Raw genomic sequence first — 247199 nt, forward strand, 5'->3', positions numbered from 1 at the left:
CGCGCTGCAGCTTGGTAGTATTGCGACTCCCGAAACTCCCAGGAAGTCTTCTCAAGCGTTGAATAAACTTTGTCTGAGCCCTGAGGTGGAAGTTTGGGATTTGTTGCATTTATTCGAAGAGTTCGGGAACAGACTAAAAAAAAAAAAAAAAAACTACCTTTAGTGCACTAAAGGTAGTTTTTTTTTTATAGTTCTTGACTTACTGAGCTGAAGAGGAAAAAAAATGGTGTGGAAAGTAGCAGTTCAGCCTGTATTTGGAGTTTAATATAAATGTCATAAGTTGAAAGCCAAACTTAAAGTGTATTTTTAACTTTGGAAGAAATGACTTTTAATTCAAGGTCAATAGTCTTTTTTTTTTTTTTTTTTTACAGGGCTTTCAACCACATCTGAAAGTCTGAAAGTGACCTTCAAACAAAACAAGGACCAACGGTCAAGTTTTCAGTCGACGTGTCTGCACAGACTCGTCGCGGAGGCCGATATGCGCGGTGACAACACGTCCACGCGTTTGGCCGATAAAGCGGATTCTGACAGAACTTAAAAGTCGCAGCGGTGACGGCGGACGACGCTTCGACTATAGATGGAGCTTTAAAGAGGTTATTGATGGAAAGATTCTTTGATTTTTTTTTCCTTTTTATGTTCATGTTAAGTTATACTTTGTATAAACAGGAGGGATATGATGGAAAGAAAAGATTTGTCTCTTCCTCTTGTTTGCGTTGTGGCTCCGGAAAGTCTCTTTGGGTTTATCTCTCCATTTGTTGCAAGCGATTCCTTTTCGTTTTTACTTTCCGCATCTAATTGACGACTCCCTTTATCTTGTGACCTACAATCAACTCAGTACTACCATACGAAAGCAGATACAAAGGGAACGGGTAATAATAATTTGTCGCCCCTCGGAGTTCACCTTACGGCCAGATGAGAAGATATTGCCTCGAAGGTATCCCGTGAGAGACCGCCAACAGGTAGGTTCGCAGCGACCTTGACCTTTGACCTCCACAAATCTGATCAGCCCGTCCTCGAGTCTCTGCGGCCGCCGAGGGGCCGCAGGTGCGTTTTTATACCCGTACGGGTAGAAACGTGCAAATCACAAAGGAGATTATATCTATTCATCCATCGCTCTCCCTCTCCATCTATCCCACCGATTCCTTTGTTTTCATTACGTAATAAAACACCGTCGTGTCAGGAACAGTCTGCGCGCATCGCCAGCGATTTTTCCAAAACATTTTCAGTGTCGTGTAAAAAGTGTTCGATGGGGTACGACCGCTCGGGCGATGCCGTCCCGTCTCTTCCCCAACACGTCCCACGGTCTTCACGGAGAAGAAGCTTCACGTCGAGACGCACGGGTCTCGGCGAACGGGCGGTCGAACGTGAGGAAAAGGGCCGTAACGTCGGGAGCTGTGCGACCGCCGAGAACACTCCCATCTGCCGAGGAACACCGCAAGCATGCGGTGGAAAGCGGCGTGGGACCTGAACGACCCTTCAGTCGTACGCTTTCCCAGAAATCCGTATCGGGTCGCACGTTGACAACTGAACTATTTATAATGACAGCAGAGACCAAATTGATTTCACTGATGAAGATAAGTTAAGAGCTCCACAAAAAAAAAAAAAAGGCTCCAACTAACCAAAATAAGTGTTTAATTTTGATACTATTGATTTGTTATGGTTAAAATCATTTAAATCGTTATTGTGGATAGTTTTTTTTTATTGCTCCAATTCTGCGGTTCGTCTCGTCGCTTTGCTCTCTTTAGAAACGGCAACAAAAAAAAAAAAAAAAAACCTCGCTTCAACAGCGGCCGAGCAAAATCCCGCTGTCGATGTCAGCAGCGGAAGAAAGCAAGCAGTTCCCACACGGCCGGACACAAAACATTTAAATCACATGTCGCCCTGGGAGTTCGCGAGGCGGCGGACGCTCCCGGATCGCGTTACGTAACGTCTGAACGAAGCCCCGGCCGGAGGGGTAAAACTTGGCGAGCTCTCTTGACGCAAAAGGTCCAACGTCGGCGAAAGAAGGAAAAAAAACCCAGAGTGCACTCGATGACAAAAAGGTGAAATGGATCAGTTTAATACTAAACCAAGCAAAAGATTTCAACAGCTATTCATTTCAGGCTAGCGCCATAACACAGACTGACTCCAGAAAAAAAAAAAAAAAAAAAAAAAAAAAAGAAAACTACCATTTTTCTTTTAGCGAGTTGAGGGACTGAACTGATATTTTTGCCCTTCGCGAAAGCAACACAAACACTGCACACAGCGTCTTATCGGAGCAGAGATTTCGAAAACGAGGATATCGTCAGCAGTCGAGTAGTGCAGGCGGGTCAGAAGCTAACGGGTCGCGGCGCCGACTCTCCTCGTCCGACTTGCGGTCGGAACGGAGACGCGGGCCGGAAACGACAGAAAACAAATTTGTGGGGGAGGAAAAAAAATAATATATATATCAGACAATAACTACAGAGGTTTTACAGAACTCAGATACACTTCACATCTTGTTATTACAAAAATATTCATCTCATCCAACTGAAAGCAAAGACGGGGAACGGACAGAAGTAGAAATTTGAGGTGTTTTAAAATGGATCATGCGAGTCGGGCTTCAATATATAAAATCCAATCGGGTGTTGCGGTTTGAATGGTGAGCACAAATTAAAAGTTCGGCCGGGCTTTAATGTGACTTGATCGTAGCGCTGCTCAACACGTGACCGAGAGCAACAGAGTTCGTGTCCACGAACTTTAAAAACAGGAAGAAGAACTAATTAAGTTACGCAACGTTACAAATACAAACGTTACACGGCCTTTTCACTGTTTCAGATGTTTTCACAATATCAAGGATCAATAAAAAATAAAGCACTGGTTACATCTGTTATCTGTGAACACACCGATGCTCTTTATGATCACATCAGTCTTATCGGGTCTCTGGTGTACAATGTGCTGCGGGGGTGGAAACGTGTGTGTGTGTGTGTGTGTGTGTGTGTGTGTGGACGATTCTTCCGTGGCGGGGTTAATTCTGGGGCGGCGGTGGAGGGGGGGCAGGAGGCATGCCGAAGGGGGGCATGCCTGGAACCCCCATCCCCATCATGGTGACAAAGTTAGAAGGGTCCATGGGCGGCGGGGGCGGCGGGGGGGCATACATCATGCCAGTAGAGCCCGGGGGCGGCGGAGGGGGAGGAGGCGGCGCGCCCGGCGGCAACGGGGGCTGCACGCCGGGGGGAGGGGGAACCATTGACGGGGTGCCCATGGGCGGCGGGGGCTGGGCTCCGGAGGCCGCGGCCTGCTGGGGCTGCTGCCACGGAGGCAGGGTGGCGGTGCCGGGGCTGGACGTGGTGGTGGTATCTGCAGAGGCGGGGGGAGGGGGGAACAGTTGGGAGATTTAACTGTTTGCGGTCACCAAAAAGTTCAGAGAGCGCCACTTCAAGGTACAAAAAAAAAAGGGGAGGAAACAAGATCTGAATGATTATTCTCACCGAGTTCATGCAATAACGGTTAGCCTGGAAAGCAGAGAAACCAGTCACAGAAACGTGTGAAAATCAGGAGCCGATCATGATTATAAACTTCGTATACTCCCTCAGGAACTTGTTTTCTTGCCCGTCGGCATGTAGTCTTCAGATTTGTATGACTGATGTTTTTTTTTTTTTATACCAGGTCTGGAGTGCGATAAATCCTCATCGAATCACAATACGTACAAAATTGCCAATTAGATTTTTTTTTTTTTTTTAAATGCAATAAATATTGAATTGACACCCGGAGATAAGAATATAATCCAGGTCCTCCAGTACAACTGTTAACATGGCAGGGCAAAGCGTCTTTCCTTAATTTCACTTCTTTAACTCTTTGGTTGTTCCGTTACCGTCTCCGTTTTTCCTAATGTTCGCCAAAGGGGACGTAACAACGCGATTACACTGTTGCCCAGCTACCTACGTACACGTTCATTTCTGACGACAACGGCACAATCCAGTGATTATGACTGTGTATCGATGTGGTCGATAGACAGGCACGATGACTGGTCACAATAAAGGTCTGAGGATCCTTCAATTCAGCTCGTGAAAAATGGAAGCAAAACTAAAAGCGGTGTCGTTTTGTAGATTTGTTATTATATTTAGAGAATAGTTTTATACCCGATGGAAGTGGTCAAGGTATCCCACAATGCAACATAAAAAGTAAGAAGTGTCCGAGATGGATCTTTCCCGTAGACATGCCGTGATTCCCACAGAGCTGTGTGTGTTGGTAGTGAATGGCTGAATGGTTTTTGGATAAAGCTTTAGCGGGTCTTACTCTGTTGCCACGGCAGCGGTGTGCTCGTTGCCATGCTGCTGGTTGGAGGGGGAGGTGGAGCCTGTTGTTGCCATGGCGGCAGGGGAGCAGAGGGGGGGGGAGGCGGCTGGCTGCTGGGGGGAGGAGGGGGAGGCGGCATCATGCTCATTGGAGGAGGCAGCAGACCTAATAAAACAACAAACAACAACAACAAAAAAACATGTTTTGTTTTCTCCATTCCTTTTCTTTCACAGTTAAGTTATTGCGCCACAGTTTGTTCTTCTCTGATTACATTTCATAACACCACAAATAAAGAAATAAAGAAAGTACATTTACATGCTGCTCTTCTCTGACAAACTTTTTCCAGGAATGGTAATGTCTCAGTAACACAACTTCCTCAAGTAAAACCTACAACCTTGTATCTGTCTCCAGGATCCGTCAGCTCTCTGATGATGCGTTCAGACTACAGGATATTTCGGTCTAAAAAGGAATATCGCAATGCGATTTGTGGATTTTTATGTGATGTGTGTAAGTTGCAGGATTGGAAAAAAAATTTGCAAGTCGAGGGAAAACAAATGATTAAATGATTAATTAAACTACTAACAAATAAAGAGTTAAATGTCATCATTACTTAAAGAATCATAGGCTCAAAGTAAAAAAATTAAATAAATCACGAATCATCAAAAATGATGGGAGCTTTACAAAACAGCCTGCGACTGCAATATCTACCTCCTGAACCCTGTTCCTGTCAGCTCTTACCCATCGGGTGTCCGTGAGGTCCAGGTCCCTGGCTCATGGGGGGGGGAGGGGGCTGCATCCAGGGGGGAGGCAGGCCATTGGGGTTGGGGGGCATAGGTGGTCCTCCCATGCTGGGCATGGGGGGAGGGTAGCTGTGGTGTCCTCCGTGTCCTCCGTGTCCTCCGTGGCCGCCAGGCCCTCCATGCATGTTGTGGAAGTTCCTGGTCTCAGACGGGCTAGCGGTCATCCAGGGGGGCCGATTCTGCTCAAGACAAACCGTCATCATCATCATCATCATTCATTCATTCAGTCATTCAGACACTTCTCTACACCAGCAGGATTGTGGAGTCACGCGTGTCCCCAACTAACCATCTGTTGCTGGTTACTGTTGGGGCCAGAGGACCGAGGCCCTCCTCCTTGAGAACTGGAGTGTCCTCCGCCAGATGTGGCAACCGGGGCCTCCCCCAGCTCGGCCATGAGGGACAGATACTCCTTGTCCATACGGGCCTTGTCCTGGGCCGACTGAGGGGGCTCGCCACCCGTCGCTCTGTGGGCAGCAAATGTGCTACGAACACAAAACGGCAAACATTGTTACAAGATTTAAAACAAGCGACATCACATTATATTTTTCGTTTGAATTTTGTCAGCTGATCGTCACCTGGTGTATTTGCAGTCAGAGGAGATGTGGCCAGCTCCACCACACTTGGTACAGAGGGTTGTGTTGGTGATGCTGCGCGGCTCCGAGTTCTGCCAAGGACGAAGAATCCTACAAGACAGAAGAGGCACCTTTCCTTTAAAATCGGCCGTCTCTGATGTCATTTAGGAAACACGATAAAGAACAGCTGCACATGTGCGAGCGGGAAAGGCTCCAATAAACTGCGACAATAGTTCTGAATGACATCCCAACATTTTAAGTGTCCAGAAAGCTGCGGCACTGAGACCCACCTGTTGTCGTCTTCTCTTAGCGTGCCATTGAGTCTAGCGAGCTCTCTCAGCTGCATCTTTCGTAGGTCGTTCTGATCTTCGGGTGTCTCGATGCCTTGTTTGAGGATGTTGCGAATCTGTGGACACACATTTCATCCAACTGATGAACCGTATACATTCCCAAAAGTACACTAGATACATTCAGCAATAAGCGGATCTCGCAAGTCTCCAAATCAGGTGCCAGCTAAGAAAAGACGGGAGCATCCAATAGGAGCGCGATGAGGAGAACAGCCGACCTGCTCCACAGCTTTCTTGACGTTCTCCATCGTGTTGGCAGTGACCAGGGCGTGCAGAGGCTCGTCCTCCCCCGGCAGCATCTGGCCATCTTTCCGGCCAACCTTCCCCTCCTTCACAGAACCTTTCCCCCGGATCATGATCTTGGCACAGCACTCCTTCTCAATGTTCTTCAGTGTGTTACCGCTAAACAAGAAAGGAAAACACGAGAACCAAAACTCACTTCCAACTGTATTGGCTGTTAATTCAATTCAATTGATGAGGATGTCTGGTCACTGCCGAGGACTCCTCTTAAACCAAATCATCCCTTTTGGTGATAATAAAGAAATGCTTTAGAAAAGCGTGTAAAACAAACATTGTGATAATAAAACGGTGTCTCACTTACCGAGGCCCGATGAGCAGACCGACAAAGTTGATTTCAGGATATTCGTCCTGCGGAATCATAACTTTGTCGTTGACTCTGGTGGCTGGAGGCCTTTAGGAAACGGATACAAGAGAAGCATTTGTTAGGAGAAACCGGCAGCAGATTTCTGACTACACCATTTATCTCAACAGTCATTAGACCTTTTCCACTGGTGTAATTTCATCAAAAACTTGAATTTTTCAAACTGGGCGGTTTCTCGTGCGCGTTATCAGAAAACTACTGCAGGGCAAGACTGTCATTTTGGTTTTTTTTATAAGAGGGAAACCATGCAGATTTTGTTATTCATTTCCTTCTTGTTTCGCTGAAGGGTTATATTTAACCAACTTGCAGGATATGGACATTGACGATTGATCGTCAGTATTCTACAACTTCCGTGGACACACTGGGTGCTCACATAGTACAACCTCCATCCACATAAAACACAAACAAGCTGCCTTTTATTTTGTTAAAACGAACACAGACTGTTTGTCGCAAGCAAAAAAAAAGAAAAGAAGGAAAAACCTACTTATAGTCTGCAGGGGGCTTGAATTCGGGGTTGAGTCCAACCATCTCGGTGATTAGAGAGTGACGCTCCTCCTCGATCTTCTTTCGCGTGCGATATTCCCGGGTGTTCAACCTCTTGCCCTCGCTGTTGTAGATGGGCTCTGGAGAGGGAGACCTGAGAGCGGGAGACAAAAGACAAGAAACACATCATCAGCACCTTTGTAGAAGTGGAGCCCTGACATAATCATCACACAGGCTCCCTACGGCTGACTACGACTTTTAAAAATTCAAGTCATCAGCGGGAAATTTTGAATCAATGGGTACTGACATGTCTCAGCAACAACGTTAAACTCTCTGAAATGTTTTGGAATTTGGATCAACTGAAAAGTCTCATATGCTGACTCTGTTACTCGTGGCCAGTGCAGGAGCTAACTCAAACACAAAAGAAAGTTATGTAGAACTCTGCACTGACATTTCAAAGGCTAAAGTCCATTCTTTCATACAATTTGGGGTAAAAAGGGGGGGCAACCAAAGTGTTTAGTGGTAATTAACCCAATACACTGGCAGGGCATCAACCACAAAGGAAAAAAAAAAAAACAATTAAAAAAAAAAAAGCAAATACAGGGCCATAACTAAACCTGCATACAGGAGTGTTGGCCTACAAGAAAGGAAAGTTGGAGGTAAGAAAAGAACCCAAAGCAAAATTCGCAATCCTAAGCAGAAACGCTGGCTTTGAGAGTTGCTTGGCGCTCACGTGGCGGAAGAGGTCCGTACCTCCCCTTGGATGCTGAAAACCTGTGTTGCTGCGTTAAGGAGGCTCTGTGTTTGAAAAAGGGTTAGGTTGACGTGGGGTAATTTGGGTTAGAGAAAAGGAATTAAGATTAGATATCCACCTTTTCCTACGCTCTCCCATCAGAGAGCCACATTTGTGTCCATGTGATGTGAGGAGTGAGAAAAAAAATAATGTTTTCCTTTTATGCTTCAAACTTCCAACGGTGACAACCTGAAACATCCCCCAAGTTGGTTCTTGTCACATTTGATTGGGGAGTGATTTATAAGAATGCTGCAGCTCTGCAATCAACTTTCTTTTTTATTTTGGTTGCTGTGGAGACGTCTGATTATGATGACAAAACTCTATAACAGTGTGCAGGCGACAGGGCCTTTAGCTAGCAGAAGTCAACTTCACACACTCTTCAGAGCAAGCCACTTCCTGCAGGAACAGATCCTTAAGGAAACTATGTTATAAGCTGGCCATTGCTTCTCCAGAACACGTAAAATTCTGGCAGTTTTCTTCGGGACCTCAAAGAGTCCAGAGGGAAAACTGGAACACTCCCCCCTTCTCCCTGGGTGGAAATGTTTCAAGCAATATTACGGCAAAAAAAAACAAACAAGAGATGACCAGCGACAAATCATTTGTTAGTCTAAGATAAAAAGCCTATTCATCACTGGTATGTTATGAAGTCGGCTACACGCCATGAGAGCTCAATCAATGAAAAAAAGAATAGCTATGTAATAATCAGTAAAAAAAAAAAAAAAGAAAAAAAAAAAGGTCAGGCGAGGCAGTATCAATTGATGGGTGTGAATCCTTATCCAGCGATCTTTCCCAGAAGAGCCAATTCAACTCCACTATTTTAAACTTCAAAGCTAACATTATGTTAATCAGTGTCAAAGACCATTTATACAGATTGTGGTATATTGACCCAAACCTGTTTCAGAGGAAAATCTTACATATACGTTATGTATCATACTGTATATGTAGTCATATAGTCACACAGCACTCTACATCAGACACAGAACAAGCAGTGGGTGAAACCATGATGCATGAATACTAGAAGGCTAAATCTGAAGCAATGACTCCACTGTCAAGTCAAATATCAAATAAAACAGTGAGAATACTCAAGGCGGTTGTCTTAGCTGTGGTAGCACCTTGCTAAATTATCATTGCTGCAATGCATCTGAACTAAACTCACACTGACCCCCTGCTAACTAGCACTTTACAAACCTGCTTTAGATGAAGCGAAATGATTTTTACCCGAGATTGAAACGTCACAACCAGAGACTCATGTCACGTAAACATTTGTTTGACGAATAAATATAAAAAAAAGCAAAACACAAACTCAACTCAAGGTCCACTAGGTAGCTTTTTTTTTTTTTTTTTTTAAATACTTTCAACGGCTTCTCACAATCTTCCTCTGCAGATGGTTGTTCTTAAGCCCTGCGCAAACTCCGTCCTACTCTGAAGAAGACCATGATGTTCCTACTGAAAGCTCAGCAAAAAAGCCAGAAAGTGGACCTTGAGTTAATGTGTCGAGAAAGAAGTCTCATATTTATCCGTTTACATTTCTTTTTACCAACACATCTTTTTTATTTATTTTTTTTATTTCTGCTCATGCACGTTTTCACTGAAGCTTTTTGCAAACGGTTTCAATTAATTTCCTGTTAAATCACAATTGTTTCAGTTTCATAAATTGATAAGCAAAGGGTTAAAGAATCTGTTTTATTTCAATGTGATAAAAAAAAACAAAAAAAAAAACGTCTCATTGTCTCGGGTAAAAATATTTACTTGTACTGCAATTCTTTAAGAAAGCTGCTGTACTAGAGATTGTAAAAATGGCATTAAAATAAAAACAATGGGGTGAACATTTTTGCACTCCACTGCAGTTTAGAATTAATGTCCTCTTTTACAAATTTTAAGTCGATAGAAAAACCTACCTTAGTTATTGAATATGGACCTACCACCTGCTCAAGCTGTCTGCACTAGAAACGGTGCAACCCTGGACGCTTAGTTAGGGCTGGGTATCGTTTAATTTTTTTTTTTTTCCATACTGGCACCAATACCTTGACTGGTCAATGATACTTGTTCACATTCAGCTTCAAATCGTAAGAGTTCATGCAGTTTAGAGGGGGAGAGTGTGACCCAGAATGTTTTCTGTCGCTACAATTTACAGATGTTCCCCGAACACCTCACGTGCAAGCTGCCGCAAGACTCGGGTCTTCTGCGTGGAACGTATGTTCAATGCTGCTGCTCTCTGATGCTGATGAGATTTCATTGTGTGTAAATGGAGCAAAGGTTATGCGTTTTAAAACTAAACTGTATTAGATTGGATCTATCATGGGGTTTACAAAAATTTGGTACCAAATGACAAGGCAGTTTCGACACGAGAGAGTACCGAAGCAATTCGGTCCGTGCCGAAGTATGGAGGTTCGGTACCCAGCCCTAAACGTAGATCGTTTCTTCTCTAGCGCTAAGCTTTGGCATTGTGAAAAGATTCTAAGACACGCTGTGCTTCACTTAGGGGGTAGCTAACTAGACTCTGCATTCCCACCTAATACTACCGTGTTATCTGAGCCTGATGCTAATAACCACACATATACTGAAAATCAACATTTGTCTTCCAAAAAAGTCAAGAAGGTAGAGAAAGTGTTACTGTTCGTGGGTTTAATCTTTTTCCGACCTGTCCTCAGGGTTAACAGGGATTCCCAGGTCTCCTGTACGCAGTTTACGAGTCAGGTCTTCAATCTGCAGTTGGACTGGAAGAATTCAGGTTAGGAAAGAAAAACAAGGATGGAGAGAAATGTGGTTACCACAACAACATCAGAGAGACAACGCTCTGCACATTAGAGCACTGTCTCATTCATTACTGAGGCAAAGACAAAATGGTGAGTCTGTTAAATAAAAAAAAAAGGAGTTCATATAAACATCTGGTAAGTTTCTAAAGCAAAAAAACACTTACTCATTTTTTTAAGACATCAGAGGCACACATTACCCATTATGAATATATCTTCTAGAGGTCATTTACATTAGCATAAACAAGACTAACCTTGGTTCAGACAATGATTACAAATGGCAACATGTCAGTTAATGATGAGACCATGATTCCTAAAAATGCCTGCCACACCGTTAAAATCAATAAAATACTTCAAACCTGTGCTGAGGTTTTCTTCAGTGAAGACATGGCTTCACTTACGACAGCGCACTGTGTTTAAGGGCGTTGGCATTTTAAGGATACATCGGGCCTAGAAATCACTGATTGGTCTATTTCGTTTCAATAAGAAAAACAGGTGATCACGGTCACTTTTGGCACGCCACAGATCTAACACTGACGGCCTGCAGTGACAGAAACGATTCTTAACATTTAGAAGGCGGTGAAAAAAATAAATCAATCAGTCATCCCATGCACATTATGGAAGTTGCAATGAAATACCCCCCCCCCCCCTCCACCCCCGAACACAGAGATTCACTGGTCACTGAAACAATTACTCTGGGTTATAGAGATGAATACAGGGCCTGTGACTGGTGGTTCACAGCAATTTCATCTTAAAACTCTTCCCATGTATGTTTTTAGGGGATCTACTGGATGGGCAAAGGAAAACGATACGCGTGACAACGGAGGGTGGGCACAAGTGAATGTTTACATACCAAAGAAGAACAACCATTACCAATGAGGGGACAACATCGATAATGATGTTAGTTATAGACGAAGGGACTCATCTGCTTCAGAACACCCGCTGAGGGCCTGTGAAGGCAGCGTGTTTGTGCTACACTGCTGCTGGAAGGCATTTGTGGTTAAAGTGTCTTGTTTTGTATGATTGTTCTTTTATTGAAAGGCCAAACTCGGGGCGCACACAAAAAAAAAAAGTGTTTTCCCATTTTGCCATGCCCATTAAACCAACTAATCGTGTTAATAATGTTGGATTGGTCGCCGTTGAAGCAGCATTGCTCACACTTAATATAAACAGAGCACACTTTAGCAATATTAGGACATTATGAGTAACTCCACCATGCACAGAACATTATTGATGATGTGTAGGGGATCAGGCAAGACGGTGAGCAGTGATCTGCGGCTCAGGACAGCAAGCAGTGGTGCGTAATCATTTATCTCAAACTCTTCTTGCTAATGGGTGCCCGATGGTATGCAAACCGTAAGACTACAGAACACAGCAGAACCACTTAACCCTCCATTACAGAAAAAAAAAAATCAACTCAATTAACACTTTATATCAAGTTATGATCATCGCTCATCAGAAGTTATTGCTTTGTCTCAACAGTTGGGGCAATATTAGACAATTCCCACTTCGTTGAAAGACAGCGGTTGTATCGTAAATACAAAGGAAACGTGATTCCCTTTTTAGGTAGTAGTGCATCTCGTGGGTGTCTTTAGAAAGCTCTAACTGTTGGGAATTCAGCAAACAGGAAATAACATTAAAACGGGTGTGCACCATGTAAGAAAACTAGAACCTCAAACATATGTAATTGTCGAGACATTATGAAGGAAACTACATTTTAAACTGTTCATAGCAGCCTGTATTCACAAAAGATGATTATTAAACATTTACCTATGTATGCTCTTTCTTGGTCTCGGGTCAGTCCGGGGGGAATGACAGTGGGCATGCCCGGTATGACTGTCTTCTGATCGGGCGTCTCGCTGCTCCAACGACTCTTCTTCCTTGACTTCTTCTGGCCGAAATCTACCGAGAGAAACAGGGATGTACTACGTGTGCAGCTTCGGTGTTTTCCGTTACAGGATGAACGTCAAAAGAGCATAACCTTGCTGGACCCATCGATAACCACAAGAAGCTGAATTACAGAAAGGACTCGGGGGGGGAATTTGTGTGTTTTTTTTAAGGGTATGCCATCAAATTACGCCCCTAAAATGGGTTAACTTAACGATTCAGAGAAGACTCACAACTATGTTCCTCGTTGTGGTTTTCCATATTAAAAAAAAATAAAAATAATAATAATAATGGGAGTTTGGCTTTTTTCATTGTCAAAAATAAAACAAAACACGACGCAACGTTAATTTCGCTTTTGACCCCCAGAATTCCGACTTTCACTTCAATGCAAATTTTGCTGCCGGAGGAAGGACAACCCAAACGGACACATCTCAACAACCTCCGGCCAACTGCCCTAATGGAGTCTCCGCACCGGTCTCCATTACGCGCAAAGGCAGGAGCGGCGTAGGCCCGAAGCCTGTGCTAGTTAGCGACATTAGCGGTAGCGAGCTATTTGGGACGTCGTGTCCAAATGCTCCGACCGTTACCGGACGCTCAAGTTAACTTACCGGGTTTGGCCAGTCCGGCCCCCGCAACCGGCGGTTGTGGAGCCGGGGTCGAAAAAGTCGTCGCTGGATTAAACTGAGGAAAAGATGCGTTTGGAATCGGAGGTTGAAAACCTTGCAGGGAGGGAAAGGACCCGGGCGGCCCTGGTGTCGGCATCAATCCGTTCCCCCCACCGGGCCCGGCGTCAAATCCTCGTTTCGCGCCGATACTTGGATGCAACTTCCCTAAAGGAGTTGCATTTGCTCCCGTAGCCATTTTTTTTTTTTATTATTATTTTTTTTTTTAGTTTACTCAAATGGCTCAAAGTCTCTGTCGAACGACAATTAAATGTTGAAAACAATATCTGCTAAATACGAGCCGCAGCGCCTCTCTCACAATATCGCAATCAAAATGGCGCCCAGCAGAAAATCACAAAGGTTGATCTGAGAACGTGGGACGAACTGCCGCAGTATGAAGCGTTGCTATTGGTCAATCCAAACCCCTCCTATTATGCTCATTCTGAACGTGCGTATAATACTTTTTTTTTTTTTTGTCATAAAAATAAACACATTCAACTGAGGTACTTCATATGTTATTATAAATGCAATTTATTATTATTTTTTTTTTTTATCTCTTCTTTTTCTTGACAGTTGCAGTGATTTTCCAAATGGCGTCCTCAATCTCAATGTTTTACTGACTCGTGCACTGTGCTGTAAAATTCCGATTTCATGTAGGCTATACCAGGAGGCTTTTCTGGCAAAACCTGGGTCAGGGATTAAGGGTTTACCAGTTATTCTGGTTGATTTAAGCCTTGATTTGGTTTCATGAAGGCACCAGGCCAGCAGCCAGGTCACTTTGATCAAAAATCCATTTCTTACAGTTATTGTGTTCTGATGTAGATTGGCCATTTTTGCTTTATCACAGTGGAAGAACCGCCTCCACTTTACTTCCAAACAAGTAGGTCATCTTGTTAATAACGCTGTTGCTGCTCTGCTTACACCATTCAAAAATGTCGCCCCTCTGAAAAAGAGAGTAATGAACCAGAGGCCATCCCTTTGGTACAATTTGCAAAAAAAGGCTTTTAAAGGCAGACGTCACAAAAGGCTGGAAAGGAAGGAAAGTGCTCCACTAATTTAGAATTATTTGACTTGGCCTGGAAGGATGGTCTGAAAAGATATTTAAAAAAAAAAAGCCTTCCATAGTGCCAGAATTGCACATTATTCATCATAAATAGAGGAAAACAAGAACAACCCAAGGTTTTCTTTTCCAAACTGTAGCCAGGCTTACAAATAGTCACAGGTCTGTTGAGCCTTCTGTTCCTTTAGCTCTCTCTTCTTCCTGAACTTTACAGTTTGAATACTTCCAGTCAGGGTTTGTCAGGATTGCATCATAGCACAGAAACAGGGTTGGTGAGAGTTATAAACGATATTTTATTTGCTTCAGACGATGGGACTCATTTCTATACTTGTACCGCTGGACTTCAGTGCTGCTTTGGATCACAAGATTTTATGACAGGGACTGGAACAATAGGATCAAAGAATTTCACAAGGCTGTTACAAATCATATCGATCAGATAGATCTCAATTAGTATTGTGAATCAATTGGTATAAGCCTGCATTAAAATACGTTTATGAAGACTGCCGCTTTATTATTGTTGTGGCTCGTCCTCAGAAGAGCTTTGGCTTTTTACCTGCATGAACGTCACCCAGAGTCAGCGCTGCACAACATAGAGCCGTGCCCCGACATCCCGAGGACATTGGGCTATTCTTTTTCGTAAATTCGATGTTCTTGTACGCAGTAGGAAATGCTGAAAATCGGAGTTTGAGAAAATAACAATTATGAGTTTCGGTTAAGTTCAAAGGTCAGCAGATGTTAGTTTTTTTTCCTACTCCTCCTTTTCACACTCTTTAATTACAGCCACGGCGTTCCTTTTTTGCTCGCTGGGTGTAAAGTATGCCGCACACCTCTTCTTCATCTTCCCAATAGTAAATCTGTGTCTTTTGAAGACGGACGCGAAAGCGCATTTATCCACATTAATTACTCCTGGTTTGACCAAGCCGCACCTTCTCAGCCAGGCTCAGCCAATCGTGAAGAAGATTAAGCCGGGATTCACCGACTAGACGAGGTCAAGCCTCGCTTTAGGTCTTGTTATCCTGGATTTCCTCATTTTGCTTTTATGAAACAGCCTCCAGAAGACGAAACACAAAACCTCAGATCACAATATTTAAACTTTACACAAGACTTTATTTTTAACCTAATAAATGCGAAATCAAGACAGAATAGGCGTTTGAGGTCTTTTCATTATGACATTACATGTTGAAGATGTGAAGTCTTTTTAACACAGCAATGGAAATTAATGTAATTAAATGTGCCTACTCATGACAATAACAAAAGGAAGTTAAAAGAAAGCATGATCACAATGCAGCTTCATAAAAATAAAAGTTCCACCTTAATTTCACAAATGGTTTGATATAACCCAAATACAAAAGTGTAATGTTTAATTCTGAGCAGCTCCATATTTGCGCAAGTAGGTGAAGAAGCGTACAGCCTTCACATTTGTTTTGCCGCTGCCTCACAAATGCAGTAACGATGTGACTGCCACAAAACACAAATACACTAAAATGCACAGTTACACATAAAATGCTGCTAAATAGAATTTTAAGTTTAATCAACGTAACCCTAAGACTCCCCTTGAAACATGCACCATGCACTAATTTTATCTTTTAAATTGTATGTATGATGAATGGCACCAGGCTGTAGATTAACCCGGCACCTGCACTTAAACACTGGCTAAAGTCATCTCAGAACTGCACCAATACCACAACATGTAAATAGGACAATGAAAGGTGGTTAACTGAGCAATTAGTTTGTACTGCATTGTGAAGTACAACCTACAATTGACATCGTGCTCATTTGCCATTATAAATGGGCAAGATTTACTGTAACCTTCCTCTTAATACCTACCTACCAGCCTCATACACACAAGAGGGCTGACTTTAGCCTCAGAACAACAATGAGATACACTGTTAAATGGGTAAATTTCAGTGATTCAAATGGCATTTGGAGCTATCCTACCACCTAAATGGGAATCAGCTCTCACGTGGCTGCATGGGGAAAAGGATTAGTATGTATATCGTGCCCGCTCCGCGCCGGGATCCCGCGGATGCTCGAAGGTGGAACTTCTTTGGGGGGCGGTCGCCGGGGAAAGGCGCGAACGCTCATATGTGTATCCATCCGCCTCGCCGGTGACTCTCCGAATCGGACTCCGGTCACGTGCGTAGTATGAGGAGACCGGGGCTGGTGGAGGAGGGAGGGGCGGGCACTCGTATGCGTCGAGGCTAGAGGGGGGCGCCCGATCCCTCATTATAGCTGTGGCGGAAGGTGTTGATGGAGCAGGCAAGGGGACACCGCGGCGCTCCTCGAAATAACTGCCTCCGTAAGAATTGGCCCTGTACTTCTCGTAGTAGTCCACGACCCCGTACGGATCCCTTTCGTCATACGGTGACCGTCGCATCGGGTAGGCTGGTACCGCGCCATAGAGTGACCCGTTGCTCCTGTATGCCGCCTCGCTGCCATACATCCGAGCCATGCTAGGTTCGGCAATAGCACTTATGCCATAACCTGGGTGTGGCCCGTATCTCATTGCGCCCTCATAGCCCGCACCTCTTCTGAAACCCGCCATGCTGTTGCTGTGACCGGAACCCCGGGAAAAACCGTGAACAGGAGCGTAACCGCCGCCGAAATCTGGATCGCCGCTGAAGTCCGGATGATAACCCCCGCTGCGACCACGCCCGCCAAATCTCGAGGCATCGAATCCATCAGACTTTGGCTCTGAGCCGTTTCTATGGAAGCCATTTTGGTCTAGAGGGCATTCTTTGGACCAGTGGCCTTCCTGCCCGCAACGATAACAACCTGATCTGTCTCCCATTCCCGGCGCAGTACGCAGTCGGCTAGTCGAAAGCTTCACGCTCATCAGCTTGCCTTAAAAAGAAAAGACTCAATAAGGACTTGTGCTTGCATTGGTTCTAAATAATAGAATATTTGACATTTCCTTGCGAGTCAAGTCTCCAAACCATCAATCTTTCCAAAAAAAAGCTGCATAACACCCCCAAAATAGCAGTAAAACATTGCCTATAAATTGAGCATTCAAAAATCTGGTTATTAAAGCTGAAATCCGTAACTTTCCACACATCTTTACCTGCTGCGGGTGGGGGGGGGGGGGGGGCGCGACTAAAATGATGTCCCGATAAAATTTTGTTAAGCGCTCGTGTTTCTGAGGGTTTTCGTGGACTTCGCTCATGCAGCTCTCAATTTGGGATCACGCGGACAAACGCATGTCAGCATCGATGCGCGCAGGAACCGAATGAATTATAACCAGATCCAGATACTAATTTGAAACAAAATGATAGAGAAGTGGTTATTACTTCCTCCCAATGCTAAATTAGCTGTACTTCGAATAACAACCGGTGTGACGTGTCAGTCAGAACTTCTAGTCGGTGCCTGTTTGTGTCCACCATACCAATGGATCTTATCAATGACATTACGGATACCAGCTTTAAAATTGCGCCGTCTGTTTTTCTCCTCAGCTTACCGTTTTCCATTCTTCTTTCTTTTTTTTTTTACTCACCTGTTTTCCATCCGTAAACTTACCCGTGGATTCACACGAACAGCATTAAATATTCTACATACTTTCAAGTTAAACGTAAATTAAAACTCCCCATCAAGCCCGGCCCAAGAGTTCACCTTTAAAAGCAGTGTTGTCTAACTGATTAATGACCTCCATGGCATCCTCCATTCGATCCATGTGCACAAAAGCATAGTTCTTTACTATGTCACACTCCAACACTGCACCAAACTCTTCGAACTTGGCCCTGAGCTCCTGGTTGGTGCAGGCAATGTTGCCAACGTGCAGTTTGGTGGATCCTCTCGACTTGCCGCGGCTCAACTCTACATTCATGGGCTGGCCGTTGAGCTCGTAATGGTGAAGGTTGCGGATCGCTTCCTCTGCCTCCGCTTTGTCATCCATGTGCACGAAGCCAAAGTTCTTGACAATAGAGCATTCTGCAATCTTGCCATACTGGGAGAAGAGAGACCGAAGTTCGTCTGATGTAGTGTCTGGTGACAAGTTCCCGATGAATATTTTCACCATTGTGGAGCTTCCACGTCACTAAAAGAGAAGAAATTTAAAAAAAAAGAAAAGAAAAAAAAGATGATTATTATCGTCACAATTCTAGTGAATCAATTTAAACCACGGCCAGCTGATCGAACCTAAATCCAAACTAGCGTTACTGTTATTTTGATAGTTAAGCCTTGATTTGCATTCAGATGATCAAACCAGAATGCGCCTGCTAATAATGAATGATCCAATAGATAATATGAACATAAAGTGGAACATAAGGAATATTTACACATGCCAGAAAATAAATGATGTGGCACCATTAGGAAAAGAGCTAAATGATTCCTACATTTATAAATGATTGTTAGCGCTGGTTGCAGCCACGCCACGATGCAACCTCGTACACGTCTCTAAAATTCAAGAGCAAAAGCGGAAGAAAAAGTTGTCTTACTATACTTCCCGAGCATTAGATTTATCACAACAATTACAGTTTCATCGTGAAATTCGCCAAAAGCAGGCGGAAGTAGTGTCGCGGTGGGCCGGTGGCGTCGATTCAACGGGGGGGGATGAGAGAACCTTCATCTTCGTGCGAAAACACCGCACAAATGATTTGTTTACATGCAGCTGGTGTCGCGTGAAAAAAAACAGCGGAATGAAGACGATAAGCGGCGTTTAGCGGAAAAAAAAAACCAACAAGCCGATCTCGAATAACAAATGATTTAAGTTACTTTGCAAACAAACCAAAAAAAAGACACAAAAGGTCGCACGTCGATCGCGCAGCGCTTCGTAGCTCGGCGGCTAATCACTTTTGTTAGCTGCGGAGCTAACGAAAGCTTGCGTGACCACAAATAGCTGGTTTTAGCACAATTTGTGGCACACGAACCGACGAGTACGTGGTCACTATACTGGTTTTTTTTTTTTTTTTAGTAGGTACCGACATATTACGGAACACGCTTCTCGACGCTTTCGGGCTCTGGCCTTTACCGCACAAGTCGCACGCAGATAGCTTAGAAGTTAGCTTAGCTAATCCGTACGTTTTTACAGCAACCGTGTTTTAGTTTCAGGCCGCAATAGGAACTACGGTGCACGTACAATTTAAAAAAATAAAAATAAATAAAATTTTTATAACGAAGATGCCTTCACTTTCTGCTAAATTTTTGAAGTGCCTGTATTCGTACCTCTTATTGTTGTCGTCTTCGTGTTTCGACCCTCGAAGAGTGAAATGGCGTCTGGCGCGCTGCACCGACGGACGTGAGGTTCTACCAACGGCTCCGCTGCGCTTTGTGGGCGGCGCCAGCAACCCGATGGTTCCGCCTTCACGTTGGTTCCGCCTTCACGTTGGTTCCGACCATCGGACCGGACACAAAACAATGGACGTAACCTCTGTGACGTCAAAGGCTCAAGACGCTAACAGAATAAATGATGCGCGCTGAATTTGAAAGAATGTATTTTTTTTTCTTTTTTTTTTCTGAATGAACGCAAAAACATATCCGTAATAATAATAATAATAATAATAATAATCCAGAATTCAAACAATACATTTTGGTCAAGTCAAATTTCACCCCCTACAAGATATTGTTTGGTTATTATTCTGTTCTTTTGCTGTATGTTGCTCTGTTTGTATTTGTACTGGCTCGTATGCTTTAGTAAAAAAAAACAAAAAAACATGAAAAAGTCACAACAGAATAAACTAAATCAATGAAGGAATATAAGCAAATCTGAATAACTTAGAAAAATCCATTTTCGAAGATATTTCTGACGGCCATAATGAATGCAATCAGGTCTAGAAAAATGCGACTGGTATTAAACAAAGATCATGTAACGCTCTTTCGTTTCAGGTTGGAGTTTGGAGAATGAGACAACTTAAATGTTAAATGTAGTATTATATTTCAGGGGACTTATCCAGCGGCTCCCAAACATTCTTGCTCGTGATTCCTCATCACACGTTAAGACGTCCGTTTCTCATTTAATTTAAAGCCCTCAAATTACAAATTTCTAAAAAAATCTAGTCCTAATGTTAAAAACTAAATATATAAAAAAAACACTTCCATTGTAGTCACCAAAATAAGTTTTGGTTTTTATTAAAAATCATATTTATTTCAGATTTTTAATGTATGCTGGTATTTTACAGCTAGTATGAAAAATACAAACTTCAGAACCACCTGTATGCAGAACAAAAGGCACCTTCAACAAAAACACAACTGCCTCATGAACTTGGCAGCCCAAAGCGCCTCGTCACATTTCTGCATCTTCTGAATTATATGGATACAATAAGACATGATGTGTTGTTGTTTTTTTTTGTTCCTGTTGTCAGTTACACACAAATGCAGCAACATTTGTCAGTGGGAAGAAAACAATCTTACTAAAAAGCACATTTTACATCAGCGATAATTCTTGTTTTGCTGTCCCTAACTCTTGTATTTGAAGAATATACACCTCAACTGTTGTGAAATGTACCAATTTTATATCCTGTGGATACATTCAAAATCAGAAGATAATTCGAAGCTGGAATGTTTGAGATTTGTCTTATCTTAGATTCAAACTCCAAATGTGTTTCTACATCCTATCTGACCTGCATGAGTATAGATTCAGTCTTTTAAAATGAGCTACAGAGGGAAGACTCGGCAGGTTTGCATTCCCGCCAAACAGCTTACGGGTGGTTCATGCTTTTGTGCACAAAAGAAGTCCACTTCTGGATTGAGTTGAGCTGAAATGAAATAAAACACACGTGGAGTCATGGACCCCGCTACGTGCCAATGATCATCAACTTTCCACAAAAACGTTTAAGTCAAACACTGATGGAGTGAGATAAGATCCTTCTCTGCTGCTCTTAATCCACGTCCCGTTCCCGAAAAATAAGGTAAATGTTCATATACGGATGAAACAAGAACACTTCTAAATTACATAAACAGAAGTAAAACAATTAACATGCAGATTTAAACCATCTGTTTTGTGTGATGAAAAAAAAAAAAGAGGCAAGAAAAAAAAGAAAGAAAAGAAAACACATACTGAGCTGAAAACCTGCAAAGTGAGAAAATTACTGTTTTATACATCATGAATGTCAAACAGTGGCATTTCATAAACCCTCCTCTCAGAAAACAAGCTCATTTGAACACGACCGAAAGGTTGATTCATCTGCCGGCAATCACGGGTGGATGGAAAATGCCGACCCAATTTCCAAACTGAATTTCCTGCTTCTCGTATTCTTTGCCGCACGAGACCGATGGAATCACGCGGCTCGAAGAAATAGCGGCAAATGAAAAGTCCTGCGGTTCGCAAACAGACCTAGAAAGAGAGCAAAGCATTCCCTTTTCAGAAACGGGGTTTAACGCCCCATCACCCGCAGTGCAAGCTTTAGAGGAAACATTACTTTATATAAAAAAATAAAAAATAAAAAAAATCCAAGTTAAAGCAGATTTCGAGTTTTACAGTAAAATATCCCAATAAACCGCCATATTTTGCTACTGTGTTGCTCACCTTGGCACCACGGCTCTAGTAAGGCGCATATCGCGGCACATTGTGATCCTTGGGACGCGAGGCAGCGTAGGCATTCCTGGAGGCGGACACCGGCGACAGACGTGTTCGCTCGTAGGCGTAGCCGGCCGAGGAGACCGGCACTCGTCTGAGCACCGAGCTGCGCTCCGGTGCGTAGTAGGCGGCAGCTGAAGAAGCTAATGTGGGCGGCGGTAACGGCTGCCGGTCGTATGGATCCACACTGGTTGGGAACTTTGGGAAGGAGGAAGGATGAGGGGGGGGAGGAGGAGGAGGAGGAGGGAGGGGAGGAGGGACATAGGACATGCGACGATCCTCGAAGTAGCTGGAGCCGTAAGGGTTAGCTCTGTACTTCTCGTAATAGTCGACGCTGCTGTAGAGGCGGTCGTGAGCCGGGGGCCTGTCGGGGTACGAGCCTGCTGCCCTGCCGGCATATCGATCCCCCAGCTCAGAGCCGTAGCCGCTGAGCCTGCGAGGGGGAGGCGGCATCCCACCGACGTGACCGCCCCGACTGTACGCAGAACCCCCTACGTAATCACCTGGTGGAGGCGAGGCCATCCCGTAGCCGCCGCCGCCGTAACCCGGGGGACCGAGCGGTGGGGCTCGGTCGCCGCAACCTCTCGCGTCGTCGCCGTAGCTACCGTTCCGACTGACCGGGCAGTCTTTCGACCAGTGGCCGTGCTTCCCGCAGACAAAGCAGCCGGTATGATCTCCCATTCCCGGGGCAGTGCGCAGCCGACTGGTGGACAGCTGTACGTTCATCAGCTTGCCTTGTGAGGAGAGAGAAGACACGCATGAGACCGTTGGGTTCGGACACGAAAAGTCTCCTACCGACTTTAAAAACACGCTACAAAGTCGCCCGACCAACAATGACCGAGCGAAGCGAAAGAATCTGCAGCGCAGCGTGCAGGTGATTCTACGCTGGCGCAGAGTCGATTCACCAGTCACGCGGCCACTTCTCGTAAAACAACATACAAACGCCACATCTGCTAAGAGGTTACTTTCAGTCCACCTGATCACTTAAAGGAAAAGGTGACCCCGCTCTCTTTATGAGAAAATAAACCAGCTAGAGGATTTTACTCATCATGAAAGCTGTGCGGCGACAGAACAGAATCCAAATTGGTATTTACAGACAGCAAAGATACGCTCTGCCCTGCCCGGGAGTTCACCTTTGAAGGCCGTGTTGTCCAGCTTACTGATGGCATCCATGGCATCGTCCATTCTCTCCATGTGAACAAAGGCGTAGTCCTTCACTATGTCGCACTCCACCACTGGGCCAAACTCTCCAAACTTGGCCCGCAGCACGTCGACGGTGACCCCCTCCCCGAGGTTGCTCACATGCAGTTTGGTGGTGGACTTGGGCCTCCCTTTGCTCATCTCCACGTTCATGCGCCAGCCATTCAGCTGATGCTGGTGGAGGTTTTGAATGGCCTCCTCCGCCTCGGTCGTGTTGCTCATGTGCACAAAACCGTAGTTTTTGACAACGTCGCACTCGGTGACTTTGCCATACTTCTCGAAGAGTTCTCGGAGCTCATCTGCGGTGGTGTTGCAGGCGAGGTTGCCGATAAAGATTTTCACCATGATGAAGTTCTGTGTGTCCTGGGAGATTTAGAAGAAGAAGAAGAAGAAGAAAAAAAAAAAAAAAAAAAAGTCAATTAACATTGTGGAGCAATTAAATACACTCAGTGATCACTTTATTTAGGAGCGGCGAGTCCTGCGATAAATAATTATTCACGAGGTAATAATTTGCTGAAATGGTTTACATAGATATGCTGATACGGTCTGCTGTCAGCCTACCGGGAGAGAAGAGAAAGTCGCGGATTACGTTTTGTTTTGACGAATGGAATAAAAACAGGATGGCTGAAAGTCTTCCTAAAACAGAAGACTTAAGTAAACAGCTGTTAATGCAAACAGCGGCTTATAAAGGCAGCCAACCGTGTCACATCAGGGACGTACTGGCTGTGAGGAATACCGGGACAAACCCTTAGGTGGGATGACAAAAAAAAAAAGGTTTTACCAACACTGTCGGTCTCTTTCCTGATCCTTTACGCGTGCACGGTAGCGCGCTGCAGCTATAACATCAATATGTTTGAGTTAGCTGCTTGTCGATGTGCATTTGAGACCAGCTGTCGACCAGCTGTCGACCAAACCGACACGATTTTACGTTGTAAACAAGACCAGGTGTACCGACCTCGTTTGTCCATACGGATAAGAAGCGGAGCTAAAGACAACGTAAACAGCTGCTTACAAGCATTTCAAAATGCTGCGATTGATTTCTTGCCGTTATCGCCCCGCAGCTATAAAAGGAGCTATAACATAAACTATCGGATCACATCACGATATTCGGAGACCCGCCCTGATATATTTTTTTTTGACTCGCACAATCGGGACGATCGCAGATTTCAACGATCAACCAGCGACGCGCACGGGTGAGTGTTACAAAGAGGACACAAATATGTGTTACGAGTTGCGCCTTTTTACAAACAAACGGAACAAGAGTAAAAGAACCAAACCGGTGGTGAAGTCTGCACACCTGCAGTCTACATACGGGTCACACCTGCAGTCTACATACGGGTCACACCTGCGGTGACAAGAGATGGCGGCTCTCGGCCCCATCTGTTGGCTGGCTCGGTCAAACCACGCCGTTCATCTAACGCGCCTTCCTCATGGATGTTGGGTCCGTTTCGAAACCTCACATCAACCACTTCGCGATGTTTGTGTAAACAAAAAGGCCAACTTGGGTAAACAACAAGGACGACTTCCAAGTAAAGCGACGGTATTTGTTATATAAGTGCGTTATATTACTCTCGCGATAAGAAGCCCCGACGCCGCAGTTTAAACATCTCGGCTCGCTGATTATAAACTTCAACAACACTAACTAGTTCTTCATAACTGCTCCGCCACGTTTGGAAACGCGTTATAATGTTTGGCTGGCGAAAGCGGAGGAGTTCAGGGAGCTAACAGGTTAGCTGGCTGCCGCTTCAGTCGTCCGCCCCGTCATTTCCAACGTCCTTTTAAACATCTGTATCGGTGCTACGGTCAAAGTTCCGCGTCACCACTTTCTTAAAATATGTATTCACCTCACGTATTGAACGTAATCTCTCCAACTCACCTTCGAAAGCGACGTAGGCCTCGCTACTGAATGAAAAGTGAAATGGCGCTGCTGCACCCGTGACGCTGCTACTTCCTCCGCCCGACGCACTACCGCCACCACGTGTGTGGAGGTCGGTGCTGCACTGCCTTCGTAAAAGCGGATCCTACTTTTCGTTCATCTTTTAAAAAAATATATATATATATAAATTGTGTTATTACATTGAATTTGAACTCGAAATGTTTAAACAAAAATTATATTTATTGCGCTCACAGATTAGGATGTAGCTGCAATCCAGCTATATGGCCAATAGTGGCTCCAGAAAAAAAAAAAAATCAATCAAATGCATCAGCAAATAATTTTTTGATACAACAAAAACATATGACTTTTAGACCACAAGTAAACATTTACTGTGCAGCTGTATGTCTTAGATTGAACAAAACCAAATAACTTGATAAGATCATTACCATTGGGCTTTTTTTTGTGTGTTTTAATAGTTTTTTGAACAACAGAAACACAAATATATATATATATATATTTTTTAACTATTGCTTCATAACATTATGGAAAAATCTATCCACAGATCCAATAACATAACTTAATCAAATTCAGCTTCAAAGGATATTAAAACATTTATTTTACATATTACAATCTCTCCTACTGTAAGAGCATACTGTATTGTTATATACATCAACTTTGCACACAATAACAGACATCTTAAAAAACAAATATCCATATGCATATTCTGTCTTTCAAGTATCTCTCAGTGAGAGGTGTTACATCCACTCCACTTTCCATAAATACATAAATATCATTACACACTAAAACTCAAATGTAGTGGAATTTACATTTTAGTCAAACAAGAAATTTAATTGCATTGAGTTTCTATGGCACCTCACTTAATCAAATGTTCACCGAGCCTATGTGAATTGAATAATTATTCTTGATGGAAGAGGGAACAGTCACAGGTTAAAGGGATGTTTGACACTAATGGGGCTCTCTTACTGTAAATCCTACCGACCTAGAATATTAACGACCTCCAAAATATTGTTTTCTGAATGACATAGTCTGGGATAAAAAAAAATGTCTTATATAATAATTGACACTAAAATGCTGTAAGCAGTTGGATTTGGGGTCGTACTTTGGTTTTGGTTTCAAGATTTCATTTCATTATTTCTCCAAATCTTTTTTTTACAGATGTTGATGTTATGCTAATAGCTAACAGCTAGACTATTGTCTGTGAGTATACGGCTGTTTATTTTGACGTTAAAGTACATCACATGCTCCATCTCCTCCCTGGATTTGTTCATTCATAAAGGTTTCATTCCTGACCCGGTCAATGAATGTCTTTCCCCACTTTTCTTTTTTTTTTTTATAGTGTAGTGACTATGTCATGCAAGGTTTTGTCATGGCTCGTTTTTAATTTTCATCGAACCGAATTCCTGAAGCCCAAGAAAATTGTGAAAATGGACCGTTTGAGGATGAGTGAGAACCCTTTTGGTAAAAAATCACTCACTGCTCCTTTGGTTACATATGAAGCATTCAGGCTACTCATATGGGGTAATGAGATGGGAACAATTTCTATGTTTGGGTTGGCATATCAGTGTAGAATTGTCTGGTCAAAATTATGATTCCGATGTTGACGTGAACAGTTTTTATTAACTACGACTCAGATGCTGATGTGCTTAGTATTTATGAGTAATTACAGTAATTCAAACCACATCACCGTGCGGGAGGAAATACGCCCAATAACGGGTTATCACTGTGGCTGACTGGTAGAGCCCAAAGCCCAAAGATTTAAGCTGCAGTATCACAACTTGTCACTAGTTGCTGGACTCCACAGAAACCGCTGGAGAAAGTCCTACAGTCGATCACTTCTCCGGGCGTGTGTCTTATTTGTGTAAATATCTGGGAGTTTCAGCCCGTCCCGCTCATCACTGACCAAACGTTGTGGTTCTGGTAACCTTGTGTGTAATATCACAGATGTTATGACCATGTTTTCCTACAGTCTATGGTACTGACACACTGGCAGCTCTCTATTAACAGGAAGAGGAACGTCTTTCTCCCGCTGCCGTGCTGTCCTTCAGGCTGAAACGATAAAAAGCTACAGGGAAATCGTGTTTGTTTTTTTTGCAGCTTGAACGGGCACAGCCGAGCGTCAGACAACTCAGCCTCTCCTGCACATGACTTCCCCAACAAAACACAGGCTGAGTCCGGATGCCGTTTGTCGTTCCCAGCAGGGCAGCGGTGGGGGGGTCAGTTGGTGCTGGTGTCTGCTACAGCTTCAGTGAAACAGGGCTTCCTTTTCCATCACAGGGTCATACTTTCACACTGCATCTTTTTTCAGCGTCGTTCTCGATGAAGTCGACCCACTCTCTCTCTCTCTCTCAGTAGCTGCTCTCATGTCCAGTCAGGATGTACAGGTTGCTCAGTGCTGAGGGGTCAGCGGTTGGTGTGCTCTGAAGGATGATGTCTCTGTTCAAAGACAGGAAATGAAAGGGGGCGGAAATCTCACAGCTCGCCCGAGATCAGCGGGACCGGGTGCCCCACCTTATGTGGGGCTGCATTTTTATGCCTCGTCGTGATTTTAAATTGGCTCTAGTTTCTGATGAAACTGATGGATTATCTTTTATACATCATGTAGCTGAAAGCGCACACACCCTAACACCAGCACTGCTGCCAGTACTATTAGCACTGCTCCCGCCTCTAGTACCACCAATAAAAATGCTCGTAACCTTATTAATGCCATTACTTTTTCTACTTTTTTACTACTCATTCCAGTACTGCTACTACTGCTATTAATACTCATAATATGATGTATTCTGCTACGACTGCCTCTACAAATCACTCCACGACTAACCATACTACTGATTCCTGTCACTCGTACACCTTGATTACTACTGAACCACCAGCAGCTCTACTTCAACTACAAGTACTTCTACTACGGTGAATGGTTCATATTTGTCAGATTAGTGTTAACGTACCTGTTTGTTCCCAAAACTCTGAACACTCGACTCTCGTCTGTAATTTCTTGCGTTACCTGCACAGAAAGAGAAATATTCGTCTTCGTATCGGCGTCGAACTAATATAAATGTGACCGAGCTATATGAGCTCAGGCCCCTAGGCGGACATAAAGCGTGTGGATGATCACCTCGTCTGAATGGAAACTCCTCCCTTTGAGGCCATGCTTCCAGAACGCCAGCACACTGTCCTGCAGGCAGACTGTTAAGGACATGTCGGGTCACTCTGCTGTCAGAACGAACATCAAAGTGTCGGTCATTGTGTTTGTCACATCAGAGTGTCTACCTAGTGTTTCAATGGGGAAGTTGAAGACCATCTCAGCAGCCAGCTCTTTGGATGGAAGCCCTCGCAGGTTCACGATGTTCACAGTTTCTGAGATCGAGAGACAGTTTACAACCAATCAGCATTAAAGAAGGATTCACACATGTGTCCGTTGAGGTGGAAGTGTCTTACTTTCCACCGCGATGAGAACGGTGTCTCGGTCCATTTGGGTGACCTGCACGGCTCCGAGCGCGCCGCTATCTGCAGACGTACAAAGGACGCAGAGGAGTTCGGATTAAATCCAGCTGAGCTTCATAAACTCAGAGGAGAAAGTAAAGCAGTCCATCCTACCTGGTACGGAAATAGGTGTGCCGTTCAGTTCTATGATGTCGAACATGAGCTGCTGACTGGTCGGCGGTTTCCCGTTACCACAGTCTCTCACCCCGACACACAGCTGCGGAAACTCGTCCGTCACCAGCACCAGCAGCTCAAATATTGGCAGAGCGTCGGGCAGTTTGATTGGTATTTGCTGCAAGGGAAACAGATAGCAACAAAAAAAGGACAGTCAGGTTCGAAAAATATGATTAATATTTGGTATTTAAGGTAGATTCTAGTCTCCTTATAAGGATTCTTGTGGTGGCATTCCATCTAATTAATCAAAAACAAGCCGTGAATGAGCTGCAGGCACGGTAACTTCAGTCTGACGTGAATGACAGGAGATGAAATCCATTTTTAAAGAAAAAAACGTTTACTGAAAAAAGTTAAATTTACACACTGTCACATGGTAGAAAAACTATGTGCAGCTCTGTCTGACACTTCTGCTGCTGCTGTGACATCATTAAATCACAATAATAAAGGGAGAGTCAAGAGCTTCTCTTTCAACACATTTTGTAATCAACTATGTTCTGTACAATCAATATAAATCATAAATTATTAATATTCATGTTATTCAAATCAACCTATAGTCAACAACTGCGGCTCAATTAGGACAGGTGTTCAATGATCAAACTGTTTGGCGAGTTGAAGTCTGTTGACTCTGGAGAATATGACAGTATGACTGAGGTCTAGTGAGTCATATAGGACTCTTTTCAAGAACTACAAGTACCAGGATGATGCACTCAAAACGGTCCAAAAATGGAAGTCTGAAGTGTTGGACAATTGCCACCCTAAACGGTCACCATCTTAGCTCCGTAGAGGAAGGGGCGGGGCCACCGACGTAAAGACAATGAAGACGTCTGAGGAAGCTGCAGCTGTTCTTGAACACCACAAAAAGTGTTTCTTTTTCACTACTGCACAAAGGGCACAAAAACACGTTGATTTTCTGGGTAAAATAAGTAAAGCTGCAGATACTTTGACTACTCTGTCAACATTCCTGCACACACAAGAGTCCGAACATGTAAGAGCACAATTTGTTAGTGTACTAAGGGAAGTATGTCGCTCGGAACACAGCACAGGACACTGGTCCAACCCACATAAGACTCGGTTCTGCACACATCACTGCGCAGCGAGACGTGACAACTGTAAAGTGGACATTGCTTGCAGAGCAGTTATGCTTGTCGTAAATTAAGACACCTCACTTGGCCGTTTCAAGTGGATCTGCACAAACCTTTAGATGCATGAACTTCTGGAGAGGCTCATACCACAGCAGCAGAACCAGGCCCGATGGAACCGCCCCACACAGAAAGGTGCTGTCCGTGTATGGGTTTCTCGCTGAGAGGTAAGAGAGAGGTGGAGAGTCTGTTGTTAACGCTGAGAAAAACACACAAGAGAACTTAAGAGAGAAAGTTCTGCGTCACTTACCGACGCTGCATCTCCTACAACCTTTGGTGTCGGGGATCTTCACAGATGTGGCAAACTTTCTGCGAACCAAGAGAGACACCGAGCTCAGCGACAACACAAAGACAGCAGCTGATGGCCACTGTGTGTAAGTTAAAAAAAAAACTAAAACGTCTTACTTTGTTGCCATCCAGTGGAAGTATGAAGAATGAAACTGTTATCGCTACTGTACCTGCAGCGCTGCTACCACTCCTACTTTTTCAGTAATCATGTGACGGTGCGTCGTACCTGGGGCCGATCCTCTCCGTGAAGCGGTTGGTGCTGAGGGACAGGCTGCTGTGCTTCTTTTGTAAATGTCCTCTCTGTTCAAACAGAGCTGTCAGACTGTGGGAGTACAGCTGGGACGATTTCCCTGCAGGACGGACAGTTTCTTAGAGCAGCAGGTAAAATACAAGATAGCACAGGACTCCGCGTCCTCCGACAAAACCGTGATTTTAAAGAGATGTGTTACCTGATACAGACATCAGCACGTTGTTCATAACGTACAGCCACGTGCATCTCTGAGGCACCAGCTGTGGGAAGAGAGAACAGATGAACAGGACAGCTCAGGACAGACCGACCGAGGCCTCTGAAGGTGCCCTGTGATATCTGGCATTTAAGTCCTGGTAGTTGAATTTGGAGCTGCTGCAGATCAGACTTGTACCAGCGCATACTTCAAGCAACTGACTGGGAGCAGCCCACGAGCTTTGTCTCTCAGACAGGCTCCGAAATAGTTCCCCTAACCACAGTGATTTGGCGTTTGTCAAAATGACTCAGCTCTTTTTCCCAAATCCAGCACACTGACAACGTGAACCGTCTAACCATCTACTTTACGTCAGACCTGCTATCACGAGATAATCAACATTATTCAATGTAGTTGTGAGAGGTCTGAATGTTTTTTCCAAATCAGATTTTCCACAGACAAGCAGATAGCAGTGATCCCTAAGCACTCATAGGACAGGTGTCATATGGACGGAGGTTCCACCCGGTTAGAATTACCTGGGCTACATCAGGGAATCAGAGACTTGAACCACCTAAACTGGCTCTCCCGGCTGACACGGAACATTTGATCATCTCCAAACTCCTTGTGGAGGAACCGTTGATCTTCTTTGATCTTCTTCCGGACCTTTAGGCTACTCGGCCGGTCTCGAAGGATGAGTGCTGAGTTTCCCTGCTTAGGAAACTTATTTCTGGCACTTGTATCTGTGATCACATTCAAATCAAGAACTTCACGTTCAGATCACATTTGATCTAACAATCAATCTCACCCTCACTCGTGTATAAAAACCCTCAAACTATCGACCTCCTTCACGAGGGCAAGCAGCTTTCTCCAAACCAGCAGAGAGAGCTCCATCACTTTCCAGCAAAATACCACTGCCCCATGCAAAACGTTCCCATACCTATATTAATACCCCATGTACTTTTCACGCTATGCACAGCAGACAGTAGCAGTAGGAAATGATCAAAACAGAACCAGCATTTTGCAATTCAATAAATGAACACATGAATTCACGAGTCCTGATCTCACTTTCTCCAATGTATCTTCATGGAGTTCGTTCAGGTTCAGCGAGTAGATTCCCTCCTCTGCCCCGAGAATAAGATACTGATCTGAGGAGGAAAAAAATGTTTGTTAAAGGCAGAATATGAGAACTTGTGTTATAAGTACAAGTTTACATAACTGTTACTAAAGGGAACTGTTAACTATGAGATATCTAGCAGAGCTCAGTTTCAGGACATTGAGGGACATTAAGATCGTCTTACCTCTTGTTTTGGGTAAAATCCAGGTGACAGCACAGTGGATTTTAAGTGGACAACCGTTAAAGACTTTGGAAAAGCAAGCGCCCATCTGCAGAACCAGCAGAGCAGTGAATCACTGACGGTCTAGAATTTACTGACTCTTAACTTCTAGAATGATCTCCAATAAAATCATAACTGTTACAATAAGGACTTTCTGCTTTGCATTCAAGGTCGCATGATGCTATTTTGCACATCGGTGAATGCAAATGCTTGCCAGCAGGAAGTGGCTGCTTAAGTCTGCAAGTGTACCAAACGCGTGAGGCTGGAGAGTCTGATGTAATCTGAAGGAGCGGTGCAGACATTAAAAAACATCAGCAAGGAACCGGACAAAAGAAAAGCTGCTGCGTCACGCCATGCGATGAAGCGTGTTAGTCATGAGATAATTATCGTTGGTCAGTTTTTATCGTAGGTCACATGCTGTTAGGTTTCACACTTACATGGACTTGAGGGGTTGGAGGAAGTCCATGACAATCAGCCCTCTAGAAATACCAAAGGTTACACATAACAAAACAAAAGGGGAGTGATAAAAACTGTACATCAGAGGCATTGCAGAACAACATCTCGTTTGGTTGCAGAATCTTACAGACAGACTTTTAAAAGGGTCCAAACTGAATCAGTGGGAAGTTATTAGGTTAGAAAAATCACACAAGCTGGCTGCTGATATGAAGAGAAGGAAGTTTGTCTTGAACTCACAGAGTCCTCCGTGTTTTTCCTCAGCGTGCTCCACTCAGGTGACAGAGGGGTCTCTCTCTTCGGAGAGCAAACAGGAGCAACCTTCCTCTTCTCCGGCGATACAGCGTCCCCCGCAGGCAGACACGGATCACTGCAGCGCTGTCTGATGTCCTGCGTGGCCGAGCAGCGGGCCAACACTGAGGGGATACAAAAATAAAGATTTGTGCTGGGACTCATTCTGGGACTTTGTCGGCTTAAGTTAAAGCCAAACAGATCTGAGGTGTGATGAAACGGTCGTTGTGGCGTACCTGTGGTGGAGGGGGAGTCGGGCGTGACGGCGGCGTCGGGGCCCAGCGTGCAGCTCGGTCTCAGCGTCAGATTTTTGTCCCCTGTGTTGGAAGTTAAAGAGCTAAAGGCTGGCAGGGACGCTGTAGACGGGCCAAACAAACCGCTCTTCCTACCTCCCTGAAAAACACCGGCGAACACGTTACTCACTCTGGATGGAGTTAGATTTAACGTGTGATTTCAACCTGCATCCCAGTTACAGAGTTCATAGCGTGTTAAGTAAAGTTAGGGACTGGGAAATGCAGGTAAAACTGGGTGGAAAGCTTTTGATTTCACAAGAAATAAATTGAACCAGCCACAGGTCAGATATTGTATCGTGGTCAGGTAGCCAGCGAATAGTTTATGTCACTGAGCTGAGAGTGACGAGAGAAGATAACATTGATGAGGTGTATGAGAGGAAAAGACAAAGATACTGTGAACTAGCGCTAATGTAGAGGAGCAGGGTGAAGTGTGGGTGAAGGATGGGTGGATGGATGGATGGATGGGTGAGTGGGTGGATAGGTGGATGGGTGGGTGGATGGATGGATGGATGGAAATTGTTGTCTGGACTTGTTTAGCGCATTTCACAGTCTCAAAGGGCTTTACAATGTTTCCCATTCACAGACACACACACACACCAATGATTACAAAGCTGCTATGGAAGGTGGACGCCTGCCACTGGAATCACTGAAGGGTCCAGCGTCTTTCCCAAGGACACTTCAGCATGCGGACATTGCTGCGTCACAGTAGACGAGTCAGCAGGTCAAAATGTTCACTTCTAATCATTAAATGAGGCCTTCATCCGATTACAATTAGCCTCAGAGCGTTTGGAGGAGAGAGGAATGTTTTTAAAGCTAAAAAAAAACATATTGTTGGTGACATCACAAGCTGATGGAAAGGCCATAAACACAGTCCACTTTTAGAGTATTTAGTTACAACTTAACAAATTTTGTCTCATTTTTAGCTGTATACACATAAAACTTTATAAAATAACAAGACATCGTTCAGTACACGTTCTGGAGATTGAGTTTATGATAGTGTGGTTCTCACTCACATCAGCAGATGGCGCCCTCTTAATGGTTAAACTCCTGAAGGACAAAGGAACAACAAGGCTTTAAAAATCAAAGAATCAAGTCATGTGGTGAGATTTAAATCACGACGACGAGCTGGACAACAAAGACGGTTGCTGACGATGCCGAGGGGAGGGTAACAGCAGTGCATAAACAAAACACACAATAAACACACAATCAAAAGCACACAAAAAGGAGCCAAACAAGCTGAGAACCAGTGGGTTTGTGCTGGATCACATCTGCATCCGGTTCATGGGGTTTTGGGGATGATATTAACGGAGAGAGAACACAAACCCACTGATTGTGTCAAAGCTGACATTCATAATTCGCAGCACCGTCGCAGGTTTGTTTCATGTGGGATGGGGGACACACTGCTGTTAGGGGGCTGGGTTCGATGGACGAGGCCTACCTCAGCTGCAGAGCTTGCTCCACACATTCCAACAGGCTCCTGCAACAGGAACACCTGCTGTTTATCTGACTACGGGGCTGAATTTGACACCTTTACTATTCACCTGTCAATCATTCCACCGCACAGTGCACACATATTCATCTTGATGCAGCTCAGAGGGGAGAGTGTTACCCAGGTTATACCGGTAGACGCTGCAATTTACAGATGTACACTGAACATCTCACACGCGCATCCTAGAACCAAGAAAGTTTCCCCACCTTTAATTGAATGGCCCACAACAACGGGAGGGAAGGAACTACACGTCTACTTTTACCAGTTTCTGAAGCACCTCAATGATACAGATGTAAACTGATGCTTAGATATTTGTGTGATATTTAAAGAATATCTATAAGCAATTAAAACACTGTCCTCACGTTAATTGCTAAGAAGGGCTGGAGCAGTCCTACATGGAAAAAAAAATTAAGAGCGCTTGAAGTTCTACCGATGTGATTATTAGACATTTCATTAATAGAGTTATATTTTCATCTAAATGTATGACACACTTTTAAATTGTATTTTATTACAAAAATACAGCACCCCTGACTTTTTCCCTTCAACCAGAACCAAACAAACACACGGTTACAATCCATATTATTTTTATTCCATAATATTATTAGCTATCTGATCGTGGCCACACTCAGAATAACGAGTCATGTGATCCCAACTGGAGGAAAAGATTTTACACAGTCCTTACACAGTAATTAAGAAGGCAGCAACATATTGAATACAGATAATAATAATAATTTTAGACAATAAGTAATTTTAGAATCTGATAAAGAAAAAAACCCTTGAAGAGATTTTTCCCGATAAAATTAACTTTCTCCACATATGCAGATTAATAAACACTATCCGGTTTGATTCCAGGTTTTCATTTAAAAATCACCATGTGTCACGAGCAGGGAGGAGCTGTTTGGATTCGGACACTATCGAAAGTCATTATTTCCAAGAGAGGCGTTGTGTTCAGCTGTGACATCCCAACATAAAAAAAACAAAACCGTCATATTTCAAGACAGAATGAAGATAAGAAGAAAACAGAACAAAGTCTTACGGTGAGTTGTCTTCATCTCCAGAGATACTCCAGTCATCGTCATAGGAGCCCTGCTGAAAGGAGAATACAAACACAGCTCTGGGTCATATTCATGTAATTTCATGTTTGTGATCAGTTTACAGTGCCATCAATCAAACAACTAAGAAAGTGCTTTACCAAATCAGGATAAGGCTCGGTGACCTTCCTCAGTGGAGGCCCAAACTTCACCTGGTCAACTGCAGAGAGAGGAGGACAGTGGAGTCAGATCAGATGATGAAGAGGGGAGCAGCGGAGTCAGATCAGATGATGAAGAGGAGAGAGTGGAGTGAGTCAGATGATGAAGAGCAGATCAGTGGAGTCAGATCAGATGATGAAGAGGAGAGAGTTGAGTCAGATCAGATGATGAAGAGCAGAGCCGTGTGCTCCACACAACCCTTTTCACGTTCACAGTATTGATGAGTCTCTCTCTGGATCGATCGGCCTCAGTCGGAGGCAGACAGGAAGCACTCTGCACATCAATGAGGAACTAACACGATGACAGACTCATTTTTATAGCAGTGAAACCGCACAGCAGCTCAGCGCAGACAACACACTATAAATATGTTACGTAACAGTTTAGCTTGTTGGTATTAATGCATGATAATGGCGATGAAAATAAACAGTTCACAGACTCTTCTCTCTTGGTGCTGCTGTCCTTTCATTATCACTTCTGGCCACCGTTCATAGTCATAGCTGGCTGCAGTAAAATCCAGACATTTCTACTCTATCTTTATTTCAAGGCTTTGGAGATTTTAGTTCAATTAACAGGACAAAAATCTAACAAAAGGGGAGTCAAATTTTTTTTAATGAAAAGTCCTGCTTGCAGCTTGGTGAGGCCTCGCGTAGGCAGAGGGAGAATCTTAGCTAAATGCTGATGTCAGCATGCCAACATGATCCCATTGATAATATGCTGATGTTAAGCAGGTACAATATTTCCCACGTTCACCATCCAAGTTCAGGGCGATGTTTGGTTTGCAGGTATAAGTAATGGGGTGAAGACTTCCTGCACTGCCTTCTTTTATCAATAGGTCAAAAGATGTTTAATTATGCGGTAAGCAGACTGCCATAAACTTAAAAAAACACACAACATTAGGCACAAAATTAATTTTTTTGGTCAAAATTTGAGTCCCATTTTTGTACGATTTTGTATAGAAACTAGAGATTTAGTTGTGACTTGCTGTCAGTTAATCTCAACACTTTCCGGATGTTTGTGGTTGAAAAAGAATCCCTTTGAATCACTAACTAAAACGACGTTTTTGAAAAAACAAATGTATTAAATACATATACAGTACATGTACAGACTGTATATATATATTATATCAATTACAGGTTACTTAAAACGAGGGCACTTCCATTTCTAATTAAATTCTGCTGATTAGTTTTGCAGGTGTCTTGACTTTGATTTGTTTGATGACTCAACTGAGACATGATTGAAAGGAGGAAACTGTCTGTCATGTGACTACAGAGAACCACAGCTATGTGACTTTGAAACAGTGGGGGAAACCATTGAATCGGAAAGTGGAAGCTGCTGTCTCTTCTCAGCTCAGTTGGCCTGCAAATATATTTCCCATGAAAATGCCACCATTAATGAATTATTTTTGAATGACAGGTGCATCTTCAGTTATGTTGTAGTTTGGAATTATTGAGAAGCATCAGCATCACAGGAAGTTCAGCAAATATAACCTTTAAAAGTCAACATATCTGGTCATGAGTTTATTTTGAAAAAAATATGTTTCATCAGAACAAGTTGGTTTTATAAGATCCGTAACTAGTCTATTTTAAATTGTTGGCAAGTTTCCTGAAAAGTTTTTTGGGGGAAATTATCTTTACTTCGATTATGATAAGTCCACAGCTTATAGGACAAGTGTCTGAGCCTCATTCATATTTATTCTCCAATCAATATAATGCATAATCTACAATTATACAATTTAAATATGTGATTTAAAGACAATTTAACCACTCTCCTAATCTGAGTCCTAAGTCTGATGCCGACTTTCTGTCACTTACAGTTTTCTCATAAAGACATATTTGATCGGTCCACTCAGCCCAGTCTCGTATGAACACACATCAGTCTGCAGCACTGCTTTAACAGCAGCAGCTTCAAAGCCCGTACTGGCCAAACCGAGGTGAAAGGTGTCTGCGGCTTGCGTGTCTCGGCGCATGTGAGGTAAGCTGAGGTCAGCAGCGGTAGTCTTATGTGACGTGCCAAGCGGAGTGCGAAGCCACTCTATCGCACCAGAAAACGCTCGGGCTGCAAGAAGCCCGCTTGCAGCTCGGGCAGCATGAGCGCATAGAAGTACCTCTTGTGTGTCCCACAGCAACACAGCAGGCATGTCCTCAGTGCCATCCTCTGACGCAGCCTCCGTCCCACATGTAATACACGGGCTGCAGGACGAGGGGCAGCCGGTCCGCAGGCTGACTGAGGGCCTTTTGTCCTCATTCATAATATGGAGATTACGGCACTGAATACTGGAGGGGTCGAGGTGCACAATGAAGCCACTCTTCAGCGAGTACAAGCAACATACAGTACACACGTGTCTGTAGAGTCACACGCACGGACAGACGAGTGCACTGCACACACAGGAGACACGAGGGAATACTTCATATGAAGTAGCATATAGAGGATCTGAAGAGAGGTAAAGAATAGAAATATTTACATTTACTGTCTTTTAGACACTGAGGTAATCACATGGTTATCAACCTCATGTCTGTGTGTTCACATGTTCCAGCGCTGGAATCAGGACATGGCTACGTTAGCATAGCATAATGGCTGATGGAGACAGATGGCCTGGCGTACTTCAAGATCAACAAGAGTAAAAGGCCTTATTCTCATGGCGGTGCCAGAAGAGCGCCAACATTTTCCTGAACTTGAAATTCACTTTTTGCACGTTAGTGGTATTTTGGCTGAGTCGACAGATGGGAGGAGAGATTCATTCTGATGAGGCGGCGCAAAACAAGTCGTGTCTCAGACTGTTCCACGTCTGGCACGATGTCAATCTGCTGCCACTTTGGGGATTTTAGAAACCAGAGGAAACACACAGCAGCGATAGGGAAACACTGAAATGTAAATACACCGTTTATGTCTGATAATTTGATAGTGGCAGTGGGGAGACAGACGAAGACATGTGGTGAAGAGAGTGTGGGAATGACATGCAGTGAAGGTCTGGCTGACCGGGAACTGAATCAGGAACTCACTATACTCAGGGCATTTGTACCCAAAGTCATATCTGCTCTAACCAGTCAGCTGTTAGTCGCCCCTTTTATATTACATTTAAATCAGACTGGTCTGTTTTGAATCTGGAGTCTGTCTTCATGACTTCAAGTTGAATAAAAACTCACACCATCTGCCTCCGGCTGCATGAATGAAGTGAGGTGTGTTCAGGTCGTACACCATCCATCAATAACATAATTTCCTGAACACCGTCTTCCCATCTGTTGAGCTGTCCTCATCATACATCACCGTGACGGGCTCCGCTGTTTCACAACTATGCAAGCGGTGATGTGATTGCCTGTGAGTGAATTGATTAATCACCACTCTCCCTGATTCATATTCCCCCTTTAGAAAGCCCCTTTGCACTTTGTGCACCTGCATGAACCAGAATATTATAATAATTTCATGTATGTACAAAAAAAAAAAAAAAAATAATCCATCAACTGTTGTTTGATATAGTTCACTCTGAATTGTAAACATCAACCTCATCATGACTCCGCACAAAAAAGCCAGTCAATCAACAAAGTCAGAAGAATATCGGCACAACATTTCACAGTTTCACCGAAGTTGTGAACCAACTGATCGACCAAAAGACCAACATCCATCATATCGGTTTCAACGGTGAACAGAGACCGACACGAACACTTCCGAGCAGCGTCTGCAGACATTGAGAGACCGCCAGATACAAACAGTGAGCACAGGTTTTTTTTTTTTTTTCCGTCTCATGTACAGGCACGATGCTACCAAACCTGGCAACCTCACTGTGATGACAAGACTTCAGCAATCCCCTCTTGTTGTTTGGAGGGAAACAGCTGCAGCAACAAACCCTACATGTTAGTCTGTGTATAGAAAAAAGAAAAAAAAGAAGCATATTTCCAAAAATGCTGAACTACTCCTTTATAGAAACAACATTTTGGGTTTCATACTTGTTTACTAACTCACAGCCTCTCAATGTCAGTTTCAACAGATGGAGGTCCAGGACGTGTTCAGCCTGACACGTCGGACTCTCAACAACTCTACAACGCATCATGTGGAATTTCCCCCAATAGTCAGACTTCTTTTGATTTGTCAGTGTGTGTGTGTGTGTGTGTGTGTGTGTGTGTGTGTGTGTGTGTGTGTGTGTGTGTGTGTGTGTGTGTGTGTGTGTGTGTGTGTGTGTATGTGTGTGTGTGTGTGTGTGTGTGTGTGTGGGGCTGTGGGGGATGTGGGTGTGTCCTCACATTGTTCTTCAGACAGGGTCCTCTCTACAGGCAGGTGTTTCCCTGCTGATTGGATCTTGTCAGGAGTCACTTCCTCACCCTGTTAACACAACACGAACATCACACCCAACACACGTCACTGAAACGTGACTCCATCGGCCGGCAGAGAAGTCATTGCACTGGTTAAGCTAATTACAAGTCTGGCTAGTTAATAGAATATTGTAAATGAAAAACAAAATGCGAGTGTCGTCTGTCGACCAGTCTCAAGTCGGTGAAGCACTGACCTCCAGCTCGTAGTCGTCTATGCTGTGTGAGTGGGAGGTGTGGAGCTCAGGGTTGTTCGCCATGTCCAACAGCTCGATGACCAGGTTACGGGTCAGCAGCTGAGTCACAAAAGGATGCTGGAAGAACAAGTTAAATATCATGACATTGACCATCTACGGGAAACTACATGGATCTCAGCAAATCATGCAAAATGGCCTCAAAATGTGTAAAATGGATGAAAGTGGGAAAAAAAGCAAAAAGAGGGAACACAAACAGTTAAAAAAAAAAAAATAACGTCTGTTATTTGATATCTTCATATGAAAGGTTTGGTTATTGTACTGAATAGTAAAACTAATGAAAACAATTCTACTCTGCGGTAAAAGCTGATCTTAGCTGAGCTTCCCTTTAAATGCGAAGTTTAAAAATAGAACAAAAAAATGCACTTATGAATATTGCATATACAATATAGTACTTCTATGAAACAAGATGGGCAGCTCATTTCCGTTTATTAATGACGAGCTAACCTGCAGCAGTGTCTCAGCGGAAGGTCTTTTACGAGGGCTTTTAATGAGAGACATCTTCACAAAGCTTTGGAAACCCGCAGACCTGCAGAGAGAGACGAAGACAAAGAGAGACACAGTGTGAGCGCATCTGAAATCAGGATAACGTCGATCATTAAAAGGAGAAAAACTAAGTTAAACTCACCACTTGGTTTTATCTTTTAGTCTCGGAGGCTGGAAGCTACTCTTGGACATCAACATCAGTGCTCTGAAACAATTTCAATTACATTTAATTCAGTTCTCAACCCCCGTTTCCAAAAAAAGTTGAGACGCTGTGTAAAATGTAAATAAAGACAGAATGCAATGATCAGCAAATCTCATGAACATTTTCATAAATCTCATAAAAATAAATTTTACACAGCGTATTTCAGAAACGGGTTTGTACTTAAAAGGCACCAAATCACAACGTAAGTCATCTCAGGAAGAGAAGTCACAACAGCACAGAAACACAACAATACAGCAAATTCCAGCGAAAGTATGTGTTTGACGACGGCGAGGAAGAACTCGCTTGTAACAGGAAGAAAGCTCCAACAGAACCGGATTCAGGGTGAAGGGAGAGCGGAGAGGGAAAAACAAGAGCATAGAAACACAACACACAATAAACACTGGAAAAGCTGATGGGGCCAAACAACCGCGGATCAGAAAAATGCAGTTACAGAGTCCAAGATATTTGTAGAAAAGTACAGAGAGGAAAACGCACAAACTACACGAGAGAGAAGACAAAGTTAAAAGTCATGCAGTAGTGACATACAAAATTACAGATCATCCAGGCCTTTATGTCTTTAAGACATTCTTGAAGTTTGATCAACAGTCCGGCTTCACAAATACTTTAAATATAGCTGTATAGAATTGGAAATCTATCCAGGTTTTCTCATAATATCACATGTTTAAGTTGAAAAAGTATGTGCCAACACAAAACCCTGTGGAACTGTAGGACTAACTTTAGTGTGCGTGAAAGAATTAGGGCTGACGCGAACAAATTTAAATCGATCTGAAAAACATCAACCAGCCCAGCGCGGTTCCTTTTATTCCAAATATAAATGTGAACTATGCAACCACAATATTTCCTTTAAACAGTCTCTATTGTTTGTCTCTCCACTCTGACATTGTGCAGAGTCCTTTAGCTTTCTGTTTCCAGCTCTCTGGGCTGACGTCCCGGTCTGTGCTGACTAACCTCATTGGGTGGAGGTCAAACATGGGCGGCTGGAGCTCCGCCAACTCGATGGCAGTGATGCCGACGGCCCAGATATCACATAGGTGGTTGTAGCCGCCCTTCTTTTCAACTGCAGCCACCTCCGGAGCCATCCTGAACATGAACCAGAAGGAAGATACCAAAGCTGAAGACAACTTCATATATAACATTCCTGAAAAGGGAATGTACACGGTCTGTCCACACATGGCCTTTTTAGGGGTGCTTTAGTATCAGTTAGTCATTGTGCTACTTCTAATATTGTGTACCTCTAAAAAAGACATCAAATTTGTATTTCAAAATCAGATCTCTACTTTGTCAACAAGCATTTTATAAACAGAAGAAAACAGTTAATTTCTTGTGGATTGTAGTCAGCTTTTTTTTTTTTTTTAAAGACTTCTTAAGACCTATTTAAGACTAAACAAAATAAAATTGAATACCATACCTTTTAAAAACCTTAAAAGGTCTTTCCTTAAAGAAACTAGAATCAGTATTTATTTATTCACTTATGTTTTTAAGACCTGCAGATAGATAAGAGTCACGACTTGGAACTAATTAAAGTTTATGAAAAGCACCAGCGCTGTGTCTGAAAAAGAAAACAAAAAAAACTTGAATTGTGGGTAGTGCAACACTTAGGATTCCTAAAGCGCGGACCCCTCTGTCAACAGCTATTCCTTCATTTGTGTTTGAAGGGAGGTTGGGTGAGAATCCTTCTCACCAGTAGGGAGTTCCGATAAAAGACTTCCTTTTGGCAACCGAGGCGCTGATCTCTGCCGCCACTCCAAAATCAGCTGCACGGGGAAGAGACACACAGGGTCACGCTGGCAGCAGTAATCCAATATAGATGGCCTATTTAAGCCTACTTAACGAGTGTGACTTGTTAAACAGGCATTGCAGATGTGTCCCGTGTCTGTCTGTCTGTGTGTGTGTGTCCAATGCAGATCTCCACTGACCCAGCTTCACATCTCCTCGCTCTGTCAGAAGAATGTTGGCTCCCTGCAGAGAGGACGCACAGACACACACGGAAGCTTGAGTTTACAGGATGAGCCACAGTGTAATCAGGTATTACTATTAAGCTTTAACAATAGCTGTACCTTGATGTCTCTGTGCATTTTGCCAGTTTCATGCAAGTGATACAAACCCTGGGGGAAAAAAAAGAACAATACAGGATGTAAATCAGCTTTGCGCAGGTTATTTTGAGTATATAAATATTATAGGCATTTCATGGTTTTCAAACATTAAACAGATAAAAAAAAAGAGGGGAAAGAAATACACGGTTGGGATTCTACAAACTCCCTTAAACTCCTGATACCCAGAAACTAATTGCTGCTGCTGTGCTGGAATAATCCTTGGCCACAATTGTTTTGTGTGACAGTTTTTTTTTTTTAAATTTTTGATTAAATATATCTTTAAGCACATGGACAATGAGCGCACCAAAATTCCAAATAAAAGGATGTATAACCCGTTGACACGCAGTGAACTAATAGAGCCACTGGGTCAAGACAAAAGGTGATGGTGGTGATCCAGCACAGGCAGTCCTCCTGGGGCTAGCATAAAATACAATATAAATTCAATTCAAAAGATACACACTATAATAAAAATAAATATCTGTTTTAGTACTGTATTAACTACAGTACAAGTAGTGGTATTGTAATGTGTAGTAGTTCTGAGGTACTTATTAAAATAATTAATCTGCAGGTTACCTTGTTTCAATTTCAGATACAAAACACAGGATTCTCTTTCAGTAGATGAGGCAGTTACAGATTTAACAGCTTCCATCTTTATACATTATGAGTAATATACTTATATTCCTTTAAGTTTAGAAATACTTCTGTACTTTGAATGCATGACTTCGAGTAGAGTAGAGTAGAGTAGAGTAGATTGGAATAGTATAGTACATTATACTATAGCATAGTATAGTATAGTATAGTATGGTACACTACAGTATAGTAGTAGTATGACTTTGAGGAGAGGAGAGGAGTGTAGTATAATATTGTACATTAAAGTATAGTATACTATAGTATAGTACGTCATTGCATAGAAGAGCATAGCACATTATAGCATAGCATAGCATATTACAGGAGAGTAGAGGATAGTGTAGTGTAGTATAGTACATTATAGTGTAGTATAGAACATTATAGTACGGTATAGTATATTATAGTACATTTTAGTGAAGTATAGAATAGTAGAGAATAGTATAGTTTGTACTTGTTCTCTGTGTCCTCTTTTGTTTGTTGTTGCTGTGTAAGCATTGTGCTGTTTGTGGGAATTTGCTGCATTATGAATGTAACTTCACTTTGTGATTACATATCTGTGAAAGGTGTGATACAAATAAACTTTACTTAACTTTTGGTATCAGTTGTTCTCTGGGATTATTTATGTTTTTTGTTATTGTTGTCTACAAAGCTGATTTCCCAGTAAAAGCTTGCGGTGAGCAGAAGGCCACTCAGTAACAAAACAGTCTGGCATGTTGTACTGCGGGCTATCATTCTGCAGCTGCATTTACCTCTACAGTATACTTAAGACTCTGGCCAGATTAAATACTATTTGCAGCGGGGGAAAAACACATGACTCATTCTGTGAGCAGTGTGTCTTTAAATATGTGCAACACCAACAAGCTGAGTTTCACCCAGAGTGCCTTACCTGGAGGGTTTCCCTGCACACGAAGGCTATCTGCTTCTCCTTTAATGGGCCTGTCACTGAGAAGAACGGTTTGATTAACAGCTCGTACACTCAGCAGGAAGGTGAAAAAGAAAGACATTTCTAAAAATAGAGTAGAACTGGCTTTTTTAGAGTTCCTTGTGCCGATGTCATCTGTTTTACTGTAACTATACAAATGAGTTGATCACAGCTGGCAGACATTTGGGGAAATATGTGGGGTGTCTTGCCCGGGAACCAGATGAGAAGGGCGGTTTCATCCATGAGCAAATGTAGAAATAGGTCTTAGCTTTTAGCTTTTACATGATATATATTGTTCATTTAGAAGACAAACAAACAGACATGATGATAAATAAGACATCTCCACAGTGTTTGGAAGAAGTTCTTTTAGCCTTTAACTAAACTAGACCGGATGTTTTCCCGCTGCTTCCTGTCTTTGTACTCAACTGACATACCCATGAATAGCACAGCATGGAACAACAAAGCAGCCGTGGAGGACAAACCATTAATGTCAGCTCGGTGGTTGTAACTCCAGGATGTTCTAAAAGTTATGATGTTTACCACTTGGTGAAAAGAACCAGAGACAAAATGTCTGCAAAAGCTTTTTTTTTTTTTATCACTGAGAGTTGCCTCCAAATAAAAATCACACAGTTAACATGAATTCAATCAATTCCGATAATTAACATAACTGTTAATACAAAATAAAAAGAAGCTATTTTAAGGTTTACAGGCAATTTCTTTTTCTGTATGTGACTAAAACAACTGGCAACTAGCTGTGTTGAATGTGGACGGAGGTGGATCTGTGACCTCAGTCAAATAATAAACTCTCCCCTGGTTTTAACTCATCAGAGTGAAATGTCTGAAATTTATGACAAGTCTTTCACAGAAAAGCAGTCAAAATCTTCCAATTACTTTTGTTTCGCCTCTTTCAAAATACACAAACAGAGAGACGGGAAGAGAGAGAGGAAGAGCACACCGGGAGAATACTGCTTTGTTAAATTATTGACACAACATAATTAGAGCCCTTCATTGGGTTTCTGCTGTGATTATATAGTACACATGTGATTACAGATCTTTTTCTTTTCTATTTTTACTGTGAAAAATAGGCAAGTGGGATGGCAGGCACGTCTCACGCGGGCTGTGCGGCGGTTCTGACCCGCTGCCGTCGCATCCTAAACATTAAACCGAGACGTGCCGCGACTGCGGTGCACACGTCGTGGAGGCCGCGTGTCCCGACGGTGTCAGGAAAACGTCTGAGAGAGACCAGAGTGTGAAAAGCACCCAAGTTGGACTAAAAAGAGGTGTAAATGAAACGTTGGTCCACCTCAGTGCGGTGCAGTGCTAGCAGGGCTAAACTGCTGCACGGCGCTATCGCAGCAATGCCCAAGCTGTTACTGATGTGCTAAGTCGTCTTCATGCAGACAGTGTTCAAATACAAACTAATAGCTTTTGGTGTTATGAAGACTTTTTTGGTTTTAAGCAGTTCTGCCCTTCTCTCCTATGTTCAGTGCTCAGGCAGGCCAAACTCAGTCTGGGCTGTGTTCAAGTCACGCTGGCAGAAGTTAAAGGAAAATCTCACATTTCAATTTAAGAGTTCACCAGTTATTCTAAGAGAGTTACATAAATGGCCTCAACTGTGTTTTTTATTGTGGTTCAGATCATTGCTCAACTTTCTTTTATTTACGCTCTAATTTGGTTTTTTTTTAATTACTTTATTGACATTTCTGTGGTTCAGTTTGACAAGTGAACAATATCAAGGGTGTCAATTCAGCCGAATAAAAAAAGGCTGACTGTTTTTGGTTGATTTGTTTCAGCTTTTACTTGTTAAAACACGACAAATGTGTCAGATGAAAATAGTTCATTGTATCTGAATGGCACATTAACACACAGATGAAACTGTTCAGTGTCTGTTACCTTCATCTGGGAAATAATTTCCACACTTTTTAGAAGGTAATATTATTTGTGTTTGTACCATGGTAGATATCCTGAAGTGACCCTCCACCGCAGTACTCCATGCAGATCCACAGCTTGGTGTTCCTGAAGAGAGACACAGCCTTTTTTCTTCTCTGGAAGAAACAGCTTCGAAGGCGTCGTGATACACATTATCAGGACAAAATACTTGTGCTGCATTCCAGATGTTGTACTTGTGCACTAACGCTCACTATTTTGAATGCATTCACACTGTCAAGTACAGAAACATGCAGTGCGCTAGAAGTACCAGGATGATGCACTCAAAACGCCCCCCCCCCCCCTAAAAAAGAAATGTGAAACGCCGGAACACTTTTTCACCCTAAACGGTCGCCATCTTGGAGGAAGGTGGTGTGAAGCATTTTCAAATTCCTGTTCCTGTTTTTTTTTTCTTCACTACTGCTGCTGAACAGAAGAATCCGTGTGTTTATTGAGTGTGTTAAACAGGCGACACAGGTGTTCACACGCTGAGGTAATTTCCAGTCAGTGCAGAATGGCATGCGGGCAATTTGAAACAGCATCACCCCGTCAACATTCCTGCTCTACACAAGCAAGAGTCCTAACATGGAAGAGCACTATTTGTTAGTGTACTGAGGGAAGTATGTCATCTGGAACACAGCACTGGAAAAAGACACTTGATGCATTCATACACACAAAGACATACAGTGTGAACATGAGAACAGAGAACTGGAAATAGTGGGAGAGGAATCCGGCATGAGCGCAGGGAAAAATAAAAGTCAAACTTAGCATATTTCAGGCGACCGACAATTCGAGGAATTTGAGCCATCTGAAAACACACGGCACCTGTGGTAGCTGCCGAAGTAGGCCACGATGTTTTTATGCTTGCACTCCTTCATCATGGTGATCTCCTGCTGGATGGACGTGATGTCGTCACCTGTGCAGACAGAGTTTATTTACAGAGGAACCGAGTACATACAGATGGAAGAAAGAAATGACAGAGCAGAGAAGCATACAGGCTTCAAGCAGTCGGAGCTCATTCAAAAGGTGTAGGACGCACAGCAGAGGTGGGCCATGGTTATTTATGGAAAATTCTGCGGCAACTTGCAATTTATGTGAATCAGTAAATGCTAGAAAAGTACTGTAACCGCTATGAACCAGGAGGGCTCCATATTTTGAAGTGTGAAATTACAAAAGTAAATGCATTGCTTCCAAACAATGTTTGTCCCGCTACTCAAATGGATGTAATAATTATGTATTAAAAAATAGGTTCACGTTTTTGTTATGTCTTAAAACAGTACTCTGCTCTGTGCAGTGATCCATTCCTAATGTTGCTCCTTTCCGTTTCTATCCCACCACTGCTTCCTCAGCGACGAAGTGCAGCATGAAAGCAAAGAGGCCATTCGGTCGGTAAGTTTGTTTTGATTCCCTGCTTCATTTCACTCACCGAAACCCTCAATAAACAACTGAATGTATTTTTGCACAGAAACCCAATTACAGATTTTTCTCCCCGTCGCTTACATTTGAATCACTTTTGGAAAGGATCTCAGATCTCAGCAGAAACAACAACAGAAGCAAATTACTCTTTTAAAAGGGAAACTTTTGGCCTTTTTCTCCCTGGACCCAAAATATCCATAATTTTGGGTCTAAGTGACTAATGGGCACAACAATATTTGAATATTTGAGATCAATTCAGCTGAGAGCCTAAAAAAAAAAGGCTGCAATGTAATACTTTGGGGCAACTGTGCCCCGTCAGTGTACGTCCACTAAAAGTGCTCATTTTCACCACTGACATGCTCAGACTCTTATTATAACTGTTTGACAGCATTACGGAAAGGAAACAGAAGTCTCACGCTGATATCTCATAAAGTCTCAGAAGACGTGAGCTGGTGCAGGAAGTCAACGATGGAAACATGAGTGACATTTGTAGAAAAGCACTGTTGTGGTGGAGGTGAGAACAGTTCAGTGTTATCTAAAAGATTTATAAAAAAAACAAAAAAAAACAAAGATTGGAGTTTTCACACTTCCAAATTGTGCCAACAAAATGTCGTCGAACACCTTGCGCATCTTTCATTGACTATCTGTGCTTGATATGGACACACGGAAGTTATGGATACAAACACTCCTGTCCGTCCTCTGTGAAAGTGAAAGGCACATGTAGTTTTAAAAGAAAACAATGGTAAGTTAGTTTTAGTGTCAAAAGAGTCATAAGTCTGTAAAATCTGAACCAACAGATATAAAACAAAAAGTTGTAATTTCAGTTTGACATAAAGTTTCTAAAAAAATAAAATCAACCTGTAGCAAATTATAGTAGTTGTGTCACATTTGGACTGAACATACCAGGATCGAGCTTGACAATCTTGATAGCTGCCAATTCAGAAGTCTTGATGTTACGAGCCTGGAAGAGAAAAGAAATAGTCTCTGTAAAATATACTTATAATCATAGAAATAATAACCTGATTGCTAATAATTTCTTGTGTGATGTAAACTACATCTAAAAGGTCTGTACTGTCTTACAAAGCCAAAATAGAAACTTTACCAAAATAATCAAATACACTTGTCCTTCTTGAAGCTAACTAGTCAAAGACTAACTAGGCTAGTTTAGCTTAGTGATTTCATGTGAAATTAACTTTAAATCACATATTTGAATGCATATAATTTATGATTTACTTATCAAACAAAAGAGCAATGAAGAACACATGTTTATGTTAAATACATTGTTTTTCTCTTTCGATGGTGCAAAAATTCTTGAAGCTGACTGTAAGTATTTTATAGATTTTCGGTAAGGTCAGCGATAAATGTCAATAATCAGAAAAAAAGAGCTTAAAGAATTATCATGCTTCAGATTACTCTGGGCTGTTCTCATGGAAATCTGCAACTTGTTAAGAGTCAGCAGAGCAGCAGACAAGACACAAGAACAAGATACACGGAGAAACAGCAGTTCACCCACAGCTCCACTTAATCCTCACAGACTTTACCAGAGTAACACTCAGGTGCGCCTTTTACACTTTGCATTAACATCTGATCTAAATTTAAAAAAGGAAAAACACATGTTAATGGTCGGTGCACACAGAACACACTGTTGATCGGATCTGTCCTGATGAAAACCAGGTACGAATGCAAAGCTACAGATGACATGTTTAATAACTGTTTTAAATAGGAACCGATTCTACTGCTGAGCTGCAACGTCATACACAAAAGAGATCAAAACAAACACACTGTCGAACAAGTTTTCCAGACTCGTTCAACTTCTTCAATCACTCAGTATCACTTCATGATGTCAGATTCCAGCTGCAGCATAGTAGACGAGTCTTCTGTGCAGAAAAAGACAATGTCTAGTAAAGTGCTGATGCAGAGCTAATTACTAAAATGGCACTTTGGTGCCATTGTTAGCCCGTGTATAATTCCTCGTCATTGATGTGAGATGTTCTCAGGTCAGCCAAGGTCACGCTCCATCTCGTGGGCTCATGACCCGTCCAGTCGGCCCACAGAGGAAACAGGGATGCTTGTGTAACATGCGTCATCCCGCCGCTGTGGTTTTACAGACCTGGGCGACGCGCCGTCTCACAGCAGACGAGCCAGATTTTCTTTTGCACAACAAACACAAATAGAATTTAACACAACAGCAGCGGGCGACCTGCTTTACGACGCCGTACAATGACCAAACTATCAAAATGTGGAAATGAGAGTAACCGTGCAGTGACATTTACTGAGTATTTAATAAGTGTATTTGGGGTTTTTTTGGACGCTGAGAGCGAACCTAAAACCAAAGTCAAATTCCTTGTATGTGTCAACATACGGCCAATAAAGCGATTCTGATTCTGAATGATGAAGTTCAACATGTTTTTTTTACATGCTGGTTGCCAAACAGTCTCGACATTATTCTTAAAGGGGGACAATATTCTGCCGACAATGGTGATTATTCTCCTGATGGTTCAGAGCTGCTTCAGAGTCTCCAAAAGGATTTCAAGATCCGTGTTAATGGGCTGCTCCTCCTTCTTCTTCATAGATGCTTTTTTTTTTTTTTTTTTTTATCATAAATGGTATGGAACACAGTAGGGGAGGGAATCTGTGGTATTGTCACACTGTAATTCTACTCTCGCCACAATTCGATTCAGAATTTATTCTCCATTCAAAACAATACCTGACTGAAGAAAAAGAAAGAGTCAAACTGTATTTTGGCTCTTGTTCTAATTCACGTTGTGCCAAACCACTGACTCCCGATTTATTGAGCGAACTGCTCCTGATAAAGATCAACGTCAGAACACGAAAACAGCAGCTCGTATGTCTCCAGCAGCGGAGAACAGACTTTTGAAACAAAACAGACCATACAGACCTGTTCTTCTGTTTCTTCACTCGACCACAGTTGGTTGATTTTTTTGTAAAGAGCTAGTGTGTATTAGTTAGCTGGTTATCATTTCTGGAGTACGATGCTTCAGTTACATCAGTGATGGAGTACCTCTTGTCTGGCAAAGCTAATGCACTTGAATGCCTTTTTTTTTTTTTTTTTTTAAGATAAAGTACACGATAACTCAAGCGTGTTCACTCTGCACACCATCCAGGTGCGCTCTGCAGTCAACATAACGTTATACACCGGAGTTATCACATCATTTTGACATTAGTGAAACAACTGAGAATTGAAGAATCATTATACAGAAACAAACCTACGAAACAAAATACTCCAAAACACTTACAATTACAAATGAATATTGCCAAACATTCACAAACATGATTCATATGCACACACTATCAAAAACTTTCAAACTGATGAATACACACTCATAAACAATCACTCACTTACATCATAGTAGCTTTAATTAACGCAAAACAACAAAGCAATCTATCTGTAAAGAGAGATGGCAAATCATGTGAAAAATGTGTAATACCAAAACTCAAAATGCTGAGTAAGAGTGAGTCATTATGAATGCACACATATTTTTTGCATTCTCAAACGCAGTCTGAATACATGAAGTCCCGACAGGAGCTCTGACACCTCCCTGCTAACATTATATAAAATCTGAACAAACAGCTCAATAGGCCATCCCAAAGATGAAACGCTTCTAATTAGTTTAGTCTGCTGGCTCACTTTGGCTTTAACCTTCTATTGATTCCACAGCGTGAGCCAACATTATTGGTGCAGAGCTCTTTCCTCCTGGCAGTCTGAGATTAGGTGAGTCACAGAATTCTACTTTGGCTAAAATATAATCTTATTTAAAAGGGTGAAATGTTCAGGGATTCATCAAATACAGGAAACGCCTATTCAGCCCTCTGTTGTGACATACAGCTCAAATCCAAGTGTTAAAATGGAAAGTCCAACAGACAGACTTATCATAAGATACCACCGCTTATGTAAACCAGAATTACTGTCTCTCGCTTGTGTGCAGAGTAGCAGTCGAGTAGCAGTCAACATTCACATCTGAGTGTTCACTTGAACCCGGTGTGTGTTGGCATGTGTTGGCCATTAAAACCGATTGACAGTACACAATACTTCAAACAAAGAGGCTGCTGCAAAGAAGCTACACATTCTTCACACATCTTCAATCCGACAGCACAGAAGATCTAAAACAATCAGCACGGTTTCAAGGAGGACACCTGAGAACACATTCCAACCAGTTCTAAAAAATGGTCACAATTCTTTTCCTGAGTTATAGGGATCTATTTTTGGCCGTCTTGGCACACAGCTACACAGGTCTAAGTTACGAGCGCTGGGAGCGTAAATTATTAAAGGTAACTCAGATTATAAATAACTCTTCCACGGGTATTGTGAGAACCGCTGCACAGTGCAGGAGGCGGTTCAATCGTATAAGACGAGGGGGCCGAACAAAAACTTGCATCTGATAGACGCCAAACACCGGCAACCATCAAAGTAAACGCTCGTCCAACATACCGGAACCGGAACAATGTTGAGAGCGAGCAGGAGTAAATTACGCAAACATCCCGATGCAATTCATTTATTAACAACGCCGACGAAGAGCAATGTGCTCCAAACGGGAATAAATAAACTGCATTGGGAGGGTGGAGTGTAAATAATTTACTTTCCAATCAATAATTAAATGGCCAAAGTGAATTGCCCTAACCTTGCGTGTCACACTCCGTGGCTTTGCAACATCTAATCCCTAAATACTTGTGTCCAAGTAAATTCTTGTGCCAAAATTGAAGAAATTCCCTTAAAGCCACAGTAACTTTGAACTTTGACCCCCAAAATCTAAATCAGTTCATCAATAGGGCCAGAGAAAAGTCTGTGCCAAGTCTGAAGATAAACCCCCAAAAGCTTGAAAGATAGTGCTCACTAGAATGGGATGGACAACCTGAAAAGAGAGATCGTATCTCCCAGATGACCTGAGCCCAGTGCAACACCGTGGCTCCCGTTTCAGCAGCTCAAAGACATAAATGTAGTTTATTAAGATCTATCAGGCTTTGAGACGCCCTTCAGCTGATCTACAGAAAGAATCAACACTGTGGCAGTTGCGCCTTCTTTCAAACGAGGCTCTTCAAAAGCCCGAAATGTTGAACTTTCATGCGACTTTAAATTAATCTTTTGAAATCCTGGTTGGGCTTTTAGGCCTTTAATCTCAGCGTTTCTGGGCTGGATCCAATAAGAGGCTCTGTTGTCAGCCAGTGTTTCTCTCCATCTATCCATCCATCCATCCATCCATCCATCCATCCATCCACCCTTCATTGTGTTGACATCTAGTTCTGCAGATAATTATTATTCTTATTATCAATTATTCTGCAAACTTATTTTAAGATTACCTGACTAATCATTGACATAATAAGACATCAGAAGATGGTGAAAAGAACACCACAACAACCTCCTGGAGTCCAAGTTGATGTCCCCAAAAGTCTCATTTTGTCCAACCAACAGTTCAAAACACCAAAATTTTACATTTACAGTAAAGTACGACCAAGAAAAGCAACAAGTTCTCACATTGTAAGCAGTGAGGCAGGAAATCTTTTGCTTCTTTTCTACGTTATTTCCGGTCTGTAAATGAATCCATTATCAACCAACAGTTGCAGTGTTTAAGCACCGCTTTAAGTTTTTCTTTTATCAAAAATACACATCTATGGCCTCAAAGTGGGAAAGCGATTTACAAATGCAGCGTCCAAAGCAACGCTTGGGGAAAGTCTGCAAAATGACCAGATCTGGAAGTTTTTAATACCAAGGTCAAAAACATGGTTGAAAGTAAATCCAGTTCAGTTGCAGAAACAAACTGCAACTTAAAAAACACACACACACGAGGACAAAACACAAGCAAATAAAAAATAAATACTTGATCTTGAGCAATTTGAAAAAGGCACACGTGACCCAAGTTTTATGGAAAATAAAAAAAGCACGAAGAGCGTGAATATCAAAACGTAGACTGACAGCTCCCAGCAGATGTATTTAACAGAGCAGCGTTTCGGTCTATAATCAAATAAACACAGTATATCGACATAAACACATTCACCACTCGGGATTGTGATCTGAATGATTCCATTTAATATGGTCTTTTATGGTTTTTCTATGTCTATTTTTGAATATTCCATAGAAGCATGTCAGGTGATGTCGTCCAGCTCTGCTCTAATTGGTCCAGACCGGGAGGAGATCAACTCTCACTCTCCCCTCGCGATGAATGTGTCTGTATGTTGCATGTTTTCTGCCTTGTGATGTGTAGTTGCTGAAGATCTTCATGAGTGACAATTGTTGCTGCGAATTATCAGCCCCATCTTTGACTTTCACCACAGTTCAGTTCGTAACCTGTGGACGTCGTCTCAATGTTTTCGACTTCCTCGATTCTTCCTGAAAAACATCAGCCATCCCGGCTCTGACTGCGCTGACGTCAGGGGGAATGATTCTCACTGTGGGCATCCACAACAAACCAGGCGGCGGCCAACGGGATAAGCAAGGTGGCCTCGACGCAACCTGTGGCTCGGTTGTGACTTCCTGTTTTCTTTCCTGTTGCAGCACAGGGCTTCCTGTGACTGCGGCAATAGTAACGTCCCCAATGAGGTTTTCTCGGGCAAGAAATAACAGCCAGTCAGAGTCATGTACAATCTGGGTGGGGGTGGGGTGGGAGGGCTAAGCGAAAGCTTAGCTGCACTTTGATCAGGCATCTAAACGGTCCTCCGAGCCACAAATGATACGACGGCCTCGGTCCAAACTGTACATTCTTCACAATGAGACACCTCGGGTCTTTTTGAATGCAGATGTAAAACTATAGTGCATGAATGAAACGATCATGATGTTTGACAGAACAAAGAAAGTGGAAAGTGGAAACTGGTGATCGAATCGAGATAACAGGTGAAATATGGTTTCAGTAAGAACATGTGACATTTGGGATCATATTCAATAACATTACGATAGGAATTTAAAGGGTTAAAAGTTTAAACTACAATCAGCATATTAATAACAAACTCATGTAGAATACTGCCCATTACTGATCTCTGAGAAACCTTATCGCGCATTAACGCTAACATATGTATTCTGGTTTAAAGCTGCCATTTAAAATATAAACTATACCCGCTGTAAAGGACGTATTTTACACTGTATAATGATTCATTCCGTTACTCACTTCAGCACCAGAGCTTCCTTATAAGGAAAGTTCACTTCCTCCACAGCGGCCCTGCGCTGCGCTACATGTTGATCATCTCTCAGCAGAAGTCTGGATACACAGTTTACAAACCAGGGAGGCTCTTCCGACCACACCGGATAATCCGGGTTAAGTAAATCAGCGTGCAGCCTCCACGTCAACATCCATCACTGCTAAAACTAAAAAAAAAAATCTGAAGAGGAACCAGTTAAAGGGTCAACAGAGCAGCACGTGTGCCTGGGTGAAAGCCGCAGTCTATCCTCCAGTCTTCTTTTCAATAAATCATAATTTAAAAAAAAAAGTGTCACTGTCGCTTCGTCGCAATCGCAGAACAAAGGTTTCTTTAACGAAAACTCAAGATTCCTGCCCAACAATCAACAGCTACAGAGGAAGAGATGAATCACGGAGGCGACGGAGACGCTTGCTTTTCGCCCCGGGGCCTAACATGAGCGCCGGCTCTGATCTCGCCCTCTGCGGTTCCAGAGAAAGTCATGGCTGAATGCACCGAGTTCATGTCTGTCCAGGGACGAATGCAGGGGAACGCAGAGCCTGTATTTCCCGCACGTTCTCACAAAATCTTTGCTGGGTTTCTCTTTCTAATAGCGTCAGGTCCACTGCCACAGCCGTCCCTTGTCACCAACGATTCAGGGACAAGGTGAGCACGATCCATAGAGCTGCAAAAGCCACATTATAGAATAAATTACGGTAAGAAACTTCATTTATTTGGCACTTTTCTGAAAAAAGTTGCAAAGGGCTTAACACAAGGGGGGGGGGGGAAGCAATAAATAACGAAAGAAAAACAAAGAGAGGAGAATACGAAAACTCGCGGAAGAAATATAAACTGAAACATTTCAAACATTCATAAAAGCTCTCCAATAAAAGAAAAGTTTAACGATTTGATCTGATCTGGATTTCTGGGTCAAAAGCCACGGGACGACGTGGATCGGGATCACACACGAGCCGAGCTTCCTCTGAATAACCTTAGTGTGACGAGAGCCCACGCGGTCACATGTTTGGGAGGTTTCACCCTTGACTCCACCACACCCGCCTGCAGCACGAGTGGGAGGCGATAATGTGGTATTGTCCGTTATGTCCAAAGTTTACAGGGAACGCGGAGATCGGAGCAGAACGTCGAGTCGGCTGAATATCACTCACGTCGGTATGCAGGAGCAGGATTTTGGTTTAGAGTTTCTCTCCTTGCATCGATCAAACCCTAAAAACTCCCCAAAACCATCAACAAAAAGACATCTGTTAAAGCCTTGACGTGACGTAGATGCAACTTTACACCTTTGCCTTTATTAAGTAGGCGTATAGATCTATAAATATACAATAAGTCCCCGCCTCAATCTCTGCCTGAATGTGTGGTTTTGAGACTGTCAGACTATCACTGCAGCTCCAAAGTGGAAATGCTCAGCCGTGGTGGTAACTGCATACATGTTTTTCTAGCATAGAAAAAAAAACACCACATGGAGCGGTAACAAAGTTACAAACTTGATTTTCACTGAAGTTTTTCAACTTGAATCTGCAGCTTGTCGTCATCATCATCATCATCATCGGAGGTGCTTACGATCAGCTGACACTAACCATGTTTAAATGTGTGTGTGTGGATAAATCTGTGTGTGTGTGTGTGTGTGTGTGTGTATACGTCTGTGTGTGCAAGAATAAGTGTGTGGTTTAGCCTCTGAACACACATGGATGATTGGTATTGATGGTGACTCTGTCCTGCGGACTCTCTCTCTCACCCACCTATCGCAACAGCAACAACTTAACGAAAACAAGCACATGCATTACAGGCATGCCCACAACAAGGGCTCTGATTGGCTGATTCTTTCAGTCCGTACAATGACTAGTAAAGTCCTTCAATCCAAACAACGTTGGTGCTGCCGTGGATCTTTTCCATGATAAAAGTTCCACCAGTCAATACGCTCAACTGACCAATGAGTGATATGATCTGCGATGCTTACGACTTACAGAACCAGTAAGTAAAAACCAGTGCACACAAAACAGCGAGCAGGCACAAATCTTCCCCCGAGTTTGTGCTTATTTTCCTCTCTGCAGGTACCTCTGGTTCTGGAGCTGCGTGGTTCTGATCCGCGGGTTACCGGCCCCACCAGCCTGCTCAGTGTTCCATTGTTCGACCGGCTCTCAATGCTAATCTTTTCTCTCTCCGCTCTCTCCCTGCACGCCAAAACGAGGCAGAAGGCCGTCCACTTCTACGTCTGGTTGTTAAAAAAAAAAAAAAAAGGGTGAAATGGGTGGCTTACTCCGTAGAATATTGGAAGCTCCATTGAGCAGGGTTGTCCGCTATTTCACAGACAGGATTTCAAGGAATGACCAGAACTGCCTTTCTGTTCCCTGCAGACGATGTGGTTCTGCCAGCTCCGTCGGGGCCGTGATCTACCGTCCACACTGGAGCACTCGCGGCTTAAGTGTGAAGCAGCTGGGGTGAGAATCAGCACCTCCAAGTCTGAGTCTTGTTCTCTGCCAGAAAATGGTGGATGACTATCACTGACTCAACACAAAGAAGCCTCTTTTTATTGCAATGAATGCAACGCTAAACAGGAATACGGTAAAAAAAAAAAAAATTTGGTTGAAAAGAGCTAAATAAGGCATTTTGAGGTATGATTCAAGTTGCAAAAGTCAAAAATAACTTTTTTTTTTATCATCGTGGGCAGGATAAAGGTGCATAGAGGTAGTTTCAGCATTCGATAAGAATATCTCCTGGGTGCCCTTCGTCGGAGGTTTGCACAGCAGGTCCGACAACACGTAGAACGGGCGAGAAACCCCGGCGTGGACCCAGAACTCGCAGTTTCCATTTTGTTTTACTGATTTTAGCAAAAGATTTCGTAAAAAACATTTTGGAAAAATTTGAATGGAAACCAAGCTAAAGTTAATATCTCGCTGCCACCAACTGATTTAAAAAAAAAAAAAAAAAAAAAAAAAAATACAACACTGATTAAGCACGACACCACGGCTTTATTGAATGGGACCGTTTTTGAAAAAAAAAAAATAAAAAAAAAAGAGATATTGTCTTTTCTATTCTTAACATGCTTCTTCCTTGTCAAAACTTCCCACCTTCATTACCATCGATGCAGTTCCATCAAAGACAGGTTGGTATGAGATTCACATGTGTAACAGTGGTAGTAGCTAATGTAAGCATGAAGCTTTTAGACTTGTAGGCCTGTATGACTTGTCCTCCTCATCCTTAGCCAATGCTGACTCAGTGACCTCAGTGGAAGGCATTTATCAGCTCCATCTGGAGACACTAAAGGATTCATCAAACTGTTTTTGTTTTTTTTCACAAACCAGCGGTATTTCATAACAGCTAGAAACACACATTTTGGAATCAGTGAAGTTCTCCATTAATCCCACCGTAAGAATCTTTTTTCTAATTGAAATAAAATTTAAAAAAAAGTCTGAGCTACAAGCAGTTGAAGTTTTAACTAAAGAGCTCAAAGGTCAAAAGGACTATTTTCTCTGTCTGTGCTACCGCTGAGACAAAAATATGATCTGCGGTTTAGATTAGTTAACAACTGAAGACAAGGTTTGAAAAGTGAAACTTAACACCAGACCACAGCTCATAAAACGTGCAATTTGTAACAAATTAAATCCCATCTCCTAAAACCAGTTTGTACATCGGGGGGGGGGGGGGGGGGGGGGGGGGGGGGGGGGGGGGGGGGGAAGATAGTGAGTCGCTGTGGCACCCAGGCGGTCCGCCATCCGTTCGGTGTTCCACTAAAACCTGTGATCCAGCAGGTTCTGGGAGCCGCAGCCTTAGTTAGGTCGGTTAAGGTTCAGACACGACGAAGGAAGTTGAGATTATTAAAGTCGTAGAATCTGATGGGTCGCAGATTTCAGCGAGCTCAGCTCACCCGGTTTGTTTGCTGCACGGATTTGCTTCAGTTTGGTTGACAGCTAGATGACGAGCTAACTGGGCTGGTCACGTGCAGCTATTCTAACTGGTCTGAAATACACAACAACAAGCAGCTGACTTAACATATTAAATCCATCCGTAATGGTATATATGGAGGCGTGCTAGGGAATAAATTCAGCCCTGAACTTACCAGCTGCAGCGCACTGTCCAATGCACCCTGAAGGACAGGCACACAGAGAGGACCGGGGGGGGGGGGGGGGGGGTGAGGGACAGACAGCGTTGTTAATAACAATATAAGTATGCCTGACTGCCAGTAAATCCTTCACATGATAAAAAAAAAAAAAAAATTAGCTGCCACTATTAAGCATTACCAGCTGTTTACTTACAGTGTAGAAGAAAAATGCGAGTTTAGCTTCATACTTAACACATTTTCTTTGCCGAGAACGGTCTCCAGCTGCGGTGAAAGTAAACACTAATGTCAAATCTCCTTTTGCCAAGAGCTTCAGCTGTTGTTGTGTAACAAGAAGTTAGAATACACTTCTTCTTCTTCCTCTGATGTTGGACCGAGGAGCGGACTGGACGCTAACAGCGACTCGCTATCACCTCTTGTGGCACGAAGCGGTGTTGCGGGATGGAACGGGACCAGCTGGCTGGCAAGCAGATGTCTCTGTCACGCAAATAAATAGACGTCAACGCTGTCGTTCACATGGATTTAACTTCTTCCATATCGCCTCGGTAAAAACAACAGAACAGGGATTTTCTCTCCCAGCGGGTTCAACTGCTGACAGACGGGCAACAAACAGAGGACAAAGGGAAAAAAAACTGCCATTTCAGGAGCGCCGTTGCACGGATTGAACGTTTTATTCCAGAACATGAAGTGCTCCTATTGTGACATGCCTTTCACGAACAAACCCCCTGGAAATAAAACTGACAACACGTCACTTCATTTTCCACGTGTTTCTCGTGGGGAATTTTTTTTTTTTTTTTTTTTGCATTAATCTGCCACTGAGGATAACAAATGCTGTTTTCTCCTGTTTGAATATTAAAAACAACGACGAGCAGCTGTTTTTGGGAGATTACTGAGATTTTATTGCGTAAATTGTATAACTGTGAGCCATTATTAAAGAACAAAAAGACAACAGCTGTCCTGACATCAATTTTACGATAACGGCAACTCGTTAATGGCTCTCAACGAGGCTTTTTTTTTTTAATTTATTTTTATTTTTTTTTATAGATTTTCCTATAAAACTGTGAAACATGTGTCTGGAGTTTACAATCCACACAGAATAAACAAGTATACACTGCAGCATTTGCTAATAGCTTTTGAATAATTCCTGATTTTAATATATTAAACAACAATAGTCTGCTAGCATTCGAACTATTGCTGATGCATCAAGTTTTACCAGCTCACTGGTGCTAATACTGGAACTGTATATTTCTCTCTTATTAATGAAAATCACTGACACTCTCTTCTAATGTTTTATTTCCGATTTATTAAGCGGTAAATTCTGACTGTCTAAAAACACCACAGTGTCCTGCTACTGTTATGTTCTAGACTCACAGCGGAGACTCAGTTCTTCTATTTCTCGGCTGCCTTTCACTTGCAAAGGCCCCGGGTTTGTGTGAAAGGTTGTTCATTTAGGATCACAATAATATAAACAACAAAAAAAGTTTTTTTTCTCCTATAAAAACGAGGGTTCCTTTTTTTCTTTTTTTTTTAACTGGGAGTTTGAACACTTTTTTGTATCAGAGAGTAAAAATACCCATCTGCATAGTTACTTCTGTTGGAGGAATTTTGTTGAGACAAGTGAAATTAACTTCATGGCGCACTGTTGAAAATGAAAGGTTATTTTTCAGTGCATTTTCAGTCATTTGTATGATTACAAATGTGAATGTGACACTAAAAGAGTTTTTTTTTTTTTTTTTACTTCTGGAAGAGAACTCGGAAGTTATTGCTTCTATTTCTGTGCAGGATTAGTGCACAGAGGCAACAGAGAAGGAAGATGAATCAGAAAGTATTAAGAGAGATTATCTCTTTATGGGATTTTACAGAATATCACCAGAATCAAGCTCGACATATTTTACTAAATTCACCGTGGGTGCATTTTCCAAAACACATTTGTTTTAGTTGTTTACATTAAGACGATATGGTGCAAGGTGCGCAGAGAGATGTTGTTGGTGGAGATCAGGTTTTTTTTTTTTTTTTTTTGCCCCAGAAGGTCCTGACATTCTGTCGGCGGTGTTAAAAAAAGAAAATAAAAAAATACAAATTCTTGCACTGCCTCTGCAGGATGCACAAGGCACCGGGGCGGGTGAGAAGCACAGGATGTTTGCATCCTGACGCCAATGCGATACTTACCCACCGAATATGTAGGTTAGATCACGTGATTTGATTTGAAATGTGTCAACTTTGTCATATATGTAGATGTATTGTGATATATTTTAACACTTTAACATGAACAAACTTGATCTGTCAGGGGTTTAACTCTGAAATTGAGCCAAAAGCAAACATTCACGTCCGCTTATTTGATGGCTGATTTTAAAGAACACGTTATGATAAACTGTACATTTTTAATACAATATAATAGTACAAAAAGACCATGTAATTGGAGATTTTATCCACCCATTATTATAAAAGCAAGCATGAACCTGTGGCACCACTAATGCAACAGGCTGGATCAAGACCCCCCCCCCCCTGGTTTAACGGTATGTAATGGGTTAAATGGATTTATTGTAAGGTCATAATGGCAAACACACACACACACACACACACACACACACACAGATCTCTCTCCTTCTTCACATGACAGTTTCACCTTGACGTGAGGAAGTGAAATGGCTCGTTACTGTCGGCGCGGAGAGAAACGAGCCACCAAAGTCCGGATGCCGCCGCGCTTCCAAAACATTGCTCTCACTCACCTTGAACACATCTCCGTAGGTGCCGCACCCGACTCGGTGAATCAGCTCGTAGTCGTCCAGAGGGTCCAGGAACGACACCCCTATCCTGTCCATGTTTGGAGACACCTCAGGGTGCTGCGGGTCGAGCCTGGCGGGCTTCCTACTCACACATCCCCGGCGGCTGTCGTCGGGGAGGAAAAGGAAAAAAAAAATAAAAATAAATCAGCAGCAGCAGCAGCAGATGACCCACCTCTCTCCGCGTGTGCGACTGACTGACCCGGTTAATCGGAACTAATCGGAGCTGATTAATTGCTGGCGTATCGATCAGGACGCGCACGACTCGGCGCTCACCGACACGCTGAACGCCAGTGTGCGAAGAGTCCTGCGAGAAGGCGCTGCAGTCGGAGCACGCATGAGCAGAGGCAGCTCACACTGTAAAAAAAAAAAATATGACACAAGTTTTACCTCTGCGTCGCCATCCTGTGCCAAGATTTAGTTCATACTCACGTTTTCTGCCACAAAATGATAAAGAAATCAGATTCTGACTTAAAGTTTTAACAAGAGTTTATGATGATTAATTGTTATATATTTAAGATCTACTTCCCCTTTGTGTTTTGTCTGGCATACACAAAGTCCCAAATGTCAAGAATATGGCAAATTATTTTTTTTTTATCATTTCGACTTCCTCCAATTGTTTTGACTTTAAAAAGTCCCACTTCACTTCACTTATTTGACGTCATTATTTTTGACTTTAAATCACCAGCTCGGTCAAAAAAACAAACAGTAGCCTAGTTATTGACCTTGCATTTTGTAACTTTAAATTCTCCGGTCAAATGTTGGACTTGTTAATTCGGAATATAAGATAAACATCTCGTGATTTTTACTGGAGTTAATGAAAACATCTTCAGTGAATTGTAATTACTGAATTTATATATATATATATATATATTTTTTTTTTTATTTCTAACATCCTTTTTCTTCTCTTCTGAATATATGGGAGCAGAAAAATAATTATTTAATATTAATAATGTTTATAAGGACATCTTGTGTCACTTTTGGGTCACAACAATGGGTTTCCATATTAATTGTGTTGATTTATTTCCTGTCGCCCGTAGCAACAAGTCCATCCCGTAACAGCGAAGTGTCGCGTACTGTTTGACATCTACAAACTGTGTTCTTCACGTCGCAGCCGCGTGGAGTTTGAACACCCGTCCCTTTCCGGCTGATTCCCGGCTTACCCGTAAACTTTACAAATCTTCTACGCGGCCATCACGTTCGGTTTTCATCGTATCTTTATTATTTGCGGATACAAAAACAAGAACAATAACCACAAGTCATCAAGCAAATCGGGATGTCGCGGGGCCGCCTAACGTGGCCCCGTCTCAACAGTGCATGGTCTTCCTGGTCTTCTCTAATTGTTAGAAATAGGCCTCACTCAGCTACTCTCAAAACTAAAGGCCACCTACTTTAGAAAAGAACGAAGGCAAAGTAAGGCAACGTAGAGCGAGCAAGAAAGAAGCTGTCCGTAGAGCAAAGTGGACAATGTTACACAGTAACTATCCTAACTTAATCACTTCCAAAGCTTCAGTCGAGAACACGTTTCCTATCGGTACACGTCGATATTTACACAAATCCGTCGGTTGTATTCGGGTCCTCCTCATCACTTTGGCTTCAACCATCCACATCTAAGTCAATGAGAAGTTAATAGTCAGTGTGCAATTGGCTGCCAATTAAAACACAAACTAATTGAGAGCGAATGATCGAACCGCGTAGGTCTCGGAGATCCTTTTAAATAAAAAAAAAAAAAAAACAATAAAAAAAAAAAAAACAGAATGAAATGTTCACTCCTTCGGTTCAAACCTGATATGTGGCGCTTAACTCGAGACCATCTGTGCAAGTCAGACATATTGCTGAGAAAACGACGAGGAGGCGGACTGAGAGGGCCCTCTGGATAAAAACACTGGTAGAAAGGTTCACAGACAGAAGCAAGGGGTTACCACGGCTGTCGCTGATAATTCACAGTATGACCTACAGGCTCCGCCCACGGGAATCAAGCGCGCCTACAGGGACTTTCGCTGGCGCTTCATGAAGGACATGGAGTAATCCCCGGCCGGCGTGCTCTTCTGCCTCTTCATCTGGACCTGGGACTGGGCGGTGAGCTGCAGCTTGATGGCACTGGAGTTCACCTTGGCTGCGCACAGGAGCTCCTTCATGCCCTTCATCTTCTCGCTCTGGAAGACGACCACGGGGCCGGCGGAGGAGGGCGACGCCTGCTGCTGAGACGACGGCGAGCCCGCGCCGTCCGTGCTGGGGGACTTGGGCTTTCCTTCGATGTCTCCCGCTCGCAAGCCCTGGGACAGGCGCCGGCGGACCCCTCCTTCTCCCAGCTTCTTGGGCTGAGCCGTGGCGGCTGCCAGGGAGGACGGGGAGATGGGAGCGGCGAGAGGAGGAGAGCTCTGCTCCTCCAGCTTGGACTCCCTCCTGGGGCCCCGCCGGCGGCCCTCCCGGAGGTCCTCACTCGACTGGTCGTCGTCGTCCTGGGACTCCGGCTCTTTGGTGATGATTGACACCTTTTGACGCACCTTTGGAATCAAACCACAAATTTATTTTTAGCTACAAAGCACCAACGTCTGTCTCTGTGTGTGTGTGTGTGTGTGTGTGTGTGTGTGTGTGCGTGTGTGTGTGCGTGCGCGAGAGCCACATCAGGCCTCCCCTCCTGCGGACACTTTGAACTCTACAGTGGGTCCCTCACCTGAGCATCAAAGCGGCTCAGGGACTGGACCAGGTACGTGGCCCAGCCCACGTGAAGGACCGGGGTGGGACTTCCCTCCTCCCACTTGCAGATGCCGTCATAAAACTGCAGCAGGTGGGCAAAGCATTCTGGGTCCTGGAGCGCCGAGAAGACCGCGGCCTGCTTTGGCTGCTCCTGAGAGAGCACAGAAGCAGTCAAAGGGAGGAAAAGAACGTTTAAAACGAGATTCGGTACATTCGTACGAATCTCAGTTCAAGCCGATTGTTGCTTTTCGATCAAGAAACCATAAATACTCCTCCGAATGCGTCGGCTGATTAATATCTGAACACTTCGACAGAAAAGCTCATGTTAATGCGGGTGTATTTTAGCGATCGTAATAAATACAGGATGAAAAAAAAACAAAAAAAACAGCCTTCATAGAGACCAGCATCACATTAAGGAGCTGCTCTTTACGCTGCTTTCATTTCGTCCCGCTGACGCACCCGTTAAGTCGAGTTTAAATGTTGGAATCAGAATATTTCCAATAGATTTGTCACAATTTTTTTGTTTTTTTTTGCTCATCCTCACTTTTGAGATAAAAGCTGAATCTCCCACCGAGCTGTTGAAATGCAGGAGGAGCAGGGAGGATCTATGACGTGATTTAAATCACGGAGGGAGCAGCCAGAAAAACAGGAGGTCATTTCGGGTGGAGTTATTACTGAGGAGGTGAAGAAAGACCCCCCCCCCAAAAAAAAGAAATAAACCCCAACCTTAAGTTAACGTGAATTATAATGACGTTTGAACTTCAGAGCAGCTGCAGGTGAAAACATCCCCGACACACGTCACCTGGTGTCTGGGAGTGCTCACCTTCTCAGCTCCTTCTCCCCCCTCGCCCCCCTCCCCGGGACCCTCGGCAGCAGAGGTGGTCTCCTTTAGCAAAGTGGGGATGACGTCGTTGGCGATGTCGAAGAACTCCTTGTAGATCTCCTCATCCTCTCGGAAATAGTTATACCTGCGAGAAGGCAGAAGGCGAGAGGGCGGGGGAGTCAGATCGCAGCCTGCGTGATGAGACTGAAACGCGCCATTTCTTTTCATCTACTTCAGAGTAGAAGGTTCAGATGTAAAAAAAAAAAAAAAAAAAAAAAAAGGGAGGCCTTCTGTAAATGTGGGTCTGCAACATGCCGAGTTGGAAGGCAAACAGGTGAACTCTGCTGCACCGGGAGTGAACTGCTGTGAACGCAGGCGGACATTCCCCCCCCCGTGACGGTGCACGGAGGGCGAGAGCTGAAACTCAGGAACAATGGTGGAGCAGGAAGAGGAAGCTTGACGGGCGGAGAGCGGAGAGGGAATGTGTGGCGGGTCAGCGCTGGTATTTATAACCGCAGCTCGTGAACGGCATGTTCAGAGGGGAGGAGAGAGTGGAGATGAAGAGCTGGACACTTCCTGGATGGAGCACGGTGCTTCTCTCTCTCTCTCTCTGTGTGTGTGGGGTGGGGGTGGGGTGGGGGGCTGAAGAAACTCACCGCAACTGGAGCCCGAGCTCAGCCGCTTCATCGCTTTCGTTTAATACACACCTTTTTATTTCTGTTTTCTTAACGTGGTTACAACTCCAGTAAGAAGAGCTGCTCGTGCCGTTACTGCCCCCTAGTGTTCATCTGCTGGAATAGCAACCGAAACTGTTTCAGGATGACCTTATTCCTTATTTATGTGTTGCAGTCTGACCTCATCGGTGAAACCTTTGTCACATAAAAGACCAGATCACATTTAGGAAAACAAGTCCAGAAGAATCCTAAAATCAGGACTTACTGCTGTTATTGTTATACGAGTATATAAAACAAGGGGATATAAAGTGTAATCCACTAAATCAGGTCTAATATATATAATGTCATCAATACATACACACAAAGATGATGCGGAAACCTGATGTCCTGGAGGGACCGGTAAGCGGCCCACTAACCGCGCTTTGATCACTTTAAATCTAAAACTTGTCCACAACCTCTTTGAAAACCAAGTTGCGTTTACATCTTCCCGTTTTGAAAATGTGACCTCGGTAGCCCCGTTTGTGTCCCAGCAATATTTCCACTGTCTATACGTAATAACGGCAGACATGAACTCACTCCTGCATGACCTGCGCGGCCTCGGCCCAGGCCCTCAGAGCCTCCTGCACGTCCCTGTGTCGGTAGTGGAAACCTCCCAGGTACATGTAGGGGTAGATGTGCTCGTTGTTGTAGTGTTTCTGAGCAGAATTCACAGCCTGTCGGGGGCGGGAGAGGGAGAGGGAGAGGGAGAGGGGAGGGGGAGGGTAGAGGGAGTGAGATCTGTGAAGATGTTTGATGGAACCAGAACAATAAAGATAAACAGAAATCAGTACCAGCCTTAATGACGTCAAATAAGTTGGGATGCCATGACGACCAACCTGATCCCTACTTGTATTTCTATGGTTGTGAGAGTCCCGCCGTGGATACCGTAGGAACTAGGTTCATTTTTCATTTTCCGATTTTTTTGATAATTAAATGATAACAAAAAAAATATTAAACAAAAACAGTCACTGTCATCCTGTCTTCGAAAATATATTTTCCCATTATTGTTCAGGAACTGGAACACCTCACCTTGTTCAGGCGAACTCGGCGATAGCACACAGCAAGAGATGGCCGGCGTAGTAAATGCGAGTTTCTCAAATTATAAGAAGGCATTTTGAAAGACATTCGACTTACCTTGAGGTGGATTTTCAAGGGGTTCTCCTTTCCTGGGATTGGATCCTGGTCCTCGAGGTCTGCCAGGGTGCCCATGGCCATCGGATATCTGGAGCACAGTACACAACAGAGGACCTTCGATAAAAGGAAACTAGAGAATTCCCTGCAGCGGACAGACTGGAAGATTTGCTCTTGCCGACTTGACCAAGTCAAACTCTCACCTGTCCAGGTCGCCTCGGTCATACAGTAGCCAGAGCAGTTTCTGTTCATGCAGGGAGAAGAGACAGACGAAGAAATGTCATGTGGGACACTTAATTACAGACACGGTGAGTTTTTCTTTGGTATTCTGTAAAACACAAATATTCCAGTCCACTGCTACACGTTTCTGTCCAGCCTTTCTCTCCAGCCTTTCTCTCTATGCGCTTCACACCTGACATTAGTGCTCACTCGAGGGTAGACTCCCTCTAGTGGCATAAACAGGCGACAACTCCTCTGTCTTCATATGTACCAATGCACAGACTGGATATAACAAGTGGATGCAGCTTCTCTGGGCTCTGGGAGGATGCTGTGTGACGCGAGAGCCCCAAGTATGAAAGCTGAGGTTCGCCCAGGTGAGGTTGGCTGCACAGGCGTTTGTAGGCAAATCGGTTACCAGGCTGCTTCAAGGACATGCGACTCTGAGGGTAGACTCAACATCGGGCCATCAGAGCCCTCTGAGGAGCTGCTGGAAGAGCAATACGGCGGCACCAAGACCAGGTGGTGTCGATGGTAGAAGAGGTCCAGATCCTGTCATCGAAACACCGGTGAAGAGACTGGGCCCGCCTCATGACCCCAATTTAAGCTTTTAAAGCAGTGCGTTAGAATAATACTTGAATAAAGAGACGCGGAACAGCGGAGTGGGATGACTCTTGCATCCACGCAACTGAGGTGTTAGGTTATTCTCTCTGTCAGACTTTTCAGTCATTCTTCACTTTGTTTTTAAGTGCTTTTTGTTTGGTAGAAGCACTATGTAATTTAATACCACGCTCCTTACAGTCAATCTCAGTTAAAAGTAGAAAAAAAAAAAAGAAAAAAGAGCTAAACTTCCTTCAGGGTGGTGTCACCTGATAAACTCACTACTCCCCACCAGGTCTTGGTTCTTGTTTTACTGTATGAAAAACACAACTAAGATTGTGTCAAAAATGTGAACGATTGTGAGGAGAAATTGTACGAATCATTCAAGCAAAAATGTTCCAGTTCGTTGCCACGACGCAGGTGGCGGCGCTCACCTGTTGTAGCTGCAGCAGCTCGGAGCTGTCGGTGTGCAGGTCCAGCGACGGGTTGATGGCGCACACCATGAAGGCCACCTCCATGTTCCTGTCACACTTCATGTAGGAGCCCTTCAGATATAGCCAGCTCTACCGGACGGACACACGGACACACGGACACACACACACACACACACACACACACACACACAAAGACAGGATTACAGCTGTGTGAATATCAAAAACAAGCAGGTCGATGACACTGTAGCACAAAAATGTCCAACTACGTCCAGACATCAGTTTCAAATCACGAGGAAAAACAATGGATTTAATATGAAAATTCTATCTCCAGGCAGTATTTGTCCCCCCCCCCCCATTGTGATTATATTTTTAGTCTATAAAGCACGGGATACTTTCGGACATCAACGACGAGTCTCTCCTCATCGTTGCACACTTTCAGGCTGTCTAGCGAAAAAAATGTCCCCTCGGGGATTAATAAAGTAACTACCTAACCTAACCTACTGCTTATGCTGACTAAACAAATTTGACACCCAGCAAGAAGAAGCATCAACGCGTCTCCTTCACAGTCATAAATGTTAAACAGGCTATTTTTTTAAATTATTTTTTTTTACTGCAAACAGGACAAAGTCTGAACATCAGCCACCAAATATTTTTGCTTAAAGATTACAGGGAAGCGCGGCAGTCACAGCTTGTGTGAGTTTAGATGACGGAGGCGCACACAGACCTCTGCAGCTTTCATGTATGTTGAGTTTTGCTCTTTTACGCTACAATATCACATCGAACGGAAGTTTCCATAAAACCGCGGCGAAGAGTCTGTAAGATCTGGATATTGGGCTTACAACGGCCATGACCTCTGACCCTGTGGATTCCACCAGGCAGATATGGACCCCGGCATGAATAATCGTATTAAATACGCGATGTTCATTCATACCCCCTAAGCGACGCCATGATATCATTGGGTCGCATTTTATTCGGGACATCAGCTGCATCCAAACAAACACTCGCGCTTTCCTCGCCGGGAGGAAATGATGACGCAAGCGTGGTGCAGAGCAGAGATTGTTTTTGTGCAGTATCGAGATCTGATGAAGTTAAATGCGTTTCCACCAGAAAACAAGCGTTTCCTTTGTGTGCCGCTCCTGCGTCGGGCGCCGTGATCGTTTTGCTGTATTTCCTTCTGCGTCCGGTTAATGAGTGCAACAAACATTTACATTGGGAACAAAAAAAAAACATTGTGAGACAGATTCGTGACCACAAAAAAAACCTCATTGTATCCAGGACCTTACAGCCCTCGTGTACAACAATGTTTGTTTTTTTCCCTCATAGCCTGGCAGGAGCATTTTGTCTGTCAGGTGTTGTTAATGTCCTGATTTTGGTCATTTTTTTCTCTTGACTTTTTGTAGGTATGCCGCAATGTTAAACGGTTTCCGTTTGGTTTCAATTGGGTTTTTTTTTTGGTCGTTATGTCCTACTTCGCTGTGCTAGAGTTGACAGGAAAAGTTTAATACATCCCCTCTGAGCACACTTCACACTGTGGTGCTCTGCTCTGGATTTAACCCTTCATTACCTTCATGTCCACCGAGTTCTCAGCACTCAGGTGCCTGACAAAGACTTGCACCGATTGTTTCAGCCATGCAAAGGTATTGTTGTGTTTGAAAATCTTTATGTTAAAATGTGATATTAATACCGGGTGAACCACTATATCACTGCTGATGATTCACATTGTGTGATGGTCACATGAAGATAAATAACAAAAGAGCAGGTATGTAGGGTAAATGACACATGAAAATGCCAGAAGATGCACCACTGACGGGAAAGATCACTTGTTCTGAAACCAAAGAAAAACCCTGGTGTCCAAACAGGCCAGAGAGTTTCTCTCTCTGTGGTGCCGAGAAACTTAAAAACCTGCTTCAGTGTAATCTCAGTTCAGAGGAAGCTCGGTCACCGTTTGCGATGCTGAAATAAAGTCACAGTTTCCAGTGACTCATTCGCTTCCTTTACCTTTCTTAAGCCTGCAGAGACTGTTGCATGACGATAAGAAATGGATGACGATAAGAAATGGAGCAACTCGTTAAGATCACTTTAGTTGTGTGTACTAACGGAAGAGCACGAATTGAGCCCCAGCTCTCTCCTCATTTGGGAACAGAGAAGCTGCGTAGATAAATAATATCACGATAAATAAGAAATGTATTTTCTTAAAACTCTCCAGTGCTGAGAGCAGTTCCAGGAACATCCAAACTCACAGCACTGTGCTCTTCAATAATTTAGCACCAGGGCCCGTTAAATAGGCCCACCGGGTGTCAGAACACCCCCCCCCCCCCCCTCCGTCCCCGCGGGAGTGATTTCAGATGGACTTGTGAACTCTGAAGGTTTGTGCTGTTTCTCTGCAGTCAAATAATGCTGCGTTTTAGTCAAGGTCAGAAAATATGACACGCGCAGAGCTCTGGGAACGAGCTGCAATCTATTCCAAGCAGCAGTAAAGGGAGATAGTGAAGCCGTACACTGTTTAAAACTTCAATCATTTACATAATGTGTTAAGAAATATGACTTAAAATGTGAACACACACCCTCACCTTCTCATTGACTCCTGCCGTGACCGTTTGTCCTCTCCTGTCCTCGTTGCCCTTCCCGTGCCAGGTGACCTCGGCCGTCTCCTCACCATTTTTGCTGAATATGACCCAGGCGTGGTCCTCGGACAGAGCCAGGTGAACGTCCTTCAGGCCTAAAACCTGACAGGCCGCCACCACCGCAAAGGCCACCCCTGAGCTGTCCAGTTTAGTGCCTGGTTCAAATTGAATGAAACAACAAACGCTTACTGCAGTTCCGATTATTTCTGTCTCACCTGACAAACGTCTACGTAAAAAAAAAAAAACTATTTTCGTGTTGTACCTGTGATGAGGCTAAAGAGGGACTGGATGTGGGCACGGTCCTTGAAGTAAGAGCGACTGAGGCTGTTCCAGATCACATCCGACACTTTCTTCACCAGCTCTCTGCTGGAGCCCGCCGCCGTCCGCCGATACTGAGACAGGTCCACCGCCCCCCGGATCTGGGCTGTGAAGCGCTCGTACAGTGCAGAAATCATGCCCAGCTCCACCGTCGGGAAGCAGGAGGCGGGACACTCTGGCTCCAGTGGCTCAAAGCGGACCCCAGGAACATTGATGGGGATGACCCGGTTCACAGCCAGGAAGTGTTCAACAAAACCCAGGACCAGCGAGAGAAGAGCCAAGTCTGGCTCGGGCTTCCGCAGCTCGGCATCAAACAGCTGGACCACGCCGTCGATCCCCCGCAGGGGAAAGTGCTTCTTCTGGGCTGAGTGCAAACCCATGATGTCTGCTGGCAGTCGCAACTCGGATGTGTGGGCGGCTTCTCACCTGCTGTGCTGAAGATTACAGAGCAATCAGTTTATTTTTCTTTTCTTTACACACTGATGCTGCAGAAAGAAGGCAAAGCAAAAGACAGCTCCGAAAACTCCCAATGCCACATTTTCTGTTGCATCAGGCTCTCATCTCAAAGAAAATGAAACCTTAAAACACAGCTCATAACTGAAAGGTTTCGGTTTTAAATAAGGCTCACTGATTTCCAAAGAGAGCTGCTCACTGGAATTTTTAAACAAACATTACTTCAATTAAATGGGCTTTTGCTGGGTACGACTTTCAGCAGCAAATAAACCTATATTTGTTACTCTAGAGAGCCCTGTGGTCAGCTGGATGCTCTATGGAGAATACAAAAAGAACACTGAGTATTGACTACAATGATGGAGCATCAAATTCAATGTTTAAATGATGTTTTTTTTGGCCAACAATGAAACTCTGCAGCAGTGAGGAAAAGGATCCATTAAGCTTTGACACAATTAAAAGGACATATGTATTGTTGGTTTTGGTGTTTTCATTCTATTTGATGGCCATTAAATATTAGAGCTCCAATAAGTAATTGATGAATTAATTAGTTAATCAACAGAAAGTGAATTTTGATACTCGATTAATCATTTTGAGTTATTATTATTATTTTTTTTTTAAAAGCTTAAATTATTTGATTCCAGCATCTAAACTCTGAACATGTTTGTTCCCATTTAAACTGAATATCTGTTGGTTGAGACCAAAACAAGATGTTTTGAACTGCACTTTGGGAAAGACTGGCTCCATTTTTCTCCAATTAACAAACTTAATTGATTAATTGAGAAATCAACAGATCAGTCGGTAAAGAAAATAAGGTTATCCGCTTCTTTAATGAATAAATATAGAATATTTACCAGTTTCATTAGATTTTACACATACCAAGGTTTTGTTTTTTTTAAATGTTTTGTTTCTTTATGTTCACAGCGATATATATATATATATATATATATATATATATATATATATAACCAGATGTAATAAAAGAGCTTCAAAATACTGCTAACGTCATTTTAATAAAGGTTGTTGTGTCTCGATAAGCGAAGCGTGGTCATTTTCTGAGCCTGGGTGTTCTCGTCCTCGTACGGAGACCGCGATAATAAACACATGTTGAATAATAATTTATTGTTTACAATAACCGAGCGAGCTCGACTCGTTGCGCAACGTCGGGTCCCATCGACGCCGCTCAAAGAGGGCTGTGTGGCGCTCCGGTGGGCGGGGCACTCCCACCGCTGCATCCAACGTGAAGCTGCAAAATAGGCGCTTTTTTGAAGGCTCCCGGCACCGATTTCAAAGCGCCGGGACGTCTCCGGGAGATCCCGGGTGCTCTCGAGCCTTTTCGGGACAAACCGAAGTCGTGCGAAGAGACGAATACATCGGCGACACCGGTTTGTTGACGTAGGCTAACTAGCTAACTTTATTCAATTGAATTAGCAGGTTTTTTTTTTTTTTTTCTAGCGGTGTTCTTTTGCTGAATTGGAAAAAAAAAACGTGTTATTGTTTGAAATAAGCGAGACACGCACAAGAAACATATATATAACGCCGAACCGGCCCCGCACCGCGCGAACAAACAGCTTTTCGGGAATAGCGAGCTGGCTTGACTGATGTCGGCGGAGCCGGCTAACAAGCTAACACGCTGCTAGTTAGCTGAACTCACCGCTTTTGAAATAACCCGCTTTTACCGCCAAACGCTCTTGAAGATTACACCGCCCGCAAAACACGCCGCGGCGTCGACTCAAGCCCTCCCGTTCTTTACGGACTCGCAATTAGAGATAACGTACCCGTTCGCTCAAAGCCTCAGCCACATGTTTTTTTGTTTTGTGTCCTCCTTCTTTTGCCGCGCAGTTCAGTCTGCCCGAAAGTGACATGGGAGCGTCGTTACCAGCCCGCGGAGCAGCGCAGATCTCACAACAGCACGCAGCGTCGCCGTCAGACGCGAAATGCGCGTCGACGGGTCCATCCCCATTAGTTGTAGATCTTCACCGCGGCGCGAACGGGTCCCGCCAGGTGCATGCTGGGAAACGCAGTTCATATTATATCATTCGAAAGCGCCTCCGGCAGAGGGCAGCACTGATGCAGCTATGTGAATACCTGCTCACAAAATGGGGCGAAAGTAAACATTACATAATGGCAAAACGAGTTACAGTAGAAAACATTTAATTAAAAAAACTTAAAAGCCACCTGCGTCTTCGTCATTATTCAAAACCAAGCAAATCAATGCATTGGTACAAACAGCAAAAAAAAACCACATCAGTTTATACATTCAACCCGTACTGATAATTTTATTTGATCAACCGTCATATAATGCATTCTCCCATTGGTATATCTGCGAATGGCCGACATTTAAAATCCCACTTCTGCCCACAGCAGGTACAGTATAACATGGTGTCTGCGTTCAGGAATATTCTTTTTGCTGCCTTCCATTGGTGTCGGATATTTCTAAAGCGCTTACTGAACTTTACGGCAAAGCAGCAAAAGTCCCGGTCGCAATGTGGGATTCTACCAATAAAGGAATTGCTGAAATAACATTTCAAAAGGCGATGAGTGTATTAAAAACAAACCAAAAAGTGAATTAAATCGGGATAATTAGGTGATTTTTTTTTAATATATATATAGTTGCGCTTGAGAACGGAGATACGTCGTATTTGTCAGTTTTGAAGTTCAGAAGTAGGAGCTTCAGCGGAGATCTTGAACGCACCACACCGCGACATGTTTTTTTTTGTTTTTTTGGTGACCCCTCCTCCACAGTCTGCCTCGCTTCCCTCCATCTCCGCTTGTCTCGCACTACTCGGACGTTTGGTTGAGGTGCGGAGCTCCAACCCGCTCTTGGGGGGGAAAATCAGAGGAAAGTCAGACGACATAAACACCTCGAAAGGACGATTCAAGACGATTTCAGTCGAGACAACAGACATTTCGCCGCCTTTGTGCAAAGTTGTTTTGAAACTACAGTAAAAAAAAAAAAAAAAAAAAAATGGATCCAATGACTCAGTCCGCCCAGATATCATCGTCGCAAGGGTTTGCCGATGGACAAAATTCTGCTGCCAAAGAATCAAAGATGTCTGGTAAGAAAATAGTCACAGGTTAAGTTAGCTTTCTATATTTAAATTATAGTGTAATATTTTGCGTTTTAACTTTTCTTCACGCGTTTTTTTTTTTAATTTTTTTTTTAAATTTTGCAGGCATGTTTAAACGATGTAGCAGGTCAACGCAGTTAATTGAACGTAACGCTTGAACTACAGCCATCGTAATGCAGAAATCCTCCTTTAATTTTTTTTGTCTCTCGTTGCCTTTGAGTGGTTGTTTTTAAGATGGTTTTTCAGCTCCAATGGAAAACACCTGTGGTAGCGATATTATCCGGACACACGATTTACCAGTCATGCCGTACGTAACTGTGGCCTGCCTGGGCCCCCCCCCCCCGCCGCGTACGCGACAACGCCGTTGTCTCGTGTTGGGATGTCAAAACACGACGCGATATGTCATTATACGGTCTACTTGTCCGTTTCGTGTCGCCTCGCTTAACGAGCGAGAGGCTCGGTAAGTGGCCGGTGCGGGTGAGACGTGAGGTCAGACATTTAACTGATCGGTCTCGCCGAGCGGCGCAAGAGTCGTGGGTTGTCAAACGCTCGTTACCAAGCGACGTCATCGTGTCGAAAGGAGTCGTGTTTGAGACAAAAAGGAGACGTTTTGCTCAGAAAGACGTGGCGCTTGGTGCATTTGATTTAAGCCGAATTGAAACGTGTATCCTAATGCCTGTAAATGCGGTCTGAGCGTCGTTATCTACGCGGCGGGTGCGATGGCTGATTAGGAAAACTGTGTAACGAGGCAGTTTTTTAAATGAACGCTCGCGGTGACAAAGCGTTGTCTTGTGCTAACGTGTTGCGATGCTCTGCACTGCAGATGTATTGTTACTGGGTAGCTGCCAATGATGGGAGGACCTCTTAAAGGCGCATTGCCCCCTTTTTTTTTTTTTTTTTGTGTCGACGTCTTGATAATAGGGACCCAGAACAAAACATCATGCCCGCAGAGCTTCACCACAATCATTTATTTATTAATTGACATTGTCACGTCCAGGTTTGGACGTCGTTTTAGTTCGTCCAGGTTGCACATATAGATGAGACTAAAGAAAACAAAGAAACCTTGTTCTCTCTCTCTCTCTCTCCCTCTCCCAGGGGCCTTATTGACAGCTTATTGTGCACAGGGAGTGGCAGCCTTTCCATCACTGCCTGTGTGTATGTCGGGGAGTTAAGCTGATCTGATTGCTCTCCGCAGCTCAACAACATGCACGCCTTTTGAAAATCCTATGCGTTGTTGATCAAAAGGATTGTAGGGTTTAAGAGTTGTAACATATGGGTTAAGGGCATCAACTGGACGTGGCAGGGTGTGGCACAGGATGCCCCAGTGAGCGGATATCCATAAACCGAGTCGGAAGCAAGAAGGGGTAGAAATCTGCTGGGACGTAAAAAGTAACGCACGGATTCGTATCAGAAATGATGTCGCGCCGCCATTCTTCACAATGCCTCCACGTGATGCCTCATTTGATTAAAGAAAGTAATGACAACAGTTAACAAATTATAATCTGTTTTATTTGTTGTCAACAATTATGGATGTCTTCAGAAAATTAGAATCCATCAGCAAGTTTTGATATCTTTGTGTTTAATAACGTCGGATGTAGAGGGATATTGTATATCGTGTTGTCGTTTGAGTCCCTGCAGCAAAGTTCACAGGTGTTTTCTTTCTGTAAGAGCTGCTTTTCGTTTTTCACAACTATCATTTTACTATCTAGTGAACATGGCTGTAAATGGTTTTCCAGCAGCCTTAACCAAACACTGAATTAACACAGTTTTTACAACATTCCTCAACAGATAACAGTTATTATCCTCCACAAACCAGAAACACTACAGCATTGCTGGACTTTTAATCATTTGGTAAAAATCAGCAAAATAAATATATGTATATATATTTTTTTTCTTCCTATGAATGGGTCCACAGTTAACACAATTGGTTAGTTATTATTGTCTAGATTTTTTTTGACTGTCTTTAAGCTGTCACAGTAACTATTTTTATGGTCTAATTGTATTTGTAATAAGCCTCCCCGTTAAAGAACAAAACTCAGTATTCAGTATGATGCACATATATGCACAGTAGCCTTCTAACCCAGTCAATACAACAGAAAAACTTGTTTTTCCTTTAGCTTTTTTTCCCCGTCAGGTACTCGTAAAACTCAGCACTTCTTGGCTTAAACTGCATCCTTCTCTTTCTTAGTTTGTTTATTATTTCCAACATTCCAGCAAGTGTTGATTTGTATTTGTGATAATTTCAACATTGCTTCCTCCCACAGTCCAACGACATGCACGTTAGGGTTAATTGGTGATTTCCAGGATGTGTGAATCAGAGCGTGAGTCGTAGTTTGTCATTTTGATGACTGGCGGCCTCGCCTTGGACCCTGCCTTTACCCAAAGTCCGCTGGGATGGACCCAATGGATGGATGGGTGGGTGGGTGGATGGATGGATGGATGGATGGCTTATAATTGATCAAACCAACAGCAAAGCCAAAAGAATTGGTGATAAGTGAAAACAAATATTCCTCATTAAAAGAGGAAGTGTCAGCAGCAGAGCGGTGAGTGTGACATGACTTTGTTGGGAATCGGTTGTGAGGTTACGTATATTAAATAGACACATATCCTGTGAGTCATTACAGTCCAGTAAGTGGCCTTTAATCATATATGCTGGTCATAACGCTGTAATATTAAACCCTGGATTACCAGTATGCTGCTGTTCTGTCCAGGACATGGTTGCTTTTGTCGGAGGTTATTATCGTTATTACTTATCGTTCGTGCTATTTTTCACATTAACCCCCACAAGCTAGATCTTTTGAGTGTGCGTGAACATCACAGCTACCAGTTGGCCTGACCCTCTCTAGCCTTTTTCCAGCTTCTCTCTGTAGCTGAGCCCATTTCACTCGATCGGCACACTGATGAGCGACGCTGGTCACAAAGGAAGTGGCACACTTCGAAGCGAGGACCTCATTTTCTCAAACGACATTGCATCATATTTTCAGGGGGAGGTGGGTCCCTGGAATCCATCGGCGTATCGCTGCACCGCACGCAGGCCGTTAGAAATGGTTTCAAATATTATTATAAGAAGTAACGTCCACTTTAATAAAAGATCACTGAATTCGGACACTCAGCAGCGATGCTCCGTTCGGGCATGTTCGAACGTGAGCAGACTAATGTTGTACAATTAAAAAAAAAAAAAAAGAAGCAATTTTTTAATGCATATGATCTGAATATTTGAAACGGTTTCAATGTTGATCTGCTGCAGGATTGATCCATCGATACCAGCTGCACCCCCACCCTCCCACCCCCCACCACCACCACCACCACAAGCCCCCATCTCCCGTCAAACAGTGAATCGACGCACCGCTCCAACATGGCCACGCCTCTTCTCGCTTTCGTTGTCACGCTGTTAGCTTGTTCGAGATGGCCCGTGCCGAAAACAGCCCGATTGCTCCGTGGAAATGCTTCACATTGGAGACAGATGAGCAGGTTAAAAACAGGATCGCAGCCAAAGTCCATATGCAAGCGATGCGAGAGGCAGTGCTGACAAAAGATGCTGACGGAACAAATTTAGCAAAGCGCCTGAAAACAATGGACACGCCGACCGCTGAAGTCCCATCTTAAAATGAGATTGCACAGTGAACTTGTGGGTGGCTGAACATCCATTTTTAATTCTCAGAGCTCAAGTAATCCTTCACAGTTATACATTTTTCCCCTGCGGTATCAAAAGCGGTATCGAATATGGATATTTTGCTGTCATTACAGACGACAGCATCGTCCATTGCAGATGTCTGATGTCGTGATTCCGGTTTGCTACATTACCACTGTCCATAACCTACGATCAAATGTTGTGACCCTGCCACGGCCGTAATGGAACCACATTTTGTTTTATTGATCGAGAAGGTGCTGGCTCGCTGGAGTCGACCGATACATACGAGGCTTTTTATAGTAGTGTCTGTAGACGACATGGATACGGGATACTGATGAATTACATGTGAGGCGTTCAGGAGATAATAATCTGTTACACTCTCCTCTTCTAAACCGCATGAAAACGATATATATTTTTTTTAACTTTAATGTAAAGTTTTCTCGAGTGAACTGGTAATCAAAGTCAAGGTTACCGGTACGAGAAACGTTGTGGAAAATCTTTGAGTGATACCGAGCCCCGAAACATGCAGAGCTTAAAGGAACATGGAGTTCTTTCTGCACCACCCCCCCCCCCCCCCCCCGTCCCCCCGTCCCCCTCCACACACACACACACACACACACACACACACACACACACACACACACACACAGGCTTTTGTCGCTAAGCTGACCCTCCTCTCTGCTCTCCCTGCTTGTATCATTGAGGTCACAGAGGAAATCAGATAGTCCTGGGGGGTGGACAGCGCAGGGTAGTCGTAGCACCAGGGCAGGAAAATGCCGACACAGCAGCGGACCCACCCTGCACCATCACTTTCACTAAGACAAGAAGCCCGAGGCAACACTCGTATAGCTCGCTTCTTACTCGCGTGTCCCAGAGACACACTATTCCAGAGATGATCATTTCCCACAATCGGACATCAGTTTAAAGCCGAAGCGACGAATATTTGCTACATTGAAATGGATCAAATACGTGGAGGGAGTGACTTGTGGTGATGGACCCACGAGAGAATTTGAAGATGTTTTTTTTTTTTTTTTTTTAGCTTAATGTCTCTTTACGCTTCGACTCCAAATAGCGTAACTGTTGAGGGAGGAACACTGAGCAGTAAAAATCAGTGTTTAAACAAAGTGAATATTATACTGTGGCTACAAACATATGATTGGATCGCTAATGCTGTAAATAGGGAAGTATTTGTTAACATATTCATAATATGAGATCTTCCGCTTATGGCACCCACTCAACCCCTCCACCCCCTCGACCTCCACTCTGACCCATCAACAAATCAAAACTATTTATTTTACGATAAAAACAAGTGCTTCATGATGCTGATATAATGTTTCTCCTCTGCTCTGAATCCATACTTATACATAGATACCAATATCTCATCTGTTCAATTCAATTCTAATTGATACGTTGAGCTTTTTTTTCTTTTGTCACGTTCAAGACATTGTCTCATGTTACCAGGTCACGTGCATCCTCTTTAGACGTGTATGACGGTGTGTGTTTTTTAAATTGCGACAGAACAGTGCATTTAACAATAAATACCCACAATCATAATTAGCACTTGCGTACATTATATTATGATTGTTGTGACCTAACTCGACATGCTATGCGCCGGTGTGTTGCGGTGTGAATCGTGTCATTCTATTTCATATTTACGGTTATTTGCGTCTCTGACAAAACGTCGACACACAGGTGTGATCGTGAGCATACCATTGTGGTTTGAAAGTGAAGGTGTGGCGTGCTGGGTGGATACCAGCAGTATGAATCTGACAGCAGGAATGTTGCACCGCCAGGGCACACCAACCCCAACCTACCCAGCCTGTACGAGCCGAACCGAAGAGGGGAAACACCACACCTCATCTTCAGTCCTTTCCCATGACTTGGCATATTTGTCTCCTGGCATCCTTAAACCCATCTGATGACAAAGGAGAATGAGGACAGAGCTCATAATTGCCTCCTCCTCGCCCTGACGCAGGCTGTATTAAAAAGTGGAAGAGATAATGTCCCCGAAACCTCGACAGGGCGTCCAGACCAGGTTGCAACCGTCAGCCGAGAGCAAGCGGAACCCGAACATTCTTCACGCCTCATGATTTTTTTTTTAGATAGATTGTGAAACCTGGTTGTTGGGATTTACACCTATTCAGATGAGAGATCATTAGTGTCGGTCTAGCTCAGTCTGCGAGACCATTTCCCCTGAAGGTTTTTGGGTGGTGTTTGCAGTCAGGGCTCTGCCCAGGCCAGTCAGCTTCTCACACACCAAATCATCATTATTATTATTAATAAACTATTTCCTTATGGAGCTGCTTCGGGCTTTTGGGCATTGTCATGTTGAAACAGGACAGGTTACCACATAAAGCAACACCAAATTGGAAGTAAACATATAATTAGGTTTTGATCTAATCCAGAAAATAGGCAGAGGAAAATTTTCAGAGGAAAATGAATGAATTGACTTCAAGAGCTTTTGGTGCTTTTCTTCAAAGCAGAAAAAATAGGCCGATACAAATTTGACAAACTGCCTCAGAATATAATTTGGCTTCATTGAACAATTAGTCTACAACCCACAAAGTAATGAATCATCCTTTGTGTATATATATATCAAAACCTCGTAAACCAAACCTCAGACCTCAAAATGTAAAAGGTTCACAGGTGGCACAGACAACAGGATTTGTAGAATTTTTTTTTTTAGGCCTTTTCTAATTAATGACGGGATTATTTTCAGATCGACTGCTAGAAAACTAATAAGAAGGAGTGACTTCAGCTACCGACATCTTAATAATTCGTGGAAATAATTGAAGTTGAATGGTAGTCTACGGAGGGCTTTTTGGAGACGACCTCTAGTTGCACTCGATGGTATTGCACTTTACGACAATTCCGCATTGGCCTAATTTTTTTTAAGACCCAGAATCTATGTCTACTTTTATATGCAGTCTGCGGTTCCTCCACTTTGTTTTTGACAGCATTGAGGCTCGTACTGTATCTTCAGTATTTGTTCAGACCTTGGTAGCATGACATGACACTAACGGACAACTGCTCTGTTTGCTTCCTGTATTAGGTTTAGGAAGGTTACAGTCTCCTCATCACCCCCAGGCCCATCCCATGTGTTTGTCCACCACTACATTTCAGTGGAAGCTCCATTGACAAATGGCTCACATGCTTTTTATGTATATTATGATTTATTTTTTTGCTTCCGTTGGACTGTGATGTTCTTTTTCAATATTTCACATTTTCTTTAGGATTTCCAGCCATTTCCTTTTCGTCCATTCGCTTCTTGTTTTTGTGTTTGTTTTTTATTTTTTATTTTTTTATGGAATTGAAAAGTCACATAAAAGCAGGTAGCTGGAAAATGCTCTTATTTTCTGCTTTAGCGTTATGATTTCCTTCTACTGGAACTTTACCCAAACCAGAAGTATGTGGATGAGGGTATTAGACTGGGCTGTCTGGTACCCTTGGTACTTTTGGCGATAGTGATTGGGAGCGTACATAAAATATTTGTTTTCCTGCTGATTTCTACATAAACCTGCAGTACTGGTTGGAGTACTGAAGGAGAAATCACGGTCTTTGAGTTGTGGTAAATGTTGTGGGGGGCACTTCTGTCGGTTCAGAACTGCAACTAAGGCGAGGTGACAAGTGCTCATTTGCTTCTTAAGTAAACTGTCTCGGTTTTTGCCTGCGTAGGAAATATAAGTGCATGCATTAAAGTTATTGTAGGTTTACGGAAGTAAATAACGAGAGCGTATGCATGGGGGGCGTCTTTGTTCACATTAGAGTTCTCTGGTCTTTATTTGAAGTAGTTCTTGTATAGCATGTAGAGTTGTTAAGGCTGGGTAAGTTAACTCCTGTTTTCTCTTGATTTGAAATGCCTTTATGTGACCGGGTGCAGTGGATAGGAGTCTTTTTTTTTTTTTCTTTCTTTTTTTTTCTTTCTTTTTTTTTTTCTTCTTCTAGGATGATCATTCTTCTGTCCTCTTTATTTTTTCAGATTCCTTTCTTTCCTCTTCGCCTGTATCTCTCATTCAGTCTCCTCAAGGCAAGTGTATGGTTCTCTTACGCTGCTCGCCTGCTCTCTCCCTTCTGTCCTCTACTCTCTCGCTGGCCTGCTGCTGTTATTGCTCTACTTCATCCCTCTTTCTGGTGCCCCTCTCCTGCTCGTGAGAGTCCAATAACAAATAATAATACAACGAGCCTGCAGAGAAACAAGAACGTAATGAACTCCAGTCCCTAACCCCGGCTCCCTTTCTACCTCCACCCGGTTTTTTACCTGCGTCTCCTTCTACAAACCTCATTATGCTGTCCCATCTGTGTCCGACACCGCTGACCCTCAGTTGCTGCACTAATTGTTAAAGTTAGCCGGACAAGCAGAGCTCCTCCTGTTTTCAGTGACATATGGCAGAGGTAATTTGAGCCCACGCCCCCCCCTCCCCCCCACCAACCTCTGCTGCAGCTTCAGATAAAACCTTTTCTTGCTCGTGCCCTAAATAGCCTTCTTGACCCATTGACAGGTTTTGTTGTTAGTTTATTGTTAGAACCGGCAGGGAGCGTGCGGCGCGTGTATAGCTGTAGTCCGTGCAGCAGAAGCTCTTCAAACAAGAGCTGATATAGACGTTTCTTCACGTTTGTACAATTTGAAAAACACGCCCCAGTATGCAGGGAGGCGAGTAACCGAATTAGCACGAATTGCCAGCGGTCGACTCGAATCGGAACAACCGCTGCTGCCAGTACTCTTCTAACTCTTACAATCTGGTAGACGCGAAAAACATTACCACTATAACCCCCCCCCCCCCCCCCCCTCCTTCACAGCTGCTATAGCAATCGGACCATTTCGGTCTTTACCGCCTGCTAGCGAGCATTATTTAGGTCAGCATCACTCACTGTAGGTTCAAGATAATCCCAAGATTGCCACCTTATTTTAAGAAAGCGGAGAAGTTCAAGTTCACATTGTGCGCAAGAAGAGCAGAAACCTAAAAATGGAGCCGGTTGGTGTCCCGAGGGGATGATCCTACCTTCCCGCTGCCCTAGTACACCTCCCCTCCCCATCCCACCCTTCCCCTCTCCTCCCCAGCCCGAGTAGCAACTGAGTCCTGGAGGACGAGTGGCACTGGAGATATCATCCGCCGCCTGGGCCTGCCATTGCCTGTTATCTGCTCACTCACCCTCCACCCAAACTATCTGCTTCTGGCTTTCGTAGGCTTTGTGCATGTATCACGTCATTGCTTAAGCATTAAAAGTAGGTTTTCTTTTGAGCAGTTTTTGCTTCTTTTCAGATTCTTTTTGAGCTGTGGTTTTGCAGCAACATTTACAGTTGGCGCTTGGATGAAGAATGCGAAAGTAGCGTTCGTTAAATAGCTGTAAGGCAGCGGAGAAGATAACATGAGCCGCAAAAGGCCAAGGCCACACGTTACCATCACACACTTCAACACGCAACCAACCCTGCTGTAGTCTAAGCAGAACCCGACAAATATGTATGTAGTGGACTCGGGATATTTTTATAGTCTTATTGTCCAAAATGACATCAGTGCACTGAAACCGTAAACTCCACTAGGACATATACACCGATATCAATCTATCTGAACAGCCAAAATCAGTAGATCAAATCGTCCAGCTGACGTATCAGGACATAACTGCAGCCTGTGGAATATAAACTTACCGAGTCATCTGCTGACTCTCAGCAAAGATATTTGATCTGGCTTATGTGTCGCAATGTTTTATCAATACATCAGTGTCTGAGATTTAAATGTAAAATGCTGAGCTTAAGTTTATTTGGCATAATATGATTCACTTTAATAAAGAAGACATTAGGAACAAACTAAACTAGTTCCATGGTGAGGAGGTGCAGTTGACACACTCTAGATGTTTAGTTTGGACTCCATAAATATTCAAGGAAGATTGTAATTACTGGGTTTTTCACAGCGATGGTCATCATTGCTTGGCCGAAGGGCGGACTGTCACATCTGACGTGCGAGCCGAAGCCAATCAACGACCTGAGAAAGGAGTTGATATCGCTGCCATTTGTCGATAAAAGACCGCAAGATACTTTGAAAGCTCAGAAAAGAGTTGGGGAACACATGTGGACCCCCAGAGGTCGAGATGAAACTCCTGTGCTCATTGTGGAAGAGCTTTCTTTGAGTTGTAGTTGTTTTGATTTTCCAGAAACTTCCCATTTGGTTAGACAGCAGATCCCATAGATGAAACATGGACGTCCAGTCACGCCTAACTTGGCAGTTGGTACACGACCAGTGGCTCGCTTAAAGTCCTCAGTTGCTGGCAGCTTTATCTGCAGCCTCGTCATAAAGCCACATATGAATACTTGCCCTAATGGGAGTAGAGTATGTTTGAACAAAGTAAGATCCAGCACCAGCTGATATCCGTGGATGGTTTTTCTCACAGCACTAGCTGGTTTGGCATTTGTTTACAATACAGAGCTGCAGGACTACAATGCTGTTGGCCAGATGGAAAGTTCATTCATGTGGCCTAGTTTGAACAAGGAGTTGTATTGTGGTGGTCGTCCTATCCGAGACAAAGTGGACCAGTCAGCTGGACACAAGTGGGGAAAGTGTGTGTCAACACAGTGGCAAGGAAGGTGCGGAGTTATTGAATCGTGTTGACAGCGCAGTTATCAACGCAAGGTTCTTGATGTAGGAGAAATTGCATTAACCAGACAAAATTTATCATTTTGTAGAAGTGCATGCTGGGTAAAAGCTGTCGTGTCATTATCAGTACATGGAGGTTGGCGTGCGCTGGATAAACTGAGCAGCTGATGTTTGGGAGTTGAAGGTGATTTAGGATTGGCCGATTGGTGAAGGGAATCATGTGATTTCTAAAGGATCGTTGGAAGTCAGGTGGTACATTGTCTCTGTTGGATGGGGGAGGGGGAGCCTTCCATCACAGTGACTGTAAAAGCCTCCTCAGCTGTTTGGCTGAGGAAATGGTGACGTTTGAATGACCTGATTAACTACACAAAGCCAGCAGTATTATGTAACGCTTGGCATATTTGTCATAATTTTATGGATCAGAACTTTACATGATTGCGATGAATAGCCAGTTATCGAACACAAATTATGTACCAAGTTACTTTCCGCAACAAAGAACTCTTACTCTTGAACGTTCAGAGATTGCCGCTTCCACTCTATCCATTGGACATTGCTTAAATATTTGAAACATGAGAACCGGGTTACAGTGAGAAATATATTGTTGCGCGTGAATGATGTACAACGCTGTGATGTACATGGAGCACAGAGAAGAACTCCCCAAGTTTCGTCTCTTGATAAGAAAAATCAGCGCCCGAGTTACACGTACTTTTGTGAGCAGTGGTCCGAACGCACATCAAAGTTTATGACAAAATTATTGGGGAACAGAAAAGAAGCAGCAGGGAGCTAAATCCAATCCAATGGTGCGATCTTATACAACTGGAAGGGTTTGTAAACTCATGTAATTTAACACATACTTGCACAGGGAAGCCTAATTCTCATGCGAAGACCACATTTCCCATAAACCCTGTTACTTCACTTTTTCAGTTTTTACTGGTCTTCTTTTGGAATTGGTGAATCTGCATTAATTATTACAATCGTATGATTGTTATTGGCTGGAGGGACTGGATTCTGCATCATCATCATCACTGAACACATTTTTTTTGTCTTAATGTATTAAAATATAATTCTGCTACAATACAAAAGACAGCCTTGAGTAAGCACAGGAAGTTGTTTTATCTTCACAACCTTTTGATAGTTTTCGTCTCATCTCTTTATTTCAGCTCTCTATCGTTTTGTGGGGTTCTATATCGTAGGTTTCTTTAGTTGCCATCTGCAGATCTTACGAAGTAGCTGTTATGATTACTTGTGTGTGAGCAGCAGTTATTCATTAGTGTTCAATGTAGTGTATTTTTTTAAGAAGTTGATTTAGGATTTCACTTTTAAAGTATTCGATGCCAAACCAAAAGCTCTGGGAAAATAACTCCTGCAGAAACAAGAAAACACGATAAAAAATAAACTGTGTTCAAGCCTATAAGTGTATAACAGCTCATATACACTAAATATACAAATGCATGATCACCAGCCACACATGGTGATTTACAGGAATTGTCGGTGAGATTTTTATTTCTTCTGCTGCTTCATTTGATCATTCAGATAAGTTAAGTTGCCATAGTGATTGATGCTTGATGGCAACTCTGTGAAGTAGTTAAGAGCAGCATGCTAAAATTGAAGATGCCATCCATTATACGAGTCTGCCTCACATTTACATGATGCAATGCATGAGTGCTTGGGCTGCTATATTAAGGCCTCGCTGAATGATGTTAGAAGTGCATGGGAGTTTAGTGTGTGTAATTTTTATTTTATTTTTTTATACCTCCTTGTCCCTCTTCATCTTGGTTCTTCGTGCATGGCGATGTAGACAAAAGAGTGATCCGAGGCTCCGACAAGCCCTGTGAAGGTGTCGCGACATCCCTTCGCTTTCCTTCTCAACCCGGTTCATTCTCCTCTGGTAATTACGGCAGTGATGCGGGACCGCCGGACGAACAACCGGACTCACCGATAAAGACGTCTCCTGTCTCAGAGCGAATAAAAGCACTGGAAGCTCTTGCGGCCAAAAAGAAGGAACCAGATTTTAGAAGCGATGGCGGTTTCTCTCACTTCAGGGATCGCCATCACGAGAAAACTTCTCCTGAGATCCCAAAGTATATCGGGGAGACACCAATATCTCCCACGGAGTCCCAGAAGTCTCCCACTGAGACCCAGACCCAGAAATCTCCCACAGAGTCCCAAAAATCTCCCACAGAGACCCAGAAATCTCCCACGGAGACCCAGACCCAGAAATCTCCCACGGAGTCCCAGACCCAGAAATCTCCCACGGAGTCCCAGACCCAGAAATCTCCCACGGAGTCCCAGAAATCTCCCACGGAGTCCCAGACCCAGAAATCTCCCACGGTGTCCCAGAAATCTCCCACGGAGACCCAGAAATCTCCAAATGAGAAAATTGCACCAACTGTCCAGAAGAAGGGAGGTTCTGCTGATCAGTCTCCAGAATCCCCCTTCGAAGTCCTTGAAGATTTAAGACACGTAAATGAGTTTGAAGAAACAGAAGAGTGGATGAAGGCTCATTTACCTCCTGTGCTGGAGTTTGATGCCTTAATCAAAGGCGCCGGCAATGTTGCATCAAAGGGGAAGGAGACGGACACGGTTATACCCGACGCCCCCGCTGCCTTCGCTGGTGTCCCTGACGCTTTCATGGATTCTCCCGTCGAACCTCCAAAACAGAAAGACGAGTTCAGCGACGCACAGAAACAGCCGAGCGTTGAAGAGGAGTTCGACCTCAGCTTTTTGCCAACAGCCTACATGTGGGATCAGCAGGAAAAGTCAGGCGTCCAGGCGTCATCGAATATCGATTCTGTGCTTCCATCCTCACCCGCGCCTCCTGCAGGCTTCGACTCCCCATCTCCTCCTTTCTCCCCTCCGGCGGGGACTAATGCCAAACCGAACGTTTCAGGTGAGAAGGACGCCGCTTGGACCGGAGACCTGGAGCCCCGAGAGGCGAGTGAAGCGGATAGCTCGGGCGAGTCGGACGATACCGTCATCGAGGACGGCGTTTGTGCCCCTTCGTCAGTTTTTGATCTTCCGGTTTTGAGTGATCCGGCAGCCGCCCCTTCCTCCGCAGCTCCCGATCCCGACGAGAAGGTGACCCCTCCGCCGAAGTCTGAGAGGAAGCTGATGCAGGTTCCAACAATCAATGTTATTGAGACCGACGAGCCAAACTACAGTGAAGAAGAGATGGAGATGGAGATGGAAATGGAGCCGGATGAGGATTATGAAGTTGTTAAAGATCCAGCCCGTGAGGCTCCAAAAACCTCAGAACCGGAAGACATTAAAACCGAACCACCCAAAACGCGACCCATAGAAACCGAGTTCATGGAAGGCTACTCTCCTCCGTCCTCGCCCGTGGACTCTGACGGCGAATACTCTCCCAAACACAAGACCTTCAAGTCTGGTCCAGAAGCATGCCATCAGGAATCCACATCAAAATCGGTTTCAAACGACTCTGCACAATCTGACAAATCACAGGCCGCTTCGAATACAGTTCACGAGAAACCCTCCACTTTTGTAGTCACAAGCGAAGATGTGGACTTCCCGGACAATAACGACGAGTGGTCAGATGAAGCGCTGGATATCCTGGTCAAACCCTGCAAGACCGAGCTGCCATCAAGGGAAGCAGCTCCTCACAGCGAGTCCAAAGTGGACGACAAGAGCGATACCGTCGCAAAACAAGCCTACATGGAGACAGTGCCTCTTTCTAAAACCAGCTTTATGCAGGACGATATATACGACAGACAATCGTTTGATTACGAGTTCGACACATCCTCTCCTTTAGATGACATCGATGATAAAGAGCTACACAATGCCAAGGAGCGGTTTCTTGCTGATCCTTCTCAAATCCTCATCGAAAAATTGAATGCGAGCTCTGCACCAAACGACGTTCCGGAAGACAGTCGAAGTTCGGACGGGATCACTTCCCCGAACGATAGCGAAGCCTTCACGAAGCCGTCTCCAAGAGAATACCCCCAAGACCCATATTCCTGCTTCAGCGAGCAAGAGTTCAATAAGAAAAAGACCTTCGCGGATGACGCGGAACACGACAACTCGCTACCATCGCAGAAGCCCGGCTCAAACGTCCAGGAGGACACGAAAGCAGCTCACTGCGCGCCGGAAACGAACAGCAGCCTGGACAGCTCGGCTTCCGAACCAACGGATAGTTTCGTGGAGTTCATGCGAGAGTGCCTGAAATCCCGGGAAGACGAGGAACCCGAAAACCCCTACCAAGGCGTTCCCTCAAAGGACGAGCTCCGCAAAACCAGCTTGCCTCATTCCCAATCCCCTCCGACTGCGGTGATGGATCTGGAACAAGAGAAACTGACGATCAGCGCTCTCAAAGAGCTGGGCAGCAGTCAGGAGGCGGAGGACCTCCGGTCGGCGGTTTCGGACCGGGGCCAGGTTCAGGCCAACGCCTCATCTACGCAGCAGTCTTCCTTTACCTCGGGTCCATACACCCCATGTCCCGAAAGCCACCGTGTGGTCGACAGTACCTATTCCAAAGAGGTAGAAGCCATCGACGAATGGGTGGCTGAAGCCTATCACCTTGCTGAGCATGTCTTGACAGCAATACTAACCCACTTATCAGGTAACACCACCTCCCTCTGGGCAGTAGGCCTGCTAACCTCACGCAATTCCCTCAGCAGGGACCCCTTTTTCTTACTTGCACCTCAGTAACTGCCTGATCCTTTTCAAAAAAAAGTTTTTTTTTCAGTTAACCATTTTACCATTTGGGTCCTCTTTTAGCCAATTTACTTTCGGTCTGTGGCATGTAGTCTTTCAACAGTCACCAACTTGTTGTCACCTGGCAGCAAAGAGTTAAACTATCATTTGGATGATTTTGTTGTCTTTATGTGATGAATTGTACAAAAGGGGAATTAAACACATTTTAAAGAAGTAAGGAACATTGTGGTATTCCACATGAACCGTGAAGAAAGCGACGGGTTGGCTTTCCTTGCCAATTACAATACAACAAAGTTGTGTATTTTTTGTATACATTTTTTTGAAAAATACACAAAGTAAATGGTGAATTTTACGGTGGATATTCTTCAAAAACTTTCCATACCAATATACCTGAATGACATTTTTTTGATGCCCACTTTTTGAAATCAGTTTTAACAAAAAGAAATGTATCTTTTTGATTAGGATAAAATCTTTAGATTTTTTTTTTCTCTTTTTTTTCTGCAGTTCAGAGGAGCAGACTAACACAGTTTACTTTCTGGAGCTATTTTACAGACAGCTGATACAACAAATTAGCTGGCTCTGTTAGATATCAATATTTTTTCATATCATGATGAGACTAGGTATTGTCTTATAGTGTGTGTGTGTGTGTGTGTGTGTTTGTGTTAGACAGACTTTTTTTCTATTACTTCAAAGTAGTACATGCTACTTTTTTTTTTTTTTTTTTTTTTTTTTTTTTGAATCCAAGCCAAGTACCAAGTTAATTTTAGAATTAAGTTCTTATGCAGTTGTGATAGTGAACGCATTTCATCATCTGGCGCGCACTAAACACACAATAGTGTTTGGTGCAAATTGCTACAGCATGATCGCACATGTGCGGCTACAAATGCCAGAAAAAACAGTTTGGTATTCGGAGCAGGTGTTTTCGTGTCTGAAAGTCTTAAAGCCCTCCTGCACGAAAGAACACCAGAGACGTCTCGCTGGAAGAGGCACACAAGGGGAAAGGCGCCTTCAGGCTTGCTTTTATTGCCAACTGGCATTTCAAAGCTACTGTAATGATATTACGGGGTATGACATTGCCTGCCCCTAGTGGCATCTTTTGAGACGATTGTATCAAGTCGGTATTTACATATTTCTGTTGAGAACTGCAACACAAGCCATTTTTTTTCAGCCGCTTGTTAAAGCTGTAAGAGTCGCAGCTGTCACGGATAGAGCAGCCACACCAGGGGAGGTGCAGCGGGTATGCTACATGGACATTAAAGGCTACATTTGGTCTGGCGAGCTGATGACCCTCTCCTGCCCTCTGTCCTTTTGCAGCTTGGCAGTGGTCCTCCTGACAGAGGTGTTTGAACATGGCGGCCGCGTGTTGGCTTTCAGGAAACCTTGGTAGTCACGCGGTCGAGTCGATCCCCGGCGTTGGGTTTCCGCCTCGATGTTCCTTTTCTTTCCGCGGCATGCTCGCTAAAACACGCACGGCACGGGTCGAAAGAAAGAAAGAAAAAAAAAAATCGAAGCGACCCAAAGTTAACTGCATATCTGGAGGCCACTTAGGTGCAAATATTTTTGCCATGATGATTCGTACTCGAGTTTCAGCGAGATGCCAGGAGGGTGAGGGGGGGGGGGGGGGGGGGGGGGGGGGGGATTAGTTTGCCGTCAGGTCTTCCGCTCCTCACTCGTCCGGTCCGGCTGCCTTTTCATCCGGGCCCGACCTTCCTCTAAAAAACACTTATCGGTGTGACAGCGGGCTTTTAAACCGGCCTGCTTCCCTGATTATTTAGAAAATTGTTGCGTTATACTCGTCATTAAAAGTTCACCAGAGCGAGGGGCAAAAGTGCCGGAGTGTATTATACGTTACAGGTCTGCAGTCGCCCCCCCCCTTTTTTTTTTTTTCTTTTCTACAGACATGATCTCCATCTCCACACACATACACAGAGGCCGGTATGCAGACGGTAATCCTAACACATTCTCTCTTACACCTACATGTGTTGCACACTCTGTAGCTCGACCTGCCACAGAACCGTCTGCCGCAAACGGAAACCAACGGAGAAAACGTGCGCAACAGGAAAATAAAAGAAACGTCGGCTTCAGTTTTTTCCTAGTGTATTTATTACACTCAGACTTTGTTCTCATTGCTTTTTATGTTTAAGGCGCTGTAGTAGAGATGACATACCAGTAAGAGTATTGCAGTTTTTATTCGCGATAACGATAGGATTGTCAGCGGTATTCGTGCCGACTATCAAATTGTTGGTACTTTTGTTGACCTCCCTAGTGCAGATAATTGTGATGTAGCACTCAGGATGAGCTTCAATGTCGTTATATGAAACTTGAAACCAGGTCTGAATCTGCTGATTGAATCTGAATCATCTAAATCCTTTATTGAATCTTTTTTAAGTATTTTTTTTTTTTTTTTTTTTGGTGGGCAAGAAGACACGTGACTGGTCGTAGAGTACCGCGTTAACACTGGAGGCTGGACAGGAGATAAACGTATAAACCAGAACTGTTCGGGGCAGCGGCACATCGAAGGTCAAACCAGGACATCAAGGCACACCCGTTTTAAAACTGGTTCACGACATACATCACGATAGGCAGGTATCTCATTAGATTTGACTCGTATTGCATCAATCTGTTGGCCGTCGTATAATAAAGTCATGAAAAATTGCATTATAGTGCATTCATTTACAGATTGAGGTAGCTGTAAAAGAAATCTCTCCATGATCTAATGGGAGTCAGCGCCTTGTCCAGGTGATACAATAACAACCCTCTCTGGACAGGATGTTAGTTTTAAAATCACACTGAGAATGAGAGTAAACTATATTTAGATAAAAAGATCAGTGTTGTAAATACAGGAAATTACTACCTATAAACATTTTTGATTAAAAAAAAAAAGAAAAAAAAAAGAAGTGACATTTGTATAATAAAAATACAATTTCAAGATCCTGTATGACATAATTGCTATAACATAAGCAGCTGTCAGGATGTGAACATTGTGGCAACATTCATGTTAATATAAAGTTAACAATTTTCAACTTCAATGCTGCGTATAAATCGTATAAAATAAATTTGAGCTGCTCGAAATATGTTTGGAGCGTTTCGTCCATTTTGCGCTGCGGCTTTTGGTCGTCTGGAACTTTGTGCCTCGTCACCCGACTCAAACGCAAAATATCGCCATGTTTTTTTTTATTTATTTAAAAGTTACCGCAGACCTGCAGACGGAAAGGTAGTCGACGAGTACCGTTGCGTTTTCAGATTCTCTGTAACGACACATTAACATCCTGACTGTCACCTAGGAGAAACAATAACCTTTGTCAGGATTTATAATGGGGTCACATTAATAAAGAAAAGTAGAGCGAGGTTTTGAAACAGACATATACTGGGTTGTTACTTAAAATATTGTCTTATTGCTAATTACTCCTCCGGAGCAGTTCGTAGTCACACTGTTCATTACGCTGCTTTAAACGTGGTGGTAGGTGGCGTTCAGTGACTCGACTTGGTGCTGCAGGTTCAGCGGATGTTTGTTACACCCGATCATCACCGGTTGTTCCATTGTGAGATTTGTGTGTGTGTGTGTGTGTGTGTGTGTGTGTGTGTGTGTGTACACGCGCGTGTGCGCTGTAGATCAGTTACCAGTTCAGAATGGATTAGGTCTTGGTTCGACTGTGACTAGCCTGCAGTCGCACAGATTAACATTTTCAGTTCATCTTGTGGATTTACTTCCTGGCAGGAGACCGTAAACGTCACAAACTATATATAATATGTATGTATAATAGTATATGTAATTTTATGTTAAAAGCAGTGCTTTAAAATAATACCTTGCAGGCTACCGCTCACCAAGAGCAGAAATCACATCAGCCCAGTCCTCAGTAGCTTCCTGTCTGTCACTTGTCATTGTAGGGAAATCACATGCGTACTAATGATGGCTCGGTCCTATTAAGTGTCCCAGTTTTTAAATTGACCAGATTTGCTGCATGAATAAATGGGTCAGGCCCGAGGCTGGGCGAATTTATTGATATTTTCATCTTATTGTGACGTGAGGCTACTTTTTGTCTCAGATTTTAAATTGATTCTGTCAAATATATTTCGTCAAAAAATGTAATGATTGTATTTTTTTGTCCATAATCCTCATGTAGCCTGGCCTCGCCCTGCAGGGAACCGTTGCGTCCTGATTGGCGTAGACCTCGGCTTCATTTTACTGGAGTTAACCAAATCAGCAACGACCACTTTTTGTGCCAAAACTCTACCCCTGCAACTACAGTCACCGCACTTAACCACCAACGCTGGCCTCTGATTGGTCGGCCCTTCAGCACAGTACGGGGTTTCAGACTATAATGAGAGCGAGGAAAACTGAAACTGCGGGCGATTAGTGTGTCGGAGTCTCTGAAAGGTGCTGCGCACATAACCTGTCTGCTTTGTTTGGACTTGTTGTTATTTACCTGAAAAATAAGTCTCGCAATTGGTGTGTGTGTGTGTGTGTGTGTGTGTGTGTGTGTGTGTGTGTGTGTGTGTGTGTGTGTGTTGCTTTAAGAGCAGTTCAGTGAAAGCAGGCCACTGCGCCTCAGCAGAGTAGAGCGAGGGTGAGAGACACAGAGACAGGCAGGAAGAGAGAGAGAGAGACAGAGAGATAATGAACAAGGGCCTTCAAGCTTCGGCTGCCTCCCCGTGGGTACGGACAGCAAAGCATGCTGGGAGGACACCACACCCCTGCAGTGCAGGGTGAGGAAACCCCGCTCATTGTTGCTGTGGGATGAAAATGTCACGTTTCTCAGAACAACTGTGACCATTAAAATCTCATAAATGGGTTTTTGAAAAAAAGGGATCCGTGAATTCCCTTTGTCCTTGAATGTCGTTAATCACCTCAGTTGATGCATGGAAACTCTATTGTTCCGGAGGTTAGGAGGTTTTCACACAGTCTCATTCTGAGTCAACAGACGGGAACAAAAGAGCTCTGTGTGTGTGTGTGTGTGTGTGTGTGTGTGTGTGTGTGTGTGTGTGTGTGTGTGTGTGTGTGCGCGCGCGCGCGCGTGCCTGCGCGGAGACCTGCTGCTGCTTTTCTTGTAAACAGTTCAGACCAGCGTCTGAACTGTTTATGAGGTTTTCAGGTATGACATGTTGTATGAGTGTTATTTCTCATTGATAAACAGTGACAACTAAAATGGACATATAGCACATTGTTATGGAAACAGACCGGCCATGTAGTGGCAGTCCATATATCGCTAAATAATGGTAACGCTGACCGGAGAGAAATTTTACATCATTTCCGTTTCCGTGTGTTAACCAGGGATTAATCTCTGATCGGCTTGATTGTCTCCCCCTTGTTCTCATTAACAGAAAGAGAATCTGATAAATCTGTTCATCCTCATCAAATTTCATTCCTGAGAGCTATTCCACTGAAATGAAGTCACTTCACCGTTGTGTAACTGAGCCACAAAATCTGGCAGCAGAACTGTACACAAATACTTGCTGAGAGGGTTTAACCGCTGCTGAGTGACTGAAAATAGATTAACCTGCCAAGTTTTTAAATTGAAATTTAACTTTCTTAATCAGTTACAGTCAGCATTTCAAGCAGCCAACAATGTCAAACTTTAGTTTGGTAATCCTTTATCGGGATTGTTGCTAATTTAGCAGAATGTCACTCAGTTTGGACTGAGAAAGTAAAGCCAGGAAAATATTTCCGCAACAAGGAATGTGTGTGTGTGTGTGTGTGTGTGTGTGTGTGTGTGTGTGTGTGTGTGTGAGTGATGGGTGTGTCTGTTTCGGAAGCACCTAGTGTTTGAGCGTCGTCTACCTAGTTTTCATTATCAAAACATGTGCTTACGGTACTGTTGTCACGGTTACTACATTGCATGAAATAAATACAATCACGACATCCCACTTAGCCACCTTAGTGATGTTTCTGTAAACAGTATAGTGTCTTACTGGACTGAATGCACTGAAATACAAAGGCCCTACAACAGTTTCCACGCACACACGCACACGCGCACACACACACACACACACACACACACCTACTCATGCAACAAATGCCATGAAATTTTGAAAACTATATATACTAGCGTTTTGTCAGCTGTAGTCATCTTTTGCATGTTTCTCCTGTTACTGTTTTTTTTTTTTTGGGGGGGGGGGGGCGAGTTGTCAGATAGCAAACAGCTTTCAGGTGCATTACTGCCACCTTCTGGCAGGAGTAACTTGTCACCACAAGGTGCCTGTAAAAACAAGGAGAAATATATGTCTTTAAGACAAGATAATTGGCACAGAAACTATCCGATTTTAAAAGTTGAAAATCATGAAACATCCCTGGTTCTCGCCGCTTGAAACGCCAGCTCACAGCCAGGAACACCGACACAACAAAAGGAATTAAAATTCCCTTTACTTTCCCTTTGCCCAGAGTTAAAGTCAAAGGTTTGCAAAACACTGAGGAATCATATTTTTTTCACAAGAAATGCACACTAAGTACTACGTTGTAGTTGCTTTTATTTTTCTATGACGTGCGCGAGAAGGTCCTACTGTATATAACATGTGTTCCCATTAGTTGCAGGAGCGCTGAAGCCTGCTCCATCACCGAGGCTTCAGCCCTCGTGCTCTTTCCACCACCACTTACACAAGGCTTTTTTTTTTTTAAATACCCCTTTTTTTTCTTCTTTTTTTTTTTACCCCTCAAAGAGGGGAAGGAGTGGCAGAAAGAGCAGCAACCCATTCCAGCGTTACGTAACTTGCCTTGTATAGAGGCTACCGTTCTGCATGCAGGACTTCTCGCAGGGCTTGCATACAGACATGAAACGGGCATCCGCAGCAGTGTTCCTCCCTCAGTTATTCTGGGCTGCAGATGCCAGAAGAGATTTATGGCGCGTATTCATGTTTTATTGGGCCAGAGTTGAAGAGGAGGATTTTTTTTGTTTTTTTCTCCCTCAAGACATTTTTTCAACTTTTGAAGGCCGCTTGAAAATTTTTCTCTTAAATAGTCAGAGCATGAAAATGACTCTAAACCTTAACCAGGATTTTGGGTTTGGAACAGATTTGTAATATTTAACTGCCAATTATTTTTTAACGTCCCTGTTTAGACAGTTTATTTTATTTTCATAAGAACCCTTCTGTTGTTCCTGTTTTGAAAGTCTTCCTGTCTCATCTATCCACATTTAGATTTGCTGTCAACGTAGATTCTAAACTTGATCTATGTTTACTGGTTTTCCTCTGTAATCATAACGTCATATATTTTATTATGTCTTGACGTGCCATACTTTTCCCCCACCACCATCCTCACCTTCCTGCTGCTTAGAAATGCCATTTTCACCCAACAGTTCTTTCTACGTGTTCAGTTTTACTGACGGCAACTTCCAATTACAAAGTAGAAGCAACTGGTGTTTAGTGAATTCAAACTGCAGTTGTGAGAAGCAGCTAGTGGTGAGTGTGACATGAGACTTACATCATGCTTTCATTGACATCCCACCTTCTGCGCACTATCACAGTATTAGTTGTCTCTGGCTTTAATGACACTTTTATAGAATTTAACATAATCAGCTCCTTTCAAATTTGACTGGATAAAAAGCTGAAATCGGTTCCTCCATCAAACCTGCATCATTTCAGAGAAAATACTCTCCGTGTTCCACCTGACAACAGGTTTTTCAAACCGTTTATGTTTTACTTGAGGTTCGGAACAAGTCATCGTGTTACAATTTAGCGTCATGATATTTAACTGGAGGTCAGTGCGACCGGTCCAACGTCAGTCTAACGTCTCCCTCCACCTGTGTGCAGTGAAGGATCTGATCCACTGGCGAGACCCCAAGAAGTCGGGCGTGGTGTTCGGGCTGTCCATGCTGCTGCTGCTGTCGCTGGCGGCCTTCAGCGTCATCAGCGTGGCCTCCTACCTGCTGCTGGCTCTGCTCTGCGTCACCATCACCTTCCGCATCTACAAGTCCGTCGTCCAGGCGGTGCAGAAGTCCAACGACGGACACCCCTTCAAGTAAGACCGTGTCCCGCGGAGAGAGTCGGCTCTACGTGACTTTGACCTTTTCTTATGTTCGGGCAGGTCGGATTGATCAGGGTCTGTTAAGGGCGATGAAAATGTTTTTAGTAGATTATGTGTTTCAGAATTTGTATTGTGCCGGTGACACAAATGAATCCAACTACTTCAAGCAGAAAAGATTTTCAGTTATTAGATTACAATTTTTTGAGGCCTCAGAAAATAACTAATCACTGTTGTGCTTCTTTTTTCTTTCTTTTTTTTTGCGCCAGTAAAGACAGACTTGTGTTGTTGCTATGGCAACACCAAAAATGTGGAGAATTGTGAGATTTAAACACAATATTACAAGGTAACGGTGATTACTTGGGCTGCAGGATGCACTTTTAGACTATTTTCACGTGCAACTAGGCCGATTCACAAAAAGATTTAGTCTTGTAGCTTCCCAAACAGGCAGCTACACGAGTACCAACGATGTGAAAGTGATAAAACTCTCATTTCGTTGCACTGAGCCATGCTGCTGCACTGCCACATGTTTTAAAGCAGGGCCTCATATAATACATTTGAACCACGCTCCTTCTAAAGACCTCTACGTTTTCAGAGTGTTGGAGGTCAGGCTTTTGTATCACCTCACGTAACCTCTGCCTCGTCTGCATTTATTCATAGAACAACTTGGTGGAGCCCGAGCCTGAGGGAAGGCTTCACAGAGTTCAGAGTACAGCTCCTCTCCACGGCCGCAACATTGAATTCTCGTCACGGCTCATTTTAACCTTGAAACCAAAGAGGGGGGAAAAAAAAAATCAAGATTTAATGTCGCAGCGACAAAATAGCAGAAATCTGCAGCAGTGCAGCTGGAATGAAACTCCTGACTGACGTCTGTGCGCACCAAGCAGATAACACTGCTTCTTTATCTGGATTCACTCACTGCTCATTAATGCCTCCGATTATCGTGTCAATATTATTTTCACTGTTAACACAGGCGATGTCCTGGTTCTGCACAACGCGAGGACAACTAATGTTTTATTAAATATAACAAAAATGAATAAATCCTCAAATATAAGATGAATCAAGCAAATCTAGATATGTTTTTTTTTTTATTTGATTTTATTTTGATTTTATACACTTTATTAATCCCCGAGGGGAAATTTCTTCTTTTCCTTGATTTAAATGAATATTAGTTTATTAAATCAAATATTTTTGCTAATTCTTTCTGAACCATCATGTGTTGTAAAATTGTTTATATTTACTAATTATTTCCAGTCACTTTGACTTTTTTCGTTGTATAAATTTCAGTTGAATTACAATCAGTGAAATGTCAACATTTCCTGAATCCATTTCAAGTTAAAAGGGGAATTTTTACCCTTTGAGCTGCTGAAAGGCTTTTATTTTGAAATATCTGCTCAGGAAGTGATCGGTTTTACCATCAAACAACATAGAAGTGACAGAGAATAATTAGTGAATGAGAACTGTGTTTGTGTGACAACGCTGTTGTACTGATGGAATTAGAAATGTATTTTGAACTTGAAACATACAGAACATCAAAATAGATTTATCAAGACAAGAATCTGTACCGTAGGTTTATTCTCAATGGGAGAGGTTTGAAATCTTTTATTTTGAAACAACTTCAGTTTCTAAACAATGTAACTGACTTCCTATGAAAGTATCTGCTGGATAGTGAGATTTGGGGGTAAAACAATCTTTAGACTTCTATCAAAAACCCTCCTTCAGATTATTTTAGCACAAATGGATGTTGTTGTTTTTTTTTAGTCCTTTCCACCACGGCCGCTTCACGTATTGTTTTCCTGCAGCATTTCTGCCCGACCACTTAGCCTCATTTTGTTCTCTCCGCAGAGCGCTGATAGATAAGGATGTCAGCATCGCTCCAGAGACTTTCCGCAAGCACGTGGACGCCAGTCTGACCTACATCAACCGAGCCCTGAAGCAGATGAGCCGCCTCTTCCTGGTCGAGGACCTCGTGGACTCCCTAAAGGTGAGCAGCTCCAGCCTCGGTCACCGCTCGCTGTCATCCCGAAATTTTCCACCGTTTACTCCGCTTAGCCCGGAAAAACTGGTCCCACCCAGAGAGTAAATCGACACGCGATCACGTCATAGTCAGAAAATCAAACGATGGGCCTTTGACCACCAAAATCGAATCGGGACTTCAGTAGTGAGTATTGAAGAAAATTATTTGTGTATTTGAGGTATTACGCCGACAGACGACCTGAGAACGTAATACGAAATAAAACCAAATAAACCAAAACAAGTGCAAATAAGGATGGAAAAAAACGATCTCGCATCGCAACTATATATTCCTTTTAATTAGGTTGATGCTCGTCAAGTTCGGTTGACGTCACTGCTGATGGGCTGTAGCTCATTTTAGACATTACTGTCATGACAACCGCGGGCAGCAAACAGCTTGGCTGGCACGCATACACTGTGTCACGGGGGAACTGTAGGTTCTTCAAAATAAAAGCGCTGCATCATAAATTCTGTGGGCTTCAAAATAACAAGCTTTACAGTTTCGTTTCTAATCAATCAAGACGATCATCCCACCATCTCTTTGTCTCATTTGGTTCAGTATCTCCGCTCCTGTTTGAAGAACCAGTCCTGCTTCTTTGTGACAAAAATTTAAAATATTTTCTACATGGTGCCGGCCTCTGGTATGCAACTGGGCCTTATCAACCTTATACATTGAGTTTATGAAGAGTGAACCACATGACTGTAACGTGAAGGAAGCTGAAGACGTTGGGACTGTTTGGTCGGATTTTAAATGACTTGAAGACAGTTCAAGACTGAGACGACAGAAAAGAAGAGTTAATGATTCAGTGAGAGTGAGAGGAGGTAGCTCATTGGACACATTTCTACTCCGCTGGTGTATGTAGTTTAAAATGTGAAGAATATCAACCTGCTCGTGCAGTATTGTAGGAACTTACTCTGGAATTTATCATTTAAACACCCCAAAAGATTGAAATCCAGCTCCAGCAAAGTTGGGAGGCGATACAAGAAGCAAAGCTCGTGCTGCTGATTAAGATAACCAGCAACAATATCAGAGCCGGCTCCTTTGTTGTTGTTGTTGTTGTCTCTCCCACAACTGTTTTAATCGATTCAACTGCTAATCAACTTTTTTTTAAAACGGGAGGTCACGAGTTCATTTCCGGGGGTCGCCAGACGGTTGGGAGAAAACTAGGTCAAATCCTCGTTGGAGGCCGGAGTTTGTATGAAACGCTCGAAGGCTTTTAATATGACACCGTGTGCGTGCATTTGTTGTGCCGCTGTATTATCGTTAACCAAGTAGCTGTGGCCAGTTTTTCCAGCTACGACTGCAGTGGAGCGATGGCACAAAAAAAAAAAAAAAGGATTTCTGCTGTGGCTGACAGGAGGGTCGGGGTGAACCGCTTTTAAAGTCTGACAGCAGCACCATAAACTGAGAAACTTCAGGCACATGAAGGTCCAACACGCCTCTGAAATGCCACGCTGATTTTTCTGAAATATGGATGGCCGTGCAGAGCAAAAAGCAGCTAAACAAACCGGATTGTTCTGCGACATGTTGTGAACCGCTGTCCTGAAGAACGAGGACGGTCCCACTGTGGCCTTTTTTTAATGACATATAAATGTCCTAGTTTGTGAAACGCACCGAAAACACAAAGAAGAAGCTTCGCGACGTGTTTCGGAGGTTCAAGTTTACAGATGAGGTCGACCCGTCCTTTAAAGCTTCCTTCCAGCCAATCAAATGTCACCACGCAGTCTACTGCTAGATATTAATATCATTAAAACCCTAATTGATGACTTGTATGTACGCAGAAGGCTTTGGGATCCGGATCTTATCGGATCAGCTCGACCTCATTCGTCTTTCATTTCATTGTAATCGAATCTCAGGTTGGTAATACAGTTTATAAAGCAGCCACATTCAGAGGGAAAGCGAAAAGGTAACCATGGTAACGTTAGCTCGACAGTGGAAAACCACATTTGCATATCGAGATGGTGAAATTTAAAGGTATGAGAGAATAACTGAGAATCCATTTTTTATACCAGGTGTAAATTTAAACTGATATCATTATCCAGGTAACATATTCACATACAGAACACATACCAGGTGAAAATGGCGCCCGTGTCCAACAGTGCTGGAATGTAACTAAGTACATTTACTCAAGTACACATTCGAGGCAGTTGTACTTTTTCCATTTAATGCACATTTATACTTTTACCCCACAGAATATGATTCTCCACACCCTTCCTGTTCAGTTAAAACCATCTATCTCCAACTTTGGAAATTGTGAATTAGAATTTTTACTGCTGAACTGAAGGATTAAGCGTTTCTTTATGGGTTGAGAAAATTCTCAGACTTTTTAAGTTTAAATAAACTATTTTTAAAACCCATTTGGATACGCTGGAAAATGCCTCATTTTTCTGAGCTGGTTGACGTTTTAGAGATTCATGGATCTTACAGAACAGAAACAATACAAACATACGATGATTTTATAGAACAAGATGCGTTACAGTAGATTCAATTTACCAATAATATTTAAAGTAGTTTCAATCAGCACAATCTCAAATAACTACAGCAGTGAAATGCTCAGTAATTCAAATCCAAAAACATCATGTATAACAGTAAAACAATGATAAGGAGCCTCTTCTGCACTGCGTGTACTTTTAGTTTTGATACTTAAAGTAAATTTTGCTGATAATACTTACATACTTAGTTAAAGGAGTATTTTCACAGGGTGGTATAAGTACTTCTTTTAAGTAAAGGACCTGAATACTTCCTCCACCGGTGGTGTCCCAACCACGGATGGATGTGTCAGCTGTTTCCTCCCTAACAGGTGCAGCAGCACTAACAGGAGAGACGGGGAGCTCAGTCCGTCCACACCTTCTGATCAGGTTACGTTGGTACAGAGCTGCTTTTGTTTCACTAATATAAACTGTTGCCGTTGTGTAAAGGTGTGGCAGGTAACATTAATCATTAAACAGGACTGAATTCCATAATACAACATGATTGTGGGCGAAAAATCACTTCTCTACTTGTTTTCTACTTGAGCAGCTTTGAATCAACACGACAGGCAGATTTCTGGCTCCAAAAAAAAAAAAAAAAAAAAAAAAAGCCAGTGAAGGATGTCACGGTTGGTTGTGATGTGTCACATCAGAGGATGTAAACAGTGAGTAGCTGCAATCAGAATTTTTAATAAGCCGTAAATTCTCTGATCAATCAAAAGTAAAAGGCTAGAGGTATATTTCAACACATTATCACATTGTTTGTACCGGAAGCTCTTTCTACAAAAACTATAGATGTTTTTTTTTACTTCCACTGCAGAAAGAACCAGACTTTTACCCAAAACAGGCTAAAAAACCCAAAAAAACAGACCTTTTATTTTCTCTTTTTATTTGGTACCACTTCCACAGGAGGAAGTTCAGTTCATTCAAAACTACCCAATGAAACTCAATACTTCCTGCACAAAAGTTTCACTTCAAAAGCCTCTTCTGGCTCATTTTAAGCCAAACCAGAAGTTCAGTTGACTGTGAACCATTACTGTTAAGCTTGGGTTCTTTGTGAGAGCTCCTATTTTTTTTTTCATGCTGCTCTTAATGAACTGTTAAAGAAGTCGGCTTTGGAGTCTGTGTTGGCTCCGATGAAATGTGAAATGCTTCGTCTTCTCTGACTCGCCCGGCTTCTCTTCTTTGTTTCCCCTCCCAGCTGGCTGTGGTCATGTGGCTGTTGACCTACGTGGGAGCCGTCTTCAACGGGATCACCATTCTTATCCTGGGTAAGCAACCACGGCAACCGGGAAGACACGTAACACCCGTGAGGGTTCGGAGAAAGTCCACGTTCCTCACTGACACTGAAAATCACTGATTATTCTATATTTTAACTCGAATAGAAATGAATGAACGCTCAGCAGGATGTTTCTAAACATTCTTACGGCTCTCCGTAACCTCTGCTGATCTTTACTGTGTATAAATACAACACTCATATTGTCGAATCATTTCTAATGGACTGAGACCAGTTTAGATTAATAGCAGCTGGACAGGTGGAGGTGTTTAAATTCCAGTTTTCACTTTAACATTTCCACGTGATGTTTTGAATATGACAGTAAACTTATCATGAGCAAAGTAAGTCTTTAATACCAGGGCTGAGTATTTCCACATTAGAACAGCAACAAACTGTCTGAGTATCTCAAAATACACCGATTCAGACAGCCAGGATTTCATGTCACATGCCCGAGGAACCAATCCCATCAACCTGCAGGAGGGGTGGGAAGGGGGGGCCTCCAGCTGCAGGTGATTGGTGGAGGGGTGGGTGGAGACGGTTTGCTTATGAACTGAATTAAGGCAAAGGTGTAGAGTTGCATTTAAGCCACTTTTAGGGTATTTTATTCTTGAAAGAAAAACTAAAACTAACGACATGCAGTTGTACATGAGACGATTGCTTTTAATTTCATCACTTTTCAGGTAGAATGGACTATTTTTTTTTTTTAAATCGGCTGTTAGACCACAGATATACTTGCTGTTGAACCACGCATTCGCGTTGACAACTTTTTGCATCGGGAACGTATTTGTTCATATACTTGACTACGCACTCCAGCGTGTTACTGAAGGACTCCACCAGAGGGCGCACCAGTGAATCAATCATATCATTGTTGTAAACCATTAAACATGGCGGGGGGGGGGGGGGGGACCAATCACGTCGTCGGCTCCGTCCCCACTCAGTTTTTTTTCCAGCATTTTCCGCCGTGCGTGGACGTAACAGTCTCGGACTTGTTTCCACTTAGTTTTTTTTTTCTTTTTCTCGAGTCCCTGACCCCGTCAGGTCTTCATACATTCGTATGTTGCATTAATTTCTGAGGATGAGCACAACCGACGCGGCGTTTAAAGCCGGTGCATCTCCGGCCTTAAGGGCACCGACAAATTCATCCACGACTGCAGCGCGTCACACAGACGAGCGGACCATCCAATCAGAGCCTTTGCTCACAGTCTGCGGTTTGGATCGACCGTCGAGCGATGTCGCACAGCGCTCGGGGAGAACTTGCTGCCGTTCTTTACCTTCAACATCACTGATTGGCCCTTTTTAAAGCCCGCGACGCTGTCCCTGTACACAACTACAGTCTGCATAGTGACAGTAAACAAGACGTAGAAGACACTGTGACCGGGTTGATTTAGCCGGTCAGATCAAATGTGAAGCAGCGTCCTGTTGTTGTTTTAACCAACATCCTCGTCTCTCTCCGTGTTCTCCAGCCAACATCCTGCTCTTCGCCGTGCCTCCCGTCTACGAGAAGAACAAGGTGAGCGTGACCCCTCTGCCACGTGTCGGGTCCAAAGCATCAGATAACAAACGAGACACTCGGACTCTGTCTGACAAGCGATGATGTCATCGGTTCGCAAACACGCGCATCAAAGAGTGATCTCATTGGATGACTCCCGTCTTTATCAGACACTGGAGGCTTTCTGCGGCCTTCGCGTCCCTGAGCGAAGTCCAGTTTGCTGAGAACATGAAGGCGCTCTGGTCTGTCGGGATCACAACGAGGCACTTTTATGCAGTTTTACTCGTCGACTGTTGAAACACAGCAGGAGCAGTGAGCCGAAGTTTAATTTGTATATTTCTAAAATGCCCTCAGCTGGCTGTTTGCACTCAGTCTGGTCGGTATTTGGACCAGCGTACTCATGCTGATGGTTTTTAAGGTTTTAATACTCGCCGTGATCCATGCCGAGTTTCACATTTCAGGGTTTTTACAGTTTCGATCGTTCAACCTCCTTCACCTGCAAAAACATTCTGGTGGCTTTGAAAACTGTTCCAAGAATGCTTAATGACGCATACTTGAGTGTTTTTTGAGAACACAATGTGTAGCTTACTAATAATATGAAAGGTGTTTTCTACAAAAGGGTCCGCAAGCAAAATGATTCACCCCCCCCCCCCCCCCTCCCCTAACATGAATATTTGGTTAGGCGTCCTTCGAGCTTTTATGACCTCCGGGAAGCGTTTCAAACCTCGCTCTGGCCCGGAGACGAGAACAAACAAGAGGTCGTTCAGTTGTTTTTCAGGCGGACCTTCCACAGGTAGTCTGGGATTTCAGGGATTTAGGAGGTTTTCGAGGCTGAACTGTTTATGCCCGTCCTGAAAGGCCTCACAGCTCGACCTCTCGGACACCCCAGTCTCATTCCGTGAGTCACTTACCACAGTGGAGGTTGAACTCTGGTCATTACCTGCAATAATGGGCTACTGCAGATAGACCGCTGCTTTAAACTGCGCTGCAAAATCCACCTCGGACTGTACGGGTTGGCAACAACGGGCAAAATCAGATCACCACGCTCTGGTTTCCTTAAACGTGTTCGACGCGAACAGGATCGGACTCGGAGGAGCAGCTCTCAGCTTTCACTGGTTCTGAAAGGAAGAGCAAGAAGATCCGTTTTTCTAAACTCTCTTCTTCTTCCCGCAGACTCAGATTGATCAGTACATCGACCTGGTGCGTACTCAAGTGAACACCACAATGGCCAAGTAAGTGCTTCCGCTCGCCAGTGAGGAATTGCTCCAGCAAAACTTCTGACAGCCGATCATTTCACATATCCGTCAACTCGTATTTCACACCTGTTGTGCTCTTCTTCTTTTTTTTTTTTTTTTTTTTCTCGCAGGTTGCAAGAGAAACTTCCGGGAGCCGTGAAGCGCAGCAAAACTGAATGATCAACACCCCTCCCGTTAGAAAAATTTAAAAAAAAAAAAACCTCCACGTCACCACCATCATCATCATCATCATCATCATCTCCATCACCATCTTAAAGCCCCTTCTCCTCCCCAACCCTCCAGTTAATCCCCCACCCACCCCACCCCCAGTCTAACTCCTCCTCCCCCACTCCGCCAACCATCACCACCCTACTACACCCAAGCCTTGCTAGGTAGAAAAAAAAAATCTCTGAGCTACTCGATATTCAATGTAAAACTACCGCACAGCTTAACTCGCAAAAAGCATTAGAGGAAAAAAAAAAAAAAAAAAAAAGAACCGAGCCAGTGCAGACGGGAAAAGCGCGTCACTAGCGAGGAAGCGATGTGTCAGCGGCGCGCGGGCCGACTCCGCCGGTCGGCGGGCGCGCCGCGAACGGGAAGCGGAGGCAGGGCGGAGTGAACTAGACTGAATCTATGGCCTGGTTTCGTCGTGTACAGCCAGGAGGGGGGCTGGATGATGGCTGATGACGTCACAAAAAAAAAAAACCAACAACAACAACAAAAAAAAGAGCAAATGTCTGTACTTTAAAAAAAAAACACACATTTCCCCTGAAGGTAGACAGCTCATCTAAGCTGGAAAAGTTACCCAGAGTAAAAAAAAAACAAAAAAAACAATGCCCCCCCGCCCCCACACACACACACACACACCTCCTCCACTCCCCCCTTCCCCCACCCAAAAAAAAAAAAGGAATAAAAAGCAAACTTTTGGGTGGTTTTTTTGTTTTTGTTTTTTGTGTCTCGTCTCATCCTGCTCTCGCTCTGCAGCTGTTGTTCGGGGATACGAGTGGATTTTGAAAAAGCAAGGTACCGGGTTCGCTGTTACCGATTTGGCTTTGATGTCGAGTTTCTTTCCATTTTCCTTCCAGGCAATTTCTGTATGTTTGAGTTTCTGCATTGCACTGAACTTTTTTGTCTTGAACCCCACGAGCAGGCTGAAATAAAGGAAAAAAAAAAAAAGAATAAAAAAAAAAAAAAAAAAAAAAAAAAAGGATTGGAACACTGAGCCAGCTGTGATAATTTGGTCTAGTTCACCCTCTTTTGATCAGATTGCTTTTCTTTTGTACGCGTGTTCACCTCAAGACGGCCGCAGGCTCTCCTCTGCTGTACGGAACATGTTAGCCTCGCTTTTTATATCAAAAGGAAACGTTCCCTCACTCTGACAGCAGTCCCCCCCCCCCCCCCCCCTCTAACTCCCTTTGTCTGTTTAAGGCCACAGAGCGTCGAGGTCTCACGTTCACTTGTACATTTTTGGATTCTTCTTATCACTACTTATTACTGTTATTGATATTAATTATAGGACGGCTGCTTTCGACTCCCTACTACCTTGACAACAGCATTGTAAGATTTCCGTTAAGTGTTATCGAGCTTCATTCATTTTTAAAGCGGAGGCCTTTTTCAGAGGGACCTCCCGTCAGATAAATTTCCTGATCGTTTGATAAGTTAAGCGAACACTCTCTGATGTTTTTGCCACAACCTTTTAAAATCTTCAATCTCAGAATGGATTACCAAATTTCTGCTGTTGGGTTGAGTCAGAAAAGTATTGAAGACATTTTCCAGTGTTTGGTTAATGATTTAACAAAAAAAACTAATAATAAATCATACGATTTTTCAAATGTTTGGACATTTGGAAAATATCTAGGAAGGTGACTGTTTAAAGCTTTTTTTTTTTACTTTTAGTAAAACTTGAAGATTTAACTTTCACAGCCAGTTAAATCAGATCTGTTGATACAATAAATATCGATAAATTCATCTAAGATTAGCAATATAATTTTATAATGGAATCGCAAACTCGCTGTCATATTTACCGGAGCCTCGTGTTGCTTTTCTTTACGTTGGTCTAAGGAAACTTTTCAGTCAAACACTGCTTACATCTCTTACAGCTGAAGAAAGAAGATGTAAGGTAATAATTTTGATTTAGGATATGACAGGCAAACATCAGTGAAAGAGTCCAATTTAAATGTGTCCTTGAAATAAAAAAAAAAAGTTTGCAATTTCATTTCATAAAACTTGAAATTGAAAATTAAAGACTAAATTAGCAACTATATTTTCAAAGTGTTGAAGTCCCGACTATTTTTTTGGCCCATTTTGGACTCCGTACCCAACGTCAGCAGTGAAAATGAAAGTTTGGGGAGGGTTGGTGTAAATAAATCAGGGAGTGTAATTTTGAGTAAAGTTGTAGGTGAAGAAGATGGAATGAGTTGTTTTTTCTTTGTTGTTTTTTTTTTTGGAGTGGTTCTTACTGGGCTCTGGTTTGTCACTTTTTTTTTTTTCTTCTTTCTTTGACTGCCACGAAGCGCATGTCGTAGTGTAAGCTGGAAACAGATTCTCACCGTTTATATAGGCTGTATCATATTCTTGACCCTGACTTTTGTTTAATATGATTATTACTTGTGATCGTTTCGGTGGTGTTTTTTTGAACTCGGTATTAAAAAAAAAAAAAAAAAAAAAAAAAAATCAAAAAAACATAAATCACATGTCAGCAGTACAGCTGCGTCTCCATGTTGTTTTTAAGGGACGAATATATGGATGGAAAGGAAACGGACGCGTTGGTGGTGTTTTCTGTCCATGTCGTGATGAGTCTGCGCACGTCCCCCCTGAATACTGAATGCCCAGCGGTGGAAGATCGTCCTTTTCACTGCCTCTCGATGCAGTAGTTCCTCAGACATCTGCCCCCCCTCCCCCCTTGCATGAGCCCCCCCCCCCTCCACTGTGTGTCTCGGTTGACTCCTCGCACATGCGTGGTGTCTCCTTCAGATTCTGAGCGGTAAAGCCTCAAATATGCAACCTTTCTGCAAGCGGTGCGTGACGGATATTCAGGCCCGAATACCGTAGACCGATGGCGTTATGCATCCCGTTTTATCCACTTAAATGTGAAGAAGTTGCACATCGTAGCTTTAAAAGGCTCGTGTTGACACTTTCGTGCGACGCTCACCGGAACACACTCGTGTTGACGACGGGTTTGCCATAAATTCAGTTTATTCCCGGCGAGTCGGTTCAACCAAAATCGCAAAATAACGGGCGAAAAGAAAAATTCACTCGTTTCCCTCTCGCCACGCAGTCGATTTGCTTCTCTTTAATTCCCCCTTTGCGGCGAACCGATTAGAATTAGAACCACGGTTGCGTTAGTAACTCCCGTTTTGTCGGTGCCTTTTCCTTTCAAGTTCCTTTCAAGCGGACGAAAACAGTTCCCAGAAACGCGGCCGGCTGTTCTGCGGTTCAAATACAGAACTCTAAATATCAGCCGCGTCATCGCCCGCCATAAAGTGCGTCCCAGTGACGCTCGAGAAACCACCGAGCGCACCGTCGGCAGTGTTTCTCATTACTAATCCCTCTGTAAAAAAAAAAAAAAGTAGTTCCAATTAAAAGCGTTCACAGAACTAAACACCATTGACTTCCTGTGTGTTTTGGAGGAGGCGGAAGGCGCCGAACCGAATGTGAAGGTTACAAACGTTAACCGTAGTTCTCTGATTTCTTTTCTGGAAGACGTGAATGGAGTCCAATCTTATCTGCATGTTATCTTACCACTGGAGGAGGGAGCTGACCCTTTAATATTTATTGAGCTACCTTCAGTCCGTCAGTCTGACCTCAACCACACGTGTTGTGCTATCGAAGCCAATTATCTTTTCAGACGCATCTTTCGGTTCAGGCGACGTTTCCTGTGTTAGCGTGCCAGTAAGGCCTCATAGAGCACTAAGTTGGCTTCTTTCTTTAGAGCGTAATATATAATATGAATAAAACTCCACAGATTTTCCTCCTTCTCTCTCCCAGCATGTTGTTGTTGTTGTTTTTTCCCCCCCCCCTCCTCTTCCTGTTAGTCTGTGTTTTCATCAGGTATGGAAATGTGTGGCAGGAGTGTGTTTGACTTTCTTTTTTTTTTTTTTTATCTCTCGTTTTTGCTTTGGACTCTTTATGGTATATAGGCGTTCGCTAACATCAGCTGTTTTTTTTTTTTTATTAGCTATGACTTTGGTTTCCAATTTTTAAGGCTTTGGGAAAGACGTTGAAAATTGAGAAAACAAACAAAAAAAAAACATACGTGGTCTCTGTACTGATGTCAAAGTGAAATTAATAAAAACACCTCAAAGGGTCACGGCTGTTGGTGAATCTGTTCATTTAGATGTAAACCGCAAATATGTTTTCACCAGTGTGTGTGTGTGTAGGGGAGGGAGGGGGGAGGGAGGGGGGGGGGGAGTTAACAATGCATCCAGATGACATATCTAAAATAAAAAAGATTTGACTTGAGAGGCAGCTGTCTGTGTGTCGGTGTTTGGGGGCGGAGAGGGAGGATTACGGTTTCTAATTTTAGATTGGGCCAACGTACCAAAACCATGAAGAGTAAAATGGTCACGTGCACGCTGGACGTCCCGCTTCAAGCCCTACATGGTGTGTGGTGTTACGTAACGCAGCGAAAGCCACATCGCTGTGAATCTTTAATGGGACGTTATAAAATTAGCCGCCGTGTTACAGATTAAGAGTCTTTTGAGTCTTTTGAGTTACAAGTTATACTCCTTTTATAAACGGTAACTTACCAGAAAGTGAAAACCAAATGAACACGCGACGCAAAATGTTTCGGCGATAGATCGGACCCTTTGTGCTTCCGCTGTGGAGGCATCGTGTTTCAATCCCGTTCTTGTAAATGTGATTTCTGGGTTAACCAATGCTCGCTCAAGAGTCAAGAACGAGCTGGTTAAGACTCCAGAGGTCACGGCGACCTCCTAAAACTCAATAACGGGATAAAACGACGGGACGTGATGACGTTTTAGTATCCAGGAGGTCAAAGGTCAACGTGTAGACATTGTACGAAAGTCGACAACGACGCGCGCCCTCCCGTGTGCGATGTTTCGTCGGCGGCCGCGTATTCAAGCGCGAGCCGCGACGCGGGCGAACGCGCGCGCGCTCTCGTCCGCTGAAGACGGACGGCAGCCTCGGTGGTGTTGAGTATTTTTATTCAAAGCCCGCTGAGGAGAGAAATGCATATGTCACATGTCGGCCATGTACAGATGAGAGGTGAGGAGACGTCAAGAAAAAAAAAACAACACAAAAACAAGGAGCCGAGTCATCAGTTCCCAGAGGAGCTCTCTTTCCCCCCCCACATCAACAGTATAAACACACACACACACACGCACACACACACACATCATATCATTCACTGTAACTCGATTCATTTTTAAATAATTAAGTGCTCTGTCAGGACTCTTGGAGCGACGTGGACCTATTCTAATAGGAAATCACAAGAGAGCGGTTCTGCTGTCCGAGCGCTCTGCAGACTTTTCTTTTGCGCGCTGTGTCCAAGTCAGATTTGATTCTTCAGAAATTTGTGACGATTTCAACATGAATATGTGTAAACAGGGCGAAAGAGCCACTGACGGGACAGAACCAACGTACCCAGAGGAAACGTAAAGCGCGTCAGAACAAAGCCATAATTGTAAAAATAGAGGTTCAAGAGGAAATATTTCACAGTACTTCTGCATGTCGTCATAATTTTACAAGAAAAAAAACAACAAATGTTTCCAGAATGAAGTCATCCTTTATACGTCAAAAAAATATAAATACAAAAATAATAAAATGTTGTGAAAAAGACTGAACAGAAGAAATAACATGTAGATGTCCTGACAGCCAAATAAATATTTTGTAAATTCACAACTTTCTATCATATTGTATAAAATATAGCTTCATTCTTCAGACATCTTTTGCGAAATACATTTTCATTGCAGTAAATAATATTTGATACTATTTCTTGTAAAATCATGACTTCTCAAAATACTGCAAATTGTTTCCCGTATTTTTTTGTTTTATGAAAAATGTTCTTTAACATAACTTTTTCTCCCAATATGACTTGCCCGGTCATTTTTTTTTATTATATTATGACTTTTTTTTTTTTTAAGACTCTCATACTCAAGTGTTAATATAGTGCCTTTTTCAAAAAAATTACACTTTTATTTTAACATTGACTTTTTTTCTTTAATTTAAATTAAAATTGTGATATTCTGAAAAGATTTGTTTTGTTTCTTTTGTTTTTTTTTTTACAGTGGCCCTAACACTCAGTCACATTTTCAGAGCCACCTTACACAACCAAAGACGATCAAATCCACGGTCTTCAAAACATCGACGGTCGACGTGAAAAGGTTCGTTGATGAAATGGTCGTTGATGAAAACTGAATCCCTGAGTTGCATTTTCCGGGCGAAGAACTGACATTTCATGGCAAACTTTGTTTTTCTTCCTCAGTTCATCTTCAACTTCTTCCGTTGCATAAACTTTGTACAGTGAATGAAACGATGAAAGCGAATCTGGAGCCAAACTAGTCGAAGCTTGTTAAAAGAGCGACGTCACGGTGGAATAAAGTAGAAAAAAAAAACTGGACATAATTACAAAGATGTTTTGTAGAAACCAGGGTGCATAAAAGTGCTCGTATAAAGGAAAACAAAATATTTTTTTTCTGATTTTCATACATTTACATATCGTTTGTGCAGCTTTGAGCTAAGATGAGTGGTGGCGAGTGGGGAAAAAAGGGTGCGGGGCCGGGTTGCGTAGACGCGGACTCGTCGGAGGTAACATACCTCATAATGGATGAGCGGGAGGACGGTGTCCCCGTCTCCTCCCGCTGTAAACAACACGTCGAGATCTGAACTCGCCGACTTTGCATGCTGCCGTTCATTGTCTTCAGCAATCGCATCAAAACACGGTCTCATTCAAATCGGCTGTACCCAGGGAACGTCGGGATTCGGTTTCGGGTATTTTTTTGTGGGGGTTGGGGGGTGGGGGCGGCGTGGGTCAGGGGTGAGGGGGGGGGGGGGGCAAAGTGCGGTCTTGTCTTCGGACGCATTTTTTTTTTTTTCTTCCCGACTAACTCGCCGAAGACGTTTTTTTGTTTTTTTTTCTAACTTCCTGAGAGACGACGTTCACGCCCTGACCAGAAACGAGCCCGCCGAACGGACACGCGGGGAGGGGGGGGGGGGGGAGACGGCGGAGCGCTCTCGAAAGAAGCGACGGGCGCGACGCAGCCGATGTCGCACCTCTCCCGACGCGGCGGGCTCTAAACCCCGCGGCCGCCGGCTGCGCGTCGAGTGTGGATTTTGTTATTGCTCTCGTAAAGTGAGCTCGCCGAGCCGGTTCGGCGGAGCCCGGCTCGCGCGAATGAACGTCGCGGTGAAAACGCACCGTTTCGTCCGAGTGGCTCGAACGCGTCTCGCGACCGTCGGGTCGGTGGAGCAACGCGCTCGCGTGTCAAGTGGAACCCGGCGGACGTCGTACTTCTTCCGTTGAAGAAGACAAACCGATTCCGCGCTTTGAATTCTCTCGTGAAGTGTCCCGGTCGTGGACACGGGTCCGACCGCGGGGCCTGTACCGAAGAACCTCACATGATTTAAAATGTAAAGATGATCTGTGTTCTCCATCGGATATCATTCCGATAAGTGTGTAGTCTGCAGAGGAAAACAAATTTCACCGAACAAATTTTTTTGCAAAAAACAAGACGCCGTGTGATGAAATCGGCGCTTCGTCGGGACTAAATATCACTTTTTAAAAACTTCTCCGTGGCATCTTTTACACTGTTTTTGGCACAGATTTATGGGCTTATTTAACTTTTCAGGAGGAACATCCAGCCGGCTCAGTGACTGTCCGTGTTTGTTCTAGATTGTTGTTGTTGTTGTTGTTGTTGTAACCACGGATTTTGTGCGACCATAAAATCTCATGAGGTCCTCGGGTGATACAGGTGATGTGCAAATAAAGCTTTAGTTTGAAATGAATCCTGGACTTTCACCTTTTTAGGCCCGTGACATTTGGAGGTCGTGTCATTTCCTGTGTGGCAGCTGCTTGAGACGCAGATTAAAAGGGGAAATTCGGTATTTGTGGAAGTGGGTCTTATTCTTATAATTTTTGTCCAATCCTGATCGATGTTCATTTTATTCTGGAAAGATTTGGGGACCAAACTTTGATACTTTTATGGTGCGACCAAATTGCTTTGATAAAATGAAGTATCAAAATATGTCTTTTCATTCGGCACCAAATTCCCATAAATGCTCTGGTTGTGCTGTTGGCCTTCCCAAATACAATCATGTGGTTTTAACTTCAACATAAATGTTCATTTTAACATTACAACAACCTGTTTCACTCTTTTCAAACTCGTTTTCCATGTCTTGTCTTGTATGTGAGGTGTTCAGGGTACAGCTGTAAATCGTAGTGTCTACTAACAACCTGTATCTGTAGTTTGCAGCCTCTCCCTGCATTACGAGGTGTTCAGGGTGACGTCTGTGAAGTACCTGAAATATAACTTGGGTCACGCCGTCCTCCTCTAAACTGGAGGGAAACTAAAGATCTGGAACATGATGTTGTAATGTAATTTTCTTTTTGTTAAAATGAATCTCATGATACTGTAAAAAAAAAAAAAGTGGCGTTCAGGAACAGATAACGAAGTCAAAGTGATCGCTATCTGTATCCGACATTTTTTTTTCAAATAACAACCCAGCCCCGACAAATACCTGAATTCAGCTTTTAGCGATAAGAACGAGGGGCCGTTTCTGAGCGGGGGGGAGGAGGGGGAGGGTTCGTGCGAGGAGCGACAGACGGAAGCCCTTTTTTTTTTTTTTTCTTTCTTTCTAAGTGCTCAAGTGTGCTGAACCGGACCCGGGGTCCGGCTCGGGGTGTCCGTGGTCCTGGGAGGAGGAGGAGCAGCAGTCGTCGGAGTGGACGAAGGGCACGCTGGTCTGGCTGTAGCTCAGCAGGGCCTGCTGCTTCTCCTCCGGGCTGGAGAACAGGGAGTGCGGGTGGACCTGCTGGATGTGTCTCTTGATGGTGCTGACCTTCAGCGTGGCCAGCGTGGCTCCGCACACCATGCAGATGAGTCCGTGTCTCCTGCAGTCGTAATCCATCAGGTACTCCATCCTCCAGCGCGCCTGATAGTTCCTCCTCTGGTCCTTGCCGGGGTAATGGCCCTGACGGGTCGGCGTGGCGGCGGCGGCGGCGGCGGCCGCGGGGGGGCCCCCGTCCCTCGCTTTGGCCTTCGCTCCGCTCGCTCCCTCCTCTCTTTTCACCGTCTTGTTGGACGTCTGGACGTCGAGGGAGGCGTCGTCGTCCATCTCGCCGCTGGTGTCGAGGACGTCGGCTTCGACCGGGTGGATTTCTGCCGGGACAGTGACTGAGTGAGAAGTGGAACCAATTCAAAATCAACCTACCGCTACACTCTTTCTCTATTTCCTCTGAATCTTTTATTGTTGTACATTATGTCAAAATTTGCAGTAAAAACATCGTTGTTTTTTTTTTATCAGACGAGGAACAACAACCTTTTCACTGCAATTTAAAATGACACGTCTCAAGTACCAGCCGGGCCCAATAACAAACGGGAAAAAAAAATACGTGTCTGCACTACATAAATACTGTTGTCGCTCAATAAATAATTCAGCCACTTCTATCGACCTCTTCTTTTGATTGCTGTTAAAAGTTACGGTCAATGTAACTCAGTATTTCACGTTAAAACCCCCGCGGGGACGGATGAGCCCTGCGTTCAAACATCCACACAGCCAGACTGTTTAGTACACCAGAAAAAGATTCAGTACGTCCCAATGCTTCGTATGTTTGACGTGGGATGCCAAAAAGTTACCAGGATGTCCGACCACATCAGGTGTCTTTTTTTTGCAGTTTGGAGGCCGGCGTGCCGCCCGTGGTGTTTTGACCCACAATCCTTTGCACGGCGGGAAGATACGTCGCAATGACTGAGCCGCCAAGACAGTTTGGTGTCCCGCCCACAAAAAAGAAGAAGAAGAAGAAACTCTCATCCTTTTTCTTTTTACTTCTAAAGTAAGCGCTACGGATCACCACGGATACGACCAAGAGGGTCAAAGTTCAAGTCGCTTTTTTTTTATTTTTTATGACGAAGTAGTATTGTGTACATACTACACGCAACACTGTAACACAAATAGTGTGAGATTGGGAACGCAGGGGGAGACCCATGCTGTTACAAACAACATACTTCCCCCCCTCAGTACACTCAGATATAGTCCTCCGTATCTGCACCTTTCCTTATTCTACATCAAAATGAACTTGTTTTCCAGCCTTCCGTTTAACGCGCCCAGTAAGCACAGAAACACTTTTATGCCGTGTTCCTCAAATGCTGCAGCTTCCTCAGCCTTTCTTAGAAAACCCCCCAAAAAAGACACAACCTTACTCACAGAGGAACATCGCAGTGTGACTGCGCATGTATTTCTTTTCAGTCGGTCGTGGCTTCTAGTTTTTTATCCCTGTTGAGTCAATATGCACTTCATTTGAGGGTAAACAGAAAATGCCTGCCGTGTAATTTAGTAGTGAAAGCAAGTTAAAAAGCTTTTAATGTGAAACATCAGTGAAAGGAAGTGATGACTTTCAGTGGGAGCATGACATCACCGTCGCTATGGAGATGTACATTAGTCTGGATTTAAGACAAGTCCAGGGTTAAACTGTGTTAAATGCAGATCAGAAGATCTGACACAACACAAAATACACAACAACTGAATGATGTTTCTAAGAACCAGCTGAAGCATACATATATATATATATATATATATATATATATATATATACAGCAGTATGTATCAGTGACTAAAAGCCTCTCACCGTCTTGGACTTGAGTGCCTTCACTAGAGTAGTCTTTGGTCCACGCTGCTGCCATGGCTTCCCGATCCTGCCGGCTCAGGCTCGTGGTCTCGGGGTGACATTCCTGGATGTGGCGGCGGAAGCTGCTGACCTTGGTTTCGTGCAGGACCTGAGAACACACCATGCAGAAGGTGCCCTGGCCCCGGGGCCCGTAGGCCACCAGGTAGTCCAGGCGGAGCCGCCACGGGTCGCCCCCCGCGCAGCCGCCTCTTCTTGGGCTGGCGGGGCAGCTGGGGTCCCTGCTGCAGGGCTCCGACGCCGCCGTCCTCGCCGATGAGACAAGTGTCCTGAGTTAAAGTGCCGTCGCCCTCCGGGTACAAGTCGGCGCTGACCTGGATGGTCTCCACGTCGGCGGCGAACAGCTTCGCCCCGCTTTCTTTGGTGTCGGGCTCCGATATTACTGTGTTGTCTGACTCTTCTGATACCGGACAGAGACAGAGACAGACAGACACACACACACACACACACACACACACACACACACACACACACACACACACAGAGAGAGACACTTAGAACATTACAAAGATTTTGTCTTCGGTATTTGACGGTTCCTATAACTGTATCGGGTCGGTACTGTGTCGCAGATGAATGGGAGCTGCTGATTATTGGTGACATTATTGGAACGCGAGTCCGACACTCAGCGGGCAGAGCTGGAAGATTTAAGGAGAGAAGACGGGATATCCGGGGCCGCTGGGTTCGCCCTGTTGCCGTGGCAACCCGCCATCCAAATCGGCAGTGATTAAAAAAAAAAAGGATGCCCGGCGGATGGTGGGTTGTGACGTCAGTGCGCTTCGAAAAGGTCAGGCGGACGAGTGACTTATGATGAGATGAATTCATCAACCCCCCCCCCCCCCCCCCCCCCCCCCCCCCCCCCCCCCCCCCCGCATTACATAATTCTCTACATCTACCAACACGCACTGAGGGCTGTTTTTGTTTGTTTATTTTATGTGTGTCTTCAGGATTAAATGTCGTATTTATCCGAATACCACCAGGACATTTCATTTGTGTTGTGCACTGAGTGTTGTGCCTTTGGGTTCCCACCGTGAGTCTGAGCCCAGGCCTGCAGGATGCAGTGCTTCTCCTCCGAGCTGTACACCAGCGAGTTGGGGTGGGTGTCCAGCACGTGGCTCTTGATGTGGTCCAGGTGCAGCGAGGGCAGTTCTGCTCCGCACACCATGCACAGCAGCCGCCCGGCCTCCGCCTCGTACTCCATCAAGAACTCCTGGCGGAACCAGGCGTGCAGCGAGTCATTCAGGTAGCGCTCCAGGGTCTGGGCCGACGGGCCGGGAAGGTTCTGCTCGTCCTCTTGCGGCGGGGGGGGCGTCGTCCTCCACGGAGCGCGGAGACAGACTGAGGGGTTGTTGGGGCTGCTCCTGAGGCGTCACCCGGGTCCGGAGGTTCTGCTCACAGGGGACATATACACACACATCATTTAGACTGGACTACACTGGGTATGATATGAGAGTTGGATGCAGTGCTGCCACTCAACCGTGCTGCCAATCTGTCCCCGTAGCAACGAAACAATCCCCTGTGACCAGAAACACATTTTCTCCAGAGACCCTCCAACATAAAAGAGACATCTGTAAAATGAACAGGATGCGACGGGACATGGACATGGACATGGACATGGACATGGACGGGGAAATGAACAGGGACGTGGACAACATGGTGCAGCAGCTGTTTCTTTCCGACAGTTCGTAAATGAATAAATATTCGGTGCTCTGCTGATGCTACGTTCTCATGCGAGTTCTTTGTTTAACGAATTCTTTTGATTTGGAAACAGTAACATCATATTGAGCAAATAAATTAAATATACGGTCTCTGATGTGTTGAAGAAAACTATCGGGACGCACAACTAGCTTTGTGAATGTCGTGAGGAAAGAGGGAACTGAAGAGTTACTCAATCGCTGCACAGAACCTGAGGCCGAACGTAGGATCCCTGTCTGAATCTTCTCTGCATGGACGTGGTAGGCAAACTCATCTAACTCATGATTCTCAGGTGCAGCTCTGTGAACACGGTCACTACCGGTTGTCACGTTGCTGATGTCTTTTCCTGTCCCTGTCTTGCAGTCGGTGGTCTATGTGAGACTGCGTGAGCACTAAACAGATGGACCGTTCCAACATCAGATGAGCTCCAACCAGCAGGTTGACTTTCTCCTCACACAGTCCTGGTGGCCTCGCTCCATCTGGCCATCACTAGCTTGGCCAGATCGTACATCCAAGCCTGCCTGCAGTCCATAGTAGTCACACTGTCCTCAGACTGTCCACTGGTCCACTGCAGAGTGTTCTACAAAGTGAACAAAATCCACTCAGACTGCCCACTTTTTCACTGTGTGGTGTGCTATATTTATTTTCGCTCATGGTTGCTACCTTTCAGTTTTCTTCTTTTCTGTCTGGACACGCAGGTTTAAACATTTATCTTGACCGTTTTCTGCCACCTACTGTCCACCATTGGAACAGCATGAAACCACAACACTTTCTGAAGGGGAGTTTCTGGCATAACTTCAACTACTGCAGAGGTGCATAAAGAAGGAAAGAGAAAATGTCCACTCCAGCAGGGGACGGGTTGATGTTCGGACTCCAGTTCTGCTTCACAACATGCACACAGAGGTTTTTTTTCATTTTGGGTCGAACTATACTTTGGATTCGGGTCACACGGTCCGGTCGAACCCTGCCTCCATGATTATGGGTTTGCATTAAGTCTCCTATCAAGCCGGTGTTGTTTACCAGTCAGGAAGCAGAGTGGGTTGTACCAAAAGGTCGCTGGTCCGATTCCCGCTCCTCCTGACCAAATGTCAGATTGTTATGCGTGTGTAAACTGTAAAGTACTGCTATATAAGTGCAGAGCATTAAATATCTCAGGTGTCTCCAAAACTGTATGAACGCAGTACAATAACAACTTATTTTTGTCTATTTAATGTTTTGTAATGTGAAAAGTCAGTGTTTGCTTCATGTGCCCCAAATATATGAAAAAAAGTCAATTTAAAATTGAAAAGGTGCTCAGAAGTAATGATTAATCTGCAATATTATACTCACAATTTTCAGTATAATTCTTTTTTTTTTTGTGTGCTTGTCATCCTAAATAAACAACACAGACCACCGTCGAACAGTCATGCCCCCGATCCGTACGATATCATCACTGAATCATTACATCATCCTCTCCTCCTCACACACCAACACACAAACACACACACACTGCCACCAAGCGTGAGCTTCGGAAAACTCCATGGCCGAGCAGTCTGAGAGGAGTCCTGCCCACCTGCAGCGTGTTGGCCTGAGTGCAGCACGTCCTCTTCTTCCTGAGGTGAAGGACCGGCAGCCGAGCCGTATGACCTCTGACCTCCCCCCAGGCTCAGGTGGCTCTCCCACCCCGAGCGGATCACCTCCTTGTCGGCGGCGCTCCACAGCAGGGAGTCCGGGTGCTTCTGTCTGATGTGCCTCTTGATGGTGCTGAGCTTCAGGGTGGCCAGCGAGCTGCCGCACACCATGCAGATCATGCCGTGCCTCTGGGGGTCGAAGTCCATCAGGTACTCGCTGCGCCAGTACTCGTGGTAGTAGCGCCGGTGGTCGCGGCCTGGAATCCGGCTCAGGCCCGGACGCGAAGCCCTCTGGATCCGGGGCTTGCGTCCGGAGGGCCCCGGGGCCGGGGAGAGGAGCAGCGGGTGGTCGGGGCCCTCTGTGATGCTCCAGTAGGTGGTGCCCGGTGATCGGACAGGAGTGACCATGCCGGTCTGGGATTCCTCGTCACCATGGCCGTTGGCAAGACCGTCCTCTTCTGACAGGAGCACGACAAAACACAGATCAGTGGCATGTTGTTCTTGTTCCACACATCTTACAGACATGTGTACATAGCTCACTAGCAGGGACAACTAATCCTACTTTTTCTCTTCTGACACCAACTTTGATAAATTATATCAGTGCTACATAGCACCACTGTGATATCAGGGCTATAGTTTTTTGGTTGTTTTGATAATCCTATCGCCTGTGTCCCAACGTCTCAGTGAAGGGCTGGATACAGACCATAATCCTATGTGGGAGGTAACATGAGGCCAGAAGTACAAATCACTACTCGGTCATGTGTAGGAGGTTCATATCATCTCTGTGGAATTTTGTAATGACAGCAACTAAGAAACTGTATCTGTCAAACGCCCCATCTACTTAATGACAGAGCGAATGCATCAGTACTGAGGCTGAAAGCATGCGGAGGAAATGGAAATGGATGTGGGTGCACTACGCTGCTAATATATTGGTAGGAATTGGAAAACATTCGCATATCCCAGATATGTCAGCTGTTGAGCAAAAGATATGTTTTTTTTTTTGTCACTGTTTGTTTACCAGTAATGTTAATTGTTATTGTCAGTGCATATATTCTTCAGAAATTCCTCAAAACAACAAATTTGAGACAGGCTTGTCGTTATTATCTATTTATGTGCTTATTATAAAATATACTGTCCATCTCATTACTGCATTGGGCAACATAGATACTCAAATAATAACTTTTGGTATCGGCCTCAAAAAAAAAATCAAGCATCAATCAAACTATATGTATATAGTGTGCAATTTCCCTCAATATGGAACTATCACTGGACTTGAGTAAAGTTTAAAAGGCTCTCATAATACGGAGATACATCGGTAATAGAGATCCTAATCTCTGAATTTGTCAAATTTAAGCAGCCTGTTTAAATAAAGGTTTACATGATTTCCCTGTTAAATTCTTACCACTGTCACTCTGTATCAAACAGTTTCTTAGAGCTTTTACAGGTAATATCTTTAATTAAAGGGATTTTCATGATCTGTATTATATATAATATTATATATATATATATATATATATATATATATATAATATGGGTTATTTATTCCTTATTGTTTAGTGATTGGTATGGAGCGGCAGTACCGCTGCTGTCCGCTAGGTGTCAGCTGTGTACCTGCTCCGGCTGCCTGCGTGCTGTTGAGCCTTTGTTTATAGGAGCCACAGAGACGGAGGGGCCATGCTGCTCCATGGCTTTGTCCCTGACACGGATTAACTGGCTGCCTGACAATGGCCGTTTCTCTGACAGCCACGCAGACCCACTTAGCTTTGGGGGAAAAAAAAAAAAAAAAAACCAAGAATAACACTAGTTTTTTTTCTTCCCCCCCCCCAATACCTCCCAAGTCGCTCTCCTCTTGCGTCGCTTCCTCCTCGCCGCTTATTATTAATGAGAGCAGCTCAGGCTGCTCGGCACACCGGAGGTCCACAGGCTCGCTCCCTCCCGGTTCTTTCTCTTCCATCACTGGCCTGGCTTTTGCTTGCTCTCGTCGCGGCTGCTGTTCCTTCCTTCCTTCACTGGATCGCAGCGCCGCAGCGGGACATGCCACACTCACAACGGCATGTTACAGCGGCAACATGTTCACGCCGCTCGGCACCGCTCCGACACGCATCTGGGCAAGGCGCTCTATAACGAGCCCATCGCCGAGGAGCCCCGCGCTCCTCTCCGCTCCGTCTGGCTCTCTCTTCCCCCCCCCCCCAACGCGCCCCGCACCGGGAGCCAAGTTAACTTTTCATAGAATCACACAATCATGTATTCCGCCGGCGAAACGAGCCCGCTGGTCCGGTGGAAGCGCCTCGGCGCGGGCCTTCCAGTAATGTATTTTAAGGCTCTTGCTTGTCTTCAGGGGTGGGGAGCCGGACTAGGGGCCCCTGGGGCTCCTTAAGGGGCTCCTGGGTAAATTTAAAGAGACAGTAGCAGCGTCGACGACGCACACCCACCACCACCACCACCACCACCACCCCCCCCGGGGTGGGGGGAGGAGGGAGGGGAGGTAAAGGGGGGGTGGGTTTGGAGGGCGCTAATACTGATAAACTGCTAATACCGCCGCTGGTTGTTGTCTCGGAGTCACCCGGTGACAGGAGGCGCCCCGCTGCACCGCACAGCGCCGGTTAAACACGCGGCGGCTCCGCGGCAAATCAGGGCCCCGCGAGCCGCGGCGAGCCGCGCTTTTGTGCCCAGGTGCCATTTTCCGAGGGCACTGTGCCTGTTTACATCTCGCTGAGTACGGTGTGGCTTTATGCCTGATTATAACCTGGTTTATTACAAGCTGCCGCTAAGGCTCTATTGATCGTTGATTTTTTTATTTATTTATTTTTATTAATACATTTATTTGTGGAAATATTAAAATTCTAAAAATCCACTGAGTACACCATCACTGTGGATGGCACTTTTTTTTTTTTCTTAAAAATAAATGACTAACTGGTAAATCAGCTAAGCCTCTTCTTATTTAGTGTTAGGCCCACGTGTTTTATTTATTTTTTTTTAAATTGAAAACATTCAGTTATTTTGGTGGATGTTGCCCCTTTACTCTTCAAATTCTCCAAAATAAAAAATAAAATAAAGCTCGACAAAGATGCCTTTTATAAAAAAAAAAAAAATTAAAAAAAAAACGTGTGTAGTCTGTGCTTGTGTTGATCAACTTGATCCGCTGTTTCCGCTCTAACAAAAAACATCCTGATGTTAGAAAATGAGAGCGGGCATATTATTTAAATCCGACACTGAACTGCAGCTCTGCGCCTGAAACTTCTGCACAAAACTGCACATCTATCGAGGTCATCTGCAAAAACAGCCAATAAATCAATGGACCTTTGTTCACATGTTCCAACTTGGAAAAAAAAAAAAAAAAAAAAAAACACGTTATTGTGAACTTTCTGTGCCTTTTCACTGAATTGTTTTTTTTTTTTTTAATCCGTTATTTAAATGATCTCCTATCCCATTTTTTTTTTGTCTAAACAGTGAAACGACTCAAAGATCAAAATGAAAAGCAAATCAGTCAGACGGTAACTCGATTCATTTGTTTACAATTATGTGAAATCATTTATTTTTTTTTTAATAATAATCCTGAATGAATGGGGTTACGGCTTGAAACGGAAAAAAAAAAAAGGGTGGTGGTGGTGGTGGTGGTGGTGGAGGAGGAGGGGGGGTGGGGGTGCGTCGTACTATACTATTTCAGTGTCAACGCGACACGCGCACACTCACAACGCGCGCGCACGACAAAGCATCCAGGGTCCTACATCCTGGTACTTTACAGCGTTGTCAAGGCAGCCTCGGAGAGCACGGCCGGCTGGCGGAAAGTAGCTGCAGTGTCCTGGCAAAAAAAAAAAAATATCTGTCCAAAAAACGTCCCCCAAAAAAACTGTCCCGGAAAAGTTAGGTATAACTAAAAGGTAACGGACGTGCATGTTTTTTTTTTTTTCTTCCTCGCGTTTTCCAGACGTGCTTGCTTTTTTTTATGAGCGTTAAACGTGCGGCTTTTTTCCACGGGTCTTTTAGTCAGGCAAGCCAGACTCCAGACAGGCGGCAGTCCGCGAGGACAAGAGGAGGAAGAGCTTGTCCATTACGCCGCTGAGAGAGACAGAAATTCAGGCACGGTTTACGCGCCGATGCGCTTCATTTCTGGCCGGGGGGGTTCCGGTTGTCGGTTTGGTAAACTGCGCTTCAAGCTAAACCGCCCCGGCCGTGTTTCTGGTCAAATACTCAGAGAATAAAGAATAAAAAAAAAAAAATGGCTCTCGACAGATATAATTTGTGATAGAGAGGGACAGGTTTAAAGGGACAGTGACACTCCGCGTCCTTCCTGGTTTTACGTTGCTGACAAACGTTTGTTGTACCACACACTACGAGGTTATTTTAGTAAAAAAAAAAAAAAACCTTACCGGAAATATGTCAGCTTTGTCTTTCGTAAATAACTTTAGATTGACTCTTGTCTTACGCGGGACTCGTGGTTAGTAAATAATGCCCGGAGATCAGCAGGATGGGCGTCATTAGCATTGTCTTTTTTTTTTAATTTGCATTGAATCCTGCTTGTGATGAGTTCAAATATATTTTTTTTAAGTATAGCTGCAGAAGAAAAAAAGTTACCAAAAAAAAGCGCCTGATGTTCGTGTTCACATACGGGTACGTAAAGCTGCGTGTTAAATAACATGTACTATAGGACATTAGCTGCAGCGTTAGCATGTGAACTGCAGTTTCAATAGGACATAATTGACATGCTTTGAAACCAGCACTCACAATTCTGCTGAAACGTGAACTCATCACAATCCCATCTGCGATTATCAGGTGACGTCAAATTTCATGTGATGTTTTATACAATATCCAGCGTTTGTGAATGTCGCTCCTTCACGTGTTATAGACCACATAAAATAGCTTATTATCCTATTCCTGCGTTATATTTGATGTTCTTGAATAACATTTTACATTTGTATTGGTTGAAAAATCGCTGTGACCTAAAGTGTGATTTTTTTTTTGTATGGGGTGGGGGAAAAAAGGTTAATAAATCGATTTGAAATACTTCGTTATCAGTAGATAATGTAGACTAGTAATGCTCGCTGCTTTAATTTGTCATGGAGTCAAACTGGATTAATAACATCTGTAATCCAGTTCAGTACAACTGCTCTGCTGCATTTTCTACATTTGCAAACCATTCAGTTTCTGACGGGCATAAATTCAGTGTAGTGTACTATATTCTGCAGAAGGATGGAGTTTACGGCTGACCTGTGTTTTAATTGAACTGATTAGACTATACAGGTGTTCCTGATGAAGTGTGGAATATCTTCAGTACGCACTTATTGCTCCTCTTTAACCTTGCATTTGTTTTTTTTATTATCAGAAGACACGGCTCTTCTAATGAAAGATGTGTTATATATGAAATTAGTTTGCATCGAATTATGTTGAACTTTTTTTGATAAACTGTTGCCTCATATCACTTATATAGCAATTCTTGATATCAGTTTTATTACAAAGATGAAACTTAAGACTTGTTTTCTGTTCCTCAGGACGCCTGGACACCAACGTGATGTCTTGGACGTTTGGCAGCGCCACAGAAGAGGACGCCATGAAGAATTCTGGTCTGAGGGGCTGAACTGAATCAGCGTGGTGAACAAAAAAAAACTACAAACCTAACAATTACCGTTGGATGAGAAGTAATGGGCTGTCCGAGCTGGCGATAGCATGCCAACTCCAAAAGGGAAAGGTGGTTCAATGTCCCACCGCTACCGGCCCGCCTCAGAGTACGATGACGCCACGCTCGTCCAAAAGAGAGAGTACTGGAGAAACAAGAAGCGGGAGCAGAGGGCCCGGCTGTCTGGGGGCAGAGGGAAGTCGGCACGGGACGGCAGAGGGGAAAACATCCCACTTCTAAATGCACCAGCGGGGGCTCCTTCCTCTTCCTTGTCGAGTAACGACGAGTCGCACAACTCTGCGTCACGGACTGGACGCGCAGTTAAAGACGGTTTACTGGGAGCCGCTGGAGTCCAAAAGGACAAGTGGCTCCAGTCAGTGAGACTCAACAAGGTGGTGATACCGGAGTGGCCCGTATCATGTTCCGTGTCGGCCAAAGCTGCTGGGGGCGACGCGACCCCGGTGAAATACCCGGCAGTGAGGATTGCCGTGCGCAGAGCTGTTACCTCATCCACGTCCAGTGGAACCCACCTGAACACCAGTTCCTCAGTGCCTCCTGTCAGACTGACAAGAATTACCAATGGCAGCTCCCCTCAAACCGCACCTCAGCCAAGTGTGTCTATGCAGGGCGCGTCGGTCCCAGTAACCCAATATAAGGCACTAGTTGCGCCGCCCGTTCGGGCTAAGCTCCCACCCGCCAATGCGACCGCGGGTAGGATGCTCGCGTCCTCACCCGGCGGCTCTGTTCTGATCAAGACGGAGGGCGAAACCACGAACGCGACGCCTCCGAGTGGAACAGCGAGTGCCTTCGTCGCCGCGCCGAGGGCGAAAGGCGTCGGCAACGCGCGGCCCTCCCCGGCGTCCGAGGAGGACAAGGCGGCCCGGCGCAGGGAGCACTGGCGGATTAAAAAGCGGGAGCAGAGAGCGAAGCTGGCCGCTCGGACGGTGGAAGTCAGGGAGGGGACGAGGGGAGCGGAGACGACGTGCCCGAGGGTGACCGCGCGAAACCCGGGACCGGCGGGCGGCCCGGTTCTTCTCCCGGCTCAGACGTCGTTGAGAGGGGCGGGACAGAAGCGGCGTCCCCCTCCGGTCAACATGTCTTTCGCATCTGCCGAAAGGGAAAACGATGGCGCTCTAGCCAGCCTGCAAACGGATCAGATGAAAGCGCACGCCGCACATGGGAATAAGTTCACGCAGGCAGCCAACACGTCCGGCGGGATGTATGTGAGAAAAACCGCCGACTCGTATCGAAAACTTCCGAGCTACGTCCATCTCTCTCACGTTGCGCGCGGGATCTCCCGATGTAAAACGCCCCGACAAAGGTTCATCGAAGCACAGAAGAATTTCATGATTCACCGGAGGTGTAAATCCCCGCTGATGATGTTCGGGGCCAGGAGCATGCCCAAAATCGACCCCAACGACACCCCCGAGCAGATAATAGCCAAACGCAGAGAGTACTGGCGGATTAAAAAGCGCGAGCAGCGAGCCAAGATGTCGATGGAGGTGAAGGCTCGCCTGAAGGAGAAAGACTCTCTGATGCGGAGGGTGAAACGCTACCAGAAAATCCTCGAGGACATGAGGAAGGCCAGAGCGCTGGCGCACTCGTCGGGCAGCCTCGTCCACGCCTCGGACGCCATCGGAGGGTTCATCAAGGAGGACGGCACTCTGACCAACAACATGCCCCAGATCCCGCCGGATTACGGGACAGAGGAGGACAAAAGGGACGACGAGCTCCGCGGAGCTCGTAAGAATGCCCCCATCGCACAGCGGCAGCGCCCGCCCGACGCCAAACGGGGAGCTTTTACTCCCGTCAGGATACAACCGCCTCCTCCTCCGCTTCGTCCGGCGCACGTGAAAGTCTCTTTCCCTCTCGCCGGACAGGCGGTCGACAAACCTCCGAGACCGCCGCCAATCAGACCGCAGCGGGCTCAGCTGGAAAGCACAGCTGCTCCCGATTCGCAACCCCCGGCTGCCCACGCCGTCGGCCAGCTCACGCTCACTCGCCCCCAGAGCCCCCGGAGCGCAGCTTCCGGCGGACCGACGCCGGGGCCCGACCGAGGCGGCTGCGTCATGAAGATGTCCGTCTCGAGCAGCGCGCCGTCGCTCCTGGCCCTGTCTCTGGACCCGGGGCTGACGGAGGAGGAGAGGATGGCGAAGAAGAGGGAGTACTGGAGGATAAAGAAGCGCGAGCAGCGGGCAGCTCGGGCCGTTCGACTGAAGCACGGCCTCTTGCAGGCGAGGGCCAACGCGGCGCTGCAGCGGAGGAAGGCTCACAAGCAAATGGCCGCAAGCCCCGCGCCGCCGAGCAGAAGCCCGACCGCTCGCGCGGGGCGCGATCGGCCTTTCCCCCGCAGCAACACGCCCGTCGCATCAAACGTAAACGTGATCAAACAGGAGAGCGACACGGTGGCAGCGGCTGACCTAAATTTCCCGCCAGAACAGGCCACCTGTCCCGATATCAAACCCCCGGCCCCCCCGCCTCCGCCTCCGCCTCCTCCGCCGCCTCAGCCCGAGTCGGACCCGGCTCTGAGCGCAGACAGCCAGGCCACCACTCTGCTGGCTGTGGCCTCCATGAAGAAACTCCTGGAGGAATCCCTCAGCACCGTGACGGACAGCAAGAGCGTGCAGACGGACGTGAAGACGGAGACGGCGGAGGAGGACGAAGAGCCGGACACGAAGCCGAATTTACCCCAGCTCTTCTTCGAAAAGGACGACATCGCTCCGATCGCCGCCGACCTCACGCTGCAGATACAAAGCTGGCAGCCAAACAGCGACGCGGCGCAGGGAGACCCGCCGAGCCCTCAGTTCAAGATCCCGTCGCCGATCGGCGAGGCGCTCCCGCCTCTCCCCGCCTCCGGCGATGTCCAGCGCCCCGCCCCTCCCGACCTCACGGAAGCGCGCGACGGCCCGCCTTCGCCCCGCGGGACCCGCAGCGCCAAAGCCGCCGGCCACCGGAACCGCCGCTCCCCGGAGCCGGCAGACCCGCATCCCGTCGCGCCCCGCGTCGCCGCAGGAGCGACGCCGCGAACAGCAGGCGCGGGAGCGAGGCCGCAGCGACGTCTCGCCGTCGGCGCAGAGCGGCCTGACCAGCCTGCAGAGGAAGAGGGAGTACTGGAAGCTGATGAAGAGGCAGCAGAGGGCCCGGGTGAAGGCCCGGCAGAGAGACCGGCAGGGCGGCGACGGCGGCGGCGGCGGCGGCAGCCGGCTGTCTCCGAGGAGCATCCAGGTGAAATGACACACGGGAATCATGTTTGTTCTCCACCATCTGTTAACTTTGTGCGATCGCGTCGCGGCGGAGCCGATATTATTGAAAATGCCTGACACAGTTCCGCATTGCAACGATCGAATTGGATGTTCGAAGAACATGCGGAGCGGAAGCTCCGTCCGTTACTCCAGCATCTGTTTCATCGATATTTCTAAAACGTTTCAATGCCGTAGTGATGTCATCAACCTAGTTATTACGAGCCTCAGCGTCCGTTCGAAACCACCACCGTGCAGCATTCACGACTTCGTCACGACACGAGCGCGACACCCAAACTAACACAAATAATCATTGTTTATTTGAAAGGAAACGGCGTCGTGCTTTTTCCCCCTTCAGGTACTAGGCAGCAGTGCTCTCAACCCTTAAACCACATTAACATCGAGAATATTGTGCGCTTGCTTCCCCCTCGTGAGTTCCATTAGACGACAACGAAGATGTCGAACGCCCGCTCTGATTCTCGATTTTTTTTTTTTTTTTTTGTGTGTGTTTTCTAACCGGTTCAGCTTCAGTTCCCCGTTTTAGTTCCGATTGTCCCCGAGCGCACGTCTAGTTTTCAGAGAGGCGAAAGAAACTAGTTGAATTTCAGAAGCTTCCGAGCCACAAAAGGAACATAAATATACACATCAGAAATTTGGAAAAAAAAAAAAAAAAAAAAAGAAAGCTGTTCACGAGGTTCTGTATATAGAAGTAATTGGTTTCTGGTTCTGACTCGGTCCCGGCCTTGCGGGCACGGCCGGCGTTCGCTCGAGCTCGAACCTGACTCACTCGCAGCGAAACCCCTCTCTGGCATTTAACGCTCGAACGGCAGAAATAAGACGGTGGAGTGACCGAGAGGACCCCGCTTAAAACCGAGGGTTAAGACATTGCAGCGTGTGCTCGTTTCTGAAATATTACTGCCTGACTTCTGCATAGACTTCTCTGAGACGAGAAGAAAAAAATTCACCTGTTGCGTTGTCGTCCGTCAGGGTCCGGGCTCGGGTGCGATCGACGCCGCTCGGGACGCGAGCCCTCCCGCGGCCCTCCGCCCCAAACCGTCGGCGACCTCTCTGTCTCCGGTGAGCAGCATCCCTCCGGTGCTGCTCGTGAGCCAAACAACGAGCGATGCCGAACAGTCGCCCGACGCGCTCCAGGTCCAGCCGCCCGTCACCGGCGGAGAGCAGAGCGTCGCCACCACGGGGCCCTCCGCGGGCATGTCCGACAGCTCGGGAGCCCCCGAATCGCCGCAGCTTTCCCCCGAGTGGATGTCTCAAAGCACGGACGAAGACTCGGCCCCCTCCCTCCCGACTCTGAAGCCCCCGGAGAACCCGCTGTCCAGCATCAACCTGCAGCCCATCGAACCGCCCGGCCACAGTCCCCGTTCAGTCCTGAGTCCCATCAAAATCCCCTGCGCTCAGTCTCAGAGCGCCACGCTGATGATACCATCCCCCACCAAGCTGGCTCCCGTGAGCACCATGGTTCCTCCGAAGCCCATCCCGGGGGAGCCTGAGGAGGACTTCCTGAGGAGGAAGAGGGAGTACTGGAGGATAAAGAAGAAGGAGCAGAGAGCCAGGAAGGCCATTCGGGACAAGGGAGGGACCCCGAAGAAAACCGCCGACGCCTGGAGGCCCGTCCCGCCTGTCCAGGACATCCAGACACCGGTGAAAGCTGCACATGTGTATATATATATAAAAAAAAAAAAATGTGTTTGATGGCTTCTAGGCTCTGACTAATTATAATGTTCATCTTAAATGATGTTGACACACGATAACTCATAATTAAACACCTCTGAGGTTCATACTGAAAGCTGAAGATGTGATACAGGCTGTTTGCTGGTAGGAAGCTGAGAATGTGACAGAAAGAGACAAAGAGCGCATATAAAATTAAAAAAAAATTTAAAAAAAAAACAGAAACATTCATAACATAATGATAATTCTGAATTTTTCTGCTAAATTGAAGGTTTAAATGTTTCTTTAAGGTTTGAGAAAAATCTCCATTTTAAAATCCCATTTGGATACGCTGGAAAATGCCTCGTTTTTCTTAACTGGTTGATTTTTTTTTTTTTTTTTTTTTTTGGGGGGGGGGTTCGTGGATCTTACAGGACAGAAACAATACGGACATACAATGACTTCATAGAACAAAGTAGATTAAATTTACCAGAAATATTCAAAAGTAGTTTCAATTAGCACAACCTCAAATAACTACAGCAGTGAAATGCTCAGTAACTCAACAGTAATATTAATCCAAAAACATCACACATAACAGTAAAACACTGATTTCGACACCGCGTGCACTTTTAATACTTTTAAGCACATTTTTCGGACAATACTTGCGTACTTTTACTTCAATAAGGGACTCTGAATTGGAACGTTTTTCTCAAGTGAAGGACCTGAATACCTCTTACCCCTGCTCATAGGTGTACCGTGTATGAGAGTCAAGTGAAAGCATACAGTTAGTTTAAACACACTTAGTCGATTTTTAAAAAAAAAAAAAAGCACCCGTTTGTTTTATGTCATTCGCTCGATGACTAAAAAGAAATATTAGAACTTGGTCCTTTTTTTGGTTTGGTTTCTGTAATACAACCTTTTTCTCTCTCTCTCTCTCTTTGTCTGTAGGATTCTGATCAGTGGATGAACTCCTCCGAGGAGTCGGAACATCTCATCAGGTGGGACATTTGTTTTTGCCTCCGTGCGGCAATCGTTGCCGTCGGATTCATTCTGGGTAATAATGAGATCTGTCTTTCCCAGCGGTCCGGTGGACCCCGTGCCGGAGTCCTTTCCGTACATAAGCTACGCGGTGCACGCGGAAGGTGAAACGTCCACTTCGGCCCTTTCGACCGCAGAACAATTCCCGGCGAAGTGACGGCCGCGGTGAACGACTCTTGTTCTTTTTGACTTGTCTCCCCAGATGAGTCGCAGCTTCTTTTCGACGACTACGAGAGTAACGCCGGCGAGGAGGGCCCCGTGTCGGACGCCGTGTGGAGGAACCGGTACCTCATGGACTACGACCCGCTCAACCAGCTGCTGGTGTGCATGGTGTGCGGAGACCTGCAGTACTCCCACGTCCTGGAGGGGGTGAGGGCCCACATCGAGGAGGCCCACCCGCACACCCTGACCCTGGAGCCGGAGGAGAAACAGCGAATACTGGTGGCCTGGGACGAGCAGGTGTCCCAGCGGGAACGCTTCTTTACCAGCCAGCTGCAGCAGCACAGCGGGGCTCTGACAGGTACCGTACCGCTTCGGACCGAGGACGCGTAGAGAGGACAGATCGGTTGTTTCTCGATATGGCTGCTCAGGCAGCGAGACGCAATATGAAACATGAATATTTAAATACCTCAACAGGGTTTTCTGTGCTGCGTGGCATCAACTCAGCAGGAAATGCTCCAGCAACTACTGGCTGCGACGACCCTGCCATTTGTTTGGATTTTAAAGTGCAAGTAACTTAGGATAGAAGAAATAACACACTTTACTATTAAAAAATGAAATTCTGGACTACTTTGTTACAGTTAATAGTCCGGGATGACCATTTGGTAACGGCTGCAAATGGGCTGGCTAATACTAGCAAATTCTAGTATTGGATGTTGTCGCGTATCCTGCATTGATTCATGTCTTTGGCCGTATGAAGGCGGTGCAAACTTATTCATGTTAAAACGGAGACGTTTTATTGTTTTATGAAAAAATATAGGCTCATTTTGAATTTGATGCCAGAAACTGTTTTAGAAATGTTGGGACAGGGGCAATAAAAGACTGGAAAAGTTGCGTAATGCAAAAAAAAACAAAAAACAAAGAGTGAAACAACAACTAATTAGTTTAACTGGCAACAGATCAGTAACATTGTTGGGTATAAAAAAAAAAAAGAAGAGCATCGCAGAGAGAGGAAGAGTTTCTCAACAGTGAAAACGGGGAAGGGGGTCCACCAAGCTGTGAAAGACTGCGTGGGCACGTAGTGCAACTAATTACAAATAATGTTTTGTCAATGTAAAATTGCATCGAATTTGCATCATCCGCGGTTCATAAAATCATTAAAAGATTCTGAGAATCTGGAGAAATCTCAGTACGCAAGGGTCAAGGTCGAAAACCAACATTGGACGTTTGTGATCTCCGGCCCCTCGGGCGACGCCGCAATAAAAACGGACTCGAATCTGAAGTGGAAATCACTGCATGGGCTCAGAAACACTTCCGAGCGGCATCCACTAAATGCTCCACCCTGCAGAAAAAGAAACCGTATATAAACATGATCCAAAAAAAAGTGTAAAACTGTCCTGAATTTTTTTTTTTTTTTTATTGGAAATCATTTTTTTTATCTTCAGTTGACAACCGTGTCTAATTTGATTTGCAGAGGCTCAAAGGAACTAAACAGCACAGGAGACAACTGCATGAGTCGACCGAAGACCGCGGACCAGGAGAGAAACCAACACTACATCAGTCTTATTTATTTAATGAATTTTTAAAAAAAAAAAAAAAAGTTTTTTTTTTTTTTTTTTTTATCTTCACAGAAAAACACATTGAAAGAGAATGCTGAATGATAGGCATGACATTTTTTTCTATACTGTTGCTGCCTCGACTGAGATTTTTTTGAGACAATTTTGAAAACATCTGAAGAAGCCCAACATGGTGGGCAAACACAGTCTTTGTGCTCGGCTAGGCTCAGTGCATCGCGGACCTATCTCTGTAACGGACATATATAAAACCTATATCCATTAAAAATGTGTTCATATGCCTGATTCAGTTCTTTAAATTTGGCCATTTCGAGACAAGATAGAAAACTGAACGCCGTTGTGCAAAAACACCCCTTTAACACACTTTAGTAACCCCTGCAGAACAGCTGTGGCCACTAATTTGCGTTGAAAAAAGCAATTCTCTTTCATTTTTCTACGTTTTTCTCACGTCGGTTGCTTTAAGTTGCGAGTCGAATAGAACTGCAAAGGAAGGTCCAGGTCGGGGTGACTTCTCCCTTTGCTTTGGCGATAAAAAAAAATCATTGAAATATTTATTTATGACCTGCGTGTGTCAGACAGCGATGTGGTCTCAAGAGTTCCCTCTGTAAAACCTGGCAGAAGGTATTTCTTTTTTGTTGAGATCCCACAAGATTTGTACACTACAGAACCCCTCGAGGTGCGACAAGGGAAATATTTATGTGGGAAATACAGTCAGGTTTATTGATTATCGATCTGTTTTCTGTTGCGATTTTTCACAAAGATCTTTTCTTCTACCACACGAGCCCCGGGGGCTTCCATACTGCTATCTTACCTGTAGTTTTTTGTTTTTTTTTTGTTTGAAACTGGAGCACATTTAACCAAGTTCAACAAACCGTGCCGCTCCGTTCAGCGCCTCTCCTCCTATCTTAGGCTGGATGATGTAATGATCAGCGCAGAGGAGAAATATTTGTTTTTGAACGTTGTTTCCATCCAGGACAAACATTCGATCATTCTAGGAAGACTGGACGTCTGTGAGATTATATAAAAAAAAAAAAAAAAACACCTGAAAATATAGCCCCAGTTTGTGCCTCGTGTGTGTGTCCTTACATCCGATTCTCTTAAAGATTAAAACCAGGCGACTTTGTAAAAAAAAAAAAAAGTAAATCTGATTCTGATGGGATTTCAAAAATTCTCAAATAAAAGACAGATGCTCCATAAAAAAAAAAAAAAACAACGATATTTCATATATTTCTCAGGTAGTAAAACTGTCGTTCGCTCATTGACACGACACAAAAATGGAGCGGTATGAATTCCACTGTTTTCATAGTAGGAATAATTTAATATGTGTGTTTCTGGTATCTTTTTTGAAGGTTAAAAAAAAAAATTAATAATAATACTGTAAAGAATAAGTCGGTGGGAAAAAAAACCCAAATGGAATTCATAGTCCACCGCTGGCAGTGACGAGAGCACCGATTGGGACCGAGGCGAGTGAGGCTGCAGCGGCAAAAACAGCCGAGTGGACTGAACCGAGCAGGATTGTTTTGGAATTGGAATTTTTTGTATTAGTGAGAGGGAGGACCGGGCTGTTTTTTTTCTTCTTTCTCACGTCACACGTCTTACTTCAAAGCCAGACCAACAAAAAGCCGTCGGCAGGTTTTTGTTCACTGATGATCAGCCTGCGAGATGAGGGGGTTCTATTTGATGTGGAGGACGGACGCAGGCCGACACGAACCACTTGCTGGAATTAAAATGAAATTAAATTGACCCCCCTCCCCGACCCCGCCGCCACCGAGCAGCCAGCTGTAGGACAAACACGCGCATTTTTACGGCACAAGGATGAACCGGTTTCCGTTATTCGAGCTGATGTTATCTCTGTTTTTTTTTTTTTTTTTGCTGCCCCCACCCGCAGGCGTGCGTTCGAGTCAGGGCCGGTTCTCGACCTTGGGTTTCTCACCGGCTTGTTTGCATGGGCGTCCGGTAACCGTTTCACGGGGTTGTTGTTGGTTTTTTTTTTTTTTTTTTTTTTTTGTACGAGCTGCCGCACCGCGCTGTTCTTCGAACCCTGAACCTTACATTCGTTACGCTCCTCTTTTGACAACTTTTTTGTACGGAGATGACTTTTTTTACAGTAACTTTCTCACCTCTGTAAAAAAAACAAAAACAACAAAAAAAAAAACACTTTTGCAGTTCATATCAGCTTCGCCATGCGATGCGAAATCCTCTGCTATGTAAATACACCCGAGGCGGTTATGAGATGCCAAATTTTACTGTTACTGTGCTGTTTGACAGGTTTTTTTTTTTTTTTTTTTTTTTTTTTTTTTGGAGCAACTTAATTTATTATTTATTGAATCTCTTCTTGTATAACTGATTATTGATGATGCATTATTCATATTTGTAGTTCCAATGTTAGACGAGTATCTCATTTGTGAGTATTGAGGAATCCAAAGGCTTTTCTGCATGAGTAGTAAATGGATGAACAGTTGAATTATGAACTAAGCTCTGGAATGCATTCCCACGTTTTTAGTCTGATTTTCACAAAGAGGAAAATGATGAAATAATCTTGTGTTCGAGCACAAAGCTCGTGGGTTGAAACCTGCCTGCAGCCGCTGCGTACTGTAAAGACCTGGGAGTGACCAAGCTGATTCACCTTTTGAGAATGTAACTGACTTGATGACTTGTTTACCAGTTTGAAGGGAATGTGTAATGGCCTTTTCAGTAATAAACCTTTTCTACCGTTCACTGAAATCTTTTTTTTTTTTTAACACATTATCACATTAGAGATCATCTTGGATCAAATTCAAATCAAATCATTTATGCGTTCTGTTTTGTTAAGTACAATTTCCTTTAGAAATACATTTTATATAAATACAGTCGGGTCCAAATTATGGGCAGGACTCAATAAGACGTGATATCGTTGTTGTTTTTTACGTCCGTGTATGTTTCACGATTACAAAATGTGAAACTGTCACGTCTAGAGAGGTCAAAATGTGGCTATCTCACGTTTTGCTGTAGTAGATTTCAATATCACGCTATGACATGATACTGAGTTGGGGGTTTTTTTCAGTATACATTAAGCAACAGATATGATATTTACAGGTTACCCTCCACTATACATGACCTGCGTAGACACGTATAGTTGGGCTACACTGTAAAAAATAAGGATTCATGAATGGATATAAAACTAACGCAACTTGGACTGAATATTAAAACAATTTTTTGACTAACGCCACAGTCCAAATGTAAATGGAGAAGCAACCCCCCCCACAACAAATCAAACTCACTCACTTCATAAAAGTTCCCTTTGTCTCAACCAGCGTTGTCCCAGACTGCCTGGTTTTGTTCTGCTAATGGCCTTATGTAGACACTAATCTGATTGTAGACAGTTTACCAGTGAAAACCATAGACCGGGTGTTCATAAATCTTCTAAGTACAAAAAGACATGCTTCCTAGAATCGTGATTTTTTTTTTTTTTGTCAAAGAAATTCCTCTTAAGTTACTCGCAAAGCATCCCGGCCCCTTCGAGCTCCTGAGTCGAACCACTGTCGGGAGCAGGGAGGAGAGGCTGGAAAATTTCTTAAGCAGAAAAAAAAAAAAAAAATCAAAAATGGTGTAAAGACTTAAGAGTTGGAGAAATATTCTTCTGGCGAGTTCATGAAAGGCTACAGAGGATATCGTGCGGGGATGTTTGTGGTTCCTTTCATTGGAGACGCACTCTCGCTTAACACAATGGAACCAGAAATGAAACTGATTACAGCACAAAGATAATTTAGCAACTTGCAAAAATGCAACAGTGCAGCGGTGATGACTCAAGACTGGACAGTTACAGACCTCCCACTGCCTCTTACTGGGACACTGGACTGTTTGTTCTGTGCCAAAAAAAAAGAATCATTTTTTTTAATCAACTAATCACATCTTTTAAAAGACTGCATCATACCGATCAACAGGGTCTTCATCACTTAGATTGAAAGTTTTTGTCCCTTCTTTTCTGCTCTGAAAATCTCTCGGCAAGAAATTTTTTATTGTAAGTTAGGAGCTCTTATTCTCAAGACAGTTTGTGAATCCGGCCCCCATTTTTAGCTACACAGTTTTATTCTACTGATAAAGGTTTGGCTGTTTCCAAACGGTTCAGTTGGTTCACGGTTTGAAAATCTCCAAGGTCTCTGAACAAAGACCATTTTGTGGTAAACAGCAGTTCAAACAAGTTGAGCGGACTGGTGGCGTCAGAGGTTGCCGATGTGAGGAAACAGGAACTAAATCAAGTTCTGCTGAGAAGCTTCCTTTAAGATGGTTCCTGCTCGGGGGAGCATTACTTTTTGTTTTGGGGGTAGTTCACTTGCATTTTCCACATATATCGTTTTTTGTTTTTTATTTATCGTTTTTTGTTTTTTTAACCAGCAAATGCAAAGATATTGTTAAACGTTTGTATATTTTACAGTGTTTTGGGATTTCAATGCATCTTTTTGTAAATTAACATTTCAGCAGCATCACACATTAGCCTGGAAGTCTTAATGAATAAATACTACTCTGCCGGTTGTGACCAATTAAATTAGTTTTCCTCTGCTTTGTTGAAATCATTTTTTGAGGCCTGACAAGTTTGAATTATAAATAAAACAAAAATCACAAAAACAGAAGCAAAGAATCGAGGCTAGTATGGAAAACTCAAAATGAATTTTGTGTGGCTGAATATGTTTGAGACACTAAAACAGGGAAGCGGAGAATTTTTCTTCAGATTTAATTTATTGGATCACTTAAACTTACCACCTCCTCGGTTCTGCTGTCTTTGCTGCCGAGTCAGTGTCTCCTACTTTTTAAATCAGCCATTCACAGTATGTCCTGATTCTCTACTGACGGGAGTCTTAACCGCACAGTCTGGCTGCTGTTCACTGCTTCATCCGCTGACTTCTCCGGGGCTCCTCTTCCTCTGTAGCCTCAGCTTCCTCTCCGGGCTGCTGCTCTTCACTCTGGCTCTCCGGATCGGGCCGGTGGCCCGACCCGGCGTCGGCCGCCCCCTGCAGCTCCCGGGGTCCGGCGTCCAGGCGGAACAGCGTGGGGACCTGACCCAGGATGGGGTTGTTCTCTTGTAGACCGGAGATCCACTGGTTGAGGGTGGCCTGGTCTCCCTGACCGCTCATACAAATGGCGAAGACCGGACCCTCGTCCACTGGAAGACGTACAAATATCTGCGTCAAGGTTCTGTTATAAAGGAGCGTTACAAAAAAAAAAAAAAAAAAAAAAAAAGGCTGCAGATATCTTACCATCTTCCACATCGAAGTTCTCCTCGTCCCCGAAGTCCCGGTCCAAATCCAGGTCCAGCTGCAGAGGATAGTCCAAACACCTCTCAGGGTCGTAGGGCTCGTCTGACTGTAGGGACACACACACACACACACACTTAAACATCTGTTGTTGGTGGAGGGGGGTGGGGGGGGCAGCTCTTCCACAGTTGTGGGTCTGATGTTTGAGTGACAGAAATGACAGACGAGGGGGGGGGGGGGTGATTTTCAAATATTTGAATAGTCATTATAGTGTAATATATCCAAGACTGTGACAACACTGACTCTTTTTGAGGTTTTATCTTGGGACAATACAACCACAGATTTTAGTTTCTTAGTAACTGAGAGTATTCAGCTCCAGCAGTCGTTTTTTTTGGTTGTTGTTTAAGGTTTATGAATTATTGCCCCTTAACTCTGTGCTCTCTAATGTTTCTTGGTCCCACTTTTATAGAGTCACATCTTTTGAATTTTGACCAGATTATGCATTTTGTGTGATTAAAACAGAACTTTAATGCTTCAATGTATGAGCTTGACGGGACTTTCCTTCCTCCACACAGTAGGTCACTTGAGTTCAGACAGAAGCGGTTTGTTATTTTTTTTTTTTTTTTTTTTTGTCCCCACAAAGTGAAAACGAACCAGTTTCACACTTATTTCCCGCAACGAGACCAAGAAGCAGTAATATTTAATAACCGCTGTTAATAATGATAAGAGCTGAGCGATGTCCCACCTTCTCTTCGGGCGGCGTGGGCTCCGCCCTGAGGACGTAGTAGTACACGCATGTCTTCCTCAGCCACAGAGGGAAGGGGCCCTCGACAAACACCGGCCTGCTGGGGTTGTGATTGGCCAGCAGCTCCACCTGGCTGGGGCTCTGGATACCTGGCGTCGACGCGAGGAGGAAACAAAGGGCGGTGAGCGAAAGTCTTGAGCGTACATAGAAACAATAACACCGCTGTACAACATCTGTTAAAGACAGGGAGAACACGGCGACCTTTTCAGTCAGGCTTCAAAACATCATCTCACTTAGACGTTATCGCGCGTCAAAGAAGCTCCTGTAAACCTCCAGCGACGGCAGTTCGCTCGCTGTCGTTACACCTCCAAACTGAACACCTGCAAACGTCTGTAACACGGTAAACACACCAAAAGCTTCCATACCTACGATGTGAGGAAGAGCGACCTCCGCTCCGCTCTCCGTGACGTCTGCGCGGGGCAGCTGGCGGGAAGGGCAAATAAACAGATGAAAACGCACGTTTCTTAATTTGATGAAAATAACGTCAAATAAAATAAATAACTATAAAGAAGCTGAGGTCAAATTAGACCTTCTGGGATTTATTCCGCAGGTACGAACACCTGAATAAGGAAGACATTTAAAGACAATCTGCGCGGGATTGTTGCTCATTAACGTTCATTCTCAGCCTTGGAGGTTTAAATCGGGGAAAAAAGAAAAAAAAAAATCCCACATATCTTATGGTTCCTCCGTGTACTCTTGAGGGGATCTTGAATCGAGCTCGTGGTAAAAAAAAAAAAAGCTCCAGAAAAAAAACAAGTGAATATGTGGCGCACTCAAAAATGTACGGCCACATTTTCTTTTGTTTAAGTATGAATTTGTCTGTATAACTTTTAAAATGAACTGATTAAGAGCAGTGATCTCATGAGCTTACTTCGAATTCCTGTAATGTTAAGAGGGTGGTTTTCTGGCTCCTGTACATTTGTATTGTTTTATCATAAAGAAATCACCTCAATATGTTCAAAGGACTCATTTCATGTTCAGTCAGTTTGGTTTATGTTCAGAAAAATATGAGTTACGTGTTCTTTAGCTTATGCTAGCCCTTTCAGCTAAAGTAAACACCGTTTGCCATTTTGTGTAATTTGCCGCCAAATGTATTTGTCATTCTCAGTAGATTTTGCAAGTATGTAAACTGCTAGTAGGAGTTAAATACCAATTTATCACATCAAATAGGGTGATTTTAAGTTCATTATTACAACGTATAGGAGTGAATGAAATAGGGTAATGTGAAGTTATAGTTTTATTTTGGTAAGTTTTGATTAAATTTAGACATTTAACCACATTATATGTTCGATACAAGTATTTTTGTTGTGATGGATTTTTTACTATCGTGAGTACTTTGAATGTCTTGACATGTAAACTGTAAACACGGTGAACACAGTACACTAGATTCATGATTTTGCACTTTATAATTGTTATCGTTTACATTTTAAATTTGTTGAATGAATATACAGCTCGAGAGGATGTCTGCCCGTCTCGTCATTTTCCCTGTTTTCTCAGCACAAATCTGTTCACAGCTTCTCCCGGACGGAGACCTGTTACAAATACAATGTGAGCTCGGATTATGACTGACAGCTCTGGCCGAAAGCGAGGAAGTGGACCTCGAGTTAAGACTGTGATTGACAGCTCTGAACTTAATGAGCACCATTTCCACACAAGGCACCAACACCATCGGGGTTTAAACTTCAAATTCTCTATTTATTCCCTATTTAATAAAGGAGAAGGTGACACGCGTGAATCAAAGAGCTTTAAAAAGGTATATTTTGGACTTCCGGTCTTTATGCAAAGCCAAGTTTTACCTGGTAGACGCTGACTTTGGCGTCCCGGTCATTAGCGATGCGCGTCAGGCTGAGGCGAGCCAGGTCCACCGGGTCTTCAGGCAGCTGCTGGGGGATCGGGAACGGGTTGATGTGCTTGAACCTGGGGAACCAGTACATGATGCGCTGGTACTTCCTCATGGGGTGGCTCTTCTCCCCGAAGATCTGGACCAGCAGGACTTTGGTCTGCACGTTGGGCATGATCCCTGAACCACAAACGGCGTCACGCGTGACTTCTCCGGAGGACACATATCTAAATATCTCCCGACACTCCCGTGACCTCCCGGGCACTCACCGTAGTTCTCCATCTGCTCCAGCACCTGCACGCCGCACTCCTGCTGTCGAGGATAGTGGTTGAACATCCTCTGGATGAAGTTTCGGGGCACGAACACCTCTTTCGGAAAAACGTCCAGCAGCTGGTTGTAGACGACGAGGTCTCGCTCCACTCCGAACTCGGGCATCTTCTTCAGAGCGGCGTAGATGAACTCCACGTGTCCCCGCCGTCGGACGTCTCTCTTCAGGAAGACGTTTATGACTTTGTTAAAGGTGGCTTTGGTCCGGGCCTCTTTGGCCACCTGCTCAAACAGGTCGTCACGGGCGACCAAAGACTTGTCCTTCTCCTCGTCCTCGGCGATGAACCGCGCAGGCCGACTCTTGGCGCACGCTGGGCTGCCATGGAAACGCCTCAACGCCTAGAAGTGAAATTTTTGTTGTCACGTGTGCACGAAACAGGAACTATCGATTCAGTATTCAGTCTTCGCGATTGGATTATTTTGTGGTCGTACAACCGTTAACTACCGAGAAGCAGCATCAGTTCACCGGGACAACATTTAAAGGGCTCGAAGTCTGAGACAATCTTGAAGCAAAGTAAAAAAAAAACAAAAAACAAGATTTATATAATTTGGTTTTGTTTCTATAGCAGATCTCAAAAGGAAATAAGTGCATTTGTTGGGGACTATTTTCGGAGGTAGGTGCTCTAGCGGGTGTTCACAGCAGGACAAAGACAGAATTTCCAACCGGGGAAAAAGCAGCTCAGGGGCACCAGATCTCCGAGGGCGTAAAAGCCCCCCCAGGTTCAGTTAAAAAAAAAAAAACGTGCAGCAATTACCATAACAACAGCTGTGAGCTGTGTCAGGGCCTTCATCTTTTACGTGTTTCCTGTGTGCGCGCAGACGTGCAGCTCACCTGGTGCTGGAGGTCACACAGCGCGCCGGGGTGTCTGGAGGAGGCCGACAGGAGCGGAGCGCCACGCCGACCTGACGCGGCCGGCAGCCGGAGACGCTGCAGGACGCGGCGGGTCATCGCGAAGCCATCGCACCGGTCACAGAGCGGAGCTGCGCGGGGAAAGCAACATGATGACACGGGCAGCTCGCAGAGGCTCGACCTGCCGTTTGTTCGGTCAACCGCACGGAAATATTTATCTTGAAGCGAGAAAACATTTTTTTTTTTATTTTAGTATGAAGTTTCCCATCTAGATTAAAGCAGGGGGGGGGGTGAGACAAGGACAAAACGTCACGAAATTAGTTTTATAAATTGATCATTCGTAATACTCTCGTTATGTAATGATCGGACCGGCACGAACAACTATATAAATAATACCCACCATTAATGCTTTAAGCTGGAGTCTCCTTCACAATCCGCTCTACACGGACGCCTCCATGTTGAAAAGTCGGCAGCACATTCTGGTTCTACACACATTTCCTTCCCCCCTCTAACAACGGAAACACGAGGGCACATTAATTGTTCCGCTTACGTCCGTCCTGTACTTTGTTGGGTATTTCGCCACTTTCTTCTAAAACGGACCATGTAATGAACGTTTTGCAGCGCCTGTTTCTGTAATAGTAGATATTAATTGGCATCACGTTTCCTGACGATAAAAGACGCGCAAAGTCCCACCAGAATTATTTCAATTAAAGGTATTTGAGCAAAAGCGCGACAAGTGAAAGCAAAAAAAACAAAACAACAACAACAACAAAAAAGCATAAAATTAACATTGTAATGCTGTTGTCACTGTTAATCTCGATTCTAGATTGTCCCGGTGTTTTATTTGAGTGCGTGCGCTACACAACCCCGCCGCCTGGGGGCGATACACGCCTTCAAAACAGACAGGCTCCCCGTCTCCGAGCTCTCAGTTGAGTGTAGCCTGAAAAAGTTTTAAGTTTCATATTGATTGAAAAAAAAATAGTTTTTTTTTATTTTTTTTTTACAATAAACCCAGATACCGCAGATAAGTGCTCAAAGGGAGTGAATGGATACCGCTATTGACATGTCTCCACGGTGCTTTCTTTAAGTTGTCAAGCCGGCCACAACGAGGTACTGGGTTTCCGGAAGACACTTTCATTCTTTTAACTGGCAATGTGGTTTTTTTTTTGTTGTTAAAAACTATTATTATTTTTTTTAAATATTTTTTTATATAGCACTTAACATAATAATTTAGCACCATCAGTTTATTTATGTGTTTTTGTGTGTGTGTGTGTGTGTGTGTGTGTTTAATAGACAATAAGGACTTTAATTACAGGAAAACTCGGAGTTTCCGGTGTTGTAACTGAACCTGGCAGCTGACACAAGTCTCCAGTGTGTGACGGGTGACACTCCTCTCAGCATGGAAAACAAACCTCAGTGCAGACTTTACCTCTAGAAAACTACACTCTGCGTAAACTTGGGATTATGGATTCTTCTGCAAACAGTTTTGGTGAGTAAAAGCAACGACAACCGTCCTTTTGTGTTTTTTTTTTTCTACACGTTTTCTTTTCTTTTTTCTCTTTCTCTCTTTTTTTTTTTTTTTTTTTACTGCATTGTGGAAACTTAACTCGCTTGTGTGTGCGGAGATGCCGCTCACATCCTTATGGATGGAAACACTTTGCCAAACTACCTTCAAAAAAAATAAATAAATAATAAAAAAAAGAGCAATAATTTGTTATTTGTGTATTTTTGATAAACCTCCATACGCCCGGCAACATGAATGAAAGCATTTTTTTTTTTTTTTTTACAAACCTGTCAAACTTTCGGGTTTCGCTCGGCTGTGCTTCTCGTTAGAAAAGAGCTTTTAATTTAATAAAGCAACGCAGTTACGCAGACGTTTTTTTTTTTTTTTGCAGCACTGGCTACTGCATTCTTTGGTTACAGTTTTATAGAGGAGGATAAGGGAAATAAACAGGAAGGGCTCTGACCAAATGTTGTTTAAAAGGAAGTTAAGCGGCGCTTCGGGCGCTTGCTTAAATATACAATGACTTGAACACTGGCAGTGTCGCACCGGCAGCATATTTTCACATTTGCAGGAACAATAAAGTATTTTTCTTTTTATATAGTATTGGTGGGCACCTTTTTTTTTTTTTTCTTTTTTTTTGTTGTTGCAAGTTGTGTTGAAACACGATAGCAGCACTGAGAGACCGTGTAAGATGTGTTGGTAAATACAAGCTGTGGGCCTTCGTGCGTTTTCAGCTGCTGGCGAGTTTGTTTTTGTTTTTTTGCGCGCGAGGCTTCAGTACTGTATTCAAACAGCTGTCTTGATTTTGGCACGCGGGTTGAAATCAAATTTGAGGCGTGACTGACTTAGACTTTTTGTTGTTGTTGTTGTTGTTGTTGTGTCGGTTCGCATGTCTGTCGTGCTTATTGTGAACGGCGAGCACAGTAACTACGAGAATGAACTTCATTTTCACTTTTGTGCTTTGTGCTGCATGTTCTCATTGCTGTATATTTTCCAGCCACCGCTGGAGCTGTCAGAAGAAAAAAAAAAAAAACTCAGCGGGCTGGAAAAAAAAAAAAAAAAAAAATACAAAGTAGAACAATGTATGATATTTTAAAAGCCTGTTGTTTTTTTTGTTGTTTTTTTTTAACTGAGTAGACAAAATGAGTTTGTCCATTTTGCTCTCCCAAGTCTTTTCGCAAGCGAGTAACAAATCCGGACTCCTTTGAAAAGCTCCACCCGCTTTCTGCCCCCCCCCCCCCCCCCACAATACTGACAGTGAAACAGGAGCCGAGACAGCGTTGCACAATGCGGCTTTTGTTTGCACATCTATAGGCCCTGCTGTTCCACCTATGCGCTGATGTTGTGTTTACTTGTCTTGTAAGCTGGTGGGGGGGGGGGACAGTAAACATCACGTGGGGACGTCTGCCCAGCTGGCCCGTGGGCACGACTTTTAAGCGCTGGAGGGAACCTGAGGTGTAAAATGCAGCGTGGAGTGCTGCTGCTCGTCTCGATAAAAACAAAAAAGTCTTTAATCTTCATCTTGTTCTCGCGTTTCACAATAGAGGTGATCGCTTTACCTTGAAACGCAGTCGTGCGGGTGTGCTGGTACTTTTGAAAGCTGCGGTGGACATCCGATCGTGACTACGTCTCCACCGTCAGCTGACTGGTTTGCATGAGTTACAGTAAAAAAAAAAACAACAACAACAACAACAAAACGAGACGAAGTCAGTGTTGTGGTTAGCGACGAACATAACAAGCGGACACCATTATCAGATATTTGTTTGTTGTGCCTTTCTGACCAAAACGCGGTGTACAAGGTGGTGTCTTTGAGACGGAAAGTTCATGTAGAGCTAAAACAAGTATGTAATTAATGGATGAGAAGAGTCATCAGGGACTATTTCAATAGTCAATTCGTTGTGGAAAAAAAAATTTCTCCAGCAAAAAATAGTGATAAAATGTCAAATATCTGCAGAAGTTCTGAAAGAGAAGATTTGTTGCTTTTCTTTGTCATACAAACGTATTGTTGTAAATTCAACGTGGGGGATTTTTTTTCGGACTTCTGGTGGAAAACACATGCGAAGATACCACCTGCAGTTTTATGACATTTCTTAAACCAAACGGTTAATCAGTTAATTCAAAACACAATCGGCAGATTAGTCGGTAGCAAAAAAATAATCAGGAAGAAGCCTATCCCTGCTGAGTGGAGTTTACTGGTGAACACGATCACAAATTACATCCGACTGCTGCCTCTGTTGTAATTTGTGGAACATTAACCAGGTATGGCATCATATCAACCATTCACCATAAACGAGCGAGTTGCTATGGTGTCACAGCCATTTTCTCCTGGCTTCGATATTACTGACACAGACGTTGGCACGTTTTCTCGCTGTGCTCTATCTTCAGATAATATGAAATGACTGTGTAGAACTAGATGATAGCTTTTTACAATCCAGCTGCACGTGCCGTTTAATACCGATCATATCTGTAGGCATTTATACCAGAGGAGGCTTCTTAGCCAACATTTGCCATATACAAGTATGTACAACTCCGTTTTCACAAAAGTTGGGGCACTGTGTAAATTGTAAATAAAAACCAAATGCAATGATTTGCAAATCATGTAAACCCATATTTAATTGAAAAAAGACCGAAGAAAAGGTATCAAATGTTGAAACTGTGAAACTTTATTGTTTTACTAAAGATATGGGCCCATCTTAACTCCTCGCTAAAAAAATAGTCAAAGAGGTGGAGGATGGCTGTAGGTGAAACCACGGACGTGGAGAGGATCTATCAGCGTGACACTGGCTGACAGTCAACTGCTAAAGCTTAAAAGCAGTGAGCCAACCGTGACGGCATCCATCTGTCATTCAAGCTCCAGCCTTAATTATGCATAACTGTAAGCTCCCAAAACCTTTTTTTTTTAGTTTTTTTTGTACCAGGCTGTAAACATGCTTAGCTTACTGTTTGATCTGTGCAGGCGGTGACCTACTAAGCAGCACATATCGATAAGCAGCACAGCTCATCACAACATCGCAACATCAGTCTGCAGCATAATCTGGAAAGAACAGGTTTTCTGGTCCGTGTAAGACAAACCACATTTCACGTGACAGAAGTGGCGCCTCTGGTCGTAGTCCTGTTCTGAATTAAACCAGATGCGATCTTCATGTTCACTTTCCTCCATATTTGTTTGCGTTGCCTTCATCCAAATTTTCCCGCGAGTATTTTTGTCACGTGGAAGACCGCAGACCATTGTTCAAATGACAAAAGAAATATTGCTGTATGTGTGAATGAAGTAAAAAAAAAAAAAAAAAAATGAGACGGCACCATCAGGTCTAGAAATGTTGTACTCATAAATAGGTTTCGGTGCGAGAGAGCAAAAGGAGTTTTCTGAAGATTTCATTGTTTGCCTGCGTGGGAACTGCAGTTGAGTTCCATCTATCAACATACTCGGCCAATAAATCTGATCCTGACACAGTGTTGTCAAAGTGATCGAAATGCTAATACCTACATTGCGATAAAATAGGATTAACCCTCGAATGTTTTCTTGCTCAGGTGTGCAGAATGTCTAGAATGACTTTTGTGTGGATTTGGAACATATTGTGCCGAGATCAGCAGGAAGTTGCACCAGCAAAATGGCAGCTATGTCATTTTTTTTTTTTTTTCCCAGAAATGTTGTAATACTTCTTTTGAGAAAAGCAGGCATACTGTTTTGCTGAAGTCTTGGTGGTAAAACATTTAGTTTGCTTCTCTCTGCGGGCTGGATACTAAACCTCAGTACTTTGTTGGTGCTGAATGAAACATGTCTGCAGCACCGAGTATCAAAAGCTTGTCAAATACTAAATACTGGAATTTGGAACGTGTGGATTTGTAGTCGTGTTTGTTCGTGTTATTGCTGATTCTAGGAAAGTTTGGAGTGTTTAACTGTGGAAAGGTTCTTCCGTGTCTGAGAGCCAGCTCATTGTGAACTTTAGGTTCGTCCCTAGAGGTAAATGAGATCAGGTTATTATATGAGCTCCAATCACGGCAGCGAGATCATAAACGTTTGCGAAGATTTATGATCTGTCAGTCGTCAAACTCGGTAGCTCCGGTAGAACGAACTCGGTCTTGCGTAACGTTTGTTTCTGCTTCATCCAGATGCAACAGTTAACTCTCTGATGGCGCGTTGACCCGCCGCCAGCTGTGAACTGAACCTTTGGGTTTAGAGAGTATGATGGCCTTACTATTTTCTGACATTTTACAAACCAACACATTCCTTTACGGGCCGATTAATCAATACTCGTTGATTGGCCGAGTAATTTTATTTATAGTACGGAACAGAATCTTTTACTGGCCAAGATAATATGAAACAGATATAAAGGTGCTGGTATTTATTTCATCAGGTGTTTGTTTTTTTTAAGAAAATAGAGCATAAACTATATTGATGATGGATTTTATCTTTTCAAATTTGAGAATATACAGCTTTTCCTTTAATGTTTTATAGACCAAACAATCAATGGAAAATGAGGGGGGGGATGATTTAAATCATATTTGGTTGTGACTGCATGCGCATTTCCACACTGAACAAGCTGCAGAGCGACATTTGGTAAATGGTCTGGACCCGCATAGCGCTTTATCACCTTTTGGTCTCAAAGTGCTTTTAACATGGTTTTTCTATTTACACGCACGAGACACCATCAGGAGCACATTCACACACCGACGGTACACCATCGGGAGCAACTTAGGGTTCAGTGTCTTGCTCAAGGACACTTGGGCATGTGGACAGGAGGAGCTGGGGGGGGGGTCGACCCACCAACCTTCCGATTAGGTGTGCAACCCGCTCTACCGTCTGAGCCACAGCCTCCCAGTCAGTGGTCGGCGTTTGTGTCCACCAGATGAATATAAGTTTAATATTCATCCTCTTTACGACGTAGTTCGGTGTCCTCCTCTTCCAAACCCCTGAGGGGGGGGGGGAAAAAAACAAAAAAAAGAGGGATAAACAGAGCCCGTAGAACCTGCCGTCGTTGGGTTCATCTCGTCGAGTAACACCTTTTTTTTTTTATTTATCATCATCGAATCCTTCGCGAATGCAAACGTGAACGACGGCATCTCTCACGTTGAGGCGGAGGCCGGCTCATCTCCGCCGCTCCAGCCCCGATGAAAGGATAACAACAGTGTGGCGCCAAATCAGCCTCGCCGCTTGCGATGTTAGTCAGACACGTGCACTGTGTGTGTGCGTGTGCGTGGGGAGAGAATGTTTCTCGCAGATGCCGCTGCTCCGTTTCACTTCTCTGACAGGACCTCAAACAGTTTTGTGCAGGGGCGTGCAGGATGTGGAGCGGTAGCACGGCGTCAGAATCAAACAGGGGGAGCTAAAAGCAAACAGCAGTGTGCCTCGGGACAAACGGCGTCTGTAGGTGGTTGAGGTCATTATGCAGCAGCCTTTGGTGCGAGGTAGAAAAACGAGTGGGTGGACACTGCACGAATATGCTAAATGTAATTGGGAGTCGGAGGCTGCAGGAGATGCGTTTCCTTTCGACAGGGTTATAGTGATATTTTAAGCTCACGTTTCCTCGCAAATAAAATAAGCAGCTTTAAGTTGTGGGAAGTTTAGAAAAAAAAAATGGAGCCATATTTGGAGACGTGGCAGTAATCTAGGTTTACAGAAACATATGTACTGTTGATACAAAATAAAACAGGAACTCAATCTAAGCTAATCCTCACCCCAACTGACGGAGGCAGATGGCCGTCCACCTCTGCGAGAGTTCTTTCTGTTAAAAGAAAGTTTCCAAATGGATCCTCTTGTGGTAATTGCTCAATTGTTGGATTTCTCTCTATCACATTATTAGGTCTTGAACTTACCATGTAAAGTGCCTGAGATCACTAATGTTGTGATTTTGCATCTTATGAATAGAATAGAATTGAATATGTCTGCTGCTGCTTCTATGTCTGGCTGTAGTCAAGCTGAGTGAAAAGTATGTTTTTGTAAAAAAAAAAACAGTCCAAAACATGTCTTAAAACCAGCCTTAAAACTAGTCTAAACACAGTCCAAAACCAGTTGGATTAGAAGGACTGTGTAACTGTTCACAGTGACTCAACAGAAGACTTTTATCCCGCAGCGTGTGGACTCTGCAGCTGTCAGGCAGCCAGACACCCACCAGACTGGGCCTGACCGCGGGCCTTTCAGAGGAGCAGAAATCAAATAGAGGATTTTTGTGTTTGCAGCATTGGGATCAAATTCTCTTGCTTTTTTTTTTTTTGAGGCTCATTGCATACTTGTGGCTTTTCATCTGAATACCACCAAACTCTTTGAGGCCTCGCTCTCACTTGTCTGTGATGTGATTCGCAAATACATGTATGTTTTTTTTATTTTGGTAGAATTTTTCCTGCATAACGTCAATCATAATAAACCGACGGGACTGCCGGGGATAAATTCACCTACAAGGCGGCCTTAGTGCAAATATGACCTCCAGCATCTATTCAGTCACTGGTGGAAGATGGATGAATGGATGAAATATGATGATGATGATGATGAGATGAATGTCATCCAGGGAGGTTGCAATAATGACACTTTTTATGCTTTAAGGAGTGGTTTTACACATTTATTTAGCAATATGCACCTTTTAGACACAAGATAAAATGCAAAAATAATGAAAGCCTTGCTTAAAATTAAATTTCGACTCAAAACCAAAAACTAACTGGTGAACCTGAATGAGGGTACGCTGTGGTTACTGGGTGACGGACGACTGCCATCATTATCTGTCCCATCTTTGGGTTTTGATTTGAGAGCATTTTATTGGCCAAAGAGAAGAAAAATGGAATGAATGAATGAATTACCTGTTACGTTTGATATGAACTCGTGCGTCATTTCCTGTCGGTTCTTCTGAAGGCTGCGCTTTCTGGGGTGGAAATGTAAGACGCCGCTCTCTACAGTGGAAACACAGACGCAAACAGAAGCGTCGCTCACCAAAAATGACAGAAGTTTGTGACATAATCTGTATTTTGTTTAAAAATTTCAAGTCAAACTACGTTCTACTGCCAGGTGAAGTCTGAATATCTGAATTCCAGTGCAGTCGCAGTGAATTTCACGTGGGTCGCATTCCTGCTCCTCCCGATCCGTTGCCAAACGGCTATGAGTCACCTGCAGTCACGGCTTTGAGCTGAAGAACAAAAAAACAAGAAAAACAGACTCTCAGAGTGGAGCGGGGAAAGCAATTATGCGTGCAGATGTTTGTGTATAGATGCGGCTGCGCTCCAGTTTGATGTGGCAACTGATAATTCCTTCTGTTAATGTCTGTTTGTGTTGCGGTTTGACCTTTTTTGACAGTTTACAAATACTTTATTAGTAACCAAACGGAGGATGAGACTGGAGTTTATAGCAGCAAAGGTGAAGCGAAAAAAAAAAACAACAAGCTGTGTTTGATTTTCAGATGGACTTGTCGTCTGTGTTTCTTTCGAATTCACGACTTGATAATCCCCTAATTTGAAGCGCAGACGTTCACCGACGTGTACTTTGATCAAAAAACAGAACAGACTATGAAGAGATGAGACCTTCTAGATCGTAACGAGACGCTTTCGTTTCTGGTGTTTAATTTTGACATCGGGAGTTTTTTCATCCGGTCCCATGTGTAAAACCAGCCTAAGTACAGGATCCCGGTGCCAAAAAAAAACAGATCACGTGACGCTTTTACAGCAGCGGTGGGTGTGGCACCACCAAAACTGCCAGTCATGGTCTCAGAAATACAACATAAAATATATATTAAAAAAAAAAGGTAGTTTTCACCAAGAGAGACTGCACAGAAACAGAAACTCACATCCAGTGTTTAACCTTCCTGCGTTTAGAGTCAAATGTCAACGGGCTCTGGGCGTCGCTTGTATTCTTGAAGGTCCACTTTTATGGACAGTTTCTGTCTTTATGCGTGTAAGCAGCAGTTTCAGATGGATCCTGGTCGAGGATGGTTAATGGTGGTTCCCCCCCCCCCCCCCCTCGGGGGCCACATTCAGCAATAAAACGTTGCCTTTGGAGGGAAAATGTCAACTTCCTGTTTGGTGCAGCTTCCTGCGGGGAGTTGACCAGATGTAGATGGTTTGATGTCACGTTCAGATGCTTCCAGCTGCAACAACAACGGTCTCAGAGCAGGAAATGTGCCAATTATGGAGCAATTCGGTATTTAATCTCAGCTTCGAGGTGTCAGTCCCTATAAACATATCCCTATCGTAAAGAGATGATTTTTGAATTAACGTCCTACAGGGAGAGATGGTATCACCCCAAACTGCGCTGTATTTTCAAGCTGGTCATTTTACACTGGTGTCGCCGGATATTAACAAATCAAGAAACCAGCAAAAGAACCCACTGACGTTAATGGTCTCCTATCCATGTGAATTCTACACATCAATCGACACCGATGAGCCGACACTCAAAGTCTGTCCCGAACTCAGAACTCGTGTCAGTCAAATCTCATTTGGCTCTTCATGACAAAATTTGACTATTTGTTTATATTTAGTTTTTTCTCTCCATATAAACGATCTCGCAATCAGAAAACATGCATCACGCTCTCTCTTGCCTGGTCCACTGTTAGTGGGTCAAGGAGTCGGTGTTGGTTTGTCATGATTTTATTCCCTCCTCTCTCCGAGCGGGGGGGGGGGGGGGGGGGGGGGGGGGGGGGGGGGGGGGGGGGGGGGGTGATGGTGGCCATCGAGGAAGGTGAAGTGTCTGTAACAGAAAGATCTCATCTGTAAAGCAAGTGCCGGTATATACATGTGTTGGCAACACGTCCTGCAGAGTTTGATTTGATAGTTTTAGTTTTAATTTTAGTTATCCCACGCTCCTTCTTCTGCTCTCCAGTCCTTCCTTAAATCCCAGTGATATTCCCGCAGACTTGTGCATGGTGGCTGGACATTTTTCGATTAAAGATACAAGCTGTGACCGTTGATTTATAATTGAAAGGTCCGAAAACAATTAATGAGCTAGTCATTGTGTTCATTTCAAGTTTGCACCATGCAGGTTGGAGGTCAGAGTCATCATCCTCTGTGGATGTTTACGCCCCAGCGTTTGTTATTTCCCTTCTCGGTCAGTGTCCATCACGCAGTGTTTTTTCTATCTTTTATCAGGCTGGGTGTGTGTGTGTGTGTGTGTGTGTGTGTGTGTGTGTGTGTGTGTGTGTGGCAGGGAGAAAGCGAATGATCTGCAACGCGATGCTGTGTGTTTATTGCAACATCTCAACAATCCCATAATGCTAGTACCAGCTGGTGAGAGTTAAGGGTCAGAGTTCAGTTTGGTTCCCGTTTGGGCCATGGTACAGTACAGTGGTTCGGTATTGACAGTGGTTCATGTACGTCATATCATCATGTCATGACCACAAAACAAACGGGAGAGATGAGGGACACGTGGGGGGAGAGGAGACACCAGAGGAACAGGTGTACGTCTGCGGATGTAACGGGGAGGTTGTGACCATTTATCAGGTACTGAGTTGGTGACACTAATCTTGAGTGTCCAGCACAGACCGTATCTAAAAGTGGACGGAGCTTCCGGGTTTGAAAAATAAGGCAGATGCAGAAGTGTCATAAACTGCAATACCACCAAGTGCCACTAGAGGTCGGCTCCAAAAAGCCTCCGGCTCCATAGACTCCAATTCAACTTCTGTTATCAAATACAATGTCAATACTTTCTTTCTACCGCTTCTTATGGTGTTGTCAGCTAAAGTCCCTCCTTCTTATTCGTTTTCTGGCCGTCCATCTGAAAATAATGCCGTCATTAATTAGAAAATAAGCTTCAAAAAGCGGTGTTTTGGGGGTCTGTTTGATTGACGGGCCTGCGGTGCAGTCAGGTTACAGCTATCGGCGGGCGGGACGTAGCGTCCGCATATTAAACTCTGTAGCTTCTTTGCAGCAACATCCACGTTTGAAGCATCATCTGCTGCCGTGGCAACAGCTGCGTTTTAATCAGCTTCACTACAGTATATGAAATGAGAACTGTCAGTGGACAAAGCGTGTGGAGGCTTAACGTGATGGTAGCTGGTTGATCGACCTGTGTAATGTAAGCAGAGTTATAGTTGCGGGGTCTGTCCATCCCGGGAGGCCAATTCGGAATGTGTAGTGAGTTTACACATTAGACAACATGAATAAAAAAAATGACAGTGTGTGCTATTTGAAAGGCGCCTATACGTGCTGCAGCTGACGCGCTGCCAAAACGCTCCAGATGGCCGTCTCTGTTCGGACAGTGTGAGAACATTCACGCAAATAGACTGTTCTGACAGTAATAGCTTGGATCTCCTGGAAACCAAGGAAAGTCTCACTGTGGGACTGCAGATCTTGTACCTCCCCCCCCCGTGTCGTCTCCATTTTAACAGAACCTCCCCCAAAACCACTTAGAATTCGATGCAGAATATACAGACTGACAGAAATATAAAGAGAGCCAAAAAAAAATCCACGTGTTATTTTTTTTCTTTGTCCGTGTTGGATCAAATGGGTTTTTGTGGGTTTCAGAGTGAAAGTGGTGTACTTCCTAATGACAGTGCACCCTGACTGGTGAAGGCTCCACCCCTCACCCCCCTCACCCAGAAAGACAAGGTAGGAGGTCCAACACAGTGGGAACCGGGCTTTCAGCGCGTGCTTTGCTTTCCTCAGCTTTTTTTTTTCTTTTTTTTTCCATCCACGTTTCAGCACTGGGATTGGAATGTTTTAATTGTTCATCACCAGGTCGGGTTTGTGTGAGGAGGGTTGTGAGCGCCGCTGGTAAAGCTCCAGTCTACCTATTTAAGAGAGTCAGCTCGGCTTCTCCCGCGTGACTCCGTGTTATCCGTCGACAATCGTAGACATGCTAACTTGCAGATTTTACAACCATGTCGACGGGGTGTAGAGTTACACATTTTAGAAAATGATCTCTTTTTTTTGTTTTTGCTCTCTTGCCAAGAGTACGATGAAAAGATAACACAAATTTCTGTACAAAAGATCCGATACCGTCAGAAGCTGGTTATCTTAGCATGAAGACCGAAAACAGGATATAGAACTGTAGAGAGGATGCAGAAGCAGCTCCTTCTTCTTTTGTGGTATGTTTCTGTGCAGAGATTGTGTATGTGTGTATCAAAACAATTCCATTTACCTGCTCTGACCACTGGTTTCACGTCTTCGTCGATATTTAGACAGCATTATTGAAATGGATTCACATGACCGCGGCTTCACCGGTGGACTGTCTCGTTCATGTATTTAATTGAATACACAATTTATCTGTAAAAGAGAAAATACAGAGTTTTTAAGAAATGACAAAAACATATCGGGTCATTTGAAATTTAGATTTCTGAGGAAATTATGTTGGAAATTCCACGTTGGTCAAACCTAAATGTAAATAAATGATGCCCCGTTACACCACATTTATCAGAGGTGTCATTGTTTCACCTCAACTTCCGAGGAAGCGTTGTTGGCACGGCAGACTTTGAAAACACTTGAAAAACAGAAGAGGCTCTGACCTCTAAACGCAGTCTTTCAGATTCTGCCCTTCTTCTCAGTCAGCTATCAAACTGAAGCTTATTCGTGGTTGTTGATCATTTGAAGGTTGTACAAAAGGTCCGATTTCTTTAAGTTGCATCATCCATGCGGCATAATTCGGATGACACCGAACACTGGAATTGTTTTGGATTCTGGATATTGATTCATCTCATCGGAGGCTCGTTAAAGCCGACTTTATTCATCTTCTCTAACTGGTCAAAGGACCACACGACGTTTACTCTGCTAACCTGGTAAGCCATACTCCAACTAATGACATCAAAATCTCCCCTCCTATAAGAAAGTTTGATCAAATGTGTTTTACAGACTCCGCAGAAGTCCTGAGTGTGATTCTGAACAGTCTCGCGAATAAAGGCCCTGAATCAGTGCGACCGGGAGAGAGTTGTTCCTCTTTGACTTTGGTAAACAGGTTGAATGGCTTCCACGTCATGGCTATTAGAGCCCTACCCGTCATTATTCTGCAGGAAACAACAGCTCACAAGAGCTCCCGGTAGATGTAACATTTTGAAGGAATTTTATCTCCACCGAAGCTGCAACACTTCCAGGGTATTTTGCAACTGCGCCGATGATGAAATGCGTCTTCCAGCGAAATAGTTACAAAAGGGAAACATCATCAGAGGACGCACTGACATGCCGGAGCTCCCACGAGGCCACCGGCTGCTCCGTCAGTCAGCCGGCAAACGTCCCACCCCTCCTTTGTAGACAGTGGCCACATGTAACGGACAGAGTTTGTCTGCGGACTGATGGTGGATGTGTCCTTTTTACCGTGTGACGGCACAGACACACACGATCCGGTTCTCTCTTTATCCCGGTGAAGAAAATCACAAACACCCGGTCGTCATCAACAGGTTGTTTATGCAACAACAAACATTCAGATCTGCGGCACTGGGAAGATTTTCCTCTGCTGACTTTTATAAAAGACAAATATAAATCTTTTTCAACATGACAATGTCAAAAAAACAACATGATCGTATAATGGTAACATTAAATAGGACTTTCTGGGGAGCGCCCTTACTATTATTCTAAACTACAGTCAGAGGGCAGTAATGCACCTAAAAGCTATTTACCAAGAAACACAAAAGAACATAAGGAGAGGAAGAAGATGCTGCTGCCGGGCTCTGTGAGATTAACCACTACGGACTTCAAACCATTACGTCGAACCCCTTTAAAAAAAAAAACACACACACAAAGATGAGCGGCACCGCAGCTTCGACAGGTAAATGTCGGCGTGTCTTAAGTCTGCAGCTTTGAAGCAGACAGTCCCTCCGCAGATCAGCAATCTGTGACCAAACTGAATTAGATGTTGATCGTGCCGAGTAAACAACCAAACACATGCTTCTCATCAGCTCTGCTGAAGGAGAGAGGCTTTTCCAAATGTAATGGCATTCGTTGAGCTCCAGTTTACGGCCCCGAGTCTCTACACGTGAGAATCTGTATGTGCGGCGGATGGGGTAAGGGGGGGGGGGGGGGGGCTAAAAAAAAACTCGCGCCCACATTTTAGGAACGGGGAAAGATAAATGTGCTTCTATACCGTTAATCACAGACTTGTAAACTTCTACGATGGGCTGTAAACAGGATATGAATTACCATCAGCCAATCAGAGGCAACAAAAACCTTCACGTTTCCCACGGAATCGATCCTAATCAACTACAATATGTGAAACCTACATTCAACAAAGCCGACCTCGAAAAAACCCAACAAAGGGCAGTTGTAATCGACCGTGTTATGCAGCTGCAAGCATTCAGATCGGTTTAATAGAGTAAAAAAAAAAATTTGAGAACATTACAAGAGCCAACATGCAGCCAGAAGTCCGACTCGTGGATGAAGTATAAAGTCAGTATTCCTCCACATTCATGTCTGTTACTTTTGAATTACTATGATAGTATAATGCTCACGGTCAAAATGCACGCAAAGGATTGTTGCAAAAAAATACAGTGAGGGCATTAAACAGAAATATCGGTTGCCCACGTTGCTCTTGTGTAACCGCCTGCAGCTCAGGGGTGTTTTCATTCGGTAGATTATGGTGTGCGGAGAGGAGCTGTGCAGTTGCACTATTAAGACAAATATATCAATCTGAGTTCTTCACAGTTGAAATTATGACACAAAAATGCACCAGAAATCCAAACTGTTGCGTTCAAGGGAGGTCGAAAATAAGTTAATGTTGTGTTTACCTGTGTGCGCCCTGCTGTCAGGGGTTGACTGGTGTGTGTGTGTGTGTGTGTGTGTGTGTGTGTGTGTGTGTGTGTGTGTGTGTGTGTGTGTGTGTGTGTGTGTGTGTGTGTGACATCATCTTAACGCGCTCAAGCCGTAGACTCCGATTGGCCGCCATTGGGCTGAACGGGCGAGTGACATCGGTCTACATCGGGCCATTGGTCATGTGGAACTCTTGGTCCCATTCGTCCACCCGCATCAGGGTCTGCCGATTGGACACGTTAACTTGCCTCACCACCGGTCGCTCCCTGAGGACCCCGGAGCACACGGTAGCCATTTCTTAAATTCAGTCCCCTCGGTGAAGTCTGCCAGGACGGCGGTAGTCGGGTGGGACAACCAGCATCTGTCCTTCACTTCCTTCAAATATTTAGAGCCATGACACGAAAGCATATTAAGGCATTTCATCGCTGACTGTCACTTTCAGGCAATCGGGCCCAAAGCCATCTGCCGCAGTACAGCTGCGTGATCGACACTGTTGAAGTTCAGCTGCTGTTAAAGGAAAGAGTCCACGTGAACCGCTCCTTTACAGCGCAGGGCGAGGGAGGTGCGCCATGTTGACGATGGCGTGCTCTTCAATTTGCTGACATGTCAGAAACTGGTTCTAAAGCATCTCACCCATGTTCACGTATCTGATGAACAAAGGCAGAAACATCATTATATAAAACACGTCGTTCAAGATTATTTGAAGTCTTAATTTTTTGTATCATTTGCTGATTAAATTTGTACCCAACGTGAACTTGAAGCTTCTGCGGTGTCGCCCACCTCCGGTCCAGGCGCCGCCGAGGCTCCGATGTCTTTGAGGATCGACTCCTCCTTTTTGTACGAGTCGTCTTCCCGAACTTAAAGAGAACAAACGAGCGTAGATTAAATGTTGCAAACTTTGCGATGATGATTTCTTTTTAAAAAAGCGACCATTAATATTTACCTTTTAACTTTTCAAACCACCTGCAGCCGAGTAGTTCAGCGAGCTCAGGAGCTTTGTGTCATCTGTGCGAAGACCCTGTCACAACACGGTCGACGGCAAGCAGCACTGAGGAGTTCAAAGGGAGAAAAGAAAATTTGATTTTCAATCCAATGTCTGATGGATTCTAAACATATTCAAAACAGGATATATTAGTGACTTAGTGATTTTTTTTCTTTTCTTTCTTGAAATATTAAATTGGAAAAATCTATCATTCATTTTTACAGTTATTCCGTTATTCTATTTAACGTCCTTTCTTTTTTTTCCAGAATAAACTTGTGTCTCCACACTGTTGTATTATCAAACCGTTTTAATTTACTAAAATAGAATCTAATTTTCAGGCAACATGGCAGAGCTCCTCTGTGAGGGAATCTGTCTTCGGTCTGTGAAATTGACAGCTGTCACTCATCACAGTGGCTGTCGCACACACTAAGAACCGCCTGCGGGTAGAAAAACAACAACATTCGCTGCTTGTTAAATACCGACTGTCTTTGTATCCTCCTCCTCGTTTCAAATACAACAGGCTGAAGAACTCCCGTGTGCCCTGATGCAAAACCAGAATCAGTGCAACAATAACTGAGATTGGAATCCAGATCATACAACATGTTAGGTGTGAAACAATGTTATGGCCGTTTTGGATGCCTGTGGAAAGTGTCACGTGTGTAATTGCATGTTTAATCTGTGCGTAAGTGTATTGAACGGAGCTACCTGGGGACGCAAGATGGCATCGTGTCACACGATCTGCGTGCCCTGTGCTGGCGGTTTGCCAGGTATATCCAGCTGAGGTAATTGTAGGCTTTTTTGGAATTTACGGTCCTCTCACTTACATGTCAGAAGGTCATAATGTGTGATTTACTCTGCAGTGTTTGCGCTTTTTTTTTTTTTCCCACCGAGGCCACTCGAATAACCAGAATATTTCGATGCAGGTGGAAGGGGAGCTGGAGACCGACAATTACTGGCATTGTGTAATTCTAGGTTGTGGCTCTTGACTGTGGAGCTTCTGCTCCGTGAGCCTTTTGAAAGATTTGTGTGGTGTCTGAGGACCTCTTACCTACTTATTACGGCGCGGGAAAGACATTTCCTTCCAATTTCTTGGTCAATTAATGCTCGAGTTTCGTTGGACTGCGGCGCAGAAATACACACTTGCAGGGCCGAGTGAGAGTCGAGTGGCTGAGTCATCACGAGGACTACTAACACAGATGAGTAGAGATGGAGCAGGAAAACATCCTCCTGTTGCTCGCCAGCTTTGTTCCATTCTGTAACACCAAGGACAGAAGGAGGGCATTCCTCACACACACACACACACACACACACACACACACACACACACACACACACACACACACACGAGCTGTAGCTCTAGTCCACACACAATAGGGTCTTTGAGAAGCTTCGGAGACTCTCCTCTGTCAGAGTGCAATGTTCCAAACATCTGTAATCCCCTAAAAAACGAACGGCACACCAGAAAACACATACTAGAGGTTTGTCTTTCTATCTATGTGAGGACACGTTCCCGAGCCCTGAACACTCACCTTAGCATCTGAACTTAAACCCTTAAAACCAAGTCTAAGCCTTCAAACAGTCCTTTGAAGAAATGCAGAAAAGTCACAATGCAGAAAAGTCTTGATTTCAATTAATTGTTTTGAAAAATCAGTTTCTACGGTCTTCTCTTATATAAAACTTAATTATCTTGGTCGGATAAAATGAAACATTTTATGTGGTCCCCTTTTGTATTTGCGAAATTACACATTTTCTGACAGTTTACTAACTTAATTAATGACTCATTAAGGAGATAACTGACAGAATAATTGATCATGAAAATAAATAGTAGTTGCAGCCTTAATTATAAATCAATGTGATCTGTGCTTGAATTCTCAGGTCTGCATTTTAAAGTGCATAAAGAATGTTTTTTTTTTTTTTTTTTTATAGCAACAGTGCAATCCAGATTCAGTTTGTCAGGCAGGCTTTTCACACTAAAGCCTGCTTCTCAATTTATGAAATTTCCGCTGCTCTCTTTACAGACGATGTGTCGGCCGACAGTAGCGCCGAGTTCCCCGACCGGGCGTCGATGATGGAGGTGCGTCTGCAGGCGCAGGAGGACGAGATCACGCTGCTGAAGTCCTCGCTGGCTGACGCCCTGCGCAAGATCCACATTCACAATCAGCTCCTGCCGTTACTGAAGCAGCAGCTCATAGCAGGTGGGTGATGGTCCTGAGCACTGGCACTCGTGTACAAAAATGAACCCTGCTCATCCATCGTTCATAGGACGTTGCAGGACTTACAGAACGCATCGCTGCGAACTGATAATCTGCTCCGATTCCCTCAGTGAACCCGGCTGCTGCACGGGTGCTGAACCAGGTGTGCTGCTCAGATGGTTTCAGCAGCAGCAGGAAGCTGTCTTCTAGCTCAGCAGTTGACGGGATCCGCCACACCTCTGCCAGGTACCGCACCGTCCAGCCGAGTGCTTACAGGGACAGGATTGATGATGTGGGGCCAGTTATATTGTTTGTGCTACATCCGAAGCATGTCGGTCCATTCAGAAGGCTGGTTGTGTTCATATGTCTGTGTAATCTACCTGTATGACTGTCCTGTGTTGTTCTCAACCTTTGAACTACCTTTAGCCAATCACCAGACAGCACTGTGACCAATGCTAATGGCCACATAGGAGGCCCAGTGTCCAGTGAGCTCCGAAGCAGAACAGCCACACAGGACAGGTCAACCCAGACCGAGCCCACCCAGCCGGGGCAGGACCGGCTCCCTCTCACCACACGGGTCAACAGCCTCAACCTGGAGGATGCCCTCCTTTCGGAGCAACCTGTGCCCGAGGGGACCCGGGCCAAGCTCCACCGCGTCCCCGGTATGGAGGAAGAGGATGTGGAGCAGGAGGAAGATGAAGAAGGAGGAGGGGAGCAGGAAAAGGAACTAACCTGGACGTCATCAGTGGAGGAGCCCATTCAGCCCACCACGATCAGAGGCCTCCAGAGGGAGGACTTCCAGGACGGCAGCTGCTCTCCAGAGGAGCCCGGCTCGGCCTCGCCCAGGACCTCCGACCAAAACCTCAGCTCCCGCTCTGGACCCCTGTCCACCATCCGGGAGGGAGAGAAGCCTCTGTGCGTGATCTTGCCTCATTGCTGCTTTCTTCATAACCATAATCAACCTTTTCTCACCGTTACTTGCATGGCTTTTAAGGAAAGAATCATCTGTAACACTTTTTCTGATTCAGACTCTGCAAACCAAAACTTTTACTGCATCCCCGCTTTATGAAACAATCAGCCTCAGGTCGGGACATGTTTATGCCCTGTGAGATCAGGAAACACGAGGGGGGGAAGACATGTTCCATTGCTGCAGCCTTTATGTGCTTTCTATTCCATGTGTTAGAGGAGGAGGGAACATAAAGCTGCAGAAGAACATGATGGTGGTGCTCATTCGTACCGAGTGACATATGGACAAGTACTTTCTTTGTCACCGAGATTTGAGTCCAGTGGAAAATGCCTCCGCTAATCACGCAAGGTGTAGTTTAAATGTACATCCGCCCGGAACCCATATAGATATTGAACTCACAGTGACCTCTGACCTCCAAAATCAAAACACTTCATTGCTGAGCCCAAAGTGAACATTCGTGACAAATTTTTAAAGAAATTCCCCGAAGGTGTTCCTAAAAAAAACTGGGTTTACAGGCACGGGTTAATGTGAGGTGACAGTGACCTTTGACCTTTAAACACCAAAATCGTATCAGGTCATCATTGGTACCAAGTCAAGGTTTTTGCCAAATTTGGACAAATTCTTCTTCAGCACACTTCGAGGCGTTCTTGATGGATTGCCTTCACAAGAACGGATGGACCGATGAAGGGAATGTGAGGTCACAGGACTTTAACCTTTAACCTTTGGGGGGGGGGGGGTTACAAGCCTGTACAAATGGAACCTTTGAAGGACTTTCTTTTTTTTTTGGAGTGTAAAATGTCCAAACAGGCCAACATCTGTAAAAAAAGAGGCTCCACGTTGCTCCTCTCGGTCACAACATCCACGTAGCAACGAAGCACGACGACTGATTGCTTCGTAAGACGATGCAGATGTGCAGAGTTGACACACTGCCACCGAAAAGATCTTCCGTCCCACCGGGGGGAGGGGAGGGAGGTGGGGGTTTGCAGAATTGCACGGGCTTTCTTTTAAGTGCTTTTTTTTTTTTTTACAACGTAATTCTCCCCTAACCTTGTTGATCACTTCTAACAAACAAATCCGCATCCTGCATGTAGCGATTCCTTCTCCAATGATTTTCCTTTCTAACAATGACAAGTTCCCACCTAGCTTCTTTCTTTTTTTTGCCTTTTTTTTTACTGGTGGAAGTGCTTGTGCATGCATGTTTTCGCCTGTGCTATTTCTTTGTTGTGGCCGGTGAGATGGGTTTTGTCTGATAAACAACATCTGTTGAAGAAGCTCTGTTCCACATTCGAACGCTCAGCGACGAGTTCGATCGCGACGCATGTTTATGCAAATACGGAAGCTTTTTATTTGTTCCCGTACGTCGGACGGCTGTGTAGAGATCTGAGCTGTTAATTTAAAAAAAAAAAAAAACAGTCCTCTCAGGGGACATGTGGTGACACCGCGGGGGAGTGGGGGGGTTTCCAGCTGAGTTTCGCTTCCTAGATCCACGCCTGGTGACATAGATAGATGGCAGAGCTTCTTTTTTTTTTTTTTTTGGGCAGGAACGTCATGAAACGTGTCTCAAAGGCGATCACTAATAGACCCGATTATGATTCATACGATCATGTTTGGTCTTGTTGATTCAGTTTGAGACGCATGAATTTCACACGTACCTAAAAACTGATGAACATGTAGCTCCCCGTGTGAAAAAGTTACAACATGCGGACAAGCATGTGGAAAACATGGGAAATGTGGGTTTTTTTTCCGTAAGGGCTGAAGAATGAAAACAGCTTTTAGAAGTGAAGTTATTCTCGCAGACAAGTTGCAAAGCGTATTTCTGATGCCAAGCGAGTCTAAAACTGATCCTTGGGACCCAAAGCAGGATGTGGGAAAGTTTATCTGACGTGGGTTTTGCCAAGCATTCGGTTTGTTCCTCTTTTTTCTTTTTTTTTTACTTACTAATTTTCTAACTATAGTTTGAAGAAAAAAAGCATGACTCTAACCTTTCTGTCACTCATGCAATCAACTAAAGTATCTCTACGGCGAACATCTGTACGCTGCCTTTGTGTGATGGCTTCTCGTATTGTAAAAACTATGGTTGGGATTTATTGCGAATGGTTCATCAGCTGTTAGCTGTTCACGCTGCACCTGTGAGCCGTAATGTTTCAGACTGCCTCTATAAGTTCATTCTGGTTCATTTCAGTCTGTATGAATGTATAGACTTCCATCTTTTTAGACTTTAGACTTTATTAATCCCACAGTGGGGAAATTTGGTCATCACAGCAGCGTAGAAACACAAAAATCGTGCACACAATAAGAAAAAAATGACATAAAATAAGAATTCTTTCAGAAAAAAAATAAAGGCAATGAATAAATACACACACAGACATTCAAACTATATACACAAAAGCAAATAAAATAAATGAATACAGCTTGGGATGAATGGAAAGTCTCAGGTGCTATGAAACGAATATTGTATAATTATTATATAATATGTATATTGTGTATCTATGGATCTCGCCTCTCCACCTCCTGTTGTAAAGATTTGGGGAAACGAGGAGTCGCATAAATTAATAATAACATCAAGTCGAATAGCAGAAGCTCCTCATGTAGCCTTTTCCAACAAATGTGATTCTAACATTTTTCATTTTCAACTTTTGTTTTACAGTCTGTCTGAAAGTACACACTGAAATTAGCAACCCAGAGTAGCCAATTTTTCAAACTGCGTCAGAGATATCCTCGCAGGACAACTTGTCAGGGCGATAAATGGTCCGCACTTATTTCGTGCTTTATTACAGTCTGAAAACACTTCACACCGTTTCCCATTCACACGTCAGGAGCGACTTAAGAGCTCAGTGTCTTGCCCGTGGACACTTCAACGTACGGACGGGGGTTTCGAACCGCCCGCCTTACTATTAACGGGCAGACCGAACACTCAGCACATAATATGACTTGCGACATGTTGGAAACAGCTTTCGTATACATCCTTTTATTCCTTTTTGGCAGATGTTTATTGAGGCTGCAAATTCATTTGTTGTCGTTTCACAGCTGAGATTTTACAAAGTCGCTTCAGAAAAGTCTCACAGCCTCACAGATGGGAATAAACCAGCAGACAGGATCCCTGATGGATTCAGAAAATGATCCATCTCAGGAGGCTGGGTCCTCTGTTTACTTTCTGTCAGACTCCTAAACATTTCAAAGTATTTGTATAAAAAACCAAAACCAAAAAAAACAACATGTTTTTTTTAAAGCTACAGGGAGATTGTAGTAATTAGCCTGATGGCTGTTTCGTGTGACTCCTGGTTTCCCTGAATCTCTTCATCGCATGTGGAGCGGACAAACTGAATGTGACCCGTGGAGCCACAACAGCCACATTATTGAGAAATACGCCGGGTTGAAATAGACCAGAGTTTATCCTTTTAATGTCTTTAAACAGGCAGCTGTAGCTGATTAAATAAAAAAAAAATAAAAAAATCGAAAATCAACAGTTGCCACGACGCCGGCCTTAAATCCCTGCCCTGTTGTTTGAAATATTAGTAAACATGAACAGGGCTTAACTGGACAGATTGACGAGTGGAGTAGCTTAGTCAAAGTTCATGTTTGGTGTTATTATTCCCAAAAGTAAAAACTAAGATCCACGTTTTATTAAACCAGATTTATCCTTCGGGATCAATGAGAATGAAATCAGTCAAAATTTCTTCGCGCACATGTATACAGTCGCACTGATAGCTTACTCGTACGTCTGCATGCATTGATAACGGGGCTGCATTCTTCTGTGTGGGAACTACTCGATGTTCTTTTGTTTTTTTTAAAGGGGGAAGCTGACTCTTTTTAAAAATTTTTTTATCTTTATTTCAATTTGTAACTGTGCTGCTTTTAAGGGTTCGACGAAACAGCGAGAAACTGGCGAACGTGGAGCGGCAGAGGAAACGCCTGGACAAGAAGGCGGCGTCTTCGGCCAACCTCCTCACGCGCTCCCCCAGCCTCGAAAAGTGAGCCCCGCTGCCATCACTCACAAGCTGTCACCCGCACGCACACACACACACACGGCGCACTTTATTTTCCTACGGCTGCTGGAAGCCTCATATATCCTGTCAAAGAGACGCTTCCTTGAACGGCCCTGCAAATTCCTCACATGTGAATTTAAAGTCACAAAGCGATGGATCAAAGCTTCTAATTTGTATTGTGTCCTAAATCTGTCTCTCATGGTGTTTTTTTTTTTTTTAATTTTATTTTGTTTCTCCACAGCCGGGCCAAGGATCTGATCGCCGGTGCAGGTGAAGTCACGAAACCTTTTTCTGCTCTGGCAGGCTGGGATTAGTCAAGTCAACATCACTCAGCAGTCTGCGTGTTTGCATTAAGAAAACAGGGCCCGTTGATTGTCAGATGACCTTTTGATCTGCAGTAAGGCGAGAAATGTTTTTTGTTTTTTTTCTACACTGAATGCGGTTTGGAGGATTCAAAATTGGCTTCTGGGTCTTTTAAAAAAAAAAAAAAAAGGAAAAAAAAAATCATCACGTGTCCTTGTGTTCTTGTGTTTAAGTTCGGGACTTTTCCCAGGTGTCGGTGTGACCCGGCTTACGACCCGAGTCGAACTGCACTTCTGTACTCTTGCGCCCCGGCAGCTTCTCACCGGTTCACACATGTTTTGTAGTCGTTTGCGCAAATTAAATGAGTGTATTTCCCAAGGAACCGCACTTGCGGTTGGCGTAGCTTTTAATGAGAGTTTAGCCTTCAGTCTGGTCCTGGTTAGCCCCGTTTCCAAGCCTCATTCCTTTCCTGCAACCCGGAGTGTTCGAGGACACTCTGTTACGTCATTAGTATGAGATGAACGAAAAAGAAGGAAGTTAAAGCTGGAAATTGTTGATCTTACAATTGCAGCTGCTGAGTATTTCCAAGTGTCATCGGTTGTCTACTAATCCGAGTGTCATGTCCGATTTGTTCGGTAATTCAGTAGGTTCTGGTACACTGTGCTCATGGACGCTTGTTTCCTCAAATCAGAGCTTTGTAGGAGTGATGTTATCCTTTAAAGTTTGGGGTCAAAGGTCAAGATCACTGTCACCTCACATCTGCTACGAGCTGGAATCAGCCGTGATGTAAAACATCAGAGGATCTTTGTGTTTATCAGTCTGGCTGACCGTGTGCTTTTGGTTCATATGCAGCATCCCCGGGCTCCAGAAGAGGAACTTACAGCCAAGGTACGTCTGCTGTTATGTCACTTCGTTATTCTTTTTGCTCTTCCAATGCATTGTGTTACCACATTCAGTCTTTTGCTGTCGTCAATTAGTACTTGACCAGTACAACGACACTGACACTTTGAATCAGAGTATTCAGTTCACCAGGTGTCGAGAACAGAATTCCAATAGGATGACACTGATGTTGTTTCTGCGTCTACCAGATGTGTTTATTAACACTGAAGGAAACAACTTTATTAGGTGATTTATGGCAAATGTTGGGCGGTAATCAGTTTCGATTAAAAAAAATAAAAATAAATAAAAAATATATATATATATATTTATATTTGACCCAAGTTAAAGAATTTTCTAAAAGGGGCAATTTGTAAAAAATTAATCTTGTAATGGTAACAATAGAACAGCCAAATGAAAAACATAAATCGCCCATTGGAATGTTTTTGGTCTAGTTTATGTACTCGGGTTCATCAGTGATGATAAATCATCTGAAGTCTGTATCTATGAACAATTTGAGCCGTAAACGTTTTATTAGACTCAGTCGTAGCATTTTTATTATTATTATTATTATTTTACTAGAATATCTTGTATCAGGCACCATCACATTTAGATTTGTCTTCAGTATCAGGTAAATTAAAGATATGAACATTTATGTTGGGAAAATAAATCACGAGAGAATCGTCATCTCGATTCTAAGCGAAAAATATCCCGATTTTCATTTTAGCGAGAATCGTGATGCAAAAAACAGATTGATTATATGTAGCAGATACATCTGTTGTTAATCCTCAAATAAAACATCAGCACTGAAATAATGGACAAGTCTCAAAACAATAGCCAAACAATTGAATGAAAAATAGAATGAAAAACTCCAAAATAGAAGGAAAAAGGCCCGTTGAGCCAATGGGAGGCTTTTAATGTGAAAAGACTGGTGCAGGCAGTGTTGCATTTCAGTGATGTTTACATCCCGGCGGTTTAAAAACAAACACAAGACCCTGGATAGAAACAGTGTTTCCGCCGCAAAATGTAGACAACGACTCTGTTGCGTTGGATTTACTTCCTGTGGAATGCACGTTTTTCTAAATTTCCTTTTTTCCTCAGCGGCCACCATCATCAGTCAGAAATGAAATACGTCTGTTCTGAAATGAAGTTCTCTGTCTCCTGCTGCGTCCGCTCACAGATATACGTCACTGTTGTGTTTTTGTTCCAGGACAGTCGATCAAAATGTTCATCCGAGGTCGGCCCATAACCATGTACATCCCCTCTAACATCCAGAACTATGAGGACCTGAAGATGGAGCCGCCCTCCGAGAGACTGGAGCTGGACTGGGTGTATCCTTCCTGAACTACGCAGGCGGCGTTCGGCCTCTCATTTTAATAGTTCGAAGCGTCGTGTTACATTCACCGTGTCGGCCCCTTTCCTGGATTCGAGCCGCGCAATATATATTCACGGAAAACTATCTTGGTGCGGGTCGAGTGTCCGCGAGAGGAGAGTCAGCGTTGGATTTAGATGGGAAGACGTGGGTGTGATATATTTAAAGGGACGGTGCACTGAACTGAAAATAGCATCATTGAGAGAAGTCCAAAATTTCCCACCTGCATGCGAGTTGATGATGATGATGATAACACGAATGGCACTTTGGATGATGTCAACCTTGACGCTGACACGTCAGATACGGTTACCGGGGACGGGACTGCCGGGCCAACCTGTACTTCCTGCCGTCGGGCGAGGCACTGTACTTCATCGCCTGCGTCATCGTGCTTTACCACGTCAACAACCGCACGCAGCGGCACTACCGCAAGCACACCGACTGCGTCCGCTGGTCAGTGACATTTTGATGAATCTAGCTGAGCATGAAGACATTGATTAGAACAGGGGAACAGCTACTACTGGGCTTCTGTCCAGTTCAAAAATACCAATTTAATTCTTTCTTTTTTTTTTAAGTGCAAATCACTATGTAGCACAAGAAAGTCAAAACAACCACGTTAAAACACGGTGTCAAGAAAATTAGGACAGAAAAAAGCAAACGGACACTTAAAAAAAAAAAAAAAAAAGAGATGGACAAAGTCCTCTCAGCCCTCATCTATATTCAAGCTTTGTCAAACAAAGGTGGTGGTGGTGGTGGTAGGTGGGAGGGGGGGGGGGGCGGCGTTTTCAGAGTCCTCCGGGGACAACGAAGAGCTACGATAATCCAGCCGAGAAGTAACAAATAGATGGATGAACGTCTGCACATTTCAGCAGAACAAGAAGTTCCTGATTTTATGAATAATATGCAGATGAAAGAACAGGGTACTGGAGATTTACTTCATGTGTGAGTTCAAGGATATGTCCCGATCATAAATAACTCTTAAAATAATTCACAGTAGTGCAGGAGGCCAAGGCTGTCATGCAGACTTACTACGTGATTGGATAAACAAGTCTAAGACGTTTAGGGCCAACTCCAATCATTTCAATTTGCTAGACTTTATATCTTTTAGACATAAAGGCCTAGGAAATAGCGGACTCAAAACGCAGAGATATTAAAGGAGCAGTATGTAGGATTTAGTGGCATCTAGCGATTAGGTTTACCTACCATTCAACCCCCCCCCACCCTCCCGCCTTGCAAGCATGTTGGATAATCTACGGTCTGGAAAACTCAGGGAAAACTCAAAATGCCTTCTCTCGAGCCAGCGTTTGGTTTGTCCCTTCTGGGCTGCTGTAGAAACAACATGAACATGTTCCATTTCATACCACGATGGTGCAAATTCATTCTTGAGTAGCCTTATTTGTGGTAATCTAAATTCTACTGTGTGCCTCACTAGATTGTAACACGAGCTTGTTAATGACAGGCAGGAAAAAGGAAGATAGTCTTGGGTTCAACTGGTTAAAAGTTGTAATTGTACACTTGAAGCCCATTAAAACTTGTCAAAACATTTTAGAAGTCACTTAACCATTATGAGGGGCATGACATGCCGACAACCAGCATGTTAATTATTTCCTTCCGTGTGTATCTGCTTCACCTCGCTCTGAACTCAACACCGGGCCTTGCGTTGCGGCCCGCGGCAGATCGAGCGTTTTCTTTGTTTGTCGGAGGTTTTTGGAGTCGACCGGTGTGCCAGCACGTTACCACACGGTCGCAAAACGACTCCAACCACAACACCGCACACAATACCGCCGCACGCAAAGAATACATGCGATTTGATATGTCTTTCAGCAGCTGGGGCAAAAATGGAAACGAGTTCAAACCAGGTCTCGGAGGTAGAGGGGGGTGGGGGGACTTTTTCTGCCGCTCGCCCCGCCTCCACCGAGCCCAAATACCATTCACAGATCCTCCAGCTAAAGAATACAGGAACTCTGTTGCCTGGTTTTCTCAACACATCACTCTGACTCCCGAGTCCCAACTGATTTCAGGCCCCGAGCACATAATGAAGCTTATTTTTGGAGGTTTGCATTATACAAAACAATTCACCTCAAAGTTTGAATTCAGAATAAGAATAAAAAAAAGCTTTCAAAGATGTTGTGGGAGAATGAAGAATCACTTGGAGGATCAGACTTAATTTCCCGTCCTCCTTGTCTGGCAACGTCATGGAACAAATCTAATATCCTTAACCAAGAAATCACAAAAATTCTGTAAAAAAAGAAAAAAAAAGACCAGTGAAGATCAACAGGATTTCATTACAAAAATACAGCAAATCATACTTTCAACAATAGTGATGTGTGTGTGACACAGAAGGAAAACAAAAAGCCTAATCTGAACAGTGTCTCTGGCTCAAGGCTGATGTCCTCCCTCTTTTCTTTTTCTGAGGAATGCAGAAAACTGCTGGTGCGGTTTAAGCGTCACTCCGCCGTTCTCTGGGAAACGTGCCACCCTCCCTCCGCTTCTGTAATTGTATATTTAGCAACCGCTTTAATAATCACACACTTCCAAACGCTCTCCCTCCTCACATGGCCTTCTCTTCAATTAGAAAAAGTATTTCAGTTCCACTCTTGACAGAGTAAACATTTTATGACTGCACTCTTCCATTTTCCAACTGTTCTCGGCAGGACAGCAGCTCCCGTCGGAGCGGCCGCGTGATGCTGTTGAGAGGCGCGCGAGTCACGCAGACCGACCGAAAAAGAACGCGCGCATCTCGGCCTGTCTGAATATCTGCAAAATGAGTGTAAATCGTGGGTTTTGTATATTAGTGCATGTGATTGTATTGTAAACCTTTTTAAAAAAAGAAAAGAAAAAAAAAAAAACGAGTCAAAACAGGCCTTTCTGAAGGTGACCCACACCCAGACACTTGGTCATGACCATCTCCCACCGGGAACGTTTAGCAGCATTGTGTAACTGACAATAGAGACTCAAGCTTGCAAATCAAAACCTCCAGCAGAGTCGTAATCACAACCAGAAAACCAATAAGATAGCCAATCAAGGCTAATGAAACACACCGCCGGACTGTTTCCCTGAATTGGGTTTGTGGCCGGGTAACCCAAGCGAGAACTGCCGCTGGCTGCAGGAATCACAATCGAAACCTCCAGGAACATGATAAACAAATAGCTTCCTGGTCAGGCTGACCCATAGTGATCCTTCCCGTACGCGCACGTGCAACTCGGCAAGTCAGGCTAGGAAGCCCAGAGGAGAGCTGTGGACAAAGCACTGCCCACGACTGAATACAGAACCGAAAACACGGGTCTGCAGAGAAAACCTCTGAGAGGCCGGATGTAGACTACCATAAGCGCGAGGAGATATTTATGTCTTTAATTACTGCCGTGAGCAGTCAGGAGGGACTGAAAGGGGAATCACCATTGCGTGACCACTTGGCTCAGGGAACACATTTTGTTATTCTCCACAGCGTACCTGACGGAGCTGCTCTGTCTACTTATTGGAACTGCTGATCAGATGACTGCGTGGGATGTGAATCATCAGTAACTTTCTGCTAATCAAAAACAGAAACTTTCCCGTTTCGGTTTTGTCTCGCGGCTCTTGAAAACCCCGTATTTTCAGTAAAAGATGATAAACACCACCCGCTCACCAGCGAACGGCACGCGAGACACAGTGAAAATAGCAACAATTTGAAAAACAGTTCAAACAGTATCTGCACAGGATGATCCATTTGTTTAAGTTGTGTTTACAGCTTGTCCCACTAACAGTACAGCCTCAAATACAATGATTTTAGTTTATTTCCTGATTTGCTTTTTCTTCCAGACTGCAATATATATATATGAACGTATGTATGTGTCTGTTTTTTTTTTTTTTTTTCTGCAGTCTGACCCTCCATCCTGACAAAGTGCGAGTGGCATCCGGGCAGACAGCCGGGGTGGACAAAGATGGAAAGGTAACAACACCGGTCTGATGGATTTACATCCTCCAAAAGACCCAATTTTATTTATTTATTTTTTTTTAATCTTTAAACACCACATACTATATTCTGTCTACTAAACATATAGCATATGTGCATGTATTGATTAAACAGCTGGCGGTTAACTCACATGCAGTAAAGAACATGAAGGTCTGATCTGATCGAATGCATTTTACCATTATTGAAAAAAGTAAAACGAGTGAAAATAATCTGTTGCAGATAACTGTGATGTGTTTTTTTTTTGTGTGTGTGTGTTGTAGCCTCTGCAGCCGTTCGTTCACATCTGGGACTCCACCACCCTGATCACCCTGCAGCAGATCGGCCTGGGAACCTTCCAGAGGGGAGTGGGATCAGTAGCTTTCTCCTTTGCTGTGAGTGCATTTCAGTGTAACGGTGTGTGAATTCTTCCTCGCCAATCATTCAGCCCAACAAAGGATTTTTTTTTCTCCAACTTAGTATGAACCAGGCCCCCTAAAGATCTCCTTTTTGATTGGTTAACTCCCATTTATGTCTCAACCTATTCTCTCCAGCTGCTGGATTTAATCAGATTTAATTCCTTTATTTCGTTTTTTGGACTATACAATTACAAAACAAGTGTGTGGAATGGATCATTCATCATTTATACAAAAAAAAAGCTAGTCTCATTAAATAGAATAAAAATCATGTTAAAACAGAGGAAAGTCTTGAAACTCCTCAAAGGGTTCCCACACTGTGAAGCGCCTCTGTATATTTCCACAGACTCCCTTCAGCAAATGCAGTTTTGACGTTGCTGAAGTTGCCAACCATAAAAACAAACACTTCCTTGTTTTCAGCCTTTCTTGTCCTTGCCAACTTTTATTGTGAAAAAAATCTCCCGGAAGTATTGTGCTTCACGGTTAGCACCTTAACTTTGACACACACACACACACACAAAAAAAAAACTGGCTATGTCGAAGCAATTTGTAAAAATAAAAGGCTAAAAAAGTATTTGTTTTAAAAGGAGAAAAGTGCCGACGGCAGAGAGGTGAGAATGAAAGGGGACTTTTTCGAGCGGCCGTTATTTGTTCAGGAAGACCGGCTGCAAACAAACTCTGTCTGTCTTGTTGTGATGTTTTCAGGACTCCGGAGGGTTCCTGTGTGTTATCGATGACTCTAACGAACACATGCTGTCGGTGTGGGACTGCAGCAAAGGGACTAAACACGCGGAGGTCAAGGTAAAAAAAAGAGCGTAAGGTTAAGTGTGAGTGAATTTAATTGTCTCTGTCATCTGGATTTTTCTGCTTATTATCACCTGATTTATTCAAACGCGTTACTGCCTCTTATTAATCCAGTAATCTTGTACATACATATTTTTTTTAAAAAAAGAACAGTGATCAAACAGTTGCATCAAAATTGGGGCTCCTTCTCAGAGCGATTACAGTCAAATCTGAACATACGTGACAATATGTTTTTACATTTGACAGTGTAATTTACACTTTTAACTGAATTCCATCGCTAATAAACATCCATAAATCTGCATAGAACCGATCAAACAAAGATGCTCCTTATTTCTGCAGAGAGTTCCTGAGAACCATCGGGAGTTTATGTTTTCCTCAGCACCACGCTGATCCAGAGATGGTTGTCTCTGCAAACAGCTAATAGCTAATTTAGCATCATACACTTCATGATGGTAATTTCCACTATGTAAACAAACATAAGCTGAAAAATGTTGTCAGTCACAAACTCCCAGGTAACAATATGTTCCATGTTCACATCCTCCAGAGCATTATAGGAACTGTACTTTCAAATCTTCCAGCTGGGAGGGTGGGTGGGTAGATAGATAGGTAGATAGGTAGGTAGGAAAAAAAAAATACAAATACAAATACGTATACATCAGATGGATAAAAAAATTTAATTTTTCAGAAAAAATATCTATAAATAATTCTACATTTTGTTACAAATCAACCACTTCAGTGTTTCATAATCCACCCTCAGCTGAAGTGGAGGCATGAAACTCAGTCGGGCTGCAGTCGTGTGACTTCAGCGACAGACGCCCAGCGTGGCTGCAGATGGTTTTCTTTGAATCGACACATTTCTCCTCGTAATCACCGGACAGATTAGAGGGGAAAGGTGGCCACCGTGTTTTCTGCTCTGCTTTTTATGGGGCTTTTTTTTTATCCCAAAACGCCTCAACTTCCCTGAGAGCCATTTCAGCCCGGCTGTCATGGCAACAGTGTAAATATTTTATATAATGAATTTGTCCGTGTGTGTGTGTGCGTGCGTGTGTTCTCTAATGCGACAGCGGGGGATGCACAGGTGGGAGGGGGCGGAGGGTTGGGGGGGGGGGGGGGGGGGACTGGCGAAGGAACCTCCTGCACGTTTTGCGTATTTGGAGCAGTATCCAGACCCGTGCCACCGAATGCGTGGGAAGGCGGCTCGTAGCCGGACGGGGCTGACGTTGGCCCGCGCTGCATAAACATAGGAGTTCATCCAACAGGAACAAGATAATTATACCCACCTCCCATCTCCACAGCAGTGGAAAAGTCCATATGCCTACTTTACAGCGCGGCCATGAATGGAGCTTTTTGTGTCCCCGTGCTTTCTGTATGCAACCGTCCCGTCTGTGCGCTCAGTGGCAAAAGAACAAGAAGAAAAAAAATACATTCCCTTTTGGTTCTGTTAGAAAATGTGAACTAATTGAACTTAAAGCTTCCACTCCTTAATGCGTTTACCGTCCGGTGGCAGCAGTACAGACTTGGCGATAAATCATCTGATATATCCCCTCATCACATATTACACCGCGGCCACTGAAAACTCCAGATTGTAATTGGCTGGTAGGTTTTGGCTTCACTCTTCTACTGTACAGCAGACAGTTAAACTGCACACCTGATGCCACTGACAACCCCAAAGAACAATAAAAGGGCTCCTCGCTGAGAACGGCGTAATTCAGAGTTTGTATAATATTCGAGTGGATGTTGAAATTCACGGAACAACTTGCTGTATCATTTTGAGCTTGCAAAAATCACTGATGCGCCTTTAAGGAGTTGTGGAATCCAGCAGCACTAATTTTAAGATTAACAACGTGTCATGAAGAAAATGGAGAAGCCCCCAAAAAACCATGTGGTCACCTCTTGAAAAAAAGATCCTTCAGTTGAAGAAAAACCCAAATTTAAAGTCAGTAGCAACTTTTCCTGACTGTTCATTTCTTCATGACAGCTGGTGTGCGTGGACCAGAATTTGGGATCCTCCTCATTTCTCTCTCGTCGTCTTTCGGCGGATGGATCTCTGAAAAATACTAAATGCAAAATCCGAATTATAGTAAAGATTTTAAATTTCATATATCACACTTGCGCATTCCCTCGTTTCACCTCGCTCGTAGCGGGTCAGGCTGTCTTTCGGGATTCAGAACTTCAAGCACTCAGAGACGGACATCGTGTTTGCGAACAGTCGGATCAAGTCCGTGTGTTTCTGTGTGACAGAGGCTTCACTGATGCGATCAGACTGTTTTTTTTGCGCCATAATTGTTCTGAACCCACGTGTGCCGCTGTGTGTTCAGAGTACCAACGAGGCCGTGTTCGCTGTGGAGTTCAACCCCAGCGACAGCACCAACATCATCACCTGCGGCAAATCCCACGTCTACTTCTGGACGCTCAGCGCGGGGCAGTTCACCAAGAAACAAGGCATCTTTGGAGTAAGACGGGCATTCTGTTCTAGTCTGTTTATCATGTTTATCGGCTTTAATTTCCTTGATTGCAATTTGAAAGGAATCTGACGGTTTCCTCGGTTTGAATCCGAAAAGGTAAGCGTCAACGAGAACACTGAAAAATGAGAGCAAAAAAGAAAAGATATGGATCGAAACACCAATGCAGATCTGAGAATATAGAAATAAATAGATAGATAGTTACTTTTTTAATCCCGCAAAGGATTTTTTTTTTTTTTTTTTTGCTACAGCAGCATTTATAGATACAGGGCAAAGCAATAGAAATAACAGTAAAAAAATATTCAATACAAAAAATTTCAAATGCACAATATATACAATAAAAATAGAATGATATTAATTTTAACTTGCTAAATAATAGCGCAAAGATTTAAACAAACAACCAACAGTGCAACGGTGTTATTGTTGTGACATTGATTTGGCCAGAGGTGATTTACTGTATAGTCTTATTGCAATCCAATATGGAAAATCATTTCAAATCTGTTTGTAGTGTAAGTAAAGCACTTTTTTTTTTTTTTTTTTTTTTTTTTAAATTTTTAAACCTGCACTCATAATAGATGAAATTAGCGTTCTAAAACCAATCTTCATTATTTTCCAGAAATACAAGAAGCCCCGGTTCATCCAGTGCTTCGTGTTCAGCCTGACCGGAGACGTTCTGACGGGAGACTCGGAGGGGAACATCCTGACGTGGGGAAAATCAGCTGCAGATATCAAAACTCTTGGTAAAGGAGCCAAAGGTCAGTGCCGGAGATCCGTCTGCAGTCTGGAAAATGAAAAGTCAATATGATTCTTGGAGATAAATCACTGTCCAAGGAAAAAAAAAATGGATGCAATTAATATTGAAATACTAATAAATATTTCTTAAATTTTTTTCAATAAATGTATTTTTAAATTTTTCACAACTTAACATCTTGTTGTATACATTCATGTATATATATATTTTTTTTTGATTTGAAACTTGACAACTTTTTTTTTCATATATTGTCCCTCAGCTTCAAAATTGTAGATTTTTTTTATTTTTTTATTTTTTTATTAGAAAGTAAGACTTTTCCAGTGTATTTTTTTTAGTTGGATTGTTTCATTTTAAGGTTCAAGATCTAGTTATATTTTCCATTTATATACATATCTTTTTTTTTCTTTTTTTTTTTTTTTTTTTTTTGCTGACGTCTGTTTTTTTCCAAATGACAAATGTTTGGCCTTCTCCTTACTCGTTGATAAAACCAGCTCATTTCGTAACACCCCCTCCCCGCTCCACCCTCCACAGAGACCTTCCAGATCATGAGACAGACCAGAGCACACGAGGGCAGCGTGTTCACCCTGTGCCCCCTGCAGGGCGGCGCTCTGCTCAGCGGAGGAGGGAAGGACCGGAAGATCATCCGCTGGAGCGCCGACTTGGCACCCGAGAGAGAGTGTGAGGTGAACCACAACTGTGTGTGTGTGTGTGTGTGTGTGTGTGTGTGTGTGATGCAGACAGTGTGTGACGTTTTATTGAGATAAGAGGGGGGGGGGGGAACGTTTGTTCATGAATTCATGTTTGATGGTTGATGGAATTATTTGTCCAGATTCCGGAGAAGTTCGGGGCCGTTCGCACCATCGCGGCCGTGGACGAGGAGGAACTTTTAGTCGGTACGACCAGAAATGCGATTCTCCGAGGAACCTTTTCCGAGGGGTTTGTGGCCATAGTGCAGGTATGCTAATACTAATGTTTTTTGGGATGCTTGAAGCTGCACAAATTCTGTTATATATGCTGCAAGTATGGTTCCCAGTATTAAAGGAACAATCCCCAACATGTTGGGGAAAAACTCTCGTTTGCTCTCTTACCAAAATGAGAGGCTGGATCTCTGTTCAGTTATGACCGAGAAAGTTTAGTTCAGCGTGAGCACTGACAGCAGGGCGACATTGTCATCGAGCATCTTTTTACATACCCATGTTTGACAAAAATGTTGAGATATTTTCTGATGCACAAACGGCACTTCCGGAAGACAGAAGCCGCGCAGCTTTCCGATGACACAGTTTAACTTCACATTTGTTTTTCGTGACGTATACCGCCAAAGTAGAACATAAACCGAAACATACAATTCTTCAGACCGCCGTCCTTTCATTTTGGAGACGTTTGCGGCCGCAGATGTTACAGGTTAACGGCGCAGAGAGCGAAAACGTTCCTCGAGCAGCCACTCTGTCAGCGTTTCCCAGCTGGAGAGCAGCTGCTGTGTGTGTGTGTGTGTGTGTGTGTGTGTGTGTTTATGTGTTTACACTGCGGCCCAAACACACTCGCGTTCTATCGAGGAAGTCAGTCAGGAATCGGGCCTTTTGTCTCTTGCCATCTGTAGCTACAGTTAATACGCTCGTAGTTTCCCCACGCAGCAGCTATAATAGAGTCACTTCTGACAGCGGTCTTATTTCGTACATGTGACAGTTGCTATCAGTCGCTAAACTCGGCGACGAGCACATTATGTTTCCCGTTGCTTCTCAAAAAAATAAAAATAAAAATAAGCCCGCGTGTTCCTTGCCAAGCTGAAATGCTCGGTTTAGCAGCTTAATCCAGCTGTGATCCAGCTGCAGGAGCTTGAACTGTCAGGCTGATGTCCGTGAGATTACATGATATCAGTCACACGGCGTTACATGCTGCATTGTTCTCCGAGAATCAGACAGGAAACAAGGCCGAAGTCCAAAACACAACTTGTGGAATGATCACGGAAACCCTGGACAGAATACATAATATTAATTTGTCAAAGTTTGTCCCGAGAGTGGTGCAGAACGAAAAAAAGGCTCGAAGCCACCGACACGAAAAGAGAATTTTAACAGCAACATCTGGAGAGCGTGAACGTGCTCACAATGTGGCATGTGAGACTTTAATATTCATTCTGTGCAAGGAAGACATTTAGTAAGATGATGTTCAGCTGAAGAAAAGAGGACGTCAGAATCATTCGATTCATCCTCAACAACAATCTGCTCATTAGTGATAAGATTCTTTGTCGCGGACTGAAGTGTTCAGAGGGAAATCTGAAAAGGACGGCAGCGCCAAACAAAACATCAAAATGCCACCAAAGCCTTCTGGAGAGCTTAAATATTCATAATAAATTTCACAGCAGTCACCAACTGAATACCTTCATGTCTGAAAACCATTTAATGCATTTTTAATACGTAGCACAGCTTGTAGACATTTAAATGGCCACATTACTTTAAAGCTTTTAAAGCATGCTCTTCAGCAACACAAATCAGTTTGTTTTTGTCAATATGAAAATCTAAATTAAAGTTATTTAGAGCTCAAGTTTGAAGTTGAATAAAATGAATCCCCGGGTCCATCTGACCACATGCTGAAGTGTCCTTGAGCAAGACACTGAACCCCTAAGTTACTCCTGATGGGAGGCTCTGCTGCCACTGGTGTGTGAATGTGTGCGTGAGTGAATGTGTGTGTGAGTGGGCTGAATGGGAGGGAAACTGCAGCATTTGTTTGAATAAAATAAAAACGTACCTGATAATACAATAAGATAATATTGTTTTCTAATTGAACATTTATTAGCAAAAACAATTTTTTTTTATATTTGTGTGTGTGTGTGTGTGTGTGTGTGTGTGTGTGTCCGTCCCAGGGTCATGTCGATGAGATGTGGGGCCTGGCCACACACCCGTCTCTGAACATCTTCCTCACCTGTGGCCACGACCGGCAGGTGTGTTTGTGGAAGACGGAGGAGCACAAGCTGGACTGGTGTATCACTCTGGAGGTACGACTGCCGACCCCGTTTCTTTCAGCGCTCAATTTGATTCGCTGTCGAGATATTTTTCAGCAAAGTAAGTCCTCTTTTTCTTTTTCTTTTTTTGACCGAGTCTCTTTGTGTCTCCGGCAGGAGTACGGCCTGTGCGCCGACTTCTGCCCGAATGGATCGGTGGTTTCCGTCGGCCTCAGCACAGGAAGGTAATGCGGCGCAGTTACACCGACAGACAGCAAATGAAACACATTAAGATATTATACAGCGGTATGTACAGACAGTCAGCCTGGACTTATGAGCTGGCACCTGTGAGTGTCAGTAAAAAGCTTCTTCTGTCCCCGTATGCCTGACGGTCATAGATAAGACATTCTTTCATAGCCGCTATAAGGATTACCAGCTGTGAACTTAACAGCCTCGAAGGAAGCGCTCGCGAGTCGAACATCAAACTTCATCCGGTCACGACGTTCCAGATTACATTCATTTACATTTTGATAATAATAATAATAATAATAATAGTAACTTTATTTCTATCGCTCTTTTCAAAAACAGGTTACAAAGCACTTTACATTTAAAACACAATATGCAACAGTGTAAAATAGAATGATAAAATACAAGGGAAATAAAACAGACAGTAAAACAGACAGTCAATCAATGAAATAAAATGCAGCTAATAAAAGGCACGTCTAAAATAGTGCGTTTTGAAGAGTGACTTAAAAGAAAACAGCGTGTCAGCGTCCCTGATAACATCTGGCAGGTCGTTCCATAACTCGGGCCCGAACAGAAAACGCCCGGTCAGCTTTAGTTTTGTGTTTAATTCGGGGTACGGTCAGGAACGACCTACCCGAGCATCTCAGGTTGCATTTAGGCTCGTAGGGAGGACTGAATACCTTCATATCTGAATGTATGAATGTATTCAGGCACCAGCCCCCCCTGCGAGCCTTATAAGTGATCATTCAAATTTTTAAATCTATTCTAAAACGCACAGGGAGCCAATGAAGTGTTTTAAAAAAAAAAAAAAAGAAAAAAAGGTGTAATGTGTAATGTGCTCTCTTTTAAGGTGACACAACCAAAAAAGAAAACGAGCCAATAAAAACAAATGGAAATGTCAAAGTTGTCATGTCGACGTTTTGAGATGTATTCACTGATTCGCATCGATTCGAAGCCTCGTTTTGATCCGCTACCTTTTGGCCCCGTTAAAGTTGCCGCATTACACGTTAATGCGAACTCGACACTTCCTGAATGTCTTTCAAATGAAAAACCCTCCAGTGTATCGGGAGAAAGAAATTCTTCAGTTCTTAACAAGGCTTTTAGCGTGAAACATTTCCAGGAACGTTTTTTTTTTTTTTTGACTAAAATTGGACAATCGCACTTTAGATGTGTAGTCAAGAACAACTGCAGAGAATTGCATGATTTTATCGTTGACTTTATTTAATTAAAGCGATGGAAATATAAATTGCAGACTATTCAACGTCACCTTACCACCGCAGCAGTTACGCAACCTCCAAAACACCAAATCCTTGTGCTCATGGGCACTCGTACGTCAACAAAAAGCGCTACACACCCGGAAAGCAACACCATCGTAACTTATTTTGCTTCTTTTATGCCAAAAGCTTCAACAATCTCTGCAACACGACACGATGAAGTCTTCGACGTAGTTCTCTCGATCATTTTCATGCATTTGCAAATGTGTGCTGAATGTTTGAAAAGCAGGATCGAAAAACGGATAAATGGTTGAAACGTTCAGCTTCTGCCGCTCCTAGAAGTAGCAGTACTTTATAAACATTCTATGTATTCTATATTCATGTGGGTTTTTTTTTTTTAAATATTAAAATGAACGTTTGCAACATGAGAGGAGGCTTGTTTGTTGACTTCGATCAGCCAGGCTGTGATAAAAACCTTAGGAACCCTCTTCACAAAGATGGGACTCGAAAGAAACGCTGAAGATCAATTTGACCATAAACTGTTGTACCTTCCTCCTGTGACACTTGACAGGTGGATGGTGTTTGACCTGCTCACCAGGGAGGTGGTTTCTGAATTCACCGATGGGAACGAGCAGCTGTCGGTCATGAGATATTCACCAGGTCGGTGGTTTCGCTCTAACTCCTCCTCCCCGGTGTTTACGGCTGCAGAAATCACAGATGGGTTTTAATATATGCGCGTGAAAAAGATCTGCGCGGTTTGAGGTGTTATATATCCGTCCAGTAGTCTTGGGATTTTACTGTTAATAAGCTTCACCACTGACGAGGTTTTTTTTTGTTTGTTTTTTTGACAAGCTGGCATTTCCCAGCGTCACTTGAAAGCACCGTAATGTTTCGGCCTTTAATTCATTTAAAAAAAATAGGTCGGTGAGGTTGTTGTTTATTTGTGTTGTGGAACTGCGATTCATCAAAAACGAGTTGTTGTTTTTTTTTCTTTGTTCATTTCTACGTTTATTTTGTAGAGTTGAGTCAGAAAAGGAATAAAAAAAAAAATAAATTGAGAGAGAATGAAACCAAGAACCAAAAGCCGCTGTGGAAATCCCCCTTTAACTGTGTGAATGACCTCTTGTGTTTTTCAGACGGCAGCTTTTTAGCTGTCGGGTCTCATGACAACTTCATCTACATCTACAACGTGACGGAGAGTGGGCGGCGGTACGCTCGCTTCGGGAAGTGTAACGTGAGTTTGACACCGAGTCCACGTCGCGTTTCGGCGATTTTTGATGTTCTCTTAACGAACAAAGCAAAACATATCAAAAGATTTCAGATCCCAGTCTGGTCATGTGCTCTGTTTCTTCTCTTGTTGACACCGCAGATGCAAACCAACACTGAATGTGTCCTCATAATAATAATAATAACAATAATAATAATAATTGCACCATTCATACAAGAAAATGCAGCTCAAACTTCTTTACAGCAAGAAAATGAAATGCAGCGTTTTACATAAAAAACAGATCATGAGGAACATTTAACAGAACTCATAACGGGTCCTGTGTGTCTCCAACCCTGATTGATCGTCTTCTCCTGCTGTCCAACAACTCACGTGTTCCTTCATTTCCATGAACGCACACATTGTACGTTTGTTTGGCCTCATTGTCACGCGCTAGAAAGACTCACTGGAGCAGTAAATGTTAAAGAATCCCCTGAAAATAATCAAGAGACAAATATAGTTTGTAAAAAACAAAAAAAATTGGACCATTGGACTAACACATCGCTAAACACGTGGGATTTGCTTTCAAGGAGAATAAAAACCAGCATTATATTAAGACACTGCGTCTCTTCTTTGTCCAATCAGGGACACTCCAGCTTCATCACGCACCTGGATTGGTCCAAAGACGGGAAGTACATCATGTCTAATTCAGGCGACTACGAGATCCTTTACTGTAAGTGAACGCACCGCGCTGTGAAGAAGTTGTTTTTTTTTTTTTTTCATATCTGTCAGTAGATTGATGAGCAGCAAAAAGACAAAAAAATAAAAATAAAAAAGATCATTGTTTGGTGTGAGTAACATTTTGGCTTTTAAACAGCAGCTGTTCCCGATGGTAAACACGCACACATGTTTTTAAGCTATCTGGCAGGTGAGCTGTTCCAAACATCTCGGTAGAACTTTCCACAGTTCTTCTGTGAATTTAAGCCGTTCAAGCTCCCGTTTCTTCATGCAGCTCCTTGTTTTACGACTCCGGTTCTGTTCTGAGCTTCAATGTGAATTTGGGACAATCAGACGGGAACGGATTTAAACCTCCACGGAGCCTGCGACTTTGTGCACAACCTGGCATATTTGGGGGTTTTTTTAGACCCCAAAAAAAAAAAATCGTCAGACGCCGTTCACTGCCGATCTACTTAATGGTGTTTTTGTTTGTTTTTTTCAACCAGGGGACATCGCCGCAGGATGCAAGCTGCTGAGGAACCGCTTCGAGAGCAAGGACAGAGAATGGGCCTCGTACACGTGCGTGCTGGGCTTCCACGTGATGGGTGAGAAACGCCACGTTTTAGTGCTCTCTCTCTCTCTCTCTCTCTCTCTCTCTCTATCCCCTCTGACGTCATGTTGTCTTCACGTCGAGTCAAATTGATGCCGGTCCCCCCCCCCCCCCCGTTGGTTGTTCCAGGCGTGTGGTTGGAGGGCTCCGACGGCACCGACATCAACGCACTGTGTCGCTCTCACAGCGAGAGGATGGTGGCCGTGGCCGACGACTTCTGCAAGGTCCACCTCTTCCATTACCCCTGTCCTAAACTGAAGGTGAGGTCGTCTTCTTACATCGGCTTTAGTTTTTCGTCGTGTGGTTATTGCTGGAAAACACACGTGGATATTTTGCACTGTGTACAAGCAGCCTTTGGAGGCGGGCCCAAAATTCTGAGAGCAGACTGAAAATCTGTTTTATTTTCCTGGAGCTGTCAGATTAAAAATGACGTAAAAAAAACCAAAAACCCGAAGAAGACATATTTCATATGTCACAAATCAAACTGAGATCATTGATCTGTGTACAGAAGGTCAGATTTACGCGAGTCATCGTTTCGTTTGAAGCAGCGTTCGGAGGACTCGTGGATTTGATCGAATCATTGCAGGCTCGTTCGTCCAAATCGAACCCGCAGCCGCTGATCAACTGTTTTTTTTAAACACTGCCGGCTAAAAAAGAACAACCAGTGCGATAGTTGGAAACGTGGCATCAGATGGAAGTGAAAGAGTCAGAAGTCCGATTGTTATTCTGAACAAAGAGGGACTTTTTCTCAGCTGCGAATCCTAACTAATCTGAAGGGTTTCCTAAAAGGGGGCGGAGCTCCAAAAACACTTTGTAGAAATAAGATCAGCTGTGTCCAAAGCACCATCAGAAGTAATCAGATACAGAGTTTTACTTAATAAAAAGTCCCGTCAAGAGAGGGCTGTGTGCTCGCGGTCTGAGAGGACTTCTTTTTTTTTTTTTTTAAAGAACTTCTCAGGAGGGAAAACAAGGGCCAAACACCGATGAGGGTGGGGAATGTATGGAAGGAGATAAACAGGAGAGCGTTACACCTCGGGGGATCAAACCCATCGTGAACATTTAAGTCTGGTTGTGTTTTGCTGCTCTGGATTTGGACACCCCGCCCCTGCGCTGCAGTCGACTCCGACCCTGACCGGCGAGGAGCAGAACTCCCGTCCTTCAGAGACCCGCTCCACCCTCTGGCTTCCATGTTTCAAACTGCAGCAGGTTAGCGAGCCCAAACGAGCCTCTTAATCACTGAACTACTTCAAACAAAAACCAAAAGACAGAGAAGTTCTGACTGGTCACGGGGCAGTTCCCTCAGCAGTCACCTGACCTTCGACCCCTATGAACATTTATGGGGGGGGGGGGCACTTGAAGTATGAAGAAGCCACGTGCCGCTGACGTCATCAGAAGCTTCCGGGTTGGGACATGCTGTATCTGATGTTATTGGGGAACATATTCAGCAAAATTGTTTCCTTTTGAAATACAAATAAATAAAGCAAGATCGCTCGGGAAGAATAATGAAGCACACGTGTTGGCAAAATTTAAATACACACGATGCTGAGTTTGATATAAAAACCCTGAAAGTTCATGATCACCAAAAAATACGAACTCCATGTTTTGAAAAGAAGAAGAGGAAAGTCCACTTGGACACGAGTGCACTTCCAACACGTTTGTCTTCTTCCGGAAAGACCAGGAGGCAGGGGGGGAACCGGGATGCGACGGGGTCTTCACCTCTGCTCATCCCGAGTGGACTTTCCACTTCTTCTTTTCTTTTCTCTCCAGGCTCCGAGCCACAGGTACGAGGGCCACGGCAGCCACGTCACCAACGTGTGCTTCACCCACAGCGACTCCCACCTGCTGTCCATGGGCGGGAAGGACACGGCAATCCTTCAGTGGAGGGTGATGGAGGACGGCGCGGGGGACGGCAGGGAGCGGCTGGCCTCGGCCTCCTCCACCTCGACCGCCTCTCCGGAACTGGCCACCAGCTAAGGGAAGTTGGGCCGGAGGCCCTCCCCGGCGGCGGCGCGGTTGCGCGGAAGCGTTGGGAAGTCGGTCGTCGGTCGTCGGCCTCCGTCCGCCTTCATGGTGCGTGTAGAGGAATCCTCCGAAGGAGGAGGAGCGTCCATATTAACTTCACACTTTAATCATGTAAAAACCCTTGTGAGACTGGAGGGGCGTGTCGCGAGGACCGTCGGAAGCGGCCGCGTTCGTCCGCCGGTGCGCGACGTGACGTCCGACGTGACAAAGACTTTTGTCTTCTGCCAACATTCCTGTGTTTTTCCTCCCATCTTTGTTTACTAAAACTTCCCAAAAAGTGCTGCACTATAAACATACACCGTCGTGCCCGTACAGACGTTTGCATACAGATGTTCTTACATATTTTTGATATTATAAAGTCTTGGGTTCGACATCTCCGCGGAATACCGAGGCGTTTTTTTTTTCTTTTGTTTTTTTTTTTTAATGATTACGTTAAATAAAAACTGTGACAGACGTGTTCCTTTGAAATCAGCATCTCACTAATTAACTTCTCCAACAGTAGATAAGTAGACTTGAAGATGATTACTTTAATACTGTTTTGTATATATTTAAAAAAAAAAAAAAAAAACGTTGGGGAAATACTGTGACTTCGTACCAGTAAAGTTCCCAATAAACAAGTGAAGACTGGAAGGTGTGATGCGCGTGACGCGCCACTAGTGGGCAGTGTTGCTCCAGGAACCGTGAGCCGCAGACCGAGAGCGCACCGACTGAGTCCCACAGTTGAAACTGAAGTCCCGACGAATGTGTTGTCGTAGCAGAGGGCAGCAGGAAAGTCACTGGTTTCAAACCGGAGAGTAAATGACCCGCTCACAGTGGTCACTGAAGTCCCCGAGTCAAAATACTCTCTTTAACTGTAAATTAAATGTGTTTTGTTCAAGTATTATAAATAAAAAATATATGTTAAATCCAAATAAAGTGGAATGGTTAATGCAGAAGAGTTTACTTTTACTGTGTAATCGTATAGTTTTTGGATTATAACCTATGCATTAACATGTAAACAGCATTTATTTTGACTTTGAGGTTGTTTTTTTTTGTTTTTGGTCTTTTAAAATGCAGTAGCGAAGCATTGGAATTTCAATTAAAGGAGTTTGAAGTATAAAGGTGCAGAAAAGCAGTAATATTCAAATACTGTACACAAAGTAAATGCGCTTAATTGTTCTACAAGCACCACCCATGATGTGAGCACTGACAAGTCATTTATAACACACACAAAAAAAAAATGTAATTGCTGCTTTTCTTTAATTCTTGTGAAATACCACTTTTATTTGTTTAAAATGTGTCCCTCTATGTTAGGATAGAGGGAAAATATGGATGAAAACTTCAGAAATATAAAAATTCAAGGTTAGTCTAAATTGTGAGATAGTAAGTCAGACTTTTAATTTCCTTAGTCAAAGTAGTATTTCTTTGCACACGATTATTTCGTTAGCTTATTAAAGATTTTCTCTAATCTTTGATTTTTCTTGTGAAACGATGCGGAAATGCTCTTGAGCCCATTTATACAACTCGATAAGTCCAACATGTAAGATGCTTTGTCAAAAAAAAAAAAAAAAAAAAGGTTTTATGTTAAAAAAAAAATGACCCTGATATTCACTAAAGTGTCCATTAAATTGATAAGAAAAACAAAAAAATCGACTGTTTTAGTCATATTTGTGAGACAAAAGGTCACAAATGGTGATATAGTTCAGCTTCTGATCAAGTTAAACTTTCTACTTTTCTACTTTCTGTCAAAATGGTCAAATACTCCCGTTAAATTTGGACTTTTTTTTAAAAACTTTTTTATTGTAGCTCAAAATTACATATATAAAAAAAATATTATATGTCCAAGAAAAGAATAAACAACAATTTTCTAAAATATGCGTGCGGTTGCCGAAAAGCACCGAGTCGCTTTTTTTTCTGACCACCTCGTACACACGACAACTCGTTTCCAACACCGCCCGTCTGTGTTGTTAAAACAACGGCCCCGGAATAAAAGTCGAGACGCCGGATTTTGCCGACGATCTCCGAAGATGACGATTTGCGCACGAACGAAGCGGGCCAGTTTGAGTGTGTGCGCGCGCGCGCGCGCGAATGTGTGTGTGTGAGCGCGAGCGCGCGCGCGCGCGTGTGTGTGTGTGTGCGCTGAACTAAGCGGAGGTGAAGAAGAGGAGGATGAAGCTGGGAGCGGAGGATAGGAGGAAGAGTAGAGTAAGAGACAAGGCTGGCTTGTGTGTGAATGAGTGAGTGAGTGAGGAAGAAGAAGAAGAAGAGGAAGATTGTCCGAGGGACCGCAACAGAAAAAAAAAAAAAAAAAAAAAAAAGACTTGTATTTTTTTTGGGAGGATAAACTTTCAACTTTTTTTTTTTTTTTTTTTTTTTTTTTTTTAACCCGCCACCAGCTTCGGCTTGTTTTGTGCCCGGGAAGCCGGCTTTGTTTCGCGGCGGGGGGTTGACTACGACAAATGAAGGAATAAAACACATCCCCGTCGATCTTTTTTCTACCCGAGCGGGGGGGGGGACGGGGGGGGAAATACCCCGGGACCGGTTTTTTGATAAAGGTTACGAGAGAATGGCGGCCAACATGTACCGAGTGGGAGGTAAGGAGCGGTTTACATTTTGTTTAAGACCCCCCCCCCCCCTCCTCTCTCCCCCTTCCTCCCCCCCCCCCCACACACACACACACACACACACAACGTGATTGTTCCGTTTCGACAGCGAGGTGGCTAAGCTAGCCGCTAGCTGTCTGTTCGGCTAGCCTCCTAGCCGAGGCGCTAGCTCTCCTCCTTTAGCGTCTCGTACGTGCGTCGAGGGTTTTTTTTTTTTTTTTTTTTCGGCAACGAAAAACGTCAAAATCGGATTAAAACATCCGACGATTGTGACGCAACGCGGAGCCGAAGGAGGCGGAAACGAGTCAGAGCTGCTCCGCTTTCCTGCGCTCGGCGCGGGATGTGTGTTAATGACTCAAGCGGTGTTTTGTTTATTTTATAGAGAATAGCAACTTTTTTTTTTGTTGTTTTTGTTAGAGCGGGTCGGTGTGGTGGTTTCTCCTCCGCCGGGAGGAGGAGGGAGGGGAAGGGGGGAGGAGGGGGGGGGGGGGCCGGCTTTCGGAGCATACTCGAACCGGACCGAACCGAACCGGGGGGGGGGGTTGAAAGTTTGCATTTACGCGAATTTCTCGCAGCCCCGGTTGCTGCACTCGGAGCTTCTCGAGTTGTAAAGCGAAGCAAACCGAAAATAAATTAAAAATAAATAAAAAATGGTCCCGTTTCTCCCCCCCCCCGTCCTCCTCCTCCTCCTCCTCCTCTTCCTCCTCCTCCTCTTCCTCCGTCCTGGAAGTGAACACGATGCTAGTTAGCATTAGCCGCTAGCTAATCTACAACTAGTTCTTCTCTTAACGTCGCCGGTGGTTAGCTCTGTCAGCGGGGAGTGTTCATTTCGTTTTCTCATCCGCCATTATCACTTCACCAACAATGGATATCGTTTTTTATTATTATTATTATTTTATTTTATTTTTTTTGATAGCTTAGCATCACGTTACAGGCTTGCGGCTAGCTACGCGCGGGGCAGTATTTTAGTACTTACAGTTTACTGCTCGGTTTATTTAGTTGATTACTTTTGATGACTAATGTTGAACGAAACGGCGTCAGATTAAAAAAAAATAATAAAAAAAAAAAAGCCCTCGGCGTTAAATTTAAGTGTTGAACTTGTTACGTTAACAAACGTCGGTGTCGGCAAGAACCGGTCCGTCCTTCACAACCGGACCGACACGGTACACTCAGCGAAATAATAATAAAAATATACATATATATCATGAACATGAACTATCGCAGCACACCGGGGCATTTTGTTAAGTGTTCGTGAGATGTTGGATTATTTTGGATTTTTACTTTTCACTGTAAAAAAAACAACAAAAAAACAAAAACCCAAACATCGGCTTTCCAAACGTCATCGTTGTTTTGGAGAAGGAACTAAAAACGCCGGCTGAAAGCTGAAAGCTGAAAGCTTGTCCGCCAGATTGCTGCTTATCTCTGTTACGTTTCCTGGTTTCATCGATCGTATGGTGGACGGGTGAACCTTTTTCTTTTTTTTTTTGTGACTAGACTGGATGCTGATCCGTCCGCTCGTTTTTCTCGGTGCTCGTGTTTGCCGACTATAACATCAATAATCCCGTTAACGCTTTGCTGTGCTTTCTTTAAGTCTGTTGTAGTGGCGGCTGAATGGACAGTGAGACGGTGTGCAGGCTTATCGCTGTCTAAGGCCACGCTGGAGTCTGCTGAGTATTTAGGTCATGCTGATTAAACACTGCTCTGCAGAATAGTCTGCATACTCAGTGTTCACTCTATTCCTGGTTTTTTTTTGTGTTTTTTTGCATTATGCATAATTTGTGCATAGCTGCCCTCCTATCTGGATTGATGGCTTAAGAGTTTGGGCTTTCACGAAATGTCAGGTATTGATTATCAACACGGTCCCCTTTTTCTTTTTGGATCATAATTCTTCATTGAGGGTGTTATCTATATTTCATATATAGCTCTCCGTGCAGGGGGACAATCTCAACTCTGAAAGTGCGTTATTATGTTTAAGTTTAGTTTTTACTTTTTCAATTCCAGTACGGCTATTTTTCTTTGACCATCCTAGCTATTATTTCTGTGAAGATGCATGAATTTGTTTTTTTTTTTGTGTGTAGAGCTGCGCTGCTGTAGCAAGAGCAGACTTTAAATGTCAGCAATAAGTTGCGGTAATTATAAACATTGAACAAGGGCTGGGCTGGGCAATATGGAGGAAATGAGACGCCGTGTTTTCGACCGAATATATTGATATTGTGACAATTTTGCAGGGATGACTTACTTGTGTAGTACCTGAATTTTGACAGGGTTAGGGTTGTCTCAACCCGCACGCTGCCCTGCTGCACTTACCGGAGATAACCGAAGCATGTGAATGCATCACCCCCCCCCCCCCCCCCCCCCCCCCCCCCCCCCCCCCCCCCCCCCGCCAACATATCCGCCAGCTTTACTTATTTTACCCAGAAATTACATGTTTTCGTGCCCTTCTGGTTCACGCACTCAATAAACACACTGGTGGCTTCTGTCCAACAGCAGTGCGGTGGTACAAAAATACACACTTTTGTGAGGTGTTCTGCAATCAGCCGCAGCTTCCTTAAACAGCCTAATTTAAAAAAAAAAAAAATTACATCTGTTGTACCTTCCCCTTTCCACTACGTAGCCAAGATGGTGAACGTTTTTGTTTTTTTTTCACCTTTTTGAGTGCACCGTCCAGTGAATGCGTGTTTCCATACTCGTCGGTGTGAACGCCATTGTGCAACTTTTGCACCATTTGGAGCACAGCTTTGGTCTCAAGGATGAACTGATCTGATGTCGACCTTTGACCCCAGCAAAACAAGTGGCGGTGAAATTGATGAGGTTTTATATCCGAAAGGTCAAAGGTCACCTTCTCCATTTGTGAGAAGTGGATGAATTTTCTTGTGTTTTCCATTATATTGAATTGATCATTTTTATTGGATCGGTCAAGATGACGCCATCTTATGCTCTAGAAAATATTGATGGGCATTTTGATCATTTCTGTAATCAAGACAATAATTAGGAGATTCATCACTAATGAGATGCTAATTGTGTCCCTCGGTGTCCGACGGGAGGTCGGCTCACAGCGATCGCCGTCAGCCATCGGCCCAACGTTCATCCGCGGGCACGTACTCGTTCAAGTGTTTCCCCCGCAGGTTTAGAATTGATTTTTTTTTTTTTTTTTTTTTTTGCTGGCGCAGCGTTCTCATGTAAGATTTATCCGAGTTGAAATGGAGTTGAGTCGTGTCTCCCCGGGACAGCTGCTGAGGAGCAGCCCCCGTCACCGTTGCACCGAGGTTGCTCCCGCAGCCCGTTGTTTTATGGCCCTGAAGACCCTCTCAGCAGAGAATCAAACTTTTTTTATAAAACACCGCTGCTTGTTACTCCCGGGCGACTCTTCTGTTTGTGTGAGTTGGTGCACAACGCCGTCCGTTCCTCCACGATCTGCGCCTGTAACTTCCTTCGAGTTACACGGGCGGCACGATCTTACTGTTTCTCATATTAAAGATTTTCTCTTAATAATAATTTTCCGGTATTTGCTGTGCGGACTGCTCTTCTTCAGTTTCCGCTGCGCTCCCGTTCGCTGCGTTTTGCGGCACTGCTGTACCGACACGCTCGTGGCGATGAGACCCGTCCGGATGCACGGAAAGCAGAGGAGAGCTGCTCGGAGTTGTTATTCACACCAGGAGAGGACTTCGAGATGCGCCAGCCTTCTGCAGAGTCACCGAAGCGGTCCGGGCAAACTTAGTACAGCGTCTGTTCTGTTGTAGTCACGAGCCTGCAAAGAGCTGCCGGGCCTCCGGAGGCTTTAAAGCCCACCTTTCTGATCATGTGCGCGCAGTAAAGTTTGCCCACCAGAAAAGCAGTGTGATGCGGCAAATAAAAGGTTACTGTGTGACGCTGAGGCCGGCCTGCGCGTTGCAGTTAGTCACAAGCAATGATTATGTAATGACTTCCAAATTGATTTTTAAGTAGCCCACACAGTAACAAGGTTAACTTGTTTGATTACATCATACCGAAAACAATCAGGAAACAAATGTAGTCGGTAACATGCGCGTCGCCGGCGGGGCGGTCGGATTTCGAATCCGCCCGGGTTCGTATTTGTGAAGGAAGCGTTAATGGATTCTTTTTTAAAATGTTTTTTTTTTTTTTTTTTCCCGCGTGCCGTAAGGATTTGTTTCGTTGCGGTATGAGCGAACTCCTGCGTTACCAGAAGCACACAGTGTTCAGCTCGAACGTAAGATCATTATCTTCCCCAGAGATTAGTCAAAAGGGCTTCCTCCTCTTCAGTCACCCTCAAGCACCCGGCACACTGCGCCACTCCAGCCCCGCACACGTCCACACCGAACACTCGCAGCTGCCTCGTTTACACGCGTCCTCCTGCCACAACTGTGTTCTACAAAGCCGCACTCGCGCACCACATCACAACGGAGCCTGCTCCATCCCCTTTTTTCACAGGTGACGTGAATACGTTTGAGGATGAGTGTCGGGTTGAGCTGAGGTGTCTTGTCTTTCTGTCTCGGGGATAGTGTGAATCCTCCCAAATCACCAGTTCCCCTCTGCGTTCTGTAATATCTATATAGATAGATAGATAGATATGTGTATATAGATATATATAGATATGTATGTATGTCAGGCACATGAGAGAGTGCACATCCCCTTTCGGTGCTTCGGCCAGTGTTATGTAACGTGGTGATGTTGTGTTCCTTCGCTGTGAAACAAGGAGGTGATGCTTCTGTGTTTCGGGCTCCCCATCGCCGTGCTAAATAGAGCAAGAAATCCTCTTCCCGTCTGAGTCCTTGCTTTTTTTTCTTCTTCTTCCCCCCCCCCCCCCCTCCGTATCTGCTTGTGATGATGCATCAGAAGCCCACTGATATTCTCCCGCGGGCTCTCTGTCCCTGCTTGTGGGAGGACCAGATGGAGGTTGACACGAAGCAACACTGCTGTTTTCGGAAAACCGCATCGAAAGCTACAAGTAAGCACCGTGTCTGGTGGCGGCGCGGTACGACGAACGACGAACGGACCCGGCGGTCTAATCAATACGGGCTTTAGAAAGGGCTGATACCTCTCGGCTCCCGCTGCGATCGGCTGCTGTTGTGAGCCCGTGCTCAGTGTCATTTTTAAGCCGGACGTATTTACAAACAACAATACCACACCATAGTTATTACAAGCAGGTTACAAAGTATGACCTCGGTTGAATGAACCGCCAAGTGTACGTCACTGACCAACGTGCGCCAAATCATACGTTAGTCTACCTTGCTTTCATATTATATCGAACGGCTCGTGAAGCTGTTTGAGCTGAGGTGTTTTGTGTAGGAGCATGATTATACCGTTTTTTTTTTTTATTTTATTTTTCATCAAGCAGGTGTTCCATGTAGTTGCATGGTTGTCCCCACACAGTCTGATCAGGGAGCTATTTCACAAAGGAAATACTGCGCTCCGTTTGAATCCATTTGCAGCAGGTAATCAGCATGTGATCTGTATCTCGGGTAGCTGGCTGGACAGATTATTCACAGTTTGCAGTTGAATGGTCAAATATTCTGTTTTTTTTTATTTTTTTTTATTCTGAAATTGACCTTTTGTAACCACGCGATCTCTTCCGCTTCTTCTTCTTTTTTTTTTTTTTAATGTTAAGCGTGGGCCAAAGTAACTTAAACGGCACAGTTTGGCCTGCAGGACGAAGCTACTACAACGGTTAAGAGATACAGACGTGGACGTGCAGAGACACCGAACGAAGCAGACTACAAGAACACAGGGTTTTGCATTAAATGTAAATATGGCACATGACATATAGACTGAGGTTAAAGCAATTATAGTGATCCTGATGTGGCAAACATGGTGTTTTTGTAATTTGTGCAAAAAAAAAAAAAAAAAAAAAGAAGGAAAAAAAAAGAAACATTAAACCTGAACTGCCCTCGATGTGTGAACTCGCATTGTCTGGACCGCGACGTCTGATCGCACGCCTCTGCGTTTAAACTCGGCGTTGTTAGTGTTCGTGTAATCTCGGGGCCGTCCGCGTCCGTCTTGAGCGCGCGAACGCGAAAGACGGCGCCGCGGACGGGTTAACTTAACGCGCGGCGTCTCAGGTCAGGGGAGGCCATGTCGCTGACTCATCTATGGACCTTTTGACAGACGCCTCGGCGTGACAGGAAGAGGCAGCGTTTTCTTTTTCTTCTTGTTCTTCTCAAGAGCGAGCTCTCGCTACACACATTTCATGACACCTGGTTTAGATCGGATCACAGAGAGAGAGAGAGAGAGAGAGAGAGAGAGAGAGACCCACCTCCCGTCCACACACACACACACACACACACACACACACACACACACACACACACCCGGAGCAGTGTGGTCAATTGGATTGCACAGTCAACCTGGGTGCATTTACATCTGCATTAACATGCGGTCCGATCCCGATGCAGATAACGTATCTACAAACTGGCCCGATTTTAACAGCAAGTGGAGACGAGACTGTTCACGGTCAGTTTTCTTTTTTTTTTTTTTCTTTTCTTTCTTTTTTTTTTATTCAGTCGCTGACTCTTCCTGCAACACGCGGCGTCGACTCGTGGCGGCGGGGGCCGCGTACCACGCTGCGTTCCTCGGCGCAGCGGGGTGTTTCCCCCCCGGTGTCATTACAGCCCGCGGCGGTGTTCGATAGCTGTCAAGAGTTGTTACGTGCAGCGTGTCTCCCAACAGGACCGAGCTTCTCACCTCGGCGTCTCTTCTGCCTCGGTCGGCGCGAGGCGGCAGCCAATTTACCGACGGAGCTGCCGCCCCGACACGCTCGTTCTATTTTCTCTCTCTCTTTTTTTGGCGTGACGAGCGGCCGCGAGAGGATGCCCCGCCGCGCGTGCGTTTAGTGAACGTGGGCTGTCTGGCCGCCGCGGCCCGCTGACCTCTCTTGACCTGTTTGAATGTGGCCCGCGAACTTAAGACGCGAGACAGACTGCACTTTATTCAAACCCAGAGCCACAACCTTGAGCCGTTACGACAGAGAAGCACTGCAGCTGCTTCATGTGGTCCAGCTACGCTGTTGATCTTGAAATGAGCCACAGTTTTAAGACGTTTCACTGGGCTCTCCGTGCACTCTAAACCATATTTCAATCGATCCGTCTGCCTCATTCATCTCACTGTTAACGGCAGCCCAACAGAGGTCCGCGCTGCCTCGGCGCCGGGGGCGGGGGGAGTATTACTTGTGGTTAGCATAATGGGCTGTGAAGAACTTTCGGATTGAGCGGAGGAGGCCGAGGCCCGTCGACGCGCTTTATTGGTGTCACACACACACACACACACATCACAAATTTTCCACGTGCAGACGAAGGCCGTGACGGTTTGACGCTTTTACCCGCTGCAGTTAAAACCAACAACGTGTTTTAACTGCGGCGGATGTCTTCCGTGATTGGCGATGCAGAACGGTAATGAGCCTTGTCAGCGATCCCATGACGTCTTGGGTCGAGTCAGTCAGCCAATCAGAGGCTGTGTTTTGGACCGGGCCTGTGTGTGACAGCTCTGATCTCAAAACGCGTAGTGCAGTGGAATTATTCTCCGGTCAATACATCTATTATATACTATATGCGCAGCCTGAGGAAAAAAAACAAGTAGAATCGTATAATAATGTAAAATAGAATAATATTTACAAGCACCTAAAAATAATTCATAACAATGGGATGCGCGCTAAAAGACGTCTCCCTCATGTTTAATGGCGTGTCCCTCCCTCCTCTCTTAAGAGACAGTTAATAATGATAACTAAACAACAATCACTGTGTTTTATACTGTATTTCATATGAGAAATAATATGCACACCGGTGACTTTCACAACTGCAGGAGAAAAAAAAACAGCGATGACTGTAATGTGATGACTACCTCGGGGTTAAGCTACCCTGAGGTAGCCATCACAAGTGGTGTTGTGGTCACGCCGTTATCGTTACAGACCGAGTGCAGAATAATAGTGAATTATTAGAATCCACTATAGTCTGAACACCGATATCTCAAAGAGCTGGAAACTAAATAGTTTGAAGGATGCTACTAATAATAATAATAATGTTGTTTTTTTTAAATCACAATTTTACAATGCTGAAATTTTGCTACGCGAGAAGCCGACCTGCTGAGATTTTGACAGTAAGCATTAAACAATTAGTTGATTAGTCCGTTTTATTTATTGGGCGAAAATGCGAACAAATTTACAAACGTCCCGTTTCTGAAAATGTGATCTGCATTTAGCTTCTTGGCTATTTGGGACTTTCCTCAGTCACGGCTGTCATCGTAAGAAGGTTGGAGCCACGGTCTTTAACTCGATAACTAACCCGCAGATGGGCCATCCGTCCACTGCTTCACGTCAGACAGCATAAACACTTGTGTCATTTTTAGAAAGTATGAATCTTGACTGTAAACTGTGTCAGGTTTTTCTTTTTTTTTTACATTTGAAATGTCTGGATCCCCGTCAGATCTGCTCTCCACCGTCACCGAGCTGCGTTTGACCTTCTTCGGTTCGTTCGCATTGAAAAATGTGAATCCGCCCGGGGGCCCCGTAGGGGATAAATAAAAAGATCCTTCGGGACACGTCACTTCCTTTTTTTTTGGCAAAAGAGAGTTAAAGTTAACATCTCTCAGATCTCAGTTCCGCTCTGCGCGGCAGCGCCTGCGGCGATAGGTGGTCACCGCAGTCGTGTTTTTTTTTTGGGGGGGGGGGGGGAGGATTTAACCTCCCGGAGATGCGGACAGGTGTCGCCCTTCGTGATGACGGTCGGAGCTCGAAGAGTGAGCGTGTTGTGTTCGGCACCCGACAGAACAACGTCACCGAACCGCGCCACGCTTTGGGAGTTTACCCTGGAAAGTTGTCACAGTTCTTCAAATCTGCATACCCGGGCTTTTCCCTCCAGAAAAGTTGTCGGGTCCGATGGCAAGTGCGGTTTGATAGCGGCCGGTGGGTCCATGTGTCCTTTTTTTTGTTGTTGTTGTTTTGTTTTTTTGACGGAGACCAGCGACAGACCGATGGCAGCATGACGATGGGGACCTTTAGTTTCTGCGATAAACAGAATCATGTAAGAAATTCGTCCGGCAACTGTTTTTTTTTTTTTTAAATTTTCAGCGCGGTCACCTTCCTCTCTGTTCATCTCTGGGAATTCAGACGGTCCCAAGTACGTCTCTGTTACATTTGGAAAAGCTTAGAAATGATAATAAAAATGCAGGTTATTTATATAACACTTTTACCACGTTGCACGGTGTTTATCAGTACACAATAATCAACATTCAAAGTTGGTAACGGCTCATTTTCTCAGGTCCTCATTTCGGAAGTTTGCAACTTGAATCGTTGATTATTTGAATACCTAAGTTTGAAAATGAGTCCAAATAGAGGATTAATAATAATAATAATCAATAAAATCTCCCTCTATCTCCTGGTCCCTGTATGTTTCTACTTTTCACTCAATCTCCGGACTCACCGAGGGACGACCCGGTGTGGCTGTTCACACCTTTCCCCCTACATTTGGCAGAGAGTCCACTTATTTGTTTTTATCGACCAAAAAAAAAAAAAAAAATGGAAAGCTTTCCTTTTGGAGAAGCTTTGCCAGACGTTCAGGTGTGGGTGGACGTCTGCCTGGAGGCCATCACACATCTCTACGTGGACTTGGCTGGTTTCACGGTATATCACTTTCTTTTTTTTCATTTTTTTTCCAAGACTGGGTCTTTATATACATTTTATAGCGCGTATATTGAACACTTTTTTTTTTTTTTTCTTCCTTAACTTGCTCATCTGCAAAACCACCCAGACAACACAGCGCCATGTTTTCGTCCAGCCTGTCTCTTTGCACTCTCCGTCTGATAGAAACACTTGACAGATCGACTAATTCTGGTGACATAAGGCCTCAACATCTCTTGTCTTCGCATGGCTGAGCGCAGGACACTGGAGCACAGCGACATTCCTCGAATTCGGCGTTATTAGTTATTTCTCTGAAGCCTTTCTCAACTATCTGAATCCTCGTATTGTTGCGATCTTGCAGATTTGTTTTTTTTTTATATAATGACGTTGCACCGCTCGCTTTCCCTGTCATGAGTCTCATGACCCAATTAGGTAAACTCTTAGTATCCCAACACGTTATCTTCTGCATTGAGGGAGTGAGTTAATAGCGTTACTGCAACAGTGGCACACCAGACTTTGCGGTATACAGTATAGTCTTTTGATTTATGGCGGATATTTATTTATTTATTTTTTTTAAACACGCCGAACACAGCTCCTCCAAACACAGGTTTTTACAGGCGTATACGACTTTGCTGCCCAGCGAAGAGTCACAGTGAGCGTTTCATCTATGCATTGGTGTGGCGGTACGATTAAAAAGTCACAACATAGGAGACGTTAATATCAGTATATTAGACGAACAAGCATCCAGTGAAAAACGGCCTTTTCTTTTTGTTGAAAAAGTTAAGTGTCGGGGAAAAGTGCTTTTTTTTCTCCTTTCTTTTTTTGGGGGGGGGGGATGATATATATTATTGTATAATCTTTTGATAATATTGTCCACACAGAAAAGGTATGTAGTATGAGACTGCGCTGACCTTCAAAACACCCCCTTTATGAAATAATGCACAGTCCACTGATGTTTGTACACCAAGGGCCTGGTTTACCGATATCTCAAATAAAGGGTATTAAATTGCGTGTATATTCTAAAAGTTTGCGCATTTATTTTGCACCCGTTTTGCGGGGCTAATTTCTTCTTTGATATTGGGTGCAAATCGCAGTATTTATAGAAGGTGTTTGTGGGTGTTAAAGTGAGTCCAGCCATGGAGAAACACAGAACGACCGCAAAAGCAAAATGGAAATCTGATGTCAGTGAATGTTAATATAACGCGAACAAAACGCTACATAGGAGATTATCAGCGAGGAAGTCAATGGCGTGGGAATAACAAAAGGATCACGAGAGGAAATTGTGAGAAGGTGGCAAGATATTAGGCGGAAGAAGAAGAAGAAAAAAATGGAGGCAGGAAAGTGCTGAGTCGTACAAAGTTTTTTTTTTGTATTTTTTTAAATTACTGGTATTATGCGGCTCCTCCTATTTGTTGTTGGCTGTCAATCACCATCCGGTTCATTCAATAACTCGGAAGTGACATCGCTTGCACAGACACGTCTGAATGATTTCTGCGTCTGGCATCGAAATATGTTTCCACGGGTGTGAAACCACGTTCTCTACGTATTCTTCGGTTTCCCTGCGTCTCCTTCTTACCACAATAATAAGAGCATCCGTCTCTCCAGATTTGCGCGCCTGATTAATACCTTTCAGTCGGGCTGAAACACACAATCGCCTCTGCTGTTTCTACTTTCAGGTTTGGTAAATATCGTCGCGGCTGCCGAATGGATGTATTTGCATTTCCCCTCCCGAGTATTTTGTACGTTCCCGGTAGAAACGCACAATATTACGCACGCACGCAGGCCGACACGCAAAATGGACAGCGCGTGATAAACTGCACATTTAGTAGATCTGCTTGGACATTTTTTTGTTTTTGTTTTTTTTTGCGTGTGATGTGAAGTTTGCACCTGATTGTAATTTTTTTTTAACACTCAAACCTTTAGTAAATCAGGCCCCTAGTCATGTGTTTCGGTGCGAGCAGAACGGGATTATGATCAGCAGTTTGAGAGGGGGGGAGGGAGGGCCGCAGATATTTTTTTTTTTTTTTTTGCCAGAACCTTTGCAACAGAACCCGTAGCACCCGCAGAGAACCCGGTCAGAACCTGCGCGACCCACCGCTGAACTCGTTTCTGTGTTCTGTCAATAGGACAGCGGCTAATGAGTGACTCGGGTAAAATCACTTCCTGTCTGTTTACAGTGTAGACGGCGAGGTGTCGTCGTGCAGGACGTGCCTTACGTCTGCTGTAATATTTGCCCAGAATTTAGATCATGTAATTCCACCAATCTCCGAGGGACGAGTCGTGGTTTTTGAATACTCATTTAATCAAATAATAAAAAGTAGAGCGGAGTTAATATGTCTTGCGTCTACTACAACTACGCATGCGAGAGCGAAGCGCCGAGCAGAAGGCCGCATTGTCAGCCGTGTCCGTCGGGACGGCCTGCGCATTTTTTGATCTTTAATAAATGTGTTCATAAACCGTGTGATGTTGACGTCCGCCCTACGTTTGAGAAGATGCAGAAATCGGCTGCGGTTTCAAAAAAAACCGAATTTGCGGATAGTACTTCTTGCTGAACAGAGAAGCAGCGCGTGTCGTCTGAAAGGGGAAGTTCTGCCGTTTCATTTTGATGCGCGAGGATGTCGTGGCGCGATCGTGACCTGGGAATAATTCAACTTGTGAAAATAGAAATACTTCTGCAGACGTCTCGTCTGTGAAGACATCCGCCTTCGTAACATGATCATTTCGGTAAACAAATTTGCGAAACGTGATCACCGCAGAGCTCCGGTTCCGCTCCGTCTCGTGATAAAGTGTTTCATATCCAGTCGTGGGTGTGAAGTTGGATGCAGACCTGTGGGCAGATTTGAGGTTTAAGTTTGGTGTAAATCATTTTAACAAGAGACTGTTGGAAATGTCGAGTCGTGCTGTTTCGATGTCCCGTACCTCGCTGCGACGAACACTTTCCTGCACAAGTCAGCTGACAACAAGGGGTGTAAATTTGGACACACTGTTTCGTATTTTGTCGTTAGCCGGAGGCGGCACAAAATACGACAGAAGCGGCCGCCTCGTAATTTTCTATTAAGGAAAACCTAGTTAATGTGCAATTGAAAGTGGATCGAGATTGTGTTGTGTTTTGGTTGCCATAGGAGATGACGGATGCTGGCGTTCTGGGACGTGTCACAACTGTGTATTTCTCCTAAAAGGACTATGTTGGTTGGTCTGTCCAGTACTTTTGATTTTAGAGCCAGCTGGTAAAGGTTGATCCCTTCTGAGGTTGTTGCGTTACACCGTCTATACGCAACAGTGTTTAACCTGCTGTCAGGATAAGTGTTTCATCCTGCGGTGACAGGAACCACGTCAACAGACGCATCAATAGTCACAGATGCTCGCCAAACTCTTGACAGTGTGGTTACAATACTGCAAAAAAAAATACTGCTATCTGTATGCGAGTTCAAACACAGGAACAATATACCGTACCAGCTGAGGGGGGATTTGATTTTACATAACCTCAGCAATCCTGATCACACCAAGGGTAACTTCTGGATTTTCATTCTATTATTTGCAATTATGGGGCAATAAAATGTGATTATTTAAAAAAAAAAAAAAAAAGAAGAAGAAGAAGAAAGGAAACGGTTCATTTTTAAAAAGGTTGCATTTGACCAAAACAGCCTTTACCCTCTAATTCCATTGCTGATTAGTAATTAAGCAGTTTCAATGGCAAAAATCTTATTTTATTGTATTTGTAAATGTTTTCTTATTGTGCGCACCTTTTTGTGTTTCTATGCTGCTGTGACGACTAAATTTCCCCACCGTGGGATTAACAAAAGTCTGCAGCTTAAAATACACAAGTGTGTCATGTGCAGCGCGTCAACTGCTGCACCAATAGGACAAACATGAAAGATTTGATAATAGAAATGGGAATTTGTTTTTCCCGGATGTGACCAGAACCGTCAGCTTTCATCAGCCTCACAGTATTCCAGGTTGTTGTAAAGTGTTAGAAGAAAATGTATTGTACTTGTGAGCTAACTGATTTTTTTTGTTGTTTTCTTTCTTTCTTGTTTGTTCCAGATTACGTGTACTTTGAGAACTCCTCCAGCAACCCTTACCTGATCCGGAGAATAGAAGAGCTCAACAAGGTTGATTGTCTTCTTCTTCTTCTTCTTTCAGCATTGTCATACAGTTGTGGATGAATTTTGTTGGTACCCTTAAAAGCTTATTGAAAACATACTTCATTCCTCCTGAAAAAGGGATGAAATGAAAAGCAATTTTCTCATGTGTACCTGCAGCCTTTGTAATTGTCATACAGTAAAGCAAAGAAAGTTTGAAAAGAGGTGAATTATTGCTTCTCCAGCAAAAATAATGGCCTTGGCAGATTTGTTGGTATGTCAGGAAAAAAATATATATAATTGGCTTCTAGTGATATTTCAAACTTCTTTACTTTATTTAGTACTCGTCTTCAGCCCCCTAATCAGTCATTCAGACTGTTTAAATGGACAAAAGTGGTACCTCTGCTGTTTGGTGTTAAAGGTAAAGGCTGTAAAAGCAGCTTCATGTTCCTGTGACTACAGCTGCACATATTCGGAACCAGTTTAAGCTTCACGGGGACTGTAGTCAAACTGCCTGGAAAAAGGATGGTGCTGATGGTCTTCAAAAAAGACCTTCAGAGTAGATACAAGCTGAGCTCCAATGAAGACGACCCGAGAGGACTCCACTGTTGAAAGAAATCTTTAAAAAAAAAAATATTTAAAAAAAATGGAATTAACAAAAACGCATGTTGACAAGCCCCAAATGCTTCTGGGAGAACTTCCTTTTGGACAGATGAGACAAAAACTGGAGCTTCCTGGTAAATCCCATCAGCTCTGTGTTCGCAGTGGAAAAGATGAAGCTCTCTGAGAACAGAACATCGGACCTGTTGTGGAACGCGGAGGAGGTTCGCTTCTGTTTTCGGCTGCTTTGCTGCATCTGACACTGGGAGCCTTGAATCTGTGCGGCTCAGTGAAATCTGAAGACTGACAAGGCACCCTGCAGCCAAAACGTGCAGCCCGGTGTCACAAAGCTCCATCTCAGTCACAGGTCACCGGTCCTCCAACAGGACCACGGTCCAAAACACACGGCCGAAAGCAGCCAGAACGGATCAGAACAAAACATCGGACCCGTTCTGAAGTGTCCTTTTATGAGTCCTCAGGCCGGTACTACCCAGCAGGATTTGCGGTTATCAGGTGAAACTCCGGGTTTCCAGTACTACGAAGCTGGTTCACTGCTTACGGGTTACATCACCATGGTAACTGATGCTGCAGAGAGCAGGTTATGTTCAAGATTTCAGATCAAAATGTACAAAAGTACCGTCTACTGATAATTCTCTCTGAAAAATGTCATCACCAATCAGAGAAGGTCCCTGGGTTAAAATAGCAACCAGAGATTGTCTATGAAGATTGTGAAATACAATATCAGTTTCAGGGTCCCATCAACTTTGACACTTACATTTTTTTTTATTATTCAATGTATTTAGTTGAATCAAAAGCAAACTCAGATTTTTAGTAAATATGGAATAAACAGTGATAAAATTATGGGTTTCTCTCTTTTTGTTTTCATGGAAGGGTACCAACAAATTTATCCGCGAGTGTATGTTTTCCTTAATGGAACAAATACCTGTTTTCCTGTTTAATTGTACACTTTAACTGTTTCCTAAGCTCCTACACCATGTTAGCTGTTAAACCTGTATTATTTTTGTGATTGTTGGGGATCATAAATACTTGGTTTTGCAGTAGTTTTTCACTACAATTGCAGGAATCAGTAAGATTGCAAGTTGAGAAAAAAATAATAAGCACGCTGTAACTCAGAAATAGCTGAAAATATTTAAATTCTCATCTTTTTATTTTCTGAACCTCAAGCTGCAAAAAAAAAAAAACAGCAGTTACAATCTTAGACTGCAGTATTGAATATATGTAACATAGGCATAAGAATGAAGTGCAATCTCTCCTTCATATTCCCTATTTGTCAATCTAGCGGCAGGAATGACAACACAGAAGAGTTGGGCCCGGAAAAAAAACATTTGACATGAGTGATTTGGATCTATTTGTAATTTTACGAAACAGATGAAGCACAAACAATAGTCGTTCACAAATGTTGCGACAAACAAAAACAAGTGGGAAATGAGGTTTCCCCAAGACTGTTGTATATCCTGCATTAAACGAGCGCGGCGGCTGTTTAAAGTCAACATCTCGAGCCTGAATGACGAGAGCGACGACGGCCAAACTCGATTACCTCACTGCCAAATGTGAAGACTTCCACCACTGACGAAACACAGGGAGTACAAGCAGAGCCGCGTTTGACCTACGGTCCCCCGCCGAGCCGTACAAAGCGCAGCATCCGGCGGCATCCTGCATCTGCCTGCACATCACAGAGACACGGAGACACATAGAACCAGCACCAGAGAAAGTTAAGAAGAAGAAGAAGAAAAAAAAAACGGAAAAAAAAACAAACCACATGCCAGCTTTTTGAAAACCTCAGGTGCCCTAACTGCAGTCATTCCACAACATGTGCTTCCCCGTCACTAAAATAGAAGAAGGGGAAGTATTCTGTATTCACGACACTACTGTCTGGTTGTTTTGGTTCCGAACCACGTTGCACTTTAGAAAATGTACTTGAGACATTGCAAGAGTTACTTTAGATTTCAATGTAACCTGTTTTTTCTTTTCTTCTTTTTTTTAAATAATCCATGAAGTTTGGCTTTGCCGTTTAAAACCAATGTTCGTTTTAGGAGTTCTGTTTCGTTCTCTGATCGGACTTGAAGTCCAGACCATGTTCAAATTATTGAGCAATGCTTTTGAGTTCTGTTTATTTTTGTGGTTCTTTCCACGTTTCTTCAAGGCCGCAGACTAACCTGTACACTGGTTGCGCCGGTGTGCCTCATATTTCCATTTGGGTGTTGCATTACATAATTTAGGTGCATCCAAAAAATTTCACACAATAATATATTTCAAGCTTCACCTTTTTTTTTCTTCTTTTTTTTTTTTGTCAGTTCCTATATTAATTGGTGATTTATTCACCCATGATTTAGATGATTTCATGCTGGTTGAAAAGCTCTGAAACAACTTTGCAGCTTTCGATAATACAGTGCAACTCATTTGCAGCAAAATGTAGCTACGCAAAATTCTCCTCCTGCATTTGGAAAAGCAAAAATACATCATAGACGAATCTCTCACTCAGAAACGGAGTTGGCGATTTACAGCTTGCAGGTTAACTTTAATTCCTCCAGTACCCAGAGCACTTCCAATAACAAGCTTTTTAATGCTACACTAATAACTTATCTTAGAGGCCCCTTAAATAGCAGGATCCGCCCGTCCCCACTCCCAAGTAGTTGTTTCAGATGGACGTACGACACCGCAACGCTCCAAAATCTGAACGCCGGGGTTTTTGCCGTTCATTCAAATAATGCTGCGTTCAAGGGAGGTCAGAGAAATATGTTTATGATAGTTTTTCAAAGACTGATTTCAGGGTCACCGGTGCAACCAATGAAAATGCGTAGTCGAGCTAGGCCGATTTTTGGTCACCAAAATAAAACCCTCCTGAATTCCTACAATGTTATGTTGCAAGAATGCACTTTATTTGAGTGTGTTGTTGTTTACCTTTTGATACCACTGTTCATTTTGAGATGGGATCTAAGCAAAAGTCTCTGAATATAATTGAATGCGAGTCTGACCCACGTCCATAATTCTAATTGAATGTTCCTACTTTGCAGAATTGTACACTTGGTTAAAAATAGTGAGAAAAGGGACTTTGCTTTTATATGTTGTGATATATAAATACTTTTTGGGTTTTTTGTGACCTTGCAGGGATAAATTTTAAAAAAAATTAAATTGGGAAATGAGTTTGGTTGCACTGTTCAACAACTTCCAAAATAGTCTTGACAACCATTATGAAAAAAAAAAATCCTAATAAGATTGTGGATTGTGATTCAGCCTGAAAAAAAAAAAATAGCCGTGATATATCTTTGAATAACCCCCCCCCTTTTGTTTTGATGATGACAGGAGAGGTTAAAGAGCCTTGCTCACTTTAAATGAGAAGGTATTTTTGTTCATGAAGGCTTAGTGTGTCCCTTCCACAGAGTTTTTTTTACTTTCTGTTGTTTGGAAAATCAATTTTTGCAAGCGCCTGCAAATATTGTGAAGATTTGGCCGTATTTGCCTTAATTATTGAGATTGCAAGATTTCCTGAAGGGGACCTCCGAAGGCCCAACGCCACGTCCGACTGTCCGTTCCCCCGGTCGGTCCACCTGCCCAGACATTAGTTATTAAATGGCGTTTGACTGTAATGATAGTGCACTGGTACAGGAGCTACTTATATAACAACAGCAGCATATGACAGGCTTGATTCCCAGTCACAGGATTAAGCTCATTTATGTAACACTCTTATATTGAAGGGCCTGCGCGGAGCACCGGGAGGACTGAAACGCCTGCGTGCTAATGGCTGCCGAGAACACAATGAATGGATAGTAAGAGAAGAGAGAGTGACCGGTCGTCCGGGCCGAGGCGGGAATGTGGAAAGAAGCGTTGTGAATCTTGACGTGAAACTCCTCACTCCCCTTCGATGCCCTCGTCGGGGCTGTTACGTTACACCGTTTTGGTATCATATAGATTTGTCACGTATTACCAGGATGTAAGTACCATGCGATCATAAGCTGAAAGACCTAAATGACAAAACTCTAAAAGTTGTCATACCGCAGAATTGTCCTTTTGAGTTGTTGTTGTTGACAATAAGCGGATACGGAAACACTCTTTGACCACGGGCAGGAATTTGTTGATTGAGATGCAGGAGTGGATGACAGCTGATGGACAAAAGCACAAGATCTGGACTGAAAATCTGACCTAAAAACTGAAATCGGAATCAGAACAAATCGAACATTCTGACGCTAAATTGCAGTGAGCCTCTACAACTCGGCGCTTCAATCACATCCGCATGGCTAAAGAGAAGCACAAACAATTGGTAGTCACAAACTCTATATTGACGAGGTTGATGAACTGGTTCTTCGTTGTGGTGCCAACTTGTAACAGCTGACTTCCTAATTACAGACAGCCAATGGGAACGTGGAGGCGAAGGTGGTGTGTCTGTTCAGGAGACGAGACATCTCAGGCAACCTCAACACTCTGGCTGACAGCAATGCAAGTGAGTAGCAAACACTGCGGTCCAACTCGGTCTCAGGACCCCTCGGATGCGGCATGAAAGCAAGCATGATGTGGTACATGTACACAAATGCATAAAATGCATATACGCACTCTGTCTCTTTCACACGCACACGTGTGTGTGTGTGTGTGTGTGTGTGTGTGTGTGTATATATGTATGTATGTATTAATATATGCATGTGTGTATGTATATATGTATGTATATATGTGTATATATATATATATATATATATATATACACACATACCATGTCTCAGTGTATGGTTCCTGCCCCGCTCCTCCAGCCTGTGATTACGGCCTCTTTCTTGTGTGTGATCACAAAGCCAAGGAAGTGGGGGGGTGGAGGTAGCTGGGTGATGCAAATGACATGCAGACTACTGAAGACTGATCACATTCACTCATTACCCCCACACGAACAGCCGCTCCCCCTCCCGCCTCCTGGCGCTGCAGTTCTCCAGACAAAGACTTACACACACACACACACACACACACACACACACACACACACACACACACACACACACACACCAACCGCCACCACCATCACCATCACCACCTCAAAATGGATGCATTAATGCTGTATTCTTTTTGTACCCAGCGCCACACACAATTGTTTGTTCACAGGTCGTGTGGATAAGTCTGAAATATGACTGTAATTTCGTTGTCACCGTCCTCTGGCTGCCTTCGCATGTCTTCTCAAAGGGTTTTATTTTTCTAACGAGTGAGCCGTCGACCTTCCTAACATGTTGGACTGAGACGATGCAGCGAATGAGCTCACACGCACATCCGTGCCAGGTAGTGCCGGGCGGCGTAACGCTTCATCTGGTGCACCGTTTTTCTTTTTTTCTTTTTCTTTTTTTTTTTTAATTTTATTTATTATTATTATTATTATTTCCTGACACTGGACACTCTACCGGAAAACTGCCTGAATGTCAAACATACCAGGCATGCCTCCAAACATAAGGCCAAATATCTTATTTCATTATCTAATCATTTTCAGAAGGACCAACAGCACTCTTGATCAGAAGGAGTGAATTTAGCCAATGACAACATAATTAAAGAGGTTTTGATTTTTTTTTTTTTTTTAATTTCAGGAAGTTTAAGCTTTTTGAAGGAGAATCTGTTGGAGCCAACTCCTGGCAACCCTCACTGTAATTACACTTAAAGACACTTCCGCATTGGCTTTACTTTTCCGACCCGGAGGCCACGTCCATTTTTATGTGTATATCTATTAACTGACCCTATGAAAATGGAGTGGACAGAATTGTGCGGGAAGCAGCCGAGGACACATTTGAACAAACAGGTTTTGTTCTACATAGATGGAGCCTGTAGAAACAACTCCCTCCAACTTTAGACTAAAATTTGATTATTTCACTTTAAAGGATTTTGTTGTCGCTGGTTTGAAGTACGCGTGACTGTTGGGGAAAAGGACGTGACGTACTTCCAACTTCATCCGACATCAGGTTATACTGTACAAACAGGCCGTGGTTGTTTAAGACGCAATGCGCTGTGCACTTGGAAACGTTTGATTGGCCGGTGCGGCGCCCGGCTCGTAGGAGGTCACATTGTCAGCAGTCCTCGCGCGACCGTGCCGTTTTTCTGCAAACCCGGTCTGAACACATGCAAAAGACGTGCAATCCAAATTAGCCTTTTTATGACCCTGGATATCAGATGTCCTCTGGTCTTGTCCTGGTCATCAGGTAAGAGTGCGTCACGGCTAAGGTCAACCTCCTGCACATCTTCATCATCTATATTGTTGTTGTTTTTTTTAGAACGCGTTGCACGCGACAGGGAGAATAAATAAACACGCAAATAAATGAATAAACACATTTTATTTGTGCTCTTGAATGATCGGACTAAATCAGACTCTAACAGGATATTGTTACATATTATTTGATTTAGTCGATATCTGAGATAATAGATTGTTTTTGTTTTGTTTTCGTAGTCAAGAACGAACTTTATTATCCGTTTGAGAACGTTTTCTTAATTAGTGAATTGTGCTCCGCTTACGGCCGCAGCAGCTCCACAACCGAACGATGATTCTGCGATAAACGTTTTAATTAACGGCTTAATAACGAACAGTTTGGCAGTTTGAACAAAGATGTCGCAAATTTGTCTGACAAAGTACAAGTAAGTGACGACGATGGTCCTCGAGACATTTAAGAGAATCAATCACTGAGACGGCAAGAAGCGACTGAAAACCGTATCCTTAATTTCACCGCGACACGGCCTCGGCCTCGTTTGGGGCTTTTTCCAAAATATATATACGTGTATAAAAATAAAAGCCTGGCAGGCAAAAAAACTGAAAAAAAAAAAAAATGCATGTTTTCAGATTTAACCAGCTTACTGGTATCGAGTCCGTCCATGTCAGCCAAGTGATGTGTGTGACTGAGCTGCGAGTCTGATCTGCTCTGTTCGGTTCTGGATCTGTACGTTATGGTCCCGTAGCCACACGGTCTCTCTGCTGCTGGTTAGTTCTGCTAAACCCTGTTTTATCTGCCTCCTTTTTTTCATTACTGCTCCTCTTCCTCCTCCTCCTGAGATCGCACAAACGCACGCACGCACACACACACACACACACACACACACACACACACACACACACACACACACACACACACACACACACACACACACACAGAGTCTCCCATCGGTTCTTTGTGCAGAACAAAAGGCCCTTGATCTGTCCCCGAGGGCCACAGCACGCAAAGAGTTAATTCTGACTTGCCTTGTGTCTTTGTCAGAGCGAAGAAAGTGTGTGGTTTGTGCATGTGTGTGCGTGCTGTTAAACTGTGTGTGCGTCAAGTGCCTATCGATCCCTCTTATGTTTATGTGGTTTCTTCGTGTGTGTGTGTGTGTGTGTGTGTGTGTGTGTAAGGAGTTGGGGATACATGTGTGGGGGGGGGGGGGGGTGAAATGCTCAGGTTTGGTACACAGGGTTTCCTACTTTGTCTGGCAGGGACTTGCTGGACAGGGGGAGGAGGGGTTGAGAGGTTAACAGAAAAGGGGTGTGGCTTTAAGGTGCCGTCCCTCATTCTCTCTCTCTCTCTCTCTCTTGCTCGCGCGCTCTCTCTCTCTCTCTTTCTCCCCCTTGTCCTCACTGACAGGGTTTCCTGTGGCTGAGTGCAGGGGCGGAGTCCACACCGAGAGAGTGAAAAGCCCCTCCCCTCCAGCTTGCAACAAATTACTCACCCGCCTGAAATTAGGAATGCACAATCTCGTGGCCGAACACACACACACGCGCGCACACACACACACACACATGCGCACACGCACGCACACACACACACACACACACACACGCACGCACACACACGCACGCACACATGGCTTAATTATTTTTTTTCACATCCCTTGCAAACTGGGAGTATGTGTGTCACATGGGTTTGCTGATGTGAAATTATTGTATTTCTTTACATTAACTTCAATAAATAACTACGGGTCCGTGTTGTGCTCGAGGACAAAGATCAAGGCCGCAGCGAGTGCGCTGACCTATGATTTCAACCTTTTAAACAATCCGAAAAAGCTTCACAGAAGGTTAATAAGTAGCGGAGCATAAAACTAGAGCGTAAAACTGTTAAGAAGTCATCACATACGAGTGGATCTCTAAAAGTAGTGGTGTGAGGCTTTTCCAAGAGAACTGCTTGGAAAAAAACGGCCGCCCTCTGATTTGCTTCAATGAGAGCGTCGCTCCGGTACAAGCGAAAGTTCGGACACGCCGACACGCCTCGAGAAACTCTTGAGCCCGGTATCATTTTTTGTTGTTGATGAAATGTCCCTCCCTGAACTCGTCATGAGATGTAAAATCCCGTCTCGTGGTTCTGTTACCGTTGCTGTGACTCCGCGGACGCCGTCGTCTTCCCGGCGCTTCAAACAAACGAGGCCCCGCCAGCCCGGCATCCTTGTGTTTTTGTTACACGCCAATAACTCAACGACTCTTGCATGAGCGACAGCGGGGAGGAGAAAGCTGCAGAGAAACTTAAGTGTGACCTCTCTGAATGGCGAGCACACGAGCAGAACAGACTCCCGTTACCACGGCGCCCGCTGCCTCCGGACCAACGGCCACAGAGGGGCCTCTGTATACATACTGTACTGCACGCAGACTTATAGTTAAACCTGCACGAGACATTTGAGTTCTTACCTTTCAGTCTGTGACAGCTTTTTTTTTTTTCTTTCTGATATCGTTAGAAAATCAGCGCTAAATGTGATTTTTTTTTTTTTTTTTTTGTCTGTGTGTTTGTAGGAGAATTTGAGGAGGAGTCGAAGCAGCCGTCGCTAGCCGAACAACAGAAACACCAGCTGAAACACAGAGAGCTCTTCCTGTCTCGACAGTTCGAATCCCTACCCGCCACCCACATACGGTGAGTGTTCACGAGCAGCAGCGTTACCTGTTGATGGAGGATTTTTAAAGTGATACCGTGACTGTAGCACTCACTGTTACCTCAGACCAGAAGCACCTGCAACATGTCATCCGGTCCATGTTACATCATTGTGTTTTAAAATAATTAGCAGGTTATCAGAAGACATTAAAAGGAACAACTGGTGGATCGTAGTTCAATTTTATAGGTCCAAACACTGATCTCTCTGTGTCTGTGTGTCCATTTATCTGTTTGCGTCTCACGGCTACATAAAACCAGAAAAATGTCGACCGACAGTTGGGAAAGAGGTCCGTTAGCTGCGGAATAATCAGATGATTAAAATTCTGAAGTTGCCACAATCGACCTGCGTTGAACTTCTTAGGAACGACATGTTCTAACGTCAGATTTTCTATTGAAATAATTTGATGTTTGTACAAAGCGATTGGTTTATTATCAGATGTATTAGAATGGTAATGTTGAAATGAAGTAGCACTTAAGTCTGCAGGTAATTTACTTAAACTCCATAAATGAGCCCGTGGCTCGCTAAAGTATACATACCAAACTTTTTTTTAGTTTTATTTTATGTTGTTTTTTTTTCCCCCGTTGGTCAATTTGTATCAAACCTTGTTCACAGCTTAAAGTTACAGCAGCAGGTTAGCTGCAAATACAAAAGAAACATTTGTCTCTAAATTGTAACTTTATTGGTTTCCCGGAAGACGCTCTATTTCTAAATACTGAAAATGGCCATATATAAGGTAACAACGTGTTGTTTTGTACTTCCACTGTGCATCCAGTCTCAGACACAAAAGCTCTACGGCAAAATATATTTAGCAGAAAAAGCACAGCTGTATCGATGATTGGCGCATCGCGGAGGTCCCGCTCCACTGCCCACGCCCTTACCGGGACGCTTCATGGAACCGAGTCGTCTTTATTGGAATTAGTTTCACCTTTCCTGCTGCGACCGATCGAAATATTTTGCAGAGGAAAAGGTCTGTTGCACCTCACTGTCGTCTGCAGTGGGTCGGACTAAATGACAGGAAATTCAGTCCGTGTCATTCTTCTTCACCGTGCCTCATTTTGCGTTTTATTTTTCTTCTTGTTTTCTTGACAACGCCTTGCGGTTGAACTCCCTGACATTGGGCGGGGAGCCCTTTTTATCAAACCTCGTTTTCACTTCTGAGTCCGAACATTGCGGCGTCCGGTGAGCTCCCGGTGGCTCCGGAAATCCGTAGGAGAAAGGTGTAAATCTCACGGCAGGCTGTCGCAGGTTTCCAAGGTGACGAGCCCCTGGGCACGTTGGTCTCAGACATTATTCTCTGCTAACTGTCTCTCTCAGGGGGAAATGCAACGTCACTCTCCTCAATGAAACCGACGTCTTGGCCGGATACCTGGAGAAGGAGGTAAGACGCGACGCTTTACTTTGTTTCCATTTATTCTCTTTTAAGTGTTTAAAATAAAAAAAAGGCCCACGAAGCATTTGCCAAGCACTTTTTTGTGTGTGTGTGTGTTTGTTCCAGGACTGTTTCTTCTACTCGTTGGTGTTCGACCCCGTTCAGAAGACCCTGCTGGCCGACCAGGGCGAGATCCGGGTCGGCTCCAAGTACCAGGCGGAGATTCCCGACAAGCTCGCCGAGGGTGAGCCGCACGCTAAAAAGCTGCCGAGTACCAGGCCTAACTAATGCTTACTGAATTCAGTCAACGAGTGCCCGGCTGCGGATGTTTGAACCCGGTTCCTCTGTTGCAGGTGAATTGGACACACGGGTCCAGGAGAAGCTGGAGACCAAGGTGTGGGACCCCAACAACCAGCTCAAAGACCCTCAGATCGACCAGTTCCTGGTGGTGGCGAGGTAATGCTCGCCCGCCATCTGTCCGCCCATGCACCCGTCGTCACCGGGTCCTGTTGCCGCGGCGACGTGGGGATTCCCCCATCAGCAGAAACAGCTTTTTCTAGAAGAAAAAAAAAAAATGCAATTCGTTCACTTCCGGTGGAAGTTGTTGTTACGTGCGTGATGATGGTTCATCGGACACGCTATTAAAATGTGTTATTATGGTGGCACGTTGGGATTTGTTAAATTAAATGAAAGAGCACGACGTAGAGTTTACTTCTGGAGCGAGACTCGTCTCTCACCCATGAGCCGGTCCGTCAGCTAAACCCTCGCTCGACGAAGAGTTGGCACAGCCGCACACGTGACGTTATAAACCTACGTAAATGTTTCCTTAGTTTGGCGTCCAGGACTGATCAGTGGTTGTGCGCCGTGTGTTTTCAGAGCTGTGGGGACGTTTGCTCGGGCCCTGGACTGCAGCAGCTCCATCCGTCAGCCCAGCCTCCACATGAGTGCAGCCGCAGCCTCCAGAGACATCACACTGGTGAGAGAGACACACAAGAGAGACAACCGTCTCCGTCCTCTTGTGTTGTCATAAGGAGGCTTTAAGCAGCTGAAGCCTCTTGTTGTAGATAATTTTCCGCTGAGAACGGAGATGCGTGACAATAATTGTTTCATATTTCCCGCCTTGTCTCCACCTTCTCAGTTCCACGCTATGGACACGTTGCAGAAGAACAACTATGACTTGGCCAAAGCCATGTCCACTCTGGTTCCCCAAGGAGGCCCGGTGCTGTGCCGCGATGAGATGGAGGAGTGGAGCGCCTCCGAGGCCATGCTGTTCGAGGAGGCTCTGGAGAAATACGGCAAAGACTTCACTGACATCCGCCAGGACTTTGTAAGCTCTCTTCTTTTTGTGTCTCTCTTTGTCTTCTTCCTCCCAGGTCTCATTCAGACCGGCCAGCCCCAAATCCCTCGTTTGTCGAATCCAGATTGTGTCTGGATAGATTCTCGAGACTCTGGATTTTCGCGAATCGAATCCAAACCACATTCGGAGGAGGTCTGAGATGTGATTCCAGTTAGATTTTTGTTTTTGTTTTTACAGACGAGTCACAGCTCTGGTGGGTCCGATCGGATTTATTTCTTTACTCGCAACGCGTCACACAATGACAATTTAACTTTCAGAGTGACAGATTGCGTAGGATCTATGCTACCATTAGCAGAGCGCTCTCGCTGCACCGTGACTGCAACACAGAACATCGCGACGTCTCTCGGCCTCCTCCGTGTTCGTGTTCGGGGTGCGACGGAGGAGTTCTGCATCACAGCCTTGACAGTGCTACACGTACCTCGTTACCAAGCTGCGAACGACCGCGACGTCACCCGCCTTCTGTGTGAACTGCCGATCCGAAGCATTTCAGTGTCAGCCGTCGCCATCTTGCTTTTTCTAGAGCCAGAAGTGACCGTATTTGGACGAGCTGGTGAGGAGCGGTCGATCCGACACGATCTGATTGGAAACCCAAGGACGCTACGCTGGCCTACCTGCAGCACCACTGGCCACTTTTTGAGGCCTGATATCGAATTAATGATGGAATTATTTTCAAATGCACCACCAGAAAACTAAGAAGAAGTGACTTTCGCGAACGACACCATTATGACGTGTGGAAAATATGTATTGACTTTTTATTTAATGAAAGAAGTTGAATGGGATTCTACGGAGCCAGAGGCTTTTTTTTTTTAGAGCCAACCCCTAGTGGCCCTCGACGGTACTGCAGTTTAAGGCGCTTCCGCGTTGGCCTCACTTTTCAGAACCAGAAGCTACATCCAATTTTGTACCCAGTCTGTGGTCGTTACCACAGCAACCCCATACAGATAGGTTGGCGGTGTCCAAATTTGCTCGCGTACAAAATAAAAACCCAAGACCGTCTGTCCTAAAGATCTGATTTAAGAAACTGCAGTCTGAACAAAGCCTCGTAGTAAACACGTGGAGGCTCGCCATGGTAGTATCGACGTAAAAATTCCAGCTATTCACTGCCGAGTAGAAACCGTAAACTGTACCGTTTTCATCCCGTAATGCCAGAGTCCGGTTTCAGAAAATGTCTTCTTCCCCCCCCTCAGCTGCCCTGGAAGTCTCTCGCCAGCGTGGTCCAGTTCTACTACATGTGGAAGACCACCGACCGCTACATCCAACAGGTCTGTTTCCAGCGGGACGAACGAAACATTGAAAATCACCGTCCGGTCGCGTTTTCCACCCGCATGATCACAAAACTCACAGAACGTTCTCTCTTTAGAAGCGACTAAAGGCGGCCGAGGCGGACAGCAAGCTGAAGCAAGTGTACATCCCCACCTAGTGAGTGTCGCCGTCAACCGCCACACACGACGTGCGCCTTCCCCTCTGGGTGAAAAGTGCTTTTTAGAATAACGTCTTCTCCCTCCCTCCCTCCCTCCAACCAGCACCAAACCCAACCCCAACCAGATCATGGTGCCGGGCAGTAAGCCGGGTATGAATGGCGCTGCGAGCTTTCAGAAAGGACTCAGCTGTGAGAGCTGCCACAGTAAGTACACGCTGTGAACACAGGAGGGGAAGTTAAGAGGGACAAGACAGACACCGAACCGTTTTTCTGACAGCACTTAGCAGAATCTTTGAATAAATTTGAATCTTTAATTGGATAAAAGGTATTATTATGTATCAAATCTCACCAGTAATTGATCGATTTAAAGCTGAGCATCAGGTTTCCTTGATGAATATCAATATTTATAATATTATTAATGTTTTACTAAAAATATCATGTGTCCTGCACCATTTTGTAATTTTTTTACTTGTCCTCTGTATCGGGAAAAAAATCAAGAGAATTGTGATTTCAATTCGAAGCAAAAAAAAAATCCCCCCCCCCCCAAAAAAAAAATCACGATTCTCATTTTATGCGGAAGGGTGCAGCTCTGCGAGGAGCAGAGTAACGGCAGCGACACCTTAACTCATAAACATGCAGCTGCAACTTCAACATCAGTGGCTGGATGCTTGACTTCCATTACATCTCTCTGTTTATTAGTCATGTAACACCTTCGCTAACCTAAAAAAAAACAACCTTTTGCCACCACAGCGACTCAGTCCCCTCAGTGGTACGCCTGGGGGCCCCCCAACATGCAGTGCAGACTATGCGCCTCCTGCTGGATCTACTGGAAGAAGTACGGCGGTCTGAAGACCCCCACACAGCTAGAGGGTGCTGCAAGAGCTGGCTCTGTAAGTACGCTGCTGCAGTCAGACGTTCGGAAGAAACTTTATCCATCAAAAGCGGCGCAAAAGTCACAAGGACGCCTCAGAATATCCCGAAAGGTCTCCTCACGACGTCCCTCCCCTCCCCCGCCTGTCCCCTCTCTGTCCAGGAGTCAGGCCCCCGCAGTCACATGACGCGCCAGGAAGCCCAGGGCCTGTCGCCATTCACCCGCAACGAGGGGCGAGCCAAGCTGCTGGCCAAGAACCGCCAGACCTTCATCCTGCAGACCACCAAGCTGACCCGCATCGCCCGGCGGGTCTGCGAGGACATCCTGCAGCCGCGCCGCGCCGCTCGCCGACCGTACGCCTCCATCAACGCCAACGCCGTCAAAGCTGAGTGTATGTACACACACACAGATCCACGTACACACACATACATGTACACGCACATCCGTAATGCTGTCTCTGGAGTTTCCTGCTTAATGCTTGTTACTTAATGAGGTCCATTCAATCATCACGTTAATTTTTGGTCTGTAAATCCTTCCGAGTTTATTTTCAAACCTCCCAACAGGTGGAGGTGGAGAAAGCTCAGTGGGACACACTGTGGTTTTAACAGTCATTTTATGTTTTCAAATGTTTGTTTCTCTTCAAATAAGCAGATTTGAGTCGGTGTCACCGGTTCACGTGTCTGACTGACGTGCGTGTTCTCTCAGGTATCATCAGGCTGCCCAAAGCCACAAAAACTCCCCTGAAGACCAAGCTGGTGCCTCGACCGTCACTGGCCACCATAGTGAAGGATTTAGGTAAGAGCGCCTCATGCGAGCAGCAACACTTAAACCTCCAGTAGCTCAGAATTAATGTTTAATATCTACGCGGTGCTTCCTGTTCTGCCAACAAAACAGTTTGATTTTACGATGTCAGCAGGCGACTGTGGTCCAGGTGCAGTGAACAAACCGGCGATTAGACGAGTCCGGATTTCATCCGGTTAATGAGAAAACTGACGTGGTTATTTTTAGAATCAAAGTGAACGATTAAAGCTTCAGTCTCGAACATTAAAGATCATAAACCAGACAGCTGCAGCTCACTCGGGGTCCTCATTAAGACTACTGAAGTGGATGTCACACTTATTATATAATAACTTGACTCACTGCAGTCGTTCTGCGAGATCACTAATATTGTTTCTATTCATCTGTACAAAAACAGCTGGATGAAGCTGACAGCTGTCAGATATTTCCCCCGTTTTGAGGTTTGACTGTCTCTCTTTGATTGGTGGGCCTCTTCTCCTGCTCTGGTTTAATGGCACATGAGTGGGCTGAACAGGAAGTTACCTTTGAATATGCGAGCATCTACTGACATGAACATTAAAGTCAAACACCGCAGCCAATAAATGGCTCTTCATGAAGGCGTATTATTTGAGTATGATTCATCTTAAACTACAACAGTAGATTAAAATGTAAGTTCTTGGGATAAGCTTGTCATGTGACTTGGCCTGATATCAAAAACAAAACAAAAAAATGAATTGAAATAAACAATTAAGCTGAAAACTGAAATGTTATGCTCGTGAAGGCCCGAGATTGGATGTCGCGTCTCCACACTGCCCCCTGCTGCTGGTTTATAGAGGCATCGTAGGATCAGGTACTTCTTTATGAATCATCCAGACCTCCAGGGTGGGACAGGTCCACTTCCATAGAGTCCAAACTGAACATGGACAGACACTCAGTTTACAAGCTCCACATATCTGAACAAACTCCCAGAAAACAGGATTTCAAACGTCTCTCTTTCCCTGTGGCATTAATTTTACTATTTAAAATAAATAAATACCTTTTAAACTTGTTAAACCCTTACATGTTGTTTATTTATTTTATTTTTTTTATTCACCTCTTTCATCAGTTATATTCTATAACTCTTTTTTTTTTTTTTTTTCCATCTTGCCATAAAGCATTTCGTGTCTCGCACGAAAGCCCTTTGAATCCCCTCGTTGTTCGAAAGATGAACTCACCTCACTACCTGCTGTCGTTCCTCCGCAGCCATCTCCGCTCCTCTGAAACTGAAGGCGTCCAGAGGACCCCCGACACCCATCAACAGGAACCAGGCCAGCCAGCCTCGAGGGGGCCAAAGCCTGCTGGGAAAGAGAGGCTTCGACAGCGTCAGTGTTCCTCCAACGCACCACACACCGTGTTCACAGCAGGGTTGGATTATCATTTAAAAAAAAAAAACACAAAAAAAAACACACACAAAAAAAGACGTGCTCACTCCACTGCAACACTTTTGTTAACTACAAACGCACAATCAGCTGCTGCATTCTGAATGTTTTCAATTATTTTACTCACATTGTCCCCTCTGACTTCACTACTCATTTTTACTACTTATTGTTTTATGGAAGACACAAAAAAAAAGACCCTGCTGGAATCAAACCAGCAACCGATACGAGGACGTCCGACTCCAGCCGGAGCCTCACCTGTCCGTCGGTTCCGGCACCAGTAAGCCCGAAGAGGTGCTGAGTATTCTGGTAGCTGCTTGTAGCATTGTTGTGACCAGCAGTCTGACATCATGACGAAATATGTTTTATTTTTTATTTTTTTTATTATTTTTTCCCTATTTTATTTCGGTAACTCCAAAATCCCAACACAAGTATCTCAAGTCACTTAACACGCTGAAGTTGTTTACAGCAGAAGCTCAAAACATTGTAGAGAGGAACGCCGACGATTCCACAATTCCCACACGAGGAACAGCTGGAGGAAAAAAAAAAAAAAAAAACGTCACTTTAACAGAAAGAAAACCTCTGACATAATCGGGCTCAGAGGACGTCTGCCTCGACCTCTCGGTTAGCGGAGAGGAGGAGAGCAAAGAACGGCATCGAGGTCCACGAGATACTAAACCACCGCAGAGGCGGGACACGCGCTGTCCTTAAAACGCTCCAATCAAAGCGCTTCATGACTTTCAGACTGCGACACATTCACTCTGATGACGCACGATCATCAGCACATGCCGTCTGCCGCACCGTGGTTGATTCTTGATCTCTCATTGGTTCACAGGCCGCAGGGGTGCCCTACCCGGCCAATGGGAGGCCATACACTTCGGGTATGAGGACCACCTCCCAGTCGGTCATCAAGCGCCAGAAGGTCGCCCAGGGAGAAGCTCCCAACCCCGTGGTGTTTGTGGCCACCAAGGACACCAGGTACATGTCGCCGCAGCGGCCCTCCGTCACACCGGTGGGGGGGGTCCTTGAATGGATTCACGTGGGGCAGATCATTTTAGATAAGAAAAAAAAAAAAAAAATAGATCTAATCATGTCCGACCTCAGAGGGGGATATTTAAATTCGTGTTCAGGCAGAGCTCAGGACGACTCCTCTCACTGCTATCGCGGTACCAGTTTGACTGGTTCTTCCTCGCTTTGGCCTAAATGCTTCTGAAAAGAAAAAAAAAAACAAAAAAAAAACATGCTACTGCTGGAAAACCCGGAGGAAGAACATATTTAACTTGAATTAAATTGGAACTTCAACCTGGAGAACTCGTTGCGAAACTTTACGAACCTCTCCAGCGAGAACGAAGTTAGATGGTGAACATTAACCAAGACCAGGAAACCCGGTAAAAAAAAAAAAACAGTTTGCCTCGGAGCAGCCGCACTGTCTCCTGCAACTACTGGGTGTGGTGTAATAATTGGGGAAAAAAAAAATGAGGAACCTGTTGATCGGGCCGCTCGACACCCGAGCGCACGTGTCGTCCGGTGCTTTACCGACAGACGCGGCTGACGGACGAGAGAGTCGCACAGAGACTCGCGGAACCGAAGTTCCGTCTGTCTAACTTTGAACGCGCTGCAGCAACTGGAGAGGAGACTCCTGCAGCTTTACGTTCGTACAAAGACGCGCAAATCCAGCTTCGCGTCTCGACCGCTAAAATTTAAAAAAAAAAACACACTGTTGACGCATTGTTTGGAGGATGAAGAGAAAACGTACTTGTGCTGGTCTCTTTGAACCAGGGCTCTGAGGAAACACCTGACCCAGTCAGAGATGCGCCGGGCAGCGAGAAAACCTCATCTGCTGGTCCGGATCAAGCTGCCGCCGCCGCCGCCCCCGCTCCCTGCCCATCCCCCTCCTCCCCTCCAGCACCAGCGAACCCATCGTCCTGGAGGACTGAAGAGGAGGGACGGGGACGGGTCTTTTAACAGGACAAGGGGGACGGGTGGGAGTATAGGGTGGGTTGGGGGGGTGGGGGGTGTCTGTGCTCAGGCCATCACTGACTGGCAGCACAGAGTTTGCCATCCAGTAGTTTTTTATTTTCCCCGTTTTCAGTGTCATCTTTTTTCTTTCTTTTTTTTTTTTTTTTTTTTTTTTAGTCTTCTGTTACTTCCCAAATGTTGACATGTCCAAGACATACACACACACGTACGCACACACGCACACACAAGCACTTAGATGACTGTACATTTCCATGTTATTGAACAAGCCGACACACACACACACACACACACACACACAGACACACCTTGGGCTTTGTAGTGTTTTTATTCCAAATCCTACATTTCTTTGCTCCCTTTTTAAAGCCACTTGTTTTTAAATGTGTCATTTAAATCAAGATATTTCTCATCCCGAAACAATTGTGACAAAAGCACACTTTGTTTTTTTTTTCTCCTTCCACGTCTCTTATCTTTGTGTAAATATATGCATAATTGAAGGGGGTGACGCCCCCGGTAGAAGACCGAGCGGGACAGCTGTAGCAGGCCGAAGGTCCACTTTAATTTGATATGAAGATTTCCGTCTCCGCTCCTCGAGTCTGGCCCGGCCGTGGACGAGGGGCCAGAGGTCGAGCCGGGGGGGGGAGACGGCGCCGCGTCGTTCTCCCCCCGGAAGCAGTTATTCCATTTACCGCAATCTTTAGCTTCCTTTGAGACCGCGTCACCTCATCAGGAGCCCGACCCCCCCCCCCCCCCTTTTTTTTTTTCGCCGGTCGAGCCGTTAACGCGTCCCGCCGTGTCGCGACTCATCTTCACGGGTTTGAGAGGGACAAAAAAAAAAAAAAACGTGCGATTTGCAGAAACAAAAACGTAGACGAAGCGAGGCCAGGACGTCGTGTCGGCAAGAAACCAACCGGCGCCGAAAGCTCGTCGCCGTCGAAAGCTGCACCTCTTTTAGTTTCGGCGGGTCGCATTGTTCATTTCGTATCCGATCAGGTTGCATCCCCTATGCAAAAAGCTTTTTCGGGCTCCGGCGTCGTCGCAAACGGGCCCCCCCCCCCCCCCCCCCCCCCCTCCTCAGACCTTACAGAGTTCATCAACTGCTCTCAAACACTCAAGAATTTTTAACCAAACGGGTGGAAAAATGTTCCAGACGTGTCACTGCCTGAACTTAATCCAGACTTTACAGTCACCAGATTCAACTCTCCAGATTTTCTTTTTGTTTTCTGTGCTCGAATTAAAAAAAAAAAAAAAAAAAAAAAAAAAAGAAGCATTTTCGTCTCTGCCTTCATGTCGGGTCACCGTGAGAAATAAGAACGTGGCAGTCGGGTCGCCCGTAGTCCTCCGCCGTCGGACTTCCTCGGTGCTTTGTCAGAGCCGCTTTTCAGCCTGTTCGGAAGAGAGAGATCTCCGTCTGGAAACGGGAGGAGAACGCGCTCATTTTCTCAGCGATCGGGGGTTTAGTGGGAAGTCGTATGCGTTTTTGGCGTCGAGGTTCTGTTTCGGGTCCGCAAGAGACCAAAATGAGCCATAATGTGGAGGTGGATGAAAAAAAAAAAAATGAAAAAAAAAAAAAGATAAGAGATTATGAACGGACACTTTGAACCTGTTATACTGAAGTCACTGCATTTCTGACAACGAACTGTTGGGTTGGTTTGAATGAATCTGACCGTTTGTGTCACCGGTCGGTTGAGGAAAAGTTTTGTCGAATAAAGCGGCGGTATGTAAACGTACGGAAGAGAATTGGGGCCGATCGTTTTGTTCCTAAACTAAAAAGTCAAAACGTCTTACTCGCTCTCCAAATGTTGATCCTCTCTGAATTCGTGCGGCCTTAATCCTCTTCTGTAAATGTGTGACGGAGCAGAACAAAATAAACACGTTTTTGGATTGTGATTGGATACGATGACATTGTGAAAGGAGCTTTTTCCACCGTCTCAACTCGTGCTTTCATTTGTTTGTTTTTTTTTTTTGTTTATTTTTGTCCCCCTTCCCCCCCTCCCCCCGTTTGTACCATTTATCGAAGGGTAAGTACAAAAGTGAGTTGTTAATTGGATAATTATAAATCCTGTGAATCCCCACGGCAGCAACGGGGTTGCACTGGTTTTATAAGCAAGTTCGGTCCCAATGTGGGCTCTGTAATGTTTCTCAAAAAAAAAAAGAAAAAGAAATTGAAGTGTTGAGTTTGTAGCAAATACTAATGTGTGTAAAGAAAATGGGAACGTGGCGTATTGGAAACTTTTTTTTTTTTTTTTTTTACATCTGAAATGTGTAATAATTCTGCTCCATCGTCGTGGAGATGGTTCCAATAGGCTGCCGAACACGTGAAACATCTCTCCTTCAGTGGGGGGGGGGGGGGCGGGGTTGGCTGGTCGGTCCAACCGGAGGGAGGGGGGGGGGGGGAGGGGGAAGGGGCGACGTTCAAAAGGGACTGGGTGCTGACTTTTGTATGATGGAGACGAACACGCTACAATTGAAAAAAAAATTTCTCAAGTGTTTTTTATTCCCATGTCTCTGTATCATTTAATGTATCTTGATAAGAAAATAAATAAAGATTTTTTTTTTTCTTTGTGGTCAGACACAGGCCCTCTCTCGACTGTTTCTCTGTGTTCACCGCATTGTTACCACGGAAGAAGCTGTATGTCAGACTTCAGCGGGGTTCAAACTACAACATTAACCCCCCAAAAAAAACATTAAAAACAAATATGGGGCACGAGGAGCAACTCCAGATGGGGTTTTTTTTTTATCCTGTTCAGTGGATCGTCGGGGCAACGGTCACCTGTCACCGTGTTTTCACCGTCTCTCCCTTCCTATGGCAACTTCCGTCTCGTGTTTGTGACCAATAGGAGCGCAGCGCGCTCTTTCACGGCCTTTTGGTGTGGTCCGTCCATCCGTTGGTATGCACATGACCTGTGAACAAGATCTCCAGAACACATTGGGGGGGGGGGGGGGGTTACCTCAAAGGTCAACTGTGACCTCACAGTCTTCCCGTCCTCGTGAAGCAAAAGCTTTTAAAGGAAATTTCTTTCAAATTAGCACAAAGGTTTTCTTGGATTTTGAAAGAGGAACTGAACAGATTTTTTTTTTCTGCTCAAAGGTCACTTCGACCTCACAAAAACACGCTCTTGGCCACAACTCAACAATTTATTATGTAATTTTGACAAAATGTCCCACTATTGCCTGATTGGATAAAATGGTAAGGTGATGGTATTTTATATCCAAAAGGTCAATTTCACTGTGACATCACAATTTTAATGATAAAACATGTTTCTGTCTAAAAAAAAATCAGCACCAGAACATTGAGAGTTTTATTTTTTTTCATTTGGACTTCTGTTGATTTGGTGAATTTAACTTTAAGCCGATTGTATAGATGTGTGCCGTCGGGTTAATAATGTATGTGACGCATCCATATTTTGGAGTTTGTTGCTCAGCAACACATACTTGATTGTCAGTCAGCTCTATTGGCCTTCAAAGTCTCCCAACTCTCGAGACAAATCAATTCCAAGCAACAAAGTTGAATCAGATTTGTAGTCCGGTGTTGTAGCTGTTCTGAAGATTGACCTTTCAAGTTTTTCCAATTTAGAATTTTTACTTCTGCTACATGAACTACATTTCACTCTTGAAAATCATAAAGCTAAAAATAAAAAGAAGGCTTCAGTAGGTTTTGAAAAGTCTTGAATTTAGTTACCAAGGTCTTGCATATTTTTCTTCCTTGGCATAAGCAGTAACATCAGCTCTAAAATGTCCAGGAGATGCTCTGCACCTGGAAATGAAACTAAGATTTCGGGTTGTACTGTTCGGTCCTTTTTTTTGTCGAGTCAGCTGCTTCATACCTGCACAATGGTGCTGACCTCATTTTATGGCACAATATCAGCATAAACTTTCTTTTTTTTTTTTTAAATCTAATCTGTCCGAGGCCTAATTGACTTGAGTTATGTCATTTCACCAACACAGAGCGTGTTTTGTGTAATTTTTCAGATATTAAATGCAGAAATTACAGTTAATGATCACTGATTGCAGTGCCTGACTAATTCCATGGATAAATACAGATATTCTTAAATTATTGATTATCATTAAAGTAATCATTATTAATTATTATGAAGGCAAAAAGCGATTTCTCCAAACGCACCCTCTAATAATAGACAATTTCTCAGACCCAGCGTTAACAGAGTTCATTTCACTGTGTTCAGAAATAAACTGTAAGGCTGAAGCATATTACCATAGTTACAGACTTCAATCAAACCTGAAGGCTTTATTGCAAATGGAAACATGGAAATATGTGTCCAAGAGTGTCCCGTTAGAGCCCCGTCTCTGTTCAACCAGACATGTCGAAGAAATTTGAAAACTGACATCTGATCAGTTGCAGTTTCCACAGCGTTGGTCAAACTGGCGTAAAAAACATTTTTTTTTTCCATTTATTTCTGATGAGATACTAAATGAAATCATCTTGCGATTTTATTAATGCATATCCTCTAAAATGTCTCCACGTAAGGTGTCATCAAAAGGGTATCCGCGCCCCGTATGTGTAATTACATGTAAGGCCGGTCTGCAGCGAAAACACAAATCATAAAAGTATAAGTGCAACCAACTGTTGTTTGGTTTATTATTTATTAGAGCTCTCTCGCTGAAAGCAGCTGAGTTTATGAGAGTAGAATCTGCAGGCCAGAAAACAATTAACTAAAAGAGGCACACGGAAAAAAAAAAAAAAAGAAGCTCTGTAGAGAGAATTCTGATGGTGGTACTTTCCTTTTTGGTAGTTTTATTTGTTTTCCATTGAGTACTTTAGTTTCAGAATTCACAGCATGTGAACTTTTGGCTCTGAATAGTCTGGTAGAGCAAATGGAAACTATATGGTGTGAAACTATCTCAAGTTAAAAAGGCCACGAGAGGAAACAGCAGGCTGAGGTGTCGACCCTGTGTTTCACCGGCTGCGGCTCCAATCTGAAAGAGGCGGGGGCCACAGATCTTCAGGGGCCCCTAAACACAGTTTTATTGCACGTTTATTTGCGCCACTCGTCCTCCATCTCGGGGCCAAAGTCGTGTATGAAAATCTAGGTGTTTTTTTTTAGACCTTTTTTGTTGTAAAGTTTTGTTTTATCAAAATACTTCAATTTTCCTGAGAAAATCTCAAGTGAGGTTCTATCATTGCACCATTGGAGAACTGAGGCTGCAAAGACAATGTATTTTCATTATCCATCTGACACTTAATTTCTGTAATACTAGACAGATTTTTTTTTTTTTTTTAATATGTAAGAAAATATATTAAAATGAAAAGGAAAACAGGGAAACTGGCAAATAGTTCCAGTTGAGAAGCTGTATGTTTTTTTTTTAGCTTTTTCTTGTAGTTTTGCTTTTTTTTTTCCAGCTCTTAGTTTATGCATATAAATACAAATCATGGAACTGCTATGCATAACGGGGGTCAACAACAAAAACTGTTTGCCCCGTGGCCCCTTAGCGGGTTATAATGAGGTCCCAGTTTTCTGAAGGAAAACACGCAGCAATCTCACAGGTATCTTCGCAATCGAGTAAATATTTATTTTTACCTTTATTTTTAAAAAAAATGTGTTGTTCTTGTGATTTAAAGTAGAAAAACAACTGAACAAACTTTTTTTTTTTTTCTTAAACAAACATTTTAATGTGAGTAAATGAATCCTGGATGTGTTTGTTTCTACCTGCGGTTTGACTGAAACGAGCCTAAACAAAGATCGGGCCGAGCCAGAGGAAATGTTTACTGGGGCTGTCTTATTTGTATTCAACCGTATTCAGACGGCGTTTAATTAAAAAGTTTGTTTTGACAGGTTTCGCGCCGAGGTGTTAATTTCCACAAACCTGCCTGAGGATGTTGACTGAGCCGTTAATGAACGACTATTAAGTGGCTGGCCAATGAACTTCTCAGTCATTAGGCAGTAAACATAAATTCAAATACAATAAAAGACCATTAAAAAAAAAAAAAAAAAAATGGCCTTAAACACTTATATCCTGCTACCCGGTTGGTTCACATTTAACTCATTTAACAGTTTATTTTTTTTATTAATCACAACTAATACTAAATACACGCACGCATTCTAATTATGTTAATACGTGGACCGGAAAGCGCACCCCCCCCCCCCCCAACCCCCTCACCCCGCCCCGCCCCCTCCCAGCGCACGTGGACGCGATTGGTCGCTCGAGAAGCCCAAACAAGACGTTGAGCGCGAGCGCACCTGATGCTCGTTTGATCTGGACGGCGGGAGCACGCCGCCGGTTTTAAAAAAGAAAGACACGCGCGCCCGTCTTTGCTTTTGTGACTCCGTAACAGCAGCAAGCAAAGCGTCTCGGTCTCTCCGTTCTACCGACGCGCCGGTTTTCACCGGGACTCTAAAGCGGGCTTTCTGTGTCTTACTCCCGATCCGCCACGAGCACCTCTCCGGTTCCCGGCCATGTTGGAGGTGAGTCTGCTCAAACCCCATCTGCAGGTTCCGCGTATCCAAATGCGCTTCCGTGAATCGGTTCACGCCAAACTAACTAACGTCAGTAACTTGGACGAGCTGTTTGAAAAACATTTAAAATAGTATTCAGAATATATTTTTTTTGTAGTGTTATGAATGTGCTTCCAGAATACCTGGTGTTCCAGCCGTGATGGCAAAACGATGAGGGAAAAAAAACACACACATTTAATGACATTTTGTTATTTAGACAGTTGTTTTGTTTAATTTGCATTCAGAGGATGGATATATATATTTTATTTTTTTTCCCCAATTGATTCCAGGAATCTTTAGGGATTGTGCAGAATTGCTGTGTTTTGAAGTATAAACCCAAGAGCTTCCTCTGATGCATGATGTGTACGAACTGGGTGGAGGGTTTGCAACGGTTGGTGCGTTAAGTGGTTGAGTTGACATTATTAAAATTGCACTGTTCATTAAATATAATGCCATTTATCAAGAAAATGTCAAATGTTATCTGGTCAACTCGCTCCTTGTCTGATTTTATATCTAAAAAAAAAAAGCTGTAGCTGAAGGTCTTTTTTTTTTTCCTCCTAAATTTGCAAGCCTGTGAAATCTGATTACAGTCGTAGACCTCTATTGAAGTGCGTATGAATACAAAATATTGCAGCTTTTCAGAGTCTGAAATTAACTCCATTAAAGTTTGAAAACCTAGGGCGGGGCTTTTAATAACTCGATGAACTAATATTGACTTTTTCTGTCTTTCTTCAGACCGCTAGTGATGACTTGTTCCTGCCGTCTCACCACGCCGAGGAGCTGGTGGACAACCTGCTGTCCAGCGAGGAGTTGGATGGAGACGGCGGCGGAAGCCCGCCCGAGGCCCGGCTGCCCCTGGTGGAGTCCTTCTTCCCTCCCCTCCTCCCCTGGGTCTGCTCCACCCGCTACAAGACCGAGCTGTGCACCAGCTACTCCACCGTCGGTTTCTGCAAGTACACCGAGCGCTGCCAGTTCGCCCACGGCCTCCACGAACTCCACATTCCCTTCCGCCACCCGAAGTACAAGACGGAGTTGTGTCGCAGCTACCACACGACCGGCAACTGCTACTTCGGCAACCGCTGCCTGTTCGTCCACAACCCCAGGGAGCAGCGCCCCGTCCTCCGCCGCCGCCGGAACGTCCCGTGCCGCACCTTCCGCTCTTTCGGCGTCTGTCCCTTCGGCAACCGCTGCAACTTCCTGCACGTGGAGGGCCGGGGCGCGAGCGGGGGGGGGCCCCAGTTTGCCGGATCTCGCTGAGAAGACGCCGCCGCCTCCTCCTCTCCCCGCCGCCCCCCGACGCGACCCCCGACCCCGACCCCGACCCGTGGAAGCCTCGCGGAGGCCTCTGCCGCACGTTCAGCTCCTTCGGTTTCTGCCTGTACGGCACGCGCTGCCGCTTCCACCACGGTCTCCCCAGCAGGATCAAAACCTCGCGCCCGAGCGGAGGAGGGCCCCTCCGCCCTCAGAAGTGCCCCGGCAGCTCGGGGTTGCCCTCGCCCGCCTCCCCCTTCCCTTCCGCCTCGCCGGACTCCTCGACCTCCTCCTCTCCCCCGTTGACCTCCTCCCCTCTCGTCACCCCGTCCGCAGAGGCCACGGCCCGCAACGCCTTCGCCTTCTCCGGCCAGCACTTGAGCGACCTGCTGCTGCCGCTCGCCCTCCACCTGCAGCAGCTGGAGAGCACCAAAGCCCAGGAGATCTGGGTCAACAGAGGGCTCTGACGGGACGAGGCCAAAGTCAAAACCAGCGTCAAAAAGCTTATCGTTTTATTATTCTTATTCTTTTTAACCCCGGTGCTTTATATATATATATTTTTTTTTTAAAAGTGAGGTCGTTTGACTCGCGAGCCCGTCTGCAGGTTACACAGACCACGAACTGTCTTATCCTGGATCTTCGTGAAGCATCTCTCTCCTAAAGGTGTAGCTGCGCGCGCGCGCGTGTGTGTGTGTAATTCAATTTTTTTAAACTTATTGTACATAAATGACCTGGGTAACATGTCCTACCTCGACACCGAATAAACACATTTTAAACTTTACTCTTGATGTTGTGTTTATCGTTCACACTCCTGCGAACGGCACAAGTTTGTGTTGTCAGCCGCGCCGCCGCCGCAGAACACTGCAGCATTAAAAATAAATAAGAACAAAACCAAGATCTGGTTTGAAGGCAGCTATTGTACCAGCCCTTCTTTTTTCTTTTTTTTTTTTTGCTGAGCTAATGGCCATGAGTGACTAAAGGCTTTTTAAAATTCATTGCCCTCTCGAGTGCCTCCGATTTCTTCAACTCAAACTGTTTGATCCCCAAACTGAAGAGCACCGGAGGGACAACACACCGAAGCAGCGCTCCACATTGCACGGTGTTGGAAAGTATTCGATGGGATTCGGACACGAGGAAAGTTACCTGCTGAGTGGAAATGGCATTTCAGTAAACCAGGGAGAGATGCGACGCGCGCTTAAAAGCCACAGATCGATCACACTCACTTCCCGCTTGTGTAAATTGATGGGGACATTTTTTTTTAATTTTGTTTACAACGTATTTTCTAGGGAAAAAAAAAAAAAAAGATTGTTGCACGAGCAGCGCAGTAGCTTCGTGAAAGTTTTAAAGTGTATGATCCCATGTAGGAAGAAGGTCTGTTAATTCTGTTCGTCTCGGTTTCAGTCGAAGGTGGTTATGTTACTGGATGATGGATTTTTATATCAAAAAAACATTTCTACTTAATGTTTTGACATTATAGAAAATATTATAAAGCAGTCAGAAAAAAACATTTTATTGCCTGAAGTACACGGGAGAGTGACGGAAGTTAGAGGGAAATGAGGAAGCTGAGAGTGGAAGAGCTAAATAATAATAAAAAAAATATATATATATATTTTTTACGACATCCATTGCAATAATTTAAAGAAACGGGGCGAAGCAGAATAATTTTGTGTTCAGTTAAATATTGTATTATTACAATATTTTCTCGTTAGGAGATGTCTAACTCTGCTCCACACTCCCAACAGCTATAATGTGCTTTAGCCGCACGTCATTAAACCTCGGAGAAGAACAATGACCTCCGGTACAGCAGGGGGCAGCATGCGCACCTTTAACGTCGGCTTGTCATCCGCCGGGAAACCAAAGAAGTTTTTTTTTTTTTTTAAATTTTAGGTTCAATTTATTCACCTACATTTTTAAAAGTGTCTGAAATCTTCCTGCGAGATTGTACAGACTCCGCCGCGGTATATTTAATTTCCAGCATCGTTTTTTTTTTATTATTCTGTTTAAAGAACGGATCGGATATTACGCACACAGTCTCGGGTAATTAAGCTCAGTTTTGGAGGGTTTGACCAGCTGTAGTGGCGTTGTTGTTGTTCCGGAGCTCCACGAACAGAGACGGCGTTTAACGTCAGCTGTTGTTTCTCAGTGTTTCGCCGTGAGCATGGCGGACCGGGAGGAGCGCCGCTTCGCCGAGGTTTCCCGGGAATCCGTCAAACTTATGGCCGAGAGTGCAGGCGTGGAGCTCGGCGACGATGTGGCCGCGCTGCTGGCTGAGGACGTGTGTTACCGTCTCAGGGAGGCGACGCAGGTCGGTGCTGCACGGATATAACACCTGCAACATATATATATATATATATATATATATAGTGTTTAGTATAGAATTTGATCATCCATCTCGATGTACATAATATTCCTTTTTTTTTTTTTTTTTTTTTTTTTTTTTTTTTTTTATCAATAATCAATGTCTATGCGACGCTGCCTTTTAAATTAATTGTTATTTTGAATCCGTTGATCGTCTTGTCTCTCAGTGCCAGGTATTCACGCATCCGGTTTTGACGGTGTGATATGTGCGTTTTGTTTTGGACTCGAGCAGAGCAGCTCTCAGTTCATGAGACACGCCAAGAGGAGGAAGCTGACGGTGGAGGATTTCAACCGAGCTCTGCGCTGGAGCAACGTGGAGGTGAGCTGTCACTCTCACATCCGTGATATATCCCCCCCCTCCCCCCCGTCGGTGACGTTGTGAGCATGCTCGGGTCTGCTGTGACAATCCGTGTGTTTTCACCAGGCCATCTGTGGCTACGGAGCCCAGGATGCTTTGCCCTTTCGATCGGTGAAGGAAGGAGAACTCTTCTGCGTGGAGGACCGGGACGTCAACCTGGTCGAGCTGGCTCTGGCCACCAACATTCCCAAAGGCTGTGCCGAGACCATGGTGCGAGGTAAGGGCTCTCCACGCTGTTCGAAGCCTCCTTTATGCTGCGGAAAGTCTTCGCATGGTTGCGGGTTTACTTATTACTACGCCTTCTGTTTTCCTGTCAGTGAATGTGTCGTACCTGGATGGTAAAGGCAACCTGGAGCCGCAGGGAACAGGTGAGACTCACACACACACACACACACACACACACACACACACACACACACACACACACACGGGAGGGGGGGGGAGTTCAGCTGTCGGACCTCAATGTTGAATTGTCTCAGTTCCTACTGCAGTGCAGTCTCTGTCGGACGACCTGCTGAAGTACTACCAGCAGATCACCCGGGCCATCCTGGGAGAGGACCCGCATCTCATGAAGGTAGTCTGCTGCTGTTGAGCCCACACACACACACACACACACACACACACACACGCGCACATGTTCTCGTGGACAAACGAGCGTCTTCATTCTAACACGCCTCTCTTGTTTCAGGTGGCTCTGTTGGACCTCCAGTCCAACTCCAAGATTGCTGCCCTGTTGCCGTACTTTGTTTATGTCATCAGTGGAGTAAGTCTTCTTCTACCAGCCCAACGTTTACTCTCTCAGTACCAAATTCAGATATCTTTGATCCGCCTTTACAGAATACCTCATCCGGTGCAGTCGTTCCCCAGATTTGTGAGAAAACTGCTGTCAATTTTTTTTTTTTTTTTGGGGGGGTTAGCTAACATTGATGAGGCATTAGGTCTGATTCTGGCAGCTGATACCGGAACCGAAGCTCACCCAAGTCCCGGCTTCAGGGTCCGTATGAAGTTTGGAAAATACTTAATTTTTACCCATTATGTTTGCAAGGTTGGGAATATACCACTTGAAAAAAAAAAGAGGCTTATTTTCAACACAATATGCCGTTTCATCTACACAATCACTCCTGTAAACTTAACATCTTTAAAAAAAAACATATCTATCATTAAAGCAGAGCACACCGGAGACGGATTGACTGATGTGGGTACTGAAATGAATAGGGGACATTTTCCTGCTCCGTTTGGCATCGTGAAGGCGATCGTCAGAGTTTATGCTGTTTTACATAATGAAGGTAGAAAGTAAGATAAACACTGACTAAAGGTTCTCCTTGTTAACTACTAGTTGTTGGTTCAATCCATTAGTCGACTAGACGTCATGCGATTATTTGAATATATTATTTTTGGGACGACAGCAACTTGTTGGATTCCAGCGCAGATGAAGAATGTAAAAGTAACATTGTTAACACTGCTAAAATACAGAGAAATACAAAATCGTACAATACGAACAGCAAAAGCAATACAATGCCCATTAAAAACTAATCAGTATTAGGTACTAATTTAAAAAAGAAAATCCTGAATTACCCCATATATCCATCCGTTCTGATCAATAATGGTGTTCTTTGATTTTGAAACAGTAATGTAATGTTTCTCAAGATGTTATATAGTTAAATCAGAAAAATGCTGTTCGTATCTGCAGTGATATGCGGTACTTGGTAAATCCGGTCTGGGACATGGTCTGAAAGTTTGGAAACCCTCCGACTGAACTCAAACCATGTCGACAGAGAAAATCAACAATGTTTGCCTTCAAAATATCTGTCATTCAAATTTGATGTGGGTTGTTGGCAAACATCAGGTAATCTCATGAAAACGCAAAAGGAATTCGAAACTTCTTGCGGATTAGGATTAGTTAAAAAAGCAGTGTGACTCCGCTCCATTCATCCGTGTGTTTTCTGCTGTGGGTGTTTTTTTTGTTGTTGTTTTTTTTTTTTACCAGGTGAAATCAGTGAGTCACGACCTGGAGCAGCTCAACAGGCTCCTGCACATGGTGAAGAGCCTGGTCCAGAACCCCTACCTCTACCTGGGCTCGTACGTGCGCAGCCTGGTCTCCAGCGTCATGTACTGCATCCTGGAGCCGCTGGCCGCCTCCATCAACCCGCTCAACGACCACTGGACCCTCCGAGACTACGCCGCCCTGCTCCTCAGCCACATCTTCTGGTGAGCCGGTCACCGCTGGTTGCTTGGAAACGGTTTGTTTGTCGAATTGTCGTCCCGTCCCGTCCCCCCACTCACCCCCACCCCCGTCGTAGGACGCAGAAACTCTTAAAGGGGTAAGAAGTGAGATCTTTGTCCAAATGTCACCAAACTTGACCGTGCACCTCCTCCGGTCCTCAGGATTGCTCTCAATTCGGTTTGAAGCAAATTGTCATGATATGCGGGGGACAAACGAAAAAAAAAAACGTACATGCGTCGATACATCAGGCCCTTCTCGAGATATCGCGTTCTCGGGAACGGAACGGGACGGCGTGTCGGAATTCTTTCATCACTATTTATTATTGAATACTTCAGGGCTTAAATTCTTAATGTGTAATAGTGTCAGCCAAAAAGTTTCTGGTTTAAACTCCCGCAGACACAAAGCAATAATAAGCAATTTAATTCCGGTGGCCGGGCGATCAGACACGGTCTTTATTGGGTTTTTGGGGGTTGACGGCTCTCACAAAGACGCGGCGGAGATGTTTTTGATACCGTCTGTTTTTGAGTCCGTATTGATGATTGTGAGTCCAACAGTCGCTCTGCTTTCGTTTTGGCTTCTCTCTCTCTCCAGGACTCACGGGGATCTCGTGAGCGGTCTCTACCACCAGATCTTGCTTTCCCTGCAGAAAGTTCTGTCCGACCCGGTGAGACCACTCTGCTCCCACTACGGCGCCGTGGTGGGCCTCCACGCTCTGGGATGGAAGGTCCGTTTGACGCCTCTGCCCCCCCCCCCCCTCCCTCCACACACACACACACACACACACCCCCAATCCGACTCTCTCTCTGGATGGATTCGTTTAAATCCTGCAAATGCTCCTAATGTTTGTGTAGTCATCTGCACGCTCTCCTGTGTTTCCGCATTGCCAGGCTGTGGAGAGAGTGCTCTTCCCTCACCTCCCCGCCTACTGGGCCAACCTCCAGTCTGTACTGGACGACTACTCGGTCTCCAACGCGCAGGTCAAAGCGGATGGACACAAGGTGTACGGAGCCATCCTGGTCAGTGCCTGCTGTGACCTCCAGTTACTTCAAACACTCAACATGCTTCCATGTCATTTTGTTTTTGGTGTTTGTTTTCTTTTAGAGCTGGAGCGTTTAGGAAACAATTTTTGGTAATAAAGTTATCATTGGAGTTCTGCCGTGTGTCTGCAGGTGGCAGTAGAGCGCCTGCTGAAGATGAAGGCCCAGTCTCTGTCTCAGCCAGGAGACGGAGGCTCCGGCACTCAGCCGGGCTCCATGATGGGAGCTCTGGGCTACAGGGTGAACTCCCCAGGACTCAGCCCGCCTCCGGAGCCTCTGGCGGAGGCTGCCCTCGGGATCGCCAGCCACCTCCAGGCGGGCGGCGCCGGCTGTCCCTGGGAGGAGTGGACCCCGGTCCCCCTGCCCGACATGTACTGTGAGCTCTACTCCTTCTTCGGCGACAGCCTGGCCGTCCGGTTCAGCACCGGACCGGGGTTCGGCAGCTACCATCCCTGCACCCAGTCCCAGCTCGCTGACGGCAGGAAGGAACCCCCCGGTCCCACCTCCATCCCTGACACCACCCGAAAGATGCCCCAGCTGACGGCCAACCTCAACATCAGCCCCAGGCAGGATGGGAGTCCTCGCACGGATCCGCCGCCGCCCAGCCTGGCAGCCACAGGATCAGGGAGGTAAAAGCAAACAGTGGCGTTTTTGTTGTTGTTTTTTTTTTTACTTATCAGGTTCGGTGTTTGTAGCACTGAATGTGTCTGGCACTCCCCCCCCCCCCCCCCCCCTCCCCCCCGTCAGGTCTCTGGCTCGCTCCTCGTCCATGCAGCGCTCCCGAGCCTCCTCGTCGCGCTCCAACCAGCGTTCGGCAGGCCTGTCCCGAGACGTCTTCCCCAAAGCTCGCTTCACCTCCCCCCAGGCCGGACTGCCAGCATTCTCCTTTCTCATCGGTGGTCGCCAAATGGGCCGCCGTTGCCAAGGCCGCCGCCCCTTCCAGACCACTTTTGCCCCAACTCCGCCCCTTTCTGTCGTCCCGCCACGCGTCTACGCCCACAAGCTGCCCGTCATCGGCCGGGTGGGCAAACCTGTGCGCCGCTGGACGTGTTCGCATTACTCCCTTCATCTGCCTCTGTAGAGAGCCGAGTCACATATAAACTCTTATTGGATGCCTGTGGCGGGTGACTGCTGCAGACCTTTGCATGCCCATAATAACAATATTCTGATTAAGCTCCCAATAATTGGTCTTTTGTGGTGATATTTTTATAGTTCGATGGTTGGAAGGAGTTTTTTTTTGTTTGTAGTTCTTTTTTATAATGGCAGAAAACTAAATACTGGACCACGATTCACAGAACAGGTCACGCCAATTACAAATATTTTTTGTAATTGGGTTTTGGCATAAAAGGCTGCACTTTGTTTTTGTGTACACTGTACACCCATTTGTTCAATTAATGATGTAAAAACCATTCAAAGCCCCTATTTTATACAGATTTATCTTTTTCTATAATGCTATAGAAAGACTGTCTGTTTTGTAAAAGTACATCACATTTAGTAATTTTCTTATAAATGTGGCTCTCATGTTCAAAAAAATGAAAAACCCAGACGAGAACTGAAATATTTCAGTGATGCACACTATGTTTATTATCATAGCAAGTGATAACATGAATATTTAACTAGATAGTAGTTAAAAAAAAAAAAAAAAAAGTACTTTTTTTTCTTGCAAAAAAAACCCCACTTTAAATTCTGAAAAGATTTGCTGCCAAATCAAACCTTTTTGATAACAGAATAACTTGGGAGAGGTGGTTGATGCTAAAGAAACAGAGAAAAGCAGCAAGTCTTCCATTTGAGAAGCTAAAACTATGAAATGTCTGTTTAATTTACACTTTTGATATTATTAAAAAGAAGAATCTCTTTTCAAAGTTGTTTTTTGCTTCTTTGACACTCTTCATCCTTTAGTCGATTTACCGCCATAAGGACATTTTTTTTACTCCTTGACTCCACAGCTGTTGTTTTTTGAGATTGAGATTAGATTGGAGAGGCTAGATTTGAGATTAAACATTTCATTGTTGTAATTGTGACATTGATTTTGTTTCACTACAAATGTGAGCGTTTCCCACCGGACGCCCCCCCCCCCCGTGAACCACTCTTAAAACCTGGCGAGCATTTGGTTGAAGTCTGCACAGAAAAACAGAGCAAGTAATCCTGCACGTAGTCGAGCTCGTGTCGATGCGAGGGGCTCTTGTGACAGGTCCAATGCATTTCCGCTCATTCCGCTGAGAAGCCTCGTGTTCACGGCTGTGGAGAAAGTTGGTGGAAGAGCTGCCTCGCTTCCTTCCTGCAGGACGACCCCTGCCGTTGATGGGAACGGTCTGCAGCATAAAGCTCCGCAGACTGCAGGGGCGTGGCTGTTCTCGACGCAGACTTCCATCAATCTACTTGGTCGACGTTGACCACGACGGGTAGGACGGACTTCTTTTCAGTCATGAAAGTTTAGCTGTCCGATTTGTGGTATTTGCTGTGTCGCGCATTTGAGAAACGTATGAGAATAAACGCCGTATGGACTGTTATGATTACAATTTTTTTTTAGTTCAGGAGGACAGCAGACGGGTTTGACCAGTTTTTATCAAGTGTTACAAACAAATGTGAACTCCGCAGCCAGACATTTCTTTGTTCTCTGTTTGGATACTAACGTCATACTCTGTCGTCATCCTCACCATCACCCACAAGACGCTCTCCGGGGCGCGCTGCGCTCTCACCACACTCTTAGAATAGTTTTTAGGTTAATTCGGCTTAGGTGCTGTTAAAAAAAAAAACTATTTGGCGGCGGAGACTCCGCCCACCGCTGCAGCGCGGAGCACCGGTCGCCTTTTTACAACCCCGTTTAGGTTGAACTATAAAAAGAAAGGGAATATATTATTCCTAATTATGTTCATTAATTTAAAATCAAAGTCTAAAACAGTGATTTGTTCAAAACACTGCTATTTCTTATATTCACATTAGTTTCTAGTAGTGCTTTGTTTGCAGTTTGCTACTCTTATTACCGGTTTGCAATATATATATATGAGAAAATAAAGCGATGATAAATGTGTTCTTAATTTGTTTCTGTCATGGTTTTGGTCTTATGGCTTTCTGTGTCTCTTCCTCTCCCCACCAGAAGTCCTCAGTCTCCGGCCTGCCACGCTCACCTCACCTGTTCCCAGCTCCTCACGTGCAAACACTTCAGCCCTGTCAGTAAATATGCTGCATAGCTGACCTCAACTCTGTTGATACGTGTCAGGCGCAGGTCACTGATCTTGATTTGTGACCTCGCAAGTGATGTCACACTTAGTGTTACGCTGCAGGCCAACAGCCGCCTCTCAGACCTCATAATGATATCACCGGTTCAGCGATCAGATAGTTTATCATTAAACCTTTAAAGGAAATATGAGCTGAGGTCCCGACCGCTTCACTTGGAGCTCCAACAGAAGCCTGTTGTGTGCTCTGTTGTGCGCACTGTGGCTGTGTTTGTATAAGACGCATGAATCTGAGCATGTGCCAGGCACTGCCACCTCCCAGCCCTCCCAAGCGAAACACACACACACACACACACACACACACACACACACACACACACACACACACATATATACACAGACTAGCGTATACACTGACAATGTCATTTGCCATTGTCTAGTAGTAGCCTATAATTATTTGACATTGTGTTTAACAAATCTTTTGTCGTGAATTTAAGTACAACTTTTGTGACCCTATTATATAAGCTCTTTTCAAAATACGTTTGTGTTTAAAAAAAAAAAATAAAAAAAAAATAAAAAAAAATTGCCTGCAGGCAAGCATCAATACTGATTTTTTTTTTTTTTTTTTTTTTTTTTTTTTTTTTTAACTCCTGCGTCTGCATTAATGCTAAAAAAAAAAAACAAAAAAAAAAACACCTTGTGAAACATCTTAAAACTAAACAGGTTAAATGGCAACAGATCAGTAACATGATTGGCTAAAAAAAAAAGAAAAAAAAAAAAAAAAAAAGAGCACCCCAGAGAGGCAGAGTCTCTCAGCAGTGAAGATAGTACTCCAATTTAACAATAATTCAATAATCTGGAGAAATCTCAGTACGCAAGGGACTCAGGTGGCACTGCTCTAAAAACAACCACAAATCTGAAATTCACCCATCTTTATATCACCAGCTGAGACTGAGTCACAGTAAGATGTCGTGAATCCGCACACACACAATTTAGCTTCACTCAGTGTTGGATAAATGTTTAACATTTAGGTACAAGGTACATGTTTTTACAAAAAGAGACATGCTTCGTTTCTATGGTCAGACTATAGGAAACTTAAAAATGTGCTATTTTCCGTTCGCCCGAGTCACTGAGTGACTTCGTTGTTCTCTTCCATTAGTCAGCAGCTTCAGTGCACTGTGGCTCTGAGACACACAGAGCACTGATGGTCATGACAGCCTTGTGATGGCTGGTCACCAAACACATGAGCTTCCACAGAGCTGGGTCAACAACTGGGTCAAATACCACGGCCAACTGTTGTCCCCGGTCCTTCCTCTGAGACAGCTTGTCGGATAAAATCTCAGTGCATTTGCTTACTAGGTCACATGATCAACACAAGTCGCTGTTGGCTTAAAGCTTTTGAGCTCACCGCAACTGAGTTATTCCCCTCCTGATTTTGGCTTTACAGGTGCACCAATCCACATTTTTAAATGAGTGATGTGGGCCGTCGGTACATTATTGTTCATACAAAAATTATGATCGATATGAACCAGCAATACATGCATGCGACAACAGTGAGCAGTACGGTTAAAGAATAAAGTTAGAATAACAAAACGTCATAAAGCTGCTCTAATTAATATTTTTATACGAACAATGGAATAATTCCTGTATTGGTAGTGAAATAGAAAAAAACCCACTGTTGATTATGACAACAGCTCTATTGAACTTGTGCCCCACAGCTTCACTACCTTGATTCAGTGAAACAGTTTGGGTATATACAGTGTAACAGGGTTCAAATAACTTTGGTTGGTTAGGGAATGACATTCCCAAAGATGTTGGAGTATATGACTTTAGAACATGCCTCTCGGTAGTATATCCGGTGGTGACCTCGAGTCAGCCCTTCATTATGCTGTTATAGGCCAATAGGCTGCTGTGGGACCTTCCACGACCTCTCTTTCATTCTCTATGCATTAATGAGACACCATGACATCTCATGCTGCCAGGTATCCCCGGTCCTTCAGCTGCACGTCTCTGGTCTACAACGACTGGCCCCACCTGTCTCTTCCTCTCCCCTCAACCCAACCGGTCAAGGTTTCTTCCTGTTAAAGGGGAGTTTTCCCTTCCCGCTGTCAAGTTTTTTTTTTGTTGTTTTTTTTTCCTGTTAACTGTTCTATTTCTCCCCAGCTGTCGCTCACACGAGAACTGTTGAACAGTTGGATTCCTCTTTGTAGTGTTGTAAGGGTCTGTTGTAAGGGCTTTCCTATGTTAAGTGCCTTGAAATAACTCGCGTTGTGATTTGGCACCCAATCCCTCTCTTTAATCATACTCTCCCGCTAGCTTTGCTGATGCCGTGAAAAGAGGTGTGCCGTAGTTGACAACAAATTGTCAAAATTGAATTGAAACGCTGAGAACACCGGAGCAGCCACTCAGCAACCACCAAGCAGTGCTGTAGAAACCACAAAGAACACCTGAGTAATTACCCTCAATGTCCTTTCAACTACTGTCAACCACCTCGGCACAGCACGATCCAACGAGAAACAGAAATGGTAAAACCGGGTAAAAAGTTTGTGAGATCATTATAAGCTTTAATTCAACTTAATTAAAGTATTTGAAAACATCATGTAGGATGTAATTTGTGTCCTGAGCCACATTTAAGTTGAAAAAAGTTATAAAAATGTAGCCGTATAATTCTCCAGCATATCCTGGTGGGTGAAGTCTGCTCAGGGGTCATACATGTGACTGAACAGTCGACTGTTGCGTCATGGTTTCAGGAACAGCATGATGTTCCATTAAGACGGTGGTATTTGCTCTGGCTGCCTGTCATCCTCTCGCTGCTTTTGATCGACATCCCACAGGTGTTTGGCTTTGCCAGGCTATATTTACAAAGGTCATAGATTGAAGTGCGGCACATGATACCAGCGGGGATCTGATTACCATAATATAGGGTGCATTTCCCTCCATACCTAGATAGTCATATTATGTTCATTTAGACTTTAAATATCTCCTATCGTGTTTTAAGTGAGCTACGATAAAACAGGAGAATTACTCATTTTCTTTCACTAAAGTGTATTTAAATCCATTATTTAAAAATATTGGGATTGGCTTTAATCCAGCAATTAAACAGACTTAAAAAAAAAAAAAAAAATGATGGTCACCGTTAAGTAAACTGACTATTTATCGCTTTATCACCCTTCAAAACCTGCCGGTTATTACATTCCCCATAATGAAACTTGATAGTGTCTCTTGGTCAGGTCCTTTCTGCCTGGTAAATACCCAGGACTTCAAACTCCACAACTCCAGTTTATAATGCAGGAGCTTGTTTTTCCAAGAACAAAAATGAGGAGTGGGTAGAATTCCCATGAATAAAAATGGCCTGATGTATAAACCCCCGAGTTTCCCACTCCAGTTTGATTTGGAGTGATGTCAAGACTGAAAAAAATGACTGATGGGAGAACACTTTTGTTTAAGCAGTGTACCAGTTCTGAATGTATAACACTGCTCAGGCTTCAGCGTGCTGCTAATCCATCACCACTTTTTATGGGCAAATATTGGTGTATGTTTCCCTTATTTTGAATAAAAATCATGTGGTGGTGTTCTGTCTGCCTTCCGAGCTCTGGACTCCATTGCAGGATTGTGTGCAACAGAATTGGAAAATAGCAGACTTCCTATATTACTGGACATTGAAATAATTTCTAAAGCAATACATGACTTGAAAACAATGCATAGTTCCTTGTCGGGTTCAACGAAGACAAATTATTATTTAATTATAAGTCTATAGTTTATTAACATTTAGATGTATGAATGAGAAGTAGCATCCTTGATAAGCTCCATCTGAACATGTTTTAAAGGAGAACTCGGTGTATTTGTAGCATCGTTGACCAATATCCCTCAAACTTTACACGTTTGATAAACATCCTGTCCTGAAGACAACTACAATAGTCGGTCATTTTCATTGCGCAAATCTACTGGCAACAAGAAATTATATATTTTGTAGGTTTTTTTTAGGTGCTTCTGCTCGGCAAAGGTACCAGAGGGAAAGCAGAGTCCATGGGGCAACCAAGTTGCCAAACACCAAAACTTGTAGATCAATGGGAATAACAATGGATTGGAGAGCTTGGACATAAGGATCTTAAACAGGAAGTAAGGAGCTCACAGGATTTATACACATGAGGGCAGGGAGATAATTACACGCAGGAAGAGACAATTAGGGAGGGGAGGACAATCACAAGGACGGACAGACGAGAGTGCAAGCAATTGAAGACAACAGAAAATTAGACAAGAGCTGAGTCCCTTAAATAAAACAGGAAATGAACAGGAAAAACCTAAACAATGAGGACAGACTGCAACACATTTAGCTTTTCTTCTACCCTGTCCCAACTTTTTAAATGCGTGTTGCTGTTGTCAAATTCAAAATGAGTATATATTCTTCATAAAACGATACATTTCGTTGTCTTTGGTGTATTTTCGATTAGATATAGGTTTACATGATTTGCAAATCATCGCATTGTTTTTTTTTTTTGTTGTTGTTTTTTTTTACATGTTACGCGGCATTCCAACTTTTTTGGGAATCGGGGTTGTAAATTCTCTAATCTAGAATGTGAGCACTGTAACATAACCCAAGTTCCCCTTAGGGATGAATAAAGCTGTTCTGATGTATTATGTAATGGTTTAAACTCCAAAATAAGTGGATGACCCTCGCTAGCCTACAGCTGTCAATACAGCTACAATATCGGCCAAAACGAACACTCAATCACATTGCAATGCCCTGGCTTCCGAAACAGGATGCTTGCCAATTGGTGGGTGGCCCACAGACAGGAAATGGATTGTTTAGGAAAGGACTTCACCCCACATGTACCACTATGACTACCCTCTCCTCTCCATCCCCTCAAATCTTGCACCGATACAAAAATAACCACTCTAAAAACAAAGCTGCTTTGTAAGTCCATGAAAATATTATTGAATGTTATCTCTATTTTCTTGTATGCAGGGAAGGCCTTTGTTCAATCTAACCTGATCCATTCAGTTTCACATTAAGAGCTTGAACCACTGGAACCAGGAAATGCAACTGCCAGAATAGTTTCTCATAAACATAACTTCACCATGACAAAGCTCTGGCAAAACATCAACTCCACATGTGGAGACTCCCCTCTCTTCATTCTTTCATGCTTCATTTTTACCCACCCAAATGCAGCTGTTTCCCAGCATGCCTACAGAGCAAATGGCTGTGAGAAATGGAGGTAGGAAGAACATTGACAGGGACGTTCAGTCCCATCACGGACACAGCAGGGGCTGGCCTGTCAGCTGGACACATCACTTAGCAACAGATGGAGACTGGAACAGCACATATTGGGACCAGACTGTGGGGCTTCAAGTATGTGAGACTGATGTTGTCTTTTTTTTTTTAATCAGCAGTACATCTGACACAGCCTGCCTTCCACCTCTGTTAAAACAAAAGATTTTTGGAATTTCTTTTGAGAACGTTATTGTACCTTTTAAGAAGAACAGTCATAGAATAAAAAACAAACAAACTCCCTGCTGAAAATATTTTTAAAAAATTGCATAATATTTTTAGAAAGGTTTTAGAACAAGGAAAAAAAAAGAGAACTGAGGGCCCTATTTTCATACCAGCACAAAGCTAGTGCAGATTCAGGCACATTTGCATTTTGATACTGGGGAAAGAGCTTTTTTACGCACTTGTTACTATTTTCGTCGCTCAACGTGAATCCTGTCTGCACTGAGATAATTGAAACAGCATAACAAGGGCTGCGGCGGTAAAGATGCACTCGTGCAGTACGATTTTGGTGCCAGTTTTGAGGTGAAATTGCACTTGTGCTTCCCCCAGCTCAAAACACATGTAAGTGCAATCCTGCTGACTGAGGGATATTTTCATTGCTTCATTGGGAAAGAGCGCACATGAACAGACCTGTCCAAAGTTCCACAGGTGTGGTGGATGTCATACTTATTTCATGACAAGAATTTTCCAATAAAACCTTTTGATTTAATTAATCATAGAAAAAATGAAGCTGACTTGTGTCTATTGAATTGGATGTGAATCAGGCAGTCGGCACACGTCATTGAAGAAGCCTGTCTTATTCGCATAACATAAGATGGAACTTGGGTTAACTACAAAGTAATTGTAACTAAATGACATTAAGTGTAGCATTGCATAATTTCCGCATGAAAGGTTCGGGCAGTTTACATACTGTAGCTTAGGCCATTTAATTCATGATTTGAAATTAAATTAACGAGCACATTGATCTTCATTAGTGTTGTTCATTAATGAATTGCATCGGGAGCTATGGGTGTGAATAATTTACTTATGCTCACTCCACCACCGAATTTTCAAGAATTTGGATGAGTGTTCTTTGTTCACTTTGACATTTAATTATGTGTTTGGGATCTATTAGGTGCACGTTTTTTCTTTGGCGCGTGGTCTTTTATAATACATATATAATATATATAATTGAACTGCTTCTGACACTGCAGGAAGTCTCATAATACCAGCGGAATAGGCATTTTTAATATTAGTTAACTCTTCTCAAGCCAGTTTAACATCATTAGCCCATGGGGGGCCAACTTGTAGCGCACATAGACTGTATATAAAAGTGGATGTAGCTTTAGGCTCTTAAAAATTAGGCCGATGTGGAAGTGCCTTATGCTGTAATATTACCAGGTGCCGCAACTGGTTGGCTCCAAAAAGCCTCCGGCTCCATAAAGCCTCCGGCTCCATAGACTCCCATTCAAATTCTCAGTCAACAAAATGTCTCCACAAGTTTTCTGTATGTCATTCGCTAAATTGACTCCAGTGTTCTGGCCGTCCATCTGAAAAGAATCCCGTCATTAATGATTAAATAAGCCTCAAAAAGCCGGGTTTTTGGGGCCGTGTTTATTTGATTGACAGGCCTGTGTTGCAGTCAGGTTACATCTGTTGGTGGGCGGGACGTAGTTTCGCAGGGTTTCCAATCAGTCAGATCCCCCACTCGCTCCCCCCCCCCCCAGCTCGCCCAAATAGGGTCACTGCTGGCTCCAAACCTCTCGGGACTAACAAGATGGCCATGGTACGTACCATGGTAATATCTGAGGTGCTGTGGTATGTACTGTGGTAATATCTGAAGTACCATGGTAATATATGAGGTACCATGGTACGTACTATGGTACCTCAGATACCGCCATGGCATTTTGGTCCTCCAACCCTGACAATGCGCCTGCTCACAGCACGTTGAAGATGTACTAGTTTCTTGCCTGCAAGAAAACAACAATAACTCCTCACGGCCCCCTTCTGGCTGAATTACGCTCCCTGTGACTTCTCTGTTCGCCAAAAACCTGACACAAACTGTTTTTCTGCTCAAGTTTCGGGTCCATAGTGAAATCACCCATTGTCAAAAACTCAGGTACTGATGTCGATCAGGCAACGAAACTTTGGAATACCGACCCATGAAGGTTATAGTTCACCTCTGCTCTGGACATGTTACGGTGCTGTGCAACAGGAACAGTCTTGGAACTCTCTGATACTCCCTTGAATCGTGTATCGCCGCCGCACACCCTAAAAATACAGAGATATTACTTTTGGTCCATATTGCCCAACACTAACATCAGCACTGCTTTCTTATCATTATTCTAGTATTGCAATTATATTAATACTCCTTACTAATTATTTCTTAATACTCCTTAGACTGTATGTCTCCAAAAGAATATAATGAACGTATAAAATGAAAATATTATTACCCGATATCGGATTTTTAAATGAACCCTGAATGATAAATTCAGGGTGTGAACAGGGTGTTTATATCTGTGTGTGTGTGTGATCTCAGATGCTACATTATACTCACAGCTGCTCTATGTGTCAGCAACAGATTATAAATAAACTAAACTGGAAAAGTCCCTCGTGGTGAGGGGGGGGGACTGGTGATTAGGGGAAATGTTCCCAGACAGGCTCTCATCACAGGTAATTCCTGTTTTTGCTTTGAGATAATATCCTTTTAGCTTCATGGGAACTCACTAATCACTGTTTGACTCCACAATAGACTATTTGCATAGGCTTACATCTGTTATGTTACTGTCCTCGTTGTGTTTGACAAGTCAGCTGCTGTAACCTGAATTAAACATAGACACATTTTTTTTTATTTCTGTTAGTCATTAATATTTAAAAGAGAAAAAAAAGTCTGTTTACAATGTAACGTAGTTATTAAGAAAAATCCTACATATAGGATATATAGGACATACAGCCAGGTAACCTCCAGTCACATTAGGCTGTTTATATCTATTGTAGAATTAATGTCATCAGTTTAATTATTTTCCGAGATGAGCTAAAACATTGATTATGAACAACATCCCTAGATTTTCCTGCAGAATATGAAGCTGTAGGTGTGACTTGCGAAGCTCATCTCAACTATGTCAAGTCAGCCATAATAAGCTGTGGAGAAACAGGAAATACTGACCTTCAAAACTGACCGAATTTCATTTTTCTTTCTGCTGCAATACTTCCTTCAGCAAAACTAAAATAGAGATAGAACTTGTTAATATATGTAATTGATTTTCATTTCTGGTCTTTGGTGAACAATTTGCTTTAAATGTTTCTTTTTAATATGTTCTTTAAAAGTGAATGGCATTTGATATCACGTGTAACCTGTTTATCGCTTTCGATTTTGAGTATGCATTACTAGAAGATGTATCTTATCTTATTTTAGTTTTTGGGTGATTGATTAATGGCAATTTCTGGACATGGAAATAAAAAACGAACTCATTAAATATTCTTTAATTAAAGTCCCTCTCTTGGCATTGATTAAACCCCAGAAAACTCATCTCTGCTTTGTCAAAATTACATTTGCAGAGGTTTTTTCCTAGAAAAAACAAATCCCTTCATACCTTTAAAAACGAACTCATTAAATATTCTTTAATTAAAGTCTCTCTCCTGACATTGATTAAACCCCAGAAAACTTATCTCTGCTTTGTCAAAATTACATTTGCAGAAGTTTTTTCCTAGAAAAAACAAATCCCTTCATGCCTTTAAGTGGCTGCTCAACAACTTTGTATTTACTCAGTATTGCAGTATCTATTAATGTGCAAATACTTACTGCCTCTCTTTTGCCCCTCTCCTCCACCAGCCCTGCAGCTGGAGCTGGCAATGGGATGAGGAAAAGCCCATCCCCGAGTTGACAGATTGGTTCCTGATGAATGAAACCGTCTGAAAAAAGAATTTTTAGACTGTCAGACTGTTACTGCAGTTACAAACAGAAATGACCATTGAGTGTACAATACTTCTTTTGGTATAAAAAAAAAAAATACCATGTTGACATGTTAACACGGTTAAAAACATACAGTATTTGAATCAGCTATTTCCATTTTTGATTGAGTCAGTACTTTAAAAAAAACATCCAAAATTGTATGTATGAGAATGTGTATATCATTTGTACACCATTTAGGGCCAAGATATTTGTGTTGGTAAATAGATAGATAGATAGATGGATGGATGGATGGATGGATGGATGGATGGATGGATGGATGGATGGATGGATGGATGGATGGATGGATGGATGGATGGATGGATAGATAGATAGATAGATAGATAGATAGATAGATAGATAGATAGATAGATAGATAGATAGATAGATAGATAGATAGATGGATGGATGGATGGATGGATGGATAGATAGATGGATAGATGGATGGAT

The 247199-nt window shown here is 44.1% G+C and overlaps 12 protein-coding genes across 25 annotated transcripts; 6 read left to right on the forward strand and 6 right to left on the reverse strand.

Moving 5' to 3' along the window:
* Positions 1–2032: 2032 nt before the first annotated feature.
* sf1 (splicing factor 1) lies at positions 2033–24940 on the reverse strand. The gene is made up of 16 exons (XM_069158803.1): positions 24859–24940; positions 22916–23345; positions 21749–22516; positions 14829–14945; positions 13162–13425; positions 12437–12568; positions 10555–10630; positions 7122–7274; positions 6578–6667; positions 6195–6378; positions 5920–6035; positions 5633–5740; positions 5344–5539; positions 4996–5236; positions 4258–4422; positions 2033–3318 (listed from the first exon to the last, which is right to left on the reverse strand). Exons 2-16 carry the CDS (start codon positions 23325–23327, stop codon positions 2987–2989), a joined length of 3354 nt encoding a protein of 1117 aa, XP_069014904.1. The 5' UTR covers positions 23328–23345; positions 24859–24940; the 3' UTR covers positions 2033–2986.
* Positions 15362–19540, reverse strand: LOC138203962 (RNA-binding protein 4.1-like). 2 transcript variants are annotated; one of them, XM_069158996.1, is made up of 3 exons: positions 19433–19540; positions 17882–18305; positions 15362–17119 (listed from the first exon to the last, which is right to left on the reverse strand). In XM_069158996.1, the coding sequence occupies exons 2-3, from the start codon at positions 18285–18287 to the stop codon at positions 16260–16262; spliced, it is 1266 nt and encodes a 421-aa protein (XP_069015097.1). In that variant the 5' UTR covers positions 18288–18305; positions 19433–19540; the 3' UTR covers positions 15362–16259. The 2 variants fall into 2 exon arrangements, with proteins under 2 accessions (XP_069015097.1, XP_069015098.1); XM_069158997.1 differs by having other exon boundaries at positions 17107–18305.
* A 137-nt stretch (positions 24941–25077) lies between the features above and the next one.
* On the reverse strand, positions 25078–62054 carry map4k2 (mitogen-activated protein kinase kinase kinase kinase 2). Of its 3 annotated transcripts, XM_069158998.1 has the most exons (33): positions 61938–62054; positions 61682–61841; positions 48659–48716; positions 47165–47255; positions 46365–46429; positions 44378–44433; positions 42829–42876; positions 42688–42730; positions 42453–42525; positions 41720–41851; positions 40691–40753; positions 40510–40591; positions 40006–40122; positions 39743–39821; positions 35450–35508; positions 35294–35346; positions 34207–34245; positions 33782–33815; positions 32712–32868; positions 32425–32600; positions 32169–32210; positions 31696–31780; positions 31463–31542; positions 30407–30467; positions 30184–30307; positions 29920–29978; positions 29726–29829; positions 28471–28648; positions 28312–28380; positions 28144–28230; positions 27989–28059; positions 27822–27877; positions 25078–27312 (listed from the first exon to the last, which is right to left on the reverse strand). In XM_069158998.1, the coding sequence occupies exons 2-33, from the start codon at positions 61772–61774 to the stop codon at positions 27225–27227; spliced, it is 2622 nt and encodes an 873-aa protein (XP_069015099.1). In that variant the 5' UTR covers positions 61775–61841; positions 61938–62054; the 3' UTR covers positions 25078–27224. The 3 variants fall into 3 exon arrangements, with proteins under 3 accessions (XP_069015099.1, XP_069015100.1, XP_069015101.1); XM_069158999.1 differs by lacking the exon at positions 34207–34245 and having other exon boundaries at positions 61682–62054; XM_069159000.1 differs by lacking the exon at positions 32169–32210 and having other exon boundaries at positions 61682–62054.
* Positions 62055–62934: 880 nt separating this feature from the next.
* On the reverse strand, positions 62935–73619 carry men1 (multiple endocrine neoplasia I). Of its 2 annotated transcripts, none has more exons than XM_069159011.1 (10): positions 73523–73619; positions 71239–71728; positions 70917–71131; positions 68353–68481; positions 67306–67346; positions 67106–67193; positions 66509–66645; positions 65259–65403; positions 64413–64586; positions 62935–64242 (listed from the first exon to the last, which is right to left on the reverse strand). In XM_069159011.1, the coding sequence occupies exons 2-10, from the start codon at positions 71672–71674 to the stop codon at positions 63721–63723; spliced, it is 1887 nt and encodes a 628-aa protein (XP_069015112.1). In that variant the 5' UTR covers positions 71675–71728; positions 73523–73619; the 3' UTR covers positions 62935–63720. The 2 variants fall into 2 exon arrangements, with proteins under 2 accessions (XP_069015112.1, XP_069015113.1); XM_069159012.1 differs by having other exon boundaries at positions 70923–71131; positions 73523–73618.
* Positions 73620–74473: 854 nt separating this feature from the next.
* rtn3 (reticulon 3) lies at positions 74474–110449 on the forward strand. Of its 3 annotated transcripts, XM_069159007.1 has the most exons (9): positions 74474–74803; positions 82426–82473; positions 86832–89609; positions 97448–97655; positions 99504–99642; positions 103342–103411; positions 104880–104926; positions 106079–106137; positions 106272–110449. In XM_069159007.1, the coding sequence occupies exons 1-9, from the start codon at positions 74713–74715 to the stop codon at positions 106318–106320; spliced, it is 3489 nt and encodes a 1162-aa protein (XP_069015108.1). In that variant the 5' UTR covers positions 74474–74712; the 3' UTR covers positions 106321–110449. The 3 variants fall into 3 exon arrangements, with proteins under 3 accessions (XP_069015108.1, XP_069015109.1, XP_069015110.1); XM_069159008.1 differs by lacking the exon at positions 86832–89609 and having other exon boundaries at positions 74492–74803; XM_069159009.1 differs by lacking the exons at positions 82426–82473; positions 86832–89609 and having other exon boundaries at positions 74494–74803.
* An 839-nt stretch (positions 110450–111288) lies between these two features.
* zfta (zinc finger translocation associated) lies at positions 111289–124047 on the reverse strand. Its single transcript, XM_069159010.1, is given in 8 exon segments — positions 111289–115478; positions 116945–117179; positions 117181–117401; positions 118028–118304; positions 118306–118371; positions 118373–118386; positions 120246–120761; positions 122134–124047. Coding segments are annotated over 8 exon segments (1977 nt in total). The 5' UTR covers positions 122258–124047; the 3' UTR covers positions 111289–114954.
* Positions 124048–124061: 14 nt separating this feature from the next.
* LOC138203965 (proteoglycan 4) lies at positions 124062–136308 on the forward strand. Of its 6 annotated transcripts, XM_069159006.1 has the most exons (6): positions 128683–129142; positions 130144–130815; positions 131770–131819; positions 131902–131963; positions 132062–132379; positions 133493–136308. In XM_069159006.1, exons 1-6 carry the CDS (start codon positions 128777–128779, stop codon positions 133507–133509), a joined length of 1485 nt encoding a protein of 494 aa, XP_069015107.1. In that variant the 5' UTR covers positions 128683–128776; the 3' UTR covers positions 133510–136308. The 6 variants fall into 6 exon arrangements, with proteins under 6 accessions (XP_069015104.1, XP_069015102.1, XP_069015103.1 ...); XM_069159005.1 differs by having other exon boundaries at positions 132062–136308; XM_069159003.1 differs by lacking the exons at positions 131770–131819; positions 131902–131963; positions 132062–132379; positions 133493–136308 and adding exons at positions 124062–124184; positions 124858–124914 and having other exon boundaries at positions 125793–129142; positions 130144–130762.
* A 1968-nt stretch (positions 136309–138276) lies between these two features.
* Positions 138277–143131, reverse strand: ecsit (ECSIT signaling integrator). Of its 2 annotated transcripts, none has more exons than XM_069159014.1 (8): positions 143046–143131; positions 142628–142913; positions 141738–142134; positions 141425–141648; positions 139994–140051; positions 139569–139717; positions 138827–138932; positions 138277–138732 (listed from the first exon to the last, which is right to left on the reverse strand). In XM_069159014.1, the coding sequence occupies exons 2-8, from the start codon at positions 142742–142744 to the stop codon at positions 138452–138454; spliced, it is 1332 nt and encodes a 443-aa protein (XP_069015115.1). In that variant the 5' UTR covers positions 142745–142913; positions 143046–143131; the 3' UTR covers positions 138277–138451. The 2 variants fall into 2 exon arrangements, with proteins under 2 accessions (XP_069015115.1, XP_069015114.1); XM_069159013.1 differs by having other exon boundaries at positions 142628–142776; positions 143046–143130.
* Positions 143132–144031: 900 nt separating this feature from the next.
* On the forward strand, positions 144032–185818 carry eml3 (EMAP like 3). 2 transcript variants are annotated; one of them, XM_069159015.1, is made up of 24 exons: positions 144032–144134; positions 160800–160976; positions 161105–161219; positions 161400–161888; positions 165801–165911; positions 166168–166196; positions 167082–167117; positions 168316–168436; positions 168778–168927; positions 172333–172402; positions 172687–172797; positions 173524–173619; positions 175941–176075; positions 176701–176839; positions 177367–177518; positions 177665–177790; positions 179693–179824; positions 179948–180015; positions 181802–181890; positions 182367–182464; positions 183080–183167; positions 183658–183756; positions 183891–184021; positions 185529–185818. In XM_069159015.1, the coding sequence occupies exons 1-24, from the start codon at positions 144110–144112 to the stop codon at positions 185733–185735; spliced, it is 2994 nt and encodes a 997-aa protein (XP_069015116.1). In that variant the 5' UTR covers positions 144032–144109; the 3' UTR covers positions 185736–185818. The 2 variants fall into 2 exon arrangements, with proteins under 2 accessions (XP_069015116.1, XP_069015117.1); XM_069159016.1 differs by lacking the exon at positions 161400–161888.
* Positions 185819–191633: 5815 nt separating this feature from the next.
* mta2 (metastasis associated 1 family, member 2) lies at positions 191634–220668 on the forward strand. Its single transcript, XM_069159017.1, is given in 20 exon segments — positions 191634–193310; positions 202014–202081; positions 207017–207110; positions 211371–211488; positions 212822–212885; positions 213003–213120; positions 213230–213332; positions 213753–213852; positions 214015–214203; positions 215421–215495; positions 215594–215652; positions 215757–215857; positions 216404–216543; positions 216687–216915; positions 217230–217319; positions 218544–218662; positions 218900–219010; positions 219552–219694; positions 220496–220609; positions 220611–220668. Coding segments are annotated over 20 exon segments (2202 nt in total). The 5' UTR covers positions 191634–193186; the 3' UTR covers positions 220654–220668.
* A 6438-nt stretch (positions 220669–227106) lies between these two features.
* cth1 (cysteine three histidine 1) lies at positions 227107–228951 on the forward strand. The gene is made up of 3 exons (XM_069158804.1): positions 227107–227115; positions 227881–228401; positions 228446–228951. Exons 1-3 carry the CDS (start codon positions 227107–227109, stop codon positions 228861–228863), a joined length of 948 nt encoding a protein of 315 aa, XP_069014905.1. The 3' UTR covers positions 228864–228951.
* Positions 228952–230320: 1369 nt separating this feature from the next.
* taf6l (TAF6-like RNA polymerase II, p300/CBP-associated factor (PCAF)-associated factor) lies at positions 230321–237481 on the forward strand. The gene is made up of 12 exons (XM_069159018.1): positions 230321–230433; positions 230540–230701; positions 230987–231073; positions 231179–231329; positions 231430–231480; positions 231592–231686; positions 231801–231875; positions 233100–233320; positions 233928–234060; positions 234224–234352; positions 234506–235002; positions 235121–237481. Exons 2-12 carry the CDS (start codon positions 230555–230557, stop codon positions 235452–235454), a joined length of 1920 nt encoding a protein of 639 aa, XP_069015119.1. The 5' UTR covers positions 230321–230433; positions 230540–230554; the 3' UTR covers positions 235455–237481.
* The last annotated feature ends 9718 nt before the right edge of the window (positions 237482–247199 follow it).

This window comes from Embiotoca jacksoni, unplaced genomic scaffold (genome assembly GCF_022577435.1).
Source record: "Embiotoca jacksoni isolate LCO1_2020_lvr unplaced genomic scaffold, fEmbJac1.0.p SCAF_24, whole genome shotgun sequence".
Classification (NCBI taxonomy): domain Eukaryota; kingdom Metazoa; phylum Chordata; class Actinopteri; family Embiotocidae; genus Embiotoca; species Embiotoca jacksoni.

Excerpts from the sequence above, each read along its gene's own strand:
- LOC138203962 (XM_069158996.1), bottom strand. The coding sequence starts at position 18,287 with ATGGTGAAAATATTCATCGGGAACTTGTCACCAGACACTACATCAGAC. Across the intron at positions 17,120-17,881 it reads AGACAACACTGCTTTTAAAG|GCAAGCTGATGAGCGTGAAG; the intron begins GTGAACTCTTGG and ends TTTCTTTTTAAG.
- sf1 (XM_069158803.1), bottom strand. The coding sequence starts at position 23,327 with ATGGTGAAAATCTTTATCGGCAACCTCGCCTGCAACACCACCGCAGAT. Across the intron at positions 12,569-13,161 it reads GGCCGGACTGGCCAAACCCG|ATTTCGGCCAGAAGAAGTCA; the intron begins GTAAGTTAACTT and ends TTCTCTCGGTAG. Across the intron at positions 5,237-5,343 it reads ACAGTAACCAGCAACAGATG|AATCGGCCCCCCTGGATGAC; the intron begins GTTAGTTGGGGA and ends TGTCTTGAGCAG.
- map4k2 (XM_069158998.1), bottom strand. The coding sequence starts at position 61,774 with ATGGACAGGATAGGGGTGTCGTTCCTGGACCCTCTGGACGACTACGAG. Across the intron at positions 42,526-42,687 it reads GCGAGGAGATGTGAAGCTGG|CTGATTTTGGAGTGGCGGCA; the intron begins GTCAGTGGAGAT and ends TTCCCCGTGCAG. Across the intron at positions 32,211-32,424 it reads GGAAAAACACGGAGGACTCT|AGGGCTGATTGTCATGGACT; the intron begins GTGAGTTCAAGA and ends TGGTATTTCTAG.
- men1 (XM_069159011.1), bottom strand. The coding sequence starts at position 71,674 with ATGGGTTTGCACTCAGCCCAGAAGAAGCACTTTCCCCTGCGGGGGATC. Across the intron at positions 67,194-67,305 it reads GACCGAGGCGACCTGGACAG|ATATCCGATGGCCATGGGCA; the intron begins GTGAGAGTTTGA and ends ACTGTGCTCCAG. Across the intron at positions 64,587-65,258 it reads GGGGAGAAGGAGCTGAGAAG|GAGCAGCCAAAGCAGGCCGC; the intron begins GTGAGCACTCCC and ends GTGCTCTCTCAG.
- rtn3 (XM_069159007.1), top strand. The coding sequence starts at position 74,713 with ATGGATCCAATGACTCAGTCCGCCCAGATATCATCGTCGCAAGGGTTT. Across the intron at positions 89,610-97,447 it reads AATACTAACCCACTTATCAG|TGAAGGATCTGATCCACTGG; the intron begins GTAACACCACCT and ends ACCTGTGTGCAG. Across the intron at positions 103,412-104,879 it reads GATCACCATTCTTATCCTGG|CCAACATCCTGCTCTTCGCC; the intron begins GTAAGCAACCAC and ends CGTGTTCTCCAG.
- LOC138203965 (XM_069159003.1), top strand. The coding sequence starts at position 125,968 with ATGCCAACTCCAAAAGGGAAAGGTGGTTCAATGTCCCACCGCTACCGG. Across the intron at positions 129,143-130,143 it reads TGTCTCCGAGGAGCATCCAG|GGTCCGGGCTCGGGTGCGAT; the intron begins GTGAAATGACAC and ends GTCGTCCGTCAG.
- ecsit (XM_069159014.1), bottom strand. The coding sequence starts at position 142,744 with ATGACCCGCCGCGTCCTGCAGCGTCTCCGGCTGCCGGCCGCGTCAGGT. Across the intron at positions 141,649-141,737 it reads GGAGCAGATGGAGAACTACG|GGATCATGCCCAACGTGCAG; the intron begins GTGAGTGCCCGG and ends TTTGTGGTTCAG. Across the intron at positions 138,733-138,826 it reads GAACTTCGATGTGGAAGATG|TGGACGAGGGTCCGGTCTTC; the intron begins GTAAGATATCTG and ends TACGTCTTCCAG.
- eml3 (XM_069159015.1), top strand. The coding sequence starts at position 144,110 with ATGGATTCTTCTGCAAACAGTTTTG. Across the intron at positions 161,220-161,399 it reads ATCCGCCACACCTCTGCCAG|CCAATCACCAGACAGCACTG; the intron begins GTACCGCACCGT and ends AACTACCTTTAG. Across the intron at positions 183,757-183,890 it reads GCTGGGCTTCCACGTGATGG|GCGTGTGGTTGGAGGGCTCC; the intron begins GTGAGAAACGCC and ends TGGTTGTTCCAG.
- cth1 (XM_069158804.1), top strand. Across the intron at positions 228,402-228,445 it reads CAGTTTGCCGGATCTCGCTG|GACCCCCGACCCCGACCCCG; the intron begins AGAAGACGCCGC and ends GCCCCCCGACGC.
- taf6l (XM_069159018.1), top strand. The coding sequence starts at position 230,555 with ATGGCGGACCGGGAGGAGCGCCGCTTCGCCGAGGTTTCCCGGGAATCC. Across the intron at positions 231,481-231,591 it reads CCTGGAGCCGCAGGGAACAG|TTCCTACTGCAGTGCAGTCT; the intron begins GTGAGACTCACA and ends GAATTGTCTCAG. Across the intron at positions 233,321-233,927 it reads CTCCTCAGCCACATCTTCTG|GACTCACGGGGATCTCGTGA; the intron begins GTGAGCCGGTCA and ends CTCTCTCTCCAG.